Genomic DNA, 288,358 nt, shown 5'->3' on the forward strand with positions numbered 1-288,358 from the left:
GTACAGATGGAGCTTCAGCCTCAGCAGCCCTTCGTCCCCACACCTCCAACTATCACTGAACCAGCACTACTCCCAACTGAGGAGCAAGGTGAGCAGTATTGTGATGAATGACATATCATCTGATAGCAACAGAAATGTTTGTTAAGATATTATTATCTGTGGTGGAACATGTACTTAGATTTTTACTTACTTGAAAGTTCAAGTTCTGGATTCAAAATGTTACTTAAGTAGACGTTCAAAGTATTATACAGCAAAATGTGCTCAAAGCGTCAAAAGTAAAAAGTACTCGTTGTGTAGAACTGCTGGTTTCAAAGTATCAAAACCATAACAATATTATTTCTATAATGAGCATTTTAATGTTGTAATTTGGGGCCAATTTTAGACACCAAACCACTGGATAGATAATTAGCGTAATACTGCATCATACATAGGCAGAACTAAACAATCCGAATAAGTACAACGGTTTGCTATTAGCTGGCTATTCCTGTCAATGTAGGCTCTTGTTGGCTGTGCACAGGACATGGAAGCTCCTACTGGGTCATGTGGGGTGTTAGCCTTGAGTGCAGTGACCGTTTCGATGCGGGGCATCGGCAATACCTTTACATGTCATGTTCAAATGCATAGATTAGAACATTTTAAAGGCTGCAGTCAGTGTCAGTGGCTAATTATGGATGTGTGTGTTTGGACTTGATAATTTACTGGACATTTGCCAATGTACTAGTTGATCGGTGCACTACAATGAGGCTTCATAGGTTGTAACATTGCAGTATAGCAGATGTATCAATGTGTAAGGGGTTTCTGACAGTGATGAAATTTCCTTTTAGCTTTATGGAGCTTTATAGTGAGTTTCAGCCCATTGTTACGCTGTCTGGCCCCATCTCTACTGTTCATTTTTTGTACTCTCATGGTGTCACTTTCCGCTGCAGCGAGCAGCAGTTTTTAGCAAAAAACAGCTCTTAAACCCCTGTACACTACCTGCTCAGCAGCAAACAGCATACAGACACAGTTAGAGACTAGCTGTTGAACATAGTGGAGTGTTAGCAGCTAAAGAGACAAATATTTCCCTCAGGAGTTGGTAGAGACCAAAACGTATCTAAAAGAGATTAAATATTGGACTTACGTTCATCAAGTGGACACAGACAAGACCTTAAATACTGATAATTTTGCCTTGTGTCTGTTAGATGTGGAAATAAGTTACTGGTTGCTGCTAACATGTCCATTATGTTAACCTTAAAGGTGATGATGTGTCAGTGTTGTCTTCACAACTTCTGCTACCCCAAATCGACAACTGTTGCATATTCAAGGTTCAGAAAAGACTGTTGTTACAGCTAATAAAAAGTTAAATGTCAGATGCAGGGCTGTGATGGGAAGCAAATTGCTGCATGGAAGTCTGACACGTCCATCCACCACCCCTTCCTTCCCACCTCTCCACAAAAGGGTACACTACTCCCTGCATTGGCTCTGAACATGAAAGTCAATATTTTGACATGGTAACTCATTATCTGGAACTTCCCGCTGGCAGTGACCTTCCCACTGATGTGGACAGGTGTAGCACCAAGGATAGCTTCCCTAACCATTTAAAACAAAGGATTGGGATCCTGGAGAGCACCACGATGTGCAGTCCTGATGCTCCCTCTGAGATTTTTGCTGCCATCACAATTTAATGAAAATGAGTCAAGCAATATCACACTTGAGGGTTGGGCTGTTGTACTGAACATCAGCACGTCTGTGTCCCATCATAGGGACAAGGATGCAGGCCAAGTGCTGAAGATTGTGATTATCTTCGGCAGTTGGCCTGAGGCGTCGTCCCTACGATTGAATCACAGTCGCGCTGATGTTCAGTACAACAACATAACCTTGATTGTGATATTGCTTTTATACAACAATTATACATGCACTATTTATTAGAAAGCAGTGATAAGTGTGTTTCATTAATTATTTATTTGGCTCTGCCAACACAAATAGAGAGGTGTATGACCTTTGATTTTGTAGGCCTACATGGAAGTTATCGTTGCCCTGATTCCCCAGGAGTCTGGATGACTTTGCTGACGTTATCCACTCAATACAGTATTTTGCTATGTTTGCTATCTAATTTGTCCGCAATAGAGTGCTCCAGGGATGACATATTTTTATAGGCTTACACAGAAGTTAGCATTGCCCTGGTTGCCTCCTTAAAAAGCCTATGGGGCTTTTTCCATTGGATTTTGGATTATTGTAGAAAATAAACTGTGTGGCGAACAAACATTATGATCCTTATGTTTTGTTCAATAAGATAATCTTCATAAATGCATACTGGTTCAATTTTCAAAATGTAAATGAAATCGCCAGAAGTAAAAAGCTAACATTAAGCTGTAAAGGAAGTACACCACAGTTGCATGGCCTTATGTCCCCACCACAACAAAACTGTAATTCCGTGTCTGGCGTGATGACATTCTGTATTCTCCTTTAGCCACTTGTTGGCAGTCGCCTTTTATAAGACACCTAAAGGCCTCAAAATTCATGAGTGAAGCATTTACTGGCATATTTTACGTCATAGTACGAACCATAAAAGTCTCTTAATTTTGTTTTGACCACAGATCTTGTTTCAAGCATTTAACAAAAAATAGATAAATAAAAAAGTTTTTAAAAAAAGGAGGTAAAAATGATAACTCATTTCCGGGTTTTAGTACTCACTCTTGTACCACTTTGGCAGCTGGACTGGGACTGCACTGTTGCCAAACAACATCCTACACACTAGCTTGTCGCTATAGGTCTACACGTTACTGCAGGCCAGCTATACTTTCTATCATGTAGCCTGCATTTATCTGAATGTTTCCATATAACCAGTGAGATAAGAATCTGTTGACAGTTGCTTTGGTGGCATGTGATTCTGATGAGTTAACAGCTTGATCAGACGGACGTTGCGACATCAGCTGATGTCATATGAGCACACCTGTTTGCAGTGAAGTATCCAGCCTTCTTTCTTTGTCTCTGTCCTCTTCTGACAGCCTCTCATAATTTAGCCTAACTCAAATTTCAGGAGATAAGTTCATCTTTGCCGAGCAAAATTTGTTTTGACTGTTAAAAGAGGCCAATCAATGGTTAATGTAATTAAGGGTTTAGAATAATACATACAAAGTTAGAAGACCAAGTGATGTTATACTCCATATCAGCACCCATAATGCCTCTTGTCCAATCAAATTACTCGGTCAGAGCCAACCGTTGTATCATGAATTATACTTTATAGTTCCGACTTGGGCTTTGATTCGGATGAACTGACACTTTAAACACCAAAGCAAGGACGTCTCTGTCGACTTGATGCTCATAACCATAAAGCACTGATTATAAAAACATAATCATTAGCATTTTAAAGGCAACTGAATCAATTTTTCCATTAATAACATCATTTTCATGTACATCCATGTTGTAGTTTAAAAAATGCATAGGGTTAAATTACCTCATTATGATTCATATAAAGATAAAAAGGTGGGGTTGCATCGATTCACCCTCAGGAAATAGTTCTGCTCTAACAACAGAGGGAGAATTAATGTGACAGAGTGAGCAGTACTGAGCTGTAATCACCACAGATGGGTCATTGTGAACATATGAGTGTCTTAAAATCAATGTGTTTACATTCAGCACACTTGAGAACACATGATGCAACATGTGTTGGGAGGAACCATTTGGCATTTCCCCCATAACGTTGTTTTGACAGGATGTACGACACTCTAATTATATAATCCTTAACTATTTAATTGTAATTTATAGTAGCCTATAGATATGTTTCCTTGTGGTAAAATTAATCACCTCTCAAGGCACAATCTGGCCTTTTTATTCCCTCTCGGCAGCATCCTCTGCTGTGAACTAGAAAGCAGCCAGCTGGTGTAGTAGTCTGTGACCATTTGTATATCCCTTTGTGCTCATCAGCAATCACCATAACCTCCAGTCATTAGACATGGAGAGCTGCAGGGCTGATATCAAAGAGATGAACTTCCGGCCTTGTTTTTTACACTGGTTACACTAATTTTTGTTGCCTGAGCCGCTCCAGCTGCTTGTTGGGACAAAATTACACAGTTAAACAGGACATGAGACAATGTCTCTTTGTTTGCAAAGCTCTTAAATATTCATTAAGTAGTCCGGGCTGCACCTTACAGGTGGTTCTCCAGCTTGGCATCAGCTGGTCTGGTACACACAATAAACGCAAAGGCTTCATATCATCCTGGAGGGATGCAAGATCAGATGCAAAATGCATGCACATAGAGGTGTGTTGTGTAAAAATCTCATGCTCCTTTGTGGGCTGTTGAATTCTTTATTGCTGTTTAATAAGTCATAGATGCTACCATCCCTGACACTGCAGTTAATTGGAAACACATTAATATGTTCCAATTACTGGATGCCCCTGTTCAGACCTGAAAGGACTGAATCTAAACAGGATCGTCATAGGTGGAAATAATTCCGTTTCATTTGCTAAATTAAGCGATTTACTACCCCTAAAGGGAGGTTGGTGATAAAAATCTGCATCAGGAGGTAAAAAACACCACCAGGAATAGCTTCTCAGAGAATGTGTCTGTGCGGAGAAATAAAAGAGCAGCAGAACAAAATGACTATATTACTGACTGCTTTAATTATAGTCGACCATATGGTGGAAAATAACAAATATGGAGAAAGTCAGTCCAACATTATCCTCCATCTCTCAGTCTGGATCCACAGCTCCTCCCCCATGCGTGCGGGGCTTCATTTGATCAAATCCTTCAACTTGGACCACTTTTTACAACACTGCATTTGAGCAACGCCACAACTTGCGCAGCACTTCCTCTTCCCACAGCCGAGCGGCAATTTACACCCCGAAAAAAAGGCAGAGAGAAGAGTAGTAGGACAAAAAGGACTTCTTGCATCCTCAGCATCCTTCTCTGCCGCCAGCAATGGAGAGGGAGGTCATATTTTGCCCAAAGTGGCACAGTGGGTTTTCGTTTTTGATTTTGGTGATGCTCTGTTTCTTTCATGCCGCCAAAGCTGAGATAACTTGCAGGTCATGCCAGCCTGGGAATAAGTGGCGTGCACAGGAATTACTGCTGAAATTCGACACAAGTGAGACCGCAACAGGATTAAAGGGAGAAGTTTTTGGACACGGAGACGGGGCAGGGAGAGTCGGGGCTGCAACTGCCGAAAGTCGGCGGCGGCTCCGTTGCGCAGCTGGTTCCGCCGAATGCGCTCCAGGTCGGGCGGAGTACACGGAGCCGACACGGAATACAGACAACCTGCACGCAGAAGGCGAAATTGCTGATAGTGAGTTTGCAAAGATGAAAGTTTCCAATGCCAACATGAGTAGTCAGCAGAAGCCCAGCGCTGGTGCAGGTTTTGCTTATGGCACCCGGTACAGAAAGCGCGCCAGAAGGAACAGTGATGATGATACAGTTAGATCCCCCGGCTCAGACCAGAGTCAAGACCCGGGAGAGGGCAGGCAGAGCTCGGCGCCTGGACGCAGAGTGACGCGCTCTGAATTGCGCTGGAGCGGAGACGAGCGGAGAGCCGCCGGTCCGAGGCAGGATGAGCTAAAACTTAACAGTTCAACGTTCGCCCTGACCGGGGACTCATCTCACAACCAGGCTATGGTGCACTGGTCCGGCCAGAACAGCAGTGTAAGTGACTTAATCATGTCCACTTTATCACGAGCCTTGTGTGCGAGTCCACAGAGGACTCGCTATGTGCGCTGGTGTTTGGCCGTCAGGTGGGCACACAGCACCCTCAAGAGAGAGGAAACAAATCTCTGTCTGATGCGCCGTTTAAGATGAATGTGTGTGTGTGTGTGTGTGTGTGTGTGTGTATGAGTGAGAGGGTCACATTTCTTTGATGAAATTGTCACCTGCTGCCAGACATCTGTCTTTCACTAAACATTTTCTCACATCTTTCAGCAACAAAGTGTGTTTTAATACAAAGCAGCATTAAGATAATCACTGTAATCCCATTCTGTAATTTCAATTGACATTATTTAAACCTCAATATTTGTATTACATATTAAAATTAGACCCAAACATGCATGCACCTTTGGTGTGGTCAGAGCTCTTTAAGTTCCAGAGGGTGATAGTGACCTCCAGCAGAGGTGTGAGAGAGAATGAGAGAGGGCTTCATCTCTGGAGCTTCTTCAGTATGAGCAGCTGAATTGATGTCGGGCTAAAGCTGTTCCTGTTGAGCGCGGAGCATCTCTGACCAGAGGGCAGGATTTTCAAGTAGCGCTGTAGGTTGTGGGAGAGGTTAAGCAATTTCAGCCCTCCTCCTTCCTTTTCTGAAGCCAGGTTTCCCGAGCCACAGGCCTAAAGCAGCTGCAAACTTTGGTGCTGCAGCGTGGCCTCTCTTTTTAGCCTCTTTGCTTGTCTGCCTGAAATCCTTTTCATGCGATGGCAGGGATGAGAAGACGAGGGTTTTGTCAGTGTGGCAGGACACTTACAGACAGTTAAGATTCTCGAGCAGGTAGTGAATAAGTCAACTGTATTTGAGGTTGGAGCACATATTTGAGTCAGATTGTAAGCAGCAGCTACACTTTGGCAGGGTAGCAAGCCTCAATGGTGCCCACCAGAGAATGTAACACCGTGCAGCTTGTACACAATCCTGCATGTACAAAAAGCTGACATTAAATATCTTGACGGATTAATATCTTTAGCTAGCATCAAATTAATGTTTGAGACACCTGTTCATTTTTATCAAAGAAAAGGATTCAGGTAAATATTGTAGGCTGCAACTAATGATTATTATAATTTCTTGTGGCCTTTTTTGTCCATCCATCACTCTAATATACAACAAAATTAATTTTTCAACAAAGAAAAGGAGAGCAAATCCTCACACTAGAGCATTATTGAGTTGTTTTAGTATCAATAAACTTGGGCACCATTTCAGCACTGGTGTTGCAAAGTCCCTGTAGCCCAAAGCTGCAAAGTCAAAATTCTCATCATTATGAGTCCTCACAACACTTCAAGTGAGCATTTCCTATTTGTGTGGGTGCTGCCATACCATTGCTGGATGTTGTTGTCCAGGTAATAATAATGTCCAACTTGTCCTTCACCTGAATTCAGCTCTTGGAGGCAGTTGTGCTCCCTTCCGTCGCACATCTTCAGCAGGGTCACAACTCATTATTATTTCCTGTACCGCAGTGAAAATAAAAACCTAAAATGGGAGAAAGGGAGTATAGGTGGCATTGCAATCCAGAGAGTGATGTCACGTCGTGACGCCCAATTATTTGAACTTTAATTTTGCAGGAATCTCTGCCTGAGTCCCTGTGGAGCCTGTCTCTTTGGAGCTTAAATGTGTGGAGCGTCTTTTTTTACATAGCTGGCAGTGTTGTTGATTGTGTCGTTATGTGCAGTGTCATCCATGGTGCAACACATTTTATTCCTTGTTTTACCAGCTGCCTTTTATGCAGCATTTTGTGCTCGCTTCAGAGGCAACAAATACTGAATGTAGGAGGAGAATGGGAAACACAAGAAGGCTTTTTTCTTGTGTTGAATCTAAGCATGAATCAGAACCTATGCAAACATGCTTTATGTTGTATCCCAAGTGATAATCTTGGCTAAATGCAATTTAGATTATTGCTTTAAACTTTAATTAACATGGGAAGAAGAAAGTCTTTGGGCAGAAATGCACTGGAGCACAGTTCAAATGTATTCATTTGCTGCGAGCACTGATATCTCAACATGACTGCTTCTTCTTCAGAGTCAAAATATAATTAGCATGGACTGAGAATAAAACTGATGAAAAGCGTCTTTTCAGCCCCGCAAAATCTGCCAAAAAAGGGAAAAGAAAAGACAAAAAAAAGTTAGTCCTCAAACTGCTTTCCGTGAGTCAATGTCCTGACTGTTCCACAAACTGCACAGCTCAATGTTACACCCACACCACTTAGCCCTGTCTGTAACAAAGCCAATTACAGTCAAACACGTATCACCAGCTCCCATGCCCTCCTCTAAGCTTCTGACTGAAATTCCATCCTGCGCCTCAGGTGTTTCTGTGGGCTTGACAAACTACTGTAGCTCACGACAAAAAAAAGTGACCTTACAGTAGAAGCAAAGGAGAAACAAAATCCTGAAAATGTCAGAAACCGTTATGAGGATTTTTCCATTGCTTATTTTTTGCTTCTCTGCTTCTGCTGATCCGTGTTTACCCTCAAAACAAAACAGTCATTACTATTGAGTAGCCCTGTTTGATTTTGTGATGTGAGTAGATGCTACTTGTGTAACAATGAAACAGTTTGCCCCTATTCTTTTAGTTGACGCAAACAACTTACTCAGGCGTGCGAGAATAGAGGATCTCGCATTAAATATGTAGAGTTGCTGCTATAAGCAGGAACAGACGTCCTCGGTCTTTACAATCTGAGCCGCTGTATAAATAAACAGATGAGTCAACAACATGCCACAGAGCTAAAGTGAAAAGGATACAGATAAGGGCTTTGCTGCTCTTAATATTTAACCTTTAAGGCATTTAAAAAAGCTTGTCTTTTAACCATCCCACATTACTGGGAGCCTATATGTCAGATTGGATTGGAGGTTATAATTATGACTCATGAAACATTGGCCACAGGACTGATATAAGCCTTGTACAGCAAATACAGGGAAAGACGTACTACGAGTAAAAATACACATACACACAGCAGCTGAATGGACTGTACTGAATTTGGTAAATATGTCAGTATGAGACAGGCATGCAGACTGTAGACGTGGAAAAATGGTGTACCTCAGGCCTAAGTCAATGCATTATGCCCCTTATTTGTTCCTGCATATGAATTTGTACTGAAATATGAGGAGAGCGGTTAAGAAAAAAAGCGTCTCTGAAAAAACTGGTGCCGGTCCACATGTTTCAGTGTCATGGACAAAAGGGAGAAATGCCAGCTAGATATTATCTGTGATTATTGCACTTAAAAACAATAGATAGACAAGCTATGGAAAGAATGACATCATCAAGGTATGCGAAATTATAATAGTTGTTATTGAAAAGTAGGCTTCTATTGCTTATACATTCATTTCCAATTAAAATAGACACTTTCAACTGACTCAGATGCATTTATTCATTCATTTTCCATAACCCCTTATCCTGTTGTTGGTCGCGGGTGTGCTGGAGCCTTGGCGAGAGGCAGGGTACACCCTGGACAGGTGGCCAGACTGTCGCAGGACTGACACATAGAGGCAGCCAACCAGTCAGGCTTACATTCACACCTACGGATAATTTAGAGTCACCAATTAACCTGCATGTCTTTGGACTGTGGGAGGAAGCCGGACAAAAAACACGCTGACACGGAAAGAACATGCAAACTCCACACAGCACGGCTCCCCCATCCTAGGATTCAAACCTCCCACCCTAGGTTCGAACCACGAGCCCTCTTGCTATAAGGCGACAATGCTAACCACTGCACCACCGTGCCACCCAAATGCATAGTAATGCCATTTTAAAAAGAAATGAATACTATGCAAGCCTAACTTTTGTCTGACAACCTGTTTCTGTTCATTCCTGGAATAGGAACAGCTGATCCGTGAAGCTGAAATTAAGTTAAATGATAATTCACTAGGGCGGCACGGTGGTTTGGTGGTTAGCACTGTTGCCTCACAGCAAGAGGGTTCCTGGTTCGATCCCGTGTGTGGGAACCCCTCTGTGTGGAGTCTGCATGTTCTCCCCATGTCAGCGGGCACTCCGGCTTCCTCCCACAGTCCAAAGACATGCAGATTGGGGATAGGTTAATTGGTGACTCTAGGTGTGAATGGTTGTCTGTCTCTATGTGTCAGCCCAGAGATAGTCTGGCAACCTGTCCGCCTCTTGCCCAATGTCAGCTGGGATAGGCTCCAGCCCCAACGCGACCCTCAAGAGGATAAGCAATTAGAAAATGGATGGATAATTCACTAGAACAGTGGTTCCCTTTCCAAAAATGTTCCCATTTTAAATATTTTTTCAGCCAAGTACCCCCTGACCAGCAGAGTGAACGTGATTTTGTTTGTCGCAGCAGACAGTTTACAGCCGGTTGCATTGAAAACAGAAATGCTGACTATAAAATGTGTTTCAACTAACTTATGTTTATTTTTCTTTATTTTTTTTATTGTAGCATAATTAGGCTATTTTAGGAATTATGCATAAGTGATATTTTTTAAATGAACATTAAAAGAAAAATAAACGTACCTCCTGCATTACTCAAAAGTACCCCTAAGGGTACCCGTACCTCCATTCCAGAAACACTGCACTCAAAATACCTAAATAAGGTGGCAGCTGGCTGGAGGGCAGTTGATAGGTATGTGGTTTGTTTACATGACGTAACAGAAGTGCACATCTAACGGTTTCGGTGCGGACAGAGAGAGTCCCATGTGATGCCACACGATAGTAGGATGTTTGCTTGCTGTTTGGACGTAGACTTTATGACTGGTGAGATTCAAATATGTCGGACTTCAATAGATTTTCCCAGTTAAAAATAATAATAACTACTGGGTAATAGGAAACCTGATGTGTTTACATACAGTTGTCTTCAGCTCTAAACATTTAAACAAAGTTTTCACTAAAAGTCCATGATCTGATCATGACCCAAGTTTTGTACCCACCGGGCAATGAACCAAAATTTAACCCTTAACCGTATCACTCTTGAAAAGAGTGTGATCTGTGGCTGCAGTTTTATTAAACTGTATTCAAAATTCATTTTGGTATTTACTTTAACCTTTGGTTAGAATACATAATTTTGGTGTGTCCACTTTCCCTCAACCATTTCCTTCATCTCTGTTTGCTTCGGTTACTGATTTCCCTGCATTCTCTAGAAAGACATTTGACAGCTCCCAGAGAAATGGTGTGGATGTGTTGCAGCAAGCTGTGTAGGTGGACAGCACAAGTAATGGCAGCGAAAGATCTAAAGAATGAGTTCCTCTGCGGTTGAGACAAATCAAGAGTTATACATCTCATTCAAAACCAGGGCTGTCTTAGTGTTCATTCACAGTTGCAGTTTATCCCCAGATAGCTCTTATCCATTTCAAGTTCATATCAAAAACTAAATTAAAAAACTACTATGTTGCTCTGTTCAACACAATCAAGATTTATATCTAATTACAAGGAATATATTCCCAAACTACAGACTAAAGTAGATCTCAACATAACAAAATAAATACAGATTTATGACTACACGCACAAAAAACAACCCGTCTACCAATTGTGCTTGAATATATATCTATGCTAGGGATGCACCGAAATAAAAATTTGTATCCGAAGCCGAATAAAATTAAACGCTTGGCCAAATACCGAGTACAGATACAGAATACCGTTGTTTAGTTTTTCATTAGTTTTTGCAGATGAACCCCCTCCAGATTAGTGTTGTCACGGTACCAAAATTGGGACCCACCGTACGATACCAATGAAAATATCATGGTTCTGAGTAGTATCACGATACCACAGCAAAAATGAGGCAGATGTGCCTTTTGTCATTTATATAAAGATAAATCAGTTTTCTATAACACATCAATGATATTTCAATGGAATAAATTACTTATTGACTTATTCATACTTCAAAAACAGCATCAATCAGTGATTTACATAGGGGGGATCAAAATAAAATAAATAAATAAAATAAAAATCAACCAGCCACCCTCCTCCCCTGACAGTCCCTTCATAAGTAAAGAACAGTCCCTAAAGTGCGGTGAGGTTTGTGGGCTGTTACCTGCCACAAAGAGAGAAATGTGAACGGCTCGTTTCCCCTCTGACACATCACATACCTGTGCGCCTCCATGGCTCGGCTGTCCAGGTACTTTTGGGCAGTCATGATGCCAAGAAGAGGATATTATTGGAGCTGGACTTAGCCGTCGCCGGTAAGCCTTATCTTGCACTATGGCCGCCGTATTTGACAGGAATACATTCCTGTCTGTGTCTGTGACCCCCGTTCAACCCACAACTGGCGGGATTCGCCTTTTGTTTCTGCTGCTGGTTGAAATCAGTACTCACACAGCGTGCTGAATGATTTATTTTGCTCGCACAAAACTATTTTTAGTCACAAATGCAAGTACGGTGATGGACGGAGTAAAATATCGCCACACTGCCGACATTTTACTCCGTCCATCACCGCACGCTGTTTGATTGCATTATCAAAACACACCACTATTATTCAGCCTTGCTTTTCACTTATTCCACCGAATACCGAATGTGTGTTTTTTTGCAATATTCGGCCGAATATATTCGGTTACCGAATGTTTGGTGCATCCGTCATCTATGCAGTTACTTATGTTAATTCATATAGAGACACAAACATCTTCATTAAATAGTGAAGATACGTTTACCAGTGTTCAGTAACATTTGGAAGACAGAAGTATTCAGAATAGGGTTATTAGAGACGTTACCAGTGCTATCACCTTTTTTCTTCCAAATAGTGTTAGCTAATCAAGTAGTAATGAGATGTAATGACATATACTATGATAGCCAAAATGGCCAGAGTGTGGACTAGTGTAATAAGAGGAATGTAAAATTATTAGATCAAGATCAAGAGTAACTTTATTCTCCCACCAAGTGGGAAATTTGTCTTGGGTCCCACACCCATATTACAGCCATAGAGATCCAACATGATGCAAAGACAAATCAACATTATACCCAATGTAGCAATAGGAAACACAAAAAGATAAATAAATAAATAACATCATACGCTAAAAATACCGATTACCATTATATTTTTTTAAAGCCACCAGTTGTAGAATTGTGTGATACCATCATTCAGTGTATTGTGATGGCTAAGTTTGAGGAATATGACACATGCTTGCAGAAATCGGTGCAGTCTATGTGTTGGTTTTAGCCCTTCATTTCTAATCTCTATTGGTTTGATCAACGGGGGGTATCAGTTTGAACTGCTCACTGCCAAACTCTCTTTTTAAAACAGCCACTGAGGAATGCCTAATTTGATCATTTTGTATACGTGTGTCTTTATTTAACCCAATGCTGAAACACCCAACAGCACTGCTCACATCTCAAACTGCAAGATGCTATTGTAGTCTTGAAAAAGTTCACTAATTTGATCTGTAATCACTGGATGGGTCCAGAAGATAAAGGCATTTCATCCTTTTACATCACCACGTCAGAATTATACACAACAGCCGTTACCAACCAACTCCCATATATAACAACAGAGTGGGGGAGAGAGAAGTGATTAAACAAATACCCGCTGAGTTCTTACTGGCGGAGCAGCATTGAGATTTTGAGGAAAAAGGTTACAGGCAAAGAGCAGTCTCACCGTGGGGCCTGTGCCATATTGCTCAGATGGATGTACAACACGCCCTGGGACGGTATTATTTACATTATGAAATGTCAGGCATTTTGTACTTTGCTCTGTCACTTGGATGGATTTAGGCTGACATATTGTCTATCAGTTTAAGAAGTTTACTCTTGAGCTTTGATGCTTCCCGGGACAAAGTGATGTTTGTCCCGCGTCGTGCAACATTTCAAAAATCATGACAAATGTCCTGCATTTTAATGATCATCAAGGCTGTCTTTTATTCAAGTCATTTTTGTGGTAAAACATATGTTAAGCATGTACGCATCTTTCCTGAAATTCCAGTCCCATATTTTGAAACCGTTTTTTACCCCGAGAAACTGATTGGTTTGAAAAAAAAAAACTGATCCGCACAGCTGTCTTTTTTTTCTTCTTAATATTCTAAAGCTACTGAGTAGAAATTTAGCAATTAGTAGTGATAGTGATAGCCTTCCAGTGAAGGTAAACAACAGCTGCTCCTGCCAGGAGTTCTACTTCCACATACTGAAGGAGAATGCCCTGCTCAAAGTGGCCTGAAGCAACAAGAAGTACAAGTTTAAAAATGCATTTAATCTTTCAGTTACATAACCTATGGTGGTTGCCTAGTCTCTATTTGAGGAATATTAGTCTGTATCTCTTATCTTACTATTCTTAATGAATGTGTGATTATGACCAAAATATCCATCCATCCATCCATCCATCCATCCATTTATCCGTGTCCGGGTTGGTACGGTGAGCAGGCTGAGCAAGGTACGCTTTCCAGCCCCTCCTGGGGGATTCCGAGGCATTCCCACACCAAATGAGATGTAAAATCCTTCCAGCGTGTTCTGGGCCTACCTTAGGGTTTTCTTGCAGTTGTACGTGCCCAAAAAACCTCTATTGAGAGGCACCCAGGAGGCATTCTGATCAGATGCCCAAACCACCTCAACTTGGCACTTTCGGTGCAAAGCAGCAGCAGCTCGACTCCGAGCTCCCTACGGATGCCTTAGCTCCTCACCCTATCTTTAAGGCTGAGCCCAGCTACCCCACAAAGCAAACTTTTTTTGGCTGCTTCTGTCTGCAATGGCATTCCTTTGGTCACTACCCAAAGCTCAAGACCAAAGGTGAGGGTCGGAACATAGGTGGATCAGTATACTCAGTGCCATTAAATTGATCATTTCATAAAGCCTGTCACAGTTTAAAGCAGGTTAATGTCCAACACCACTGCAAACAGGCAGTCCATCTAATATAAAATCAATGTTTATATAACAACAAAACAGTATTCTCTCTATTACACCTGTCTCGCAAAATCATGTCTACTTTCCTGCAGCAGATCAATAATGAGTTGGTCACCCTATGTAGGACATGTCCTTCTGTAACAAGCCCAATAAATGCAAATAGAAGCAGGTAAATTATAAAATGAAACCCTACAGAGACAACAGATGTGTCTCACAGACACGCAAGTAATATATCCAAGATTTTGTCACCAATTAATGAGGAGTCGATAACACAACGCTGTTTGAAGCGTTGTGAGAAACTCACTCACATGTGCAGTCTCACACTATCTCTCAAGGTGTTGAGGGAATCTATTTCAGGTTGTGTATGCGTTCCCATAGCCATGGCAACGCCCAATTTGCCGCCAACCCCAGATTTGTTTCACCAAAGTCTCATCTCTGCTGTGCAGTGGTATTCGCTCTACACCATCAAGCCATCATAATCTGCTCATTTTCAGACATTTGGGGCCTGTCAACGCCACATGGAGTAGTAGCACAAGCTATAAATCGAACACATTTACAACCTGCTCATCCGAGATGGCAGAAATCAAATGTGCCATTTAGAACAGACATATGCCAAATTGACAAGATTTGTGCAGCAGGGGAAAGTAGTTAGAACCGTCTTTGAAGAGAGCGCAGCTCAGCCTCTGGAACACAGTGCAGCATTATCTGATAGTTTGTCGAGTATGGAACATATTTGTTATCTTGTTGAAAACAAACAATTATTTGAAGGTTGTGTTAAAATGAAACATTTAGCCTGCATATGCTAAACCGCTACATACAGACTTTTTAGGTATGCTATTAAACAGATGGCACAGCCAGTCTGTCAGTTGGTCCATCACTTTGATCCAGAAGGTAATATCTCAGCAAAAATGAATTGCCATGGAATTTGGTAAACATTCATGTTTTTCTCAAGAGTAGTTTTAATCTCTTTGGTGATCTCGGATCACTCCCAACCTCAGATACAGTACTTTGTGTTTTGTGCCAACCAGTAGATGTCACCATGCTAACATGCTAAACTAAGATGGTGAACATGATAAATATTGTACCTGCTAAACGTTAGCATGTTAGCATGTCAGTGCAGAGCTAGCGTGGCTGTAGACTTTTATCGAAAAAAGATAGACGTTATCATTTCCACAATTCACCGCTCCAGTTCACGTGTTGGTGTTTAGCCTTCAAAAATGACATTTTCACTGCAGTCAACAAGCTCGCTGCTCACAAAAGGAGTTGTGTACCTGTATTCAGGCAGTCAACAGCGATAAATTAAGTTTATTCATTAAAAAAAAAAGACTTAGTCATCTAACACGATGAATCATTTTATTCAAAGTGAGGATTTTATCTGATGACTTCTTTATTTTCTTTTAGCATGATGATATAATGAAATATGATGACAGATGTTAAGCTTCATTCGAAAATCTCAGTAGAGGCTTTGAATGAGAAAAAAAAATGATATTCGGTAGAGCTCTAGAGGGAAGTGAAATCTTCATTAGAAACCAAAAATAACCCCTATGTTGCACTCTGTGGACATGAACTTCCAGTGTTTCTTAGTGATAGAATCTCATGTGCACATACTGTACAGTATCTTTAACTGTCGAAGACTTATCTTATGTAATATTGTTTAAAATGTTTTTTTCTAAACGGATATTTAGTCAATTTCATCCCGACCGACACTTAAGTACTGACTTAACATTTTGATTTACAAAACACATGCTGATCTAGACAGCTGGACTTTTTCCATAGGTGTTAATGCAGCTCCTCTGCAGAAATAAACAAGATATTTTCTGTGCTTTAAACCATGTAGGAGTTAAGAAAAGGTTTACAGAGTAATTGACCTGCAATTTCCATTGACATTCTCCTATTTGTTGTTGACAGGACAGGACAGACTAATAGTTGCCAGAGTCTGTCACATACAGATATTTCTTTTCAAGTAGGAAAAAGATGAGCAATTTAGAAAAAAGTTTTCTTTTTCTTTAGTTATTTTAAATATGCCTAGTTTTAGAATACACCTACATTTTTCTCCGCACTTTCTAGCACTACTACTTGTCTGAGCTCTTTCGAGTTGCAAGTAGCCCTTGTCTCTTGTAAACCACAGCAAACATGACTAATCTTAATGATTGGATTGAATTTTGATGTACAAATGCAGGTGATTACCTGCTTTAACTTACCGTCTCCAGAGTCCATACTCAAACTATTCATTATAGATGATATGTTTTCATTGTTCAACACTCTTGAGCCATAGGTGTGGCCATGTGGGTCTTGTCCTCGGGGTGATGTCAAATCTCTTTTGACATTTGATACATTAATTTAAATTTTCTTGAACCTGCATCCATGATTCTTTCTCCCATTCCCTCCACTTTGCTCACATACACCTTGCGCCTTGGCCACACTCATCCTGTGTAATGCTACAATTACAATGCAAGCTTCCAAATCAGGTTGTGAACATCACATTGCAACGCGAGCAGAGTCTAATCTGTGTTTTCAGACCTGTTACTTAACACTTCCTGCTGAGAGGGGAGAATAAAAAAAAAACGACACATTGAAACAACAAACATAACCACAGCCACTGTGTGGGCTAAGCGATCCTTCGGGGACGTGCCTGGGAGTGATCAGGCAGGCGGACGCTGTCACGCTCCAGTGAGCAGCGTTTACTTGCCATCAGGCTGCGTATGCCCATAAACAAACTAGGTTCCCAGCCCCTCTCTCTTTCTAGAAGCAAAAATCCCATGTGAAATAAACACAAATAAGTCATTATTTCCTTTAGTATGAAGTTATATGCTGTAAAACTCTCTGTCTCTGGAGTAGTCTGAGTCTTCCTGTAGGCAGGCTCCTGACAGAAAGTATACACTTTGTGGGTAATATGTCGAGACACTCTCAGCAAAGACTGTGAGGCCTCAGGTATGTACACTTTATTTCAGTAAGTGCCCCTAGGTGCTCCTGAGAGTGTCGTTTGCTCCCACCTTTCTGTTTCTCCCTCTTAAGTCTCTTTCAATCATGCAATGACAATATTTCCACTTGTGATTTTTCACAGCCCACTCAATTTGTGGCCCCTTCAATTTACAGTAAGTGGGGATAATTTGTCTTATGCTTTACGCAGAAATTCATTCACTCACAGTGTGAAGTATAGAGGACCCTGTGAAGGAGACTGGTGCTTTACAGCAACCCTCATTCTTTGGTTTCCTCTTTTTTTAGATCTGAAAATTGTGCCCATAATACAAACAGGGATAATAGCACACAATGGGTATTGGACCTGATTGTACACACACAAAAGTGATGGAAAATAGTTGTGTGAAGAAGCTGTGTGTGTGTGTGTATGTGTTTGTGTGTTGCTGAGGGTTTAGATGCTGTGCAATGATCTGACAAGTACTTTGTTTGAAGGCCTTTAGCCAGGATCAATGAACAAACCAAACCTCGTGGTAGCGCTTCCTCTGGCTCTGCTTGCCGCTTGGATTTCACACCTCGTTGCTGCACTTAGAGTTCAATCATTTCCAAACTTTGACTGGCTGTATCGGTGATCTTTCAGTGGACATATAATGAGATGACAGTTGCCTTCAGTGTAACCTGAAAGTGAGCTGTGATAGATTAAAAGATCACTCTCTGTGTTTCACAGTTCCCAAAAGTGTACAACACCATTTTAAAGTCATAACGCCATCTTGGCTACGGACTGAATCACTGTGTAGTCCCTTTAACAACAGTCACTGCCATTTAGAGAACTGACAATTGACTTAAACTGCAGAGATATATAAAATCTGCATACTTCTTTTTATTTCTGTTGTCATTTTCAGTTGCAAGGTATTTAAACATAATGGTACAACCTACCTAACATTTCTGTTGTGCTTATTTTATATACACAGTGTTGCTTTGCTACTAAAGCTATCAGCACACTGCTTTACCTAATGTTGGGTTCACCCTACAGAATATCAGCCTGATTATAGCCCGACGCAGTATCGTACGGTGATGGCTTGTATCGTCAACGACTATGAGTGTCGTACACAATAATCCATTGCTTCATCTCTCGTAGTGTGTCACAGTAGACGACAACCGATGCTGCATCTGAGACGCCTTACGACGCCCCGACAGAAAGTCTGGCATGTTTGATTTTCTTTTTGTCGTTCATGACTTCTCCTATCATAGCCGTCACTTTCAACAATCAACAACACCCCAGCCTTTTTCATATTTTTTTCTCTAGGGACGTTAACACACAGAGTAAAGGGGGAAAATGATGGTGTGGAAACAGCAGGGGCACTTCAGCAATCCAGTGAGTGCTGCCATTCGCATCAGACCAGCAAAGAAAGTTATTTCTTCATAATGGAGGATGTAAAGGAAGAAAAAAAAAAAAAAAAGTGGCATTTACTTACCACGACTGCAGACTTTAATTTGAAACAGCATTTTCTATTTTTACTTTTAATCCGCTCCTGTTTGCTCTGGTAAATTCACTTCCTGTATATTTTTAAAATTAAAAGCTTAAATTGGGAGAATCTCTTCCTTTTCCTAAAAAGGCTATTATTGTGAAACATTTGCCGGAACTTGTGTTGTGGAGGATTCAGTGGCTCACAGAGTTTGCATGCAGTACTTCAAATGTAGCTCCTGCCATCTGGTGGCGCTTTTCATGTTGCTACAATAACATATCGGCTGGCACATGAACACCCACAGTGACTGAAATAATAGCAATAATAAGAAAAATAAGACAAGAACAACCCGATGACATCATGCAAGTTGCAAAAGACAGCTAACGATGATTGGTCATGGATGAACGTGTTGTCTGGCATGTCTGTCGGCCAAGTCACGGCACGATTCTGTGACTCCACATTTGCCTTATCTGACATAGTGACCGTCGGAACGAACAAAAATGTTGCATAGTGTGAACCCGGCATTACACACTCACCAGTCAAGGTTACTAGCAACACCCGTGTTCTAAAGAGTTTTGTAAATGAAGATTGATGGCTTTTAGATAACAGCTTCAATTCTCGCTTCAATTCTCCATTGGCAAGGGCTCTGATGGGAAAGTAGAATGGTGAAAATGTTCTAAATATAGAGCACACTTACACTGATACTGACTTTTTTAGGTGGGCCTTTTTTAGGTGGCTAAAACCAAACCAATTGAGGCAGTGTTTGCTCAGTGCCGTTCATTTCATAAACATTTTCTACCTTGAAATTATTGTAAACTTTGTGATTCGGTCTATAGCATGACAGAGTGCAAGGATTAAGAGCAAATAATGAAACTTTGCAGCTACCTAAATCACACTGGTGATATAAACCTCTGCTACAAGAGCCAGGCTGGCTGTTTTTCCCCAGCTTTAGTCTTTATATTACACCAAGCTAATCGCCTCCTGGCTCCAGCTCCACACTTAATTCACAAACATGAGAGTGGTATTGATCTTTTCATAAAATTCTTGGCAAGACACCAAAGAATCATATTTCCCTAAATGTCAAACTATGTCTTTAACAATCAGTCAATGACAGCTCTTTGCCGAGAGGACATTAACGAAACAATAGCCAAGAGTTTCATTTTGGTTTTCACACAAGTTACTTAACCAAATTACGGAACTCAAATGCTAATGTGCTGTGAGCAAAGTCTGTCATTTCAACAGACATTGTCAACACCATAAAATATGAGAGGCCTGTTAGCTGCTGTTTGCAAATAGGGGCCAGGAAAACTGAAACATTTGATAGAAGATGTGATAGTTTTGGAGCTAAGTGAATCTAAGGCTGGTGCTTTGGGATTCAACCAGTGTTAGCCTTGACTGCGTATATCTATGTACGTTATACTGCAGTGCCATTATCTCCTCAAAAATATCAGTGCACTGCATTTTCTGCTACGGCTGGTGACATTACTGCAGATGCCCCACTGCCCTGTGATGTGATTGACACTTTGATGTGGATGATGGTGATCGAGGTGATGGGTTTGTGGGAGAGAGGAGCTCCGCACACTATTAGGAGAGTACTGGAGCGCGGCTGGAGGCTGAGCTGCAAGGTGGTGCGCGCTCACAGATCAGATTTCATCTGGACATTTGTGACAGTTATGGGAACAAGTATAATTCATACACAACACAGAGAGTATTAGGCAAGAGCAAGGAGTTAAATTTACTTCAGAATATTTGAGAAAGTCAGATTTGCTGGATGAGGTTCATGGAGATATAGCCGATACCCCCTGACTGCAGGATTTCAGTCCGAGGCGCAGGGATTCAATTACTGGTCATGGTGTTTATATATTATCTGCTTCCTTTGAAACCCCTTAGCCCTCGTAGCAATTCAGATTGACAAGGATGATTCTCAGAGCTATTGCAAGGCAGTCAGAGGTCTTCTTTCAGAAGGCAGAGAGTCCCATCTCACCCGCTGATCAGGTTCAGAATTGCATGGGACATTGCTGTGGCACAAATTGAATTTCTAGCAATCTGTAAACCGCAGGAATGTGTCTGAAAGCGAAGATGAAAAGGGGTGTTTTTCAAGACCAGAACACGCTGACTGAGAGAAGCAGATGAGACGGCTGGTCAAGTTAATTGACCAAGCCTGATACAACATGGAGACACAGAGGGGTAAAAATAGCCCCGTAAGACCCCGAATAACACAAAGGAGAACAGGAGATGGATGTATGTCTGCTTTTCAACACGCGGTGGATGTTGTTTTTTGTTGAGCAGCTGTTTTTTTCCCCGCTCCGTGTGCGTGTGCATCAAAATAAGACTCAAGAAGAGACCTTGTGTCTCCCACTCATGCTCTTGAAATTGACATGGTGTATACGGAATACTTAATGTTCAAAAGTGAAAGCAACTGAGCCGTTTTCTTTTTCTCTCTCTTTACAACAGCCCACACACTTCCTGGCTCTGCATGCGCAGATGACCCAACATAACAATATACAAATCTTTTAATGAGTCCGTATCACATTACTATTCGTAGTGATCAATGCGTTTTCCCATCGTCTTTGTGCAGATGCTGCTGCTTGAAAAAGTACAATACAAACGCTGCTTTTTAGAACTTATGCTGCAATTCATTATTTTCATTTTTCTCTTATCTTGGTGGGTGGTGAAGTTCACACGGTGATTATTTTCTTTGTAGCTGCCAAGGTTTTTACGGGCTAGTAGGGCATCCATTGTGTTTGCGTGAGTGTCTAGTGTGTGTGTGTGTGTGCTGTAGCCCCAGCTGCAGAACTGAGTAAACTACTAACTGTGATCAGATAAACACTAAAGAATAAAGCCCCGTGTTTTGAATATTCATAATGTGATATCAATTAACATCATTAGAAAAGTTACAAATAATGATCTGCTACAGAGTCTTTGTGGTTACTTATAATTAAGATCTATGAAAGATGACTGTATATTCATCAAACACAGGGCATTTAAAATGCTTATTCCAGTGTGTGACTAATAGCTGAAAATGCATAATGCCACATTAGTACTGCAGATCAGCACAATGATTTTTAATTTGCAATGCAGAAGTCAAAGTACACAGTAAAATCCAGAACAGACACTCAAAGCTGATCCTGTAATTATGATGTGCGTCATTTGAAAGATGATAAAAGATAGAAAGAGAGTCTTTATAGAGAGGTTAATCAGTCCTACAGCTTTAATAGATTCCCCCTGCAGATTGCAGAGATTCAGTACAGCTGAATGTCAGAATGCACTTGTCTGCTGGGAGAGTATCACCTGACAGCTTTAGTGTTTTGCTTGGTTTACCATCTTGCTGGAGGTAACATGAGTTCTGTAAGGTTATGCTGTTGGATGGATGGGAAAGCAGAATTAATGCTATAAACCGTAGGCTGTTTTTTCTTGGTTTCACTCCCTTTATATAAAGGTTTATGTCTTTGCCTGGAACGCCATATATTGTAATTTTCATGATGAGGTGGGTTACTCAGAAATGCCAACAAACAGCATGCCATTTATGCTCTAGATGTTCTACGACACTTGATATAAAAGATTTTGTTAAGTGTGAATTTCATCCCCCATTAGATATCTGTTTGCTGAACACAGAGTTATTATTCCAGAGATAAAACAGTCATGTTGATATGGACCATGTTCAACATTTGCAATGCCAACAAATGCACTAATGGTGTCAAACACAACAAGCCAATTTTGATAGATTTATTTCACCCCATTTTTCTTTAAAATCCATTTTTTCTAATCTTCTGTAACTTATAGTGCGTTCATATCATGGTTTGGGTGATGCAAATCATAGTGTCCCAAATACCCTCTATTAACTAATTGTAAAGGAGAAGTATTGTACCAGCCACTTCTCAATCCCAGGCCATCAAAAACTGAGCTTTCTCACGCCCCTTGGCATGCAACCTCGTCTCACTCTGAAGTCGTCGAAATCCGGCACAGACACCATTATAGTTTAACGGTGCTTGGTGGGACAAGAAAGAAAGTTAAGGCAGCTGAAGTCTGAGTAGGGCGGGTGGGACAGCTAGTGGATGGGTCGAACAACCATCGACTTTTACCTGGGAGAGTGGTGTTTGTGTCCCAGAAGATTCTAAAGCCAAACCCTGTTTTTTTCCTAAACCTTGCCACGTGTTTTTGTTGCCTAAACCCAACCACCTGTGTGTGTTGTTGAAGGAAAAAAAAAAGCGTTGTTTTACTGATGTAGCACGTTTATTTTGAAAGAGACTATGTAAACGATAAATGTCCTGTGAAAACGGAAGTGTATTTTGAAAGAAGACAGTGCATGTAACAGGCATAATTTGACACGGCATCCCAGAACGTCAACAACCAACGTACCCAGGGTACCCTTCACATCGTATCTGGACGTGGAAAGTCCATGACCAACTGTGATATGTGACAATGTTGGAGTGAGAATGTGTTGGTTTTGATGCAAAACATGTCAGTCGGACGCTAAGAGTTGAAAGCATCCAGTTACAGATAATTCTGCTTCCTCCTCTTTACATCCCATTACAGTCAGTGGTCTCTGGTTCTATTGCCGACAACTCAGCACAGCAGTTTTGTGACAGAGTATGGCGAAATTTATACCCTCTGCACCCACACAAAAATAAATGAATAAATGAAACATTTGCTTAGTTCTTTTTTGTTGACAGTTTTTCAAATAAATAGCTGGTGTGTTTTAAAAGCCAGAGGTGTCAGCAACTGGTGAAGTAGGCATTTCTGTTGTTTTGCAGCCCTAATGAATCTCTATAAATGTTATCATTTTCTGGTATGTGAAGGTCAAAATCATGCTGCATCTTCGAAGAAATGCTTCATAAACTGTCTCTGTGAAGTAGAAATCCGTAGAATTCAAATTACACAGCTTTTACAGTAATTTCTTTATGTATACAAATGAGACAGGCATGTCACCAACAGGTGTGAATTCATACATAATATACTGTTCAGTACGAAACATGTGGGCCAATCCAACTGTCCTGTATTCTTGCTGACGCTTGGCACTGGCTCTGCATGAACAGTCCTCAGCTTTTTTTTTTCTGCCATTGGCAATGCCCTGCAAGAGGTGTCCATGTGTTTTATGAACCCAGAATACTTGCCGAGAGAAAAGAAATCACTTCCTGCTTTTTGGCAGGTCCCATCTGTGTATAGAGTCATCCTTGAAAAGACACACCGGGGACAGATGAAGACATCTGGAGATACAGTACCTGCCACATCTGCTAATGTCTAAACACATTTACCTCAACCCTGTCATTACCATGTGAATTACCATGTATCCCTCGGATGATGCTTTGATCAGCCCAGCTCCCTGTGTCACAGCTCCTGAAGCCAGCATCCAGCCATCAGAGCCCATTAGACAGCAGCAAAGTAAAGCTGTTGACACTGCAGCTACAGCAGCAGCAGCAGCAGCAGCAGCGCCAGAAATATCCATCTTCTGTTAACAGCGTGTGTGTGTACTGTAAATTCTCAAAAAATATTAGGAAGTATGCACAAAATAGTCAGGGTGTGGCTGGTGCAAACAAATAGGCCAGCTAAAAACACTGATGAGGGATGGAGTGACCTGTACTCTACTTTCTGACGTGGTAAATTTAGCATCTTGTACATTTTCACCTGTAATTCAGTCCAACAGCAGGGCTGTGACGTACACTGCTCAAAGTTTCTCTCTTTAACAGATGAACTTTTCATTCGGCAATTAATTCCACTTGCTTACACTTTTCTGTACTTTTAATCGATGTTATGCTACAGTCAATAAACCAAAACAATTATTTCAGATGTTTCATATTCAAAGCACACCCAGAAAGGAAGGATTTATATGCAGTTTGAGCCACTGAAAGGATTTTAATGTGAAACATCTTTGTAGGAACTCTCAAGTTTATCCGATCAAAGGAACAGCAAAGAAGAGCAGACGACAAGTAATGGGAGAATGAAAACGGTGTTTCTGTTATAGAACGGAAACTTGCGGAATATGGTGCGACTGCAGGCATATAGCTATGGACGACATTTTGAGTTAGCATACAGCATAGGGGTGTAAATCACTAGTTTGATCACGATACTGTATCATAACGAGGAAAAAATAAGTAGTGTTGCACTGGGTTAAGCCACTGTTAGGCCTGTCGCGATATGCGATAAGTCGGTTAATTGCACGGTAAATTAAAAGGGAGACGGTAACTTTTCCGGCTGCGATTAATTGCCATGTTCATGCGTGTTTGTTTTCCTTGTCTCTCTGCACCAAAGAGACTGGACGACAAGAGTGTTCACTGCCGTGCATCGTCTGGCAGCCAGTTGAGTTGGTAAATTAGCGTAATAAACGGAGGGAAAGCTCTTGTCATTGAGTGTGTTTGTCTCTGTGGGGGAGGCGGGGCTATGGGCTACACACACGCAGTGCAATCTTCGTGAAGCGGAGAAAAGTGCTGAGCTCAGAGTTGAGCGTAAGAGAAAGATGTGGAACTTGTTCCTAAACCAGATGCCATGGCCCCTGTGTGGGAGTGTTTTGGATTTAAACCAAATGACAGAGGGGAGCCCAGTAATTTGGATGAGCCAGTACGCCGGGTTTGTTCTAAAACCAGTTCAACAAAAAGAGTGAATATGACCAACTTAACTGCACACCTGAAACATAAAAGGGTGAACTTGCATCATTATGCTTTTATTATCATTATAGAAGTTTAAAAAATGGTCTAAAAACAGCAAAATTACAACAATAATAAATATGGTCTTAAAAGCACAATATTATCGCTTATCGCAATAATTTCTGATGCAGTTAATCGCCCAGCAAAATTCGTTATCGTGACAGGCCTAGCACTGTATAGTAACTTAAAAAAAATCAGGTGCTCTCTAAGGATGGGGCAAATAGTCACATGACGATTAAAACAACGACTGGCCAGCTCACTCAGTGTAAAACACACAGGTAGTCCAAAAATGCATCTGAGGCACTCTGACTGACTCTCAGACTCTCTAGTCAAAATGCGTTGGTTTGATAATATAGTAAAAGTAATATTAAAGGATTTTTAATTACAGTCAGAGTCCCTGGGATGCTGTTTTGGACTGCCTGCGTGTACCATGAACTTTTACATTGAGTGAGCTGTCCAGTCATTTTTTATCTTTACTGTACTGTAACGTTTGTTCAAATAATGATCTATTTGCTGTTATGATGTGATGTAATTCAGGGGCCTGTGAATGGTATGAGACAATGGGCTCTAGTTTCCTGGCGCAGTGCAGGGTGGTGCAGGGTGGCGAACCCCGCGCAGAGCTAGTTTTGAGCAGCTCAACCCGAGGTGCGCTCAGTTTGGTAGTTTGGCAGACCGAGGTGTGCTGAGATGGGTGTGGCAGCGCAGCAGGGGGAGGTGTCGACAGATCCAGCTTGGCGCAGTGACAGTTTCGTGCCAAAAGGCTTCACCGAAGGTGCACTAAAAGCTTGCCATCTGAAACCAGGTCTACTGTCAGCGCAGGCGGAGCGCAGCCAGTGTGAGCCGAAGTTTGGCTGACCGGCGGACAGTGCGCACACGTCACCAAAACCTCACAGGCAGGTTTCCAGAATATCAGGCACATTAACAATGCAATAAATACCCAAAAAAACACTATTCAGTGCAACTTTCTGCAGTCAGCACATAAATGTATCTCTATATCGACTGTCCCGTCACATCTGATGTCAGATCAAAGGGGATTGGCACCGTTTGGCACGTGTAATGGAAACCCAACCTGATTTGATTAACACAGCTGCAAACTAATGAGTCCACATCCCTCTCAGCCAACCACAAACAGCCACAGCATCAGATAGGGAGTATATATTCAGCATCTGTCATCTTAGAAAAGTCAAAAGAAAAGAAACAGAGTGAGACTGCGAGAGAGAAAGAGAGAGCACGCGCGCGCACGAGAGAAACGCAACACTGATTTACAATTGTGGTGACCTCCTCCCAGGCTACCTTTGCATCATCAGCCCATGGAGGTCTGCTTGCAGTTCCATATATTCGGACACTGCGAGCTTGGACCTCCCGGACCAAAACATCAGTTTCCTCCTGGGAGGAGTTTGGCCGTCTGATGCTGCTGCTCTCTTCTGCCATGGCGAATTGAGTAAACTCTCATTGAGGGGCTCATTTGATTGGTGTGATATGTGTAAAACCCACTCCACGCCTTCTCTCCTCCCTCTTTCCAACTTGCACAGGTAGGAGGGACGGAAGTGGGAAAGAGGAGTAGCTGCACCAGGCGCACGGTGTGCCAGACTTGCAACATCCGCCTGGCCACACCCAGTTGGCGAAGCGCAGGTGCGCTGTGCCCCCGCCTCGCCCGGTCTGTGAAACTAGAGCCCATTATCATAGGCCGGTTTTACACAATGAGTTACAGAAGATGCTGCAACCTGTTTGCTTTTTTCTTTTTTAAATTCTATCCAGTTAAGTGCAGTAAAGTTTTTAATTACTTTAAACTTCAATAACACATATAAAACATGCCCTAACAACAAGGAGATTTAACCAAGGTATAGGATTCAGCTCAATAATAACTCTCAAGGCTCATTGACAAAGCATAAATTAGCCTTAGCGACTGGCGGACTTTTCCTCTACTCACAGCTTAAGAAATTTCATGTATTATAATTATTAGTATAATATAGTATTATAGTATTTTCTAACTCACCAATGGTTTATGTCACTGCATCTCACAACAGAGTAGCTCGGTTAAATTTCAGCTGGCGTGCATGTTTTGTTTTCAGCCTAACATGTTGCTGCAGCGAGAGCAACAATTTAGCTGTGCTTCCTGAGTATCTCGTAACGGCATTGTTCACATACGCCATGTGCTTTGCGTATCAGTCCGTCTTTTCTCCAAAATACAAAATTTTTCCCCACTGCTGATTTAATCCAGAGAGGTAAGAAAATATCTGCATCATCTTTTTCTTGTCTGCTTGCCATCCTGTCAGTAGCATTGTTTGAGGGTGACACAGACATGCCATGGGACGTTTTTTGGATCGTTGATAGTAGAATGGATACATCGGCCCTGGTCATTGGATTGTTACACCCCAAATACAGCATCAGCGGAGAACAAGAGCAACAGACTTTTTTTTTTCATTAAATGTAATTAAAATGAAAATTAAGAATAAAGATAAAATGAAAAAAATACAGACCAATCTCTAATATAGGCCTTTAAATAATTTAGATAAAGAAAAGATAAATTACATTATGTGGATTCTAAGCTGGACCCACTGCTTTGCTTTTTACTGTTCTCTTTTATTTTCCATCTATCAGATGCAACAATCAAACATTACATGTTAAAGTTGTAAGTTTTAGGTAAGGTTAGATAAAGAGTTGTTCTTTTTGTTTTTGTATAAAGCAGTGAAGCACAGGTGGCAGGCTGATAGACTGGATAAATGTGACTACGTCAGGCACTAGGTCATTAGCATTTCAGGTCTGTCTGTCCATCTACTCAGCAGTGATCAAGTCCAGAGGCTAGCAAGGACCTTATAAAATGGGACTATATCATACCAGGAATCCTTCCCAGGGCTGAGACGGACTGAAAAGAAATCAGCCCACTCCAGGTTAAAAAAGAACAACAAAAAAATGCGCGGCCGTCACGCCTCATTGAGTGCTGCCTCTGTGCATCATACCTTTCATACTTCTTTCTGCTGCCGAGGTAAAGCACAGCTGAAAGAAATCTCGAGTTCAACTGTGTGAGATAAGGTGATACTCCATGTGATTATCATTGTGTGAGCACTGGTAGGCACTTCACATGTTTGACTCATCGCTTGTCCGAGCGGTGAGGTGTGGGGGTGTGTAGTGGTGGGAGGCAGATGAGAGGTGCAGTTCGGCAAATTTAGGACAATACCTGTAATATTCGAAGAATCTACAGGAGATGCTCTGACATTTTTACATCACTAATGCAATCTATAGACTGTGAGTAATCTCAGTGGCATTTTTTTCAGATTTCATCAGTTTGATTTAATTAGTTATTCATATCTTTATGTCTTTAATTCAAAGCTCTCTGTGAGATATGTTAATAGCAGCATTAACACCATAAACACACAGATATAACTCCCAGGATTACTCTGCTAATATTCCCCAATTTTTTTATGCCATTAATTCCCAATCTGTTTTAGGAAATTAATGAGAAAATAATGACAGATGGCATTTGTAGATTTTTGGTCTCTTTGTGGGATTTACTGTCAGTGATATAAATATAGAAGATTGCCAGCTTTATACTTAAAGTCCTCTCAAAAAGGTGGTTTTAACAAAGGCTTGTCATGTTAAAGAGAAACCTTTAGACTGTCTTTTACTGTCTTCAGTTTAAATAGTTATTTAGGTTTTAGTAAATTAAGTGTTGCTTGCTGCATTGTTCAGTGTAACAGGATAGTGGATAGGTATGCTTTAGCCCTTTTTAAACAGGAATTGTGCAAATTTGCAGTAAAGCCCAATCAGTCTTCTTTCAGCATTGGCAGTATAAAAACAAAATCGGGGAGTGCGGCAAAATGCCGCCTACCTAATTTTGTTTATACAGAATGTGCCTTTTTCAGGGCAATGGGGGGCGTGAGCAAGTAACAAAATGTGTAGCTCAGCGTGTGACCTAAACAGTGACGTGGGAGGGAAGCCGCGGCTGGTCAGTCCTTCAGCGATTCTCTCGTAAGTCGGCCCGTCCTTCACCGTCCCCGTCATCTGACGGTTAATGGCCTCTTTGTTTGCGAGGACAAGTAGGGCGCACAATTCCTTGTCTACCCAGTTGCTCATCTTTACAGTGTCTGTCAGGTTTGCGTTTCCCTCTTGCTACTAGCTGCTCGCTAATTCCTGCTATCAGCTGTTTCCTGTTTATCCACCTCCAGTGGGTCGCATGTGCGGCGTCATCAACAGCTCCTCCCACAAGTCTTCAACAGCTCCTCCCGTTGCGGAAGGCCGCCTTGGTCTGTTTAAACTAAAAGGGTTCCGCCAATATGACTACCCTACGAGGCGGAAAATTGGGCACCTCAGATCAACTCGCCAATCCGGCTCTGTGTGTCTAAACGCTCACAGCTTGCCGGCAAAGCAGCCCAACATTCGCGGAAAATCTGGCAGTGTAAAAGGGGCTACTGATTACTTGCCCAATTTTGACAGCTGATATGACCGTTAATATTCCAGAATTCTGACCATATAGAACAACTACCGGACATATGTTTTAAATAGCCATGCAACAGCCCATATTTAAATGGCAATGAAACATTTCAAATTAAAACACTTGAAAATAAGTGAAATGAAGAAGAAGCCTGTTGAACAGAGTGTCTAATCACAGGTTTAGTAGCAGAGAAAGGACCACCACCATGTTCACACTGGATGCGGAAGCACCCCAGTCTGTCAGTTGTTGCGCTGCGGCCTGTCAGCATTTGCCCGGCAATTCACCTCAGAATTGCATTTCTCTGCACCGGTCAGTGAGCAATTCTGCTCTTCTACTCTCTTCTAATCACATGTAGAGCCCTGTCTCTGTCTGTGCGTTTCCGCTCGTCTCTCCTGCTCTCTGTTTAGACACAACTGACAAGTATGTGGAAGCATGGGATGCATATATTAGCATTTATCATGATAAGATCAATTATTTTTAATGCAGTATCAGTGTGTTTTTGCAGCCAGATTTGCTCATGGCTCACAAAAAAAAGACACCAGACAACATGGGCACCAAAAGGAAGCAGCCAGGGCTCCATAGAAAATAAGTGGGCTTCACGATGCATCAGCGTCCAGTGTGAACCGCCAAGCCCTCTATCCCTCTATCCACCATCACCGCAGGTCTTCCTGGAGAACGTGATTTGCGATGCCGTCACCTAAACTGAGTACCACCGCAGACCATTACTGCCATGTCTGTGGTGTATGCTCTGAAGAGACATGGACATACTCTGTACGTCTTTGATGGATAAATTGATCCGTTATTATAACATACTTAAATCTGGTCTCAATCTAAATTTCACACAATATTAGGCTGTTTAACATGCCGGCTGAAATGAACCCTAATATTGAGGATTTTTCCACTTAAATCGCTTCTAAATTTCTCAAAAGCATCCCCCTTTTCAGTTAGATGTTTTTTTTTGTAGGTGTGAGTTGCATATGAAGCTCCAGCAGAGCTGCCCTTTGAACTTCCTCTGCTCCATTTGGTAACCTTCCAGCCAGAGGACCTCCATGCTGAGTGGGTCCGTCCAAAAAGAAGTGGTGTCTTTCCATATCTGGCAAACTGCCAAGGCATGCCTTGCCAGCTTTACCAGGTGCCCGTGGCCCCGGTGTAGGGCTGGAGTCAGGTAGCGCTCTTCAGGCCAGATGGCCCTTCCATGGCGCTACATCATTCAGCCCTCCCCCTGAGCCCTTCTGGAGACCACTGGTCATGGAAGTGAAGAATTCTAAAAAGGCTGACATGTATGACTACAAACAGCACTGGGATTAAAAAGAAGTATGTACTTGTTCATGAAAAATACAAACTGTAGCTGTAGCATTTGAAACCATACTGTATGTCCATTACAATGCAAAATTGACACTGTATGTTACTCAGTGAAAAAGGTTTGGACTTAAATCAGTATCAGATGCACAGAAGTTCTTTGAACATCCGTTTTACAGCACATTACAATCTAAGTTTGAAGCAAATGACTACAATTCTTCACACATTATGGCCAATCAGGACAGATTTGAATTCAAAGTCCATCAGTGCACTCTGCCAACCTATTGGCCACATAGCCCTTTTTTGCAACACATCTCCGAGTGCTTGATTGCTGTAAATGAAGAAAGGAACAATCAATGGTCAAATGACAGACTGCATTGCAGCATAACATGCTGAGGGAAGTTGGGGCTCAGAGTGATCTGGCCACTCACTCCACACAATGCTCACTCCCCCTGCAGCCCCGTACAAGGTCAAGGTTACTGGCAGAAGAAACTGTACAAGTATATCTATTCACTTCATATCTGTAAAAAGGAGGCTCAGTCACTGGCTCTTACGAAACATCCCCTGGGCTGCGTACAGCGGAGCTGTTGATACAATGTTATCCATCTTTGAATGGAGATTGTGAGCTCAGATAGGGAGTTTATTGGTTTTTAATACACATATATAAGACTTCTAAAGGTGAGGAAGGGCAATAAAAATCTCAGTATCTGGCTTTTTTTTTGCGTAATACAATAAGCTGACCTCACATGCTGTCAGAAGTGTTAAAAGATAATTAGATTCATTTGTGATATCTGACGTTGTAAGTCACATACTTTATTGTATTTTGATGTTTTCGTCCTAATAAATTAGCACTTTCTCATCAGATCAACAGTGCGATATTGTTTGTGTGCAACAAAAGTCGCCCCTTAAAAAGAAGCCACAACACACAACATGGCACCTCTCACATTTCTCAGTGGCAAAGAAAAAGACAGGAACAGTGTTTGCTTTGTGTGGGGGTACTTCCTTACATCTCCCTCTCTCCCTCCTTCCACTGTTTCTTTTTCCATCTCACTCTCTGCTGTCAGATGTTGACTGAATCAGGTTAGAGATGGGCGGTGCAGAAACAGTAGCTTCGCTGATGAAAATGACAATGCTTCTACCCTGTTTGGATATTGAGATGCACAAACTTGCCTCCTTCCCCAGGAAAACATCAGCTTATGTAAACTGTAAAAAAAAGAATAACAGCGAGATGTCTGCATATGTCTGGTGCAGGTGTGCAGGAGTAATTGGAAGGGGAAACAGATTTAAACATAGATTGTGTCACGTACTGCGTCTCTGTTCACCTCTTTTGCTTTATTCATACTTCCTTACAGACTCTAATAAGGCTGCTTCATTGCCATTTTCCATCTATTCAACCAGATACTGTCAGACTTTCCCTCCTTTCCGAATCACCTGACTGCCACACCCATCTACACACCTCCTTACTTGGATCACCCAATCACCCACCTGCGTTCTATTCACTCTGACCAAGCTCTTATACACCAGCCTGGTCTCACTCCCAGGGCAAAACACTTCGCTTGGGCAGTATCTGTGGCATCACTATAATTACGCCAGGAGCACTTTTTCGTGTCTGTGTGAGACACGTAAGGCTTTCAACTGACCCCAGTGTAAACTCTCCATGTCATTATTACATGCTCAGAGCAGTGGACGAAGTTTAAAGAGTCCGCTCAGGGTGGATGAGTCTAACAAACACTGGACTTTTACCCAGGAGAGCAGTGTTTGTTACCAACAAACAACAACATTAGTTGCAGTGTTTGTGTCACTCAAAGCAACACATTCTCACTCTGATCTCATCACATATCGCAGCTTGGTCGTGGACGTTCCATGTCTACTTGTAACGTGCAAGGTAGCCTTGGTGCGTCTGTTGTTGATGTTCGGGGACGCTGTGTCAAATTCAGCCTGTTACATGCATTGTGTCTTTTCAAAATGAACTTCTGTTTTCACAGGAAATGCACAGTTTGCATACAGTCAGTTTCAAGATAAATGTATTATGTTGGTATAACACCGCAAATTAATGTTTTTTTTTCCTTCAACAGTTAATACACGTAGTTGGATCTAGGGAAAAAGAACAGGGTCAAGCTTTATAATCTTCCAGGACATGAACACTGCTCTCCAAGGTGAAAGTCCTTGATCGTCAGACCCATCCACCAGCCACTGGACTTCTGCTGCCTTAACTTTCATTGTTGTCCTGCTGTGTTTCCCCCTTACACTGCTGAGTGCCGTTAAATTGTAACCGCAACCGACTAAGTACCATGCCACGTAGCTACATTTAGCCAACACCCGCACATGGCAAGGTTTAGGCAACAAAACCACATGGTTAGGTTTAGAAAAAAATAGCAGGGTTTGGTTTTACATTCCTACGAGAAGCGAACACCGGCCTCCCAGGTGAAAGTTGGTGATTGTGGGACCGTTCCCTGCCCACCTACCCAGCCTACTCAGACTTTTTGCTCCTTTAACTTACATTGTTGTACGGCCATGTGAAAAAAATGACATGAAAGGACAGCTTTTTCCATCGGTGTCTGATGTGGAAGTCACTGCCTAAGTGCCAGTATTCAACAACTTCAGAATGAGACCTTCTTGCTTACTGTAGGGTGTTTTTTAGTGACACACCGCTGTCTTTCCAGCTGCATTTCTGCCACTAAAGGTGAGATGTTTGGTAGCAACAACCAAATTTTTTCCCCAAGTAGTTTTGTTGACTAAACCTAAATGCCGACCCCTTCTTACCACCACGTTTGCGCCACTCAAAGCCAGGTTTTTTTTAGCGACATCTGCAATTGTTTTGCAATCACAAACAAGTAATCAGCATGCCTGAACCTAACTGCTTCTGTGTCAAGATAAAATGCAAAAGACTGCCCCTGGAATCATTTCAGTAATGCCAAGGCGGCAAAATATGAAGAACCAAGATTCTTTGTTTCTCTGTCAATTTGTCATCATGGCTGTAATATGGTGTTTTGTTGCGTGTTAACCTGCCTGCTGGACCCGCTGCCTTATCTGGACTATGTAAGCATTTCTCTGCAATAAATTACTGAATTCATTTCCTGCCTCCTCAAGTGTCTGCATTTGGGTCCAATCCCTGTTGCCCTACACACCAGCCGTGACAGATTAAAAACTTACAAACAATGACTATTGAAATATTCATGTAAGTCAGAGATATTCATAATCTGTAACACTTAGAAAATCCAAGGATATTGTAATACCAATGTTTTCTGATTTATAGGCATCACAGAGACAAGAAGTAATAAGGTGCTTTGCAGATAGTGGTGCAGTGACGGAACGCTCTACAGGTTTTATTTGATGTGACTGTGACATTTACTGATTTGTTATTCAAATACAGTCTGACACAATGAGCACAGATAGTCTTGACATTAAGGAGCTCTCTATCTATCTCCCTGTTGTCGGCAGGCCGTAGTTTCATCCATGTAACATTTCTCCGCCTATTTTCAATAGTGTGCTCCCCTTACACGAGGACTTTTATTACTTCCCAGAATAATATAATCATTATGTGCAATGCAGTTGATGTGAATAGCAAAGAGTGCATATTAGAGTAAGATATTAGTAGGGAAATAAGCTGTAATCAGTTTTCGTCTGATGCGCTGCACTCAAGGCTTTGAAATTAATTTAACACCCATGGTCAAACAGCCTTGTGCTCATCCATTTTTATCTCATTTAAGGTCACAGGGTGCGCTTCTTTTCTTACAGCCGGGCACAATCCGGCAAGAAGTGACGAGGAGCGGCGATGGTGGAGCATGTCTTTTAAATGGAGAGGGGGGAACATTTGAAGCTTAAGCTGGGAGTTTAAAGGGACAGTTCACTTCAAAATCAAAAATACATATTTTTCCTTGTACCTGCTATCGTTTTGGTAAGCGGTGCCAGGTGTTGAGGATATCGGTCACAGAGGTGTCTGCCTCCTGTGGAATATAATTGAAATAGATGGCACTTGCCAATAAAATACATTTGAAAACCTCAACAGCAGTGTCTCTTACCAGAAATCATTGACCTGGTTACTCAAGATAATCCACTGACTTTGTTGTGAGCAGTGTCATCACTGTGCAAAAGGAAGTGTGCATCTACTCATGAGGGGTGGGGAATCGATACAGCATGGTATTGCGATGCTATGCATGGCAATATTGTATCGAAAAACTAACGCTAAGTAACAATTTTTGTTATTGTAATCAACTGCGTGTTCAGTCCGCCAGATGTATTTTGGGCACATAATTTGCCGTCAAATAAAAGTAATAAATCACAATATCTGGTATCGCAATAAGCATATTGCAAATGTTTAAGATTGCAGTAATATTGTATTGTCCCATTACGCTAATCTGGGGCCGGGTCGAGTGGGGCAGAAGGCCAGGCAAAGCACCCCAGATGTCCCTTTCCCTAGCAACGTTTCCCAGCTCCTCCTGAGGGACCCCCACGGCGTTCCCAGGCCAGATGAGACATGTAATCCCTCCAGTGTAATCTGGGTCTGCCCTGGGGCCTCCTACCAGTTGGATGTGCCGGGAACACCTCTAACAGGAGGCGCCCAGGAGGCATCCTGATCAGATGCATGGACCACCTCAATTGATCCTTTTCAATATAAAGAAGCAGCGGCTCTACTCCGAGCTCCCTCCGGATGTCCAAGCTCCTTACCCTATCCCTAAGGCTTAGCCCACCCCAACTCATTTTGTCTGCTTGTATCCGCGATTTTATTCTTCTGGTCACTACCCAGAGCTCATGACCATAGCTGACCCTTCACTTATGAGGGTATATATATTGTGACTGAAGTATTGTGCCAATATCGTATCTTGGGGCATCTGATGATTACCACCACTACTACTACTTATGGACAAGAGGCTTGCAAATGGTAAATGGACTGCACTTGTATAGTGCTTTTCTAGTCTGCCAACCATCCAAAGTGCTTGTCACGTTCACTTCATCACACACTGGTGGCCGAGGCTGCCTTGCATGGTGCTACCTGCCACTCAGTAGCCATTCACACCTACTCACCCACCGATGGAACAGCCATCACGAACAATTTGGGGTTCGCTATCTTGCCCAAGGGACCAGGGATCGAACCGCCAATCATTTGAGTAGTGGACGACCCGCTCTGCCCCTGAGCTGCTTATGAATGTGACAGAGCAAGATTTAAACATTAAGGGCTCTAGTTTCCTGGCGCAGCACAGGTGGCACAGGGTGGCGAACCCCGCGCAGAGCTAATTTCGAGCAGCGCAACCCGAGGCGCGCTCAGTTTGGTAGTTTGGCAGACCGAGGTGCGCTGAGATGGGTGTGGCGGCGCAGCAGGGGGAGGTGTCGACAGATCCAGCTTGGCGCAGTGACAGTTTCGTGCCAAAAGGCTTTGCCGAAGGTGCGCTAAAAGCTTGCCAGCTGAAACCAGGTCTACTGTCAGCACAGGCGGAGGCAGCCGGTGTAAGCCGAAGTTTGGCTGACAGTGCGCACACGTCACCAAAACCTCACAGGCAGGTTTCCAGAATATCAGGCACATTAACGATGCAATAAATAGCCACAAAACCACTATTCAATGCAACTATCTGCAGTCAGCACATAAATGTATCTCTATATCGACTGTCCCGTCACATCTGATGTCAGATCAAAGGGGATTGGCACCGTTTGGCACGCGTAATGGAAACCCAACCTGATTTGATTAATGCAGTTGCAAACTAATGAGTTCACATCCCTCTCAGCCAACCACAAACAGCCACAGCATCAGATAGGGAGTATATATTCAGCATCTGTCATCTTAGAAAAGTCAAAAGAAAAGAAACAGAGTGAGACTGCGAGAGAGAAAGCGAGAGCGCACGCGCGCACGAGAGAAACGCAACATTGATTTACAATTGTGTTGACCTCCTCCCAGGCTACCTTTGCATCATCAGCCTGTGGAGGTCTGCTCGCAGTTCCGTATATTCGGGCACTGCGAGCAGACCTCCCGGACCAAAACATCAGTTTCCTCCTGGGAGGAGTTTGGCTGTCTGATGCTGCTGCTCTCTTCTGCAATGGCGAATTGAGTAAACTCTCATTACACCTTTGCGCGGCGCATTTAAGGGCGAGGAGAGGGGCTCATTTGATTGGTGTGATGTGTGTAAAACCCACTCCGCGCCTTCTCTCCTCCCTCTTTCCAACTTGCGCCGGTAGGAGGGACGGAGGTGGGGTAGAGGAGTAGCTGCGCCAGGGCGCACGGTGTGCCAAACTTACAAAATCCACCTGGCCACACCCAGTTGGCGAAGCGCAGGTGCGCTGCGCCCCCGCCGCGCCTGGTCTGCGAAACTAGAGCCCTAATAGTGTCCTCCCTGTCTGAACTGTCGTTAGCTAGCTCGGTGCTAGGTGAACTTGCTCATGTTGTTGAGCCATTTTTTGTACAAAAACAGCAACAAAATCCATGAAAAACCTGTTGAAGTACCAAAACTAATGCTGACCACGACCACGAGGTCAGGTATGTGCACAGAAATAATTAATTGCAAAAACAGTCTTTGCTTTATCAATTCAATCAGCTTAGTCATGCATAAAACTCAGTGAGTGACTCAGTGAAACATTTTCAGTACATTAGGACAGTCTTCTCAGGACCATAAAGTCGGCCTTGAGGGTAGTTCCACCAGCATCTAATAGGGCAGCAGCATTGACTCATAGAAAGGTTTCTTCACTCAGCGAGCAAGTAGACCTGTTTGAAGCTGTCTATTTTTATCTTGGGAAGACTTTGTTTCCTGTTATCTCGGGAAGACTTTTTTTTTCTGTTTATATGTGCTTCGTATGCAAGAGCTTCCGTTCCACCACCTGGGAATCCAAAATATTGCTGGTTGGAGCACTTCCTTCATCTCATGGCGGGAAATTTGCAGGCTGGCAGCTTTTTTTAAAAGCGTCTGTTTCAGTGCCACCGAGGCACATCGAGGCAAGCGGGATGTCTTTGTTTCTTCAGGTTGATGCCTTTTTTTTTCACTGTCCTTAAACTTGACTGCTGGGATTCCTTAAGCACGACATTGTGAATGGGGCAGCTATGTAGAAAAAGTATTGTGCCTAATGAGATTTCCTCATGCTTTTCCCCTCGCCCGGGGGCTTCAAGAGCCTTGCTTAGTTCAAGTGGAGGTCTTATTACCGTATTCCTCAATTGAAGGACTTCTTCAGATTCACACCTCAAGCAAATTCCAGCTTGTTTGATCCCTCAGCACTGCGCTGATGAGTTGATCTGAGGGGGGGAAAAAAAATAATAAAAAAAAGTGCTGCACTCTCAGATGATGAGAGATGGAGGTAGGCAGTGTCTACCAGCACTTTGCTGGTTTTAATTGCTGGAAAAACGGAGATCAGGTTAGAATGATGCCGGCATTGTGTCATTAGCAGGAATAAGAAATGCTCTGTCCTGTCAACCAAAACCCATATGGAAAGGATAATTAGAGCAGCTTTAATTAGTATACCTCTCAATGACAGATGGTAGCATCTTGCTATGTTGACGATAACCAAAAGATACATTTTTAAAATCTGCAACTCATCCCTCACACAGTTTCATTTGTTCTGTAATAAAGTCTCAGTTTTTATTGCACTCCTGCAATTTTATTTTGGCTTCTGGCTGTTTCACAGCACACAGACAGCGGGTACAGCTTCATACATCTGGGGACAATTTCTCTATTTCTGACAGTTCGCTGTGTACATATCCAGACGTATAACCCCAACCGACATAACCTGAGCTTCAGCATGAGTTGTTATGGTAATAACACAACAGATAAAACACATATCTCCAGCATCCATGAGAGTGTTGAACTTAGCTAATGAAATTCACATGGGAGGAGATTTGAGGCGTTTTTTTTCATTACCATCAATCATGAAATTGTTAATTCCAGTGATTAATGTTGGCTTCAGTCTCCTTTGCTATTTCTGCCTGTCTTTATACACATATTTAGCTCATAGGGATGGTTCCAGCTAAAGCAAAGTCACAGCAAGGAGAAATTAAAGCCTTTTTCATATAAATTAATGTGGCAGAAAAGAATGTGAATGCATAATTAGCAGTCTTCATTAACAGGGAGTGATTTAAGACCTAATGATGAATAGAACCGAAATGTTTGTTTAAAAAAATAGTTTATTGGGATGAGTAAGTGGTGGTTGCAAGTGGTTGAATGCTCACACCCCTAATTTGGAATTCATGATGTTACCAGCTATAATTAGCATATATTAACTGAATGCAACAATATTTGAATATGAGCAGATAGTGCCTTCTTAACGCATGTAAATGACGTCTGAATTAATTGTTTTTTTACTCTACGTAGACTTGTTGCCAACCAACACAGTGTGCCTTAAACTCACTCCCCATTTTCTCAACACAAACACAAATCAGACCACACAGCTGTCATACTTACACTGCATCATACATTACTCAGTCTTTGCAGTGATGGTGGTGGTGGTATTTCTCATAAAAAAGCCATAAGTGACATAAATATCAAATAAAACGGCACGTCTTTTAACTTTAGATTTTGCCTTCGTGTCATAAGATTTAGACGATTTCTTCAACATTTTCTCAGTTGATTTTTATCTGTGCATCCATGGTTTGAGCGCAAACATGAACTGTGAGTAGGTAATGCAGCATTTATTCCCTGAGCTGCCAAAATGTAAAAAGATATAAGCTTTAAAAAACAAACTTGTACTTCTATCTTTGTGAGGACCCTCAATGCCATAATGCATCCCTTAGCCCCTTACCCTAACCTTAACCATCGCGACTAAATACCTACCCCCAATGCCTTAATCTAACCCTAATCTAAACTGAATTGTGACCTGAACCCTAAAACCTATGGTGTGTCTCAAATCACATACTTCCGTTAGTACACTTCTATGTAGTATACTGTGTGCACTATGTACTCATTGGCGTAGTGCGCAAATTTCGACAGGGTAGTGTTATCTCAAACCAAACACGGCCGTTGTGCACTCACCGGAAATGACGACCGCAAATTAGCTAGTTAGCAAACTAGCTTTAGCATTTGCGTTATCGTTTCTGGTACCAAATCATTACAGACTGCTAAATTAACCCAACAAACATACTGCTGGCTTATATCAGACAACAGTATAGTGGTGCTTAGTGCAAAAAACACATGTATTTGTAAAATGCAAGGGATCGGCCACTACTTCCAGTTTGAAAAGTGGTCCCTCCCCTTCCGCTACATAGCCAAGATGGCGACCATTGAGGGCGAGAAGTGTCCATAGTTCCACATTCAACTTTTTGACCGTTTTGAGCGCACCATCCGAGTACTCATATTGCACTGCATTTTTCCATACTTCTCAGTGTGAACGCACTTATGCACTCAAAATATTAAGTCTAAGTACAGAAGTACTCGATTTGAGACACAGCATAAGTCTTAACCCTCAAACAGGACTAGCTAAAATGTCCCCACTCTGTTGCTGAAATATGTATTTTGGTCCCCAACATGGTTCAAACTGCAAATGACAAACTGAAGGTAAGGACCATTTTAAAAGTCCAAAATGGCAAGCTAAAGTTAGGGACTGTCTTAAAAATGCAAAGTGACAGGTTGAAGTTAGGGACCATCTTTAAAGTGCAAAGTCACAGTTTTAAGTTTGGGACCATCCTAAAAGCTCAAAATGACTGGTGGTAGTTAGGGACCACTTTAAATGTGCCAAATGACAGATTGAGGTCAGGAACCATATTAAAAGTGCAAAATGATGGGTCGAGGTAAGGTAGTGTCGTAAATGTAAAATAAGATACTGAAGCTAGGGACCATCTCACAAGTGCAAAACTGATGGGTTGGAATTGGAGACCATCTTAAAAGTGCAAAATGACAGTTGGAGTTAAAGACAATCTTAATAGTGCAAAATAACAAGCTGAAATTCAGGAGTTTATTTAAGGCCCCCTCCAATGACAGTCAAGTTCTTAACAATGTTATAGCCATATCATGAGTGAAATAAGGAGTCAATGTTATGTCTGAGCATTTCCGCCTTAGAACTGCAGTATACAAATGACGGTTTCGTACTTCACTTATCGAAGGAACCAATTCCGTCAACTTGTGAAACAAAGGCTATCAAAGGAGATGCCAGGTGTAGCTATGTATCAGTATATTGTAAGCTAAATTTCACTTTAACTTGTCAGATTTGGCAATTAGGAGCAAGGCTTATCTAACATTAGCAACACATTATGAGCTGTTTGATAACATTTTTACATTTCTAGTGTTGTCGAGAACAAAAAGCAGAGTCAAGGTGAGCAGGTATGCTTGAGCTGCCGGCAAGTGGCTGCTGGAGATAGAGGCAGGACTAATTTGCATATTCATAGATCTGCACATACTAAATGAGGTAAATGCTACATTTTAAGGCATGTTTTTTTAATGGGAAAAAATGTGAGATTTTGATGAACAAAGATGAGGACTTTTAAAGTAGAAAATGATGTGCTGAAGATAGGGACCATCTTTAAAGTGCAAAATTATGGTCTGTGATGTTGGAGACAAATTAAAGTGCAATAGCGTTCTGTTTTTATTTCTTTTCTTTTTTTTTTTTTTTGGCCATATGCTTCAAACACTGTATGAATGTTTCATGTGGGCCTCCACCCACTGCATGCACTACCACTATTTATCTATTTACACATTCATCAGTTTTAAAGTTATGCAATATGATGCAATGAGCTATAGGGTATGTTGGGTATGCCTGTTGTTTTGTCAGTATCTTTCTAATTTTTTAGTCATACACTTCTTAGTCCAACTCTTTTTCTGACTGTTTCATTCTGACAAACCCTCATTCTGTTTTTTTCTCTCTTTTTCTTTTTTGGGAAGGTGTAGTTCATTCTTCATTATTTGATTAATTCTGATACATGATTCAAATAATCTGCTTTTGTACATTTTGTCAGCAACTAAATTTAAATGAAGACTAGAACAAGCAGTAGAGCACGTGTGAGCCATAAGCGCACACCATTTCCCACAAACTAGGCCTGACCTGCTTCAAATTCAGATATGAACATTGATATTTTTGTTAAAGAAACACACACACAGATAGTGACCTTGCATTATACATTCACATATTCATTTGTTTTGGAGTTGCACATGCTGTACATCACCTAAATATAGCAAATGCATCACCTTGTGGTATTTATGAAGACCTGCTGCTGCGTACCTGAGAAAATAAACAGCATGTGTAGGGTCGCTTCTCACTTCTTATTACCTGCAGCAGATCTTAGCGAGCACCAGGATGTTTTAAATTATGTTAGTATGACGGACAGCGTGGCCTTGGCATATTTAATGATGAAATCTTGTGTGAGAAAGTGGAAGTCATGATATACATGTGCAGCAATGCGATGTGAATTATGCATTAAGGCACTCTACCTGAACCCTCCGTAACCCACTTGACGTTGTTTTGCTGTAATTACAGAGCGGCAAACGCAACAAAGTGTCACAACAACATTTCTGTACGCTAATGTTTTCTAATAGGTTTTATCAGATGCAGACTGGGAGGTTGAAGTACTGTAGGAAAAAGCAGCTGTGGTGCTCTATCATCAAACTTCTCTGCAGAAACATAACTCCTCGTAGAAGCAGAGAAGTGTGATTAGCAGCGCTCTGTTTTGATTCACAATTAGACGTTGTGTGTGACAAATTGAGAAATTGGATGAAATGGAGAATGAACAAATTGCAATCTAACTCCATTTACCCACAAATTGGACAGGCATCTGTTTTCTTTTCCATGTTGCTGTTTTTTTTTCTGTGCTGCCATTTCCCTACGTGGGGGTGATAATCCAGCTCTTTGCTGTCATTTGAATAGCATGTTTGTACTGATCCCTGCAGTGTGCAACTGCGAGATGCTTCTCTCTGATCTTCCCCCAAGAGGACCATAACTCTCTTTATAATGTCACTGGCATTTTTTATTCTGACTCCAGCCCGTCAGCACCCAGAAGAGAGGACAGGTTGTGTATATCCATCACTCATTGAGTGTAGTCATTACATCAAGCCAGACATCAAACAGGTAGGAGTTTCAGCACTCTGATGTGCACCATATTGTAATGTGTAACTCTTTTTCACACCTCCTAGTTGCATCGGGGAAGATTAATGTTGCGCCATGGCTGAGTTTGGAAACTTTTTTTATCACCCTAATTGCAGAATGATGGGCATCTTCATTAGAATTAAGAAAACTTGAATTAAATCAGCATGTGGCACATTTACCAAGTCACAGTTTAATATACTGTATCCCCGAGAGAATTCTGGTTGTAAAACTGAATTATTGTTTTATTAAAGGTCTTGATAAAATTAAAGCCATTTCAGTTATGCACTGCCTTCAAGCTTGTGAGAAAACAGTGTGATATAGCGGCGTATGAGCCCTAGGTGAGGTAAGCTGAGGCAGTCTGATTTTTCTAGAGAGCTCCACAGCATCTTAAGTCTCCCCCCTCATTATGACATAAACGTTATTCATGCATGTAGATTTTTTAAGAAGTGAGTGACGACAGCTCGCTCTCCAACAAGAAAAATACATGAAGAGTCTCTTAACCTCGAGTAAATGCATTCCTAAAATACACACATCAGCAATTCTTAAATTAAAATGGTGGGAGCTGTGGACTAAAGGCCGTTTCGTTTCATCTATAGGTTTGGGTCGGAAGCCATTTTCTTTTGGTCATGGTGAAAATTAGAAATAAATGGTTGGGCTCTCCTCCTCCTCCTCCTCCTCCTCCTCCTCCTCTTCCTTCTAACATGACTGATAATAGAATGTATAGCTCCTCCAGGGTCATATGATGGATGGAATACTGTATAAATTGATGGAGAAGACCTAGTTTAATCTTTGTGCAGTGTTAAGAAAACCAGGAGCTTGGTGTGTGTTCCCTCCAATGTAGGCACTTGGTTTTTGGAATAAAAGCAGGTTTAAGTCTTTCTTTAAGTCTTTCAAGTCTTGTTTATTCTGGTGGAAGAAGTAACACAAGTATCAATACAACACTGTGAAAATACTACGCACTAGAATTCCTGCATTCAGAATCTTACTTAAGTAAAAGTATGTAAGAATTATCACCTACATTTAAGGGATAAGAGTCAGGTGGAAAGTAAGAGTTGTATCGCTACCGATACCAGTATTGGAAATGCCTCCGATACTGCCTAAAAATGCGGTATCGGGTATCGGCGAGTACAGCCTATGACCAATCCAATACCACTTAATGCCTCACGTCATTACACCTACGCACGCTACAGGCAAATGAAACAGAAACGGAGCGGAGTTTAAAAAGGATTCTACTGTAGCCTTTAAAATGTCTTTTTTACCAAAATGTGTGGCTGCACTTTAACCTGTGTCTTGATCTGTGTCAACACTGGATAATAATAATTAAAAAAAAAAAAGTTTTATGGCATTCATTTTACTATTATGTATGTATTTCTTAATATTTTACATAGAGTTCTAGGAGTTGAGACATACAGCAATTCATATCCCATCCATTTTTTTTTTTTTTGCGTGCTGGTATCAGATCGGTACTCCGTATCGACAGATACCAGATAAAGGAAAAAATGGTATTGGTACATCTCTAGTGGAAAGGATCAGTAAACTTTCTGTTGCTGCTGTTTCACAGAACTCTGCCTGGTTAAAAAGAACTAACACAGCGGCAGCGGCTAACATACAACATTGAGCCATAAAACGGTCCCAACAAACTCACACCGACACAATAACAGCCCAGCTCAAAATTCACTTTTGTGTCCACCTACCACTGTTGCTGGTGGATTCCAAAATGTACGCACCACTTAATAGATTACCATTGTTTTTGGCTGGTAAGTGAAGCAAATCTATAGGGCTGACCCAAAGTCTTAGTGATAGTTTTGTGACACCAGTTTGCTCTCGTCTAATATTCGTCACCAGTCGCCCATCACAACTTAAACTGGGACAGTCACACCACATGCAACAGGCTTAGAAATACCCTAGCAAGGTGTCAAGTGTTAAGAAAAGTTTCAGAATTTGCAAAGATGACCCCCAAAAGTTGAGTGCCAGACACACAAAAGGAAAAATGTAGCGTTGCAATATGTAATGCTGCACACGATAGATTGATAATCAGCCAGCTCATGGTTCTAAAGTAGACACTGTAAAATATAATATAGTGTAAAACAAAAGCACATCTGCTGATAAAACAGCATCTGTTCTTGACAAAATATGGATATAAAATATTGGAACAGTGTGTGATAACCCTATGTTTAAGTGTTGCTCACGATATTCAACGTAGTTCCACGAATCAATGAACACTTAAAGACAGGTGGCACTGCCAGTGGCACAATATATTTTGAAGAGGTTCTCAGCATCAAATGCAATTCTTTTTTCTACTTAGCACTTTCCCATGCACTTTGAGGAGAAAGCAAATCAAAAGACTTTTCGCTGTGTTCAGTGTGAGTTTGAAAGGAAGCCCTTTGTTATCCCGGTTAAACAGCTGGCCCAGACAGACAGCTCTGTGCCGAAGTGAAGCTGATTTTGCTTTGGGTTTGTTTTCCCTATCAAAAGGCTGCAGAGAATAGAGCTTTATGGAGAATTGCATTACTCTACATAATTACAACGCATTATGCACCATCATTTGTCATCCTGTGCTAAAAAGCTCATCAGACAAATGTTTGGTCTCTCAGTTGTTACGTCATTTGTAAGTTTCAAGTTTCTTTTCAGAGCAGCAACAAAGTCTGTCAAGTAATTTGCGAGGATATTGGTGTGTTCACACAAAGGGAACGAGGTGTTTTTACGCTCCATGGAGTTAGTAGCAAGTTCGTCACACTACAGCTGAAGTATATTCATGTTATTATACCTTTAAAGGTACTTGTCAGCTTACTGAATATCAGTGTCTTATTAAAAAAAAAAATATGTGCAATTCTTTCTTCTCTGCGGCGTGGAGAAAAACTCTTCTCTTCACAGGGAGGCCTTTTTTTAGAACACATTAATTAAATATGATGGTGTGTGTAACATGTATGAAATTGCATATTTCTGTCCACACTTTCTCTACATCATGTTAATATATTCATAAAGCCATCGTATTTAAAGAAACAGTTCATTATTTATGGGACTAGGACTTGCATCAAGTCATGAACTAGAGCCAGAAGCTTTTGAACTTTATCTCAGAGTAAGTCATGCCCATGCAGTATTTTTTATTTTTTACTGCTCTGCTCTCTTAAGGTTGTACTCTAACCAGAGATACAGGATCCTGGGGAAAATAAATACAGAAATAGAAAGAAAGAGTATCACATACATGTGATTTGGTTTCGACTGACAAGACTACACAGTCTGGAGGCATTTGAATAATGGTATTTGGTTTCCTTACGTATTCCCAACGAGCGTGGATCCAACCAAATGAAGCCCTAAATAACAGTAGCTTTAGCTGCCATTGTTAAATCTGTCACTTGGTGCCCAGGAGATCCAGTGCTACAGGCCTCAGCTAAATTTGCTGTCTGTATGAACCAGGGCAAGCGGGAACAGAGAGCAACTCAACCAAGGGCTTCTGGGCTTTTCACAACATAGGCTACTTCATATGATTTATGTGGATTTTTTTATTTTGGTCCCTGTTCGTTCGCTTAAGAAATGTGGGCACAGTCTGTCCATGGGGTGGAACAGACTGTCATAAAGGGTTTTTTAGTGCACAGTCAGTGGCACTGTAGGACTTTACAATGAGTTTTGAAGTGATTGAGACTCTCTCTTGAACTTGGTTTGTCTTTGCTGTGAACTTGTGAAATTTTATACTTCTTTTTAAGAAAATAAATAAATAAATGGCCTTAAAATGAAACTGTTAAAGTTTAGATTCAGTTCATTCTTGACTTCAAAACAGCCAATTGTTTTGGAGCTTTCATAGTAACCCCGTGATTTACTGTACATCACCACATTATTGTTGTTATTATCATTATCCATCCATCCATCTTCCATCCATCCTATTCTATCTGCTTATCTGGGTCTGGGGGCAGCAGGCAAGGCAGGGTACTCCATCGTCCCTCTCCTCAGCAGCACTTTCCCAGCTCCTCCTGGGGGATTGCAGGGCGTTCCCAGGCCAGATGAGATATATAATCCCTCCAGCGTGTTCTGGGTCTACCCCGGGGCTTCTTCCAGTTGGACGTGCCTGGAAAACCTCCAGCACCAATGAAGCATCCAGATCAGATGCCCGAACCTCCTCAACTGGCCCCTTATCCCTACAAAAATTAACACTGGCACTACATCGAGCTCCCTTCGGATGTCTGAGCTCCTTACCCTATCTCTAAGGCTGAGCCAGCCACCCTACAGAGGGAACTCATTTCGGCTGCTTGTATCTGCTATTGCATTCTTTCTGTCACTACCCGGAGCTCATGACTATAGGTGAGGGTTGGAAGAAAGATGGATTGGTAAATTGAGAGCTTTGCCTTCCAGCTCAGCTCCCTCTTCAACACAACAGTCTGGCGCAAATGCCTGCATCACTGCTGACGGGATCAGACTGCCTGTCCATCTCACTCTCCAGTTTATCCTCACTTGTGAAGGAGACCCTAAAATACTTGAACTCCTTGTGAGCCAGAGGGCAGGGAAGGGCAGGCTGACTCCCCACAGCGCAGAGTGGATTTAGGGATTATTATTATTTTATTCACTACTAGAAGTCATAAAGATACTCAGATTAGACATGAGACAATACAGACATTTCATACACCAGTAGCTCATGATATGACTTGCCAATATTCAACCTGCGTTAGACCTGTTAATGAGTAAGTTGTCAATCTGTTTGTCACCTTAGAGACTTAAGTCTGCATCATGCACTTACATGAATTTGACTTTGTGAAATTTTAACTTGCACACTCATGAAAAACAGTGACGTATGCATTTTAGACCACTTCAAACCAGAGAGAAAAATGCACAGACAGAAACACAAATACTGATTTTTTCAGTTGAAATAAATTAAACTATTCCAATTTTTGAAGAAAACTGTATGTTTGTGTAGAGGCCCACTGCTAATAGTGAGCAGCTGCTTGAAATAAACTAGATTTTCATCACCATTCAAGAGTTTGTGGAGGACATAAAAATTAATATAAACAAATTATATCAAGACAGACAAACTTGTAATATTTGCTCATTTTAGTCTGGAATCGTATATCTTGTGATCACTTACATTCATATCATATAAAGTCAGATGTAATCATAGAGCAGCTCTACGTGTCTGCTAACATTGTCCAGGAGTTCCCCACAACTTGGGTCTTATTTTAATTCCCATCAGTAATTATAACATTATAACCACAAAAGTAATTTCTTAGATTGGGAGCATGGTGGCATCACTAAAAAGTCCAGTGGGGCAAGAACTCGAGAAGTCAGACCATCATACAGTCTGATTTATTTGAAAAAGAAAACAACGATTAACTGCACAATTGTTACCCAGTAAACTATTTCTCTAAGATCATATTCAATTAGACTTTTAGTTAACCTTGCAGGTGTACTCAAATTTTATTTTAACTCCAGAAGGTTCCATAACCTGGCTAAACTGTTAGCTTGGTGGTCTTTACCTCTGAAACATTTGTTTCTTGACCAGATGGACTTTGTTGTAGGGATTTCACCATGCTGCCAATTTTTAGCATACTTTGGTGAGCAAAAGTTTATAAAAGAGAATAGAGATTATTGCCAAAATGACAAAAATGTAATAATATATATATTTCCTTTATAGTCGGGTCATCAGTTTACTCTGAGCCACTGAAGATCATATCACTTGTGTATTATATCTGTTTAAAAGTTTTATCATAAAGGGGAGTTGAACTATAGTTTGTGTGAAATGTTTAATGTATACAGTCTTCGTGGTGTTTGTCTAATTACATTATAAATGGATGTATGGATGAATCTTAATGGGATGTGTGGTCTGCAACATTGGTCCAAAACTGCTTCCTTATTGGCTTTGGAAGCAGAATATTCAGCTCCAGATGAATTACCCCAGATCCCCAGGCCTTTCATTTGTCAGCACTAATGACCACAGTTCCCTCCCTCTCGCTCTGCTGTTGTTTTACCTGTAATAATGGATTGATTTGCGGCTCTCAAAGCAGCTGTGAGTGAGTGAGAGAAAGTTTGCATTGAACTCATTAAAGTTTGTATTATCCAGTGTTTAGCACACTGATTATAGCAAAAGGAGCCATCTGCTTGGGGAGCGGGGCTCCCATCACAGTTCTGTATAATTTACCAAACAAAGTTTGTCGCTCCTGTCAAAAATCTACTATCTCGGGGGGTAGCACTGAGCTTTGTGTCATTTAGTAAACTGAAAGGTGTTGGTGTATCCTAAGTGTATGAATATTATGTAGATGATGTTTTCACAGGGTTCTCCTCGGTGCTTTCCGTGTCATTCAATTAATGCAGTTAGCTATTAATCTGTTCATCAAAATTGGATTGGCTTACTGAGAAATGAGATTGGCTTGTTTCTCATTAAAGGACAATATTGTAGGGCTTTCCTGGAGGTCTGTCCTCTGGACTACATTAGCATATTTCTCTTTAGCCTTGTTAGCATTCTGGACCGGTGTTCAAGACATGACATGGTAATGAGCACAAATTACTTTTTTTTATACTGCTCTACTAAAACTTAAACTAAGACTTAAACTCACCTACCTCTTACCTTTCTCACCAAAGAAAGAGCAGCATTGGACTTTTGTTCAAATGCGTAAGACAACGTTTGTTGACATTTTCCTGAAAAGCATTAATAGTGTTGTCAGGTGCCGAAAACTAAATTGCTGTTAAAGACTTTATACCAGAACGCACCAAGAACTGAGGTTGCAGTGTACATGAATCTTTGAAAAAGGCTTTGGGTTCACAAAGTTAAATGCGATAAGCAGGCCATGAAGACACTATACATCCTGGCAGGTAAGCCAAAATGTTACAGGTTTAGCATTTTTTATACCATAACTTATAACTTAACCATAGCTTATCAAGTCCCACTGTGGCAGTCATTGATTGTTATTTTTATTTTATCTGAGAAAGTGCTGTTTCACGTCATGATGGTAGACAAATCAGTCAGCTTGCTTTCAGTGGAGTGGGCAAATTCAAAGGTCTGGACCAGGTAAAAATGCTCCACGATGTTCACAATATTATATGTCAGCCGTTTGGTGCCATGTATGTAGGGTACAATGGGTGTATGTGAGCTTTTTTGCTAAATCAGGGTTTCTCACACATTTATTTACTTGTGGCTCACTGTTATAGTATAATAAAATATGGCATTTGCCAACACATATAGATTTTCTTTTTGGAGCTGCGTCTCTCACTCTCTCTCTTTCACCGCATGATGTATTTTGGACACAGATGGAGCAGCAGAGTGACACTTAAGTGTTTGTTAATTAATATAGTTTTAGTGTTGTCTGTTGTTTTTCCAACCCATTTAAGAAAGAGTCTGCTGCGTTCCCATGGAAACCACGCACCCCACAGTCCAGTGCTGGGTCTAACCTTTGTAATGGCAGCAACAGAAAGTTTGCTTTCACTCGCCTCTGCAGCAGCTGCTCCTCTAATCCACTGATCTGATCTGATCGATCCCACTGCAAACAAATTGAAAGGAAGATTTGATTGATGATCGAACAGTTTTCTCCTCAGTTCTCCACCCCGTGATTCAAACTCAACAAAATGCTGCTGAGGAAAAAAAAAGAAAAAAACACTAGAAAAAACCTCCAAAAAAACCTTGCCGATCAACCTGTTTTGGGTTTTTTTTTAATTGGCCATTGAATTAATATTTATTCAGTGGTAGAAAAATATAAATAAAAAAAATAAATAAAATGAAATAAAAAATTAGAGGAAGTGATTGATTTAACTCATTTCACATCAAAAGCTGGCAAATTAGCAAAATTAACATCTGGATTTTTAGTTGTTGTTTTTTTGATTGCCCTGATTGAAAGCAATCTGATGGACAGCAATCCAGCTGTCTGATATCATAACAACCAACCTGATTAATGATGAATAAGGGCTTCATTCTTCAAATGTCACACTGCAGTCTGAAGCTGCGGACGGTCTCACATCACCTCTGTCTTGGAGGAATCTTTGTGCTCGGAGAGAAAGTTGAGAAACACAAATATCACAGCTTTAGTGTTTGCCTGCACCTCTGGATTTGCTGCAAAGCTGCCTAAAAAGACCTCTGTTGTATTTTCAGCCTCCTTAATTTATTTAGAAGTCAATTTTAGTGTCTGATTTAAGTGCCTGCTCCATTTGTTTCAGCTAATAAAGCCAGCAGCTTTGTAGGCATAAAAAATGTTCATTACCTTTCAAAGTTCACTGGGTTTTTATCTGTCCTGTTAAGAGGGTTTTAAGTGCCTTGTTAAGTTGCCCATTAATTCAGGTCATATTGATCTCGCATGGCCGTTGGAGGGCTGGCCAAATACCATATTTTTGAAAACTTCCTCTTGACTGTAAAATGCTTACCTACTAATTATTTCTGAAATGTTGGACTTTCTACACCCCCTTCTTACCATTAGTGATCAATACAGTTTGATATTTCTCAGCATGCGGTCATTATTTGTGTCACTGATGCAATTACTGTATGGTGGATATTGATGCACAGCTTTTGCTTGTCTCGAGGGTTTAAAACTGTGTTAGTTAAACTTGTGACAGAAGATTTAGCACTGATCCTAATCCTAATTATAAGAGTTTTCCTCATCTACGCACCCCGTCTTTGTGGATCTTTCATTCAACAGTTTGCTCAAGCAGTGTTCAATCACTCAGTTCACTGATTTGCTGTCATTCAGACATCCTTTCACCAGTTCGGTGATGTCCACTCACTTATTTCTGACACCAGCAGTGGTACAACAATCCAGTCACTGACGACTCCAGTGTGAGCCCCATGTGCAAGACAAAACTTTTTCTGTAGCACCTATGACAAGCCAGAATAGATCAATGACAAAAACAGTCAGGACTCACAGTTTCTCCCGGTTTCAGACAGCATTACAACTGCATAACTTTCTCCATCTCTCCCTTTATTCTCGCAGACGAAAGTTTCTCTCTTCCTCTTCTCCCTGCTCACTTGTCGCATCTTTTGCCTGCAATAAATATAGACACAACTTTGGTATTTTTTAATGCTATTTACATTCAGCACTATCTTTCCACTTCCTTGCCTGTCGGGCAATGTAGTCAATTATATGTATGTCTGCAAGCAACGCTGCACGCCTCCTTCACATCGAGTGATAGACGGGTAAACAACTATATAAACTTGAGCCCCTTTACTGAACCCGCTCTAATGTATGTATAAAATAATTATTTGTTTACTGTCAAAAAATATTAGACATTTCAATCTTTTTATCTGACTCCAAGTTTAGTTTTTCACTATAATAGCAACTGAACTGCTGCTCTATATTTTGACACTCTATTACTTCCACCCATGCAGTGCAGCCTAAAAGAGTTACTTCACACTAAAGTTGGCTTGTTGAGTCTGCTACTTGGTGTTGTGCAGTATTCTTTGCTTCCTTTTGTTTTGAACAGTTGTGTACGGTGCAGTTGTTTTTTTTTCTTCCCCTGTCATTTGAGACATACTTGTGATGACGTTTGATATTAATATTAAACAAATAGTTAATATGTCAACTACAAACAATCATTTTGAAGAGCAGCAACACCCTTAAATGTATGAACTGGTATTTATTACTTGTCTTACATAGAATAAAACTAGTAATTTTGTCAAAAGTTAATCACATATGTGCTTGTAGATGGTTTAAGGTGCCACCTAAAACATTTCCTGTGATGTTCTGTGGTGTATCATGGTGCTAAGAGTACACTGCTGTGCATGACCAGCACATTGTGGAGAGGGTGAGAGTCATTGTCCATATATTTGCGAAGCTCCTCTCCACTGACACCATCACCACCATCAAAGAGAGTAGCATCAGCTTCGGCCCCTCTTTTGGCCACAGTGTCCTTAGCCCAGTCCATCTTCTTGTTAATGAGTAGCACGAATACTTGATGATGATTTCTACCTGCTTCAATGGCTGTACACATGCAGCATTTTTTTACGCACTGAAGTTCATTGTTTTCAATGTAGACACTTGGCAGGTGAGCTCAAATGCCAGAGCAACGCTGTCATGGTGTCACTTCCCAAACACCTATTTTTCAGGGTGTGATGTCCGAGATGAACAGAGAGTTCAACTTTTGGAATGCACCACATGTCATGTGACAAGGAACAACAAATCACAGCTGACAGATATTGTGGTACATATGGAAAAGTTGATCATTTTGGTGCAGAGCGGCCAGTGCTTTGCATATCTCCCATGGACAGTATGCCCACACACTTATAACAGCGCCTGGAAGAAGATCAGCTCTGCACTCAGGATTTCAGGTAAATAGGCTATGATACAGTGCTTGTTGAGGCTCCTTAGCAACCTCAGACGCAACCTGCCTCCGCGCTTTTGAAAGCTGGCTCAATAAAGGCACAAAAGTAGTGCCCAGCGCCCGACCTCGCAGCTTGTGTACGGCCCCTAAGTTCACCACCAACCCCTTGCTTTACCAGTGTTAAGCTGCAAGTGGTTCAGTCCATAGCTATAAATGAAGGAATCCACGTTGCCCCTGCACTCAGTGTCTTTCCCCTCACTGATGCAGCCCACAATTGCAGAATTTTCTCCAGGTAGCAGGACTGTGAGTTATAAGTCCTGCTCTGCAGTCTAAAGCCCCTTTCCCACTGGACAAAAAAATCCACTAATGTCTGGCTTTTGTATTTAATGGGAAAGGTTCCAATTGACATTTGCAAAAACCTCACTATTTAAAACTGAATTGAAAGTGAAACTTATCTGTGCTCTCTTTAAAGCCAGACTCCAGTGCAAAGTGGATGCAAGTGAAGTACTGAGCATATGACATTATACTGCATGAGTTGTGTGGGACTTTGAATGCGAATGCTTTGATATTATTTTGCAGTTGTTAAACATGGTCCCTAATCAATCAGTAAATTAAAGTGTTTGCCGTTTTCCATGGAGGCATGCAAGAAAAACAAAGTCTTCTGTGTGAATTCAAGGCAACACATCATGACTAATTGATATAGAAATGGTCATTTTTTGAGTATTACTTTAAGTTACTCACGTAAGTAAAGTTACGTAACAAAACCATTATGTTATTTCTTCAACTAACCAATTAGGGGTTTTTTTGTCTAAATTTAAAGCAGTTGACGTCTCTGAGCAACCAAAACTAACGAAAGAGGAGCAGGTAGAACGTTATATTGAAGCTTAGAGCCACTAACCAAGCTGCCGTATTCAACAAGTTTGGAGGGAAAACATGTTCACAATGCAGACCACACTGTCCTTGTAATCATCACACTAATTGATCACTTGATTTTAATGAGCGTACAGGTGATATGTTGGTCTGACCGCCTCGATACACTTGCTTATTCTGCTGTGACAAATGACACAAAATTAGAATACGCAAATAAATGCAAATTGGATTGTTCATGTCTGGTGGTGCATAAATGTGAAAATTAATTTGTGGATTCTGTTAAAAGAATACAAAAAGAAAAATAAGTTTTAGTGAGTGCATAAATGCACATACAGTAACATGTATATTGGTTGTTGGGTGAGGGGCAGTTGGACAGAAAAGTGTTGACATCACCTTTAGATAATGTCAAAGTATATCTATAACATGGACTTTGTAAGCAATTATGCATCTATATTTATTCTCTCACACAAATTTATTTTACTAACAAAGCCCATCCTAGTGTCTCCCTGTCTCATCCCTGCTTTGCACCCTCATAATTAATCCAGTGGCACTGCTGCTCCGGCCAGCAGCCAGGGCTCCTGCCTGAAGCACCATCCTTACTTCAGGGATAGACCTCTGTCCTTTTAACCACTGAGAAGAACAATGACCTGTCCAGAGTGATTGATCTCCCTGAACTGGCAGCTGGATGACATATTTCCATTTCTTCCTCCTCCTCCAGCTGAATGTGCAGGAAGACTTGTGAAGGTCAGGCTGGCAGACATCATTCACAAGTGACTGCCAGAAGTGTTCTACACACACACCAGTAACATTTTTTTTTACCTTTTATTGACATATATAAGGTGTGTATTCAGACTTTGTAGCATTAGGCTGAGTCAAAAATAATATTAACCCATCCCTACAGTCGTGCTATCTTTTTCCTTTGGTGTGCCAGGGGAGTCGGTGTCGGGGCCCAGTCATGCAAGCATTTCAAATGGTGAAATCAATTCCAATGGAATTGCTGCTGTAAGTGAATTCACTTTTAGCTGGCAATGAAGTCCCCATGACCAAATCACCCATGGCAAACTGTTTTATGCTGACCACTGAGGGATCAGAGAGCTGGTGAGTCCAAAATGAAGTAAGCTATCGTATCTTATTAGCTCTGTTGCACCATTCACTTTTATTAACTTCTTCTGAGGGAGTATAAACTGCTCCCCGAAAGAGCCATGGTTACAGACTGGAGTTGGTGGTGCAAACAGTATTTTGAAAAAATAGTTGTGTAAACTTAATGATCTGTTAGCAGCTGAGGTAGTGTGCTTGCTAAACTGCCAGATGGCGTCAATGACACAGTGCACAGACAACAAAAAGAAGCTCAGGGAGCTATTGTGACTAACTAGCACTGGCATATTTCCAACTCAGGGTCACCAGTTAGCTCCCTATGCTATGAGTTTGCCAATTTGTAGTCGGTCTACCAAGTTACCAAGCCTGTACAGCACATATTTTGTAAACTTTGCTGTACCTCTGAGCCTTATGAAGAGAGAAAGGAATAATCTGTAGAATAGATTATACTTTGTGCTATTGGTATTTTCTTTTGTAAGCATGTTTAACATAGGTAATAGTCTCTATACAGACTCTACATTCAGTGAATGTAGAGTCTGTAGGCAAACCCCGGAGATCTTGCCTCCGGAAGAAGAGCAGAAGAGCCCTGGTTTCCGGTTGTAGGCTGTTTGTAGTCCGCGTGATATTGACCAATCACGTTTGAGCTGGCTGCAGTTGTTGCCAGGTTAAACGGTCCGTGCGGTGAACTAACGAGGCTGAACATAATTGGCGTCCCTGCAAACTCTGAATCCATCGCAATGGTTCAGCATATTTACTTATATATAAACAGAAGTCGGAAACGGAAATTCGCCTCCTCCGCTTAAATCAAACCGGAATGCCAAAAAATTGGGGGTCTACCCCCAGAGGCTGTATCGCCGTCTGCCAGAAGTCAGACGCCGAATACAGCCGATGGGTTCCGAGAATGCATAGGTAACAATATTATGGCACATGTTCTATTAGCACAGGTGGAGCCCTTTACTGGACTCTATGGGTGATACTTCTCTAAAGCATAAATGTATCCGGCCAATCAGGACATGCCTGTCCAAATACGTGCAGTAACCACAGTGTATAAGGAGGCAGATTCCCACCGTCAGACATCCTACACCCTCCTCAGTGAGTGGTGTAGGAGCGACAGGGTCCTAGGTAGAGGGCTCTGCCTGTGCTAATAGAACTAGGGTTACATTATCGTAACTGTTCTATCTCACATTGGCTCCACCTTCTACTGGACTCTGTGGGTACAATGGGTGGGGCCTAATGAATGAACACCCTGTCACGTCATACCATTGACTCAGCCATACTGAACCTGACCGTCCAAAGGTTAGTTGCAATAGCCCACCTACTTCTTTATAATCAAGGCTGCCACAGCTGAGGAGTAGGTGGCCCCAGCCAACCCAGGTGGTAAGCAGCTGAGCTGGGTGGAGCTTTGGCCTCACCCTGCAGAGGTCAAAAGACAAGAATAGACACCTCGCACACCACATTTCCCAGGTCATCAAGATACACAAAAACATGCTGGTGTATCACTCCCAGAAAGGAGTCAGACACACAAATCTTTTCACCAGCCCTGTGTCGTTCCAGTGAGCACAGAGCCTGAAAAGGAGTCCGACATGTCCAAGAGATAGAACCATATGAAGGGGCAGGGCGTGGACCGCAAAGCTGACCCTGCTGAACAAGGCCACCAACACTGCCACACCATCTGTGGAGTGTGCGTAGACCTCATTGGGAGAGTCCCTGCAAGCCTGCTTGTAGATGGGAGATGCACTCACAAAGCCATCAAGCAAGGCGCCTCTTGAAAAGGGCCTGACCAGCCACACCATCACCAAGGCACACAATGAGTTGTAGAGGACAGAGCCTGTGTGAGATGGCAGTCTTTGCTTGTCTGTAACATACTACGCCACAAGAAACTGAACTGCAAAAGCTCAAACTCAGAAGTACTTATTTAGAGGAATGCCATATGTATATATATATATATATATATATATATATATATATATATATATATATACATACATAGGCACGACACCTGCCAAACTGAATACCACTATATAACACCAACAAGCAAACAACAAAAACAGCGACTCGTTACTGTTTTCCCACTGGGGAATATGTAAAAAAAAAAAAAAGCAGTTGTTTTTTTTACCAAGATACTGCTGCTCCTCCAGCAGGGACTGTGCCTCCAAAACTGTATATTTTAAGCCTGAAAATGATCTTTTACCTAACCATAACCAAACCGTTTTGTGTCAGCATTGTTGAAACACAAGTTTCTCTGTATCCACTACATAATAACGTACAAATGAAACGTGTCTGTGTTTTGCAGGAATGTACAATGCTAACATTTATTGTGGCGATTGAGTGGGTGACACTTTTGAGGCATGATACGCAGATAGTCTTCGTCGAGTTGTTACCTAGGCCTATGGTGTCAACTCACAGAAGATCCTTATTCAATTATTTATTTTATGTTCATGTTGGCACTGCTTGTTTGTGTGTAAGAGTGCAGTGTGTGTGTTTAGAGTATGAATGAATGATATTTTATCGCCTCCTTTATCATTAATTTATTACTAGTCCATACCCATTGAGTGCACAGTTGCCCACAGTTTCACATGGTGTGTGTTTGGGATACAGGTCATAGGAAATTGCAGATTAAATAGTCAGCTGAACCCAATAAGAAGAGCAATGTATTCAGACAGAGTTTTTGAAAAACGTGGGACAGACAGAATGACTGACTGACAGAATGAGTGACTGACAGTTTCCGTGATTATGTACAGCATACCATACCATGACTTAGTCATACCAAAAATTAGAAGAAAGAAAAACAAACATTGGTCTACAGGGGGAGCCACAGCGATTGGTCGCATTTTAGCCATTTTTAAGCATTTTTCTGTTGTTATAGCGCCACCCAGTTGCCAATTAGAGTTAAATTTCTCCAGTCACCTTGAGGCGTCCTGTTCTACATATCTACCAAGTTTAGTAAAAATCGATATGGCGGTTAGGTCTAGATAAGAAATTAGCTCTCTAGCGCCCCCATTTTGTTTGATGGGGTCAATAATGGAGGGGTCCCCTCAGATTATGTGTGGTCATATGCCTACAAAGTTGTGTGGTGATCGGTGAAACCCTTGAGATGTTATACACCTTTATGTGATGAGCCACGCCCTCCGCAATATTCATTGCCTTATAGAAGCTCAATTTTAGTAAGTTTTCCAACTTTTACCAAGAGGGAACTTTAGATATTGGTCCCTAGATTATGTTCACCGAGTTTCATGCAGATCGGTCAAACTTCCTAGGAAGAGATCGATTTTAAGTGTTTTTCAAACAATTCAAAATGGCGGAAATCTATATAACCAGAAGTTATGGGTTCTTGAGGCAAATTTGTACCTCATGAGGAGAGGCATCTCTGTGCAAAGTTTCATGTCTCTACAACATACGGGGCATGAGATATGCCCATTCAAAGTTTGCAATTTCAGTCAGTTGCTATAGCGCCCCCCTTTGGCCACTTGATGTAATATTGCTTCATTCACATCACTCACTCATTCACTCCCATGACCCTCTACCACTGTGCCAAATTTGACATGGATTGAGCAAGTCAGTGAGGAGAAAAATGTGGAACAGAGACACACAGACACATCCACAGAGTTTTTGTCATTATATAGTAACATTATTAAATGAGTTCTGTTATATTCTGTGCATTGAATTTCATTGTATTCATTTACAATGACACTAAAAGGAACTGAATTGAATTGAAAGGACATAAACTGACTATTTAAACACGACCTGCATACTGTAAGTAAAGACATTACAATTGTTGTTGTAGCAGCTTCTATCATTATTTTTCCACTCTGTGAGCAATAAGCAGAAATATAAAAAGCATTCAGTAACTGAGACCATCTCATTAAATGGCATTCATGTCAAATCACAAAAAAAGGAAGTATAGGGCTTTGTTTGCTGTGTGTCTTTGGCAGGCCTGTAGAAAACATCCAAAAGCCAACATTTATTCTCTCTGTAAAATTCTGTGTTCATAATTGTTTATTGTATAAATAACAAGTGTTGAAATCAAAGCAGGTAAATCATTTAGTACATGAACAATTCATAAAATGTCTTTTTGTGGGGGGAAAAAATGAATAAAGTTTTGATTTTCTTTTGCCAAAAATGTGCAGCTGCTGCCTCCAGACCTACGAACCTCTTTAAGAGGAAAATGGCATTGATGCATGATGGTTCCTCGGTGGAAATGATTGATACCACACGTTGGAACGACTAAATTGCCACAATTTGTTTAGATCCTTGGCAGAGAATATTTTGCATTAATGAAACATTATCAATCATTAGCATGAATCTGTGTGCGAGCCTGTGTGCAAATTAGTCTCCCATTTTAGCCAGAGATGTGCTTCTCATAAAAAGCAAAACACATATGTCTTGTCATCTGCAAGTCTGGAAATTTGAATAGGCCAAATAAAGCATGTTGGTGTGCTTGAGGCTCGGTGCTTATCACGTTTCTGTGAGAGGTGCTGACAACATGATTGAAAAAAAAATTACCACTTTTTTTTCTCTTCTTGGGAGTACAGTTTGACAACATTTAGTATAATTTTAACTCTAATTACACTGTCATGTGATGAGGCTTCTGCGTGAATATGATGTAAAAGACCAAATAAGCAATATTTTGACCCCTTCTATCATGTTCCTTCTTATGCAACAGTTCCCATGCATTCAAACTCTCTCCTTCTGCCCCATTAAAAACAGATGACAGCACAAAGCATCGCAAATGAACCTGAGGCAACATAACAAAAAGTGAAAAAACACGGCGTCCCTGTTTTTCAGTGCCAGTCCATTTTAGTCGTTCTCTTCTGATAAATATAGAGGACTGGGAATGGGTGAAACTTCAGAAAATAATTAGTCTCTGTAGGGACGGGGAGTAGAAAGAGAAATGTAAACCAAGAATAGGATGGGAATGAAGAGCATGGCAGAAACAGCTTTTTTCTGTCATCATTGGGCCCATTCTGTGCCAAACCTTTTTTTTCTTATTCTCAGGGAACACAGACATCATTTTGTTTCTCCTACCTGTGATATTTGGATCTGTTTGCTCTGATTTTAGCAGTTGTAATTATTATAACGACCACAGTTTTTGAGGGCACGGGGGAAACTGAGACTTACTCTCGCCTCTAAGATCTTTTCTGGGCCAGACGATTTGACTGAAACATGAATGGCAGATGAGAAAAAAAACACACTTGATTTTAAATACAGTATATGAAATATTCTCCAAGATGATGTACTACTTTCTGACTGACTGTTGTCAAAATTTAAGACGTGGGAAAGTAGAGGAAAAAATATGCAGCTGCATGAAACACCTTCAAAGAAATCATCCTGTGAACAGGATCCCAGAACTTTAAAAATATGCTTTTAATGATAATCTTGAAGTAAATGGTGATGTTTACATTCAGTAGCTCATCCAACTTGCTGTCTTCCTAGAGATCCGCATTCTCCTCCTTGTCTGCGACTTGGCAGTCTTGCCCGGTCTTGACGCTTCCCACATGCAAATTAAATAGACAGTATGACATTTAAGTAAGTGCCATGGCTTCGCCTTTGACTTCACTCTCCCAAAGTCTCTCACTCACTGTCTTGTCTTGGAAGCGGATGCAAGCTGTCCTCACCATGAGGGCTTTGACAGTGGATCCCACAGAGGAATACTATGTATCATTCTCTTGTGCTGAGGCACCGGAGTGGCATAATAGCCTGCAGCCTGGCCCAGTGTGTAAAAGAGGTCATCATGTCTGTTCCAAGTATTTGTAAAGGGGCTTCTTTTGGCAAATCACAAGGACTCATGCTGTCCTATTGAGTTCTTGGGGCTTTTAGAGGGGTCCCGCAGAGCTGAAAGCCATCTCCAACTTGTGGTCAGGTCACAGAGGATTGAACAAAATTGGGGAAAACGGATGGAATTCATTCTTCCACCTCATATCAGAAGCTTGTTAACTTTTTGTTTCATTTGAGCTCCTTCAAGAGGTTTCCATAATAAAGGAAGGATCAGTAACAGGCATTACTTTTTCAGTCTTCGCATCATTTCTTGAGGCATCTTTCCATATTTATAGAGTTTGAGCACTGCTCTTTTTTGAGGCAATTTCACCGCAGCATATGAAAAATGTACAGGCCAACTGTGTGATACTGCCTCATGTTGTGTCGAGTATGAAGCTAACCACAGTCCTATCAACTCCGGAGAGGCCCCTCTCATTGGAGCGCTACTGACAGCTTCCAACAAACCAGTGCCTCCATCCTCTTCAAGGTATTTAAGATAAGGCCCGGGTGGAGACGGAGAGAGAGGGAGAGGGGAAGAGAGACCCACAGAACATTTTCTTTTGTTATCAAGCATGCCCGAGGCTGTATGGGATTTCCCATGAGGCCTGGAGTGCAAACAGACCTTATGGGGAACTGGATGAACGAACCCCCTGCACGGGACTTAAAACAAAAACCTATCCGGACGTTGCTAGCCGATCAGCCCCTCAGCCCCTCAGAGAGCTTAATTCAATCAATACTTGTAGAGCTTCTTCCCCGTTTCCAGCTCGGTAGTACTACATTCAGAATGCAAGATATCCATTTGTGCGTCTTTCCCCTTTAGACCTCATCGTTGCTGTAAAAATTAAATCATCTCGACAAACATAATCCCTAGTTATGTTCAGGTTTATGTGCTGATGAATTTAATTGTACGACATTGTTTCCAAATTGGATCAGAGATTTCAGTCTTACACTGTGTTCCCATAAGTCCTTGGCATATTGGAAAGGGCTACAGTTAACACCTTGTCAGCACTAAAGGATTCCTTCTAATCTATTTGATCACATTAAAATGCTCCATAGCATGCAGTCGTGCTACAACTGCCAGTCTCCAAAATCTGTCTGCTGCATGTGTAAGGCAAGGCAAGGCAAGGCAAGTTTATTTGTAGAGCACAATTCGTACACAAAGTAATTCAAAGTGCTTTACAGAGCAAGAAAATGCATTAAAATCACAATACAAAATAAAAACATAAATAATCATTATAAAATGAACTTTAAAAGAGAAGAGTGCAGATAAGATCCTTTCAGTCATATGCACAGTGAAATAGAGCTGTTTTGAGCCTAGATTTGAACATTGTCAGAGTAGAGGCCTGTCTCACATCTTCAGAAAGACTGTTCCAGATTTTAGCTGCATAAAACTGGAATCCTGATTCCCCGTGTTTAGTCCTGACTCTGGGCACCAGCACGAGGCCGGTCCCTGAGGTCCTCAGAGTCCGAGATGGTTCATATGGCACTAACATGTCAGAGATGTACTTTGGTGCTAGGCCGTGGAGAGACACAAGCAGAGCTGCTTTAAAATCTATTCTCTGAGCCACAGGAAGCCAGTGTAGAGACCTCAGCACAGGACTAATGTGCTCGTACTTCCTGGTTCTGGTCAGGACCCAAGCAGCAGCATTCTGGATGTACTGCAGCTGTCTTATGGCCCGTTTGGAGAGGCCAGTGAGCAGGCCGTTACAGTAGTCTAACCTACTAGAGACAAATGCATGGATAAGTCTCTCCAAGTCAGGTTTAGACACTATACCTTTGATTTTGGCAATGTTTTTTAGATGGTAAAAAGCTGCTGATGTTATTGATTTGATGTGGCTGTTAAAGTTCAAGTCTGAGTCCATTATTACCCCGAGATTTCTAACCTGATTTGTAGGTTTTAGAGAGAGAGACTGGAGGTGACTGCTGACACTTTCTCTTTGTTTCTGTGGACCAAATACGATGACTTCAGTCTTGTCTGAATTTAGCTGGAGAAAGTTGTTTTGCATCCACACACTGACCTGTTGGATGCAGTGACAGAGTGAATCCACTGGTCCATATTCACCTGCTGTCAGTGTATGTCAGATTTTGGGTGAAGGGGTAAGATTAACTGGAGTAGAAAGAGGAGGCCTACAGTGGTGACAAATATAGTACTTCTTTCCGCCTGGGAGATAGAACAGAAGAATGCAGAAGAACGACCATATAGCTATCTGAACATTTTTTGTTCATAACTCCTTAAACCTACTATGTGGATTTAAAGTGTTTTGACTTTTGCACCCTGTATTGGTTGCACTAAAGCCAACCAAATTGGCAGAAAAACAGTTTGCATTGTACATTCATGCAAACTATGGATGTTACATTTGAGTAGATTATACAGCAGATACACTGAAACTTTACGCTTCAACGATGCTGGGGCTAACGTATAGTTAGGTATAGGCACAAAAACACTTGGCTATGGTTAGGAAAATGTTGTGCTTTGGCCTGAAATACCCGGTTTTGTGCTCACATTCCCTGCTGGAAAAGAACAACTGCTTTTTATGGTACTGTTCTCGCTTGAAAAAGTGACGGGTCACTAAGGAAAACCCACATTTGGGAGCTAAAAAGCCTCTGGAAACACAGCAATGACTCGCTAAATTACAAGCTAGTTTTGTTGTTTGTTGGTCTTGAACAATGATCTGCAGTGGTTTGTAACTTTGCAGGCGTCTTGACATCTACCATCCCAACACATTGTCACTCCAACCTGGTCACATATCGCCATTCAGTCATGGACTTTCCGCATCCACATACGACGTGCAAGGTACAACGAGTGCATTGGTTGTTGACGCACTACGGTACAACAACGCGTTTTTTTTTTTTTTCCTTCAATATCTCACTCACATGGTTGGGTTTAGGCAACAAAAACACATCATACATATCAGAAATAGCATTTAGCCCAGTTGTTGTGAAAGGTAAAATCTGACCATATAGGTTAAGTAGTAGCATTACGTCAGTTATTTTTGTTAATGATATTATTATTATTATTACCACCAATGGAAGCATTTGAGTTGACTGTCTTTCCTTGAGAAATACACCGAGCTCCAATATTATAAGCTGACCATTAAAAACTGACCATTAAGCCTTGTATGTATCACAAACACATACAACAAACAAAAACAAATTTGGACCCAGTCCCTTCATACATGATGAAAACCAGTGCAATGAAGCTCAGCATTTACACTCCCCCATAGGACATGTGACCACAGTGTAACTTTTCTACACAGTATCCCACACTTGAATTAACAAGCCTGTCTCCAGTGTGTAGATTGGGTGTGGGTTTTATATATTAAAAAACAACAATGAAAGGATGATTGTCTGATGATGTAATGCACTGAATGTCAATATTAATACCGGCCATAGTGTTAAAGGTTTGAACATGAGAAATGGTAAAGGAATAGTCTGCATTTCTGTCCTTGGTGTGTAAAGGCCTTTATTCTTCACAACATTTGTTAAATAAAAGATGTGGATTCTGGATGACCTCAACATGTTGCTATTACTCTTGCTCACATTGTGGATATGCAACCAGCTTTATATGAATTAGGCACATATCAAGTGTGCTTTTGCTCATAGCTGGAGGGATAGGATTTCATTGTGGTCTTATTCCAAAGTCATCGAAATCTGGCGCTTGGGCAGTGACTTGCGACGTCAGACACTGACAAAAAAAGCCGTCCTTTAATGTTGGCATGATATGCAGCCAGTCTCCATTATAGTTTAACGGGAACACTGCAGGACAAGGACCAAAGTTAAGGCGGCAAAAACCCTGAGTAGAGAGGGTGGGAGTTGTGGTGGATGGGTCCAACTAACACCAACTTTCACGAGGGAAAGCAGTGCTCGTGTCTTGTAAAATTATAAAGCGAAACCTAATCACGTGTTTCTGTTGCTAAACGACCAACCACGTGCATTCTACTGACGGAGTGCGTTTATTTTTAAAGAGACTGTATCTACGGTAAATTTCCTGTGAAAACAGAAGTGTATTTTGAAAGAAGACAATGCATGTAACAGGCATGAGTTGACATGGCATCCCAGAACGTCAACAACCAACGCACCCAGGGTACCTGTCACGTCGTATCTGGACGTGGAAGGTCCACAACCAAACACCGATTTGTGACGAGGTCGGAGTGAGAATGTTTTGAGGATTTAGGTCTTCTCTATAACCATGGCTGCCATCAGTTGATTGTCTCTAATTGTATGTTGATGCAGATCCAGATGCAGATTAAAACTGTTTAGATATTCTCTAATAATAGAATAACAAATCCAGAGGACTGTGCAGCCTTGGTGTAGGTACGCTATCTCTGAACGCTTTCTCATTTTAATAAATGTTGGATATATTTAGATATGTGGCCATAGTGCTGCCCTGGTGGAGGGAAAAAAATGAGGTATATGAAGTATCTTTAAGAGCGTATTCTAATAAAAAGTCCTTCAGGTAAGTTGCAGAGACAGCAGCTTGGTGCCAGCGAGGAGAGAATGACTTTGGTGTCTGGCAGAAGTCCCCAGTCCCCCAGTGGGACAGGACAGAATTTACATAACTAACATCTTGATTTGCTGTAAAGTGAAATTAGGGCCTGCGCTATGTTCAATTAACTCCACGGATCTTCTTGTAATTAAAACTCAGCGGTCCCCCACTGTTCAATAACTCTGTGCCAGGAGAGAGAGGGAGAGAGAGAGAGAGAAAGGCGGGGAGGGAGATTGAGAGGGAAGTAGATAGAGGGAGCGAGAGGAGGAAGGAAAGAGAGAAAACGAGAAAAGATAAACTGCTGCTTCATCATGTTTTCATCAGACATGACCTTGGCAATCATAATGGTGGGGCTGAAGATATCGCTGGAGAAGAGCCACACTATCCATAAGTTGAAAGTTAATGTGAGGAGCATCAGCCATGGTGGCCCCTTTATAGCGCCCTTGCCAGCTGTTGTATGGAGATCAGTGGCTGCGTTGCTGGCCCCTAATGAGATGTTTCTGCTTAAATTGATTACATAGGGGAGGGATTATGTTGGCCTGTATAATGCTGAGTACTTTTGCTTTTAGGTTAACTATTTACTGTTCCACCACAAGTCCCCTTGCTCTTTGGTAATTGCTGTAATTCCAGCATTTAAAGAGGATACGGGACTTGTTATTTCTTATCCCTGTGGAAGGATTACACAAAGAACAAGTGAACTTATTCCTCAATAATCACCTCTTTGATTCCTGTTTTTGATTGTTGGGGAGTCATGATGAGGCTCAGCAGTGTTGCAGTGCAGCCTCGGGTCTATGCGGCGATTCAGTGTAGACAGTTGAAACACTTGTGTCATTATGATATGCTGCTATTCTAAAACTGTACTTTAGCTCCCATGCTTTCCTTTTATGCAAGCCATTAATCTTTATTATACATTTACCTGGAAATTGCAAAGTGACAGAGAGGCAGCGTCTCCTTTGCCCACACAATGCATGTAAAGTGGCTGTTTTATGGGATCAGTTAGAGGATTTTAACTAAGCCATAATCCCTAAATTGATAAAATTGCCTCCAAATGCACTGACATGTTTAATTCATGAGCAATAATATGCGGGTAATACATCTGAATACAAGCGAAATGCCCCAAACTTCTGTAAAATAATGCTGTCTGATTTTCAGATTCTCCCACTTGTTTCAGAGATGGTGTGTTTTGTGTGCAAACTGTATGACCTCTCAGCTGGCCAAGAACGTTGATAGACGTTGCGATTTGGTTGAATTTAGGTTGTGACGTTTAGTGACCAAAAAAAATACTGTCAACACATGATGTTGTTGGTATAAAGCTGTTGTAAGGTAAGCAACTCAAACATCTTCCAAGCATCTCTTGCCTACTTCATGTTAACATAGAATAAAGATATTTAGTCATAAGGCACAGAGACCAACACCCAACGCCTCCAAAACCTCATAATGTTAATGTCCACACAACATGAAATTCTAATGTGTCTTTTTTTTCCTTCAACAACTAACGCACATGGTTGGGTTAAAGCAACAAAAGAACATGGTTAGGTTTAGGAAAAAGAACAGTGTTTGGCTTTATAATCTTGTGGGACGCGAACTCCGCTCTCCTGGGTGAAAGTGAAAGTTGGTATTTGTGGGACACATTCATCATACCTCCTGCCCGCCTCTATTGGACTTCCATTGCCTCAACTGTCTTTGTTGTCCTGCCACGTTTCCCTCGATAAGGCAGACTGGCTGCATATCATGCCAACATTAAAGGCTGCCTTTTTCCATTGGTGTCTGATTTAGACGACTTCAGAGTGAGACCAGGTTGCCTTGTCTGCAGAGATCACTATGTTGCACCGCCATGTTTCTACAGTACTGGTTTTGTGATTTTTTTTTTTTAACTTAAGTAACTAAAACTTATTTTTTTATAGCACTTTAAAACACACGACTACCGAGTACTTTACACACATGTTAAAAAACTATACATGAATGAATTTTTTTTGTTGTTTTTTTGTTTTAGTGGCTTAAATGAGCCCAGTGATTTGCAATGATGAGCAAATGATTTGCTGTATGCAAATCTGATGGATTGAGGATGATGGTTCCAGAGGGTTAGGGCTAAGACATCAAATGCATGATCACCCTTTGTTTTGCTGTTGAAGCAGGGGACAGATAAAAGGCCAATATTTGATGATCAGTGGTTGAGAAGTAGAATAAGAAAAAGGAAATCAGATATGTCACTGGGGACAAGGAGTAATGTGAAACTACAGTAATGTGAAACTACTTTAATTTGGTGCTTTAACTGATTGACATCACTGGGCTGGTTTGTTTTCGAGAGGGAGAGACCCTTTGCAGAAAATTCGGCCCCTGGTAAAAACTTCCTGAACAAAAAACACTGAAGGAATTCTAACCGGGAGAAGTTTCAGCTGGTTGCAATCTTCAGTCCTCACCACTAGATGCCACTAGATCTCTCTAAATCTCAAACACTGGACCTTTGAAATACAATGCATCACATTACTTGGAAAAAAGATGTGCAAATGATAAAAATGCATACATATATAGTACATTTCAAATGTATTTGTTGCATTATTTTTATTCTCCACAAATTAATTTTCTTTGTGAACTTATCTGAAAATGTAGAGAGATCTTGGCCTACCAACACGGAGTGAAAGACCAGCTTGGCCATGCTCATTTTGTCCATGTTCTGCTTACATTGGCAATTTCTGGTCCAAGCCATCGCCTAATATTCTAAGCGTACTATAAAATGGGTTGCATATTTTACATATGCATTAAAGTCCTCTCTCTGGGATGCACTCCCTCTGTGGGATCACGAGTATGCATTGTACTTATAAAAGAGCCAAGGCATAATTGCCCAGTGTGAGCTTGGGGAAATAATAATCATAGCCAGCTCTTAATAATTGTAAAGAACAGTACAGAGTTTGTTTTACATGTGTTCACAGACATAATTATATAAATGATCTCAATATATTATTAATAGGTTTAGGCCACTAATGTGTAACAAGACAGTATCCTTTAAAGGACTGGATGCATCAGCTACTGTGTTGGCAGTGTCTGTCCACTCGGGACTGTCAGTAGAAGCAGAGCCCTGCCGTGAAGCATTGCTCATGGATATCATAGATTTGCTGACAGTAATGGGGGCTGTGGGTGGTGGTGGTGGTGGTGGTGGGGGTGGGGGTGGGGAGGGGCAAAAGGCAAGATACTGCCTAATGGCCACACAGAGGCATCCCTCTTTGAAAGGTTTTTTTTTTTTTTTAATCACAAGAAAAGTTAATCCTCAATCAATGAAAATGTAAAGCAGTGGCTTTCTGTTCTATTTGTGCTGATAGCAGCTTAAAGGATCACTACTGAGGGGCTCAGACCGCATTTGCAAGTGCCTGGCACAACTCCTAGTCATGTCTCTCCCAGCGCACACAGGGGAAAAGGCTTCCTTTTTCATTTTTGGACGCCCCTGAAAGGGTTGGGGAGGTGCATCTATTAATGCTCTACATATTCCCCTAACACTAGCTCGTGAAGGCTATTAGGCATCAGTATCAGGCAAACAATCTTGTTTGCCTGATACTGTAATGGAAACACCCAGCGTGGTTAGAAAATGTGTTTTTGTTCTAAATTTGGATCCTGGAACATGTTTCCTGTGGCCTTATTGTTCAGGAGTTAGCGACACACATTAGCATCAAATACATAATGAATGTAATTTCAAAGGCGGCTGCTCCTGTATCATACTCCTCTCTTTTCTTTTTTCTCTATAATGTCTTAAGATCAGGGGTGTGCATGTTGTTGTAGCCATATTTTGTTTTGCTGACACCAACAATTCTGCTAAGTCATGAAAATGCACTGCAGCTTGTTATGGTAATACTTCAGCAAGCGTGTCAGACCCTGATAAGGAAAGTCGAGACATTATTCACCCTCAAATCTTTATGGCTCTCACTAAGCAGCTCTACTTAAAGGTCTCTAAGAAAGGCTGCATCAAAGGGAATCAGGTTGTGGAATAATAGGCACCTTTTAAAGTTGCATTTCTGCATGCCGCAATTCTTAGAGTGCGTTGTTGATAAACAGCAGCTTAAACTTGTATATGTGTCAGAGTATCTCTTAACCTTATTTGTGCTGCTTTTTATTTATCAATTCAATTCTCTGCTGCTTAGGGTTTTCACTGGCTCAGAGGGAGTGGATGCAGGAATGGCAAAAAGTGTCCAAATATATTTTTAGAACAACTCTGAACCTTAATTTACCGATGCTATGAGCAACCTCCAAAATTACATTCTGTCCTGGTACTTAGGGCTCCTTATTGATGCTGGATCAGCGCATTCATTTGTATCATGTGAACACTCCTCGATTGGCCCGCTATAAATCATATCTGCAGTGCCTCCAAGAATGGCTCAAAGCTGATACAGATTCCCTCCACCTTGACACCATTGTAATCAGGTTTGCCACCTGTTTGTCTAGCTGCTGGGACATTTTTCACCATAGAGACACCTAATTACGAGTCATCTGATGCTATGCTTTTGATAGCATTATGGAAATGTTGGAAAGGCTTCCAGGATTTGCATGCGATTTCAGTGGTGATACCATGTGTGCTTGTTTATTGTTATCCCTTGTGCACCAAGAACAATTCACTTCCTTTGGTTTAAATTGATGGCTATATTGCTTGTGCAGCTGGAAATTTCCACTGGACATTTTTAACCCTTTAATGAAGTTCTCTGTGTGGCAGAACACATTTTAAGTTATGTTTACTTATTAGTACCTGTTCCTTCTGGGATGGTAGCAGTGCTAATGTTTTCAAAGCCACGCTGGCAGCGTAGCTCTATATGGTAATGTTGGTCAGTTGGTCCACCACTTTAGTCCAGACTGAAATATCTTTGTTAAGCACCATCATCATTGTCTTTTTTTATTTGTCTGAATTAAATGCAGTCACTGATGAGGCAGCCCACCCTCATTGAAAAAACAACCACCTCAACAGTGCAAGGAGCTTTTTACGACACGTACTTACGTTTATTGTAAGGCAGTGCCTTCTAGTAGCCATCATAAATATTACAGGAGCAGAGAAGGAAGTGACATAACGTAACTTAAAAAGCGATAGAGTCTGTGTAATGCTTACAAATAGAGTGCCCCAGGAATAACGTTTTTCTGTAGGCCGACACGGAAGTTAGTATTACCGTGGCTCCTTCGTCAAAAAGCCTATGGAATTTTTCCATTGGAATTGGGATTGTTGCCGAAAATAAGCCCCTATGGCAAGCAAACATTTATGATAATTAAATGTTTTGTTCAGCAACATAATTTTCACAAATGAACACCACCATTGAAGCCCAAATGCAATCGTCACAAGTATAAAGCTAACGTCAGGCTATAAACGAACTACACTACAGTTGCATGACCTAACGTCACCACCATAATAAGACTGTAAAACCGTGCTCGGTGCAGGTTTAATGTGATGATGTTCTAAAGTCTCATTAAGCAACTGCCTTTTTTAAGACACATAGAAGCTTCAGAGTTAATGAGTGGAGTATTTACTGATGTGTTTTATGTCAAAAAACAAAGCATGAAAATCTCTTAAGCTTGAGTTAACCACAGGCATTATTTCAGGCATCTAACCAAAAACCCATTCAAAAAACCCATTGACTCTGAGACAAGGGAGTGCTAAAATGCTCTGCAGCGAGAAATCTGACCCGCTCTAATAGGAGGACACACATCTCCCCTATTCTTAAAGCTCTTCATTGGCTGCCAGTTTCCTCTAGGATCAATTTTAAAATTCTGGTTTTAACTTTCAGAGCTTTGCATGGTCAGGCTCCACCTTACATCAGTGATCTGATCCAGCCTTACACCCCAGCTCGGGCTCTGAGGTCTGTGGATCAGAATCTGCTGATGGTTCCATGCACTCGTTTCCGGACCAGAGGAGACCGATCCTTCAAGGCTGTTGCTCCCAGGCTTTGGAACGATCTTCCGTTCTCTCTGCGTTCGATGGAGTCTGTTGACTGCTTCGAAAGGCAGCTTAAGACCTATTTATTTGTTCAGGCTTTTGCTTAATTGTCTTGGGGCTGCTATGATTGTTACTGAGTTGTCTTGGCCTAATTTAAATTTGTATGTACTTCTTAACTGTGTATTGTTTTGTTAAAGCGATTTGTGACCCTGGTCTGTGAAAGGCGCTGTACAAATAAAGCTTACTTACTTACTTAGTTACTTACTAAAATGCTAACTCATATCCAGGTTTTGGGACTCACTCCTGCGGTGCTTTATATGGAAGAAGCACCTAAAGTATAGGATAAGTGGGAGGGGTGGTGATTGGGTCAAACAAACACAGGACTTTCACCCAGGAGACCACTGCTCACATCCCAAGAGTCACCATTGTTACATTAGTGGCAAAAGTACTTATGTAATGTCAAATCATGAGCCACATTGCCAAAAGCTAACTAGTAGTTTAGTTGCCTAAACCCAATCATGTTGTTTTGGAGGGGAACTGTGACCCTTTCATGGCATTAGGTCAGTGTTGGTAATATGGTAATATACCCTAAATGTCAAATATAAGCCCAGTCCCCTTTACTTGCCGGGTGTGGCCACACATTTTAACAAATAAACACCTTTTTCAGTCAGACGCTGGGACTGGTTGCCAAGCAGCTCACTTCTATAGAAGTCCTTTGCATGTATAAAACCAAGTTGTTGACTACCCACTGGAGCAAACGTTAGATAGCTGCTTAGATTGTGCATACAAATATAAATGCCTAGTTGTGAAACAGGTAATATTGATACTGGTTTATGTAGAAAATGTAATCATGTTTCCCATCTTTGCTGAGCAACAGGCCCATCCCATACAGTTCCCTGTCTCCAACATAAGCTGGTTGAGTTCAGTGATTTAAGCAAATGATAGCCCGGGCCATTCATTTTAGTTTTACGGCATGTCGTTTTGGGGCCGGTCATATAAGTCGTTATGGAAGTCAGTGGAAATCGACCTATTCTGTCATTTAGGTAAGAGGGAGCTCTGGGTATAGGTGACAGTGGCTCAGGGTGATGCTGTTGAGTGTAATTCAGTAAAAAACTGATGTGCTGTTGCATCAAGATGCAGGTGAGCATGTATCTGATGTAGTCTTACAAATAATGTAGCATTTTATTGTTATTACATAGTTTTCATTGTATTTATTCCCCTTGAAAATATTTATGGATGACATATTTCATTTATTTGGTTTTTATTGTTGTTTTTTGTTGTTATCCATAAAAAATCTATGTAATGTAATTTTAAAATACAGTTTATTTCACTTAATCAAAAACAAAAATATGCTGAAAATGTAAATGCTCAGTTTTTTAAGACACAACATTACTGTATGGTCATTTGAAAGGCTTTGTGATGTTAAAAAAAAATCCACTGCTTTTTACAAGCACAGCCATATGCTCACACAGTAGCCTGGATCAATTCCATCATTTCAATATTCCATTTTACTTTCCCTCAAATTACCCAGAACTTCAGTATGAAATAATTAAATGTATGCTTTAACAGAGGAAATCTTCCTCGCCTTTCGCTGACACACAACTGCAAACATCAAATTAAATCGTGCCCCCAGGCTCAAGCTTTTATTACATTTATTGAATACATTTTTTATAATAATATATTTAATATAGATTAAAACTTTGTGAGTCATAGATAGGGCGGCACGGTGGAGTGGTGGTTAGCACCCTCGCCTCACAGCAAGAGGGTTGCCGGTTCGATCCCGGGCGTGGGAGCCCTTCTGTGCGGAGTTTGCATGTTCTCCCCGTGTCAGCGTGGGTTCTCTCCGGGCACTCCAGCTTCCTCCCACAGTCCAAAGACATGCAGATTGGGGACTAGGTTAATTGATGACTCTAAACTGTCCATAGGTGTGAATGTGGTTGTGAGTCTGTCTCTATATGTCTCTATGTGTCAGCCCGCGATAGTCTGGCGACCTGTGTCGCCCGATGTCAGCTGGGATAGGCTCCAGCCCCCCCCGCGACCCTCAAGAGGATGAAGCGGTTAGAAGATGAAGTCATAGATATTTGGTAATTTATTATATTATATAATAACATAGGTTTTTGTGATATAAATAACAAATATCAGTATCAACATGGTAAGCAATTGCACACATGTAAAATCAAGATCAGAGGAGTTAGGAAGTTCTTGTGGAGTTAACATTTGATTTCCAAATGTTTTTTGGCCACGATGTTGGTGGTAAGAGTTTTTCTTATGAAACAAAAAATGAAATGCTTAATGGGTCAGCTTCTCCGATGTACACTCTGTGTTTAGAGCGTGTCACAGGGAATACATGCCAGCAGAGGAAAAAAGAAAAGCAAGCTATAAATTGTTTTGGAAAAAGCAGCCCGTGGAATGCTCCGTCAGTGCCAGAGCTTGGTGAAAATTGAAGCAGAGTGAATGTGTCTGAACTTCAACAGATGAGATATCAAATTGGCGGGCAGGAGTGTGATAATCAGGGAATTGGAGAGGGAAAATTGCATCAGAATGGAATCATAAGCCTGGCCAGAAGTGAGGATTTGCTGATCCCTGACCTTCTGTTTCAGAGCTGAAGATTTTAAGTAATGAGATCTATGCAGTGAAACAAGAGAGCGTCTGCCGCTACACAAAGCACAGCCAATGGATTTAACACATATTTAGAAATGTGCTGTGGCAGCGGTGAAAGACACTCAGGGTTAAGGAGAAAGAATGAGGAGTGAATGACATTTTGTTGCGATAAATAGACCCCGCATGAAGGTATGATGCGCCGAAGGGCTTTCACGGTGTCTGATGGTGAATATGTTATAACTGGCCTCCTGTTACAGGAAACAAGCTGCATGCAAAAAAAGACATAAATGAGATTCTTAGGGAATTTGCACGACGCTGCAGAGACACTAAGTGCTGCATATTTATTCAACCCTCTCAATGTGTTGTCACCTTTTTTTCCACATGAACAAGTGTCACTGTTTTAGAGAAGCTAACTGAAGGTTTCCTGTGAAGGTAGAGCTCCTCATTCCTTCGCTTTGTAATATTATCTGTCTCTTTCATGGACATTGAGAGCGGCTTAGCAATAATAGAGACTCAGTGTAATAAGACCGTCAGTCCTTTTCTCTTGTAATCGCTCCCTCTAATTGCTCCTTACATGTTATTTTGGTTGGAAATGATCCTGAATTAAAAATAGAGTGTTTTTTCAGCCAGACAGCGTTGAAAATCCTCCTCATTAATTCTGCCTTTATCACTGGAATGATTAGATCGTGTTTGGAGAAAGTTGCAAGAGGGTTAAACAGCTTGAGATTTACAGTTTCACATTTTCTGCAGTCTTGAGGAACCTTTTCAATGACATCATTTCATTTGGATAATTATACCAAATAATTAACCTAATTGGACTAATTTGGTTTATTATCTTCATTTCACAGATTGTTTGTGGCAGGGTGGTGCATGTTTTCAATCCTGTTTGTGATTTATAAAAGGTTATCACAAGCTTATGCTGTTCCGAACGCAGTTAAACCGTTTAAACCAGTGAAATGAGAATGTTTGTATTGATGCTGAATGCATAGGTTACATTGATTTGTTCAATTATCTGTGACATATGATCCAACAATACTCTAGTGCGCAGCTAATAATATTAATGTAATACATCATTTTTAATCATTTTTAAGAACAAAATTTAGCTGGTAGAGATTAGAAAGAGTTGTTTATTTTGCATGCCTGAAATATGTGAACATTATGCACTTAACTATATTCTTTGGTAGTTTTATTTACGTGTTGTTTGAATTAAATGATATGATATTGTTTGGAATGAAAGGGAAACTAAGTCCAAATTTGGAATTTCATACTGTGGACAGCTGTGACTCAGAGGTACAGCGGGTCATCCACTAATCGGAAGATCACCGGTTCAATCCCCAACTGCTCCAGTCCACATGTTGAAGTATCCTTAGGCAAGACACTGAACCCCAAATTGCTCCCAATGGCTGCTCCATCGGTGTGTGAGAGTGTGTGAATGGTCACTGAGTAGCAGATGGCACTATGTATGGTCGCCTTAGCCACTAGTGTGTGAATGTGTGTGTGAATAGGTGAATGTGACATGTAGTGTTAAAGTGCTTTGAGTGGTCGGAAGACTAAAAAGACACCGTATAAGTGCAGTCCATTTACCATTTACTTGTTATTCCTGTTGTCTAAGACAGTCCAAAAAATAGTAATAATGAACAATTTGTCCCAAATCTAGAGCTGCTCCACAGACACTTAATTGGTAAAGATGTTTTAAATCAAACTAGGAGCACTCAGTGAAATTTGCTCAGTGTATGGTCACATGTTCTCTTTCAGGACTCAGAACACCACAACAGTGTAAAGCTCATTTGGGTATAAAAAAGAAATCAAACATTCTATGAGTCCACAAAATCAGTCTGCTGTTCATTGTCTATGAAGCAGCTCCAGCCTGTCCCAATACCCCCCCTTAGACCTACCCCTTGGCCCTACCCCTACATTTGCGCGTTCCTGAGAGGGGTAGGGGTGTCCCAATTCCTTTTTGCGTGTAGAGGTAGGGGGCATAACGAGGGGTAGTGGGTATGAAACTAGCCCTTCGGAGCGAGGGATTTCAGATGCTGACTTGCCAGCGAGGGGCAGACGTCGCCTTGGCTAACCCCAAGTAAGAGACGGGGAAAAAAGTTCATACATAGCTAATGTTACTGTCGTGAGGTTGCTTGTTAGCTCGCTAGCTAGCTCGCACTATCTGGCGTCTGTCATCTGTCCTGTTCTGCAAAATTGTCTTTTTTTTTTCGCATTATGATAACATGCCAGCTGATATAACTATGCTGCCTCGTAATGTTAGCTAGCTAGCAGAAGTCCCCTGTCATTCATGAAACGAAGCATAATGAATATAGCAAACGTGATAGGTGGGATGAACCGGAGACTCCATTGTTGATGCCAGTTGGAAATGTAGATGGCTCGCAGCTTCCTGTTTAAAATAGTTACGTATGCGTGAACATAACCATTTGAATTTGTAGTTTATATTTTTCAGGTGGCCATGTTGAAGTCAATTAAAAAATCATAGCTTGACCTAACTGTATTATACAGATAAAACCATAACTTAACCATCCTGTTGTTTCTGATCTCATTCATTGATGTTGTTGCACAAGGGCCCCTGGAGAATTTTTCACCACTCATCAGCGATCACTTGAAGTCCAGTATAATGGTGGGCTCTTATATTAGGTCTTCAGAGGGGTGAAGTTGCCTAATCTGAACCTACAAATTTTCCTGCATTGGGCATTGATTTGAGTCATAGGAAGTGGAATGTGTGAGAGCCTTTTTGGTGTAGATTCTTGCCTTTCTTTACCTTTGCTGGACTCTGGCAGCCTGTTGGAGATCATCTTCATGGAGCGTGGCTCTTTGACTAAACTGTTTCTCAATGTGGTTCTTTTTTTTAGCAAGGTAAAAAAGCTTTTAGGTTGATACCGATGTCCTTGAAATGCTTTTTCTGATCTCCAGGTGCTTATTGACCAGCATTTAACTCTTAGTAGCGGACCTGATTTGGGAGGCATGTGTCAGGCATTCGTATTGCTTGCCTGTTCATCTCAACTGTTATTTGACTTTTGCTTCCTCATGAACACCGATGCTAGTGTGCTTCTCTTTCCAGCACATAAGCAATTTTTTTTTTGCTAGCATCTCTGGTGGTAGGACTCTAGGACTCTTAAATGCCTACTGTAGGTAGTCAAGGTCTGCACTATATAAAAGTGAGGGCAGAAGAACTGCCTTGTAGACCAGCAGCTTGGTTTTTGCAGCACAAGTACTCATTTTGAGAATCTTTAGATTCTGATTCACAAGCACTAATTTTGTGGCAACAAAGGTAAGCAAGAACATGACTGCATGCTAACAAACACTGACATGTTTTTAATATTTTAAAATTCTGCTTTGCAAATGGTTATGAGGAAGGAAATGTATTCAACATGTTTGTTATGGCTCAAGCAAATACAAAACGTAAAATATTTATTTGATCAAAGAAGACTCCACAGAGCACTTTTAAAGGAACATTACTTTATTTTGGTCACTTGAGGGCTGCAGAACAAGCTGTAAACACAATGCTGACACATTATGACAATGTAAACTTGTTTTGGCAACTTATGATAAAACTGACATCACTTTGTTGTGTTGTTGGCCACCTGACAAATGTAAGTAAACATTTACTGTACTTTCAGCTCTGTTTTGGTCTCTATCAACTCTGAAGGCTAATACCTGACAGCTGCTAAACTTGGTGTGTTCCATATACAAGAGGAAGTCGGAATTTTGAGGTCACAGTTGGTAGTTTCAACTGGATTGCCCCCTGAAGTCAGATTTCGGACTCTGAAAGTTGTAGGAACCTCACCAACCTGTCCTCAAAATCTAACATGGCTGCTCTGTGCATCAACAGTAGTGACAGCTGTGTTTAAATACTGCTTATTAGCGTTTCTGTCTTACTTGTGCCTCATTAAATCAGGCATTAATCAGTGCCTGTGTGTGTGACTACTATCTGTGGACATGTTTCAGTGTTTGTATCCACAAAATGCATAATAATGTGTTGTTATCAACTGGAATTGCTACCACTGACTAATAGTGGTATCGTTGACAATATGTTGGTGTTACGACTTGTACTTGAATGCGGTAGACTCTGGTGACATCATTCCCAGCTTTGACCTCTGACTTCTGAGATAAATGAACAAAGCATTTGTCTGTTTGTTCTTGCCTGCTGGGTGGGTGGTATACAGTAGGGTTATCAGTGTATGTCAGAAAAATCTGTTGTAGAGCTGAGGGGGAACTGTTGAGTTGTATTTGGTGAACATTTTCTGTAGGTTTGTCACAACGAGTAACAGCTTCCATGTTACACACAATGATTTGAATCAGTTTTTTTATATATCAAACATTGACAAGCACAGCTTCAAAGACAAGAGGTTTTAGTTAAAGTAATGTGTACTTTAACCGAAAAGCGTAAAACATTAAAAACTAAAATACAAAAGGCAAGATAATGTCCAAATGATCTCAAGTCACTGTTGAAAGAGCAAGCATTAGGAGACACATGGATATCTTGAGGGCCTGTCATTTGGCCCCATCACATCTAGCCACCATAGAGACTAGCGCTAGAGGTCCTTAGAACAATCATACTTTGCTATGTTGATGGGCTGTGCTCTGCTTGCTCCAGTAAACTCTTGCCTCCAGCTCACCACAGAAGTCTGCCTAATTCCAAGCAAAAAAAACAAACAAACAAAAAAAAACAAAAAACAAAGCCCTGTTCTGCCATTGAATCCCTGCTTTAAAGAGATGGGGATGATTGGATGAAACATTGGAAGACAGTGGAGGTAAACCTGCTAGAAACAAGTAGACGGAGAGGTGCTACCTAAAATGAAATTGGATGGAAGGGAGAACGAGGTGCAGCATACTGTGAAGATTGACTCTAGATTGCAGAGCAGAGAATTTACGTGGCAGATTGTGAACACAAAGACAGAGACCAAAAAAAAAACACACAGACTTCCTCCCCATCTTTCACCACCTATACACTCCACAAACCCCAGAGCAACTACTCACTATCCATGGAAGAACTGACATGTTCAGCCCTAAGACCAGATGAGTCCAGTCTACTGCATGAACTCACCAGACCTTAAATCTCTCTTACCACAAACACAGGTCTCCAAAGAAAATAAAGCATTTAGATGAAGAAGAAAATAACTTTTAACAAAACACTTTCAACAAAGCATGTTTCTCTCACCACAGATATACAAAGTCTATCCTATCATGACCAGATTATGTTATGTGTTATTTTAAAAGTGCAATGTGTAAGATGCGGCCAGAATTTAAGCTTAAAACATTAAAAAAAAGAACTACCTTTTTAACACTTTAGGCTCTAGTTTCCCGGCGCAGTGCAGGGTGGCGCAGGGTGGCGAAGCCCGAGCAGAGCTAGTTTCGAGCAGCGCAACCCGAGGCGCGCTCAGTTTGGTAGTTTGGCAGACCGAGGTGCGCTGAGATGGGTGTGACGGCGCAACAGGGGGGGGTGTCGACAGATGCAGCTTGGCACAGTGACAGTTTCGTACCAAAAGGCTTCGCCGAAGGTGCACTAAAAGCTCGCCAGCTGAAACCAAGTCTACTGTCAGCGCAGGCGGAGCGCAGCCGGTGTAAGCCGAAGTTTGGCTGACCGGCGGACAGTGCGCACACGTCACCAAAACTTCACAGGCAGGTTTGCAGAATCTCAGGCACATTAACAATGCAATAATTCCCAAAAAAACACTGTTCAATGCAACTATCTGCAATCGGCACATAAATGTATCTCTATATCGACTGTCCCGTCACATCTGATGTCAGATCAAAGGGGATTGGCACCATTTGGCACGTTTGGCACGCGTAATGGAAACCCAACCTGATTTGATTAACACAGCTGCAAACTAATGAGTTCACATCCCTCTCAGCCAACCACAAACAGCCACAGCATCAGATAGGGAGTATATATTCAGCATCTGTCATCTTAGAAAAGCCAAAAGAAAAGAAACAGAGACTGCGAGAAAGAGAGAGCGCACACGTGCACGAGAGAAACGCAACATTGATTTACAATTGTGGTGACCTCCTCCCAGGCTACCTTTGCATCATCAGCCCATGGAGGTCTGCTCGCAGTTCTGTATATTCGGACACTGCGAGCTTGGACCTCCCGGACCAAAACATCAGTTTCCTCCTGGGAGAAGGTTGGCCGTCTGACGCTGCTGCTCTCTTCTGCCATGGCGAATTGAGTAAACTCTCATTACACCTTCACGCGGCGCATTTAAGGACGAGGAGAGGGGCTCATTTGATTGGTGTGATGTGTGTAAAACCCACTCCACGCCTTCTCTCCTCCCTCTTTCCGACTTGCACAGGTAGGAGGGACAGAGGTGGGACAGACGAGTAGCTGTGCCAGCACGCACGGTGTGCCAAACTTGCAAAATCCGCCTGGCAACACCCAGTTGGCGAAACGCAGGTGTGCTGCGCCCCCACCTCGCCTGGTCTGCGAACCTAGAGCCGAATGTGTAAAAGGAACTGTATTGATTATGTTAAAAACGGCCATGTATTGTATATAGAGTTGGGTACCATTCACATTCAAACTGATACCAGTACCATTGCTGGTACCTCGAATTTGGTGCGGTACCCAACGGCGATTCCTCAAGCATTCTTCTCCTCTTTTGTTTTCTAATCACACATAGAGCTAAGGCTCTGTCTGCTTGCTTGTGGTTGAGCCAAATGCTCGGATGAAAAGAGTATCTGGTGCAGTTAATGTATTTTTTACAAGTACTCTTATCATCTGAGTAAAATATCCATACTTGTGATGAAGTAAAATTCTGGTTTGGGTAGCTGTGTTTAATCTCTTACTTTTGTGATCAAAAATGGTCAGAATCTCAATTCTGGGGGTGTACTGTAAATTGTTAGACAGATAATAAATATAGGAACTTCTGATCAACTTTTATCAATTTTAGGCTTAATATAACAACTTCTGGTTTAAGTCACGCCCACTTTCAAGTAAAGGGAGCGATCACACCGTGATGAAACTCTAGAAACGCGACGCCAGTAAAACTATTGTTTTCCTATGATATGGTGTGTCTGACCGGCGTTCAAGCGTCTTTTTTAGACATACGCTTTTCTGGCATCTTTTTAGACGGGCGTTTTTCCGGCGTCTTTTTAGACGCGCGTTTTTGTAGATGCTTCTTTTTAGACGTGCGTTTTTAGACGCACAGAGACACTGAAAAGTTCAAATATTTTCAACTTTTTCCGCGTCCGCGTCTGCATCTCTAGCGTCTTATTTCTGTGTGATCACCCCCTTAAACTCCAGCCATTCTATTTTACCGAGGCACTTCTACCTCCCTTCTGAACCTGGTTCCAGGTGCTACGCCATGCTTCTGCCTCCTGTTCCTGCTTTTTCAACCAGATGCGCTCTTACGAACCAAATTTTGGCACCTATTGCTTTAATTTGAATCCATACACGGCAGTACAGATTAAATTCAATCAGTACCCTTAAAGGTAGGGTCTGGAGGATTTTCCAGTTGCTGTTTGTAAACACATATTCAAATTTGGCCCCTCCTATCAGGCTCAACTGCGCGCTGCCCCTACCTCTCCCGGCAGTTGGGTGTTAACGTTACACAAAATGATTCAAAGCTCAATCCTCACACTACATCAAGCCATATATTAGCTACAGACAACAAACTACGTAGGAATTACAGTTGTTGTAATGGAAAAGTTGATAAATTAGCAAACTAGCACAAGCTAACCGGCCTGTATTTGGGATTTACCTGTCCAACAGAAAGCAGGCCAACTCCACGTCGCTGTACATCCCGAGCCTCTCCTTCAATGTTCGAAAGCGGGTGAAAGCCACCCCGATATTCACATGAGTTTTGGCCCGTGCTTTATCGGCTCGGTATTTTGCCTCACTCACATTTAATTTCCTTTTCTTCGTGGGTACGTCTGTATCTGCCATTTCTCCCGGGTGTACGGAGCCCGGAGGTACAGAAGAAGGCTTCACAGAAGAGGACTAGGCGAGGCTTGTGCTGGTGCACGCTTGGATGCGCTCGGGCACGGCACCTGCGCTCTCTCATTGGCTGGGGAAATCTCCGCCCAGAAGCGGTCCGAGCTCACAAAAACATCAAAATACAGTTAAAGGGCAGGAGCTCTACAAACAGAGTCACCACCACACATGAGTAGAAGCCCATAGGTGATGATTAAGCAGGATTTCATTTGTATATGTCTATGTTTTGTTTTGTTTGAAAATTCTCCAGATCCTACCTTTTAAAAGTATCAAGTTCAGCAGTACCAGGTGTTGCAGAGATCTACTGAAATGAGCATGCTAACCAGCTAGCCCTGGCTGGTCCTGTCTTGTTGTACCACTTGTACCTCCAGAGGTGATAGTGAGTCATTGTAGTGTCCAGTCTGCCCTCAGTCAAACATTTGGGGGCCTGTCATTAGGGTTGTGCAAGTGGACGAATGTAGCGGCTGTTGGTGATTGTCAGAGTACGTACATTTTAACATCTAACTGCATGAGGTCATGGTTGTATGTGGAGTTTACTTTTGTTTTTTTTTTCCTAACTAATGAAGCCAAGGGAGCTTCTACTAGTTGCTCATCCATTTTCTGGACCGTTGGGAGGTGGACTGTGGATGTGTTTGTGTGAGCCTCAAAGTGCTATCCACACTAATCCAGCAGCAAAACACTCTCTGTCTTTATCTTTTTTGGGGACGATGAATACAACAGTGGGAACTGCTGGTATAAAAAACACACACATCATATCTCTTGATAATCAACTAATCATTTCTGCTTAATCTAATGTCTATTATAAGATTACCATTTAATCCTATTTCCCATTTGACCAATTTTGTCTTTCCTTTCTACTGTTGATGATCGGTTCCCAGTCAGCTCTCAAATGTTTGTATAATTTTTTTCTTAAATTTAATGTGTGATCACTTTCATGTTAAACCTTTTTTTCTGCAAGAGGGTTACAGCTCAACAACATAATGAAAATAAAAAAAAAAAATAAAAAAAAATGCTACTGTTGCCACTTTCCACTGGACAATTACATGCAAACATGGTGGCACCAATTTTGTTTAGTCACTCACTGCAGTGGATAATTGATTGATGGAGTCTGGGAGGTCAACACAACCCCTAAGGTGACTGAAACAACTTGAATATTCAGTCATTTTCAGCAAATCACACATGACAGCAAAAACTAAGGGGGAAAAAATAAACGCAGCATTCAGTGTCATCACTCTCACGCAGTAGGCTGTCAGGCACTCTCAGTTAAGGAAGAGGATTGACAGTAGGCCTACAGGCCAACTGAAAATATTATCAATCATCAGTGTTCCTACACCACACTCCTGCATAATAGTAGTAATAATATTTAACCATCAGTGGTATTTTTTTTGGTCTCAATGAGCTTTCCCTCTCTCTGTGTTGCTTTTTAAGATGTTTCTCCTGATAAACTCTTGATTTGTTTGAACAAATCGTTAGTGTAGCAGCGGTAGACTTAACATAAATCATGGTAGGGAACATTTTCATTAGCAGGTGAAAGAAACAACCAAATTGTGCCATATTTTCTCACGGCCATTATCAGAGCTGCAGGGAAGCGTGCAGGGACTTGTCGCTAGGGGACAGTAGGTGCTGGTAATGCTGTGTGAGCTAGGTTTCACTATGAAAAGAAAAGAAATATTAAGCTAGTGCAATATAGATACCACAATGCAGTTGTCATAGCATTAGTACTATTGCTATAAATGCTATTTAAAAATTGCTCTAATTAATATTAACAATCTGTCAAATGACTAAATGTAATGTTAAAGGTGCCACTCGTAGTGACAAACCCATAAAGAATTGGAGCTGTATGAGACATTCAGAGCATATCTATGATTAGGGTTAGGGTTAGGGGTTGGATCGTCTACACATGGTTCTCAACATGGATATGGCTGAGCTGGCTAGCAGCTAACAGTGCAAAGTCAATCAGAGTCAAATAGACTAAACTCCCTTTTTATATGAACAGACTACAATAAGCTAATATTTCAGGGTACTAAATTACATTTAGATTTATACTATACGGACATTTTGATTTGTACTTTCTACACGGATACCATTAAAAGCGCTCTGAATTCAAACATAGACTATATGTAAAGATAGACGACGTGTCCACTTCCTCCTACAAAAATGGAGCCAAAATATCCCGGATACAGGCGTTGCCATCTTGTGCTAATGTCGTCATTTGGAGCCAGATTTGGCATAGTAAAGATCTCCATGGTATCGACTTCCCATCATAGACTGTATGAATAATGAATGTAGTTACTGTGACGTCACTGGTTGGTTTGTGGACTGCCATTTTAAGGGCTTCAAAATCACAAGATCGCAAGCACACTCATTGGTACACACAGCTGTCAATCATAATGTCAAACTACCTTTTTATAGCATCAAATAATCAAAATTAAACTAATCAGAATAATGAACACTTGAATATACATTAGCATTTTACGAACTACCTAAAATGACAGAATCCATCTTTGGGAAGAATTTATTTGATGTGTACTTTGAGTTTTTAGTTTGAGTTTGCCATTTTTGCCATCGCCATCTTGGTTTTTGGAGCCAGAAGTGACCATATTTGGATAAGATCCTAGAGCTGTGGAAGAGTTGGGGGTGGATCTGGCTCATAGACTGCAATGATGGGAAGGGATGCCTCCAAGATAGCATGTAAATCAAGCAGCCCCACCATTAAATATGTGTTACTTTGGGCCTTAACAAAATGTAAATTGGTGAGTTATAAAAAAAATAAAAAACCTGTACAGTTTGCATGAATGTTGCAATTAGCCATAGAGACCAAAACCATTTTTGTACCAGGCTGCAAACATGTTTACCAGGGGCGATTGCGATGTTTTATCCTAACTTCTAGGGAGCTGTCATATCGTCTGTGGTTTCACACTATAAAGTTTGGTGGTAGGATTTACGTCGTCAAAGTCTTATTCATCTTTGTAAAATGGATAGACATATGATAGCATGATCAGACTGAACTGGTATTTTATGAAATTATTTAGCATGGCATTGTCAAATTAAGTCAACCTTTATACAGTGCCAAATCCTAAGAAAGTTTTTTAAGACGCTTTTCATAGAAAGCAGGTCTAGACTGCTCTTTAATTTACAGAGACCCAACGGTTCTCCCTTGAGCAAGTACTTGGCAACAGCAGTGAGGAAAAACTTCCGTTTGAGAGGCAGAAATCTCAAACAGAAATATGTTCTTGGGTCTAGAGTTGTTATTTCTAAAAGTCAATCCCCAAACTTGTCACCATTTGTGTTTGGCACAGGATGATGATGTAGTTATTCTTTTTTCCCCACCGACAAAGCTCTGATAAGCTTTGTCTTGCTTCCAGCTGCCAGTGAGCACAACACCAGACTTATTTTAATGGCTGGAAAAAAGTGATGTTGACAATACAGAGGTCTTCGACCAGGCTTGACTAATGCTGCAGGGGCAGAATTTAGGATTGATTAGTTGTTCAGGAATTGTACCCTCTGAGGTGAAGTAATTGCAAGAGATGTGTACAGCTTGCTCTGACATTTCTGTGTAGGACTTTATCTGTGTTTGCCATAGGATGCTGTCTGTGTATCTTGTCGGGTTTGTGACATTTTGGACATAGTTGCCATTTCTTAGGGAATGAGGACATTCCTGCACACGGTCTTATTGACACTATGAAGCCAACAGAAAAGGAATTACAAAATTTAACTAAGTCCTCGTTTGTTTTGTAGTCTTGCTCATGAGTAACAATTACCTCCTCCAGTGGCGAGCCACTTTTTAATTATACAGGGTAAATATGCAGACAGTGAAACTGATCAGGACAATTACATATAAGTGCTGATAAGGCAATTTGGTGAGGAAAAGAAAATAATTGTAATGTTGAGCCAGGCCCTTGCTCTTTTTGGCGCTTGTACATCCTTTGCTAATCACAATATCTCCTGGATACACAACAGTAATTACATTTCACGGAATACATCCAAGCTGAAGTACAATAAAGCCCTTCCATTCATATTTCCCCAACCGCGGAGAACATTTGAAAATGTCATTTACTCAGCAGGAATGTGCAGATTTACCGGGGATTGTCAAAGCCCACAAATCAATCTGCTCATAACCATTTGACAAATTAGGCAATGACCTTTCACAGATTCACTTTCTGATTCGATCGTAGTCTGGATAAGTTTCATTTCATCGAGTCTGTATGGGAACTGACAGCTCTGCTCCTATGATTCCAATGCATTAGTCAAAGACAAAGGCACATGGTCTTGTTCAGAGCTTCCAGTCTTTTTGTGGGAGGAGTTCCTAACAGATTTGGTCATTGTGGAAAACATCCATGTCCAAACTCATCTTTTCATCCCTTCACTTTGCTATTGGAAATGTAATTTTTGGTACAAGGTCGGGTTCCAAGTTTTATTATGGATCTTGGTCAATAAGTCATTAATGATGAAACCCTAGAGCTACTGATGCGCGTGCCAATCCTTGCCTTCACTCTGCTGGTTTTAGCTGACCACAGAGAATCCTACTGGTTCACTCCACTCTATTCAAGTGAGTAAAGGTGAGCTGAGCCTTTGTTTGTGGCTATAGGAAGCCACAGTAAGCAATAAATATACTTGCAGATAACAGAGTGCAAAGTTATGGTTTACCAATAACTCTGCGGTTTATTGCTTTCCATGGCAGAGCTGTATTTAGAGTTTGCCTCTGCGCTCTAAGTTCTGCAATAGACTCCACATTCCCCTCCTAGTCAGCCCCTTATTAATTTATGCATTAACTTGGAACAGGTCCAGTTCGAAATTTCCAATGGCATCCAGTCAACGGTGCAAGCTTAAATGATACCACAGTAAGTAATTGGATGGTGTTAGGAATACCATTAAAAACTATAAAGCGGCTGGCAGAAGCAGGTCAACAATCAATCACTCTCGCTTCTCAACCACGAGCCTCCTCGCATACAACATCACATTTCATTTCCTTTGAGTTATTTTTAAATAGGAATTTGTCTGTGTCCAGCCCATTGTTCATGTTGGGTTGACCCCATATAAAATACAAAGCTGCACGTACCCAGAGGTCAGTATTAGTGGGCGCACAATTATAAGCCTAACCTTTTGAACTTGATTAAAGTAATTTTCATCAAAACTTTCACCCCTTCTTGTTAGTTATATTTCAGTCAAATGCAGACATACTGTGTAGATATTATATACCCATTCTTTTAATCAGCAACTCACTCTTTCCAGTGATAGTTTGATACAAATTGCAATTAAAACTCAGAACATGTGTTTTGTTTTACCCCCAAACGGAAATATGGAAGTGACAAAATCCATGAATATATGCTGTCAATGTTGCTCTTGCTGCTTAGGAACACTGACACTCTCCTCTTTTATTTGATATATACATATTTCTTGCAGGCCAAAAACCAAATCCATTTCGATTTGCTTAAAATTGTGTAAAACTTCTGTTAAACTGTTACAGAGCATTGTGCCTTAAAGTTATCCTGGAGAAAAACATGGAACGATTGGCCAAGGCATTAGGTGACATTGTCATAAGCGTTTAATATGAGTTAAAAGTAAGCAAAAAAGTCTGGGGTTCAGTTGGTCAAAGATATAGGCTAAGTCTGAAGATCTTAGTTTTGGCAACATCTGTGATCCCTGGAGGTAAAGAGTGCAATTTGATAGTACAAGCCCCAAATATTCCATTTAAATGACACATGTATCAACCAGTGGGGGCAGCGAACACAGTTTGAATAGCTACACTGCCACAAATGTAACAGAAGAAGAGCAAATTATGTTTAGCACACCCAAAGAAATACTTAGTTAAGGGATTCACGACAAGTTACATCCTCTTCAGGCCTTTAGTCACACTATCATATCTTCATCATGTCTGTAGTCACACCCACTGGATGTAACTTGAGGCTATAAGCTTGACTTTGGCTTGCTCGTCCCCTTACACTATCTGCACGTTCATGTTTGCAAAATCCCTTCTTATAACAGGAAACAACAACAGCAACCTCCGAGCTAACAACCATCATGCTGAAAATGGCATGTTTTGGTGAAGATTTGGATCATGCAATACAGCATGCTTGATTTGTTCTTTTGCTGTATTGTTGTAAAGACCTTCAACAAATAAAACAACTAGTGAATGCAACTTGGAAAAGCACTGTACTCCACCTGGCAGGACTTAGATGCCTGATAATGATCTATTTTCTGACACGATCAGCTGGAATTGGTTTGCCAAATCTTTTGGCAGCGGCATGCACCAGTGACATTGACTTCACCAATGTTCCACTTCATACGAGCTTCTGTGATGTCGTCAAAAAAAAGTTCTGCAAGAGCCACGTTCTGTACAGCTAGCAAGATGACTGCAGTTTTAACAGGTCCAGTCAGGCTTCACCTCAAGAGCACCCATTATCAGAAAGTTGAAACACATCTGTTACTCTGAACTGCCCATTGGTCCGACAGCCCATTGGTCCGACATCCCATTGTTCTGACCATATTAAACTCATTGTTCCGAAGTCCTGTTGTTCCGAAATCATCATGATGCCCTGTGGTTAAGGTCTGGTTAGGTTTAGGCACAAAAACCACTTGGTTAGGGTCAGGAAAAGATCATGGTGTGGGTTAAAATGAAAAAGAAAGTGGCAAACACATAAGCCGTGAGCCTGCTTCGCCTCAAGCCTTTCCCAGCTGACCCAGAGCTGGTCGCGGCGCACCATCAAGGCAGAAATACGCCCGCCGGGAGCCATTCAGCACCGCAGAGAGCTCCCCACACAACCAGGACCCCAGAGTTAATAACAGGAGGTTATGGTATTTCATTCTCTCCTCTCTATGACACTTGTATCTTGACCAGTAGCCTACTTTTGTTGCGTTGCTGATCCTCTATGGTACACAAATACAGTATAGCCTAGTATAATAACATATCGGAACAACGGGACGTTTAACTAATGGGATGTCAGACCAATGGGCTGTTGGACCAATGACATGGACCCCTGTTTTTTGTGGCGTTTTCTGTAGCCATGATCGAAAGTTGTCTTCCATATTACAGTACGTGAAAGGCATGCATGCACTAGGGATGGGCAATTCAAGCAACTTCGCATTCGCTATGTTCACGCATCACTTGTGGTCAGTCCCTTGCTCATGGGAATGCAAATGTAGCAAGGCAAATACAGAATGCAGACTCTGTACATACAGTTTCTGAAAATTGTCGGCCATAAATAGTGTCAAAAATAGGATTTCATATCATTAATATCTTGAATATTATAATTACAAGACCACCTTGGGAGGTGAAGACCAATATCATATCCTCCACATATACACAGGAGTGCAAGAAGCCCATCAGTTGCATTGAGTTGAGGTTCACATTGAAGACCCCTGGCCATTTACGCCATGCTGACAGGCCACAGCAGATAGACATTGATCATGTTTACTCATGACGTCTCCATTAACCTGCAGGTAATGACACCCATTCAGATCAATGGTTCGGACTGCAGCGTCTGCAAATGGATTCTGCGGTTAGAAGCCACTGAGCTTCTACAGATGATACTTAAAGAGAGAAACGACTCAATTCCTCTGATTCGCCCGCTTTCCTTTCACTTTCTGTCCTGCCAAGCCTGCTCATTTGTCCTTGGATTTATTCCTCTAATAGGGGAGCCAGCATGCCTTCTGCCTCAGCTTGTACATGCACACTGCAGCCAAGGCCACGGCTGGCTCGACAGCCTGGCCTTGAATGACTTCCTGTGTGGGCTGGGTTGAATTCTTGGTCAGGACTGGTATCATGAGGAGATGGATCAAATGCCAACAGTAACTCAATTACCGATAACTCTTGTAAAGTCTGACAGTTTGGTTTTGACCTTCCTGACTAAAAGGTATCGCTTGGTGTATTTAAAACCAACAGCTGCAATACAGGTGGAAAAAAAAGGCTGTTTGCAGGTTCCAGGGGGAGGAAGCCTGATCATCTCATTCCCGTGGCATTGAGACAAGGTCACGACTAGTGTGATCAAAACTTTCATTCCTGCAGCACGCCTTCACTTTAGCACATGTTTCAACTTTCCTCTTTGAAAAGCCCGTTCGTCATTTGTAACGCCATTTATCTAATTCTCTTTCGTCCCTTTGTCAGTCTCTCTTAACACAGATCACACGCAAGTCAATTACATCTATAATGCTGGCATGTGCAAGATCATTTTACACAGTGCTTTGATGATACACAAGAAGAAGAAGTTGGCAACAAACAAAAGAGGGTCAGTGTCAGTTCTGCATTACTGTCTGTGTTGATTAAGCTGTAGCGGAGGTAAGGTGAGCCGATCTGAGGAAGTGCTTCTTGTTTTTTCTCCCCAGCCTTGTCTAATCACCTTTAATCAAATGCAAATGGTGAGAATAGGGAATCTTTAATTCAGAATAATGGGAACAAAGGGAGAGATGGGAGGAAACACAAGAGCTTGTTAGTTACCACCATCGGTTTGCTCTCCAGGCAGGTCCTGAGGGGGCTTCTTTTAATCTAGCATCGCCTTGGGCAACAGCTACCCAGCCCTAAAGCGTCCAAACTAGATAAAATTAAGCAAAATCAATGAGGCTTAATTCTGTGTTGAGGAAGTTGACACATTCTATTTTTCTTCTGTTACCACGGCATCTTGGATCTGGATGATGTTGTTGTAAATTCCTTTATAGGCCTGTTAAACAATTAGCCAACCAGAGGTACTCCTGACAATGCCAATTTGAATAATTAAACTACACTGGCAGCGAGATTCCTCTGGTTCAATTCATCACAGTCCATCTGCTGTTCGTATATGAAAACAGATTTCACAGTATGCTGAAATGATGACATGACAGAGATCTAGCTGATTTTCATAATTTATTTCTGCAGGTTCCAGCAGCCTCTCGGCAGCGTGCACTATTCTCTCTTCATTGCATTAATACTCCTGGTACTTTACAACACTGCTTGGGGAGGAAAACATCCATCTTTGGGGCCGAGCAGCGCCTTCAGCAGTTCTCACAAACTTCACAGAAGTTGATTGTCTACCAAGCAGCACTTGGATCCATGCTTTTTATTTGTCCCTCCATATGAAAAATATCCTTGGGTAGCAGCAAAATTGATACGTGTGATTAACATTAATATATTTGGTCTGTTTGTTCGAATAGGGAGATAGTATTTGTCTCAACCATTATTTACGTAGAGTAACCTAGTTTTGAAGTTAAACAGGGTTGTTGTTTGGCTTTTCATTCGGTGCAGGAGCACACTTGGAGTGATGTTGTGTCTGTTATCAGCAGGTGTCCATGAATTTCTTTTCAATAATTGTGTCAAGTGTTATCTCCCCCCTTATGACAAAGCGCTAGGCAGTGATTTATCACCTAAATATACATTCTATCCAGGCGCATCAGTCCTTTAAAGCATTGAAAGTTTTCCCAAAAAAGTACACACATATATGAGAAGCCATATTTTATTTCTGGGCCTCTTGGATACATAGCTTACATCCTCCTTCTAAATCTATGTTTGCTCTTGCATGGCATCATTTTGGGCCTGTTTTTTTTCCCACTTTCAGATAAGTGACTGAGAAGCTATCGCAAGTTCTTGACCAGTTACTACTTAATATGGAATCAGGAGACAAAACAAAGTATAACTGGAGTATTCAGATTGCTTTTTGAAAGAACTCTGAAATACTTTATCAAGGTTTGCCTTGATGTCAAGACAGATGGAGGCAACGGTACATAACTGACATAACTCCGCATGGTTCTTCGTCTGCTTTCATAAGTTAAGACATCAGTGTGTTGACAGGCAACAGATCTTTAGAGTAACAGAAATCCAAATAAAGTTTGAATCTTTATACAGTCTCTAACAGACCAAAGAGTGTGAAGCTTCGGTTTGCTTTTGTTCAACGCACTCCAAGGTACTTTTATGAAATATCTAAGATCATAAGCAGGATTACCCTTTATAGCAACACTGCAGAGAAAAGCTATTCCACAGCTATGTAACATGTTACACAAGCAAAGCATGTATTTCCTGGTTTAGGAGAGGCTTTTATTTATTTTCTTCTAGACAGGAATGATCTTGCTTTTCCAGTGAAAGTCATAGAAAATATGAGAGACTAAAAATACATGTAGTATGTACATAACATAATCACCATAAAAAAGTTTTGCATGTTTGTATCGGATGTTCTTGCAAACCACAGATACGTTACATTTTTACATTATGTTACAGCAGATGCGTTGAAACTTTGTTCTCAACAATGCTGTGGTGATTGTGTGGTTAGGCTTTAGGCACAAAAATTACTTGGGTAAAACACCCTTGTTTGGTGGCACAAATGTCAATGAAGCATGGACGTGTCACTGAAATACAACCAAGTTCCTGGCTCAAACGCTGCTGGGAAATGCAGCACTGTGTCAGTAAAAACGACCAGATTCTGTGCCCAAAAAAGCAGCTGGGAAATGCCGTAATATGCGGCCAAACACACAGGCTTGGTGGCCCATACAGCTGTGGCAACACATGAAAGTTCACCAAAAAGAACCAGTGTTGTTGGTTTCAAACAGTGGTCTGCAGATAATGCTGCGATGTGTCGGTAAAATGTCGGTAGCAAAATCAGGTTTGGTGCCTTGAGCACTGCTGGGAAATGCTGCAGTGTGTCTGTAGAAATACACAAGGTTTGGTGTCTGGTGCCAGAAACACTTGGCAAATTCTGTGTCAAAAACTCAGCTTGGAAACACTGCAATGTGCCGCGAAAAACACCAAGACTTGGTTGCCCAAACATCTGTGGAAACACAGTGAAAGTTCGCCAAAATTGAACCCGTGATGTTGGTTTCAAACAGTGGTCTGCAGATGATGCCGTGACGTGTCAGTAAAAAAAAAAAATCCAGGTTTGGTGGCTCAAGCACTGGCGGGAAATGCTGTTATGTGTCTGTGATAGATACCCAGGTTCAGTGTCTGGTGGCACAAACACTTGGCAAATTCTGTGCCAAAATGCAACCTGGAAACATCTAAATGTGCTGCGAAAAACATCCAGGCTTGGTGACCATACCAGTTGACCAAAATACAACTGGTGCAGTTGGTCTCAAAAAGAGCAGTTTATTGGGCATCCATGAATATATGTATAAGAGAAAAAAAGGGATATGGAAATGGAGACAGATTCTGTACATGTGTTAAGAAAAAGAACATACATATATTTCCATGCATGTGTTTACACAACAGTATATCTGACGCTCATGATTAATGCAGTAGTAAACTCTTGAACTCCAGAGGGTTTGTAACCCTATCACAAGTCACATCAGGAAAAAAATCTAATGATATGTAATAATGACATACATTTAATCATTCCTCGCATACTTTTAAAGCTTATTACCAATAAGCATCCCCTTAATGCCTTCCTGAAGTCTTTCATGTCTTGAAATGCATTAGCAGCTCCACACTTGAGAGATCAGCTCCTTAACTGCAATAATTTTCATACACTCAATCCAAAGTGGGTTAACAACCAATTAGGAGCAGCAAATAGCTAAAGATCAAGGAAAATACTTGCCGGGAACCCTAAGTCTGCATCATCATCAAAAAACAAACAAAACAAAGGTGACAGGTCTGGGTGGATCAAACAAGCAGCACATGAAACTGCAGGTAGACACAAAAGCTCAAGACTTCCTCAGTATTCTATGAGCATCTCTGCAAACATCACACTTCCAAAAATAATCATCTCCAATGGAATAAAAAAAAAAAAATAGAATATGTGTATGTTTTCTGTTATCTGAAGAAATAAAAAAAACATTTTAATCATTTGACGGCATAACTCAACACACCCCATGTTGCAGGTGGCATGTTTAAATGATGCTTTTCTACAGCTCCTGTCATTCTAATGAACACTGAAAGAAATCAGGCTAAATGAGGCCACAGAAGACTGATCATTTGGCTGGTTAATAAGCAGCCCAGATTGCTGAACATTAGTATGCAACGGCATATATAACCTCCCTGGGACACACACCTCTGACAGGTCTTGATCAATTTTGATCCCGATGAAGACATAATATTTTTAGATATGTGACAAGCACCTGAAAACCCTGTTTCCTGGGTATGTTTCTCTTTTTATATTAGCGATAGGCACAAGTGGTGAATCTTCCAAAGGAAGATGTGACAGGCTAATCCACAGAGAGGAGTGTTCCTGGCTCAATAATTCCCCTTGAGCCTGACAGTTTGAGGTATTTGGAAATGTCGGCAGGTAAAACTTGTTTACATCATTATAAGTGTGTGCTGCAGTGTTTTCCCTCTCCCAGTCTTCATTACAAAATTAATTTATTGATTAAAATCAACTGCAAAGCAGTCATTAAATACATCTGTGTGGAAAGAAACTCTGTGTTTGTTCCTCCAATGCATCGCCGTCTGTGCTCGGATCATTCTCCTTCTGTTTTTTTCCAAGTAATGAAATGGAGCAAAAAGATCTGTCCCCTGGAGAAATCTGGTCTCACGTGATTACAAAAATGAGATGTGAGAAAAACAAATAGTTCATAATGCCTTGCAGAACATGAACCCAGCATATTTCCCTGTTTTGGGAGTTTCAGAATGTGTGCTAATACTCTGCATTTCATATTTGTTTATTCTGCCTTCTTGTGCCCCAGGAAATGGTAATTGTTGTTTGTATATGCATGTTTGGGTATTTTGATCCATGATGATATTTTCTCTCCTCCATCCAAGGACAATTACCAAACAGTATAGGAGATAACAGTGTTTGCTAGCAGCAAAGGCATACTTTTGATTAAAAAGAAATAATGGGGAGATAATTTAAACACCTAAAGCTTTGCACAGACACAGTTGTTACTGATCCCCACCCGGAGCTGAGGCTTCTCTTTGCATGACTAATATCGCCGCGCTTTTTTCTTTCTACATTTGGAAACCTTCTGAAACAACCTCCTGAGATGCAGCCAAAGTTTTCCTTTGAGGTCTGCTCTTTATCCTTGAAAATTATGTCCACTGTAGAAGCGACTCAAAATTGTGGGTTTTCAACAAAGGATGAATATGTAATTAAACAATTTTGTATTGTTTCAAACATTTCTTTTAGTACTAAACAGACAGTAAGCACACACTTGTAGTTGTGTTTAGAATACACAGAGGCAGCAGATGAAATAGAAATAATAGGCTAATAATAACAGACGAATATGACTGCCAGGACTGGAGGAATATTTAAGACTTTCTTCTCTAGCAGTCTGAAAAACATTAACTTACATAAAGGCGCCAAGGCCAGCTCTCCCACACAGCTATGGGATCAGCTGATCATCTAACTGTTATAACTCGGTATGTGTGTATTATTATGTGCTTAAACTAATATATCATAACTGAATTTGTCAGGGGAACAGTAGCTCAGTCCATAGGGACTTGGGTTGGGAACTGGAGGGTTGCCTGTTCGAGTCCCAGTCCGGACCAAATATGGAGCGTGGACTGGTGGCTGGAGAGGGGCCAGTTCACCTCCTGGGCACTGCCGAAGTGCCCTTGAGCAAGGCACCGAACCTCCCAACCGCTCAGGGCGCCTGACCAAGGGCAGCCCCCTCACTCTGACATCTCTCCACTTTGTGCATGTATAGGTCCTGTTTGTGCATGTGTGTGTCTTTTGGACCTGTGTGTAATTGACTAGCAAGAGTGAAAACATTGAATTTCCCCTCAGGGGGATTAATGAAGTAAATAAACTTAAACTTAGTGTGGTCATTCACTATTTCTTCATCCATAACAGTGACAGCAGAGACTCAGTTTGTTAGTTACACTTTTACACACAGTCAGTTTTCCATGATATGGGCTTATTTCTGTGTATCGCGCTGATTATTCCAAGCTTTATTATTAATTTAATATGTTACATAATACATATTTGGTTGAAAGGTCATCTTATAATTTGATTAATCATGTATGCAAATTAGCTTTGAGTCCAACAAAGCCAAAAAAAAACAGCTGGGTTCATGAATGTTTGTGGCTAATGCAAATCATTTTAATAACTTAATTCAACCTGAAACAATAAGCTGCTAACACACAGTAAACTAGTTGAGCTGCTAGAAAGCTGGTGAACTTAACTTTGCACCAAAAGTGGTCTCTTTTAATGTGATGTGTGCAATGGATATGGTACAGTCAGGTCATTGGAGCTCCTCATAAATGTGGGCGTGTCTCCCCAGCTTTTAAAAAAAATGTATAGTAGGCTGTGAACGTCATTAAGACAGTGACTTTTGAGTTAAGCTCACTATAGACGGCAGTAGTGATCATTAGTGATAAAAGACAAAACAATCGGTGGGATGCATGACGTCAAGTTGCAGAAAACCAGTTGTCATTCCCATGGTGTCAAATGCGGCTGCTTGGTCTGTGACTGTTGATGTCTGGTTCCAACGCACAAGGCACCCTTTAGCGTCTGTGTGAGACGCACCGAGCTTTCAACTAACTTAGAGTTCACTTTAGTAATTAAAAATAAAAGTTACAAAAATATATGTTCTCCCAGTCATTTAGCATGGGCCTCTTGCAAAAGTGGGCGGGCACAGGCCCATTAGGCCCACCCACAATGCTGGACCTGGTCCAAAACGTGAGAAAGTTCGTGGTGGATGGGTCAAACAAACAAACACAGGACTCTCACTCAGGAGACCCCTCATCATGTCCTGCATGAAGCCAAAAGTCAGCATTAACTTTTTTGTTTGTATTTTATTTTCACATTATGTAGTTAACATCAAATGACATACATCACTTAACTCATGTGACATACAAGTCATTAACTTATTTCTGTAAGTGAAGTTGAGGAAACCCAAACCATGATCTTGTTTTTCTGCACATAACATGGTAGTTTTGTTGCCGAAACCTAAAGTAATTTTGGTTATGACATCTATGTTACCTGTGAACTTCGAAGTTTAGTTTGAAAAGACACCGTGCATTTAAGTAGCAACAATGGACATTGAAACTGACACATCCAAAACTGATGCTACAAGTGCAGATCCACCAACCGAGCTGCCATATTTTATCATTTGTTTGTGAGAATGTGTCATTACGGAGCATGGTTTAGGAGGCAGTTGGTTATTTACACATCAAGCAGACACTAATTGAGATTAGCATTCATTTGAAGTTGTGTTTCGGGCCACTTGGCAAATAAAAGTTTAATGTGTTCCTTGTAACCCCTTTTTTGTCTCCACCAAAAATGCCTGAATCTTTAGCCACTAAAAGCTCCACTTTGTCGACCAACTAGTCAATACCTTTGTCTTTTATATGGTACTGTGAAGGTACCATAGGTCAGTTTACCAGAGCAGCTGTCTCCTGTGGCTTGATACAGAATCAATCAGAGTGCAGAGACTGAAACCAAAACAATACGCTAAAAGATGCTATAATCCTCCATAGAGTTGAGGGAAACAGCAGAGGTGCCGATACGTCTCTGTGGGTTTGTCACCATGAGCAATACCTTTCATTGCACACAGTTCTTTCGTCCATTCTTGATAAGAAATATTGATTAGTGCATTTAAAGTCCTGAATGAGGCTTTTCAAATATGCAGCCGAGGGACACAGAACCACACGGGTCATACATATTGATCAGTATGATATATATACATGCACAAAATGTTATTTTGAGGTTTACAGGAGGTCCTCCTAGCTGTTATTATGGTGTCTGGGACCCCCCTGAGTATTTCAAGTAAGCTGACATTTTCACTGCGCCAACAACAATGAGGTGAAACAACTTTGTGCATACAACACCAGCTGCTCTGACATCTTTACTGCAGTTTGAGTGTGGAGAAAGTTCCAGATTGCAGCTTTAACTTTTTATTAAGCAACTTGCCACATAGATAACAATGTTCTTCCTGTTTGTTTCTCTTGTTATCTTGACTGTAGCAGGCAAGGATGACTGGTGATCCCGAAGCTACTGTTCCAAGTTAGATGTTTTTGACACTATGGCAGCCACTGTTTCGTTGGTGGATATCATTCTGGTTGTTGTTTGGGGCATATACATCTACATCCTACTTCCAAATCTGCCATCTTCTCTCTTTTGGCGAATGCAGCCTCCATACAAACACACACTAACATTGTAACTCACAGTGTACTATCAGCACTGCGTCGCTACTCTCAAACTGTAACACGGCCACCAGCCACCGTCTCATTCTGATGCCTTCATGCCCCTCTGCACATCTCCTAACTGTCAGAAGTGGGTGAGTGTCTTACCATCCCTGCTGCCTCATCGTAGTATTTACAGTAGGGGAAGCCCACAGGCCTAATTGGCATGGTCAGTGATGGAGCATATGCACTTTCCAGTGGGAGCCCATCTGACAGGGCCACTCGCTGATGACTGCCTACATAGGCTCCATATGTGTCAGACAGAAGGGCCCGTACGCGCACTGCCCTTCAACTAATGAAGCCAAGTCACCCGGCTTATACCTCGGCCTTTTAAAGGACTTTATCCAGAATCCGGCGCCAGAGCACTCCCTCTCACAGCGTGCGCACGGACAAATATACACACACACAAACATATACACAAGCCGTAGGGAAAAACTCAGAGTTGTAAAAGCACAACTGCTCCCTTACCTTCACCTACATCCAGACGGATACACTGACCCACACACAGGCGCGCAAACACACAGCGGAGTGACTCAGAGTTGCTCAAAACATAATTGCGCCATTACCCTCACCTTCACCCCTCTCTCGCTCACACACACACTCACAGACACACACACATGTAGACACACAGCAGAAAACGGTGTTGAAATGTGATGGGAGAAAGAAACAAGGAGGGGGAGACGGGTATAAAAGCAAGTGAGGGAATACAGAGAGAAAGAGAAGCTGCGTGGTGCGAGTGTGAATTCAGCCTCCAGCTGGGCAGCTAAATGGACTTGGTCAGTCATTAGCATGCAAAGGTCTAGTCCGGACATTTAAGGTTATTCATTCCCCAAGCTAATCCTCCCCATGCTGAAAACGCCCAGCTACTTCCTGAATCGCTCTTAATCAATGCCTTTTTACTACTTGTTGTCGTCCTGGTGGTTATTTTCCACAACACGCCCTCAACAACTCCCCAAAACCCTGCCGGCCACGGGTCGGCCGAGTGCAGTGCACGTTTTGAGTGTTTCGGGGGTTGCAGATGTTTGCGCATACTTAATAAGCTTGATCACAGGAGCCCCAACCTCGCAATGTAATTCCGCTACCCAAGGTGCATCTGTTCTGCTTGTACTCACAGGAACCCCATGGTGGTGGAACTGCTTCACAAAGTCACAAAAGTCATACAGTGGCTGGGCTGCTGCCTCATTTAACAGGCAGTGGGGGTATCAAAAGGCAGCCAGGCCAAGGAGAAACAGTTGGATATTTGCTGTGCGCGGCGTAGCACAGGACTTGAAGGCAACAAATATAAATTGTATAGACTCCGGTTGTTTGTTTTACTCCACGCACTGGGAAATATCTGAGTGCATCGCCTGCCTTGTACATACAAGAGTTTCCCTGATAGCAAAGCCGAAGATAAGGATGTACTACGAGGGCATCACAAGCGATACATTATGTGAATAGACGTGTCTCCATTGGCAGCATCTCCCCTTCGCCCACGCCAGATCACCTGACCATTGTGCCGTGGATAACCCACAATGCATAGGGGTCATCAGATAACTGTCAAAGTCACCATAAAATATCCCTGGGGATTTTCACACAAAGTTATCAAAATGAAACATAACTCGCGAGCAAGAGAAGTAAGAACACTACACAGCTGTTAAAAAAGACTATATTGAACTGAAACTGCAGCATTCTCTGTGAAGATTTTCTTGCCTCTTCTGCTTCTTGAGTTTTATTCATTTCAAATACACCTCCAGTCACAAAGTAAATAGATTGTGAGTTTTCGTGCTGCTTTACTTCTTTTATGCTCGCAGCGATATGCGATGTTTCCGCCTCTGTTTTTCCCTGAAGACTTTGGCTGACCCACTTTCCCTCATCCCGTGCACCTTGAGGGTGTTAACAGAATAAGGAATATTTACAGTGGAGTGTTTAGAATCAATCTGATATGATTAAGTAATGAGTCTGAAACAATGAGAGGTGGGATAACATTAAGGAGTGCGATGTATGGTGGTGTGCATGGCTAACTGTTATTGGAGCTCTCAGAAACTCACAGGGTGGCGTGGGTGTAGATCCCACAGTGTTGAAATGACTTGAGATTCATTCAGGCAAAGCAATTTGAAAATGCTGACACCTCATCTTACACAGTGATTGGTGTCACAAAATTAAAACTAATCAAGGTACCTAATAAAAGACCCATTTCCACGGTTTTAAAGAAGCAGTGAAATTGGCAGTTAAATGTTATTTAGCTTCCATATGGCAGCTCTGCTTTTAAACCCACCCAGCTAATGAAGTCAAGTGCAGTTGATATGTCATTCCAAATCACACTACATTAAATCTATTTCTGTAAATGCATTTAATGATTTACAAGAACAGTACAACACAGAGACACAAGATAACAATCTGTAAATTGTCATTTTTAGGGACTTTTTATGCTGAGTCTTGACTTGCAGTTTGAATGTTCCTTTGAAGGTTAGCCTACCTTAGCTCAATTACATCAATGAGCAAGTCCTTTCAAAAGATTTAAACTGATAAGCAAAAGACAGATGTGCCTTGCTACGAGGCTGTACACTAGGCGGAACAAGGGGTCCAAGGCAAAACAACCAAGATCCAGGAATGCATCAGGAAGATGCCCCCCAAAGATGACCTGCTAAGTGAATACCTTAGGTATCAGAGACCCAAGAATGCAGAAGAGGAGGATGAACCATCATGGAAGGACAAGCCCCTGCACGGCATGTACCACCGGCAGACTGAAGAAGTGGCCAACATCAAGAAACCTTACCAGTGGCTGAAAAAGGCTGGACTGAAAGACAGCACAGAAGCACTAATCATGGCAGCACAGGAACAGGCACTTAGTACAAGATCAATAGAAGCAGGGGTCTACCACACCAGACAGGACTGGGCAAAGATGCTCCTGGGACAGATTAACGCATAATAGCAGGGTGTAAGATGCAGACATGAACAGCATACATGGAACACCATAACCAAGTGGCTGGCAATAGTGCACAGGGACATCTGCACTGAGTATGGGCTGGAAGTCCCAAAGTCACAATGGAAGACACCTCAAAAGGTGGTTGGGAATGACTGAGCTAAGATCCTGTGGGACTTCCAGATCCAGACTGTCAAACTGGTGATGGCTAACCAACCGGACATCGTGTTGATGGACAAACAACAGAAGGCGGCAGTGGTGATAGATGTAGCAACCTGGAGTGACAGCAACATCAGGGAGAGGGAACACGAGAACCTTGAGAAATACCAAGGGCTGAAAGAGGAGTGAGAAAAGATGTGGGGAGTAAAGGCAGTGTTGCCAATGGTAATCGGAGCAAACTGGGAGAGCGGCTCCAGCAGATTCCAGGTACAACATCTGAGGTCTCTGTCCAGAAGAGTGCAGTCCTAGGAACAGCTAAGATACTGCGCAAAACCATCAAACTAGTGGATCCGAGCTTGAGGAAGACAAGCTTTCAATAGCCCGACACCAATTAACCAGCAACTAACTGGTTAATGTTTAAGAACAACATTTTTAGATTACATTGTATTAGAGAGCTTCAGCGCTGCATCTTAGAGCGCTATCCATTTAGAGGTGGTGAATTATAGTGACTGGCAGGATGGCGTTGCAGGGGAAACGTGGTGGCCACTATACTCTTGGCCATTAAACGATTGAGGGTTGACTGTTGACAATCCTAATATATATTCTATTTATTTATTTATTTACAAGGCACTTCAAGAAGCAAACAGGTTTTGCACCAAAGTGCTTTACAAAAACAGACATAGGCTATAGGAAAACACATGCAAGCATAAAGACATGCAAGTGCAAAGATGTAGTGGGAAAAAGAAGCATGATCATTATACAAACAAGTTTTAACACAATTTAAACCCAAGGAATCAGTTTAAAAACAGAAAAATGGGTTAAACACAATTAAATGCCAGACATTAAAAGCGGGTCTCAAGATGCATCTTAAAAGCATCAGCAACAGGCTCAGCTGGTCTAATGGCCTCTGGCAAGCCGCTACAGAAAAAGCCCTGTCCCTGGCCTTGTTCTTCTTCTTTGAATGGGACACAGCTGACATGCCACGGTGGGCGGATCTGAGGTGTCTGGTGGTGCTGTAAGGAGTTAGAAGTTCTGAGTATGTGTAGGGCCAAGACCACGGAGAGATTTGTAGACAATTAGAGGGATTTTGAAGTTTATTCTGAAATAAACAGGGTGCCAGTGTACTGTAGGATGCAAGCAAATGGGTGATGTGGTATTGCTTCTTGGACCTTGCCTGTGGATATTCTCATTGATCCAGGTCATAGTTATCTCAAGGCAATTGAATCGAACGCAACTGACTTGGTTTTGTCTTAGAAGACGTTTCACCTCTTATCCAAGAGGCTTCATCAGTTCATGCTTGGACCTTGTTAATAGTGGGGCAGTAGCGCTTTGAATTAGTGGAAAAATGTGCGCACTACTCCGAAATCCTGAACAATGTCCCATGTGCACAGTTGTGGTGGGGATACAAAACAAACACTGGTACTTAAAGACAATTTTGCTTATTTAATGTGAGAAGAACAAACATCAACATATTTGCAGTAATTGTTTTTATGTGCATCTTCATTTATTTATTAATCTGGAATCTATAGATCCTTATTTTAAGTCTCTTACTATATGTTTCCAATCCAGGGCATCTGTTGTTTCTGATTGTTTGGGACACTCGTCCTACTGAGGAGAGGCTGTTGCAGGACAGTTCACTGATTCACAGATGGATCCTATCATGCAATTATGTGTTCTCTGTACTGACTGTTGTTTGAACCTCACCTGTTTATATAAATTGCCTGTCCTTACTTTACCAAAGCGGCATTCTCAGAGCCTGAAAAGTGAAGCCAATGTGGAAGCACCAAAACCTGCAGTTCATCGAATGACCACTTGAGGCTGGCTCCAAAATAGAGTAAATCCCGTTAGACCCCCATGTTAAAATGCCCAACTATACAGCAGAAATAAGCATGTTTACAGCCTGATCCAAAAACTTTGTTGGTGTCTATAGCTTATCTAAACATTCATGACAACTGCACAGGGGGTGATTTTTCTTATAACTCACCCATTTACATTTTATTAAGGCCCAAAGTTATGCATATTTAAGGGCGGTCTGCTTAAGTGACAGGCTTGTTTTAAAGCACTGTTGCACTGTGTGAGTCAGATCCACCCCTCACTCTCGCACAGCTCTACCCTTTAGTCGAAATACGTTCACTTCTGGGTCCAAAAAACCTAGATGGTGATGGCTGAAATGCCGAACTTGTGACTTCGGAACAGCAGGCCACAAACCAATGGGTGACGTCACGATAGTTACGTCCATTAGTATACAGTCTATGGTTTCACCACACTGACTATGAGTAGAAAAGTTTCAATGAGTGCAAATATTAGGATTTATAAATTCTTTTAGAACCATGCTGTTTTTAGCACACATTTTTTAAACAGAGACAGCCAAACCAAAAGGGACCTGAGGACAGTCAGACCTGACCGGAATAGACCGGTGGATAATTAGACCTGATCCATACTGCGGTCAACCCAGAACTCAAACAGAAAAATAACACCAGCTCTGGCAGCAGCATGCAGACAGCTACAGTTGAAAAGAGTAGCAACACATACCATTTTTCCTGCATTTCACAGTTCAGAGTCTCCGTCTCACATCAAAAAATGTATTTTTGATGTAGTGATATACCGCAAGATCAAAGCTGATAGTGAGTCGGCTCAGATTTATACACATATAAAGTGTGTTTCCATCCAATTATTTTCATAAGCTTTTTTAATTTGTGAATAAGAAAAGAAAGTTGGAAAAATAAGTTCATATATTGCAAACATTTCTTTAAGGTTAGCTGAGATGGTAATGTTAATGTGTCAGTAAAAACAAGAAGACTAAGCAAATAAATGTTGGCATACATAAAGCATGTGATTTGCCTCTCTGCTCCACTGAAGAGATGAGAAATAGAGTTAGACGAAAACATCAGAGATGTATGGAGCAATAGGGAGAGTAGATTCTCTGGAGATTCTGATAAAATTTCCACTACATTTGGATTGAAACTTGACTATTAACACAGGGTCCTGTGGAATAAGGCCCTAGTTTGCCCCATCTGGACCATTTTACAAAATTGTATTTTGACCTGGCCTGACACAGGTCCCCAATCAGGTCTATCTAGGTCAATAACATGGAGCATTAGAATGCATCTATACATTCATTTTGAGTGACCACTTGTTATCGGATCTCACTTTCCTGCTCTGTATGCCAAAATTAACCAACAAATTCTCACTTCGACCTCATCACATGTCAATGATTTGTTGTGGACTTTCCCTTCCAGATATGACGTGAAAGTAACCCTGAGTGCGTTGGATGTTGCCTGTTACACGCATTGTCTTCTTTCAAAATATGCTTCCGTTTTCACACGAAAAAGTCTCTTTCAAAATAAATGCATGAGGTCTGTAATGTTATGACTTTTTTTTTTTTTTGGTTGCCTTCGACAGCTAACGAACATGGTTGGGTTTAGGCAACAAAATCATGTGGTTGGGTTCAGGAAAAAAAGAACAGGGTTTGGCTATATAATCCTACGAGACACTAACACTGCTCTCAGGGGTGAAAGTTGGTGTTTGTTGGACCCATTCACTACCCTTCCCTTCCGCCCTACTTGGACTGTCATCATCTTAACATTCATTCGTGTCCTGCCGCGTTTCCCCCGATAACGTCGAACACATTTAAACTATAATGGCGACTGGCAGCGAATCATGCTGATGTTAAAGGTTGGCTTTTTTTATCAGTGTTTGATGCCGCAAGTCACTGCCCAAGTGCCGGATTTCGACGACTTCCGAATGAGACTACGTGGAATAAACATGTCAAGCATTTCCGTTTGCAAAGACCAAATGTGTTCTTGTTGTTGTGGTGCTATATGCACATTTACAGCTGTTAATATTTAAAATGATAAAAGATAATAACACGCACATCCCAAATAAATATTGAAAGGGTGCTGGATCATAAACTCCTAACGTATCAAAAAAGGAAAAAATGATCCGCACACTGATAGAGCTCCCATTAATCCATTTAATTTTCAGTCAAGTGACGTTTCGAGCAACGCAGGCTCTTCCTCAGACTTGTACAAGTCTGAGGAACTTGTACAAGTCTGAGGAAGAGCCTGCATTGCTCGAAACGTCACTATTTAAAATTATAAAATTCTTTTTTAACTATAGAGCTGCACGCAGCCTATTGATTAGCAGCACCTCTTTGGCCCATTCTTTCTCTGTCTCAGTGTTCATCATGTGACAAGCATTGCTAGGAGATTATTGCTGTAGTAGTTTGAGCTCTATGCTGGGCACAGCTGGTATGAGTCTGCCTGGTTGCCCACACACACAGTGACAGGGCTAACTATTAGCATCACGCAGCTAACATTACTGAACTTTACTGTTATTAATGGGTTGAACGTCAGAGTCGAGCTGTTTCACTGTTGATGTGTGGTGTGATTGGGACCATTTAACAGCTGCTGCTGCTGCTGCTGCCACTGTGATAGCTCGTGCTAACCAGGCAGACATTAAACTGATTGTTTGCTGAGAGTAGAGTGGCTCCAGAGAAGATCCTTCAGCTTTGTGTCTGCGCAACTGCACCAACAACATTTTCTCATCTGGTGGGGTGTCAGATAAGCAAGGTCGTCAGCTGAGGAGGCATGACACATGAGCATACACACTGCTAAAAGAATGTGGCCATACGTGGCTCAGACCACCTCTAAATGTGGGCTGAGTGGTTGGATCTCAAGACGCATTGACACATTTGAAACATTCATACTTGTACTTAGAGCTGTCTACTTGTATGCTTGTTGATACCAGGTGTAAACAGGGTCTTGGTTGCTGGGAACATGTGGACTCATGAAAACCTGTGCTTCGAAATCTATGCAGACATGTGAAAAGCAATCCAAGGTTTTGTCTGACACTCACTATGTTGGGAAAAAGGATTTTCAAAGACTAAACTGTGATTACACCACAATGGATACAAGAGTTTTTATGCTGTTTGACTCCTTTTTATTTTCCTCTCTGTCAATTTTTCCTTGATACTGTTTAACTTGCTCACCAGACATTTGATCGATATGCCTGTGTATTGATTTCCATCCTCATTTTGTCCTACAGGTGATTTTGATGCTGACCAAACTATTTGACTTCAACCTCAACAGTGTGACTGAGAGTTCATTATGGAGGTAAGCTTATCACACTGCATGAGCTCATGACATTTCTAGAAGGGCCTCGAGCAAATATGGGTTTTGACACAGTAAATTGGTCAGAGGGGACTGCTGGACTTAGTTCTATATATTTCTGATGTTTTTATTCCTGTGGTCTGAATTGCTCCCAGTGCTGCTCTTAGGAATAAAGAATACCAATACTCTAAAGGACCTCATAATGTGAATTAATGAAACATTCAAAGCTTGAAAAAGAGGCAACAGCCGAAAAAAGATCTCTCAAATGGCAAGCCTGCGTAGCTGACTGCCTTCAATCGCTTTTAATGTCTGTGGGCACCCGAAATCCCTCACATGAAAGCCACTAATCAATGCCAGTGGAGCTTGCAACGTTATCCAGTAAATTACCTTGACCAGCCTTGAACTTGGCATAGCCTTGCTCAGAGTATCAGCCTCATTTCTGTCTCGATCCTGATGTAACTTTTGTAGATGCCTGTCAGGGGGGAATGTGCATTTATGTCTTTGACACAGAAAATCATAATCAAGAATGTCTGCACAAGTAATTATCATCATGAAAATGTGTTATGAAAGCTCTCTTTGGGAAAATAATCTTGACCTTAGAGGAACAAGGCTAAATAAAGATTAACTAAATGAAAATTAATGGCAAGAAGTGCTGATCAGCCTCGTGGTGTTTAATCTTCCTATATGTTTTAAAATGAAACAATGGTCAAATTTGCTGAAAAGATATTAGATGTTTTTATGACAGCAATCTCTGCAAATTGCTTTTAATAAATGTCCATAATTTGTTGTCTATGTAGGTCAAAAAGATATAGAGGTTTTTCGGGTGATACGTGAAAATAATCTTCACTCTGTTTATGAAATCATGAAATTTGTTACACGTGTACAGGTAAGGGTCTTGAACATTTTCAGAAATGGAGCCATTGCAGTAACGCCTTGTGGCGGCCATTTTACTTTCTGCCATAACATAATTATGTGTACAGCATTGTGTATTTTGAATCATATGTCCTGTACCAAAAATGGAAATCAGAATAAGTGATGCCTTCCCCTGTGTTCTGATAGTCAAGAATTATAATGACATGAAAAACATAGTAGTCGTGCACATCATAAAAGCCCTTTAAGGTAGGTGCTGGACAAGAAGAATTGCAATAAATAACGTGAATAAACGTCACCACACTGTGGCTCCCTTAAACGCACATTTTTTGAGGTAAATCTAAGATTTTTTCTAAGCCTAAGGGCTGAAGTCATATTGAATATTTTTCTACTCTTTACAATCTCTGTATTGTAAAGATCATTTAATATTCTAAAGGATTACGCTTTTAAAGCTCTACACATCATGCATGCAACAGACATGATATAATAAAGTCTAGCCTACGTTCACAGACACTGTTTTCCTTCTCACTTCACTGGAATCACCAGTTGACTGTCAACCTGAATGGTTGATGATGTTGTATATGGGATAATTGTAACTCTTGACCATCAAAACATAGGGGTAGACATCTCTTATTCTTTGTTATCATTTTTGATTTAAGAGATACAATGTAAAATACATGATTCAGTTATGGCAGAAAGTAAAATGGCCACCACGGCCCCCACAAGGTGTCTTTGTGATGCCTCCATTGCTGAAAATGTCATGACCCCAAAATCTAAAGGTGTACCAAGTTTCATGCTTGTGCCTCAAATTTGGCACGTGTCACCTTGACTACAATGAGAAATAACTTTTTTGAGTCCACTTTAGATACCAGTAAGCCTTTATGAACACTTCAATATGCAGCTCCCTTTTCTTTTGAAATTAAGTTTGTAATTCAAAGGGCTGAAGTGTGAAGATGTCATGTGGACCTTTGTGCAAAATTAATCTGAAAGCAGAAAAACTTGGAAAAGAACCCTATAAAAACTCTTAAAAGTTAAGAAAAGCTACAATGTGACCTACAAAATGAAAACAAAATTAAACACAATTCTGTTTCCATTTTCAGCTTTTAATCTTCAAAACTTTTCAAGCTCGACCAGCGGCTCCATTTATTGAACTCTATCCAAGGCTGTTCTGTTTTTCAGTTTTATTTGACCCGCAGAATTGATTTGAAATTCTGACTCTAACTTTGAAAAGATAACAGTAATGTCAGACAGAAGTATGAGGGAGATGCATATTTAAAAAAAAAAAAAAAAAATGCACAAGACATTGAGATGATTTCCATTTGATGGAATGGTGCAGCCTAAAAACATGACATCTTGAATTTGAATGTTTCACTTGGTATAAGCATCATGTAGCTTCAATGAAGTGTTGAAACAAGATGATACACAGGCTGTGTATGTGATACTGAGTGTCAGTGAGTGTCAGTGTGGATCTTTTTTTTTCTGTGTATGAACTCAAAAAGGTGGGAGTGGTAATATAAAGGTAAAATCAAGATTTATAGAAGTTAACATCACTCAGTACTGGGATTCATTAGCCTGAGTGTCAGACTGAAGCTCCCAGAACCTTCAGTCTGACATGGCTTCCATTGAAGGCGATTTACAAGGGGGAGGGAATTTGATTTTTTCCCTAACTGATCAGTAGAGATCAACGACTCACCCAGAATCTGACGTCATTAGTATCCATGCCTCGGGGGTGCTGAAAACAAGCGAGCATTGCCCGTTTAAAATGTCTCCGTCGTCGTGCACGCCGAGCTGCATCGCCGTTAAATCCAGTTTAGCAGCTTCCTTAATTTGGTCCTCCATTAACGCGAGTAGTGGCGAAATACCTCGATAGCATCGTCAATGTGGTCTGTAGGATCTGTAGCGGTCACCATTGTTGCTATCCTCACCAGTTACCCACCGGCATACAGCTTGACATCAGCGTGGCGCTGATTGGCTAATCGCTAGACCCCCGGCGTTCGTTGGTCCATCCAGCATTTGGACGAGATAAATCGCAAATTCATTGAAGTATGCCAGACCAGAGATGCAAGCCTACTCAGTTGAGTGGGCGGGGTCTATGGTCTGGAACCAGGCTAAGGATTCATATGTCGTCTACATGTGACAACATACAATATAAATACCAAGATCAGTTTATTGAGAATTGACAATAAAGCCAAGGAAACATGTAGCATCCAGGTAACTTTCTCTTATTCTTTGTAAGGTCTTAGTTCCATCAATGTGTTTAGGCCCCTGTGCTAGTGACAGCTGAAGGCATTATGTTTTTGGGTTGACCATCAGTCTGGACATACGCATGTATGTCTCTCCATCCGTGGCTCTCATTCTCGTGAATGCGATATCTCAACGACAGCTTGAGGGAATTTCTTCAAATTTTGCTCAAATGTCCACTTGAGCTTAAAAATGAACTGACTAGAATTTGGTGGTCAAAGGCCAAGGTCAGGATCACTGTGACCTTGTCGGTCTCATTCTTGTGAATGGGATATTGCGATATTGTGAACATGATATCTCAAGAAAACCTTGAGGGAGTTTCTTCAAATCTGGCACAAACATTCACTTGGACTCAAAAATGAGCTAGGTTGAATTGGATTAGTCAAAGGTCAACATCACTGTGACCTTATATTTGTCTCATGTGAACATGCACAGTATCTCAAGAAGGCCTTGAGGGAATTTTCTGAAATCTGGCACAAACATCCAGTTGGACTCAGACATGAACTGATTAAAATTTGGTGGTTGAAGGTCAAAAGTCAAGGTCACTGTGTCCTTGCAGAACATATTGCTGGCCATAACTCAAGATTCACACCCTAATTATGACCAAATGTCACACAAATGTCTATTAAGATAAAATAATGAAGGGATGACATTTTATATCCAAAAGGTCAAAGGTCAGCTTCACTGTGACATCATAATGTTCTGCAAAAACACCTTTCTGGCCATTATTTAACGCCATGACTCAGAAACAGAGGGAGAGACATTTAGTCAGATTCTAAATTGAGTGCCCACCTTGAAACTGTGCTGATTGCAGAGATCTTCTGTGCAGCTGGGGGATTAAGATGTATGTGAAGCATCCATGTTTTCACTGTCATGTATATAAACTGTTGATGCAACTTGACTGGTTTGCAGAGGCGTACATACACGAGACAGTAATTCTAGTTATTGCAACTGTTGTCTATGGATACAGTTGTTGTAGGGATATGGAAGGTAAAATCTGTCAACTGTAGCCATATACTGAGGTTTATACTTGTCAGCTTAATTTGTTACTTTATAGACTGAGCCTGTAGACTTCTTTTTCAAGTTTGAACATTTAATTCCTGCTTGCAAGGTTAGTTTTTAAGCTGTAAGGTAAAAAACTTTTGACACATTTCGACAAATTTTACCAAGTGCTTAAGGAATAAAAGAGGGCCAGCAAAATAGAGATGGCATACCGTCTCTTTTTGATTTAACTGCTTTCAGCAGAATAAACATGAGTGGGGAAAAAAATGATGACACAATAACAGGCTGAAACTTTTGAATGCCATGCAAAAAATGAATGTTAGGCTTGGCTGCAGAAATTAATACAACCAGGGTTTATAATATTGTATACGTGAGGTGTACAAGTGTTGTTGTCACTTGGTATTACTTATCTGCATTATGTGATTTTCTGTCCGCTTGGGTCCAGAACATGGACGTACTGTCACCTTATAAAGGTGACACAGGTAAAAGTGTTAACAGTGGCTCATTTACACACCAGACATGCACAGAACAACATTAGAATATATTTGGAGTCGTGCCTGTGTCCAACTTTAAGGATATAAGTCTAACATTTACCAGATTTGAGTACCAAAGTCTTTACTTTTAAGAATACTGAACAAATTACGTTGGTACTACAGAGTACAAATTCACATTAAATTCATCTATGCCAAATGTTCATCTGGGTGAGAATGCTGGGTTTAGACAAGAGGCAGAAATGCCCAGAGGCCTGGAAGCCAGTCACGGAGCTCCAAGGCTGGCAATGGAGCTCCATGAAGCCTCTGGGTTCAAAAGACAGGAGGTGAAAGCATCATGAATCCAGAAAGCCTGATAGTTTCAGTGTCTGGTCTATTTTCCTGACTATATTATTTTAGTAATAGCCTAGTATCACTGCTAGAGGAGCAGACACACACAGATACAAACACAAGTAGACAGACAGAGACAGACGATTAGCTGTGTGTGTGATTAGAAAACAGCAGGGGAGCAGAACTGCGGTTTAGTCTACTACGTCACCTCTGCAGTCTGTTCAGAAATTACATTTTTGGTATTACTGAGAAAGTAGAGTACCAAAAAAGGCACTGTTGGGTACCAGTATCAAATTCCAGGTGCTGGAACTGGTACCAGTACCTTTTCAAATGTGAACGGTGCCCAATCCTAAAGTTTAGTCTTGTTTCAGCTCTGTTTTGGTCTTTACCCTCTCATGAGAAGAAGTCTCAGCTGCTAATTGCTCAACTATGTCCACCAGCTTCTAACTTAGTCTGTTTATCGGTGCTGAGGAGGCGTTTGGGGAAACAGTTGCCTGCTGCATCCAGAGATGACAGTAATGAGAGCAGTGAAAGTGAATCACACAGTACATTTGTGGGCATGGCCCTGTGCAGGGTTCTAGAAATACTGAGATCCAAAAACTGAGACAAAAAAAGATTTCCAGTATCTACATCTGTGCATTTTGAGATGTTACGAGAGCAAAAATTGGATGACAATGGTTTTGTGTCAGTGAGTTAGTAGCATAAATGATCTGTCAAGCAGTAATACATGAGTATCAGGTTAAATGTTGCAAAGAATGATTCACACTGCAATCTGAAAATACAATAAAGGCTAAAATGATCACATCATGAAACATTGAAAATGAATGTTGACAATGCTCACAGTGTTCAAGTAAAGGGAAATTGACACTACAGACACCACTGAAATCTAATCACGACCATCCCTCTCAGCCTCTGTATTCACTGCCTGTCTCTTCCTCTGTGGCTCCTCACTTGTCTCTCCTGCCACAGTGTATGAAAATAATTTTGTAAAATTATAAACACCTTCTTTTTTATTTTTATGATTGTATCATTTTTGGATTAGCATCATACAAATGTGTCTCAAACACTAGGCGAGAAAGACATAACCGTTATAATAATATATTTATATAATAACACTATACTATTACTCTTAGATTGTGCTTGGTGTTTGTGTTGTTATTAAACTGAGCCTATGTGTACTTTTCAAAGAACATATACAGTATATCTCTGTGGTGATGGTGACATTGTCTGAACTGGATCAGGTCAGTTTGTGTTTGTGTTGAACAGCACAGGGACATGGAGCTAATCCTATCCTGGGCACAGTGGGTAGTACCTGCCCTTCGTCTCTCATTTCCATCACTTTGTCTCTTTCTTTTTTCTCCGTCTCTTCATCTTGTCCCGCATCGCTTCCCTTCCCAAAGCTGTGCTTTGATTGACAGAGTCTTTTAATTTTCGTCTGTCTCAGTAAAGAAAGTAAACACAGGGTCAATTGATAGTTAGGTCAGTTGATAATGAGGGGCAGAACCCTATCGAGTTTGTGCCGGTTTGTTGTTATTCTTTGTCATCTTATGCCGCGGCTGAAATTGCCATCAGCGGGACTGAGCTAGAGACATGAAATATGGCCCAGCGACTGGAAATAATGTCCAAATGCTTCACCGTAAATATGACTCCCAATCAGTGTGATGGCGCTATAAATATCAGCCAAAGAAGTGAAAACTTTGAAAGACGATGTCTTTCTGATTGAGTTGAAATTTGACACACACATCTACATCGTAATGTGCTCTACTAAAGCAAACAAGAAAGGAAAGTATTTTGGACGATAAAGGCCACCATAATGCATTCCCTGCAAAATTATATGGCGTAATAAATAGAAACATGAATAGATGTTTTTGGATTTTGACTCTTGTCAACTCAAACTTGGTATACAACCATGTGGGACTGAGTTACATAATCCATCGGTTAGCATCTTCAGTCGAAAAACATGGCGACCAACAAAGGGCTTGAACCCATGCCGCTTGTGGCTTTATGTTAATGTTACCAGCCATTGCAAGGATAATCTTTTGGCGAAAATAATAATATAGAGGGTTGAAAGTGGAATTAGCTAGCCAGCATCATGATGAATGGCCACTGTTTAACATAGCGTGACAGCACAGGAGCTAGTTGTCAGATGATGTCATTAGCATTGAACCACAAGCAGTCCTCTAGCAAATTTCTCTAGTTATCTGCAACACACTGTGCATGGGTTCAGCTTCCTGTTTCCTAAAGTTGTTGCTATATTCAGAGAACCAGTGTTGAATAATATTTTTGTAAAGGACAAAATCCCTCACCTGCACACACACACACACACACACACAAGCAGTGATGGTGATCAGTTGAGAAACTCAATAATCTTGGCATTGTACAACATCTTTGTCTCACCACAGTAAAGTTATTTTTTGGCAATTATTTCACAACTTTTATTAGACCTATATACGCCTTGGTGACCTCAACGAGGGGGTTGGCCATGTTTGTGGCTGATACAATAAAACCAGCACAATCACATGACACTGCTTTAAAGCTCTTAGAGCTGGGAGAAACTGTAGTCCAATGATAATTTGCCGTGCCATGTTTCACAAACATGCAGTCACTTGATTCATAGTTAATAGAAATATATTGATCATAGCAGCTTTTAATGAATTATAGGGTCATTTAACCTGAATCCCCAGTGAATTATGACGTTACATTGTCTTTTTTTTATGTTTGGATTGGACAAAATGGACACATTCTGTTGGTGTGCTTCAGAATTGTATTGGTAGGCAAATTGTGGACAGAGTCAGACTAGCTAGATGTTTCCCCCATAGATGTATTAAGAGACCTGGATACAGCATTGGAGGTGGAACATCATTCATTCCTATCGAAGTTGCTCAGTGGGACATGAAGCCAAAGATGTCTAACTGCTGCGTATCAAATTACCTAGATGATTGGCACTGCTTCTTCATGATCGGGCCCATAGAGCAAGCGCACTACACACTTTCAGGTTACCATTTCAGTTACTTGCATGAGGATAAAGCAATTAATCGTGCAGCCCTTCTAGACTTTCCAAATGTTATCAGACCGATTGGATCAAATTGTTGGAGTAAAACAAGTCATTTCCTGACAAGAAAATCTATCCACTGGTTTACAGATGTCTTTTTCACAATTTAAGTCTACGGGAAAAAGTCTTTTTGGACATCACATGATGGAATCCAAAGTTTTAATCACACTGTTTGGCCACTACAAAAATTGGCCTCAAAGCGTGCCGCTCCTCCTAGGGGCCTAATTTGTCCTTCTTCCTGTATTCAAGCAATAGGTCACAATGGCAGTGATATTAATCTTTACATCTCGCCCTCAGTAACAAACATGCAATTTAACATGGAGTGGCTCTCCAGGAAAAAATGGTTAACTGCTAGCTTGTCAGAGAGGGTGCTCTTTTGCTTAATTGTGTTATTCCGAGGGGATGGTACCTGGTCATGAAAAGGCTTTCAGGATCTCAAGCATCTTTCTGAGAGGATTGCCAAACATGAAAGCAGCAGGACAACGGAGTAAAATTGAGATTGCGACTCAGCAGAACAAGCAATCCAAATTAATAGTGCATACAAACGGGGGAACTGAGCAAGTGTAACAGAACTGAAGGGAACAGGTATGTGCCCAGTCAGATTATCACCTGTGTTAAATTGTGTGGAAAATGTGAATGTGCTTTATGTGAAATTGTAAAATCGTGTCATTTTCTGGGATTGCATCTGTCCAGAGCAGTTTCTGCCCTTGCATTTTTTTCACACCACACTATGTCATGTAAATGTAGCATTATGTGATTGCACTTACCTCATAAAAGCCTAAATGAGGCCATTGTGCTGTCTGTGATGAAGGTACCACATTACCCTTGTAATAGTGCATCTACTGCTGATGTTTAATTCACATTATAATGAATCTGACGCTTTGAGAAAACAGAGCTTTCAGAGATAGATGGATTATTAAAGGTGTTTGTGGATAAGCAGACAGATTGACAGAAAGACAGATGAGTGAACAGATGATGTACATGTTGAGATAGTGAACAGGATAATGGCAGCATAGAACATTAGTGGGCAATTTACAGCCAGGAAAATAGACAGAGCAGCAAAGCAAGTGCATTTAAGATAGTCAATTGGTTTGCCAGAAATCCAGCACTCCTCAGGGGGAGTTTGAAGCTAAACTAGGCATCTCTGCCTGTTGTGGCCTCAAATAGCAACATGAGGTAACAGCTTGAAACTTTTATATCTAGAAATCACATGGTGCAATGTGAGAATGCACAAGTCAATCAACCTGTCTGTCACTGCTTTATCCCAAAGGACATATGAAGCAAAATATCTCACACTGGTAAGCTTTATATGAGTGTTTTCATTTCTCAGTTTTCACTTAATATATTTCCAGGTTTTTAGTTACCTGTGTTCTGCAGAGGCCTAAAACTGAGACCTAAACTGGCCATGTACCTGGGTCTTTCAGACCCAACCTGGCTGATCTCATCTGATACTGCCAAATCTGAGGTGCCATGCTGTTGTTCGGACAAGCCAATATTTCAAGGCTATAATCTGAAATATGTCCCATTGGACAGAAAGCCTATTTCTCCAACAGCCTGTCATCCCATGCCCATTGCTCCAAATTTCTGTTTCTCCAAAAAATACATGCTCCCTGCACTGAGTTTCCCAGTGGCATTTGAACCACCAATCCCAGGTGTTTTTGTCGACCCTCGTGGCATTTCTCAGCAGTGTTTGAGCCATCACCCGTCCAACCTGTCTGTGCTTTTCAGGTGACTTTTGTGCCACCAAAAGTGTTTTGAAAAACATGATCTTTCCCTCACTATAATCAAGTCTTTTTTGCACCTGAACCTAATCACACATTCACCAAACCAAAGTCCGATTAGTCTAAAAAATATCCCACTGGACTGACAGCCCATTTCTCCAACAGTCCGTTATCCCACACACAGCGACAATTGAGTCATCACCCATCTAACTTGTCTTTGCTTTTTCAGTGACTTTTGTGCCACCAAAAATGGTGTTTTAAGCCAAAACATGATCTTTTTCTCACTATATTCAAGTCTTTTTTGTGCCAAAACCTAACCACACATTCACGATAAAGTCCCATTCGTCCAAAAAATATCCCATTGGACTGACAGCCCATTTCTCCAACAATCCATTATCCCCAAAACAAATGCCCATTGCTCCAAAGTCCTTTTTTCTTTGTAAATACACACTCCATGTAGATAGTTTCAGTTTCCCAGCTGAATTTCAACCACCAATCCCAGGTGTTTTTACCGACCCTCACTGCATTTCTCAGCAGTGTTTGAGCCGGCATTCCCAGGCGATTTTACCGTCCCTTTGCAGCATTTCTCAGCGGCATTTGAGCCATCATCCTTCCAACCCATCTCTGCTTTTCCAGCAACTTTTGTGCCACCAAAAGTGGGTCTTTTGAGCCAATAATCATTATAATCAAGTCTTTTTTGTGCCTAAATCTAATCAAACTTCCACCATTCCAAAGTCCCATTTGCCCAAAAAATATCCTACTAGACTGAAAGACCATTTCTCCAACAGTCCGTTATCCCAAATGGAAACACCCATTGCTCTCAAGTCCTTTTTCTCTGGTGTTTTTACTGACCTTTTTGCAGTGTTCCCCAGCTGTGTTTCCGAGTGGCGTGTAAGCCACCAAACCCAGGTGTTTTTCACCAGCCCATCGCTGCTTTGCCAAAATCTTTTGTGGCATCAAATGTGAGTGTTTTAAGCCAAATCATGATCTTTTTCCAAACCATAACCAAGCGGATTTTGTGTCTAAACCTAACCACACATTCACTACAGCATTGTTGACAAATGTAACATATCTGTGGCTTAAAGAAATGTACAATTCCAAAGAATATTCCGGTTTTCACAGAGTAGGGAGTGTCTATTTTAGTAGAAAGTGAACAAAGCAATGGCCGTTCATTTTAGGGATAACAGCCTCCAGTGGGGCTTCAGAATTTTAAGCCTTTGGAACAATGTGCGGTCAAATCTGAGACAGACTGAACAGCAAAGGCTACATTTTTACTTTATTTCATCCATTACTGACCATTAGCTTGCTATGCTAATGCACCACATTTAGAAATAACCAGACCTAACCCTGGCCCAAAGCATTATGCAACAAAACAGCCCAGACCTGACGGGCCCCCACAAAGTATCAGGTTGGGTAGAATTCCAAAAAGTATGTTCATACTGAAGTTGAATATTAGAAAATTAGGTTACATACAAAGAATGGAAATCTGAATTTGTTAGCCTGAGGCAAAAACACGTCTGAGCATGAAAGACACAGAACAGAAAAATAACTGGAGTTCCTGTGGAGTTCAGTCTATGGAGTTGTTGCATAAACACACATCCCGCTAGGACAACCTGCTTCACCAGGAAGTAGCTTGTCATATCGGGATTTGGGGATTTTCTTCTCTGTTGCAATCTTCAGCCTTTTTTAAACTACACTCTTGTCTCGTGTAGTGGATGTTTGCCACCAAACCTGAAGGGCAGGAATTGGAAAGGGATTGAGGATGTGGAGAGCGGGGTAGCCTATGATTTATCCTGCTAAAGAAGATACACAGTCTGAGCTTGCTGAGAGTTTCATAAACTCATCCTGTCTCAAGAAGTGCTGTTAGTATATTCTGCGTTCTAATACAGGGAGTGACCTCATGTTAACTATTCCGAGATGCATGCAGCTCTCATTCTCCAAACCATGATTAATCAAACCCCCACGGAGAATGTAAAAGCTGTGTAGTTGCTTCTTATTAATGCATAGTAGACTCTGGAAATTATAATTGAAACTCTATCTAATAACTCTGTTAAGAAGTGATCGTAGACATAATTCTAATCTCAGAAAAAGTTGAAAGGGGGTTTTTAGGCTTTTGATGGAGTGTGTGTGGATGTGTGTGTGAGAGAGTATGCCTCCAGATGTCAAAGCGCAATTGTCCTTCTAGCATATCCAGAATCCATTTTCCTCAGTGAGCCATATCGCGGTAATAGGACTGATATCATTCTTGTGTCCTCATACAATGTTTCATTAACTTCCCCCTTGTTTAATCCGACATGTGGACAGTCCGAAGCTTTGGCTCACCTATGCAGCCCCTGCGAAGCCAGCATCCTCGCAGCGGATGAAATCACAGCAGTGTGGTTAGAGCTACATTTTACACCCACACATAACCCACTGAATAGCCTTTCAAAAGCCACTAGCAGGGCAGACAAGTTTCACTCAGAATCATCGTCCTTGAAAAACTGTCATTTTCCATTTAATGTAACTTTCATCATCCTCTGGGTTTCATTTGCTGGGGTTGGGCCTTTTTATTGTTTCATGTTGAAAGTTGCTGTGACACTAAAAATAAGTCATTGGCCCCTAAATCAAGTGATTCTGTGACAGGGACCTCTGAGGAGTCGATCAATAGCCTGATGATGTCATTGTCCCATGGTCCTGGGTGTTGATGGTTTCTGATGAATTATACTGGACTCATCCAGCACTGTGCGCCTGGTGGCAATGTATTTGCTCACCAGGCAACCAGCTCATAATAAATAAAACACTGGGTCATAGGGGGCAACATGTGCATTCCAAATTGTCTTCACAACGTCTTTGGCAAAACTATATGGATATGTTTGTCGCAGTTCTCCATAAAAGTATGTAAATTACATGTTAATTTTATTTCAATCTGATGTGATACAGCAGATAACTGAATTACACTACTTAGGCGAAATCTCAAAGGACTAGTAAATGACACAAAATTGCCAGTGTGCCGTGAATATTTCTGTATTTTCATGGCCGTTTGTGAACTTCAAGCATCCAGTTCTCGGTAAACTCCTTCAAAACCCTTCAAACAAGGACCTCCGTCTGGATTTAACAGCTACACGGAAAGAAGGTGGAGAATAAAAAACACATCAGTCGATGTGAGTGATTGCTTCATTTGAAGTCACACAAGGCATTCTGCGGTGTCTTCGCTGCATTTTTAAGATTTGCATGCTCTGGGCTTTTTCTCTTTCTGCTTGTGAAATTAGAATAGCTCATTGGGCTCATTGAGTGTCAGACCGCTCAAAATAAATCAGACCTGACAGCTCAGATAAGTCGTTGAAACTTTCAGAGACAGTCTGAAATGCTAAATTTCAAGCGAACACAAATTTTGCATTAGCACTATGACCAACATTTGAATATTTTAGCACTCATTCAAAGCTGGTCTCAATATATTTTAAGCTGGCTGCTCACTCTTTTCAATGTAGATGAAGTCCAAGAAATTCTGAGCTTCCTCTGCTTACCAGATGTGTTCGACAAGAGCCACTACTCAGGTTCCAAGGTAATTGTTATGTGCTGAATATAACCCCGAAGGTGCCATGAAGTGGACCCTGAACACAGTATTATGGCCAATAGGCATGTTAACCTGCAGGACGCTGAGGACTTATACGCTGGGATAGAAGGGGCATGTGGCAAAGAGATAAAGAGAAATGTGACACAGCTGAATGTATTAAATCCTAATCCTATCAAACCTGCACCTGCACCTGCACAGTTTCTTTGTACAAGACTAATTCTGGATCATTTACTGACACAGGACTGAATTCATTTGTGTTTTTGTATTTAATTAGTTGCTTGAACTGACTCCTAACTGATAATGTTATAGTGTTTTAGAACAAAGGTACACCGGCTCATGTAATCTAAATTTAGAAACACATCTTTTGCATCAGATTAAACAAAAAAACCTTTGTGCTACATGAAACTACACCCATGTAAAGCCATCCCTTTGGTGTTCTTCCAACCAGTTACTATGTGCAGATTAATAAGTGATTGTTAGCAGTATCTACCGTCCACAGCTGCTTTTAATCTTTATGGAAGACTCTAAAGCGGCTATGTGAAGGCAGCACAGCAGGTACCTGGAGCCTGTAATTTGAAATCCTAAATAAATACACAGTGATCTCTATTTTTGTAGCTATATTACTGGACAATCAGACATTAATGTGTGCATCAAATTGGAGTCAGTTCTAACTGTATTCTGTTAGGTTACACATTGCAAACCACTGGGTGTTGGAAATGGTGGCATCCTGTAAACACGCAGAATGCCACACACTCACTCAAACAGTTTGGTTTAATCGATACATAATTTAGCCAAAACTGTGGCTTAATTGTTTCCATATCGTTTGCACAGATTAACACATGTATGACTCTTAAATATTCTGTGTCAGTACACTTGGCTGCATATTTCTCTTTTTCCCCTCCACATTTTCGTGTTCCACTTGCTGCTTTCTTGTTTAACCAGTCCTTGACATTTCTCCAGTGTGGCTGAAGCATTCAGACCATGCATACTTACACCAATGGTTCTCAAATGTTGTGCCATGATGCAAATCCAGGTGTGCTGTGGGATTTTGTGATAACCACACATTATTATCCCAAAATGAACTGAGCCTATACTAAAAAGTAGTATATTAATTTTTAATTGACTGTATCAGTATGTTGTGTGCACCCATTTCCTAATAAAGAGGCAAACTCTACCTAAAAAATGTAATTTCATTAATTGATTTAAATGGATGTGTTTTGGTGTAATTTAAAAAGATTAAAATGAATACTTGAATAATTTTGTTAATTGGCAAATTAATTGGCAGTTATTTTAAATATTTCACGGGTAGAAGTTGGTTGTCAATTGTTATGTGATATTAAAAACATTTATGTCGTGATAAGAAAATTAACACATGTTAAAGAGGCTATTGTGCAGAGATATAAATACAGCTGTGCCTTGAGATCTTTGCCTCCCCGTTGGTGTGCCTTGGGAATTGAGTACCACTGCCCTACTCTGCACTGTTGTATTTACACTAGGGCTGCAACTAACGATTATTTTCATTGTCGACTAATCTGTCGATTATTTCTTCAATTAGTCGACTAATCATTTTATCGAAAAATGTGTTAAAATGTTGAAAACTGTCGGTCTGTCTCTCCCAAACTCCAAAATTATGTCATCTAATGTCTTGTTTCGTACTCACGCCAAAGGGTTTTAATTCACCATCATGGGAGAGTGTGTAAAGCTGCCAATATTTGAACGTAACAAGCTGCAATAAGAGTATATTTTGGGATACTTTTATAGTACTGTTCTATGAAAAATGACTCAAACCGATTAGTCGACTACTAACATAGTCACTGATTATTTTAATAGTCGATTAGTCATTGATTAGTCGACTAATTGTTGCAACCCTAATTTACACTGGTGTTTTTAGGTGGAAAAAACCTGGTTGAGCAACAACTACAAAGTTTGATGGATGCAAAACAAGAAAATCAGACCATTTTACATTTTGCTACAACGCACAGCTTCACTCACTTGATAATCCCACTGAGCACAATACAATCAACAATTGTCAATCTGCTTTTATACGGCTCAATTCAATTCTTATTTATATTTGCTGTTAATTTGCGTAGCTGAGTTTGCACTTCATAGCGTGTCCAATTTTTTTCTGCATTGTTCTGCATTTGTATATAAATTAGTCATGCAGTGTAACCTTGAATTCTTGAAGAAAACTTCTCACGTGCCTCCACGGAAAACAGCAAACATATTGATTTATTGATTGATTGGGGAGCACTTTTAACAACAGCAAAACTGCATCAAAACATCTGCTTACAAACTCTCCTTCATCTCTTGCATTGTATTTTAAGTCTCATTTATACAGTCCTGTTCTCAAGTACATGTTTTATTCACTAAACCTTTGTATTGGGGTCTGGCTTTGAAGAGAGCATAGATAAGTTTCACTTTCAGTTCAGTTTTAAATACGATTTTCGTGAAAATGCATGTGTTAGGGAAGTACTGATAATACAACTGGATAAATGAGACTTTAATTATATTGCAGGAGCTGTGTGAGAGTTTGTCAACAGATGTTGACTAGCAAGGACCACACCACAACAATATGTCGTTCAAATGTTTAATTGTAATTCAGGAAGTGTTAGTCGTTGAGGACTGGTGAATGGATGTAAGTGGGTTGAAGGTGGAAGAGGGATGTCTTGTGTTAGGTTGATCTTGGAGGATGTACTGGAGATCGGCAGAGGGAGACTCAGTGTGGGGTTACAGGCCCCCCAGACGGTACCTAGAATGAGACATGGGAGAGATATGCACCAGATTGAATAAGAAAAGATGAGGGGAGAAGGAAAGAGAGGATGAAGGGATGTTGGTAGGAATGAGGTAGGGAAGATGATGGATGATGGATGAAGGGAAGGGAAAGGGAGGGTGGGTCGAGAAATCTGAGACGAACAGAGCAGGATGGGTTGACCAGGTAGAAGTAAGCTAGAGGTGTGGTTGAGGCGTGGCCCTGCTCCCGAACCTAAGTTAACAAATTAAATTAATTGCTGCTGTAGTGTTGCTGTTGTGGAGGAATTTTTCACACAGTCAGTGTATCATGACATGACTTAATGATATACCAGTGGTCATTTTAAAATGGAAGTATTCTTGTTTGGTAATTCTCTTAGAAAGATGCTTGATCCTGAAAGCCTGGTCTTGACCAGGTCCAATCCCCTCCGAATAATGAACATGAGAACCATTAATAGCACCTTCTCCGACAAACCAGCAGTTCCATTTGTGTGTGGAGAACAACTCCACCTGAAATCTTATTATTCTTACCAGAGGTTTAGTTTACAATGCTTGAATAACAATATCCTTTGGCCTGTAGCCACCGAGGTATTTAATCTAAAGGCCATCTTCAAAAGGTAGACTTTAAAATTTGTGCTGTAGAAGATGATCCACATCATTCATGACCACAGCTCATAGTGTCTTCTTTAAAGGAAATACTAACTAATGCACCTGGCGAACAGCCAATCAAATTGCAGTGGGGCGTGAGGTAATCAGCCCCACCTGGCAATAAAGTACTGCCATCTGCTGTCATTGCCAAAAGCTTTGGGCATGCGTACCGCTGTTTTTTTCCAACACTCGGGGCCCTTGATACTACGAGTGTGGGTCTATCCCAACACAACGTCCTCTGGGGCGATCATAACATCATTTTAAAACTATGCCATCCAGACACTGAGCTTATATTGTAGACTAGTTATAAATAACAGCAGCAGCTGAGGATATTTTGTCATGTATTAATCCAGAATTATATTCATCTCTAAGTTACTCAGCATCACTAAAACCACACTTTTTCTGCTGCCTGCAGGTGGGCAATAAAGCCCCATCTGCCCCACATAACCTGTCATCTTATAATGACGAAAACTCGCACAGTGGTAGAGGGTCATGGGAGGATGCGAATGAGCAATATTACATCAGTTGGCCAAAGGGGGGCGCTATAGCAACCGATTGAAATTGCAAACTTTGAATGGGTATATCTAATGCCTCGTATGTCGTACAGACATGAAACTTTGCACAGAGATGCCTGTCCTCATGAGGGACAAATTTGCCTCAAGATCCCATAAGTTCTGGTTATATAGATTTTCCACCATTTTGAATTTTTTGAAAAACACTTAAAATTGATCTCTTCCTAGGAAGTTTGACCGATCTGCATGAAACTCGGTGAACATAATCTAAGGACCAATATCTAAAGATCCCTCTTGGCAAAAATTGGAAAACTTACTAAAACTGAGCTTCTATAAGGCAATGAATATTGCGGAGGGCGTGGCTCATCACATAAAGGTGTATAACATCTCAAAGGTTTCACCGATCACCACGCAACTTTGTAGGCATATGACCACACATAATCTGAGGGGACACCTCCATTATTGACCCCATCAAACAAAATGGGGAAGCTAGAGAGCTAATTTCTTATCTAGGCCTAACCGCCATATTGATTTTTACTAAACTTGGTAGATATGTAGAACAGGACACCTCAAGGTGACTGGAGAAATTTAACTCTAATTGGCAACTGGGTGGCGCTATAACAACAGAAAAATGCTTAAAAATGGCTAAAATGCGACCGATCGCTGTGGCTCCCCCTGTGGACCAATGTTTTTTTTTTCTTTTCTAATTTTTGGTATGACTAAGTCATGGTATGGTATGCTGTACATAATCAGGCAAACTGTCAGTGTGTCATTCTGTCTGTCCCACGTTTTTCTACTTACTGACGTGGTCAATCTATGTGAAACTGCACATAGGCATTGAGGATTGGCATAGGTAGAAGGTGACAAAGCTACCAATGGGTATGGACTAGTCTCTATATATTTAAGTTGTTTATATTTCTGCATGAATTGCACTTAAACTCTCCGTACAGTGTGTTTATTGTACCTGGCAGGTAGCGAATTAATCATTATTTGTTCTAGTTTGGAGCCTGTTCATATTTCAGTAATAGTATTTTGATTGTAGTATCATTTGTGTGAAACTGGGTCGTTAAAGTCTGCATTGTTACAAGTAAATCGAGAATATAATTTCTATCGAACCACACTGATAATGGTCATCATCAGGTTTCAAGTGTTGTTTGTGTGCATTACAAATGCAGCAGCGGCGCGAGTCGCCACACAGTGACCTTAATGATGTGCCCCCTGTTTTCCCGCTGGGCTTCATGTTGCTGATTTGACCACAAAAGGGACTTAATTACGTCAGTGCTCTTTCCCCTCTCCCAGTGAATTCTCGAGGGGGATTTTTAATTGCAACAAGTAATTCATCAAGTGTTCATCAGACCTTTCTGATTAAATTTCAGGTCAACTGACTACGGAGCAACGTACCAGAAGCTGAATGACAAAGTGGGAGCAAAGACAATACTCAGTTATTTGTACGTGAGCCCTAACAACAAGAGAAAGGTAATGTTCTTCCTTTGTAATTTCCTTTTCCTGAATTTGATAATTGTCTTGACTCTGTGCGCTTCACTTGTTTCCTCTTCAGTGTTGGTGTGATACACAGTCTGCAGATACAGGCATGACTCATCGTTCTCTTTTTGATGTCTGTCTCTTCCTCTGTCACTTTCTGCAATGTCAGTAAGATGGATTGAACAGAAGTTCATTTATTAACATGTGGAATCCACCTAGCAGTTAGCTGGCAGCAGAAAAATACTCTCCAATTTCTGAAATGAATAGCTTGGCAATAGTTTCTCTTTTTCTTTCTGTCTTTCCAGGACTAAATCAATTATAAGACAGATGAAAAGGGGAACCAGAGAAGGATGGGTTCTTACTTTCAGCCGTTCCATCAGGCGGTGCCCCTGCATTTTCCGGGGTTTGGGTCAATTGATGGTTACAACCATCTGTCTCTGCTCACTAGACAGTTTCACCTCTCTCCCCTTACACGACTCTAATCAGAAGGGGTCGTTTTCTCTGAGTTAATTATTGTCTCATAATCAAGAGGAAAATGCAGCCCCACCTCAGTTCAGAATCTCAGACGCCCACCTGATCAAGTTAGGCGGCCTGTCAGTGATTGGGACATCCCCGAGGTCAGTTAAATGTGTCGAGCCAGCCGGTGAGACTGATATAGTGAGAGGAACCAGAACATAGAGGCTACACGGGGAGGCTGGAATGTCATTATGTTGTTAGCAGGGGAGAATTAAGATGCAGTCTTACTCAATATAGTCTCAGTCTGTGAGGAATAAACAGATAAATATGGATTTTGCAATATACAAGAAACTGCCTTGAGTACCAAATGGGCAAGATACACCTGCATCAGGCGGTTCTTCACATTCCCTGCCCAGATCACTGCACGCCATGTTCTGTATCTTTATTTCTTTTGTCTGTGCAGCGTGTAATTAATTAGATCAATTTTTTAATTGCTTGACAGTCCTAATAATAACACTTTGTTATTTTCAGTTGCACGTTATTGTACTTGCCAGCAGTAGGAACATAACAATACATCAATCTGGATTCACATATCTTTTTAGTGATCAGCGATGCAATATCACTGATGCAAACATTGAAAACATACATACATATGGTCATCCTTAAGATACGCCTTTATTTTGACATTCCCATGGCACGTCTGCGTCAGTGTCCTGGCACCAAGCAGACAATGGCAAGCAGCCAAGACAAAGACAAAGAGGATATTTACTGATATCATCTCATATCAATCACAGGCTCCTGAACTGAATCAAATCGAACTTGTATCGCCGCAGACTTTGTGATATCAGTAAATACGTTATTGTTGCCCACAGAATCAATAGAATATTGTATCGTGATGAAACTTAAACCCCTAGCCAGTAGGTGACAGAGGGGTCTGTTGCACTTTACTGCAAGTCACATAGCAGAAGACCAGTTGCAGTGATTAGTCTGAGCCCATGGTCTTAAAAGTGTGTGCCTGGTGCTGCCAAACTGCCAGCTTTTTCTTCCCCTCTAATTGTTAAATGAGAAAAAAAGTGCTGCACACGGCGCCTTTCTTTAGAGCACTACCGCTGTTTTTAGGCTTTTTTTGTTGTGCTGCCAGAGTGCAATGTTTACTCTCCAAGTGGGGAAACAGAATATTCACAGTTCACAAAATCAAGTTGAAATTTATACATTCAAAAAAAATTTCAAGCACTTAAAGATCCAGTCATTTCTGAAGTGTATGTCATGCAAGAGAGCCAATACATATATATATTGACATTTAAATTGTGTTGATTGATTCACAGTATCAACTCATGCATTGAGTAAAATATAATAATACAAATACAAAACATTCCACCTTAAATGATGCCAATAGCTGCTGGTAGCCTTTCAGCAGCATACTGAATTTTTTTTTTTTTTCTCAGTCGCCAACTGTTACCAAGTAAAGATGAAACAGATGGAAAACATCCTTCAATTTTTTGGGTTCAGCTACAAAGGTAAAAGTTTACAATGATGTAAAGTTAGTTAAACAACGATAAAACCAGGCTTGCGCCCACCTCAGGCTAGCTAACAGCTTGAATTCTACTAATTCTAACTTGCTAACTAGCATTGATGACGATAGCGTGGGGTTTGGCTCTAGAACAAAATGGATCTGAAATTAGTGGGGGTGCACTAGTGGCTACAGCACGAGCCGGCAACAGCAGTGAAAAATACTTTGGATGTAACGGTGCTAATTATGCTTAAACACATCAATAAAAAGTTGTAAGTGATCACAACGTATCGTTTCTTTTCAGCAACACTACGCTTTATGAGTCAGAACAGCATTTGTGCCTTACTTTGCTGACACACCAGACTGACATCAAAGAACTAGTGGCGACGAAAGCCAACTGTTGCATCATACAATGCCTCACATCGCCCTGTGTCAGTTGCATTTGAACACGCTATAAAGACTACATCCAACGGCCAAGTGGCACGTACGTTCTGCGCCTGCGTGAGAGAGAGAGCGGAGTGAGAGAGTGGTACATCCTGTCAGCCGAGGGGTTTCCTATCTGTGCAGTTGAGCACCGCAGCACCTCCATGGACTATTACATCCAGACCACTTTAACCTGAATAACAAACCAGGGCTCGGTGCTCCGGTTGGATCCAAACGGAGAAACCACAGAAAAAATATATGCCCCCGCACTGAGAGTGAACTGTAAAGACTCCTTCCCTATGCCGTGGTAAACCTGGAACGGGATGTTTTCAATGCAATGATTATGAGCCAGGTAGTTTTTAATTAGACGTTTTCTCAGATGGTTTAGAGTGAGATGAGGTTACAGAGGCAAGGTCTCTATGTATGCTTAAAACAAATTAGAGGCAGCACATTAGCAAACAGAGAGCATTAACTAACTTTCTGCGCTCTGAGGTCTTTAAGAATAATTTACTGTAGTTCCATTACAGCTCTAGCAAAAACCAGTGAAAAGGTTTTGAAGTCTTTTGTCCATTTTGGGTTCAGATAAGACAGTAGTGGATCTAAACGTCTTTGCCCGACCCAAAGGACCTTGTTTCCCTTGTTTGAACTTGTTGCATTCATCTTGGTTTGACTGGAGAGACAATAACGTAAGTGACGACAGTTTTTAAAGTTCCAGCAAAAAAGTAAAAACTCAAGTCCCTTTTAACAATGGATTGTTTTTGCCGTGCTTGTTTGAGCAAAGCAGAAAGATCTGGTAACAGGCCCTCTCTCTTTGATCCTCAGAGACTACACCAAAACCTTGCAGACTCAGTTTTGATTGTCTAGTGATCCATCCATTAGCTATACCCGCTATCCTTTAGAGGGTTCCAGGCTGGAGCTAATCCCAGCTAACAGGCTCTTCACTTTAATTTGTTATTTCTGACTAAGTATGGAGCCTCTATAACATGCCAATAAACATCACCTATTGAACTGAATGAAAGCGAGAGATGGGCACACTGAAGTAGAAAAATCCGTCTTTGCTGCTTTCCGTTGCCATTTCTTGTAGATTGGATTAACAGCGAATGTTCTGTGGGACCTTGGCAAAACCGAATGAAGAGGTTTTGAAGCTTTTCTAATGAGGCAGCACTCCAGAGACACTGGGAAAGCACAATAGCCTTGGAGTCCAGGAAACCAGCGAGCTCAACAACACCAGGCCTCAGTTTAAACACACAGAGCAGCAAGCAGATGAAGACCTGCAAACAACTTGACGGGCTGTTAATATATTTTCACACAGACGGGGGACGTGGCGGAGAAACACATTCTCTCATGCACGCACAAGGATACAAACAAAATGTCAGACACACCATCAGGCTCCATACACGCATGCACATAGTGTCTGCCTTTGTCTGTCTACTATCCTCGAGTCTGTCTCCTTTCGCCCTCACTTTTATTCACACGCAGGCAAGCATTCCAATTATCTTTGTCTCACACATGTTCACACACCCTCTCTGCATCTTATTCCTCTCTCACACTCATAGTTTCCCCACGTCACCAAAAAATAAAAAATATAAACAAGAATAAGAGTCTAGCTACACCAGCGGCCCCATGAGGCTATAATAATTACATGCCAGTAAAAGAAATTAAGTGGACGGATGAAAAATAGAGACAACTTTGTTATTCTCAGGCTCTTACCACAAGTCTGATTAACAAATGGCACGAGAGTGGCAGAGGAGGAAAGGTTGTTAAATCTCAGACTTGGCTTGTCAGACTCAGCTCTACATTGTTGGACGGGTAGGAGTGTAACAATGTTGAGCTGTGCCTGACAGGCTAAGCCTTAATGTATCTGAGACTAAATTGGTCTTTAGTTTGGTCAAACTTGTAAAATGCTCTCACATTAAAATCCTTTGTTGTAATTAGGACTTGATTTTTTTTTCCGAAAGCGCCAATACAGAATCAGAATTAGCTCTCAGTAACGTCAAATTGCTTGAAAACCAAACAAACAAAGATTCCTCACGTCCATAATTCAAGGTGCTTGAACCCCAATTGTGTTAAGCCCTGTTTAGACCAATGAATCTTGACTAGACAAAGCCGTTTTAGAACATTGCAGAGAAAGGTTGCAGCAGTGTGAACTGGCCGTCTGAGCTCATTTCAGCTCGTCAAATCATTGGCGGCTGGTTTTAGAACGTAAGGCACGTCACCTGTTTCTACAGCCAATCATCTTGTAGTGAAATCCACTGAGCAAATCAAAATGACCGCAGACAGCTTGTTTGCCTGTTGCGGCAGGTGCTCTGTTCCCGCCGTGCCCTTTGCTTCCATCCTCACAGTGTACCGGTGTTGGACGGTGAATCGCTGCTGCTGGTGCCTGCTGTATGTGTTAGCCCCCACACACACAATCTCATTGATTAACTAATTGGCGCTGCTTTCTTATATTATTATGGCGTATTTATTACGAATACAGTGCAACTGATGCTTGTTTTATGTTTTTCGCCGTTTCATCACTACTACAAATGCAACTGTAGCCAATATCTCACTATCAATATCCTCAGTCATATTTTAAGAAGCTACAAATTATATTCAGCCACAAAATAAACCTGAAAAGCTGGAAATCATTATAGAGAGTTGTTGCATAGAGATGATACAACATCTCATCTAGTTGCATTGGTGTGAACAGGCAGGTTTTTAGAACGTTGCAGAATGGCATATTGCAAGTAGTTGTGCGTTTCAACTCGTGTCGTTGCAAATCTTTGTCCTGAACGGGGCATTAAATGTCAATGCACAGTATTTTTTTAAACCCTCACATGAACAAACTCTGCAGTCCAATGTGAATGCTTGCTAAACATGGTGATATTTTACCATCTCTTAAGTCTTCCCATATGATAATGCTTCATTAACAACTATCTCATTAACATGGTGATGGCCCGTAATTTTTACTGTTATTTAGTTAGCACAGTTTGCATGTGCATGTGTATGTGCATATGCAGGAAAAAAATAATATATAGACTCATACAGAAGTAGTCACACTTCTGTTTTTCTGTAGAGTTCTGCAAAGTGTATCTTTAACATATGTAGCTAATAACTCGTATGATGCTAAACATATTACAAATGCAGTTAAAACAGTATGTTACTGTCCCATGCTTTTGTTTAGTATATTAGCATGCTGTGAGCATGTTAGCTTACTATGGCAGCAGTCAATCAGTCAGTTAATTTATTTGTTGCATGAAGTCATACAAGGTCCACTTCAGTCCCTTTTGCCTCCCTTATGTTTCCTCTTACATTGTAGGCTGGTGCTTAATAACTGCAGGGTGCAGACCAGTGATGATTCTGGTAATCCATGATTTTGGGTTGAAAAAATAATTATGGTTTTTTGTAAGACAGTCCCTGATTGGCCTGACCTTTATCCTGAGCTCTCATGCCACTGGGGGCATGTGACATTGTTTGTTTACATATTTTGATGTCAGCAGTATGGCAGCATGGTCATTCCTTCTGAATGTGGGCTGTGACTCTGCAGCCGACTCTAAACAGCGTATAGCAGTGATCCAGAGTGATTATTCCCCTCTCGGTGCACGGCAAGCAGCAACACGACAGGATTTCAATATTCCAACTGTCACACCAGTCCTTATTCACAAGAAAGCACATGCCTTCTTCTGTTTCTTGCCAGAGTCCTCTGCTCTGTCAGATTGGTGTATAAAATGGGTCACCTAGTTGAATGGTGGTGTCCAGTGTTCCAGGATTTAGCCAAGTTTTGGTGGTGAACACAAAAGACATTACAGTTCCTGGTATCCCAGGACTACTAATGCCGAGGACATCCATGTTTGGCATAGAAGATCCTCATGGTTGCAGCCGGTGTTAATATTCCTCCAAGCTTGCCGCAGTGCCTCCTCGATGTTAGATCGATTTTCCTTGATGCTTACTGATGTTTACATTTGAAAACCTTGACCTAACGGGTAACACAGTCAGCAGGAGGAGAGTGATGAGTTGATTTTCCTATCCTGATGGGTGACCCATCGTCATATACCATCACTGTCCAACAGCAATCACAAAAAGCACAAGCAATGTTTGTAAAATAGACATAAGAACATAAATTTGCATACATTTAGCACCAATTTAGTGGAGCTGAGGGAGATGTGACTGGAAAGGTCCGCACCTTCAAGATTAAAAAACTCCAAGTACAGCTGAGGCTGACAGGAAGTAGTTTAGAGGAATCCTGTCATCAACTAAAGTGAACATTTTTGACTGTGGTGCTATATGAAAAAGTCAGGAGATCATCAAATATAGAGGCATTTAATCTCGTGTGGACAATGAATGTGTGCAGCCAGTCTAATGGCAATCCATCTAACAGTTGTTGAGATATGTGAGACCAACAGTCTGTATGATGGAAGATGATTGTCACAATAGTGTGGCTAAAATCAAACACAGGTAAAAATAATACACAGAAACAGACCAAACATGGATGGAGAAACTTTCTCACTCTCAAACAGACACACACACAGACACACACACACACACACACTCACACACTCTGTTCTCCCAACCCACATGCAGTTAATTCAAAGCACACGCTCGCATGTTTGTGAGGGAGGGTAGCAGAGACTGCAGGTTCGTCACTCTCGCTGTCACCCCCGGCATGGCGCCATGTGACTGCTGCTGGTGGCAGACAAAAGCCCCTCTCTTCAGCAAGTAGTGGAAGTAAATCAGGCCTCTGTGGCTGCGGGGGGATAGAGGGAGTAAAGCACTGGAGGACGGAGAGGGAGGTAGAGAAACGGCACGGAAAGTGAAAGAGGGAAAGCGAGCGGTAGATACGAGAGGGGGGAAAAGAGACAGCAAATAAACTGACAGAGAGCAAGTGAGCATGGAAGAGTGGAGAGGGGAGAGGAAGAGCAAAAAACGAGTGACAAAGCAAAAAAGTAAAGAGATGGCCCAGGGGTCACCCATGGAGAAAACAGTCTGACAACACAGCAATTACATCAATTTTCATATTGTGGCTTCATACTGAGCCCATACATGAGAGAGCGCATCTCGAGTACACATTAGGGGAAATGATGTAGGGTTTTAACCTGAGATTTTGTGTGAGAGCACATTATTACAGTAAATGGCTGGGGATGGTGAGTGCGGGTAAAAAAAACTGACAGTCTCATACAAATGGGTAATGCCTCTAATGGTTTGAAAACAAAGAGGAATTTTCCAGAGGAAGCGTATGAGTGACAGATGGATTCAGTCTCTGCTACTTTACACTCAGTCTGTGAGTTCTCTTTAAGGAATACATAACCGCTTTTTCTCATGAATGTATTGACTAAAACAACAATCACTGTGCTCAAGTGTTTTCACGGCGAAGGCCTCGATTGTATTTGTGTGTGTCTGCCTCCTCGTCTGCATGTGTGCACGCATGTGTTTGCATGCGTGGCGTTCACAAACAATTACGGCCTTGTGCGGCTCAGACGGCAACAACAGGCAGGTGGGTGGAATATGAATTCACCTCAGATGAGACTCTCCCACTGTTGAGCTTCAAAGACTTTTGTTTATTGTCTCACTTTTGGATACAAGCTCAGACTTAAAAGTGAACTTTAATATTTCATATCTTCGAACTGTCCTCAAAATGGCAATGACAAAAAAGTCTTGCAGAAAGACAAACAGAATTCATAAACTATCAGGAAAAAAAGTGTCCATAGACACATATACAGTATGATGCAAATACTTAGAGGGATTTCATACATAAATACTGAACATTATATTATATTTATGGCTTTCTATGCAGCAGCAATGAGTGACACAATACAGGAGGGTTAGGCTTCATATATATTCATTGAGAGAACAACAGAAGAATTGGATGATAGTATCGTCACAACACCTCTCCTCACACTTCATGCTTTTTTCAATTGAATTAGATGGGGTTACAATATTTGCTTTTGCTTGGATATTTTATACAAAAAAAAACAAAACATGCTATTGAATTGATTTAATGTTTAAAACACGCAATGTCAACTAAATGCCAAAAATATTTTGTAGAAGCATTTGCGATCGGTGGTAACTGAAAATGATGCTGTGTTGCCTGTGGCTCCTTCACAATAAAAGTAAAACCACATTTTGCCAGCTGAGCACTTTTAAAGGAATACTTCACCCCCCAAATGACAAAATGGCACTCTGAAAACTAAAATGACTGATGCCCACAAGAAGATAGTAAAGTGTTTTCAGGTAGCTGTTTCCTCGGTGCATTGTGTAATTCGGAAATGGCACTTTACAGGAACTGTGGAGGTCAAGTTGGGGTTTTGGATGACCAAGAAACTTTCCGAGAGAGCTGCTCATAGGATTGTTAGACGGGCAAATCAAAACTGCAAAAAACTGGCAGAAAGATTTATCAGACAGGTAGAGGGAAGAATGGGGTCAGTTAAATGCAAGAAAATTTTGGAAGCTGAAGATGAAGAGACAATGGCTTCTACAACAGGACAATGATCCTAAACACACCTTGAAATCCATAATGGACTGCCTCAAGAGGCGCCAGCTGAAGGTTTTGCCATGACCCTCACAGTCCTCCGACCTAAACATCATTAACAATCTGTGGAGAGCCCTCAAAAGAGCAGGGCATGCAACACGGCCCAAGAATCTCACAGAGCTAGAAGCCTTTTGTAAAGAAGAATGGGTGAAAATCCCCCAAACAAGAACAGGAAGACTCTGAGCTGGTTACAAAAAGCGTTAAGCAGCTGTGATACTTGCCAAAGGGGGCACTACTAAATACTGACCATGCAGGGTGCCCAAACTTTTGCTTCAGGCCCTTTCAGTTTTAGTTACTTACTTAACCAATCACAGTAAAAAAAAAATTTGACCAAACTGTTGCATGCTGCTATATATAACTGAACAATTGCACTGCAATATCAGTGAGAGCTAAAAAGAGAGTAAAGGCATCAAGGTAAGAGTTGCATCTTATTTATGGAAAATATATTTCACAAAAGGTAGAATGCAAAAGAAATATTTCTTTGTGACTTTGTATTTATTTTTATCTCAAAACGCTGCTTAAACTAGCCAACAGCAAAATTATGGAGCTGTTCCTGATTAAACAGGTCAAGACACATAATTACGTCATAATGAGCCATGCTTGCTTACACCAGATGTACCTGGAGCAATACCACCTGGTGCAAGAGTTAAATACTGATATCACCACATCTTGTAACTGCGGATTGCAGAAGGATAAAACAGGGAAAAGGGAAGTGAAGTGTCTCTTTGTCCACCGGCTTTTTAAGGACACAATGCATGCCAAATGAATCACAGTAAATCAGCCATGCTTTGCTGGCTGGAACGCCACGCACACAGCGGTGGTAACGCAATCGAGGACAAGCTAACGGATGATGGTTTCGTTCGAGGTGGTGGGGTGGGGAGGGTGGGGGGGTTGGGGGGAGGCGGGTGCTGGGAGGGGACGCAACATCTGTCAGCCCTAAGGCACAATCTCCAAATGGCTGCGACGAGCAGAGAGGCAAGCGCCCTGGAGCCCATGAGAAGACACAGCGACAGAGGAGGAGAGACAGGCCGAGAGACACAAATACAGATGGACAGAGAAATGGAGGGAGATGGAGACAGGTTGACAGAGTGTGAGACACAGAGACAGAAGAGGGAGAGAGAACAGGAGTTGTAAAGAAGATGGGATGGATAAAAATAGGTGAGCAGTGGGATTCCATCAATATTCTTTTACTCGCCTTTATGGGACATTGCCCACTTTCTCAGCATGGGAGTGAAAGCTATACAACCCAATGCTCACTGCCAGGATTAGAGACCTGAATTCACCTCCAACAACATAAAGGCTTCAGAATAAAAGCATCCACCAAATGGCATATGCTGTTATGTTACTTATTAATGACCTTATTCATTAATTCAGTAGCTCAGAACAGATTGAGATGTCTAAAGTGGGAATGCTGCTGGTTAATTATCGAAACATATCTTGTTTGTCTTGTTTGTCTTTTCTCTGTTCATGAATTCAATTCAGTTTGTACATAATGAATCTGTAGCTCTTGGTTTTCACACACAGCTTGCACACGTTACAACTTATGTAGTCCCACCACCATAAGGGGCAGCTAGCTCACTAGCTGAGATGGAAACCCAATTATATCCAAAGGCGGACACTGACATGTAACTGTTTGTCAGGTCCGGCAGAGTTCTAGGTGAGCTAAAATGTCAGGCAGTGTTCAATTAGCCCGGACTTAAATGCCTCCGATCAAGAGACACGAGTTGTGTTTAATAAGATGAATCAAACAGTTGAAAGCACCCGGTCGATGCAGTGGATGAGACTGTGGGGAAAGTATAAGTAGCTGATTGTGAGTATGTGTATCAACTCTTTTTACTTTCAAGTCCTCCACTTAAAGCCACGCAGCAGGATGGAGTTTGAAAGCTGGTGTTTGTCATGAGTGGGAAGAAGTAGGGAGAGCGATTTGATTTGGTACATGCTGTCATTGCAGCCAGTTTGCTGAGTTAACATGGTTCCACATGGATACACAGAGGCCCGTCTGCTACTTGAGGGGTACAGTTAAAGCAGTTGTAGTACTGCCAGTCTCACCTTATGTTTGATAGCATTAGCTTTGTTGTTGTGAACCTTTTTCTTTAGTGACAGTGAAAAGCAGTGGTATGGTTATTTTATGTGCTATCAAATGACATCGGTGACTTAAACAAACAAACACTTGCTTACCCCTTACGTCTAAGTATCTGACTAAGGTTTAAGAACTAAGGCACACTTGGTCAAGGTTAGGAAAAAATTGTTTTGCACAAAGCAACAACAACAAATTATTACTTTAACTATGCAGGGTTTTCCTAAAAAACAATGTACCCTCACTTATGACCCACTAGAAGTGTGTGGTGGTGTAATTTTCTGCAGAGCCTCTGCCCTCTGCCTGTATTTTCAGATTTTCTTCTTATTTTCTGTTTTGGGGACATTTATGGGTGTGTACCCCCACAGCTCTCAGGTGATGTTGGGGCTTTATGAAAATGTAGCGACCAGGTGTCAGACCATAAGCAGCAGGCACCCAAGAGACACAATGCTAAAAATACGCATACATAGTGAGGCGAAACGTCGAACAGGAGTGAATCAGGGGTTGGCTTTACTTTCACTTTCACTGGCGAGCCTTTAAACAAACAGTAATTGACAATCCCGTGTAGTATAACTTTAAGGAACATTTGTTATCGTGGTTAAAAGGAGACAAATCCAGGGAAAGATGGTCATGATGAAAGGAAACCTTTGAGTGGTGGCAGGAAACAGGAAGTGAACAGTCTGCAGTAAACAAACTTTAACCATTTAACTCTAACCTACTCCAAAGTAAGCTTTGTGTCACTTGCGCAAATGTAGGCTTTGGACTGCTTGTGTTATTTGTAGGGCTGCCCCTTAATAGTCGACCAAACGTTAGTCGAAAAGAAAGCTCATTAGTTGGCAAGATTTCATTGGTCCCTTAGTTGCCGAAAAAAAAAAGGTGAAACTCTATTAGGAGCTGTGCCTTGTCAAAATAAATTAAAACCTATATTACTGCACCATGTGGAACTTTAATTTGAAAGGACAGACACTGGAAGTGGCCACGCTCAGCAGTTACACAGGAGTCAGGTTAATTTCCAGGGCTGGTACCTGCGGTTATTCCACAGGCTAGTTAATAACATGTCGGGCAGGAAATCCAAAGTGTGGGATCATTTTGAGAAGGTGAAGGACGAACCCAAGGTGATATGTAAACTCATCTTCATTGGTCGACTACAAACATGACGTATCATCTGAAACATGGAAGTAGCTACATGCCCATTAGCCACCTAGCACAATCATTACTGCTTTGCCCACAGCGTCATTAACAGGCGGCTCGCTCAGTGTGTGACGTGCACTTGTAGATAAAATACAGGCCTATATTACTGAAGGTTCATTAGTACGGTTTTGTATTTCTCTGTAATGTAGCACAGTGTTAACAATGTTACTGATACTATTCTTTCTCACACCTTCAACTCAAACCATTGTGTTGCCCCGCCCAAAATATATCATTTAATAATTGAATCAATATCTTAAACATGCAGGTGACTAGTCGACTAATGGCCTTAAATGATGACTATTGGTCGACTAGGAAAATTCTTAGTCGGGGGCAGCCCTAGTTATTTGCAGCAATGCCAGTGTGCTAGTTAGTTAGCTGTAAGCTAGCAACGGACGCAACAGCTGGTTTTATGGGAGTGTGCCTTTGTGTTTCAATCAGCTCATCTTGTCTGTCTCAGATATATACAATAACTTTGGTTCTTTCTGGTCCCACATTGGAGTGACAGTAAAAATACAGTACATAAACATGAGACTATCTGTTCCACAAGGGGTTAGTAAGGGGTTTTATTTTTTGATTCATTTTTTGTGTGTGGGTGAAGTGATTCCATAATTTTTCTCTGGGTTCTCCCTTCGTAGCATTTTGGCCAAGGGGTTGTCAGTGACGACAGGAGACGTCAAGACCTTTAGCCGGTCCAGCACATGTTTACGACTGACATTTATCAACCTCTTGTGAATACTTTACTCTCTCCTGGCTGGACCTGCTCCCCTTTGACTGCCCTTTGGCTTCAATTATGAGACTCAGTACCTCTGGCTTAAGTACAACCCAGAGACAACTTCTCCTTCTCCCTCAGCCCCTGCTGATACGTGTGTGAAATAATCCACAGCCACTTCTGTAGCTCGGAGATGTATTTATACAAAATCGCCGATATAATCCTCTCCCTTTCAGTACATACATTGTGCGTCATCACACACAGAGAATCAATAAGTGAGAAGCGGTTTTGCAAATAATCAATTTCCTTTCCCTTTCTGTATTTCTGTCATTTACTGTATACCGTGAAACATCCGAAACAGAGAAGAGATGGAACATTTATAGTGGCTATAAAAAGACAGGCCAAATGACTCTTAATTGGTCAAAAGTTTTAGGAAATATACTTATCTGCTTCAACTGGAGTTGGGAAACCTACAGTCACAGGCACTTCTTAGATTATAGGATGAATGTGAACTGGCCTTGACCCCCTCATTGTCCCAGTTTAGCTGTGCTCTGTCATGTAAAATTGATTTTAAATACAGGGTAGCGACTGGCTCCTGGGTCCCTGCTGGCTCCGTCAATCCCAGTTCAAAACTGTAACCTCAGGTGGATCAGTCTTTGTTTATGAGTTGTTTTTTGCTCAGAAATCAAAATAAACAGGAATTGGCTGAAACCAGTTTATTTACTTGTATTAAATCACTCCAACCAAGTCACTGTCACGGCAAAGCTTGAAAATTGACTTGCCCCCGAGAGATTAAATCTCAGGCTCTTTTCTTTGTTCCACTTTTTGAACGCTTTTCCAATCTGAACACGCTGAAAATCTGACAGCAACAACAAAAAAAAAATCTATTTATTGCAGGGTATTGTGGGAAATTAGGCATAGATTTATAGAGGGGAGTCACAATCCAGTTACTGGGTGACTGTGTGAGATGGAAAGTATGAAGCTTAATTTCATTAATATTCTATCTTGGAGTATTTACGGTACTGCGTCGGCGGAATTAACTCAAGTATTCCTTACACATATCTTAAATGTCCTCCAGCTGGCACATATACGCTTCATTAACCTTTGTCATTTTCAACCTTTTTGGCCTCATAATTTACAGTCTCTCATGCACAGACATGCACACACTCAAACATACACACACACACACACACACACACACACACACACAGTCTACTGTTTGACTGAGTGAAATGTTATTCCCCATCTAGTGTGCAAGTGTGGATTCTTTACTTAAACGGAGCTGATAGGGAAAGTTTTACTTCTATGGAGCACTTTGATGACTTTTCTTAACCAAAGGTTATTCTGTTGGACCAGAAGTCATTAAGTTTACAATTCTTCAGTCCCACCACTACTAAAACAGACTGTTTCAGGTTCATTAGAGAGCAAGTGAGATGAAAAATACAATTTCCCAGTTTTAATTCCATGTCCCTGTGGTAACTGATCATTCATGTCTTATTATATGCTGAATATATGTTAAAAAAAAATCTTTTCTTTCTTTTCTCTTTCTGTAAAAAACATGTTAAATGGTCTCAAATGTTTGATGACTCATCCTGCACCAGGGGAAACAATAAAAGTTCATCCAAGGCAAGCTAGCCACACCGGTCACAACCTTTGTTTTCATTTCAATCAGGAGAGACAGAGGAATGAGAAAAGATAATATTTAATACAGAATATGAGTGTACAGATTGACAGATGATTTGTGCTGATTACGATTTAACACAAGTCTTTGGCCCTTGGACACCAGAGGGAGATATTTTGTTATCGAGGGACATCTGAGCAGCAGCAGGATAAATCCCCCCATGGAGTTCAGACACTGGTGGTGGTGGTGGCTGCTGACTCTCTGGCTGCTGACTGCTGAGGCGTATGAGGCTGATGAGTCCGTGAAGACTGGGTGGTGATGGGGAGGTGGAGGGCACGCACGACAGCAGCAGGAAAGAGAAAGAACCATATTTAAAATGAGAACAGTAAGACGGTAGGCTGACAGAGAAGGTGTGTCGCTGTGGTATTGGTTGATTGTGAATCAGGCGATGACTCAATTGCCCTACCCAGACAATGACACCTTGAGATAGTGAGTGAGCATACGTTCAAGGAATGAATGGCAGGGTGAGAAAGAAACTTACAACCCGAGCATTAATTATATTGTCTTCCTGACTGAACTTTTGCTAGAGCTTCATTTTCAAAAAGTGTTGGCAAGGTCTAATTCATTCATCAAATATTGCAATGTCATCATATCAAAAAAGTTGGTGAAGCAGTTGAAGATGCTTTTTATGCTTCAACAGCAATTAAAAACATCTCTAAATCAACAGCAAGGTATTTCTTTGAAGAAAATATTCTTAACTCAGGGTCCACTCGTTAGCCTTTTCCAGACATTTTAATTGCGTCTCACTGTCTTTATCAGCGTATGGAGTTGAGAGATCTGGAAAAAGTAAGCAGATTCACTTTTTTATTAAATTGACAAAGTGGTTCTTTAAATAATATTGTTTGTCAAATTGCTCTTTTCAAGGTCAAGAATAAACCTTAAGGCTTGGACATACTTTCCGTCAACAACAACCCGCGGGCAGTTCTATTCATAGTGCAATTGAGGGTCTGTGTTAGCCCCCAGCAGTAAATGGGAAGGCTGGGAGATGAACTTAGTGGCCTCCTACTGCCTACGTCAAGGGAAACTGAAGCTTAAATAACTGCAGTGTTTTGGACTGGACTGGAGTGGAACAAGAGATTAGAGCATGCACAGTTGGTGAACCTGTTATGTGTACAGTTCACATAGTCATAAATAATGGACTGCACGCAAATAGTATTTTGTTACATAGGTTTGGGGCGGAATGGACAAAGGCTGCATCCCCGATCTTCTTCAGGCTGTTGCTGGGAACCTCCAATAAAAAAGCAGCAGATGATCACAGTGTTCATGAAGGCAAACAAGGGAAGTTAACAAGGGAGTTAGCAATGTAGCTCAGTCCCAGCCCGGGCTTTGTATACAAAGAGGAGGACCTTAAAATCAATTCTAAATGTAACAGGAAGTCAGTGCAGAGCAGCCAAAGCAGGCCTGATGTGCTCTCTGCTCTTGGTTCTGGTTGATAGCTGACAGGGCTTGACGCTGACTTTTTTCCCAAGGAGCACATGTGCTCCTAAGTTGAAAAAGTAAGGAGCGCACAAAGAACTTTAGGGGCACAATGTAAATTGATCAAATAATGTGTTTTCCGTAGTAAACGTGATGCAAATAGACATTTACAAGCAAAATTATTTAATGAATTTGTATACAAAATGTACAGAAAGGTAAAATCATCAAGTTTTGAAAAAGTATTGCAATTTAATTTTGTCTTTAACGTTATTATCTTATATATATTATCTTTGCAATATGATTATCTTATATAATGTTATTACTATCCTAAAACATTCTCCAGGTCCTCTGAAACTCTGCAGGGCTTAAGCCTCTTTCACACAGAGCTTTCGCAGCGCCCACCGCGGGGTAGGGCGCAGAGGACAGGATTTGGGGGAGTGCAGGCTCGTTCAGGAGCTACAGCTCCATGGTGACCGCTTTCGGGTCTACTTCAGGCTCTTCTCTGCTACTTCAGGCTCTTCTCTGCAGTGCCGAGGTGTCGTCACAGCGCATTGCGGTGAAATAAAAAAAAATTCAATTCGAGCGCAGGCTGGCGGCGCGAGCCGTTCAGCTCGGCAGGAGCACATACACAATGAATGGGTTCGTCGGCAGAGGCCTGCGCTGTGCACGCTCTGTGTGAAAAGGGCTTTATTTCCACCCTGCCCAGCAGCGGTACCGTGGCAAACGGTCCCTAACTGCGGGGAGAACGGAGCAGGCTTCCCTGTATGTAGGTCCACCGCTTCCTCCACACTTTGACTTATTTCCACGCTGCCGACAGTGGGACTTTTCAGTGTGCCGACAGTGGCTTGGAAACCGCCTATAACCGTGTCACACGGGGAAGAGGGAAGGCAGCTGGAGTTCCTCTAAAATATAGGCTGCTTCGGCTGTTTTTTTATGCGTACATGTGCCCCTAAATATTTTTTACAGTTCGCACACACCTATTTTTAGTCGCAAATGCGAGTGAAATACTCGCACTGTCGAGCCCTGGCTGAGCTACAGATTTTTGAATGAGCTGAAGTCTCTCAGAGGTGTTTTTTGGGTGGCCAGTAAAAAGTGCGTCACAGTAGTCAGGTCAGCTTGAAAAAAGGCATGTATCAATTTCTCTGCATCTTTTTCATTTAGAAATGGTCGTACCTTAGCTATGTTTCTGAGGGGGGAAAATTATGTTTTCATCACCTTGTTAATGTGATACTCAAAGCTTAGATTTGAATCCAGGATCACACCAAGACTTGTCACCGGGTAGTAATGGAGTTTATGGCTGCAGCATCGTTTGGTTCAGCAGAGATGTACAGTTGCGTGTCATCTGCGTAACTACGGAAACAAACATTGTGTTCTCTGATGATGTCACCAAGTGGCAGCATGTAAAGTGAGAATAATAGTGGACCAGGGGAGCTCTCTTGTGCAACCCCAAAACAGAGGTCATGTTTCTCAGACACTCCAAGACTGACATAAAACTTCCTCTCTTTAAAGTGAGCTTTGAACCAGTTTAACACACAGTCAGAAAGACCAACTAACTTTTCAAGACGGATGGACCAAATCAAACTCTCCCATGACGCATGGACACTGAATCTTTATTTGGCTTCCATTGTTCAAAATAGAGATAATTGTTGTTTTCCAAAACTCTCTTACAAATTGAATAATCATTCCTTTGAGCTACTTGAGGACAAAAGAATAAGAAGTTGAAATAGTTGTTCAAAATAGAGATAATTGTTGTTTTCCAAAACTCTCTTACAAATTGAATAATTATTCCTTTTAGCTACTTGAGGACAAAAGAATAAGAAGTCTTAAAAGTCCACTGAGTAGGATTTCGTACCATCTAGCAATGAGGCTACAGAATTTTAACTTCTCCCATGTACCAAGCATGCAGGAGAACAACATTGGCTGTCACGAAAGTGCAAAAATACAAATGGCCCTTTCTAGAGCCAGTGTTTGATTTGTCCGTTCTGGGCTACTGCAGAGGAACATGGCAGACTCTTTGGAAGAAGACCTGCTCTATGTAGATATAAATGAGCGTGGTCTCGCTCTGAAGTCGTCAAAACCCAGCCCTTGGGCAGTAACTTGCATCAGAAACCAATGAAAAAAGGCGTTCTTTCATGTCAGCATGATACGTGGCCGGTTGCCGTTATACTATAACGGCGGTTGGTGGCTTCAGGGGGAAATGCAGCGGGAAAAGGGCGAAAGTTAAGGCGCCAAAAGTCGGAGTGGGGCGGGTGGGAGGGGTGGTGGATGGGTCCAACAAATACCGACTTTAGCCCGAGAGAGCGGTGTTCACGTCACATAAGATTCTAAAGCCAAGCCCTGCTATTTTTTCCTAAACCCAACCACTTCCTTTTGTTGCCTAAACCCAAAAAATTGCAAAAGGGCTCCTGCACACTGTCTGACTTGCAATATAAAATTTATTTGCGACGTTTCGGTACTAGACCTTCATCAGGCAAAACCTGAAGGTTTAGTACCGAAATGTCGCAAATAAATTTTATATTGCAAGTCAGACAGTGTGCGGGAGTCCTTTTGCAATTTTTTGGTCTTCTCTCTCCAACGCACCTGTCTTGTTTTAACAGATGTGCAAAGTGATTTCCTTTGTTGCCTAAACCCAACCATTTGTCAGTCAATCAGTCAATCAATAAATCAATCAATCAATCAATCAATCAATTTTATTTATAAAGCCCAATATCACAAATCACAATTTGCCTCACAGGGCTTTACAGCATACAACATCCCTCTGTCCTTTGGACCCTCACAGCGGATAAGGAAAAACTCCCCAAAAAAACCCCCCTTTAATGGGAAAAAAACAGTAGAAACCTCAGGACGAGCAACTGAGGAGGGATCCCTCTTCCAGGATGGACAGAAGCGCAATAGATGTCGTACAGAACAGATCAGCATAATAAATTAACAGTAATCCGTATGACACAATGAGACAGAAAGAGAGAGAGAGAGAGAGAGAGAGAGATGCAGGACAGATGGTAATGATAGTAGCTTACAACAACATTAATGAAAGTAATAATATTATAGTTATAGTTCTGGCTACTGTGGTACAATATGTTGAAAGTATATATTAATATCTGGCAGTATACATGTGTGACAATAATCATATGTGTATAATAACAGTAGAAGTATGACTAATGACTAATGATGGCAGCAGCAGCAGGAGGCATCTGGCAGGACCACGGCAGCAGCACAACCACACACGTCACGCTATCCAGGCACCGCTGCGATATAGGTTAACCTGAGAGACAGTGGAGCACAAAGGCTCCGGAGAAGAAGCCGAGTTAGTGACATCCAGAATGGCCGAGTTAGCAAGATGCAGTAATAGGATACGAGAGAGAGAGAGAGAGAGAGAGAGAGAAGGTGCCCGGTGTATTATAGGGGGTCCCCCGGCAGACTAGGCCTAAGTCAGCCTAACTAGGGGCTGGTACAGGGCAAGCCTGAGCCAGCCCTAACTATAAGCTTTATCAAAGAGGAAAGTCTTAAGTCTAGTCTTAAATGTGGAGACGGTGTCTGCCTCCCGGACCGTAACAGGAAGATGATTCCACAGGAGAGGAGCCTGATAGCTGAAGGCTCTGGCTCCTGATCTACTTTTGGAGACTTTAGGGACCATGAGTAACCCTGCGTTCTCAGAGCGCAGTGTTCTGGTGGGATAATATGGCACTATGAGCTCACTAAGATATGACGGAGCTTGACCATTTAGAGCTTTATAAGTTAACAGTAGGATTTTAAATTCAATTCTGGATTTTACAGGGAGCCAGTGCAGAGAAGCTAAAACAGGAGAAATGAGATCTTGTTTCTTAGTTCCTGTTAGTACACGTGCTGCTGCATTATGAATTAGCTGGAGAGTTTTTAAGGACTTACTAGAGCTACCTGATAATAGAGAGTTACAGTAATCCAGCCTTGAGGTAACAAAAGCGTGGACCAATTTTTCTGCATCTTTTTGGGTCAGGATAGGCCTAATTTTCGCAATATTACGCAGATGAAAAAATGCGTAATCAAGTTGTGTTTGTTAAAGGAAAAAACAGTGTGAAAAATGAAGTATATCTTGAGAGAAGAGAACTTGACACGGTGTCCCAGAACATCAACAACCAACGCACCCGGGGTACCACCTGGGGTATGTGGTCGTGGAAAGTCCATGACCAAAACGTCAATATGTGACGAAGTCTAAGTGAAATGTGTTGTATAAATAGCTCATTCTAAGTTGTGTAATGAAAACACAACGTTTCTAATTCTCCGGTGATTATACATTAATAAAAACATAGTTATGAGTATTATACACCATTGCTGCCAATAGATGCTCCTAAATCCTACACACTGGACCTTGTAAATTTAAGAGCTAAAGCATTTGCAAATAACTGCCTACTTACAGAGCAACATCAGCATTTATTTCGGCCTGTGTCTGGCCGCCTGAGAAATGCCCAGTATTTACTCTATTATTTTTTGTCTCCGCCAACAGAAACCTGTATTTGAGTTTGCTGAATATTTTACCAGCTAGATGCCAACTTTGTCCACCTGCCATTTGGTGTTAGGCAGGTCGCTTAGAGTGGGCGTATCAGAATGTATTTGCTGAAAACAGCTACCTGCTGGAAACAGTGTTAGAGCGGTCCAGCAGCAGCGGTCCAGAGTGAAACGTGCAGTAATCATGCTGTAAAACCAAACCAGTTCTCTTAAAAAAAAGGCTCGACAGCATGGTAGAGGCATGATGAGTGTGTTTCAGCTACTGTTTGTGTTTTGTTAAAAGTATTGATCGCTTGAGCCTAAAATACTTGCTGTAATAAGGGAGAACAACTGCAATTGTTGTCCCTGAAATGTGTGCCCTGGACAGGACAATATCTGACTGAGCCAGTACAATAACTTTTCAGATACAAATCATGGATAGGAATATTAAATATCCTTGTCTCCAGAGCTGTCCTTTCCATCTGCATGCTGCTTTATTTGAACTTCATTTAGGCTACTGCATTTTTCAACTTTCTTTGATAAGATTGTGGAATCCAATATTCTTATTCAAGCTTGTCTTATGTTTGTATTGGCACGCTGTGAGGACTGGAAGGAGCCTGCACAAAATTAATTTATGTGATCCTGTGTAAACATCAACATGCAAAGGTTTTCTTTTAAGCCACTTGTGCATACAGGAAAGCTGCGTGTTGAGCGACTGAAGGGAGGGAACGACTGTAGAATACAAACAAAGCAAAGCCCCCATATTTTAAAACCATCATTTTCTGGAATTGAAAAAACCTTATGCTACGGGAATCCTTTCTGTATTGTAGCATCTGTCCTCCAGCCCTTTTCTTTTATTTGTGTATGATTAGAAAGGTTAAATAAAGTTTTTATACAAGAGAATAAAGCCAAAACAAAGCCTCTTGCATCAGAGCTGGAGCTGTTTCTAGGATTTGAGATCAGTGAGGGCTTAGCCCAGACCTCTGTAGGGGGTTTGGAGGGATCCATCCCCGGGAATGTTTTTTTCACAACAACCTTTATTTGGATGTATTTTTATGCACCTTATTTAAATTCAAAGTACATGTCTTAATCATTGAAAAGTTTTTCTTTCTTTCCAGATTAACTATAAATGGTAGTTGTTTTGTTGTATTAACGTTGAATGTTGAATGTATTTATGTTAACAGTGCTGGAATGTAATTAAGTACTTAATTACAATTTTGAGGTAATTGTACTTTACTTAAGTATTTACATTTTATGCTGCTTTTTACAGCAATACATTTTTTACATTTTCATAATTTTATTTTAGACATACCTTGCAGGTATCGATTAACCAATAACGGCTGTCAATATCAAAATACATGTAGATATCAAAGCAATGACAGACAGGTAAATAAGCAAACCAGAGTATATGGTATATAAAAAAATGCAAACAAAAACTGTCTGACCTTCTCTTAATAACATCATACTTCATATAACACAGCTCTACTGTCATGTCAAAGAAAGTAACAGACATAAAGAAGTAGCACAACATATGCACCTACATTTATTTGATGACTCAAATTACCTTGAGCATTTAGATTATTAATACAAAATATAATCAACCAATAAATAATGATGTATTGCTATAAATTAAAGTATCTGCAGTATATAAAGTAATTAAAATGAGCTCGGACTTTTCCACCTGCAACATTCAAGTGATGAACACATTAATGTGTCAATCCAATAATATATATTACACTAACAATGGGCCGTCCTGCAGAATGTGTACTTTTGCTTTTTGTACTTTAGGCATATTTTGACTTCCTTGAATGATATTTTGAATGCAGGATTTTTTCCTTGTAACAAACTATTTCTACACTGTAGTATTGCTACTTATCCTTTAAGTTCCACTGTGTGAGATTTAGGGAGATATATTTGCCAAAATGGACATGATAATTATATTTTCTTCAGTATTTTAAGCCTGAAAGTAAGAATTTTTGTGTTTTCATTACTTTTGAACAAGCCATTTTCATCTCCATAAGGAGCGAGTCATTGCCCAAGGAGATCGGCTCCATGTCATTGGTTCGACAGCCCATTGGTCCGACATCCCATTAATCCGACTGTCTGCGGTGCTGAACGGCTCCCGGCGGGCGTATTTCTGCCTTGATGGTGCGCCACGACCGGCTCTGGGTCAGCTGAGAAAGGCTTGAGGCGGAGCAGGCTCACGGCTTATGTGTTTGTCACTTTCTTTTTCATTTTAACCCACACCATGATCTTTTCCTAACCCTAACCAAGTGGTTTTTGTGCCTAAACCTAACCAGACCTTAACCACAGGGCATCATGATGATTTCGGAACGGACTTCAGAACAATGGGTTTTCAATTCAATTCAATTCAATTTTATTTATAAAGCCCAATATCACAAATCACAATTTGCCTCACAGGGCTTTACAGCATACGACATCCCTCTGTCCTTAAGACCCCCTTAACGGGGAAAAAAAACGGTAGAAACCTCAGGAAGAGCAACTGAGGAGGGATCCCTCTTCCAGGACGGACAGACGTGCAATAGATGTCGTACAGAACAGATCAGCATAATAAATTAACAGTAATCCATATGACACAATGAGACAGAGAGAGAGAGAGAGAGAGAGAGAGAGAGAGATGCAGGTAATGACAGTAGCTTACAACAACATTAATGAAAGTAATAATATTATAGTTATAGTTCTGGCTACTGTGGTACAATATGTTGAAAGTATGTATTAATATCTGACAGTATACTTGTGTGACAATAGTCATATGTGTATAATAACAGTAGAAGTATGACTAATGACTAATGATGGCAGCAGCAGCAGGAGGCATCTGGCAGGACCACGGCAGCAGCACAACCACACACGTCACACTGTCCAGGCACCGCTGCGGTATGAGTTAATCTGAGAGACAGTGGAGCACAAAGGCTCCGGAGAAGAAGCCGAGTTAGTGACATCCAGAATGGCCGAGTTAGCAAGATGCAGTAATAGGATGAGAGTGAGAGAGAGAGAGAGAGAGAGAGAGAGAGAGAGAGAGAGAGAGAGAGGGAGAGAGAGGGAGCCCGGTGTATTATAGGGGGTCCTCCGGCAGACTAGGCCTAAGTCAGCCTAACTAGGGGCTGGTACAGGGCAAGCCTGAGCCAGCCCTAACTATAAGCTTTATCAAAGAGGAAAGTCTTAAGTCTAGTCTTAAATGTGGAGACGGTGTCTGCCTCCCGGACCGTAACAGGAAGATGATTCCACGGGAGAGGAGCCTGATAGCTGAAGGCTCTGGCTCCTGATCTGCTTTTGGAGACTTTAGGGACCACGAGTAACCCTGCGTTCTCAGAGCGCAGTGTTCTGGTGGGATAATATGGCACTATGAGCTCTCTAAGATATGACGGAGCTTGACCATTTAGAGCTTTATAAGTTAACAGTAGGATTTTAAATTCAATTCTGGATTTTACAGGGAGCCAGTGCAGAGAAGCTAAAACAGGAGAAATATGATCTCGTTTCTTAGTTCCTGTTAGTACACGAGCTGCTGCATTCTGAATTAGCTGGAGAGTTTTTAAGGACTTACTAGAGCTACCTGATAATAGAGAGTTACAGTAATCCAGCCTTGAGGTAACAAAAGCGTGGACCAATTTTTCTGCATCTTTTCGGGTCAGGATAGGCCTAATTTTCGCAATATTACGCAGATGAAAAAATGCAGTCCGTGAGGTTTGCTTTAAATGAGAATTAAAAGACAAATCTTGATCAAATATTACTCCGAGGTTTCTTACGGTAGTGCTAGAGGCCAGAGCAATGCCATCTGGAGAAACTATGTCATCAGATAAAGAGTCTCTGAGTTGTTTGGGGCCAAGAACAATAACTTCAGTTTTGTCTGAATTTAACATCAGGAAATTGGTGCTCATCCAATTTTTTATGTCTTTAAGGCAGTTATGGAGTTTAGTTAATTGATTACTTTCTTCAGGCTTCATCGATAAATACAACTGTGTATCATCCGCATAACAATGGAAATTTATAGAGTGATTTCTAATGATGTTACCTAAAGGAAGCATATATAGAGTAAATAGGATTGGTCCGAGCACAGAACCTTGCGGAACTCCAAAACAAACTTTGGTACGTAAGGATGATTCATTACGAACGTCAACACATTGAAAACGATCAGATAAATAAGATTTAAACCAGCTTAGTGCTGAACCTTTTAGGCCAATTAAGTGATCCAGTCTCTGCAGTAGAATTTGATGGTCAATTGTGTCAAACGCCGCACTAAGATCTAATAAAACAAGAACAGAGACGAGTCCTTTGTCTGAAGCAATCAGAAGGTCATTTGTAATTTTAACTAGAGCTGTCTCAGTGCTATGATGCACTCTAAATCCTGACTGAAATTCCTCAAATAAATTATTATCCTGGAGAAAATCACACAGCTGGTCTGCGACTACTTTCTCAAGGATCTTTGACATAAAGGGAAGATTAGATATTGGTCTATAGTTGGCTAACACCTCTGGATCCAGGGTGGGCTTTTTTAGGAGAGGTTTAATTACAGCTACCTTAAAAGACTGTGGTACATAGCCTGTTAATAGGGATATATTGATCATATCTAATATATGAGTGTTAACTAAAGGAAAGACCTCCTTAAGTAGCCTAGTTGGGATGGGGTCTAAGAGACACGTTGATGATTTAGATGAAGAAATCACTGCGGTCAATTCTTGAAGAGAAATTGGGGAGAAGCAATCTAAATATATATTAGATTCTACAGCTGTGTTTGAGGTTAGATAGGTAGGCCTACCATCTGAGGGCAGGAGGTCATGAATTTTGCCTCTAATAGTTAGAATTTTGTCATTAAAAAAGCTCATAAAATCATTACTGCTAAGGGCTAAAGGAATACAAGGCTCAATAGAGCTTTGACTCTCAGTCAGCCTGGCTACAGTGCTGAAAAGAAACCTGGGGTTGTTCTTGTTTTCTTCTATTAATGCTGAGTAATAGTTTGCTCTGGCATTGCGGAGGCCCCTCTTATAAGTTTTGAGACTGTCTGTCCAGATTAAACGAGATTCTTCCAGTTTGGTTAATCGCCAATTCCTTTCAAATTTTTGCGATATTTGTTTTAACCTGCGGGTTTGAGAGTTATACCAAGGAGCAAACTTTCTTTGCTTTGTTAACTTCTTTTTAAGAGGAGCTACAGAGTCGAGCGTTGTTCGCAGCGAGCCTACGGCGCTATCAACAAAATGATCAATTTGGGAGAGGTTAAAGTCGGCACGGGAAACCTCTGTTACTGATGGTATTGGTATTGAATTTAACGACGAAGTAATCTTTTCCTTAAATTTTGTGACAGCACTATCTGATAAACATCTAGTATAGTAACTGTTGCTGAGTGGCGTGTAATCGAGTAAAAAGAAATCAAAAGTAATCAGATAATGATCTGATAGCAAGGGATTCTGTGGAAAGACTTTTAGGTTATCAATTTCAATTCCATACGTCAGAACTAGATCGAGGGTATGGTTAAAACAGTGAGTGGGTTCATGTACACCCTGACTGAAGCCAATGGAGTCTATTAATGAGATAAACGCGGTAGCCAGGGAGTCATTATCAACGTCGACATGAATGTTAAAATCGCCTACAATAATAACTTTATCTGATTTAAGAACTAAACTGGATAAAAACTCTGAGAATTCAGATACAAATTCAGAATACGGGCCAGGAGCACGGTACACTATAACAAATAAAAGTGGCTGCGAGGTTTTCCAGGTCGGATGTAAAACACTAAGAACGAGGCTTTCAAATGAATTATAATCTAGTTTAGGTTTAGGGCTGATTAACAGACTAGAGTTAAAAATGGCTGCAACTCCCCCTCCTCGGCCGCTGCCTCGAGGAATGTGGGTATTATTATGACTGGGAGGAGTGGACTCATTTAGACTAACATATTCATCTTGACACAGCCAGGTTTCAGTGAGACTGAGTAAATCAATATGATTATCTGATATTAATTCGTTTACTAACACTGCTTTAGACGATAGAGACCTGATATTTAACAGTCCGCATTTAATTCTCCTGTTTTGTCTTTCTGTCACAGAAGAGGTTTTAATTTTTATGAGGTTGTTATGCACAACTCCTCTTTGTTTAATTTTAGATTTAAATAATTTAGGTGGTCGGGGGACAGACACCGTTTGTATAAAACTATGAAAACTATGGCTGGGTAACTGAACTAGAAGCTCAGAGAGGCGTTTAGGACTGCAACTCTCTGTCCTGGTCTCAACTCTGGGTTGTCAGGGATTTAAATTACTAATAAAATTTGCCAGGTTCCTAGAAATGAGAGCAGCTCCATCCAAAGTGGGGTGAATGCCGTCTCTCCTAATAAGACCAGGTTTTCCCCAGAAAGTTTGCCAATTATTAACAAAACCCACATCGTTTGCTGGACACCACCTGGACAGCCAGCGGTTAAATGATGACATGCGGCTAAACATGTCATCACTGGTCAGATTTGGGAGGGGTCCAGAGAAAACTACGGAGTCCGACATCGTTTTTGCATATTCACACACCGAGGCAATATTAATTTTAGTGACCTCCGATTGGCGTAACCGGGTGTCATTGCCGCCAACGTGAATAACAATCTTACTGAATCTACGTTTAGCTTTAGCCAGCAGTTTTAAATTTGATTCAATGTCGCCCGCTCTGGCCCCAGGGATACATTTGACTATGGCCGCTGGTGTTGCTAACTTCACGTTCCTCAGAATAGAGCTGCCAATAACCAGAGTTTTATCCTCAGCGGGTGTGTCGCTGAGTGGGGAAAAGCGGTTGGAAACGTGAACAGGCTGGTGGTGAGCCGTGGGCTTCTGCTTGGAGCTGTGCTTCTGGCGAACCGTAACCCAACCTCCCGGCTGAACGGGAGTTACCGGAGGACAGTTAGCTGAGGCTAAGGCTATGCTATGTGGCTCCGCACCGGCTACAGGGGGCTGGCTAACTACCGCAGCTACTGAATGGTTTTCCATGGTGCGGAGCCGCGCTTCTAATTCACTAAGCCTCACCTCCAACGCAGCAAATAAGCTACACTTATTACAATTACCACTGTCGCTAAAGGAGGCAGAGGCATAACTGAACATTTGGCACACCGGGCAAGAAAGAGCAGGAGAAGGAGAAGCCATGGCTAAGCTAAAGTAGCTAACAAGGCTAAGAGCGTGCAAACAACAGCTAAGAGATTAGCGAGAAAGTCGTAGAAAGAAGGAGAGCTATAAGTGCTTAAACAGAACCAGTGTGGGTTATGACTTGAAGTAGACGTTAAAGCAGCGTTAAAGCAACTGAGGTGAGAAAGCAGGCTAGCAGAATTCACCAGAGCAGTACAGAGACACTGTCACAGAAACACCGGAAATGACACAACTCGCTTACCGCAATACGTCAGCACGTCAATCTGTTCGCTTACCAACCCAACAGGTCTGTTAATATGGTCGGAACAATGGGATGTCGGACCAATGGGCTGTCAGACCAATGGGCAGTTCCCGGGAGATCACCATGTTGCACCTTCATGTTTCTAAAGTTGCCCACAATGGACAAAGCCCTGGATGGGGTAATTCATGTTTTCATGTTGGCCACCATTAGCAAACCCCTCTGCGACAAGAGTGTCGGAAAAACAAATATTTTTTTAATGTGAAACTGTTCAGTTCAGTGTTTTTACTCGTTTCAATCACTGCTTGTTTGGAGAGAAAGAGACCTCTGCGGATGATTCGGCTCCCTGTAAAAAGCTCCTGAACAATGAACGCTGAAGGAATTCTAACCGGGAGAAATTCCAGCTGGTTGCAATCTGCATTCCTCATGCAACTAAATCCCCCTAAATCTTACACACTGCTCCTTTGAATCAACAGTCTGAGGACTTCTTCCACCACTGTATGTCAACATCAGTACATTGGAATGTTAAATGGGTTTTCTTTCAGTTACACACACAATTTACAGACACAGTTGAACCAGTGCGGTGTGTGCACTATTCACCTCTCCATCACCTGCTGTCTGTCTATCTGTGTTTGTCCAACAATAAACAGGTCGTTTACTGTTTTAGTTTAGAGCCAAATTATAACATGATATTGTAATGTGGGGGTTGTGAAATTAAAAGGTACCTACAATCATGATGAAGAGAAACGCAGCCTACTTCATGTTATAAATCATTTCACGCTGGCTTTCTCTTACTCTTGCGTTTTGGAAAAATCCTAAAAGATTGAGTTGTTTTGGTCTGACATTTCTCCTCTACTCTTCCTGCGTCACTCAACCCTGACCATCAGACCCCCTCGCAGCCCCCCCTCTCACCCACACACACACCGACCCACACACACACACACACACAAAGTTTAGACACCTGCATTTATTTTGACAGGCTGTTATGTTACAAAGACTACCGCACATTCACACATATTACATTTTTTGTCAAGGTTCACGGACTTACTGGTGTGTTCTCCCTCTGTCTCTCTCCCTCTCTTTCTCCCTCGTCTCACGCTCAAACTTTTTTTAATCCATTTGGAGCTGTAGCCCCCAGTGCCCTGACCTAACGACGCCGCAGGCTGTAGCAATCTCCATATTGTATTTACACACCTCGTCAGGGTGTATTAATCTTCATATTCACATGTATATTAGCGGAGTACACTTGTCTATAACAATGCGGAATCATAATGTCCCTGTAATCCCCCATTTACCAGAAATACATCAGTCAATTATAAAGTTGTCCTCTATTCCAGCTGAGTTGCAGTTCCAGGGAGTGAGCACAATGTTAATTGGGATTTGTAGTTCAGACAGCATTTGAGTGCATTTGATTGGATTGGTCAGCATGTGGCTCACATACCGGTATGTGGCATTATATCTGCCTTTTGTGAGTGATGAACTGGTGTAAGTGGTAACTGCTGTTACCCAAGCGTGTGCTGACAAATGAGTCACTAGCATGAGAGACCAGAAACACTTTGCTGTACGGTGCCATACTGAGAAGGATATTGACTGTGAGAGGAGTGTGGATTCTCTTTCTCACGGCTGTCTGATGACATAATGGGCACACAGAGATTGTCATGCCAAAGGCCATCTCTAAATCGAATGTAAGCTCCTGTGTGCGACGCAGGGACGGTACTCCAGCTCCGCCACTTGTAGCGGCCTGCAATTAACAACAAACAAAGCCACACTCTAACAATTACCACATAAAACACTAAATTATTATTAGCATGAAGAAAATTGTTTTGTCCCAACAGTCAGTTCACATTTATGTATATTTACTGTCACAATAAGCCTTCCTAAGACAATAGACCATTTTTCCGAAATGAAGTAATAATAAAATGCTTTTTGTTTAAGTGTGCATTTACACTCCAAACTAAATTGAATTTTCAAGTGAAGTCATTAGCCCTTTTTAGATAGGAGTTGTTCAAATTTGCAGGAAAGCCCAATCAGTCTTCTTTCAGCATTGGCAGTATAAAAACAAAATCGTAGAGTGCAGCAAAATGCCATCTACCTACTTTTGTTTATACAGAATGTGCCTTTTTCGGGGCAATGGGGGGCGTGAGCAAGTAACAAAACATGTAGCTCAGTGTGTGACGTAAACAGTGACGTCGGAGGGAAGCCGCAGCTGGTCTGGCAGCGGTTATCAGGCAGCGATTCTCTCGTAAATCGGCCCGTTCCTCACTGTCCCCGTCATCTGATGGTTAATGGCCTTCGTTTGTGAGGGCATGGAGGGCACGCAATTCCTTGTCTCCCCAGTTGCTCATCTTTACAGTGTCTGTCAGGTTTGCATTTCCCTCTTGCTACTAGCTGTTAATTCCTGCTCTCAGCTGTTTCCTGTTTTTCCACCGCCATTGGCTCACACATGCGGCGTCATCAACAGCTCCTCCCACAGAGTCTTCAACAGCCCCGACCGTTGCGGAAGGCCGCCTCGGTCTGTTTGAACTTAAAGGGTTCCGCCAATATGTCTACCCTACGAGGCGGAAAATATTTGCAATAATATATCATACATGGCATATGATGGTAAAGAAAAGTACTGACTGACTACCACTGATGCACCGCCAACTTGTTGCTTAAGTTCATAATCCGCAAACAGCAACAACAAACGCTGTGTCCCTGACATGTGTATCACTTTAAGGCCTTTAGTTTCCCAGCGCGGCGCAGGGATGCGAACCCCACACAGAGCTAGTTTCGAGCAGCGCAACCCGAGGCGCGCTCAGTTTGGTAGTTTGGCAGACCGAGGTGCGCTGAGATGGGTGTGGTGGTGCAGCAGGGGGAGGTGTCGACAGATCCAGCTTGGCGCAGTGACAGTTTCGTGCCAAAAGGCTTCGCCAAAGGTGCGCTAAAAGCTCGCCAGCTGAAACCACGTCTACTGTCAGCGCAGGCGGAGCACAGCCGGTGTAAGCTGAAGTTTGGCTAACTGGCGGACAGTGCGCACACGTCACCAAAACCTCACAGGCAGGTTTCCAGAATATCAGGCACATTAACAATGCAATAAATAGCCACAAAACCACTATTCAATGCAACTATCTGCGATCAGCACATAAATGTATCTCTATATCGACTGTCCCGTCACATCTGATGTCAGATCAAAGGGGATTGGCACCGTTTGGCACGTTTGGCACGTTTGGCACGCGTAATGGAAACCCAACCTGATTTGATTAACACAGCTGCAAACTAATGAGTTCACATCCCTCTCAGCCAACCACAAACAGCCACAGCATCAGATAGGGAGTATATATTCAGCATCTGTCATCTTAGAAAAGTCAAAAGAAAAGAAACAGAGTGAGACTGCGAGAGAGAAAGAGAGAGCGCGCGCGCACGAGAGAAACGCAACATTGATTTACAATTGTGGTGACCTCCTCCCAGGCTACCTTTGCATCATCAGCCCATGGAGGTCTGCTCGCAGTTCCGTATATTCGGACACTGCGAGCTTGGACCTCCTGGACCAAAACATCAGTTTCCTCCTGGGAGAAGTTTGGCCGTCTGACGCTGCTGCTCTCTTCTGCCATGGCAAATTGAGTAAACTCTCATAACACCTTCGCGCGGCGCATTTAAGGGCGAGGAGAGGGGCTCGTTTGATTGGTGTGATGTGTGTAAAACCCACTCCACGCCTTCTCTCCTCCCTCTTTCCGACTTGTGCAGGTAGGAGGGACGGAGGTGGGAAAGAGGAGTAGCTGCACCAGGCGCACGGTGTGCCAAACTTGCAAAATCCGCCTGGCCACACCCAGTTGGCGAAGCGCAGGTGCGCTGCGTCCCCACCGTGCCCGGTCTGCGAAACTAGAGGCCTAAGTGTCTTCTGGAAACAGTTTGTGTTGTGTTGTGAACTTCTTGTAGCACTTTTTTTGCTTGGGTATTGTGAAATTGATATTTTTGTGTGTTGTTTAGTCAGTGAAAATGTTATCTAAATGCTGCATGTATTGAGCTCTGAGGGCTACCATAGAAACCTCATTAAAAAGGGACTCCTCTTTCAAACAGTTGTTCTACTGCAGCAGTAGTCAAATTAAAACATGGAGAACAGCATGAAAATATTAAGTAGAAAAGAACAAACAAAATATACAATATATCAATAAGTAAATATTAAATGTATTAAGATCCTTTTGCACATGTAAATAGTGAACATGGCAAATGTTTTTAGCACTGTAGTGTGCACAGGCTGGTTGGCTAGACTCTTTTGCACACTTTAATCTACCTCTTAATACACTGGCGCCAACATTATTTCTGTCATCAGTGCCATGTTATTGGCGGTTGGCCACAGATTTTCTATTAACACCATACATTAGTTTTAGTAAAGTTGTTAATTTTTTATTTTAAAGATCTTGGAAGCACCTTCACTGGCAGAGATATCATGGAGAAAAATGCTTGGAGCTAATGATATTAAATCTTTCATTTATCTTCTCTGGCTTGAAAGTTATTTTATTTAGTTAGCAAAACTGACAATGCTCATTAAGATCATTCTCATGATATAACTTCATAACAACTTTATTATTATTTCTAGTCTTTATGTGAACTGTTACTGTTGTTTATAAAATGAAAGTTGTTAAAAACATAACATCTTAGGTTGTACATAGCCCCAGCAACCTTTACCATTATAGTGTATAGTGTTTGCATGCTATGTTATGAATTAGTGTCATATGAATGGCATTGCATACTTTTGATTTGGTTTAGGAAAAGAAATATGGTGATGACGTACCTTAAAATAACTCAAAGTTCACTTGGATTCACACAGTCTCAAACACTGGTCCTGTGCTGTCTGACCCAACCTGTCTCCATACACAGACTTACAGTCTAATACAGGGGTCTGCAACCTTTGCCATTAAAAGAGCCATTTTTGACCAAGAATAATTTGAAAAAATCTGTGTGGAGCCGCAAAACATGTTTGAGCCTTATAATCAAGGTAGATAGCCAATTAAGTCTAAATTAGCGTATACTTATGGTCTAAATAAGCATTTGTTAATATGTTTTACCACAAGGTGGACACTGTGCAGGGCACTATTTATGATTATTTGGTACTTAAATTTTGCAGAGCTGGCAGTGAGAGCAAACAAATCTGTCCACGCACTACTACATTCTCTATTTTATTCAATTTACTTTTTTGGATTTGGTATCCATAGCTAACCAGCCACTGCTATCGAGGTTCAGCAACATTTGGATTCATAGAATGAATTTCCATAGAATTCTTTTCTCAAAGGCTCAAGGAGCCACTGGACAGGGGCTAAAGAGCCACATGTGGCTCCGGAGCCACAGGTTGCCTACCCCTGGTCTAATACTACTTTCTTCCTTACTTCTGTCAGTGCACTGGTCACATGATCAGAGTCCTACCAATTACATGGGTTATACACAAATTACTGTCTTATGCTTATGTAGGTTATGTACAAATTGTGACGCATTCCTTTTCATAGGTAAACATGCAGGGTGTACATAAGAACAGTCCGACCATTAAAGTAGGGCAGCCTGTTGGTGCTTCTCAAAGTCAAGAATGCTTCTTTGGTAGGGCAGGTCCTTCCAAGTCGGGTCCTACAGAGGCTAGGTAAGACTCCGTCCTTGCATTTGGTGAACCCAGGTGGCCCAGGTGTGTGTCATTGAAGAGGCCTCACCTTCAATTCCAGCAAATAGTGCACAAAGAATTGTGGGTACTTCATGCCCTCTGAGGATACACACATGCATCCTTGAAAGTTCTCTGAAGGAAGAACTCTGTCCTCGGTAGAATTCAAATGATCCTTGACATTGGAACAGTCCTTCGATTGGATTCGATGACGTAGCCTCTTTGAAATTGAGCCATTTCGGGATCCTTCCTTGACTTTGAGTTGTATGCTGCCTGGAAGGAAAATCCCAGGGCAAGTGGGCAAATCACTCGCCTTTGAATGCATCGTTCTCACTGAAGTTGACTCAGATGTGTGTATCAATATTACTGGATAAAGTCCTCTCTTCTCCAGTCTTGGCTTTGGTTGCAGGACAGTGAGAGAACAATGATCAGAGAAACTTTAGTAAGAGAATCAACCCAAAACAATAAAAGTCCCTAATGGAAATTACACCCTTGGGTGAGACAAACAATAAAAGATGCTGACTGGGCCTTTTGTCTGTTATGAGCTGACTGCTAAACATCTATATGTTGTACCTTAGTCAATATGCATCTTTAACGAGGGTTACACCAGGGGCAAGTGTTTGCCAGCCCCAGTATTGGTTATAGACTTTTCTCATGAGCACACATGCATGCAGTATCACATCCACACATGCACTGGCGCGTCTCTCCAAACTCTCTGCTTTACTCACTCTCCTAATGATGAGAGCGCCTGTGTGTCTTGAGGTCCACTGATTCAATTATGTTTGCATCTGATATTATCTGGGGATTTCTTTGTGATTTTTGTTCTGGAGACTGTGCCAGAATTTGGCAAAAAATGTTGGACCTCTAAGAAAAGAAAGAAGCTCATGGGAAATTAGTGCTTTCAAGGCTTGATTGAGCATAGGCAGAGAGAATGAAGAGAGAAACAAACACCAGAAATGTGAATGATGAGGCACACACAAAGCCACTCCACTTACACAGAGGAAAAACACACACACACACTTGCTGCAAGATGTATCATACTGATTATATCATCAAGCCTAACAGATAGAAATGATTTTTTGAGATATAACATCATCAGTGGAAAACTGAGTGTGGATGACACGTTTTTAACATGGTAATCTGCCGTTGTAATAATACACTTGATCTCTCAGATATGGTAATCAGTCTTGATTGACTTGTCTCTCTGTTCTCTGTCTTTTCAATGCTGAAGACAATGCCACAGTTAAGTGCTGAAATAAAACACAAAGTGGAGCTCCACCAACCTGCTAACTCTGTCCCAAATCTCCCCTCTGTCATTTTCAGATCATGCTGCTCACTGATCCAGAGATAGAGAGCAGCCTGCTGATCAGCTCAGATGAAGGAGCTACCTACCAGAAGTACCGGCTGAACTTCTACATCCTCAGCCTGCTCTTCCACCCCGAGCAGGAGGACTGGATTTTGGCCTACAGCCACGACCAAAAGGTTAGTGAACGGGCACGGCGAGTTTAGCGGTCGGTTGTTCAAAGGTATCAAAAGAAACTGAGTGTTAAGCCAGATAAGAAACAACAGTCTGGGGATGCAATGCCTCAGAGCGAGTTGGATAAATGTGAGATCCTGTTACACAAGAGTTTGGCTCAAAGCACACAGTCAGAGTTCATGAAGTTCATTTGGGAGCGAGGTGGATACACATGGATTGTATAATCCAGGTAGTTCCAAATTCACTCTTACAGAAAGCCATTTTCACCAGGTAGAGAGGAAAGAAAAAAAGATGAAAAGACTTTTTTACGTCAAAATCTTACTAAAAATTTGAGAACAAACATTATAATGTTCTCATTTCAAATCAAAATGACCAAATTTTACCGCAAGTCAAAAAAATTATGACATTCTTATTTAAACATAGAAAGTCAAAATATGATTTTTAAAGTTTTACTATGCAGGGTTGTTGGTCACTGTTTGTAAACACGCTCACTAGCGTAAGTGAAAGTAAAAGCCAACCCATGATTCACTCTCATTTGGCATTTTGCCTCACTATATTTGCATTTTTATTGGCGCCGGGTCTCTTTGGATGCCTGCTGTTTATGGTCTGACACCTTTTTATATAGCCCCGACCTCACCAGAGCGCTGTGGGGGTACGCGCCCATAAATGTCCCAAATACAGAAACAAAGAATAAAATCAGAAAATACAGGCAGAGGGCAGAGTCCCTGCAGAAAAACACACCGCCACACACTTCTAGTGAGTCATGATTGATGATTGAGAGGAAGTATTCCTGTGTGAGTCCATGCATTGTTTTTAGAAGTTGAATAAAATCAGGACACTGTAAGTTTGTGTTCTTACTCTGAGTATGAAAATTACTATGACCAAAATAAGATCCTCTAAACCATAATTTAACTTCAGTACCCCATATCTGAGTAACAAAAATTTCATTTAAAAGTCTGTTTCTGACTTCAAAAGAATATCAATATTAATATAAAAAAATATCAAACTAGACTAACATAATATGATTTTAAAAATAATCTAAGGTGTTAAGTAAAATGTTGACGGTAACACTTTACTTGAAGGTATCTACATAAGGGTGACATGACACTGTCATAACTGACATGATACTGTCATGAACTTGTCATAAACATTATGTACATGTCATAAACGTTTATGACTGCTGTCATTAAGTGTCATTCGGTTATTGTAATGACAAGTTGACATTGTTTGGGTTGTCTGGAATTATGACAACTTGCCATTAATTAAAGTGACATTACCAGAAGTTGCCTTTGTCATGACAAGTTGACATTAAATTTGTTTGGGATGTCCTTATAATGACAACTTGACATAAACACAAAAAGAGGTGCATTTCTTGTTAATATCAAGTTGCTATGACAAAGACAACTTCTGGTAATGTCATCCTGGTTAATGTCAAGTTGTCATTATAAGGACATCCCAAACAAATTTAATGTCAACTTGTCATGGCAAAGACAACTTCTGGTAATGTCACTTTAATTAATGGCAAGTTGTCATAATTCCAGACAACCCAAATAATGTCAGCTTCTCATTACAATAACCAAATGACACTTAATGACAGCAGTCATAAACGTTTATGACATGTACATAATGTTTATGACAGGTTCATGAACGTACATAGTTATGACAATGTCATGTCACTCTTATGTAGATACCTTCAAGTAAAGTGTTGCCATTTTGACTCAATTTCTCCTAATTTTATAAGTCAAAATTTGAAATTATTCTCAAAATTTTTGAATTGTTGACCAAATCTTGTCTGAAAATTAAAATTGAAAATCACCAATTAAAAAAGATTGTCAATTCTGTATTTTTTGCCAAAGGCACTGTGTAGTTGCTTTTGTTTAAACATCTAACATTTAAGAGTTTTAAATTATTTTGTAAAATGAATAAAAAATCTTGTTGTAAAAAAAAAATAAATAAATAAAAATGTCTATATCTCTAAATACGGTCACAGCTATATTACTTCTCAGTCAAATGTCTGACCATAAACTACACCATCACAATTACCCTTGTAGAGCTCACAGACACCGTGCAAATGCTTTTCGAATAAATAATCATCTAAGGAGGTAAAGTGCAGGTTATGCAAAAATAATTGTATCTGTAAACTACCAAGAGATAGAGAGAGGGATAGTGGGAGAAAAGAGAGGTCAAATTTATAGACATTAAAATACCCGTTTGAATTAATAAATGCTTTTCTTGCAGCTCAGCCCATTTGGGTCTAATGTTTCAGTTGTGATCAATAATGAAGGCATTCTCCTTTGCTAAGGACGTGTGTGAGTGTGAGCATGCCTTCTGAGTCAGCTTTCCCTACTTGACGAAACATCAAATTCATGGTGCAGCGAGTATAATCCCTAAACACACACACACACACACACACATACACCTTTACAACAAAGTACTGCTACAATGCTGTGTGATGCCCGGGACCCATAAACACCATCACATTTTGAATTCATATTCAAGTTGTGTTTTAAGCCATTTTTCACTGTATTTTACCCGTTTAAGAATCCAGCAGTGCCTCCACTTACTGGCTATAGATGCCTCAGACTGAATGCAGTGCATGAATAAATGTAAATAAGAGTCTAGGCTTTGAAACCACTCTAAAATGATAATTATGAACCAATGATCCGCTGGAGTTTATGGGTTTAAATCATCAGAAGTTATCGCAGTTATCCCCACTTTATGCATTAAAATAATTATGTATAAAGGAATCTTGACCTTTGAATCAATATTGCTGGCAAAAAAGTGAATGAAAAATCTTTTGTGCCTGTTCTTTTGCGAGCTCAGTAAGTACAGGGTCTATTCTGGTTTGTACTGCACTCAGGAAATAGTCATATGCCTGCCCTCTCAGTGTGAAACTAACAAATATAAAAGTGAGAATTGAATGTACGTACTCAGAATGATTTCTATTTTTCCTCTAATTTTTTGAAAGTGGTGTATTTTAGAGAACTGCTTATTTCACACAACATTCAAAGTCTATACTCCTATCTATCAACTCCTTGACCAACGTCATTCACATCAGGTGGAGAACTCTTTACAGAAAGGAGTTGCTTTCTTCTCTTTCCATCAAATTTCGATGAACCTTATATATCACTGTATTCAGGTTATGGAGTTACAGAGAAATGGCAATAGTTGAAGTTGACATTTGTTTTTGAAAAGTCACGCCTGAGTAATGTTGTGAAAAAAATAGTGGAATTGCCCTTTTTTATAGTAGCATTGTTGGAGGGAGCCTAATAACAATACTTTTATTGCCAACAACTGGTCCTACTTGTTGTGCAAATGACAAATAAAGACTTGAAACGTTCTAAAATCCAGGGCTGTAGGTCTCCTAGTCGACTAGTCGATTATTTGCTCGCTATACTCTCGTCCAACCAAATTTTCATTGGTCGAATAATCGCTGTGTTACTTTCATAAGGAGAAAAGTGCTAGCCTACATCAACAGCTTTCCAGGATTAATCCATTATTTTCTGCGACAAGGGGACAGGCTAAGTTACCTGTGAAAATCCATTGTTGACAGAAAGTTGAACTTGCCCACCCTCGCGCTCAGCGTCGCAGTGACGCAGACATCCTGTCTGTTTCTGTGTACAAACACCATCTCCCTCAGTGGAAACAAAGCTTGTATTTACTTATATTTCACAGATAAGAAACAATAATTTGTGAAAACAGTAAAGCCTCCACTGAAATAGCATTTTAAGTCTTGTGTGTGATTTATACTTTGGGATTTATCCTGGCTCCATATGAGCAGAGGAAATCTCTGCTCATCGCTAGGCTAATGTTACAATGTAAAATGCCATAGGCTGGCGCTAATAAGGTTAGCATGTTGTATTTGTTTGGAAAAGGTGTTTTGTATAAGACCGTTGTTTTGTCAGTGAACCTTGTGAGTTGTAAATAAGCCAAACTGTGTGCCGTTACCTTTGTTACATGTTGCTGTTGTCCTTGGTTTTATATGAGAAGAGGAAAAGGTCGCTAGATGCTAGGCTAATTTATACAATGTAAAATGACATAGACTTGTGCTAATAACGTTAGCATGTTGTATTGGTGGGGGAAATGTGTCCAGATAAAGACAAGTGTTTGTCTGTCACTTCTGCGATTGTTTATGTTTAATGTGTGTTTTGAATCAACTATATAAATAAAGTTTGATTTAAACTAAATTTTACAGCACTTAACACAGTCCTCCACCGCCGACTAGAGTTTTGGAGGTGTAACTGCAGAGTGACACAGACACACCACTGCAGAAGTAAAATAACATGCAGATTTTTTTTTTTTTCCCACGACTAATCGATTAGTTGAAGATAATGTGCGACCAAGATTTTCTTTAGTTAACTGCAGCCCTACTAAAATCACAAGCGTATTTGGTGCTTAGTGTCACTATAGGTTTGCATCAGTTCTGCTTTGATTTTTTGTTGATCTGCTCTTCACAAAATGGCAGCAGGTGGCCCAGGTGTAAGGACTATAGATGTATAATAACAATAATACGGGACCCCAAGATGGCGCCGATCAGTCCAATGAGTAGTTGTGTCTTTACTACTTTTTGCCTTCATATATCCAGTCTCTAAAAAAAGATATAGACTTATCTTCATGTGCCAGATTTTCCAACATACATGCAACATGACACATTGGCTGAACCTGTAAGATTTACGTCAAGTTGCAGTGTTGTCCTGACTTTGTGCATTTATTTTGAAAGAGACTGTATATAAATGTTCAATTTCCTGTGAAAACGGAAGTGTATTTTGAAAGAAAACAATGCATGTAACAGGCAGAACTTAACATGATGTCCCAGAACGTCAACAACCAACGCACCCAGGGTACCTTGCACGTCGTTGTGTGGACATGGAAAGTCCATGACCAAACGTCAATATGGCAGGACACTTTGCAGGAAAACATTCACATGTCCAAAGCATCACTTGTATGTTTGAGTGAGCTCCTTGAGCCTTAAATTAAAGAGGAATCAATGGTGATGGGATCTCCAATCAGTGTTTTAAAAGAGATAACGTTAGCCTGTTGATGTTACTATTTTTGTGACAAAGGAAGACTGCTAAAGAAAGCTAATGCTGGCGAGCATTTGTCATCATTTTTTAATTGTGTTGTGGACAGAGATATTCAGTGAAATGAAAGCTATGTGCGCAGAAATATTTTTTTACAAACAAGGAGAAAAATATCCATTTTCAAAAATATCTGTGTTGGCCTACTTGTAGACAGGGTCTGAGGCACTCATGTACCCACATAGATCTGTTTCCCTTTGTCCAGTCCTCAAGTGCCTTCCGCCTCTCCATTTTTTATGCAGATTTAAAGGTATCCAGGAGGTTATCCAGGAGGTTACCTCACAGAAAAGTGAAGGACAGGTGATCTAATGGTTGCCTGGCAACAATTTAGAAGAAGACGCAGCAACCTCAGAAAGCATTCTGTCGGATCGGGCCAGGCTTCAACAAAAAAGGCAGTTCAGTGCGACGTGCTCTGTCTGATCAGGGGGGTCACAGCACAAGGTTGGGAACCAGCAAAGTAACTGTAGGACATCTATATGTTTTGCACATTTTTTGGCCATTGTGAAAGTTTCAGGGAAACAGACTCTGCTTCTCTAACTATTCATGCTGTGTGTTCACTTCCTATATGTCAGGTGCCAACTCACTCATCCACCAGCCCCCTCACTCGTGCCTTAACTGGCACACATCATCTCCACCCCAGAACTGCTTCTCTTTCAATTTCCTCGCCTCCTTTTGGCAGTGCTGCTGCATTTGTTGATTGAGAGACCTTTGGAGGTTGTAAAGGCTGCGTCGACCCCGCCACCCCCCTCACCTCCCCCCGTCTCCCGCTCTCTGCCTCTTCACTGTCACTTGCTTGGCTACATACTAACTTGCTGCGGGAGGATAATTAGTCAAAGTGATTTCCTGCACCCCTCCCCCCCTCCTCAGCCATGCCCCCTTTTGCTTGCATCTGCTTAGCACAGCTTGGCATGGAAGTCATGGAAATGTCATCACCCGCGCCGTTTGTCTCTCCCTCTTTGACATGAGAATATACACACACCAGATGCAGTAGTCACAGTGAATATATCGTTTGCATATGCCAACTGTGGAGTGATCCGATGAGGGGACACAATGGAGATAAATATATATGCTTCACATATGTCCAGATGGCACTGAAGTCATGCCTCACTGTATTTTACTGCCATTCTTATAGCTGTAGGATCATTTAGAGATGTTAAAATACAGCAAAATATAAGGGCGCAAACAGGAATTAAAAGCATAACTCTCCTATTAGCAAAATAAAAGAGAATTATTGATTCGACAGCAGTGATAATCTGTAAGGGATTTAAGATGAAGAGACTGTGTTCTCATGGATGCCTACACTTCACCCTTCGGGATAGAGTAAATAAATTCAATTAGAAAATGAATTAATATGAACAGAGTCGCATTTTCGTTATCCGCTAATAAATGATTGTTTACACATTATGCGTGGTTGCTCATGCTTAAAATGGAAAAAGTCCAGCTTGAAACGCTGAAATAAGTTTTATGCCTCATTAAATTCCAGCTGTGAGCTCCAGAGTAAACGGATTTGTCATTGTGCTTTGTCAGAGAATGCAGGTGTGTTTGGAGTCAAAAGGACTCCACTGGGTGTATCAGTGAGGTTGTTGATTTACTGAGCAACACAGCATATGTAGGCACAATGTAAACTTATACATGTTTATTTGGGGTGCAAGGGGTTAAGACACTGACCACGACCACAGTGACCGTGGTTCGTGGTGTCTGGTCGGGGATCATGGCTCTCATCCATCAATTCTTGTCATGTCTGTACTGTCAGCTATCAAATAAAGGCATACCCCACAAAAGTAAGACTGCAGTTTTTTTAAAAGAATATTGTTTATGCATTGTCTGCTTTGTTGAAGTAATAACAGAGAAGGGGGTTGCAGAGAGGGTCACATGCAGCAAAGGAAACTTAAAACTGCGTGGTAAGCCTCAATGTTATGTGCTCTAGCAGACGAGGTAGCAGGATGCCCAAGACTCAGAGTTTTCATTGAGTTAATTTGTTAAACTAGAACTTGAAAGGTCAGAACATTTAAATTATCATCTCTTTCCTCTTGTACGGCAGCCATGTGGTGCTCAAATTATAGTAAATTACACCGAAAGCCACATTATTCAATTTCAGTTTCCTTTTTTATTTTTCAAATTGGGGTCACTTCTTTATAACAAGCTAAAAATCCCAGACACTTAACATACTATTGTGCATCACCTTATCAATTTGGAGTCATGTCAAGTCCAATATTCACCCCCTTTTTGCTCTGTTTTGGTCTTCACCAACTCCTGAGAAATTTAACTCGATCTTTAGCTGCTAAATGTCGCTGACTTTGTGCTAAGCTGGTAACATATAGTAAGTTTAGAATAACTTCATCACTATTAAAAACACTCACCTGCCTCAGAGCGATACCCGTTTCTGCCACAAGGTGTCAGTATTGGCTTTGTAACCTGACTGCCTGGCACTGTAATCCTAGCGTAGAAGCAAACAAGCTAAGTGGTAAAACCAAAACATAGCACAGTCAAGATGGCCGCGCAGAGAGCAGATACTCATCTAAAACAGTTTTCCTGTTGTTTGCAGGTGAGCAAAGTGCACAAGTGCCTTAAACACTTATATTAAGTTTGTCCTTAAGTTGTGATGCCATAGTTTTATGTTTACAGTGCAATTTATTAGGGATGTAATGATACCAGAAACTCACGATACGATATATATCACAATATTTATACAAGGGGGACAAAAGAGAAAATTTATTGTTAAAAATAGCTATTTTATTCAAAAATAGTGCATATACACTGTACAGCATGTTATTTTTAACTTGGAAGCGTATCATAAACAAATCAACACACAGTTGAACATGTGCTTTCATTCCCCCCTATTACTGCTAGACAGGCAGACATTAAAGTGCCATAACAAAGTCATGTCAATTAAAACTATAGTGACAGAATATGAAAATGGAAACATTCAGTATTTTTTAACCTACTCTGAACAAAAGTAGTGTAGTACTATTACTAGAAAGTCATCTGAATGACGTCAAATTATGAGGATAGAGTAGTCTTAATATTCATCAAATATACAGAACTTAGAACAATCAGACCCTGCAACAACAACAAAATTAACTAATCAGAAATAATGTAAACTCAATAACACACAATCCCTCACTCGCAGATACACAGAGAGACACCGAGAGAGAGAGAGAGAGAGGAGGGCAGAGATGTGTGTAAAAGAAAACCAAAATAAATGAAGACAGAGAAGAACAATCAATCTCCTTACTTTTATTCGCTGTTTCCTCCGGTCACGCACGGGTCAGAGTCGGAGGCTGAGAGGCTAAGCTGCACGAGTCTGCTCTCACTTGCGCATGCAGTTGCATGCAAAGGATTATGGGGAATGTAGTCGCACAGTCATATTAGGAGAACGCAGCTATATAACTACCGTGGCATTCCCATGACAGTATCGATAATTTATTTTATCGCGACACCGCGAAATTCAACATATCGTTACATGCCTACAATTTATGTCTGTAATGAAGGCAGCTAACTGTTGCTAGCCTCAGCTGCTAATAGAAGCATGTTGCGGCTGCCGTAGTTTTCATCTGAGAGCCTTGTGTGAGCCTAAATACTAGTTAATGGCATTGTGCAGTAATGACAGTGATCTTATCTTGTACTTGAATTATTTATTGTGTGAATAAATATTGCACTCAGATTAGATATGAAGTAGCATATATAAGCAGCTACTATGAGCAGTTTTAAACAAGTATTGTGTTCAGTAAAATATGTAGAGCAGCTAATATGAGCAGTTTATTTGGTACGCACACAATGTGTAAACTGGCTGATATGACAAAAGTGAATAGGTTCAGTTTACATGAGCTATGTTACAAATAAATACAGTGCTCAATGGCAGACAACAGTAAGCAAAGGATATAAGAAGCTAAAAATATGGAGTTTGTTAGTATGTAGGCTGCATATGTCATTTGTGATTAGTATTTATTTAACTGTAGGATATTAATACTTATGTTGTTTGTTACTGTATTGATTTTGGCTGTAATCCTGGCATAGTAGGAAGCAAGCTCAGTGGTAAAATACTTTCCAAGGACACACCAGTCCTTAGAAAGTATACCATGCAGTACTTATAAAAAATGGGAGGATACCTTAGACTGCCCTAAACCATGAAAACTGATTTTTGGGTTGATATATAAAACAACTGTTGACTCATTCACAAGGTACTTTCAATTAAAAATAGTTTATAACTTTCTAGCAACTAAAAAATGCTAAATATATGGGCTGTTAGGTAATCAGATGAATGCCCGGTTTGTGGAACATTGCATTTTGGTGTGAGGTTTGAAAAATGTGCTCAAAAATGACTTGAGCTGGATATCTGCTGTGTGATGTTGGAGGACGTTACAGAAACAAAGACCTATACTGTTAATTTAATTATATTATCAGGGAAAATGTTCATTTATAAGGCAACTGGAGCAGAGTATTTAACCATCTACAGATTTAAGGACTACCTTACACACCAGTTTACTTTGGAAGGATATTATAAATACTACCAAGGTTACTTAGATGGATGGGAAAGGTTTATTGAAGCTGAGGGGTGGTGAGAAAAGATGCGGCAAAATTTAAAACTGTGAATGGTCTCTACTTTTATCTCTTCAAGAATGCATTTTTTGTCCATTCGTATTTGTTGCACTTGAGCTAGTTTTGGAATATATATGAGATATATATCATGCGATTATTTGTCCATAGCCCTTTTTACATAGGAATTGTGTAAATTTGCAGGAAAGCCCAATCAGTGAGGTGTGAGGGAAGCCGCAGCTGGTCCTTCGGCGATTCTCTCATAAGTCAGCCCGTTCCTCACTGTTCCCGTCATCTGACGATTAATGGCCTTTTTGTTTGCGAGGGCAAGGAGGGTATGCAATTCCTTGTCTCCCCAGTTGCTCATCTTCACAGTGTCTGTCAGGTTTGCATTTGGTTTTGCTACTAGCTGCTCGCTAATTCCTGCTATAAGCTGTTTCCTGTTTATCCACCGCCAGTGGCTCGCACGTGAGGCATCATCAGCAGCTCCTCCCACAAGTCTTCAACAGCCCCGCCCGTTGCGGAAGGCCGTCTCGTTCTGTTTAAACTAAAAGGGCCAATATGACTACCCTACGAGGCAGAAAATCGGGCACCTTGGATCAACTCGCCAATCCGGCTCTGTGTGTGTAAACACTCACAGCTTGCCGGCAAAACAGCCCAACATTCGCGGAAAATCTGGCAGTGTAAAAGGGGCTTATGTGTCTTGTGAGGTACAGCAACGCAGAGAGCAACTCATCCAAGACTGGTCTCCTGTTCCTTTTGCAGTGTTTGCTGTGCAATAAAATCACTGGCACCTGGATGGAAGTTGTCGTCATTATACAAGTGTAACATTGTTCTAAATATAAGATACTTACCTTTACTTTCCTAAATCTAATTTATGTAACTTAAGGTTAAGTGCGTAATGTGATGATGCCCAACCATGGTTCTTTTACTAAATCTAACCGAAGCGGTAGGGGCTCTTTTTCGTTGGCCACTAATCTGTCAGATTTCACACAGACCCTTGTACAAGATAAGTCTCTTTAGTAGACAGTAGTTCCAATGAAAACTGTGAGACTGCTTCTGGAAAGACAAACTTCTGCTTATTTTTTTTTGTTTTTGGAAAGAATATTTTTCAGTGCTGTGAGCATCTCACATGAACCTTCAGTCACCTTAATTATATTGGAAATGATGTAGAAATCAAATCAAACTTATCTGCGTGGCTAGAAACCACTAGTGAGAAATAATTGAATATGTAATTTGATATTTTTTTGTCATTTTGGATAGAGCAACCCTTTAACATTGACTGAATTCATAATCCTAGATGGATAATTCAACTTAAATCAGCTGAAACAGGGACGTCTGAAATCTCACTGAGCCAATCATGGAAACAAATGGGGGTTCATGGACAGTCAGTTCCATTCCACAGAGATTTCACATGCATTCAACACCCCTTTTCTGTGTCGCGTGGTAAAATCTCAGCGACCCGGGATTTACTGACTTATGAACAATGGCTTTATTGAGACCACCCACCACGCTTGGGCTCCTCTCCTCATCTGCCCTCCCATTCACAGGCTTGTTACAGCAAGGTACATTTCTCTAGTACAGGATTACTTATGCCCTGCACATCTTTCTTTAAGGTTCCATTCTTAGTTTGGTGGTTGGTGTATGTGTGTGTGCATGTGTGTGTGGCAATAATCTCTGTAAGGTTTCTGCAGTAATGGGTAGTTGTGTGGGAAGGCAGACAATGCCTCTATCCCTAAATGTCCTTAAGCCATGTTATTCCTCTGCAGTGCTTGAGTCTTATGTAAATTCAAATCTAATTTAGCGGATTCTAATAAAGAACTTGTACACACAGTGTGTGTGTTTGTATGTGAGAGAGTTCATCTCCCACTCGCCGTTACACTGCTGCTGTTAAAGGGATCACTGAGGTACTAAGTAAATCAAAGTGTAGAAACAAACCTAAAGAAACAACCTGTGGAAGTGCATCATTTCGAAGGCCACGCAGCATTTGATAGTAGGATGGCTTGTGTTGTACAAAATGGTGAAATTGATCTGCTGTTCAGATGGTATGTGAATGAATACTCAACTGGTGTCTGGTTGTCTTGCTACAGCTCTACAGCTCGGTGGAGTTTGGGAGGAGGTGGCAAGTGGTGCACGAGAGAGTGGCCCCCAATCGTTTCTACTGGTAAGTACAGAGATTTGGACATTGTTAAACAAGTTGTAAGCAATATGAAACTATAAACTAGGTGTAAAAGATTAAGATGTAGTTCAGTGTTACTTGTGGTAAACTTGACAGTACTTGATATTGTTCACAATTAATCATGATGGTCCAAATAGCATGATGTTAATTGATCACAGATTCATAGTTGCCCATCCATCCATTCATTCATCCATTTTCATTCTGCTTATCCAGGGCTAGGTTTCAGGGGCAGCAGGCCAAGCAGGCCATGGTCATGGTCATGTTGCCATATTGCCATGGATATTGTTGCCCATAAACTATGTTAATAATAACAAACTGCTTGTTAAGATAGCTGGTTCATCTTAGCTAAAGATACAGTCAGAAAACTGCCTATCACAAGCTCACCGGTCAAAATACTAGAGATTTGCCTTGTAACCTTTTATGGTAATACTACTCGTACTCGTACTCGTCATCCTCTGCTTCTCTGGGTCCGGGTCGTGGGGGCAGCAGCCTCAGCAAAGAAGCCCAGACAGTCCTCTCCCCAGCCACTTCCGTCAGCGCTTCCGAGGGAACCCTGAGGCGTTTCCAAGCCAGCCGGGCGATGTAATCCCTCCAGCGTGTCCTGGGGCGGCCCCGAGGTCTCCTCCCGGTTGGACATGCCTGTAACATCTCCCAAGGGAGGCGTCCAGAAGGCATCCTTACCAGATGCCCAAACCACCTCAACCCGGATGTCCGAGCTCCTCACCCTATCTCTAAGGCTGAGCCCAGCCACCCTGTGGACGAAACTCATTTCGGCTGCTTGTACTCGCAATCTCGTTCTTTTGGTCACTACCCAGAGCTCGTGCCCATAGGTGAGGGTTGGAACGTAGATCGACCGGTAAATAGAGAGCTTCGCTTTCTGGCTAAGCTCCCATTTCACCATAACGGACCGGTTAAGCGCCTGCATCACTGCTGACGCCGCCCCAATCCGCCTGTCAATCTCCCGCTCCATCCTACCCTCACTCGTGAACAAGATCCCGAAATACTTAAACCCCTCCACCTGAGGCAGGACCTCCCCCCCGACCTGGAGTGGGCAATCCACCCTTTTCCAGCTGAGTGAATCTGGGGTTATGCCGTGGTTACTTCACCTGACCAATGTTGGTGTGGTATCCCTAGTTACATTGAAATGGAGTGAGATATAAAAAAAATCGACTCCCTGTAGCTGTAGAGACCAGAATCATAGTTCTTTTGCCAGTCTGTACACATGTTCATTTTTTGCCGTAAATTTGGACGTTTCAACATGGATGTCTATGGGAGCCACCTTGGAGCCGGCCTCAAGTGGCCATTTGAGAAACTGCAGTTTTTGCCATTTCCTTGTTGGCCTCATTTTTCAACCCAGTCTGACTCCGAAGTCGTCGAAATCCGGCACTTTGGCAGTGACATGCAGCGCCAGACACTGATGAAAAAGGTGTTCTTATGTGACCAGTCGCTGTTATAGTTTAATGGGAAATTTTGGTTTATTTCAACCCGTCTCCTATCGTCCTAAATTTGTTTCAAGTGACTAGTGACATAGAAATAATAGTAAGCATGTTAGCTGTTAGCCTAGATACAGCCGTAGCGTCAGACCTGTTAAAACATAAGTGAACAGGCAACCTTCAAGTGCAAAGTTAGTCCACTAAACAAGCTTTTTTTCCGCAAAGACCGCCTCATATCGTTAGGATAAATGTCAGAGAACATATAGAAAACGACATGTTAACGTGTTGTCTTACCTTACCGGTGTGCTGCCATGTTTGTTTACAATGTAGCTCTGCTTTCCAAAGCGTGGCCGAAATATCGCAAGAACAAGCAGCAATCTCATAGCGTGCCTGAAATCTCGCGAGAACAAGCAGCAACAGCTGGAAAGGCAGAACCGGACAGTAGCCTGAACGGAGGAGGAGGAGAGAGAGAGGCGCAACAGGTAACGTTAGAGGACGAGAGAGCAGGAATGTCTGCCGCAAGGCTGCGTAGCTCTGGAGATTGGTGGTGTTGTCCTTGCAACAGAGGCATTCCTCTTCTGTGGGCACTGGGGCACAGCATCCACAGAAGAGGAATGCCTCTGTTGCAAGGAATGGGACCGGTTGCAGCCTTATTTTCAAGGTCTGGATGTGACTGAGGACGAGACACCTCCATCTGGAGTAACGTTAGTATCCAGCTGGGCTTTAACTAGAGCTGGCGAGATATATTTCGGCCGTGCTTTGGAAAGCAGAGCTAGATGGTCAACAAACATGGCAGCACACCGGTAAGGTAAGACAACACGTTTACATGTCGTTTTCTATATGTTCTCTGACATTTATCCTAACGATATGAGGCGGTCTTTGTGGAAAAAAAGCTTGTTTAGTGGACTAACTTTGCACTTGAAGGTTGCCCATTCACTTACGTTTTAACAGGTCTGATGCTACGGCTGTATCTAGGCTAACGGCTAACATGCTAACTATTATTTCTATGTCACTAGTCACTTGAAACAAATTTAGGACGATAGGAGACGGGTTGAAATAAACCGAAATTTCCCTTTAATGGCGCTCAGCAGCGCCATGGGAAGCGCAGCAGGACAAGAACAAAAATTAAGGCAGCCAAAGTCTGAGTAACGTGGGTGGGAGCGGTGGTGGATAGGTCCAACAAACACCAACGTAAGATGATAGAGCCAAACCCTGTTCTTTTTTCTGAAACGCAACGTCATGATTTTGTTGCTTTTACCTAACCACAAGTGTTAGTTGTTGATGGAAAAATGACAATTTGCGGCATTGTACCGATGTAGTGTTTTAACATTAAATTTCCTTTGAAAACGGAAGTGTATTTTGAAAGAAGACAATGCATGTAACAGGCAGAACACAAATCAACACACCCAAGGCACCTTGCATGTTGTATCTGAACGTGGAGAGTCCATGACCAAACATCAGTATGGGACGGGGTTGGAGTGAGAATGTGTTGCATTTTTTAGCTCTAGAGGTTGCCACTTGGTCATTTCCACTTAACTAGTAGTAAGCCAGCTGGTAATTAGTTCCTGCATGAAAATGATGAGATATAAACTGCCAAATTTTTATTGACAAAGACTTCACCACTTTTTTGGTCTTTTGAAAAACAACAAAACAAAACATTTCACTCTCTACCTTTCCAAATCATCAAAGTGATACAGAATTCTGTTTCCTTTTTGAGGAAACCATCTTTGACTGTGCTTTTTTTTTTTGTACCAGCATGCAGAGAGCCAGACCAGACAACAGCCAAGAATTTCATTTTGCAGTTTGGCCACCTCGCAGAAATACTGTTTATTGGCTAGCAGACTGAATTTGCAGGCGACAGTTGTCATGTCAATGGGTACAATAAACTTTCAGCAAGCAAAAGTTTTCCTGCAGCTTTTGAAGAAGTTAATGAAAATAAATAATGAGAAGTACTTATTCAAAATGCTGTTACAGTATAAAGGTAATCAATCGTTCTGATGGTTTGAATGATCAGGTGAAGTCATTTCCACATGTATAGCACAGAAAACTATTGAATGTGTACTTCCTTTTTGATACTGTATACAGTATATTTCATACAGCTCTAGACACACTGTACTGCTGTTAAAACAATACTTGCGTGACAACTAACTTTAGTAGAACTACTGTTAAAGTCAAAACCAAATGAAGAGCACTTTTGACTTTGTAAATGCCCCGGACATATTACGTCATTGCCTCTCCACAAATTGAGGAGCAGATAAGCCAGAGAGGTTTTTAAGATTTTCATTATTCATGTGTCTGACATGCCTGATCTTCCTCTGTGGCAGACAGTTACATTATGTGACCGACAGTGTTCAGCTGTGCAGAGAGGCTTCAAAATCAGTTCTGGGTGCAATCTGCGTATTGCTATCCTTTGTGATGAAATAAAATATATGAAGACTGAAATAACCTAATGGTTCCTTTCAGCGATGCCTTTGAAGCCAAATTGGGATGTTAAGCATCTTGTTGCGTAGTCAGTGTTATACGGGTGTAGATTTCAAGGGGGATTAAAGGGACACATCCTCCTTGATATTAAGAACATGTGCACTTAATTTGTTTCCCCCCCATTTGTTGAAACAAATCTTTCAGATGAAGACTTAACCAACTTTTAACTGTACATTTAACGTTACTGCTCCCTGCACTCCTGTCTTTTCCCTCAGCTAAATGGTCTCGCCGTCATCAGGTCACAGGTGCTGTCCACCTGACTGGTATCTAGCATGTCTGGCCTCTATACAGTAACTAACTGTAACAAAAAGCTTTCACCTCAACAAACTGTCAGGGTAGTAACAAGCTGGGCAGTCAGGAGTGAAGGGAGCCTGGAGGGCTGATACTGCAGAAGCTGTCAGAGTTCTATTTTTGGGACGCGCACTGTGCAGTAGGTGTGGTGGTAGCCTGGTAATGAGGCTGCAGAGGGAGCTTATATCCTCTGTGCATGTGGCCGCCAAACATGTAAGGACAGAGACGCGTAAGCTCATTTGGTCATCCTGAGCGGCGCTCTGTCACACAGCGCAGGTCGGCTGTGTGAAGCGCAGACTTGAACAAGCAGCGCTCTGAATTCCACCGCATTCAGCTGTAATCAGTTTGCAAGCTTAGCTGGTGCAGCCGTGAAATGCTTTGCATATGACATTACAAATCTCTACAAAAACATCTGGAGCTGCCTGTACGTGATATCTTTGCTAGGCAACAGCTCCGGCTCCACCTGTTCTGACATCAAGTGTCCTCAGAGACCACACAGCTGTCCAAACTACTGTCATGCATACACAGAGACACTACAGTAGGCCGGCAACTTCCAGGCTGAGCTCTGCCTCCCGTCACTTAGCGGTGAAGATATACTCGTTTAAACAAACCGTATAGCTCCGCTAACTCAGAGAGGTATTGTTTGCCTGCCTCGCACTGTTCGTGGGTACCTGAATGGATTATTCAGTGAAAATGGAAATGCGGTTTGGATAAGTAGGCCATCCTATTCACAGCTGTGTTTCATCTGGGAAATCACCAATACTACCAATAAGTACCATGATTGGAAACTGTGGTGGTCTTTCACTGTGCCTGCTTCTCATTCCCCTCGCACAGACCCCCCTTTATTTCTCTTTCCATTAATGTGTGTGCTACCTGTGGACACATTCTCTCTTTCTCTTTATCTTTCCCTCTTTCTCTCCCCGGTCTCTCTCCGCCTCCCCGTTCTGCCTCCATGTGTGTGCTGCCTTTGCTTCTCCTCTGATCCCCCAGTCTTTTTAATACATATTTAATGCAGTAATGATTATATGCTATTCCATCTGCGGACATCCCTACTGTAGAGAGAAAATCAATGGCTTTTCCTCTCCTAATGATGTCAGGAAACGTCCTCCTCCATCCGTCTGGAGGGAAAAGGACCTTCTGGGCGCTCTAAACATTTAGATCACACAGTAAACCTGAGGTCCTCCCCCCCCCACTCTAAACTGCCATCCACAATGAAGACAAAGACACGGCAATTCCTGCACCCAATTCCTGCTGATGTTTACCACAATTGCCACAGCCGATGACTTAACCTCTCTGTAGTTATAAATGTGTATGACTTTGCAGCGTGCAATCTATCAGGTCGGACGGCAGCTACGGTAGGTGGCATCTGCCTGAAGGCAGAAAGACCAGTGGTGATGTTCCTGAAACACATTTGTCTGCCTTTCAGGTCGAAAATGGGTTTGGACAAAGAGCCGGGCTTAATTCACCTGGAAACCAGCATCTCTGAAGGACGTGAGTAATTGAATTCCGAGTTCAGCACTCCATTTTCCCGTGTCTTTGTACTGTATCGTGAGCATTGTGCTAAAGTAGAGAGGAATTGGGAGTTGTGTGGACAATTCTGCTGAAGGGTAATGCGAAGGGACAGCGGAAATGGCCGAGTCTGGGGACACACAATGACAATGGAAAGAAAAGTAATGCATATATTAGAATGCTTTTAAAAGCAAGTGATTTAGCTCAGTAGTGCTCACATAGGTATAGAGAAATATCACTCATCCACCTGAATGACAATAGACACTGGGATATTGAGGGGTTGATATATAGTATTTGACTTGATTTGCTTACTGAGGCTGATGTCACAATCCTGAGGGGGAAAAAGGTAGTTTTAGTCTTTTTAACCCCTAATTCCTTCGTTTTATTATCTGTTAGTATTTGTCCGCACAATTTGATATTCAAAAAAAATCAGGCATTGACAATCTACATAATAAACTTTGATAAAATCCTCTTTCAAAAGGGAACTCCACTGATTCTATATATAAAGGTCAATTTGTAGACATGGGAAGTGCGACTCAGCATGTAAGAATTGTCATATAATGTCCTCTGATGACTGGAAAATGATATCAGAAAGTCTGTGTTACAACTTAAGATGTGGTTGTTAATCAGACAGGAAGTGAGTGACAAAAAGAATAATGGGTGGAGCATGATTATAACTCATTTATTTTCTGTAACTGCTTATCCTGTTGCGGGTCACGGGGGGGGCTGGAGCCTATCCCAGCTGACAGTGGGCGAGAGGCAGGGTACACCCTGGACAGGTCGCCAGACTATCACAGGGCTGACACATAGGTCCTGTTTATATGACAACAATTTCAACTGAAAACAGTAAACTTTAGTTGCGTTTTGGCTGATAGTTTACACAACAGCGGCGTTTTGGGTGCCTGGAAACGCGGTTCCAGAGTGCAATCTTTTGGAAACGGCAGTGTCTCCGGTGTCATGTAAACTTGCAATATGCAGTTCCTCTGAAAACGGAGACTTTTTGCACATGTGCATTACAGTTCCAGTCACTAGGCATGCGCGAGAAAGTCGACCATCACAACAACAATGCCGAGCTCTGTTTGTGCTGCTCACACTGTTGAATTTATTGACGCTTCTCCAGCAAAGTATGGATCTACTGTAGCAACTCCACCTCGTCGTAAGTCCAGACAAAGTTATCTGTGCATGCTTTTGCCAGTGCGTCTTCTTTGTTTTGCGTTGTAGAGGAAGGCGCTTCAGCGCTGGCGCGTGGTGTCATGCCGTGGTGTTGCTTTGCAAATTTACACTGCCACCCGTTGGCCTGGTGTGCATACTACAGCGTTTCCAGTAGATTTTGTGGCTCCATGTGAACGGGGATCGTTTCAATAACATCGTCAAATGCGGAAGTTTTTTAAAAGGCAAAGGACAGACTCTTCCGTTTTATAGAAACCGTTGTCGTCTGAACAGGGCCATAGAGACAGACAGCCATTCATGCTCACATTCACACCTACGGACAATTTAGAGTCACCAATTAACCTGCATGTCTTTGGACTGTGGGAGGAAGCTGGAGTACCAGGAGAAAACCCACGCTGACACAGGGAGAACATGCAAATTCCGCACAGAGGGGCTTTCCCCCAACCTGAGTTCCAACCCTCCATCCCCAGGTTCCAATCAGGAACTGTCTTGCTGTGAGGCGACAATGCTAAGCACTGTACCACCTTGCCACCTGTGTTGTTATTAATATTAATGTTATTATTATTGCAAATATAGGATACAGCATTTTTAAAGCATCACCCATACCAGGGACTGAATAAGTCCTTTATTGGGTCAGGTTCCTGTGAGAACCTGCCGGTGACCCAAAGAAAGGTGATTCATGGGTGATATTTTGTCTTGTTTTTATTTCCAGGTTTTGTTGTGGATGACAAAAAATCATGGGGGTCAAATAGCGTTTGTCGGATGATAAATATATTAAAATAAAAGGAGAAAAATAATAGTTTAATTTAATGTTTTAATCCTCTGACTGCTGACTTTGTGTGTTGGCTCTGTCTTCTGTGCCAGCTGGAATGTGAGAGCTGCTTCAGTCAGGTGCGTTACTAAAAGGGAGATTAACTATGGAGATGTGCTGCTCAATATTTGGAGAATAAGCAAAAAAGTATTCATTTAAATTGTTTTTCCTGAATTACCGTTGTTTTAAAATGTAACATCTCAGTTTCACATGTATCAATTGTCCCAAAATGGTCACTTTGAATGTGCTGCGTAACAGAATTATTTGATTAAAGTGTGTTTGTAACAGAATTTGTGGTTTCAGGTTGGCCCACAGATCTTTGTTTCAGAAGTCAGGTTGAAGAACTAATTGGTCATATGTGTGGGTGGTGGGGCGGGTGCAGTATTGCACGTCGTGGTTCCAGGTGGCGTCTAGAAATCAGACCAGTGCAGGAAAATCAAGATATCTCAGCTACTTTTGACCGTGTTTTTTTCCATCCGTCTTGTGAGCTCCCCAACGTTTTGAGAGTGCCCCGTTAATACTCGATAAATACTGCAATCTTTCCCTGATTCTTAGTTTCAAAAGTATCAGTGCCACAGTTCTGTCAGTGTGCTCTCTTTGAGGCCAGCACAATAGAGAAAAGCCAATCATACAAACACACCTAGCAAACATCAGTCATGTCAGATGTTACGGTCACACAGCCAGAGACTATCACTATTGATCATGTGCTTGTGGACGAAGCCGACACATAATTGGCAGAGGCTAACATGTGGGGACAGGCTCTCTCCCAGCGCTGCAAAGAAAGCAATTGGCCTCTCTGGTCATCTGTCTTCCCCTCCGTCCGGCTCCTCCCTTACTGGGAGCCACTTTATTGACACGAGTAATGTGGGAAGCCAAAAAAGGCCGCTTGGCTTTGGGTGAAGCCTTTCTTCATTGCCTAATACCATCACTGATGCCATGGCTTGACGTGTGTGTATGTGTGTGTCTTTGTGTGTGTGCGTGTGTGGGAGCAGAGGCGCTGTATGTCACCTGCAAGCTGCAGAACTGCACGGATGCCAACAAGGGCAAACCATTCCCCGGCTACATTGACCCCAATTCTCTGGTGGTGCAAGATGAGTATGTGTTTGTCCAGGTAGGTAATTGACCAGTTTGCTCAGTGAGAAACATTAGAGCGGTGTATGAGGCACCAAGTGTGAGGATTTTGTAGTAAATTTTTCAAGGTCGTTCTTAAAGTTGTTGTATTAGTTCAGCTTTATGTGTTCCTGTGGTGGTGAAATGCTTTGTCTGTTTTCTTTATGTGTCTCCAAAATGTTTTCACTCAACGGTTTCATCACCCTAAGGTGTCAGCTGCAGGAAGGCCGATCTACTATGTGTCTGCTAAAAGAGACGTCTTTACACCGATGAAGCTGCCCAAGTACACACTGCCCAAGGTAACAAATATACCACCTGATTAAAATTCAGTTAACATGACCAGACACTCATGATCCTGATGATTAAGAAATAATGAATTAATCTGCAGTGAGAGTCCATATTTTATCACGGGTCACTAAGAATATGTGCGACAAATTTCAAATTCAAATGGAGGCGCTGCTGTTTCATGGAAACATTTCTGCATTCAAAGACACATAATATGCTCCCAGCTCTGTTTGGTATGTGGGCTAAAGTTGCAGTTAGGCATCAGTTCATCGCCGGCTCTGCGTGACACTCTCTTTGTTATTTATGGGCAAATCAAGGCCAAAAGTAACTCTCGCAGTGTTCCCAGAATTGTTATTCCATGCTGCTCGGCGTGCGCATGGCCTCGCTTGTCACGTCCCCATTGATAATTAGACATGTTTTATTCAATCAAGCCCTGGGCACCCCGGGTTGCTGTCGGCTCACTGCAAGGTGTTATTGGCACAGTCAGAGGTAGATGAAGCACACAACCAAACAGCATGGCCTCAGCTGCTTAATCTCTGCCCAATAAGCCTGACATTGTGCTGATGATTGTAGTATCCTCTTAGTTAAGGTACGTGAATGCAGAAGACGCAGCAATGCTGATTATTTAATATGATTAAACCCAGCAGGAGGTTAAAGCAGTATATGATCTAAAAGTCTGTATATTTGTCATTGAGACAAAAGAAATTAAGATTTTGATTGTAAGGTGCAAATTAAACCTTCACAAATGCTAACTGCAAACTAGAGTGTGTTCAAGTTACGTGGTTTTTATGCTATTAATTTTAGAATGAATAAATAGAATGAATAAAGATAAAAGGTGAGAAATTACTGTATACTTTCTTACGAGATATATTTGGTCTTTGCCTTAAAATAACCTAATAAAGTTTGAATTACAATTCTCTATTGAAAAATACAACACACTACAGCCTTATTGCTGCCACACTACAAATACGCATTCTGCTCAGTTTCTCGCTTAAACGGGCACTGTGTAGAAATTTCTCCCATCTAGTGTTGAGATCGTATATTGCATTCAAACGGATAGCACACTCTAGCGCCTCACTGTTTCAAATGCGTATTGCAACAACGGTAGCCGCTGTGTACCAAAAAGCTATGATAACATTGATGAAACCATGTCATCCGATACTACATGGAGTATTCATTCAGGCTCCTACACAGACACACGTGACGCGAGTTGACAAACCTCCTCCTCACCGTGCTGGCTGTGTTTACAATGTAGGACTGTTGGGGCGGGTGTAAATCGAAACAAACCAATCATGTCTTGTCTTTTGACAACTGACAAGTCGCTCAACCTCACACACCTCATCCCTCTCCTCACAACACTGCGTCGCTAACAGCACTGCTGCTGCTTTTCATCACTACCTGCAGGCGGAAACCGGAAACCAACAAGTGAAAACGCGAAAGGCGATTCCGTATTTCTCAAGTATGTCCCTGTACGTACCTGTATTTTCAAGATGGCGCACGCACATGATGAGACACCGGTCGCAATGTATATGTAAATGAGAATTTCTGAGTTTACGGACATACTTAGATACGCTGATGGAGGTAAATACACATGTGCTAGGACACACTTTTGACTGTAAAATTTGTTTGTCTCAAAGAACAACTGAAATTGTTACACATAGTGCCTTTAAGCAAGACAATGTGTCACTCTAAGAGATCAGATTATGTTCATGTTGCAAATTGATATCGATAATGTCATGATGACATATTTTTTATGCCTCTGCACTGACTATAATCGTGGCTTGAGGCATTATGTTTTTGGGGTATCCGTCTGTCTATCTGTCTGTACATCCATCCTATTCTCATGAACATCATATCTCAGGGACGCCTTGAGGGAACCTCTTCAAATTTGGTACAAACATCCAGCTGGACTCGAAGAGGAAATTAGATTTGGTTGCCTAAGGTCAAGGTCACTGTGACCTTGCGACTGTCTCATTCTCGTGGAAAGTTTGGCACAAATGTCTGCTTGGGCTCAAGGATGAACTGATTGGAATTTGGTGGTCAAAGGTTACTTTGACCTAACAAAACAGGTTTTTGGATATAATAATAATAATCTAATTATGACAAAATTTCACATAAATGTCTAAGTGGATATAATGATGTAGTAAGGACATTTTAAAGGTCAATGGTCAGCTTCACTGTGACATCATAATGCTCTGCAGAAACACTTTCCTGGCCATTATTCATCATCATAACTCAGGAACAGAAGAGGAGCCATTTGGTGAGATACTGAATTAATGACCCAAATCTTAGGTGTCCACCTTGAAACTGTGCTGATTGTCGATCCTCTTTGCTGCTGGCTTGAAAATGTGTGTAAAACCTTCATTTTTCAAGACATCTGTATTTGAAGTCTATTGTCATGGCTACACACTGTATGAGTCTAGACAGAACTTGACTGGTCCGTGGAGGCACACAACCAGCGGTGAATCTAGTCTTAGATTGCAGCTGCCTAAAATGCCTGATAATGCTGGAGCTTTTCTAAAAAATTGAGATGCATGTTGCGTTGTTCTTAGGCACTGTTCTGGAATGAAATTGCAGGAGCAAGTGAAAATTGCAGTGAGAATAAACCCACACTGCTCTGAGATTGTGATTTATACTACACTAATGTTACCTCTAACCCTGCATATTTAATTTACCTCTCCCTGATTCTTCATCACTTACAATAGATGTGGATGCAATAGCCTCTGTCATGGTGATTTGTCTTATCTAGTGTCCATGCTTTTAAGCCATTCTTTAGGTGTTTTTTGCACTTGAAAAGTGTTTGGGTCCCACCACAAAGTTGCACACATTGTCAAACAGTTGTTTACCCCTGCTTTTTTGCAGAACATTAGGGCATTGCCTTACTTAGTCTTTAGCAGTAATTTTTGTTGGTAAATGTGAGACATTAGTGTCAAACATGTCTGAGACTTCACATCCAGAAACAGTGATTGGTGGAACTCATGGAAAACTAAGACAACTGGTCAAATTTGCAGAAAAGATGTGGTGATGAGACAAAATTGCAAGGTCACGCGTGATTGAACCGGATTGTTTTTGTGATTGCGATATTGCAGCATCCTGGGAGGGCTGGGGCTTATGATAACATACCAAATGACTCAACCAGAACCTTTTCATTGAAGCAAGATACGGCTTTATCTTTATCCTCATGTACAAAATCAATATATCTCCACATGTCTCACAACACTACAGCACAAAGGTAAAAAAAAAGATGAAAACAGTCAAGCCTGCACATAAAAACAAAAACGGGACAGAAGAGAATTTTAAGAAGACATATGAAAGAGTCATTTTATGTACTATTGTAACCCCATACTGGTGTTAACTTTGCCCCTCTGCCAGGACCTGCATGTGATCAGCACAGATGAAAACCGTGTGGTGGCAGCCGTACAGGAGTGGAACCAGAATGAGACCTACAACCTGTACGTGTCGGACACGTCGGGGGTCTACTACACCCTGGCTCTGGAGAGCGTGGTCAGCAGCATGGGTCCCGAGGGCAACGTCATGGTCGACCTCTATGAGGTAAACAAACACCAGCATGACATGGCATAAAATCTATGTAGTTAATATCATGCTGTGCTCTAAGTAGAATGACTCTGCTTTACTTAAGGATTGGTATGCTGTGCACGAGGCCTAAGGCCCCACACCCCACCCCAAAAGTCTGCAGTATTCATTCTGGCCAATTTCTTCTTTTTAAATAACAGTATCAAATAAAGGCCTGCTTGATGAGCGCTCAGCCCGCAAGTTTATTATGAACACTGATCAATATTTTAGAGCCAGGAGGCAGAGATGATGAAATGTACTTGTTTTGTCATTTTGGAAACAACCCCTGCTGCTGTAGGCCTACAGTCTTCAGAGCACATTGTGTGAATACGAAGCAGCTTCAAAGTGCTGACACCAACAAAGGCAAGAGGGGATTGTGCCAGGGATATAGATTTTTGGGAAGCTGAGATTATTTCTTTCTTTGATGAATAACTGCAAATATTACTTCACAAAATAAACCTAATCCAAAAAGAAAGAAAAAAAGTGTGTTAAGGGCTAATGTTGAGGCACTCCGGCACTTAGGTATGATTTTTAAAGACATAGCAGCACAAAATGTAAGCTAAAACTATATGTGTGTGAATCAAATAATTAACATGCTGATGATGCTGTTCATGTCTTGCTGTGGCCTTGGTGATAAAATCAAATCCACTGTCTTGATTGGGGTCGCCACCCAAAACGTAGAATATGCTAAATCTCTCCTCCAAGGGAGATTGAAGTATCTGTCAGTTACTAAAGTGGAGTTTCATCGCCTGATATTACTATCGCTGACTCAATTCAGTATCCCTGAGCTATTCCTGGGGGCCTCCAACAAGGAGTCAGATTCATTTAAGACACACATTGATTACTCAAAAGTCCCCAGACAGTCAATCATTTCCCACTCAGTGTTTGTGGCGGTGTTTGGTTTGTTGGGAATACAGAATAGGTAAGTGTGTGGGGCCGCATTGCCCCAAGGCATGCGATTTGCTTTGCATTCATTTCCTGCAACGTGACTTGAAGATATAGGGATGCTTAATATCTTTTTGACATGTGCAAAGTCTGCTTCTGGAGCTGTGAGCTGTTCCCTTTCTAATTTCCCAGGTAGCAGGAATAAAGGGGATGTTCCTAGCCAACAAAAAGACGGATAACCAAGTAAAGACGCATATCACCTACAACAGAGGCAGAGACTGGAGGTTACTGCAGGCCCCGAGCAAAGACCTGAGGGGCAACAGCATTCACTGTGTGCTAGTGAGTATCTGCGAGCGTGCTGCGTTCATACGTGTTTTTGTATGTGCGCGTTTCCATCAAAGAGAGGCCTTGACAGGAGTTGACTGATCCCAGCAGCAATGAGAGGCCCAGCTCAGAAAGAGCAGCGCCCGTCAAAGCTGAGTGCTCTGAGGCTGCTGAGCTGAAAGGTCAGCCATTTTGATTCAGTCCAATAAGCTGACCTCCCATTTAAGAAACACAGAGAGAAAGAGGTGTCTGACAGCAAAGCAGACGCTTCTTTTTTTTTATGTCTTTCTTCCTGAAAGCCTCTGAAAGTTAGGAGCCTCTCACGATGTTGAATCAAGTTTTCACTCAGAAGCCAAAGTCGGAAATTTAAAGTAAGGAATCTAACTGCATGAGTTTTCAACTACATATGAGGTGTTTGTTGTTTGGCACACCCGCCACAATTGCCCAAAAGAAGCCAGACTGAGATGACAGGGTAGATTTGATGGTGTGTGTCACTGCTGCATACTTCATGATGTGCAAAGCACATTAGCAGATTCTCTTAACATGACTGTATATAAAAAATAATCACCCTTTTTTGATAAACCAATTAGTGATTCTGCGGCGTGCCTCGCCTTCTACCCATATTATACAGTCATTTGTCAGGAAATGTCAGAGTTTTAATAAACCTCTAAACAGCCCGTCACAACATGCCCTGCACTACTGGCATTTTGCTGGGTCGTAATGAGAATTGTGTCAGTAAAGGTTAACCCAATCAAAATTAATGGTGAAACCAGCCAATGGGGAAATGGTGTTTGTGATAAAAACTTATGACTTGGGAGGGTTGTGCATCCAAGTCGATGCAACAGACGTTTTATTCCGAAGCGTCTTTTGAAGGACTTTTAGTGATGCTGTTTCATTGCTTTGATAACTGACTTTGTGATTTATTTTTCCGCAGCCATACTGTTCATTACATCTCCATCTTCACGTGTCTGCGAATCCCTACACATCTGGAAACATTGCCAGCAGGGACTCGGCGCCAGGGATCATTGTCGCGTCAGGTGGGTGAGAGGGATTCTCTTTTGAGTGGCATGTTGTTTCTTTCTCTCTCTATCTCCTTTGAGCTCTGAGGCTTTTTATCTCATAAAACAAAAAGCCTGCTGAAACTCTTTGACATTTTTGTTTTGTTTATTACAAAGTAATTAGATGAATTATTTGTAGCTTTTGACTAAAAGACTTAAAACTATCACTTGCTCACAGTTATTTTTATTTCAAGGTCCAGTGGGTAGGATTTAGGAGGATATATTGGTAGAAATGAAATAAATATGTCTCCTTAAGTGTATAATTGCCTGAAAATAAGAATCATTGTCTTCTTGTTACTGTAGAAGGAGCAGTTTATATCTACATAGGGAGTGGGTCCTCATCTACGGGTGTTTCTACAGAAGCCCAGAACGGACAAACCATAGGGCCATTCCCATTTTGACATGGGCCACTTTAGTTAGCAGCCCCTCTGCTTTGAAAAGATTGGAAAATCAAAGATATTACAATGTAAAACTGCTTTCTTCAATGTGTTTACCAGTTTAAATCACAGGGTCAGTTTGTTTTGTGATCTACCTCCTGAGCGTCTGGATCTTGAGTTATTTCAGAAAAAAAAGTGAGCACATGCCAAACTGCGTCGTAGAAACACCAATTTGTACAACGTATCCTCATATCACAGTGCGATGATATCCTACCAAATACACACAACACTTCATACGATATCCTACAAATTAGCATCCCACAAATAACGTTACAACATAGAGTTGCATAATTAACATGAAGTTACAGAGGTTAGTTTTAGGCAAGTAAAGTTTCCATGGTTGGGTTTAGGAAAAGAAACATGGTGAGGATATAACTTAAAATGACTCAAAGTACACTCAAAGTTCATATGGTGCCAGACTGAAATCTCCGTGGGAAAGTACCAGGGGAAAGACTATGGTTTTGGTTTTGTGACCGTGACCCATCCTCCTCCTCAACCTGCTTTCTTACAAGACAGCCTGAAACCGCTTCCTCATTTACTCCCATCAGTGCATTGGTCATGTGATTGCAGCCTTCCAAAAAACATGGGTTATGCACGAATTACTGGCTCAGAATTATGTAGGATATGTACAAATTAGGATGTATTACTTTTCATAGTTTATGAGAACAGCCTGATTTGTAATTTTAACCACCAAGTCAGTTTGTTTTGGAAAGTAAGAGACCTCTGCAGATAGTTCTGCTCCCGATAAAAACCTCCTGAATGTCTGGATCTTAAGTTATCAGAGCAACAAAATGAGCATTCAGTTGCAGGTGCTGGGCTGGCGGTCCATCTCTGACAAGCACAACACCATCAGAGAGATACAGATTTGAAACGTGAAATTGCTTCAATCTGTAGTCTTACCAGTTTTAATCACCTGGTCCATTTGTTTTGGAAAAGAAAGAGACCTCTGTGGATAATTTGCCTCTTGCTTCAGGAAGCTTTTACTTCCTGTTTCAGCTGGTTACAATCTGCAATCCTCACCACTAGATGCCACTAAATCCCCCCTAAATCTCACACACTGGACCTTTAAAGCCTCTGGATTAAACAGGCTTGCATTTCACTAGCGAAAGACAATTTACACATATTGCAGAAAGGAAGTCCAACTCGAAAAGAATGTTACGAGAATGCAAACAATGGAGTTGGTGGAATGAATTCTACATTGTGTTGCTTGCTTCAGTGTTAGTCAGCACAAGACAACAAAGGAGACACCGATGTGCTTTTTGCCAGAGTTGTGTTTTTATTGGCAGTGGCATTCGCAATCAAGTAGTGCATCTCCTTTTTTTTGAGTTTCTCTTCCCCATCCATGGACGCATTTGTGCTAACTCAAGGAGACAAAGACCACGAAAATCACTTAGACAGACCAAGCCAGAAAAATCTGCCTCTTTGAGTTAGTTGAAAATCCTGGCACTCAACATTTCAGTGCAGTGATGCTTTCAATATGGCACTGCAGCTCTCATCGCATACTTCTATGGGATTGCATTCGGCTCTTTGCAGGTTTTTGCTCTTTACTTTCTGCTTTCAATAGTTTGTCCCTGTTCAGCATCAGTGTACAGCTCCCACAGGCTTCTGACAACATGCATGTGTCACCTCACCTTTGAACAGGGCAAATGACACAACAGAAAACTATATAATCTTCGTGTTTTAGCCCTCAGAGCATCGTTGTTCCTCAGAGCTCAGGAGAGAAAGCAAAGAGTCTCATTGACTCAGCGGGGAGAAAACAAAGAAATGGAGGAATATGAGATCAGCAGCCCCCCAGGTGAATTCACACCTCAGTGATATTTACTCCCGCGTGGACCGGCACTGTCAATAACACATCAGCACATGCCTCGGGTGTCTGGAGAAGGTGTCTGGACCTGTGAAACAATGTGAATTAAACAAGTTTCAGGGATGTGGGAATAGAACAATGGGCTGATTGTGTTTGATCTGTGTCATTATTCAAGCTACAAAATGGCCAAAATGGACAGAGTGAAAGGAAAAGTGGTATTTTTTTATCATTAGCTTGTAAAATATGCAACACCTCTCGGTCTTATTGTGGTTTTACCTCCCACTTGAGATGCCTGAGAAGAGAGAAATCCCATCGCTTATCATAACATATTACTCACCAGCTTCCTAAGTGAAATCTGGGGATACAGAGACATTACACAGTGCAAGTCCAACAGTGTAAGGACTGCACAGAGGCACACAGTCAGGTTGTTCACTCACTAGCCACTTTATTAGGTACATCTGTTCTACTGCTAGTAAATATAGTTATCTAATCAGCTTATCACATGGCAGCAGCTCAGTTAATTTAGGCATGTAGACATGGCCAAGACGATCTGCTAAAGTTCAAACCAAGTACAGGAATAGAGAAGGAAGATGATTTTGAACATTGCATGGTTGTTGGTGGCAGACGGTCTGGTTGAAGCAGAAGCTGATGATCTACTGGGATTTCCACACACAGCCATCCCTAGGGTTTACACAGCATGGTCTGAAAAAGAGAAAATGGCCAGTGAGCGGCAGTTCTCTGGGCGGAAAATGCCTTGTTGATGCCAGAGGTCAGAGGAGAATGGCCAGACTGGTTCAAGATGATAGAAAGGCAACAGTAACTCAAATAACCACTGGTTACAGCTTAGGTATGCAGAAGAGCATCTCTGAATGCACAACATGTCCAACCTTGAAACAGATGGGCTTCCACACTGGGTGCCACACCTGTCAACTAAGAACAGGAAACTGAAGCTAAAGTGGGCCCTCCAATACTGGACAGATAAAGTTTGAAAAAGGTTGCCTGGTCTGATGAGTCTGGATTTCTATTGTGACATTCAGATGGTAGGGTCAGAATTCAGCGCAAGCAACATAAAAGCATGGATGCATTCTGCCTTGTATCAATGATTCAGGCTGGTGGTGGTGGTGTAATGGTGTGGGGGAGATTTTCTGGGCACATTTTGGACCCTTAACTGAGCATCATTTAATCTCAACAGCCTACCTGAGTATTGTTGCTGACCATATCCATCCCATTATGACCACAGTGTACCCATCTTCTGATGGCTACTTCCAGCAGGATAACGCACCATGTCACAAAGCTCAAATCATCTCAAACTGGTTTCTTGAACATGACATGAGCTCCCTGTACTGTACTCAAATGGCCTCCACTGTCACCAGATCTCAATTTAACAGAGTTCCTTTGAAATGTGTGTGACATCATGATAGAACAAAATCTCCAAAGGATGTTTCAAGCACCTTGGTGAATGAAGGCATAGCGATGCCCAAGGCAGCCATAAGTGTATCTGTGTGACACACAGCTAAAACACAATGTAGCATGTTTTTTATGTTGTGAAACAATCAGTGTGAGGTTGACGCAACAAAACTACTTGGTTAAATTTAGAATCAAGATCCTGTTTTAGGTTAAAAAACTACATTTGTTCCGTAGCATGACATAAATACATCATTTGACTGATATCAGCGCGCAACAACCATTTGTAAATTGCTTTACGTTACATTAAAACCCATCCACCTCCCCTCCCTCCCACTCTACACAGACTTTCTCGCTCTTTATACTACATCACCTGCTCTCAGTGTCTGGAATTGGCACTGCTGGGTTTACATTGGAGTTACATCAAAGTGTGGTGCACTTCATAAAGACGCAAAAAAGTGCCTTTTGCATCAATGAGTGCGTTTACATGGACAGTTTAATTCCCTTTTCATTCGGAATGAAAGTTCATTCCTATTAAAAGTGATCTTGTAAACACCTAATTCGGAATGAAAATGGCCAATGCAGTTGAAAATTCAATCCAATGTAAGGGGCTGGAATATTCCATTTCTAATTCTGAATGAAAGAATTTCTCGAGATTCGAGATAGAGCAGTTGGACTCGTTGCACTGACCGGTTTCCACTTTGGGGTCGGGGTTGTGTGGGGAGCTCTCCGCGGTGCTGAACGGCTCCCGGTGGGCGTATTTCTGCCTTGATGGTGCACCACGACCAGCTCTGGGTCAGCTGGGAAAGGGGAAAATTCTTTTCCATTTTAACCCACACCATGATCTTTTCCTAACCCTAATCAAGTGGTTTTTGTGCCTAAACCTAACCAGACCTTAACCACAGGGCATCATGATGATTTCGGAACAACGGGACTTCGGAACAATGGGCTTAATATGGTCGGAACAATAGGCTGTCGGACCAATGAGCTGTCGGACCAATGGGCAGACCCCGGTTGTTGTCGTACTGCTGCTTCAAGAATATAAGCAAAACAAGCCCGAAAAAGGTACTAAAAACAGCATCGTCAAGCATCTTGTTATTCAGAGCGAGGACTACAGTTTTTTCTTCCGGTAAACGTAATCACGGAACATCCGTCCCGCCCCCTATCCAATCAGAAACCTTCCTTGCCCCAAACCTTGCGTGGACCCGAATAAAGGCGATTAAACTTAAAAACTTTATTTCCTAATGATTTCATTCAGATTTAATTAATTCCGAATGAGAAGCCATCATTTAACCGCACCCAGTGTCACATGCTGAGGGGTGTGACAAAGCGGCAGTATTGGATGTCCTGGGAATGAGAACATGCTGGCAGTTCTGGGGCCAAAAGGAGGTTTAACCCGGTACAAGGGAGGTGTGCCTAAAAAAAGTGGCCAGGAAGTAGTTACACCAGATTTTGTAGAACTACTTCTGAGTTCAGCTTTGACCTAATGGACTTACTGTAGTTTTGCACACAAACACACTCACATTTTTTCTATGTAATAAGTTATTGTAACTCATTGTAATTCAGTGCACACACTTTTTTGGTTTGAGGACTCAAAATTGTCACAAGGATTGAATTTGAGTTCCAGCCCTGCTCATTAGTCAAGAGGTGTAGTCTATACGCCTCTTGTCTAATGATCGATGGCGGATACACTGTATTTGTCTGGTGTCGGGGAAAGATAATATGTGAGAGAGCTATGTTTAGCCTTACTAAAACACTGTGTTAAGTTTGTCTTTACACAGTACCTTAGCAACAACTTGTGGTGTGTTGCACGTGTACTGTACATGTACCTTAACTCCATATCACGGCAGTGAGGAAATCAACCAAAAGGAGATTTTAGCTGGTGTAAGGTTACTCTGTAAATGTAGGGTTTGTATGTAAATTGTTTCTCCATAAGGGTTCAGACAAGGGAACAACCAGGCCTCTGAAACAGTCTCAGTACTTTCCAGCCTGGTGTTTAACCACCTGGCACCAATTACAAGCTAAATTAAAGCAATTACAGCAGTCTGCATAGCATTAGGAAAGCTCGTCTTAATATGGTCAGAGCTGCTGAAAGATGAATACAGTAATCTGGATTTATTGGTTAATTTAGGGGTATGGGCAAATGTCGCACTGCACAGTCGATCTTCTGGAGCACTGTAATTACAGCCCCAGTCTGCAGTTTCAGGCTGAGGCCCCCTGCTGTACTGCTGGTCCAAAGGCTCCTTACAAAATTTGGGATTTATTTGATCTCAAATAGAATTCATTCCCTGTGTCTGCATTATGCAATACCCCAACTCACACACTTACTGTAGTTTGTCTTCTCTCTGTGTGCCGCCTCACCTCCAGGCTCCATCGGCTCAGAGCTGACAACCAGCAATGTCAGTGTGTTCGTCACCTCGGATGCAGGAAACACATGGAGACAGGTGAGGGTGGTTTTTTGTAATAATGTCCCACTGTCAACTATAATGACACTGCAGCTTTTTCTTTTTCAATTTTAGAAAATGAGAAAAGAGTTTTTGGAAATAATTGTGAAACAGCTTCTACCTTCAAAGGGAAAATTGCGGCTTTTTATGTCAATGTTCAATCAGTGTTGATGCTAAATGCAGTCTTTTGAATCATTAAATCCCTCAGTGCGTGTCACACTAACCGAGAGAATTGAGTTATCCTGCTCGCCTACACGTAGCAGGATCCATTGCACACAAGCCTCTGACACCCAACATTTACCCAAGACACTATAGGTGAATCTGACCTCTCAGCCCAGCAGGTCTTGGTTGTCTTTTTAAGTTTATCTTCAGGATCCATAGGAAGATCTCCTGCACATCTTTGTCTAAGTGAGGAGTAAAACTTTTATGCTTTGTAACACACAAACAAGCTGTCTTGGGGTTGTCATCAGCGACAGCATTCAACAAAAACTGCCCACACTGAAAATCACTGCAGTAGAATGATTTAGTTTCTGCTGGCATCGGAGGGCAATTTGAGCAGCAGCAGCACCACCAGTTGGTGTTTGCTTTAAGAAGCTCAGGTTCTCGATGGTCCCTGCCAGCCATATCCTCTTATTCAGCCACAGCCTTGACTGCTCTCAGCTGCAATTCTTCGGACTTCGAATAAATATTCCTGAATGTGCGAGTCAGCCAAAACACTGTAAAATGCATCCTCATCCATAATACCCATCATATTTGGGGATTCCATTTTCACTGTTGGAAACATAGCTAGTTTGCCAAACAAGCAAGAGAGCGCAGGAAGTTTTGTTTTTGAGTGGCATCTGGAGCACGCCCCCCTGGTATGTGTGTTATTATTGCTGCAGTGAAGTTAGCAACTTTGTCAGTGGGAACTAAGTGGCATCCTGAAGACAACACCAAGTACTGTACCAAAAACTGCAGTTCTTTGAACGGCCACTAGAGGCTGGCGCCGAAGTCAATCCCCATAGACCCTCATGTTAAATTGCCCAACTTTAAAGGAGAAATAAACATGTTACATCTTGGTATTAAAATGGTGTTGGTCTCTTGCTAATTTCTGAGTTAATAATAACTTGAGGGGTGAATTTCTATATAACTTACCCATTTACATTTCATTGCGTCTTAAAGTTACACTTTGAGTAACAAGCTGTCTGTAGAAAGTATCATCGAGTTATCCGTCCCTTGCTCCTCCACAGCTCCATCCACATATGGTCACTTCTGGCTGCAAAAGGCCAAGATGGCTACAGCCAGCATGCTAAATTCGAGGCTTCAAAACAGGAGTCCACAAACCAGTGGGTGATGTCACAGTGGCTATGTCCATTCATTTTATACAGTCTATGGCTGCAACAAAAAAATTCACGACCGCTGGAGAATACTAATGTAAATGTTTTCTTATTTATGATGACAATTTTGAGTATACACAGATTAAAAATAAACAGTGCTTTATATACAGTATGTTTACATATATATCAGTTTTCAATTATGGACACTGTTGTTGGCTGAGATCAGCTCCCATCTTATATTCCACCATGTTCACTGCAGCAATTATATTATATTATTAATATTACAGACTTGCACCTTATAATTAATTTTTCCAATGATGTGCCCAATTGAATCACAGCCTCCATATGGAGGACCATGAACCGACTGCCCTGCTATCCTCTCACTAAAAATTATCCTCCTCCTCACTCTCTCTCCCTGATTTTGTCATGTAGCCTTTTAATCCTCATACAGTAGCCAGAGCTTTTTAAGGTCGATAATCAAATGAAGTTTTAAGAGTTATTTGATTCAGTCCTTGCATACAGTGCCTGTGGGCCGCCCCTTACCTCACCTGATCCTAGCGCTTTCAATTGATGGGGCTTGTTTCTAATTAAACATGGCAATGAAAAATAATCGTTTGGAGGTTGATGTGGCATGTACTAACCCTGATGCATACTGTGTGTGTGTGTGGTGTATTATTACTTTGCTTGAATGATACAGAGTGGGTGTGTGCAGACGTGTTGATCATGTACACGGGTGACAAGCTGCTGAAAAGTGAGCACTGTCTTTTTTTTTTTTTGTCCCCGCAGATCTTCGATGAGGAGTACGCTGTGCTGTATCTTGACCAAGGTGGAGCCTTAGTGGCAATAAGACACACTCCACTTCCCATCCGTCACCTGTGGTGAGTCATTGTGACAGAGATGTCATTTGTCACAGCATGACTTATTTCCCCCAGAGGAAGCCCTCGAGTCTTAAGTTAGTCAAACAAAGGCAAATGAGTTTGTGTTTGAAACTGTGAGACAATATTCTGGTTAGAAAACCCAGCAGCCATGGAAAAGTCTGCTTTGACAATTGTCATTCAATTTCACCTTTCCATGTTTGAAGCCATAATGAGTCTCGCTTCTACTGATCAGTGTTCACTGAGCAGAGAGCCTCAGCCCTGCGCAGAATATGAAATAAAGTTGTTAGACAGCTCTCAGGGTCATTAGCTTGTGCACACAGTCGGGGGTTAGCGTTAGTGGCTTGTGCGAAGGCTGTTTGTGTTCCCAGGTTGAGCTTTGACGAAGGACGGCAGTGGAACAAGTACAGCTTCACCAACACGCCTCTGTTCGTGGACGGGGTGCTGGGAGAGCCCGGGGAGGAGACTCTCATCATGACGTGAGTCACAGAGAATTGTCAAGTTGGAATTCTATCAATCACCTGAAAAATCAAAGTAACAACAATAGTCTGTGTGTGTAGAGGGGGTTGTGCTCTCATCTGCCTTTACCCGTGTATCTCCATCTGAGCCTGCTTGATTCAGCGTTCCTGACTGCCTGTTTTCCTTTTCATGAATAAAAAAAAAATTCTCTCAAGGTCTACCCAACATCAAAACTGGCTGTCTCCAGATTATGATCACAGGAAATCAATGCTTTGGCAGCCAGCGACAGCGTGACTGTCCATTTGAAGAACATGAAGGCAAACGATCAAAAAAAATGCCTGAGAAAACAGACAAGAAACTTTGGTTTTAAAAAAAAGTTTTAACAGCATTTAAAAGTGGGAAGAGCAGTTAGTATAATTTGAAATGTCCTCAGAAACCACATTTATGAAGATTCTTTTTGTGTTCTTCCACATTTATTATTAGAATAGCCCAGAGCTGGAGTGCATGCATATGGTATGACACAGCACCACTCTCATATTGCAGTAGAGATTTAGGACTTTGGGATGTGTTACGAAAGGGTTTGCACAGCCATTACATCAATGTTTCAAGACACCTGCCATAAATGACAGACTGACAGTCGGCTCTGTAGTCAGCTCTACAGGAGAGTGATAGGACGCAGCTGGAGAGACGGAGAGGGGGAGAGAGAATAGGAAAATGCACGGCAATCGTCTCAGCAAGAAAGGAATAAAAAACAGAGTTGGGAAAAGGGGCAGTGTAAAGACAATGCTTGCAGGTTTGCATTGAGAATAAGCTCTCAAGCACGGAGCCTCTGGGCTGGCAGACACACCATTAGTTTTCATAAGACCGCACTGTTTTCTTATCAATTTGTACTCATTTTTACAGTAAGTGCCTGTCATGGTCGGGTGCCTCCAGAGCTAATTGACAGATTGATTGTGATAAATATGTTGTGGTATGAATGGTGAGGGGGGTCAGCGCAGAAAAACACACCCACTCAATTTAGCCGGAGATGGAATATTTATCTGGTTAGTCTCATAACCTTGGATTCTGTTTTGTTTTTGACCATTGAAATATGCGGATATTCATTATGATTAAGCTTTCAGAGGAAATAAGTTAATGCTTTTCAATAACAATATCAGTTCAAACTTGTTATACAAAAAAAAAAAACACCTTAAAGATGAAAAGATGCCAGAGTGGGTGTTATATTCCAGGTTGTATCTGTACTGTTAACAAATCCTGTGAAAAGCCCAAAGCCAACAAAGTGTTGAGGCACCAATATGTTTCGTCAAATTCCTTGTCAGATGGTCGAACAGCTTTGAAATCCTTCATCCTCCCACACACACCTGATGTTGAAATTCAAAGAACTCCTTTAAAGCCTCCTAAAACTTCTGTAAGTTGAACAGGTATAAACACATTTGTCTCAAAACATGGTCGAGCAACATGTCATACAGGCTAGTTGTTTTATAGCATAACTACCCTACGCTGCTTTTTCTGGGACTTTTTACTCTCCCTAACTCAGGCTCTTCCTCAGCTGATTAAGTTTTCATTTTTAAAAAAGGCTCAGCACCTTCCTAAAATAGCTCGGTTAACCAAACAGGAGTACACAGTAGGTGAGGAAGTGTTCAGATCCTTTACCTAAAGAAATACTTCACCCATAAAAAGACCATTTATGGATCAGTTAGTCGTGCTGTGTTACTTTGAATTCATTAGAAAACAGTTTTCCTCGCATGCATCCACAGAAAAATAACAAACATCGATTGTTGATCACGTTTAACAATAGCAAAATCTTAAGAACTATATCGTAGCCAACTGGACTTGCTTGAGTTTCTTGAGGCTTCTTCAGTTCTAACAGGCTGGTGCAAAGTCATAGGCTTTAAATTCTGTGTGGGTGTGAACTCTTAAAGAGGTCACATGTGAGTCGTTGACCTATCCGCCCATCATGTGTGTCGTTAGGGTGTTAAGTTGTCTGGGGAGGGATCTAAGGACTGCACTGTAGGTGGGTGATACTTTAAGTGGTGTCATAGGCCGCCTCCTCTGTTTAACGATGGTCGCTCCAGTTTGAAGTAGATGGCGTCTTTCATGCTTCCAAGATGTGTACATGCTGTCCTCAAAGGAGCGTCCCTTTTATTTATGATGTAAATGGTCAGCCAAGTCTTGACCTGAGGAGCTGGCTCTCCTGTGTTGTGCCATGTACTTGTGGAATGGTTGTATTGTTTCCCCCAGTGTACGATATAGCACTTACCATGACCTGGATGACTGAGAATATTCACCGACAATAACAGCAAAGCTCTCATTTATCCAGTCGTATGCTCAGTACTTCCCACAACACATGCGCTTTCAAAAAAACATAAGTAATAGAGTCTGGCTTTGAAGAGAGCATGGATAAGTTTCACTTTCAATCCAGTTTTAAATAGCAAGATTTTAGTGAAAATAATGTGTTCGAGAAGTACTGGAGACTTTGATTATACTGCACAAGTTGTATGAAGGTTTGATGTTTTGCTAGTTTTACTGTTGTTAAAAACGGTCGCCAATCAATCAATAGCCATTTACCGTGGAGGCATGCAAGAAAAAAAAAAGTTTTCCTTGTGCATTCAAGGTGACACAGCATACACTAATCAATGTACAAATGTTCATTTTGTGGGTAAAGTTTTCATTTAATCCACTGACTGATTTGTTTGTTAAAACTCTGAGGATACTGAGAAATGCTGCACAATTACCCAGAGCCCAAGGTGACACCATCGCAATGTATGTGTTTGTTTATCCAACCAGCACCACAATTTTAGAAAATTAGAATGAAAAGCAGTGGAGCTGGAACCAAACATAAGGCAACAATGGACGGGCTGGTAAAAGTACTCCGAGGGCGTGGGGCTTCTATCTCTAGGCTGTGCACAGGTGTGTCACATACATTGTTGGCTTATGTATGCTCTAATGAAGGTTCAATAGACCGAAAGCTCAACAAGTCAAACACTGCATAGATGTAAGTGTGCGGAAGTCTTTTTCTACCAGTCTGGACTTAATGATGTTTCCACCACCTTGCCATGACCAAGCTGGGTGGAGCGGAGGTTACTCTGCATCATGAGATGGAATCATGAAATAGTTTCAGTAGACTCAAACGATCATCAAAATAGTCGTCTATTAATTTTCAATCACTCAACTTATCATTTTAGCTGTATTCGTATACACTCTTGGGTAGTTTAATTCAACATTTGATCTTTCTTTTATTTTATATAAAAACCTCAAATTTTAAAGCAACTAGTGAGTAAAGCTGTCAAACAGTTGTAGTGAAGTAAAGAGCACATTAATGAATGGAAAGAGTAGCTTCATTAAAATACAAGTGCCTCAAATTTGTACTAGAGTAAAAGTACTCAGTGAGATTCTACCACTGGGAGTAAATAGTACATTTGTCAGGGACTGTTTTCAGCTGTGGATCAATACACACTTTGTGCACTAGTGTAGTTCAACAGTGTGGTTCACTCATGCGTTGTTAGAAGCTTTTGGACAGCACTGCAGCTCTATGTCCCAGATAGATAAAATATACTGTATCTTAATAGTAGGATCAGGTCATTGGTGAGTTTGGTCTTCTCCAGGAATTTGTTGACAGTGAGAAAACATAAACTATCACCAGCCTAATGCTTTAACACGAATTCTGTTGGTCATTATCTGCAGCATGTTTTGTATATAACCAGCAACAGCGTGTGTGGCTATTTTCCAGGATATTCGGCCACGTCAGTCATCGCTCGGAGTGGCAGCTGGTGAAAATAGACTTCAGGTCCATCTTCAACAGGAGGTGTACAGAAGCGGATTATCAGACGTGGCACCTACACAACCAGGTACGGTGTGTGCCAGGACAGAAATAAAGACCACACTTGTTTATCACACACCCCAAAAAAAAATGTTTGTGACGGCTGGTGGAGAAATCTACATGTGAGGCTCAGATGGAAGAATCTCACGCTAATTTACTGTAAAAGCTTAACAGCCAGCATCATTTTTATGTAAAATATTTTCTTTTATGAAATTACAGTTTAAAGCAAGTGGTGTATCACAATATTTAGAAGATCTTTTTGTCAACTGATCTGTATTTAAATAATTGGTGCTGCAAAATAACTCCCTTGGTCACACATTTAGTATTTCCTACAGAGCAAAACACAGGATTTACTCAATAGTGAGCAGTAATTGTGCATAAAAATACATAACTTACAAGTCATCATCATTTTACACCATCACTGACAGGGTGTACACTTGGAAGCCAGAATATAGGACTGATTAGAGTTGTGATATCTCTCTAATTGTCAATTAATATGCAAATCTTTATTTAGGTGATCGTCTGCAGTGACTTTTCTCTCTGCAAACAAAATACACTTTATCATGGGACACTATGCAAAATGTAAGAAACCATCACAGGAAACCCAAAGTGTACTTTAAATTCTCTCTTTTTTATTGTAATAATCAAAAATATACAGGGTTCGCACGGAAATGGAAAACCTGGGAAATGATATTTCAGAACCTAATTTTCCAGGCCCAAAGTCATCATAAAATAATAAATTCCTTGAAAATTGTTGAAAAAGTCGTAGATTTTGTTGTGTGTATAGTGATCTTCTGTTGATAACCTTCCACGTAATGTAATATAACCGCAAATTTATTTGCTGTAGACTACATGTTGACGTAATGTAGCACTAATATGCGTTGATATGTGACGTACATTTCTTCATTTTCTCCAGGCATTCCATCTCTTCCTGCATGTTTGCCACTTGAATCTGATATGTTCAAACATTGCCGAGCAAATGGGACAAAACAAATAATACTGTGACGGTGTGATTTAACATGTTTCCATATCGATGCCCCTTCATTTTTGAGATGGGGCATATGACACGGGAGTCCCAATGCGCTTTTCAGTTTTGTTTTAACTGCTCTGAAAGTAGAGCGTGGTAGAAAGGTAGGAAAGGTATTGGTGTTTTTTGGGGGTTTTTTGTAACAGTGTCAGCTTTTACTCCCCGTCTTAAAATGCTCATACCCACATACCTATGTTGCTGCATTGTTTTCAGACTTGCATCCAAAATGTGTTTGTAATCAAATGCATAAAGATTACACTGAGTGTGTTTACATGGACATGAATAACCCGTTTATTATCAGGTTTTTTGATTATTCAGTTTGTGTTTCAGCATGTAAACTCCATATTCTGTTTATGAGAAACCCGAATATTCTATCTGGAATACTCTGAAAGAAATTAGGGTGTATGTGGGGAATGAATAATGAATAACCTGATTTCTAAGTGCTCGTGTTAACACTATACCCTGGACATTCATGTCCACAAAATCACACTCACTGATAGTACAAGCTTTAGAGCCAGTGACGGACTTCTATAAGTGCATGTAGAGCTTTTTTTTTTTAAAATTAGAATACAATGTGTTGACTGTGACCGTATGTTGAAGTAATTGGAGTGAATATAAACATAAGTATTAGAGTCTGAAAAGGTTGCTGTTTAATATTCATACAATAATTAACATTTGGAGTAGGCTACATTATACAGTTCTGTTTATGTTGTACGTTGTAAATGGTGATGGAAATTTTATTATAGGTACTTAAAAAAGTCATGGAGACATTTTGAAATTTTTTCCATGAAAACGTGTGAGAACCCTTCAAGTAAATTTCAGATCAGACAGGCAAATGCTCAATATCCAAAAAGTGATCAGGACAAGTGTTTAACTTTCCAATAAGAAGTGTTAATAACCATCGCTCCAAATTGAGATTTCAGACACTTATAAATCATCACTGACAGCTGATTTCAGCTACTGCCTTTAAACGTATGAAAGCAAGGCATTACAGAAAGTAATGCAATGTGGGAGTTAGTATTTTATGTAAAACACAATTCGGACACTCAAATAAAAATGCAGAAAGTCAATAGTGCTCTAGGTAACACATGCGGAGTGACTTTAGACACAGCCTACAGCATGTGCCTTATGTCAGCACTCTCTGCTTATGAATGCACCTCCATTCTGCTGCATAAACAAAATCCCTAAAAGCGGATTAAAGTTTTGACTTAATGAGCTATTATTCCAAAATAAGATGTCAATTCCTTCATGGAAAATTAAACCATCTAAAGTCTGCAGAGCTTGTTTTCTCTGTAGCACTGCTTCTAAAGGTTTGATGGGGCAGAGTTTAGCTTGATCAAACGCCAGGCTTCAGCGTCTGGGTAATGTGTGATCACTGGCTGCTTTTAGCCCGGCCATATAGTGAGTGGACTGACGCTCGACATCTTTCAGCTCCCAGAGCACTTATGCAGATTCTCCAGCCATTCCTGCTGATGCTCTGAGTGAACCGACTCTAACTACCTGCATACATTAAACCCGCCCGAGAAACCCCTCAACCTGGCCGGGCCCGGAGCCGAGCCAGGGACTTAGAGCGCGCCTTTTTTCATGGCCCCACTCTTAATTGCTTTAGACACCCATATGCTCAGAGCAGGCTAATGATCAAAACATATAGCATGGAAGATGACAAGAGTCCAAGCCAATTACAGGGCTAACCTGCCTAAATGTAGAGACACTGTAGGTCCCAGTCTGCTGCAAGAATAAACTGAACACTACCTCAAAACAGAGGACAGTGTTTGTGTTCAAAGACCACAGGGAAAGTTAAGGACATTTTCAGGAGCTGGGAATCTATTTGTGGATACAGCCGGATCTTTTTAAGCATCTCACTACTGACACCTAATGCACGAAGACAGAATGTTCCGGTCATAAAAACACAGCAGCAGTGTAGCACAGAGGATGCAGTGAAACACACTGGTGTTATCTTCTTATCTTTTTTGTACTCCAACTGATTTTATATTCACTGCTCACGCATAGATACAAGGCTAAAAATGGATTTTGGCGCTGGCAGCTTTTGCCACTGAAGCTGCTTCTTATTCGTTCATCTCAGTTTCACAAAAAAAAAAACCTCTCTAAAAAAGAAGTCAAGCAGCACATTCTCCAGTGTGACACTTGCGACGCAGGAACAGTTGTTGAGTTTAGCACACCACACGGCACAAGACCGTAAATATTCACTGAACAGGAGCGCACAACGAGCTGAAGTTAAGCAAGCCAACAGTGCTTTTCACACACAGTAAGATGCACACATGGCTGCTTGCATCATGTAAATTATTTATGGTGGCAAGTTACAAAAGCAGTTCATTTATTAAACTCTCTCTCCTCTCGGTTCTCTCCTGAAATCGGGCCTGCAGGGCGAGCCGTGCCTCATGGGAGTGAAAAGAATCTACCGGAAGCTGAAGCCCACGTCCAGGTGCGTTATGGGAAAGACGTACTCTGTGTCTATGACATCGGGCCCCTGTGACTGCACAGAGGCTGACTTTGAATGGTGAGTATATGATTCTTTTATTTTTATTTATTTTTTTTTTTTTGTCATCCCATAGTCAGTCTCATTTGCACTCATCTGTATCATTGTTAAAGGGGAATTTCACGAAATTTTACAAAGCAAAGTCACTCTACTACTCGCAATACAGTTGTATAATGTATTCTCTGATTCTAGAAGAAGCTTTTTGAAAACAGGAGTTTGAAATATGAGTAATGCTGGCTTGATATCAGATTTTCTCTGCATGATAATTGTGGCCAAAAGAGTTCATGATGTTGATATTATTGCGATACCTACAGAAAATTCATCTTCATCGTCAAATTCGTCCTCAACTGTTTATTGTGTGTTTTGTCTCTTTTTTTTTGCAAATGAATTAAACAAGTGTGGGGATGTAGAGAAAGAGAATCTGTAACCATACCTGTGCAGAAATTTACAAAAAAAGGCAACCAGATGGTGTTTAGGGAGGGAGACAAAGCGACAACAGAAAGACACAGAGAGAATTGAAGAAGCCCTGGATTATTTACACCATATTATCATACATGTATTATTCCACGGTTATCATCACTATCAGTACATCACGTCACCCCGTGATGGTGTTGTCATGGTGTCGACAGGGCAGGTGGGGTTCAATGAAAAGACGAAGGCAGTCCAGTGTTTTTGGATCTTGACCTAAACTAGGGACTAAAAGTTCTCCTCCTTCGTTGCTTTCATTTTGACAGTTCTATTTTCAAAATGTCTCTTTTGAGCCCCTAACTTTAGCTGTATACAAAAAATCAATGTGCAGGAAATGATGCAATGTATGTGCTGACAGTCACACAAACTGCAGCTTTGCAATGTTAGAAAAAAAAACAAAATGGTTTTGTAAAAAGTTCACTCTGTCTATGGTTTGTTTCCTGAGATCTTCAAGTTCTCTCAACACCATCCACATTTTTAATTTCATTAGTTTTTATTTATTTATTTATTTTTCGCAGCTGTTAGAAGCATCTGTCTGTGATAACCAGCCCTGAGCCCTTTGGGCTCTACTAAAGATGAAGTGTAAATGTCACAGACTGTGTAAAATAATGGATGTTGCTGCCGTGACATCACCCATTGGTTTGTGGATTCCAGTTTTGAAGCCTCCTGTTTGGCATTTTGGCCATCACCGTCTTGGATATTTGGAGCCAGAATTGATCATATTAGGACAAGAGGGCAGAGGAAATGCTAACGCTAGCTGCTAGCTTGGCCAGCACAGCTATGGTTGACTGTGATCATGCTAATGGTAATTTTTGCAACCAAAAAACAGGCTTAAAAACCATTAAAACAAAATGTACTTACTGTAAAAGCTGAATATCTGGCTCCTTGGAGGGTCTTTTAATACAACCAAATGCTGAACAATACATTTTAGGCAACCAAAATGATACAATTAAGATTTAATGACTTCACATTGAAATAGCGACAGATTTTGCCATACCTATACTTTGTGAATCTGGGGTTACGCCACTGTTACGTTACCAAACCAACGTTGTTGCTGTGGTTACAACTTTACAATAGAAGGCAGCCACCTGTCATTTAAAGTAGCCATGCCTTTGATTATGCATTACTTTAAAATGTAATCTGTGTAGTTAAATAAACATTAACTCTTGACAGTTGTCATGGATTAGCTACAAAGGCCAAAACTGTTTTTTTTGTACCAGGCTGTAACATTTTAATTTGGGAGTCTATGGGGATTGACTGGCTTCTGGAGCCAGACGGAAATTTGAGGAACTGCGGTTTCTGGCTTCATTTTTCTTCCCTGGAGGTTGACACTTTGTTAATTCCTCAGAAATGGCTCATGAATCAGTACCTTTGGAGCTAAATAATCTCCTAAAACAGCTGGGTACTGTAGTTTGTAACAAATGTCATTCAAAGAGGAGTAAAAAGCACATTTGTTGGGGACTTTCCTCAACTGTGGATGAATACCCATTATTGCATTGTGGGATTATAGTCTACTACAAGTGTATTCTACATACTAGCATCTTTGAGTACACAGTCTTTTTCACAAGGTGTCAATTAATTAATCACAAGCAGACGTAACAAATGGCTTAATCTGCAAAGTGCATTTACACACGTTCACACATTCAGACTGTATAATTCTGTGTCCCTTAACAACTCCCTCTGTTAGCTGTGTTGGCAGTTCTAAGCTATTATTCCTCACCAATATGAACACCAACAAAGAAAGAAAAAAACTGTAATGAATACACTAGTGTATTTTTTCATTACCAGTGCCTGAATTGATTCCACCTGAATAGAAATGATAATTCATAATAATAGATGCTTTTGTAGCTGCTGTTAGGGATTGTTTCTATTACAAGTACAGTTACAGAGAATTTTTTTTTTTTACATCCTTACAACCTGCTTTCTTTGAATTATCAGCAGTACTAATGTTTTTTTTTTTTTTCATGCTTCGGTCGCAAATCTGCAGGTCTCCTGAGTGAGGCAGCTCTTGGAATACGCACCATCAAAACCATAAATCACCAAGCCTAATAGCTTTCATTAACAATCACAACACTTTTGCATCTGTGTGCATGTCGCACTAATTGGGGCAATTTGTCCCTATCATTTTGGGGACACAGTGCTGCTCTGCCTTTTAATTTGTAGGACAAACAACTCATGGGCTGTGTTTAAAAAGCACCAAAGAGGCACAGAACAGTCGCTGTAACTTCTGTGAAGTCAGTACTTAAATGACATTAATTTCACATGTTGTTCCCCGCAATTCTGTAGGAGGATTTCAATATTCAGTGTGTCTGAAAATACAAAACAGATCCTTTTCAGCTGGAATATTTTATCATCCTCTATTTGATTTGTCTGTGAGTAATATCACTCATCTTACAAGTATGTGTCACACTTGAAATAGTGCGTTTCTCATTTCAGAATTGAATTTTCAAAACACAGCCTCGGGAATGTTTGCATCCGTCTTGTCTGTCACTGTTTCCTCCATTGTTTCTGATTAGATGCGTTTTTCTGTTTTTGTCTGCTCTGCTCATTACAGTGATTATGGCTATGAGAGACGGACCGACGGCAAGTGCACCCCTGCCTTTTGGTTCCATCCATCAACGATGTCCAGAAGTTGCACCACAGGGATGACTTTCCTTAACAGCACCGGGTGAGCACAGGACCAGAGCAAACTAGAATCAGCACACATATTCTCAATAGTGACTCGCAGGCATTGGGTAAAATAAATGGTGCATTTGAGTTGAATAGCTCCGGGTATATTAATTAGTTTCTCAGGGACAAGAAGGACAGGCTGAGGAAAATGTGGGCTGAATGATCAAACACGCGATTTGAGAATATAAACCATGGTAACGATGTGATTAACTGAGGGTGAAGTAGTGTTTGTGCAACATGTTTTAAAAGCTACAAAAGAGTGTGCAAAGTACAATGGCTACTCCAGAGTGTACAACCTCACCTCAAGGTCCATTTAGTGGCCGTTATGGAGCTTTTGATTATTTCAAGTTTTAAGCCAGCATGGGCAAAAAAGTCCTTAAAGTCCTCAAAAAAGTGAATAGATAAAAATTGTAGTCTGAACTACTTGATCTGCATTTCCAAGACAACTGGGAAGACTTATGTGCTAATGAAAACCATGTCAGATGACTAAAAGCTTCAGAAGTTCCCATATGAAACAGCACGAGTTTGCTCAATCATCCATTTGCTAATATACTTCCATAGATTGTATTGAAATAATGGATGTCTCAATTTTGGTATTTTGGCTGTCACCATCTTGAAATGTGGAGCCATATGTGACCATATTTGGACAAGAGGTCGGTGATAACCCTGCTAGCTGCTAGTTTGGTTAGCATGGTGTATTTACAGCTATGGTTAATTGTGATAATACGAATGCTAATGCTAATTTTTGCTAGTGAAAAGTGAAAGTGCTACTGAAAAAAAGGCTTAAATATATTTAAACAAAATTTACTTACCAGAAACCAAATATCCGACTCCTTGAAGGGTCTTGTAGAACAACTAAAAAATTAAATTAAGTTTAATGAACTGAAAACACATTGAAATAGCAACATCTGCAGCTACCCCAATATGCCATGGTAATGTTACCTAACCAACATTGTCGCTGTGGTAGGAACTTGTCAGCGAACATCACCCACCTGTCACTCAGAACGACCACGCCCTTATTCTTGCATACATTTAAGTCTTGATAACTTTTAAACAGGTGCGTTAATTAAATATTCACCACTCGTAAAGTTGTCACGAATGGGTAAATTAGCTGTGGAGACCAAAATTGTTTTTTGTACCAGACTGTAAACATGCTATTTTTTGCTGTAAATTTGGGCATTCTTGCATAGAGGTCTATAGAGACTGATTCACTCTTGGAGCCAGCCTCAAGTGGCCATTCGAGGAACTGCAGTTTTTGGCACTTCCATGGTGGCCCCGCAGGTTGCCACTTGTTTACGCCGAGTGATTTCTGGCAATGCATATTGTTCTGGATTTATTTATCCAACCTCTGAGATATCCACCTTTAATCTAATTTAGTTTCTACTGCTACCCCGGCACAATGGAGGTGATGTTCCCAACACTGACGAATTACGCTTGACAGTTTAATTAGCAACATCTCTGTCATAGAAGCACCCCTGATACTCTGGATCATCCACAGACAACATTGTCTAACAATTTCTGTATTCTATCCATCTAATGGTGACAGAGTTTGTATTCTCCACAAATACACATCTTCATCATTTAAGCCTTTTTGTGCTTTTCCACCCCCAGCTACAGGAAAGTGGTCTCTAATAACTGTACAGCTGGGGTCAGCATAGAGTACACAGCCAGGAGGCAGCAGTGTCCCATCCAAGCACCCAAAGGTCTCCACCTGGTCACCAGCGAGGGCACGCTGACAGCCACCCTGGGCACCAATGTCACCTTCCTTGTTTTTCTGGAGGAGGTAAGCTCTTTTCTGCACTTGTCAAAAAGCCTCATGAACTGCCACACAAAGTAAATGTCATTCACAATGCAAACAAGGGCAAAGTCTGAATTATCAGTATTCACCACATACACCAACATTACACAGTGCAGGGAGATCTTTTAGAAGACGATATTCCCTATGATCAGACTGTCACGATACACGGGTAACACACTCTATCAACAGAAGCACTTAGTAACTTTCCTATTTTATGCTCAAAGAATTTATTGAATATTGAATATGGAATTACAGTTGGAAAATGTCCCCTGACCAGAGACAAATGGAGACAAAAATTTTGGTCAGTGCCGACCATGTTATGTTCATACTCTATATATATACAGTCGCTATATTTTGCATGCTAGTTAGTGTCTAATATGGAGACTTAGGACACTGTTTAAGAGTGTAAAAACGTCATTACCTGCCTCAATAGTCTTTGTTGCTGTCCCCAACCAGCAGGACCTTGGCATGGTAACACTGCCATAGAACCATGTAGTGGTGGAAATGAACTCCACAAGTACTGTGTTAAAGGGAACATTTGCAACCTTTTTTATGGATGTTCAGTCACTGTTGATGCCATATGAATTCAGTTGAAGTAATGAATTCTTCAGTGTGCCTCAATCTTTTAGGAAGTCTTGGTAATATAATTTATTGCTTTTGATCAAACATGTCCTCGCAATCAACTTATGCATTACTACAGTTGATTAGCTAAGACATTTTTTGAGTTTGAAAAATGATTTTAAAAATCATTACCTTCAAACTAGCCCATATAACTAATGTAAGTCCTATTCACACAGGACTAGTATGGCCAGGAGACCTCATGGGATTTAGAAATCATCACCATGTCTTTGCTGTATGTCATGCATTGGCAAAAGATAAGATGAGTCATTGTTTTACTTAATTTACTGACATTATCTCCTGGATACGATGCACACAGACATTTGTAACTCTACTTGTGACACTCAAGCATTCCAACACCGCACATAAAAACACAAGACACAAGACATTCAGTGAGGATGTACAGTGTTAACCTCCTTATTTTCTTTTAAATATGGGTTCAACTAACCGATTCTGCCACACAGTTACACATTATTCATCTCATCAACTTTCAAGATTTCGTTCTGCTGATGGATTTGAGCTTAGTCTTTTGGTAAGTGGATCTCCATGCTGTGTAGCGAGACGAACCTCCTGCACCCAAAGTGCTGTCAAAACCTTCACTGATAAACGCAGTCCCCATAATTCTCTATGAGGAAAGGGGCAGGAACAAGGCACAGAGAAAACAAAAAAATCTAAATGCGACCACAAATGAGCAAAATGCTGATTTACACGGTACTATTATCACATGACCTCTGTCTTTGGCTAAATATAATAGGTAATTTGGGGTGGAATATTTACTTGATAAATTGCAGACATGGCAGATTTGCATAGGGTCAAGATCACAGAGACCTCCGCAATTCTTACAAACGCATGGGGTCGCAAGGTAATGCTAGTCATGTGTGAATAGAATCAGGCTTTAGAAAAGGCCTAACACATAAACAGCTATTCACAAATGAACTCTGGCTCATAGGGGAGTAGTAATTCAGCAATACATCCAGAAATCCACGCAGATACAGTGAAACACAGTCATACAAATCAAAGATCTTTGACCGTATTCACCAGCTGGTGGACCCATCTATCTAAAGTACCAGATATTATGAAGAGCAGGATCACAGTGACAACCAAAGCTCTGACTCTTGCAGCAAAAGTGTCAAGCTCTAGGACATAATTACACATCTTATCCAAGAAGTACAAAGTGCTCTGTGCTGGTGGAGTGTAATATAACAAGTGACTTGAAAACCTGAGTGAATCTGTGGGTGATGAAAGGCCAAACCTGCAGATTCCCCTCAAAGTGTCTCTGCTTTGCAGGGTGACGGGGCGAGGACAAGCATCACGCTGGACTTTGGGGACGGCCACGCTCTGACCTACTCCAATGTGAGCTCTATTGAGGACGGGATCAAGCACATCTACAAAGCCGTGGGAATCTACCGGGTGACTGCCACCGGAGAGAACAGCCTCGGCTCAGAGACTGTCATGCTCTACCTGCATGTAACATGTAAGATACTGAGGACATTGTAAGATTGGTGTTTACAAATGTGCATATGTATTTATTTAGATAAGAGAATCTCCAATTTTTACGCTCATGCTTTTGGCTCTTTCTGCTTCCCACTTTTTATCACATTCAGTGGAATTGCAGCTGTCAGCCTGAACACAGTGTGCCACATTCTGTGCTTTATCTCTCCACAGAACATGCTCCCCTCCCATAACCAAACAAACAAGTGAGATAGAACAAATCCCTTTACACTTCCACTCAAGTCAGCTTATGCTCCACAGCCGCTCAGCCCACGGAAGCCACTGCAGCCTTATATGTAACGGGGCTGACCACCCCTGGTGTATTCGGGGGGTGACAGATGTAACGGAGCTGACTTATTGATCAGGGAGCGCCATTGCCCCCGCCAATCTGTCAATCCTATGCGCCAGCCGAACAAATAGAGCCGCCGCAGGCTCAGGAGTGCCACGAATGAAAAATAACACACAGATGGCAGCCAGTGGTCCCAGCGCAGGACAGAATTCTGAGCAAACTCACCCTCTCCACCTTTTTTTTTTCTTCACTGGAGAAAAAAAAAACAAGTTGTTGTTTCTCCCTTTTTTCTCGCTGTTGCACAGTGCGGTGCAGTGCATAGACTTCACTTTGTGATGTATATGTGTGCCTGAGTAGGTCAGCTGGAGTATATCCATCTCTCAGCTCCCTTTGTGGCGGTGAGGAATAAGGAAGTGAACCTGACTGCTGTTCTGTGGCCCAGCCAAGTGGGAACGGTCACCTACATCTGGTGGATCGGAAATAACACAGAGGTACTGTACACTCAAGACTTTCCCACTTCTCTCTGAGCTTTTACTTCCGCTATGCCTTCGCGCGTTTGTGATTAAATAGGTTGCTGACTCTTGTGCTCTGAAATGTAAGAATCAGTATTTTGTTTTGCTATTTTTTTGTGCATCCAGGTATAAAGAAATTGTTCTTGTTAATCAGCATCAGAGCGTGCTGATGTATCGCAGACACAAAGCAGTTTAATTACTGATAGCCAGTGAAGTGTATCCCTTGCTCATGCTTACTCTAAACTCCTCCAACTAAGGTCAAAAGCAGAACTAAGACTGAATAATACTTTTGGATTTGCATGGTGTAAATAATGAACATGGCAACACTCGTGGAGGTTACTATACACCACAAACATAGATACGTTGAATGACAATTGTTTGAAAGCCCAAGACGGTTCGAACATTGTTCCAAAATGAAAGTTGTGCCAACACTGGGAACATTTCTGGCTATCAGCTGGACCTCCTTTCCTGGCATACTAGCAACAACAAAATACAACATTAAAACAAATGGGACTATTCAGCTGTTCTGCCAAAATTAATGCACACAGTGTGCATTCAGCAGCTTTATACTTCCTGACAACTAAAATAATAAGTATGTCTCAAAATGATAAACCTACCTTAATTCACACAGGACACAAACACCTGGGGTCTCCTGGGTGAAAGTTCTGTGCTTGACCCATTCATCCACCACCACTTCCTCCCGATGTGGACTTTGTCTTTCCTTAGTTCACCTTATGTCCTGTCAGAAAGCTCAAAGGCACCTTGGATAAAGACATTTGACTAAACACCACAGGCTTAAAATGGTGAAACGGGAATATAATTTACATGTAGATACACATAAGCAGCTTCAGTGTGTTTAACAAATGGGTGTCAAGTGATAGTATGCCCATCTGATTACAACCATTTCCCAACCAAATAAATTGTCAAATTATTGTCAAAAAATTATCAAAGTTCGTTGTATTAAAACAAAAAACATACATTTACTTTCTTCATAGCAGTAGTATGTATAATATTTCATTGTTTTTACAAAGGGTCTGGCTGAGCCATTATTGGACTTGGAATGTCACCATCTGGCTGTCCACCTCATAACCATGTTGCAGTTTTTGGCATCTGACTTGGACCATTTTGGTCAATGTCACCATCTGGACACTGTTTGCATAAATCTGAGATCACGGCAGAAGAATGTGACAGCGGCACCATTGTGCATGGTGTGTAAGGCTGCTATATACAGGTCTTGCATCCAATTTTTCCCAGTGGTCACTCGTGGTATTGCAGTGGAGAAAAAATCCCATATTATTATTATATATCATTATTACACATCACATACTTCTGCTCTTAAATAGATACTATTATTGCAGTTTTTTGGTGTTGCAATCAAACATATTTTGCTACTAGTAGTTTGTTGTCACTTATTATTTTATGTATTGTTATTTATCTTTCCATACTTCCGAGTTCTTATTAACTTGTCAACATTTTATTAGGTGGAGGCTTCAGATAATTTTATTTGTGCAAAAAAAAAAAAATCAACTTTAAACTATTAAAAAAACATCTGTAAAACACTTCAAACTGCAAACCAGGTCAATTATGACTCTTTCTATACAACTATTAAAGTCTGTGAGAGAAGTGAGAAAAAGTACGGCACAATGGGCTGCATAACCCAAAAGTAAACCGGGACGCTAGAAATATTTTTGGTGTATGCACCAGGTAAACAATTCTCATTGGATGAAAGTGGCACCATCTTCGAGTCTGGTATCCAGATCAAATAATACACCCACGTCTAAATCAAACATGTCGTGACAACAGCAAGTATGTTTGCCATATTGCCCCCACTGTTAATGTGCATATTGCATCTCACAGACGTGGTGTTAATTACTAAGGACGTGCACAACCAACGCTCCAAACGCAGCCATCAAGCGAACATGTTGATAAAAGCAAGTGTATCTTCAGCTTAAGATTTAATGTTGTGTTTATTAGGAGGCATTAGTTTACCAACAGTCATTATTGCTTTTATCAGTTTCTGAGAGCTCCCTGAAATTGTAAAGACTTTTCCCTCCAAATGTACCATAAAAAGCCCTAAAAGAGCAGGTTGAATATTTCTGAGATGTTATTTTGCAGCCAGGAGGGACTGTAAGATGAGTGAGACACTAAAAAACCAACTTCCACCTCTGCGGATCAACAGATGCACTGGAAGCTGGAAGCCCTGCATGCTCCACTCCCACTATCTGTCTTCATAATTGTAGTTGTGTAAATGTGTTTGTTCAACACCAACAGGGGCCTTCCACAAGGACAGCCAGTTATATCAGCTGGTAATAAAGCACAGCATTATTAGCATCTTATAGCTATTTGAAGAACAAATGGAGACGTGAGTAATGACAGGCAGGAGCTGCCGGTGTCACAGAGGGAACTCTCTGTGGGCCTCAACACTGTATTCAGCACAGCACAGATTATTGCCAAGCTCTCGACGTATGCTCATGCGTGTGTGTGTGTGTGTGTGTGTGTGTGTGTGTGTGTGTGTGTGTGCTGAGTGTGTGCCAGCAGGCTCACACCTCTGTAGTGTAAATAACAGCAGTGTGAGACCAGCCATTGATAAGAGTGTCTCACCAGAGCCCCCAGACTCTGACTCTCTCCCTTTCCGTCTCCTCTGCCTTCTCTGTCTGTCTCTCATCCTCCCCCAGCAGCCAGTAATCACCCTAGAGGGAAGTGTGGCGTGCACGTTCTCCCGGGAGGGCATCAACACAGTGACTGTGCAGGTGTCTGCAGGGAATACTATTCTGCAGGACAGAAAAACCATCACTGTCCACGGTGAGTCAACTCCGTGACTCCATCTCCACTGGGATTCTGTAGCTCTGCACACACAAGATGTCTCATCACGATTTAATAAAGAAGATACAGGTAGAATTAATTGAAATCATAGTTAAAGGAGAGTCAACTTAATTACAACCTTGGTCTTAACTCTTAACTTAGGATAAAGTAACATTCAGAAGTTTTGAAATGAGGAACTCAGCATGATGTAGAACCTGCAGCCTGTCTCTAAGCTCCTCTGATCAGGGTTTGATGGTTGCTCCTTGCTTCAGGTTTCCAACTAAAAAAGACTGTGCTTTAGAATCTGTTGCTTCTAAACAACAGGCACAAACATTAAATCTGTACCTAAAATCTTTGGCTCCTGCGGACATCTTTAACAAAATAGCTCATAAACCCCCTGTGTAGACTTGTCTTTGTTCAGTTTCGTTATTTTACTCAGAGATGCACCACTTTGATCGGTGGTGAGGCCAGCACTGACTTTATTAGCAGTTTGGCTTTTTACCAGATGTGACTGATCCTCATGAAATACCAACAAAGGCTCACAGAAAAACTGAAATGGACATGACCTTTTACCAATGCATTACATGGTGATGGGCACAAATTGTGTTAAGATTACATAATGGCACCATGAAAACAATGCCAGTGTAAAGTCTATCATTGGTCGCAGTTGTAAATATGTCGTTAACATGGTCAAAGTTGTGAAATGCTAGCAATTTGGTTAGTAAAGGAAAACACTTGTTTAGGTTTAGGAAACAAAAAAAGTACTTGTTAAAGTTCAGGAAAAGACTGTCGTTTGGGTTTAAAGAACTCTGTATGGGCCAGGAGTAACGTAAACTAAGGTATCTTGTGTAGTTGCATATTAAGTACTTGGTATAGTTACGCAAAGTCCGTAAAGTAATGTAACTACGTTGACCTTTGGTCTCACACAGACAATCAGCAGGTTCCCGGCTCGAATTATGTACTTAATTCCTGTGTCTCTACCACAACAAAAAATCCTCTTTGACTTTGTATTGGCATTATTTTGGCATTGTCAGCATGTAATCTTAACACATTTCATGCCCATCACCACACAATGCATTATTTGTGTCCATTTCTCATATTTCTATGAGCCTTAGCTCTCGATACAATTTATTATCAACATCATTTTAAAATTCAGTGTCCCTGCTGTCAATATTATTCATTCAGCTATCGTGGGATATGGACATTGTAAGTCATTTCCATATTCGAGTACTTGCATTAATAGTCCAGTGTGTAGGATTTAGAGGAAGAAATATAATATAATATGTTTGTTTTTTAAATTTCTTTTATGTATAATCAACTGAAAATAAGAATTGTGTTTTCGTTGCTGTAGAATGAACACTTTATATCTACACAGGGAGCAGATCCTCGTTCACTGAGATTGTTATGCTGCACTGCCATGTTTCTACAGTAGCCCAAAATGGACAAACCAAACACTGGCTCTAGATAGGGCTATTCACTTTTTTGCATCAGTTACCATGGTTAGCAGCGCCTCTGCGACAAGGGCATCGGATAAAACACTGATTCTGAAAAAAATTGCTTTATTCAGTGTTTTCACTGGTTTAAATCACCGGATTCACTTGTTTTGGGGAGGAAGAGGCGTCGGTGGATAATTCTGCCCCTGGTAAAAACCTCCTGAACAATGAAGCCTGAAGTAATCTTAAAGGACAACGTCGGTATTTTTCAACCTGGGCTCTATTTCCCCATGCGTATGTGTGCGTACGATTCATGGGTACAACTCGTTCTAAAATTGGTTCAGTATTGAGAGAGGCGGATGCAACCGGAGCCGCGAAACGAGCTAAAGCGTCCCGTATAAGTTTGTGCATTAAAAGTGCTTTTTTCGCCACTGACCAGTTCAGATCGCCAGTGTTATGAGTGGAGTCAGCTGTCAGTCAGTGTTGGAGCAGAGAGGGGGAGGGCTGCCCCGCTGGGTACTGTAAGTGAGTATGTGTGTATGAAGTGTGTTTTTTCGCCACTGACCGGTTCAGATCACCAGTGCTATCTCTGTAAATAGCATACTAACCTTTCCCTTACCTCTGGGCTGTGTGATGTCACAAGCTTTGCTCCACTGTGTCTGTAGCTCTCTCTACTCGTGGGACAGCCGTTTTCTTGAGGAAGAGGTGTTTCGGGATTGGACACTTCTCTTCTTCGGCTGGCAGTAGTCATCTTGGGAGAAGTGAGCACTGCAGACCTGATGGTCTGCAAGGCGCAGTGTCTGGACAGGAGTGTTAGCATCCATTTGTAGCACAACTAGCCACAACTTCAGCATCTCGCCGTCCGACAAAGGCAGCCTATGAAAGCTGTACGGGGTGTAGCGCGACATCCTGTTCTTGCGTTTGGGAAAAAGGCCCATTTATTTGAGCACTCCAAAAACTCCGGTAACACTCCAGGGGGTAGCACATAAAAGACTCCGTCCCAAACTCTGACTCTTCTAGCATAACACACACACTTCATACACACATACTCACTTACAGTACCCAGCGGGGCCGCCCTCCTCCTCTCTGCTCCAACACTGACTGACAGCTGACTCCACTCATTCACACATACCACTGCCCCAGGGCCGCTACTATATGGTATTTACAGAGATAGCACTGGCGATCTGAACCGGTCAGTGGCGAAAAAAAGCACTTTTATACGGGAGGCATTTGCCCCCGTTACCGTTTTAGCTCGTTTCGCACCTCAATACTGAACCAATTTTAGAACGAGTGGTACCCATGAATCATACGCACACATAAACATGGGGAAATAGAGCCCAGGTTGAAAAATACAGAAGTTATCCTTTAAGCAGGAGTTCATGCTTGGCACACTGGAGAAGTTTCAGCTGGTTGCAGTCTTGCAGTCCTCACCACTAGATGCCACTAAATCCTACACATTGCTCCTTTAAATTACTATTAAGTACTATCGTTTTTTTTGTTCTATGGATCTGTACATATGAGATGTACATAGGTAGCAGTTAGGTAGCAGCGACCCCCCAAAACATGTAACTCTTAAAACAGAACAGGGTCAATATATATTTACATTTTTTATACATATATGTATGTTTCCTGATTATACATTGAACAAATACTAATGTCCCGCTCAAGTACCCAAGTGCTCACGTTCATCCCGACTGTATCAGTAGATACCCCGTGTTTCTTGGCCTGTGTTGTATTGGTGACGCTGTACTTTGATGAGATCTGACATGATGGCCAAAATTATGAAAATAAACACAAGTGTAACTATCTGGAATTATCCTCTAAAGAAGGAGCTAGATTTTTGTCCATACTGGCTGAATCTTAAGGCTGACAAATGACAGATGAAAAGTAAAATCGTCTCACACACATTTACATTCCTCCCTGCAGAATATTTCCGCTCTCATCTGCTCGCCTTTTCATCAAACCTGGATGACCACAACCCTGATGTTGCAGAATGGAGACTGGATGTGAGCCGAGTCATCAGGAACTCTCTGATCCAGGTAAAGCTCTCTCAGGTCTTTTCGTGGAAACCGTTGCTTTACCCTGGTAAATACTGTCAGCGCTTGACTGGACCTCTGACGGTCTATTAGTGCAGCGTGACCTCCCTGAGGCTCCTAGACATGAATCTGACTTTTATGATGATAAATGACAAGGCAAGAGGGAGGAGAGGGGGATAAATGCTGTTCAAGACCATACTGATTGCCGTGGCTCACACACACTTTGCGAGTTCACGGCCGTACAGTAACAAGGTTGTGGGTGTTGTGTACAGAAGAATAAATGTCCGTATGCTTAATTTGTGTTCTGCGCTGACCTGAAAGGACGATGGGAGTCGAGTTCTACGCTACCGGTCAAATGCAAGACATGATTCAAACCCACGCATGCCATGTCAAGTACAGATTTCGCCTCATTAACTTTGTTTTTTACAACATCCTCAGGACGTCAATACTTTTCTGATTCCTAGCAACAAGCAATCTTGGCCTTTCATCATATTCTCACACTTTTTGATCCTACAAAATCAAAATAGATGCCAAAAATATATCCGGCTGTTCAGTCTTCAGTGAACATGTCTGTTTTATTATTTGTTACTGACATCATTTTTTCATGACAACCCCAGCCTGGAAGGCAGAACACCAAAAAAAAAAAAAAAATCAGATGAAAATATGACATGATAGCTTAAAACATTCACATTCACAAGACTCACTGCAGCAAAACCATGCGAGAGCTGGAACAAGATGTTGTTGCAGTAATCAGTGAAAACATGTCGTAAAGTCTCGTGTTCTCTATTTGTTCTACATTCCTGGCAGACTGAGTAGAACAGTGATACATGTGCATCAGAATTGAGCTACATGATGCTGATTATAATGCTTATGAAGTGTCCGAATAGAGCTGGTATACATAGATGTAATATGAGATGATGAATTCATATTCACAGACACATAAAAGCCCTCTGCCCTTGTGCTCAGTATGGACAGGCACTCAACATTAAAGGCAAGGGCATGGGCATTTATATCAGTCTATTACTCTAACAGATTACAAGTTATAAAAAAAAATTGGTTAAGCATGCTTTCCATACAAACTGAAGTTACAAATGCTTTGTAATGGCAGAACAGCATTAAGCATGTCAAGGTAGCAGAGGAATGAACTGATGATGCACTAATGCCCTATAAGCCTCCTTAGTGTCCTTCATAGAGACCTCATGCTAGATAAATAAATATAAATAAGATAGATAGATAGATAGATAGATAGATAGATAGATGTGTAGACAGACAGACAGACAAATAGATAGACTGACAGATAGATAGATAGACAGATAGATAGATAGATAGATAGATAGATAGATAGATAGACAGATATGTAGATAGACAGACAGACCAACAGATAGACAGACAGATATGTAGATAGATAGATAGATAGATAGATAGATAGACCGACAGATAGACCGACAGATATATAGATAGACAGACAGATGGAAAGACAGATAGACAGACACATAGACAGACAGATAGACAAATAGATAGATCGATACGATTCTATGGTTAACATTTGTTGATGTAGACATTAATCATACATTATAAAATAAAGAAGCCAATTCTATAAAAGTGACATTCTTACAGTATTTTCAAATTTGTAAAAGATCACATCCCCAAGCATTGTTGCTGTATGGCACTGGCAAAAATAAAATAAAAAGACAAACAACAACAAAATCACATGTCAAATGTATGTATTTTTAGACATGGACCAAAAAAAGACTTGCTGAATGAACATCATTTTGTTGGATGGGATCAATATAAAAATGAGAAGAAGTTTTAAACTTTAAGTGAAGTGAACTTTAAGTAAAATTTAAGTGTTTTAAACCTACTTGTTGTGTTGTTTTTAATGTATTGTCTGTGTTTTTGTATGTATCTTATATGGACTTGAGTCTGGAATAAAGTTTATCATAACGCTGTACAATATAAACACAAAACAGAATAAAATAATAACATGCAATGTAGGGGCAGAATCTGACACCTCCTGTTATTAGTTGATATCATGGACTGTGATGACTAGCAGCTTATCACTGACAGCATGTCAGACTATTTCTCTGTGTTTGCTACACTCTGTGTTTGTCATTTATAAAAAGATAAATCACTTTTCTATAATACATCACTGATATTTCAATGGAATAAATTGCTTATTGACTTATTCATACTTCAAAAACAGCATCAATAAGTGATTAACATAGGGGGGATCAAAATAAAATAAATAAATAAAATAAAAATCAACCAGCCACCCTCCTCCCCTGACAAGTAAAGAACAGTCCCTAAAGTGCGCTGAGGTTTGTGGAAATGTGAACTGCTCGTTTCTCCTCTGACACGTCACATACCTGAGTGCCGCCAGGGCTCGGCTGGTATTTCTGGGCAGTCATGACACCAACGAAGACTTCTTGGACCTGGAGTCGGGCTTCTCAGTCGCCGGCCGGTAAGCCGTTATCATGCGCCGCCGTATTTGACAGGAATACGTATTTCTGTCTGTGTCTGTGACCCCGCGTTCAACCCACAGCCGGCAGGATTCGCCTTTAGTTTCTGCTGCGGCTTGGCTGCTCCCTGGTTTATCCAACCAGCATTAGCTTCTGTTCCTCAGCTCCACCAATCAAGCTGGCGCTCATGTTTACATCCATTATCGTTGTCAGCAATGCCTGCTACGGAGCATGCCGCCGGCTCTCGCGTTGTTTTCGAGATGAAAACTGTTAAAGCCAGTCAACCGATTGCTAGTCTCGCGATACCCGAATCCATGACTCTACAATCGATTCATCTAAGGATTCATGGCTGATTCGTATCGATTGAGGAGGCTGCTACCGACGTAGCAGTATCTCTCGCTTGTCAAACCGGATATCCAGTCGTAACGGTTAATCATTCCCAACCCTAGTAGACAGACAGATATGTTGACAGACCAACAGATAGACAGACAGATATGTAGATAGACAGACAGATAGACAGATAGATGGATGGACGGACGGACGGACATTGTGTTTCCATCTTTACTACAAAGAACACTGTCCCTTACTACCTTAGCGATCACTGAGATTACAGTAGGGGTGAAGGGAAAAATTGATACAGAGTAGTTTAACAATATTTTCCATGGCTATATTGTATCGATACGCAGAGGCCATGTATTGATTTATTTGTGTCATATAAATCAACAATATTGCAAATCCAGATTAAACTTTTGGTAGCCTACTGGAATAATGAAATCAGCTGCTTTTTCAGTCCACCAGATTTATTTTGCTGCAATATGAATGACTGAAGTGAGACAAACAGACTGAAACTTAAATTTTCTTTAATTAATTCATGCATTCGATCATTTTCTGTAACCGCTTATCCTGTTAGGGGTTGTGGGAGGGCTGGAGCCTGTCCCAGCTGACATTATGAGAGGCAGGGTACACCCTGGACAGGTCACCAGACTATCACAGGGCTGACACATAGAGACAGACAACCATTCACGCTCACATTCACACCTACGGGCAATTTAGAGTCACTAATTGACCTGCATGTCTTTGGACTGTGGGAGGAAGCCAGAGCACAGGGAGAAAACCCACGCTGACACAAGGTACAAGCAAACTCCGCACAGAAGGGCTAACCTACCCTGGGGAGGCATTGTCGCCTCACAGCATTAGATTAAACAGAGGTTGACAAAGTTTTACTTTGGGGACATAATTTGCAGTTGAAAAACAAGGCAATAAATCGCAATATATAGTAATGTATGTTATTCCAGTACTCAGCATATTGCGAAACATTAAAAATGGCAATTTTGCAACCTCAATATTGATTCTTCCCCCAAGGGGATGGTGATAATTGAAGCCAACCCCAATGACAACATCAACATTTTGATCAATGCAGAGCTTCTCTCATGCAGATTTTGTGTTTTGCAAAGAAACATTTTATTGTGTAAATCAAACTGAAACTATAAAAGTAGGGGTAAAACAGAGGACACATTTTGAGCCCTGTCTCCTAGAAATTATGTTTATATACAACTAATTTTAAACAGCAAATACATTTTAAGGGGAAACATAATGCCAAGCAAATGACGTTTTCTTTTAACATAACGAGCCTGCCTGGCAAGTCGGAAATTGTTGATACTGAACGCATCAGCAGAATGTTCACTGACATCTGCCAAAAAAGGTAATCTTGCAATACACCATCTGCTCATAGTAACTGCAGCATTATTTTTTATTAACATTTAACTAAAACTGCAATCTTTCCCCAACCAAAGTGCTTTTGTTGCCTTAACCAAAGGATAGGAGCCTGAGCATGAACGCAGGATTCTGGTGTCACAGTCCTGCACTTTGTATATTCGCTGTCCACCCCAGTGAGCACCATGCAATCCGAATGTGGTGCATAAATGTAGTATATCATTAACTCAAAGACACGTTGTGATACAGGAACATTTTCCAGATAAATTACAGTCTGAAATTGGCAAATTTTGTATTAAATGAGGAACTATTTGTAGAAAGAATCACAGTACAGACACATATGAATTAAAGCATGTTTTCTGTGCACTTTTCCATACTGCGAGCACATTTCGAATGAATGGATGAACTCGTGTTTTATTTTTAACTTTTCTTCTTTCCCTTTCCCTCTTCCACAGGCTACAGGCGTGCCAGAGGATCAGCTTCTGGTCACCATCCTCCCAGGTTTACCCACAGCAGCAGAGTTTTTCCTCCTCCCTGACAAACAGTTAACTGAGGGGAAACCAGACAAGAGCGCTGCTCATTTAGATCAGGTGAGACAGCGACCGCTGCTCTGTCTGCCACTGTGTGTGCAACAGAGCCATCCCTTTAGTCCCAGACAGTGTTTGTGTAGGTGGATGGATTTCACCTCATTATCCTCATTCTAATTCTGCCATAACACCATGCACAAGTGCGAAACATTGTTTCATCCTTTCTGTTTCTGTGAGTCATGGTTTATCCTTTTTTTTCCCCCGAGCAGCAGCTTGTCCAGTAATTGCTCCCCGAAAAAATAATCCCAAATTTAAGTTCCCTCTTCCTCCAGCAGATGTCAGTATCGATCTATTGAAGCATGTCCAGGTCTTTCCATGAGTCTAATTCTAGAATACGCCTGAGGAATCTCTGCAATAGACTCATCAATAAGCCTGACAAGTATTAACAAGTTATCAGGGGGAACAGCTTTTAAACTCCCTCAAGTCACATCCTGTGAGGTGTTGAGGCAGGAGGGGGGCCACAGTCTTGAGCCTAAAGAGCTAGACAAAGAAATTGTCATGGTTGATCAGTTCACTAAATCACCGACATATCAAGATGAACCGAATTAGCTCTGAGCCTCACGTAATAGATAATGACTGATAATAACGTTGGATCTACCCTCCGTGGGAAGAATTCCACGGGCATGTGTCGAGAAGGAAACTGGGAAGGAAATCAATTTGATTTTCTTCTTCCCTCCCTGCTCGCACCTGGTTGATTGCCTGGAAGGATCCTCTCCCCTACAAGCCAGCGATAAATCCTCATTCAAGGTTGGCATCTTAAAAGTGTAGAGCGCGCTCTGCTTATTAGAATGTATAATAGATTTACTGACCCTGGTATACAGCGGGAAAAAGTAATTAGTCATAGCATAGTCTAAATTTAAACTGCTAAGAAATATAAAGGGGAGGATGAAGCACTACAGAAATTACTCATATCACAATTAATTTGGCAAATGAGGCAGATAAGATAAATGAAGCCTCTGCAGAGGAAAAACCAGGATCTGCAGATAGAAAGTGGAGGATTTTGTTAAGTTTTGTGTCTTCTCTATGCAGCTGCACGTGCTTGTGTCATGAGTTCAGATTAAACAGAGGAAAAAAACAGTTTTATGGTATTGGAATATCATTTTAAAAGAGGTACATTTCATTTTTAGATTGTGCTTAAGGATTAGAGCCTCGGGATAGAGATTTATAATTGCATGAGTGAAAGGATCTATGTGGGGAAATAGATTGAGAGCAAAAAAGATTGGACTCTGGCTTTCCACAGTTTACCTTCGGGTCAGGGTAATCTGCCCGATTTATATCAAAGTTAGATGTTCTCAGTGCAGAAGGTTGCTTGCCAGTCTGAAAAGCAGAGATCAAGTGAGGCTGCATCCTATGCATTATGCATCACAGTGGAAAGGTCCCACAGACAAAGACTCTTACATAAACAGGAAAGCTCAAAAGGGGTTGTTGGTGGAGGCAGTGAGGTTTTTTGGGTCATGGGCTCTTACAAATAATGCAGGTAAATATGCACTTTATAATGTTCAGTATTCAAAGTGCATCAGAGTTGTGTCGCTCCAATTCCACGGTCATTTAATGCAGTGATGTACTTAAGTCAATGTTCAATCTTATCATCTTCTACTTATTCTACCCCCAGAACTTAAGAGCTCTTGAGCTCGTTTTAGCTCATTAGGTGTTTTCAGACCAAACTGTTCTAGGGACTCCCTGACAGGAACAGTCCACTAGTGATCTCCTGCGAGAACTACATACCTTCAAGGGCTTTTTTTGTGTTTGCATTCACACTGCAAATTAACACGCTGTAGTTACGCACTGGAAGCCAGCCGACAGTTGGCATAGCAGCATCGCTTTGGCTTTGACGCATCAAGATTGCGTCACATTTCAACCTTCATGTTAATACTTAGTTCGCTAACAAAGACCACAGCAATAGAGTCGTAGATTGCAGTTAGTTTATTACGTATATTGGATGATGGGGATGAGGAATGAGGGTCGATGGAAGTAGGGAAGAGGATCAAGGGATGTGGGATGAAGTGATGCAGGTCATGGAGAGATAAGGGGATGTAAGGACAGGGAAGGAAAGAAGGTGGGATGATTTATGGGAGAAATGAGGGTCCCAGACAGGTGGAGGGTGGAATCTAATGGCGGTGCGGTGTCGGCTGAAGGGAGGAGGGCGCAACGGAACCAAGGAAGTTGAAACAGAGTTGGGGAGTCATCTCTTCACCTGCTCTACTATGGACAGAGCCCCCTGGTGATTCCTGTATTCTGTAGAGAAAAAGAAAAAGAAAAGGAAAAGGGGTTTTGGGGGAGGGATGTGAGATCAGGGATTTAAAAGGGGAGGTAAATAGATAAGGTGTGCTTAAATACTTTTATTGCGGAAATGGATGCGATTGAGGTGTGGTCCTTGTTCCCGAACTTAGTTATTAAACCTCATTGAAGCCTGGACTACACTGTTGCTTCATTTGTCCGTGTTTTCTTCCATTCCATTGTTGCGAGCTGTTGTTTGTGTTTTGTGTCTGTTGTTTACACATCTAACAGGTTTCTAAAAATAGCTGTTGCCAGTGTTACAATGGTTGTTGTCCACCACGGACCTTACACTTGAGTCACTCACTTCCTCGTGTTGGGAGAGTACTAGTCTGAGTGGACGGAAGTTCGCTGCATAGATCAGCCTCTCATTGGGCGGAACGAGCCACCCACTGAAGTCCCGCCCTGCCACCTCCAGTTGTGTAGCAGTTTTCAACCGTTTTCAACACGTCCTTTACTAACTTTTGCGGTGTTTGATCTTGCGGGGATGTAGCCATTTTTCTGCTATGGTTTGCACCCTGTAGGTGATATTTTTGTGGGCGTGTTACACCAAAACCTGTTTCACCCGGCAATATTTTTGCAAGCACACCGTTGCTGTGGCACCACGCAGAACGATTGTGATTGGTTGAAAAAAATACAAGCAGCCGGGGCGTTTTTTTCTCCAATCTTAAAGTGAGAGTCGGCCCAGCCAGACCTTTCTTTTCTTGAGAAAGATCTGATGAGCGAGACTGGGAGAGTACCTACTCTGCAATAGGAGCTAAAAAGTCCCTCAAAATGGCAGTCTAAGAACTACAATTCATCTGAGTACTTGCAGTGTTGATGCAACAAAAATGTTCCTCCAGTCCGAGAATGCCTATTGTTTTGGTTTTCTGGCTGGCAAATTTAACTTTGATACTCACTCTTTGCAACAGGCATTCACTGCAGCAAAAAAGACAGAAAAACTGCAACATCAACAACAAAAAACACTTCCATTATCTACCCAGCACCAAACAGCAGGCAGACAAAATTAATGACTGGCTGATGAATATTCTGGAGCATTAAGCAGCTAAAAAGCCAGATTTTTCTGTCAGCGATTAGAAGAGAGCAAAACAGAAATACTCTATGACTCGTACTGAATGCTAATGCTGCTCTGTATCTGCTGGATGTGTAAAGTTTGTCAACTTGTTTGCCATTTCAGCTTTACAAGGTGAAAAATGTCATATGTTGTGTTTACAGCCTCTTCTGCTGCCCCCAAGTGGCCAAAAAAACTTTTTATGGACATTTAATTTGACTCAGTTGTGGATCTCAGTGGTACCCAACCAGTTTTGGCCCGTGATCCTTCAAAATGTCTGGTTAATTATTTATGTCACAGAAAACAATCAAAGTCATAAAATATTGCCATCTATGCAGCTTCCCCTGTTACCTTGACTCAAGATAACTTTATTTATGATGTGCGTCTGTTATCATGTCCAACCTCTGTACCTAGCAATCATTCACAAACTGACTCGGCAGGCATTTAAACCAGAACACCTTTGAAAGTGTTGTCAAGGGCAAGTGATATTTGGACTCAATTATTTTTTTCAGTCTGACATTAATAAATTGGATGAATCCGGGCAAAGATTGATCAAGACAACAAACAACTTTGCTCTGAAATGTCAGAACAGAGGTAATAAATGTCGGGTCAAAAGCAGAGACAGATGAGTCTGAGGTTTGACGGTCTTGGGAATGACCTTCCTGATAGTTGCATTTAGTGTTTTCTTCAAAATAAAGCTTTGTTGTTCACAAACTGTCCCCGTCTGTCTCCCAACAGCTCTCTGAGGTTTTGCTCAGCGCCTTAAATCAAAACCTCGTCCAGTTCACATTGCGGCCAGGGGTCCAAGTCACCGTGTACGCAGCACACTTATCAGCAGGTAAAGAAACACAGCTAACTGTGTATGTTTAGAGCTACCCAGGAGGGGTTTTGTACTTCATGTAGCAAGTGGGACAGAACATACTATCAGGAGACCTAGATACAGAGGACAGTCAGGTATATTTCTATTATTTTTGCTGCCCCCGTCAACTAATAACCCTGTGTCTGATTGGCTCCCCACCATGTAGCTACACAGAGACATTCAGAGAGTGAGCATCGTTACAAGTATGTGTGCCTCTTCCTATTGGGGATGCTGCTACTGTCCTAAAGGGGCTTATAAGATAAAGAGTAAGAGAAGTCCATACTACTGTATATTAAAATGATTCATCCATGATTTATATAGGTGTCAATTGTCCTGTTGACTGTTCATTGCATGATAAAGCTGGGTGGGGATACAGGTTGTGTTGGCTTATTGTGTTGTTTATTCTCTGTGGCTCCTGTCTCCCTGTCTCTGCAGCGCCCCTAGTGGACACCAGCGAGAACCACAGTGGCTCAGCCATGCTAATGCTGTTATCAGTAGTGGTTGTGGGTTTAGCTGTATTTGTCATCTACAAATTCAAGAGGTAAAGTGTTCATGAAATGTCATGTCTATATAGTCATCACGCGGTTCGTGATAGGGAGGTGGTGAAAGGCGTCACAGCGTCCTGACAGCTCAGTAAACAAAAGCTGCCTGCGAGGCTACAGAGAAGGCTGATAGCTGCCTGTCAAACATCTTCGCCAGCATACTCAGCGCTCCTTGGCGGAGAATTGGCTTTGTCCTCACACATCTGTGGGAATCCTGTGGAGATTCTTTTGTCAGGTCATTCTTTGCAAAAGAAATGTCAGTCAGCCTTCAGCCGCTATCAATAATAAGCCCTTTGAACGCAGGCAGTTGACCTTTCTGAAATGTTAAATTATGTCCAAGGTGCAGTTTCAAGGAAAAAGGGCAAGGAAGGGTCATGAGGATTTGCAGAGACAGAAGAAAACTTTGGATTTACAGACTTTATCACTTTAAGTATTTGTGTAATTGCTGTAAAACATGCAAATGTGCTTTACTGTGTCATCGGAGGTCACAAACAAGTTAAAGCTGGGGTAAGTAGAAATCTGAAAAAGGCAAAACCAAAAAAAAATGCTGAATTTGAAAGTACACCCTCCTCCTGCAGCTCTCCCCACTCTGTCCTAAGCCCCTCCCACCAGACAACTACCAGCATATGCAAGCATTTCATACAGTAACTGAGTGTTTCCCATACATTGACTGATTTATTCCTATTTTATTGTAGAGATGCCAGCAGTGCATTCACACAGCCTCTCTTTGCTGTGCTGTCTCTCTGTTTATTAGACCACAAATAAAACAAGAATTAGCTAGCTAGCCACCCCACTGTCCCTAAGGAGAGCAGGCAGCTTGGGAGACAGACCTTTAGTCGGCGGCTGCTCAAATGCGGCCAATGCAAACCCCAGAGGGTATGAGTCGCTGATCCAGTCGAGAGTCTGGGCTGTGTGGTCCCTCAAAGCTCGGGTTTGTGCTGGCTGCTGTTCGCTTGTTGCAGCAGGTGCGCCGTCCCCATAGAGATGATACACCGTCTCATCTCGATGCATTGGTGTGAACTGGCAGTACACTGCAAGTAGTTGCATGTTTCAACTGGTCTCGTTGCCAATCTTTGGTCTGAACTTGGCTAATTACCAAAAGGCTAAACTATTAGCAACATTATTTGTCCATCTCTGAAACGCTTCGCTAATGTTGGCACGTTTTATTTTGTTTATTGTCGGACTCTCTTTTCTTTCTCATAAGGTGTCTTCCTTGTTTGGGTTTCTTTGCAGTGTCAGTTGTTGCCAGTGCTGGAATAGCAACTTTCTCTGCAGGATTCTCCTCCATTGAATCAGACTTTCACCACAGTGATGTGCATCTGCATTTGTAGAACCACTTGAATGAACGCTCTCTATCTGAAATGACTTGTGATTGGCTAAGGTTTCCCACCACAGCCTAGATTCTCTAAAGCCTAAACACAGAGCCAAGAGTAGGTGCAGAGCTCTAGTGTTCTTCCTCCACAGTCAAACTGCTTACCCCAGCTTTAAATGAGAAGTCTTTTGTTGATGGTTATATAGAGCATAGCTGCAATCCCTTGGTTGTTTCCTTGCTCTCGTTGTTTTAGTTAGGCTCTTGTCTTTATCCCTTTGCCTCACTGTAAATCTTTCCTCAAGGAAGATCCCAGGCCTCAACGTCTATGCGCAGATGCAGAACGAAAAAGAACAAGAAATGATGAGTCCAGCTAATCCAACAGAGGCCACACCCAGCTCACAGCGGGACTTGGTGCATTCTTTGGAGATTCTGGACACAGAGTTTAACTCACAGCCCATAGGTAAGTATTCACTCTGATTTGAGCTGGCATTTTAATTTAATTTTCTCCACTGCTCACTCCGTACCATCGTGTGTGTTGTTTCATGAGACTCATACTGTGCTTTTCATTGTTTGTTTCTCAGAAGTGAAATGGTCCAAGCAAGGGGTGAACGAGTGCTAAACAGAAATAAGTATGATGGAAAGTTCAGCTACTTCTCGGTAGTACAAGGAACATATTGTTCTCCTTAATGCCGTCACAGTTTTAATCAGCTGAGAATACAGATGGGTGACAAATTAATGAAGAATCCACCATAAAGTGTCATCGTAGGGTGCTGTCATGAGCCTCTAGAGCAGCTTCAGTGCCCCTTGTCATAGATTATCCATCTGTGTATCAAGTTGCATGAAAATCTCCCACAGGAAAAATCTCTCTGGGTTCAGATCTGGTATTATGAAGGTCACAGCATGTGATTCATATCATTTTCATGTTCATCAAAGCATTTGTAGAAACACCAGCATTTTTATGTCTCTGCTCATGTATTCAGGTTTTTCTTTGATTTGTCACCCATCTGTATGTTCTTATATATACTGACTGTGATGACCTAACATGTCTTTTGTTACCCAAGCTTGTTAATGTTGTTAACAGTCTTTGTTGTTCAGGGGGATAGAAATTCTGCTACATTTCTTTGGCTCTTTAAATGTGAATTTTAAGGATTAACAGTGCTATCTGTTTGACATCAACGCAATGTTATGACAACATATGTTTTAATCTCCATTAAAGTGAGACTATGTACATTTTGAGAAAATACATAACACACTCTCCCACCTACAAATGAGAAGGTGAATTAATAAGCAGTAACATGCAGAAGTCCATTCCTTCCTCTGAGAACAAAGTTAGCATGATAGCTGTGTAACATAGAGTGCATGCATAGTGGATCACACGTCTGTAGACTAAATATTTCACAAAACTGGCCACATGTGTGTCAGGACAACCTCCCCATTTATTTGTCACCCTGCATTATTGGTCCTGTTTTTTTCTCTTTACTGCTACATGAGCAAAACTGTGTGGAAACAAGGCCTGACTAAATCATCTTCTCTTTTTGTGCTGTTGTAAGCACAAATTGCCACCTGTGGCTACAGTGTTTGCTGTTCACAAAATTTATATAGTCTCACTTTAATTGCTGCTTTTCTCTTTTCCTACGTCCTGTCTCGTCCAATTTATAATTTAATCCATAGTATTTCAAATGTCTTAACACCTTTGAACTTTTGCATGGATCTTACAGTAACTAAACTACAGTATATTTTCGTTGACATGTCTGATGAAATAAGCTTTAAAACTGCACAGATCAATAGGTTTTATGTTGATAATGGCTCACATGGCTCTAGCCCGAAGCTAATTTTCACATCATGTTCGTCATGTTTGCAGTACAGTACAACCAATATCTGGAATCAAGAAATGTAAACACAGTAAACACAGAGGCTCCATGCTCTGATGCATGAACCAATACAGTAACACTCTGTAACACTGTCACGGCGGCACATTACCACTTCACTTCTTCCATTCTGTACTTTTCACAGTAAAAGACGAACTTAAATTACTCAAGTAATAAGTTTTTTGCTAAGAAGCAGCTCAACAAAATGTATGCATGAAGTCCTATGGCTTTATTCACGTTCCTCGATTTTGATTGTTGGTAATGTCAGGGAAATCTCAACTTGATCTCAGTGTTGACGGGCTTACACGACATATCATCACATGAATTTCTCACTTGAGTTGAAAAATTTCAGCTCGCAAGTATGCAATGCAAATAGTGCTTATTGAGCTTCTTCGTGTTGTTCTTGTCACGTGGTGAGAAATTGCATCTATCCGCAACATTACATTGACTTTAAAAGCAAAGCACTTGCTTCACATTCAGTGTGAGCACACCGGTATGCAGAAAAGCATTGGTTACAACACAGACTTATCACCAACTCTGCAGATCCCCTGAGCTCTGCACGGCATTTTAGCCTTTTTAACTTGATTTTGTTTTATGGTCCACAAATTTTACTCTCTTCAACCTTTTTCCCTGCCACAGCAGACATCCATTTTTAGAGGAAAAGCTCTAATGACCCCTCTGTATGCTACTTCCTAGCAGGTGGAAAAAGTTAGCAGCTAGCATTGGACTTAAATTGATCCAGTGACCAAAAACACGACTCCAAATGAATGCTAATGTCGCTCCATATCTGCTGGATGTCTTAATAGGCAACTGCTTTACATATAAATATATCAGATGTTGTGTTTTCAGCTTATTCCTCCGCCCCCTGCTTTTAAGTATCACCTTCTGCAATGCGAGCAGATAGTAATCTGGGTTTTCTCAGCTTCTCGTACAAACATATTCTCTGACACCTGTTTCTCTCTCTGTCCTGTTTATCCCCAGGATGTATGAAACCTCATGTACATGTGAAATTCTCCACAGAACTCCCCACATACATCGTCTAAACTCTGGACTGGATTACCACTCCAGCTGCATCATGGATATTTTTCACCATTCGGGACACAATGGTTTTGAGCTTTATACCTGTGCATGTTGGACCCTGCTGACACATACTGTGCTCTGTTCAATCCAGAAGAAACTGTGTACAGGTTTTTAGTTTCCTTTCAACATACGTACGTCCGATGAATTAAACATTTGAGAAATCTGTTTTATTTATACAAGTCATAATTCAAAGGAGCGCCAGCATGAACGAGAGAGGGTTAAAAAACAATGAAAAAAAAAATGAAATAAGCAACAATGTTTTGGTTTTGCTTACATATCTGAGATTGGTTTGCTGTTCTTCGAAGCTAACAGCAGTAGTGTATTATTTATTCATATGAATATACTTTTATGAAGTATGTTATTGAGGTGAATTACACATTTGTTTTGTAAATCATGAATGTCTATGTTATAAATTTGTGTATTTTAATAACAAATGTCATACTAAACAGAAATGCTGTTATAAAATATGAATAGGGTACTTCAAAGCTTTTGTTCCATCGTCTCTTGTAAAGCTGATTTATGGCACAATACACATTTTTCTACTGAAATGTTTCTTTTTTTCTGATTTTAATTTGTTAACAAAAATACAGGGTTTGATTTTCTGGATTAATTTAACATGTGCTGTTAATCTAATGCTTCTGGTACTATTTATGATACATACCAGTTTGTAAAATGTTTTGTGCTTCAGAATAAGGGATTACGTAATGGCTACGGTGCTATACTGCACCTTCTGACCGCAAGTGATCCCCAAATATAACCATTACAACTTTTAGGAAGAAGAAAGGGGAGGGGGGGGGGGGGGGGGACTATCCCACAAAGCAAAGTATTCCTGATCACAGCCAACATCCTCACTGGAGGCAGAGTATAATTTGTCAAAGCTCAGATTTAAGGTGGCAGCTGGAATGAGATACAGCTACTTTGTAAGAGAATCCAGAGAGCATGGCAGCGAGAAAGAGCGAGACAGAGAGAGGCTAAGAGAGATGGAAGAGTGCTTTTCGGGGCCTTGACGCATTAAGAGCGTTCTATTGGACGGAATAAAAAGAGGTTGACTTCTTGAATACTTAATGTGGTCAGTCAAGCTCAAGGCTGGCCAAGGTTGGTGACACATTTAGGCTAATGTCCTGACCCGCTCTGGAGTAGCACCCATCTTCATCCCAGCTCATTATATCGCGCTGTAGGAGCAGGAGAAGTAGAGCGCAGATGCTACCAGGCTACACGGATGGTTAGCTTGCTCAGAGGACTGTCAAGCCCTGTGGTACTTTGTGTGCGGAAATCTGACAGATGTAAATGCCTGATTGATGCCTTTCAAATCTTCAGAGACAACCTTTCCGGATTAGTTTTCCCTCTTTTGACTTTGTGGAGATGTAAAAAATACAGAGGGTGTGTGTGGTTTTGTCAACTCTGGATGAGCTTTTCTATGATTTTTTAGCTGTAGCTGTGCAGAAACGACCGCAGTAGATACACCTACAACAGGATCAGAAGAGAATGTGACCATAGACCGTGCAGAGGAGTGATAATCAGACACTTACATGCAACACACACTGGCTGCTTTGTGTAGAGTTGCTTTATTTGACCTGGTAACAGCAGGTTCATTTAAATCCACCTGTTTTTATGCACATTTTCAATAAAGAAATAGTGTGAAAAAAAATCATGAAATATTGAAAGAAAGGTGGCAAAATTGGTGTATGGATAAAAGGTTAATGGGACTAAGTGCAATGGAAATAGACTCAGTGAATATATGATTATGTGCTGTCATTATGCTGTTACCAGAACTCATCCACGAGAAAAGAACTGCAATATTAGTTGTTCAAAACTCTCATTTCCATCGTCCAGTGTTCATTCATTCATTCATTTTCTGTAACTGTTTATCCTGTTAGGGGTCGTAGGAGGGCTGGAGCCTATCCCAGCTGACATTGGGCGAGAGGTGGGGTACGCCCTGGACAGGTCACCAGATTATTACAGGGCCGACACATAGAGACAGACAACCATTCACGCTCACATTCACACCTACAAACAATTTAGAGTCAGCAGTTAACTTGCATGTCTTTGGATTGTGGGAGGAAGCTGGAGTACCCAGAGAAAACCCACACTGACACAGGGAGAAAACTCCCCCACCCTGAGTTTGAACCAGGAACACTTGCTGTGAGGCAACAATGTTAGCCACTGCATCACTGTACTGCCTTTGTCCATTGTGGTCTCCATTATTATACATCCTTTGTTTCCCTTCCTTCATCTACAGTGGCACTTGACTGGAGAATTAGCACCACCTACTGCTTGTCTTGATGAGGCAACTCCCAATATTTGGATAAAGCCCATAAATTAGCATTTTTCTTTGCCCGAGTTTGCATTGATTTTATTAGTTATTGATGGGATGCAAGTGCATCACTTCTCAAGATGTTGTGAGATGTCAGGGGAGTGGGGGTTACCCAGGGATAGAAGGATAGTCAAAAGTTGAAAAATTAAATCTAAATGAGGGGGTTTCTTGGTAACTCTGTGGTGATTTGCTAAAGAAATTGATAGAATAATTGAGGCACTGGAGTAGGAAGTCTGTTTACCTGCTTGTGAAAGTATCATAAATTGTTGAACTGGTGGGTTGCGCACAAGGTTGGGCTACCAGCCATACAATTTGGACGTCTCGTTTGCGAGTATTGGTTGCAGTGACTAGTAAACAGCTACAAAGTCAGTGATACTCAATTGTTACGCTTCCAGGTTCTCCATCGTCACACACACACTAGATGTGCTGTTCAGATAGAAAAAGCAGTCAAGGGAGAGAAGGTGGGGTGTGTCACTCTGAGGAATGAGTGTGATAACATTGCTGCTTTCCTGGACTGTTGATGCGAATCAGTGCTAGGAAGTAGGATGGTGGCGAATCATGGCAGTGTGCTCACATGTAAAGATACAAAGAGCATAAAGCTTGAGGGCATGTTTGTGTTGACGATGTAGGTGAGATAGTGAGATCCACAGCCACACTGGTGCACATTAGTTAATTTCCAGAGTAATGTGTTGCCATGCACTGTTTATCGTATTCAAGCCTCTGCTGCTTGCAACCAGGCTTTCAACCAACTCCAGTGTAAACCCATTTGTGTCATTGTTGAACATACAGAGCAGACAGACAGAGCAGACAGACATAATTAAGATCAACCATGACCTTTCCTAACTATAACTAAGTAGTTTTGCTGACTAAACCTTACAGCAGACCCCTTCTAAAGCGGGATTTATACTTGTGTGTCAGCTCTATACAGAGCCTACCCTGTAGCAGTTACACCTCCAAAATACTAGTTGGCGGCAGGGTTTCTGTGAACTGCTATAAAGTTTAGTTGATTCAAAACACACATTAAACATGGCTTAAAAGAGACTATTTCGAACACAAGTACCCAAATCAGCTTCACTATAACTCGCAGCATTCACAGACAAACACTTGTCTTTATCTGGACACATTTTCCCCACAAATACAACATGCTAATGTTATTAGCATAAGCCTATGGCATTTTACATTGTATAAATTAGCCTATCAGCTATCAGACTTTTCCTGTGCTCATATGAAGCCAGGGACAACAGCAACATTTAACAAAGGTAACGTACAACACACGGCTTCATTACAACTCACAAGGTTCACCAACAAAACAGCTGTCTTATACTAAACACATTTTTCAAACAAATATAAGGTTCCTATGGCATTTTACATTGTCTAAATTAGCCTAGCAATGAGCGGAGATTTCCTCAGCTCACATGAAACCAAGATAAATCCCAAAGTAAAAATCCCCAAAGGATAAATCTCACACAAGACTTAAAATGCTATTTTGTGGAGGCTTTACTGTCTTCACAATTTATTGTTTCTTATCGGTGAAATTAAAGTACATAGCTTTAGTAAAAAGCTTCCTTTCCACTGAGGGAAATGATTTTAGCTTACAAAAATAGACAGGAGGTCTGCATCACTGCAACGTGTAGTTACATCTCTGGGGAAGTGCATGTTAGGCTCCAGCTTAGGGTACAGCGTTGGCTCTACATCGATGCAGAGCCTACGCAAAAGGCTGCCCATGGCATCATTATAATAATGCTGGAGGCTTCTGCCAGTGTCAAAATATAACAAGAAAGGATGACATCACATCAGCAGTAGAGTGGAATAAAATACTACCATGTGCTTCTGTTGTAAAGGGAATTAAGAAAAGCATGATTGGTTGTAGATGGTTACTCCAGCACTACCAGCGCCACTTGTCTCCTGTCAAGTCTCGAGTATTCGAGTCCATACACACGAATGGGGCGTGATATGTCAAGACACAGCCAGGGTGTGTTGCCCTCAGTTAGAGCAGTTAATATTTTTTAGATAAGGTGATAAATCTGCTTAAATTTCAAAGCTGCATGCTAAGATGATTTCGGTAACTACTCTGCGTCCATCTTCATTTCCATTGTAGCTGTGTGTGTGTTCCATCAGAGGCTGCAGGACAGAATTTGCACTCAGTTATGAGGTGACTTATCTTGTGCCATTGCATGGTGTATGAGGGTAATTTCACAAACTGGTTATTGGAGTTTTGTAAATCAGCAACATCAATGAAATGTCTAGGAATGTAGCAATACAATAATAATTGGGATTTTCTACGCTTGGGGGAAATTAAGGGTTTCTTTTCAAGTTTTGCAAAGTGCAGATGTAAAGTTGTATACTGAGAGGATTTAGTTCACATTTCTGATTTAGATAAGGGGTTCTGGCTCTGACTTTACCAGCCTGACAGGTACAGTACCCTGTAACCCGCGGCCAGAAGCGGCAGAGTACTCATCCTAACCTTAACCCCAAGCAACAGGAAATGACTCAGACCTGACAAGATCAGGAGGTCTGTCATGATAAAAGCACCTTCTGTCTTTGGGTTTCACTGGGAGGAGGACAGGTTGGACAGACAGGAAGTCCTGCTAACACGAAGGATCTCTGGCTTCCTGGTTAGGAGGTGCTGTGATGTGACAGCACCCGAGGGTGTGGGGGAACAGTATCGAGTTGTAAACTAATTTTGAGCTATTCTTTCCTCCTCTCTCTCCCACTCTTCGCTCTATCTCTTCCTCCCCGCAGAATTAGCAAGATTATTATTTTTGTAGAGAAATATTAATAACAATAAAAAAAAGAGTTTTATTACTGTACAGCTTTTGTATAAGAACAGACGGTAAGGTGTTACAGTGTTTTTGTTTGACCTCAACTGTGCTGTGTGTAATTGTTTTATGCATTTATAATCATATTTATTAAATGGAAAGAAGTCTGTTAACTGTGCTCTCATTTTCTTACAATATTTGTAAAGAAATACTATGTATTTGCGGAAGTAATATTCAGCCTATAAAGAAAACAAAACAAGCATGTGTCGGTATTTTCTTCTATACACATACAGTATGTATTTATTTACATCTGTTTGGACGTTGCTGATATAATATGGATTAGAGCAAGTTCTTTTTTGACATTTGCCGCCGTGTAACAAAATAATGGGAGCTCAAATGTCAGCTCAATTTTAGTGTGCTTTCCATTGCATATTAGTGTCCTCAGAGAATTCACATGGCTCAGGTGTCCACACTTATGTCAAGTGATGACACCTGCGGCAGCTCCTTTGCTGAAGAAATCAATGAGATGTGATTGAAAAAACTCACAAGCATACCTCAGAGCTTTGTTGTTTCCCATTTTGACAATGCTTTAAAGGAATCAGCAGCGTACTAAGTAGCCTTTTCTGTCAGAGCACCAAAAGGCTTTCCAGTTAGTACCCAAACAGTTTGTCTGCTTGGAAGATTCAGGTAGCAACCCTTACAGTAGAAACAGAACATTGCAATAAAGATGCCCATCAAATACTGTATGGATACAATCACTGTACATGGAAATCACCACTTTCACTGACCAGGGTTTCCAAGTGGCAGTGTTGTTTGTGGATTGCTTTTCACTGCAGTTTGTTTGTAAAGTTACTTTGGTTGTTTAATCATCTGCCATTTCTGCTACTGGAGACAGTAACTGCAAAGAACTTAAGTTGATACTGTCCCGTAAGGTGGGATAGTTACAGATAACTACTCGGGAAATCGTACCTGGTAGCAGACAGAATTGCATAGTGTTATTATTCTACAGTCAAAAAATGTACTGTGTAATGATAAGTTAAAGGTCCAGTGTGTAAGATTTAGGTAGATTTAGTGCCATCTAGTGGTGAGAATTGCAAGTTGTAGCCAGCTGAAATTTCTCCAGGTTAGAATTCCTTCACTGTTCATCATTCAGGAGTGTTTTTTTGTTTTGTTTTTGTTTTTGTATCAGAAGCTGATACAAAAAAAACAACAAATACAAATAGCAATAACACTGAATAAAGCAGTTCAAGTTACAAATCAATGTTTCTCCTGCACTGTTTGGCATGTCACAGACAGGCCATTAGCCCAGCACCTGCAAATGTGTGCTCACCTTTTTCTCAGGTAACATCATAAAAAATGATCGGGATTTTTTTTTTTTTTCTTTTGTTTTTTTTACACATTTTTACCAGGAGTCGCATTATCCTTGGAGGTCTCTTCCTCTTTTCCCATGCTCTTGTCCAGGAGGGGCTGCTAACTATGGTGGCCGAAGCAAAAAAGTGAATGGGCCTATCTAGAGCCAGTGTTTGTGTGTCTTCTTTGGGCTCAACAAGGACCCACTCCCTATGTAGATAAAAATGGCTCATTCTAACTCACCTTAAGATTGAAATATTTAAGCTTTGTGTGTGTTTGTGTGTGTGTTTTTGTTTGTTTGTTTTACCAGGAGTCAAATTGTCTGTGGAGATCTCTCCAAAATGAATGGACCCAGTGACTGGGTAAATGCGGTAAAATATTGAATAAAGCAGTTTCATTTGACAAAATCTGTTTTTTTCTGACACTACTCTTAGCAGAGTGGCTGCTAACTATGGTGGCTGATGTGAAAATGGGAATGGCCCTATCTAGAGCCAGTGTTTGTTTTGTCTATTCTGGGCTACTGTAGAAACATGGCGGTGCAACATGGTAATTTCCATAGAGGAGGGCCAGCTCCCTGTGTAGATTTAAACGGCTTGTTCTAAGGTATGAAAAAACAACTCTTATTTTCAGATGATTATACACTGAAGAAAATACACTTAATTATTATATCCCATTTCTGCCAATATATCCCCCTAAAGCCAACAAATTTAAAGGGATAGTGCACCCAAACATGAAAATTCAGCCATTATCTACTCACCCATATGCCGAGGGAGGCTCAGGTGAAGTTTTAGAGTCCTCACAACACTTGCGGAGATCCAAGGGGAGAGGAGGTAGCAACACAACTCCACCTAATGGAGGCTTACGGCGCCCCAGATTCAAACGTCCAAAAACAGTGATCCAAGTGTCCTGAAGCCCCGACATAAAAAGTTTTTTGGGAAAAACGTCATTTGAACTCTGTTTATAGCCTCATTGTAGCCTGTAGCTCCAACTCCCTCTCTGGGCACTGCGCTCACGTGTGCGTGAGACCGTGTGACATGGGCACCGTGTTCATGTGTGGTCACATGCTTTCGCTGGTCTCGCGCGCAACTTTTTATGTCGGGGCTTCAGGACACTTGGATCACTACGGACGAGCAGTATGGAGATATTTTGTGGTTTCAATTATGTGTTTTTGGACGTTTGAATCTGGGGCGCCGTAAGCCTCCATTAGGTGGAGTTGTGTTGCTACCCCATCTCCCCTTGGATCTCTGCAAGTGATGTGAGGACTCTAAAACTTCACCTGAGCCTCCCTCGGCATATGGGTGAATAGATAATGGCTGAATTTTCATTTTTGGGTGCACTATCCCTTTAACCTTTAAAGCAAAAAAAAAAAAGCCTATATCCACTTTAAATTGATTTGACTTCACTCTGCCATAATGCTAAACAATTAGATCACTGGCCAACAAATTAGATGTGATTTTACTCTCTTTGATTTATACAATTATCCAGACACCAAATATGGCTCCATGTGTCCACCTGGTGGTTAAAAACCTCCACTGGCTCAGCTTTTATTTTAAAGGTAGAAGAATGACCTTTCACCTGCTGTCAGTCTGAGTTTGAGCTCAGGAGACTCAGAACCAAAAGTGAGCACGAGCTGCGTTGATCATTATGAGTGTGAGAATCCTGGGTCATCTGTAGTTCAACAATTCCTCTTGCTCCTAAAATTATTTGTCTCACACACACTAATCTGATTCTGCTTTTACAAATCTGTGCCTGTGCACTCTCCGAGGTTGACATGCAGACTGAGCGGCGCTCAAATTTGTTTTGTGCTCTCAAATCTTTTGTTGTCAATATATTTCCATAGCTTTCAACATGTAAGCCTTTGTATGAGTGATTAATATTTTACTCTGGCCACCTCTTGCTCAGCCGCAGTGCTAAACTGTTTATCTCCAAAACTTCAGCTGGTAAGAACAAATCCATCCAGCGACTGGGATCCTGCCAAGATGATTTGTCCTAATTACTTTTAGGTGAAAATATTTGAAACTGGGAGAATAAAATCTCAAGAAGTTTGAATGTTGGTACAAAGCACTCATGCGCTTGTTATGAGCTATTCTAGTATTTTTCTCTAAATTATTCATACACAACTTCCTTGGGAGAAACTTAAACAACCTAACAGTAATTTGACTCAAAAAAAAGGATATTTTTGCTGAGGATAGTTTAGACTAGTTTGTAGAGCAGAAAGGATTCTCATAAATAGGGATGAGGATGAGTTGGAGTCATTAAAGATGAAGATGTTAATTTCAGCATGGATCTAACCTTAACAAGTTCCAGTGCAGAATATAATGATGCTGAAGTGAGTGATAGTGCATAAAAGATAGAAGTAATTACAGCTGGCTCTTTTACACTTATGTATGCGGTTCCAAAAATAGCTGTGGCTGAAGCAGCGGTGGTGATAATGATGATGATGATGGCCACAGCTATGGCAAAACCAACACAGACTGATTGTTTGACTGATTCATATCGACGCTGCCAGTGTACAGTACATATCTCAGTTGAGGCTCTCAGGGAGCATATATAATCTGAATAACGATGATGATGAGTGCATTACTCATGGGAGAGAGTCATCATAGTTCACATGATGCACATATCCAAAGGCGTCCATTGTCCTTAACAGAAGAGAGGCCACAGGGCAGTGTCATTACTGATGTGAACTGATGCTGCTGCTGACAAGAGTCAGACAGGGTGGTCTGGGATGGAGCGGGTGGAGGGTGGAGGAGATGGGGGCGTTGGTTGACGGACTGTTTAATCGTTCTTAGCCAGAAGATGCTTGGGCGCCCAGGGGAGAGAGAAGATTACCAAGAGATCAATTCTAAAAGAGGGTTGGCTCTGCTGACATCTCAAGGTAGTGCACTACAGTGCCCCCATGGGACACAGCTGCCAATACAGGCTGGTATTACTGTGGATTTAGTGTGGAGGAGACTCAGAGAGAGTCGAGGAGAGGCTTTTGGTAGAACTAAATAGCAGGAGGATTACATAAAATGCTACAGTGTTAACAAGGGTGGGAGCCCTGCTACGCCTTGGTTATAGCTGCACCAGGCAGTTTTGGGGGACGAAAAACTATTACAAGTTGCTGCAACAGAAGACACTTGAGTAACTGAGATACAGCATATATATCAGACTGGCAACAAGCCATCCATAGTAAGCTCTCTTCACTTACTCCCACCTGGGATGAAACAATCCAGCCTTCCACATACAGCAACAGTGAACTTAGACGAGGTTGAAACATGTCTCCATGCATTTTTAATTTGTCCTCGCTATTTGGGATTAGTCAGACCTGATAAGTATAAAAAACTAAACATTGTCAATGATAATAAAGTTCCAATACCCTTCAACGAGCCGATGATAAATTCCCAATGTCTTCAAACATGTACTTTCTAATTAACAGTGTGTTCAGCTCGTTATTGTTGCTAAAATTGGTCAAACTTGTTGCCATATAAAAACTACAAACAATATTAATCATAAATAAGCAAATTTCAACCATAAAATGTGATCAGGTTTTGGACCTTGTCTACTTTTGTGTTTGGGTCGGCTGCAGACTGACTTGGTAGCCTGGAAATCCAGACCCAAATCTAGAAAGATTTAGGGTCTGGCTATGAGTAATGCAAATGGCCCAACTCGAGGGGCGGCACCATGCATTTGAAAATATCACTGTATGCAATTGGATAACACTACAACCAATCAGAACAATACACGGGGTGAGGTATCCAGAGCACTACCAGCGGAGCTAACTGGTAGATTAGACTCTTGCCGTATCTGGTCGGCAAAACAGCAAAAACGTCCTTCTTGCAAAAGAAAGATTCGAGCGCTGTCTTCTGTTCCTCTTTTAGAGAAAAAGCCAAGTCTAACTCATTCATTGTAGCAGCCAAAGCCGTTTCAAACAACTGGTGTTCATCCGTAGCCATCTTGCAATGTTTACTGACTGATTCCAGACTTCGTCGTCGCAGCGCTGTCGTCATCTGTTTAGCTCGCCTCTGGCCCGCCTATATCAGATACACCGATGTGATTGGTGCAGCCCAGCTCCAACGGCATGGGTAATGAGCATCATTACTGATTGTCAGAGTGACTCGCTGAGCAAATTCAAATTGTGCTCTAGCAAGAACTCTGGATTTCCACGGTACTGACTTGGCAGAGATGGCTGCCATCTTGATTTTACATGGATTAGTGTACTGAGGTCTTACTACCACTAGGTGGCACAAAAAAGTGTCCATGAACGAGGACAGACCTAAGTTAAGCATAATACAGTATAAGAGCCAGTAAACCTAAAATATAATGTCTTCATATGAGGACACAGGGTCTCAGGAGGATAGACCAGATGAGCATCGTAACATCGATAACTGTGTTTCCCCTTTTGGAGGAAAAAATGTGAAAAAAGCTGTTGTGTGGCAGGTTAACAAGGCTTTAAACTGTAGTTTGAGGCACATGATATATGTGAATATCAACTGTTGGTGTAGTAACTCATTAAGTGATGCTGGTGACAGTTACTGACTCCAACTAAATCTCAGCCTAGATCAGAACAGAACAGGCTGTTAACAGGTTGGTTATTTACAGACAACGCTTAGCCTTACAGTACCTGGTGATTCATTCACATATACAGTAGAAGTCCAGATATACAAAATCTGGGCAGTGTGTCAAGTCATTCATCCAATTAGACGGGACATGACAGCGTTCAACTGTAATATATAATAAGCTATCATGATTTCTTAGGTTCAGGCAGGATTGAGAAACAATTATTAGACGTGTCTATAAAACAAAGTTTGCTTAACAAGAAATTAATGAATACAGACATGTCAAAGTCATAATCCAAACACGTTTCAGATTGCCCTGACATCAGTGGGATCTTTGGCTTTCTTCAGTGTGCATTTCATTTATCAAAGAAACATAATAGAGATGTATTTTGAATTACACGTGACTCAGAGTTAGAATCCCATAGTTATGAGAATAAATCTATGATAAATATGCATTTATTAACACTATGGTAATTAGATCCATATCTAATAATGATTTAATGTCACAGAGTTAAGAGACAAAGACCTCATAATTATTTTAATTAGAAAACTCTTATCTCATAATTAACAGATTAAAATTAACAGACAAACTTCAGGCTGAGGCTGTACAGATGTAGCCTGATTGAGTCATGTCAATACATCCATCTATTTTCATCCGCTTATTCGGGGCCAGGTCGCAGGGCAGCAGGCCAAGCAAAGCACCCCAGACATCCCTCTCCCCAGCAACACTCTCCAACTCCTCCTGGGGGACCCCAAGGTGTTCCCAGGCCAGATGAGATATGTAATCCCTCCAGTGTGTTCTGGCTCTGCCCTGAGACCGACGTGCCTGGAATACCTCTAATGGGAGGCGCCCAGGAGGCATCCTGATCAGATGCCTGAACCACCTCAACTGACCCCTTTCGAGGCAAAGTAGCAGCGGCTCTACTCGGAGCTCCCTCCAGATGTCCGAGCTCCTTACCCTATCTATATGGCTGAGCCCAGCCACCCCAATGAGGAAACTCATTTCAGCCGCTTGTATCCGCAATCTCGTTCTTTCAGTCACTACCCAGAGCTCATGACCATAGGTGAAAGCTTCATCTTCCAGCTCAGCTTCCTCTTCACCATGATGGTCTGGTGCAGCACCTGCATCACTGCAGAAGCCACGACAAACCGCCGATCCATCTCACGCTCCATTCTACCCTCACTCATGAAAAAAAAACCCGAGATACTTGAACTGCCAACTCTCTTCCAACCTGAAGGAGGCAATCCACCGGCTTCTGGCTGAGAACCATAGCCTCAGATTTAGCGTCAATACACTTCCAGGTAAAATGTTTTTTATTAAGGTCAGTCCAGTACCCTCTTGCAGTGAGGCGACAATGCTAACTACTGCACCATCCTGCTGCCTCTTTTTCATGCAGTTGCAAAACTGAACCTGAACTTGAATAGCTCAACATTCTGTACAGCTAGACTACAGAGAGACTCGTCACAAAAGGTGTCCATGAGCTTGTTTCAGTCTGGGTAAGATGAATTCTTTTTCACAGTTGCCTAAAAACAAAGACCATCCTTTTGACCTCTACACCATATAACTGTTCTGTTCTGCATGTGTCTGTGTACCTCAGCTGCCTGTCTCATTTAAATTATATTAAAACTGTGTTAAAAGGGATTTTAAGGCTAGAAGGGGAAATAGTCATTGCTTCCGACTACTGTGTCCTTGCTGGAAGAGATGTACCACCTTTTATGTAAATCAGTGTCACACCAGGGTCAAGTAATTCTTCCCATTTATTTTAAAATGCCCAAAGTAGTTATTATATACTTAGACTTTGCTACAAGAATACCACACTGAATGCCAAGTGGAGTATTTCTCCTTTCAGTTCAACTGATATCAAACTGTAAACTGCACTCATTCAAACACCTGTTAGTTAAAACTGAGTTTTATGAAATAATCATTGGGTAATTCAGCTTTTCCTGCTAAAATCAAAAGCTTTGTCCATGAGCCACAGTGAGAGCAGCTGCCATAGCTTTAACCTGGATATTCTGCTGATTGATTGCGGTGGTTGCCTCCAGCTTATAATGAGCACTGCCTGTTTCGTCTCCCAATACATCGCTGAGGCCACCACCCATAATGTCAGATTCGATGGCCCATGACGTCATGTTCAATTAAAAGCTGAGCTTAATGACGAAGACAGGAGCGCTACAGGAACTAAACCTAATTGCCTGAAAAGGGAAAACTGTGTTACTCAAGCTCAAGGTTGTGTGAGCGTGTACATAGTGGGTCATTCTGTGTGTGTGGGTGGCATGTTGGAGGTGTGCTTGCATGCACCTGTGTGTAGAGACTGTTTTACACCCTGTTATATAAAGAAACTGGAGCATTTAGCAGCTAAATAAGCCAGATATTTTTAACAGACATTCATCAGCTGGACACAAACACAGCTCCATATAAATACTACAGTACCTCCCTGTCTGCTGGATGTGTAAATAGGCCGCTTTTTTGGTAAAACATTTGCTATATCGACTTTTTAAAATGACAGAAGTGTAGATTCCCAGAGGATGCAGGGGACATGTCCCAACAATGTGTAGAATGTGACAAAATTAAGGACATTCACACTATAAATTGGTACAGAAAAGGCACAATTGGTGCAAAAACAATCACCAGAATGCAAGAAATTAAAGCCCCGTTTCCACCAAGTAGTTCCGTTTGGTACATATATTTCCACCGTGAAAAGTTGTGGATGGTACCAAAGGAACCGTTCCGTACTGTCCCCATTTTTGCTCCCCCCTCTGTTGGGGTACCTAGCACACAGATCTGGTACTAAAAGGTAAGTAAGTAAGTAAGTAAGTAAGTAAATTTATTTATATAGCACTTCTCAGAGAGAGGACTCACAAAGTGCTTCACAAGATAAAATACAAAAAATACAATAACAGAAACAATGCAAAATACACAAAAACAAATAAAAAGTAAAGTGCAGCGAAATACAGAGATGATACAATGGACAATTAATGAAACGCATGCCTAAACAGATGTGTTTTTAACTGCTTTTTAAAAATGTCCATGGAAGAGGCCGCTCTCAGCTCATGAGGTAGTGCATTCCACCATTTCGGTGCAACAGCCTTAAAGGCTCTATCACCTTTCATCTTTAATCTTGTGTGAGGGACAGTAAGTAGGTGGCCTTCAGCGGACCGCAGTGACCTGACAGGACAGTGAAAAGACACCAGATCCATCAAGTATGCAGGTGCTTGACCATGGAGGGCTCTGTAAGTGATGGTTAGAATCTTGTGCTGGATCCTGAAATTAACAGGGAGCCAGTGCAGGGATGCCAGGACTGGAGAGATGTGAGTGAACTTACGAGATCTGGACAGAAGCCTGGCGGCAGCGTTCTGGACCAGCTGGAGGCGGTCTAATGAAGTTTTATTTAGACAGGCGAAAAGAGAATTACAGTAATCCAGACGTGAGGAAATAAAAGTATGGATGATCATTTCTAGCTCGGAATAAGTTAACATGGATCTGAGTTTGGAAGTGTTTTTGAGGTGGAAAAAGCAGGAGCGAGTGACAGTTTTGATGTGGTCATTGTGGCCTGATCAAATGTGACCCCAAGGTTTCTCAACTTTGGGCGCACATTTGCACTGAGGGACCCTAAGCAGCTGGCCACTTTAGATGCTGAGGCATCAGGTGCAATAATTAAAATCTCAGTTTTAGCTGCGTTCAACTGAAGGGAGTTAGAAGACATCCAGTCCTTAATTACATTCATACAGTCGTACAGTGAGTCAATTCCATCGGTCCTATCAGGGTTAAAAGAAAAATATAACTGGAGGTCATCTGCATACATATGGTATGAGATACCTTCAAAATTGCTGATGACATCTCTGAGAGGGAGCATGTATAGCATAAAGAGGATAGGCCCAAGCACTGAACCTTGGGGCACCCCGCAAGAAAGGGGGGCAAACTCTGATTTATGAGGGCCAACAGCCACAGAAAAGGATCGATCAGATAGATAGGATTTAAACCAATGAAGAGCGGTCCCTGAGATTCCTACCCTGTCCCTCAGCCTGTCTAAAAGGATGTGGTGATCAACAGTGTCAAAGGCTGCACTGAGATCAAGCAGAACCAGGATAGTGGATTTACCGGCATCGGAGGCCATCATGATGTCATTGGAAACCCTAAGAAGAGCAGTTTCTGTGGAATGTAACTGACGATAACCGGACTGAAATTTATCTAAGATATTGTAACTGTTCAACGCTGTCACTAACTGGTTTGCAACTGCTTTTTCTAGAATCTTAGATACAAAGGGCAGCTTGGAAATGGGCCGGTAGTTACTAAGAACATCAGGGTCCAGATTGGGCCTTTTGAGAAGCGGCTGAACAACCGCTTGCTTGAAATGGGACGGGACACGACCAGAAACCAGTGAGCTATTGATTATGGAGAGCAGAGATGGACCAATAGTGCTGAAAACATTTTTCAGCAAAGTTGTGGGCAGGATATCCAGCGGACTAGAAGAGATCTTCATAGTGCACAAAAGATCTGCTAAGACTTGTAAGGAGACAGGTGAGAAATTGTCAATAATTGACTGTTGTTTGGGAGGATCAGGAAGGGAGGAGGAGGAGGGTGTTATACTGGCCTTGACACTGGCAACCTTATTCACAAAATACATTAAAAAATTGCTACAGTCCTCATCAGAGGACACAGGTAGAGCAGGCGGTTGCGCACCAGTAATGCTACTTAGTGTCAAAAATGACCCTGGGATTTCTCTTGTTGGAGATGATGAGATTTTTAAAATAAGAGGCTCTGGCTACCCTTACAACAGAATTGAATTCAGCTAACAGTTCTTTAAAATAAAGACGATGTACATGAAGCTTGCTTGATTTCCACAAGCGCTCAGCTCTCCGACATTTACGACGAAGGGAGTGGGATTAGCTGCGGGGATAGTTCAAGGCTTTAAAGGAGCAAGGTGGAGCTGTGAACACTGCAGTCTGTTGATGGGTCAATGGAGGACGGTCACTCTGCTCAGGGCTGAGCTGTGGCTGGTTTTGAAGCTCATGTCATGGGTCGACTGCCGGTGACTTTTAAGGTGGAACATTTACTTGTTATGTTACTCAATGCATGAGTTGATGACTTGAATCCATCAGCAAACCTTTTTCACTGTGACAACTTTGATCATTAGTCTGGCTTTTATATGACTTACACTTTTAGTAATGAGTGGATCTTCAAGCATTTATAACTCTCATGTTTGACCGGGACGGCATATATCTCAATCCTCACTCGAATGTCTTCCTGTGCGATCCGTCAACACTAAACCCCTGAGCTTGCCTGAGAAGGACTAAATGCACAAACTTATTATTTTTAAATATCCCATGGAGAGAGACTCTCACTGCAGCCTGTTCTATTTTGTTCTGAAAATGTTGGCATGCAGCCTCGTTCTGTGGACAATAAACGAGGTGCACCGGTAATGAGGAAATACAGTGAGTGCTGGACGGAGCAGTGAGTGACAACAACATCGCCCGCATTTAAGGGTACGGTTTGCAGTGGAAACACTAGGGTCTAGGTACCATGTCTGAAGGGTTACTTTTGGTTCCAAAGGTACCATACTGAAAGTGTTTGGTGGAAATGGGGCTTAAGTGTTTCATTGGGTGTGGTTACATGATGGCTTCTCATTCAGAATGAAATAAATCTGAATGAAATCATTTGGAATTAAAGTCTTTCCAGGTAGTTTACATGGGAGATATTCATTCCGAATGAGGGTTTACACAGGAGATCAGTTTAATCACCTTTATTTGGGTCCGCACAAGGTTTGGGGCAGGGAAGGTATCTGATTGGATAGGGGGCGGAGCGGATGTTACATGTTTACGTTTACCGGAAGAAAACACTGTAGTCCTCGCTCCGGATAACAAGATGCTTGACGACGCTGTTCTTAGTGCGTTTTTCAGGCGTGTTTTGCTTATAATCTTGAAGCAGCAGTACGACAACAACCTTGTTCTGCTAATGCTTCGTCTGCTGAGGAGGAGAAGGGAGGTAGAAGGTCGAAGAAGTGAGATAGATGACCGTGCCTTGGTGAATGGAAACTGGTTAGTGCAACGAGTCGCACACGCTATATACATCATCGCGCATGAAGGGCAAGGAAACACGAACATGCGCAGAAAGACCGGAATGAATGTAAAGAGGAATGAGTGTATACAAGTGCGAGAAATTCTTTCATTAGGAATTAGAAACGGAATATTCCAGCCCCTTACATCGGACTGAATTTTCAATCACATTGGCCATTTTCATTCTGAATTAGGTGTTTACAAGATCACTTTTAATAGGAATGAACTTTCATTCCGAATGAAAAGGGAATTAAACTGTAACTGTAAACGCACTAATGCACAAAATTTTCTGGCAGAAGATCCTCGACCCTCTGTTTCATATGTGCTCCCCTCATGTTAAAATGAAACCTATACCTTTGTAAGTTGATGATGTGTTTAACTGTTTTTGCGCTGCTGCAAAGTGACCAGAATAAATAAGTTAGAGCTGGTTTAACTTTAAACTTCCAGGAAAAGCAGAAAGTTTGAAGTTGAAATGTTTTGATAGCATGTCTCTTTCCTTTTCCATGCCTTAATGCATTATAAAAAAGCACTTTGAATTGATGTCAGTGAAATGTGCTGTAAACCTACCTTGCTGCTTGCACCTGGATTTCATCCCTATGAATTGCAGCTCCGCCCTCTTATGTGAGCTATGCATCGGACTAATGAGAACTGGAACACCAAGCCTCCTGACCGTACGATCAAAACACCTGCCGACGCGTCCTGGGCCTGGCCCCATGAATTTCTGAGCAAAAAAGGGCCAACTGTGTACCCACACGTGGAAACCGGGCTAATGCATACATGAATTTTTCTCACATTGGAGTCATTTATCAAAACTGACACACTCACATTTATATACAGTATCTCTGGGCAGATCTCCAGCCCACCTGGCTTACATGTCTTTGAACTGCTGGGAGAAGTCAGAGCAGCTGGAGGAAAGCTACACAGAAATGTGGAGGACATTATTTATTTAGTTATTTTGTAATGCTACCTGTTTCTCATTATGTATGCATTTCACATTGACAGTCAGCTCCACTGGGACTCTGCTGATACTCGCTCTGCTGCTGGTTCGCACATCCTGTCAATACTGGGAAATCCATACTTTCCTTTTTTGTTTCCTTTGAAATGTGTTTGTATTGGCAGCTGTGTGTCATTCTCCGGTACAGTAAAACCTTATTTGGTGTCACTTTTAATGATGCATTGAATTTTTTTCATGCTGACCACTTTTCCCATGAGGGCAAATCAATTTCACTTTTTCTAGTTTAATGTAACATGGAAATTTGTTTGTAATAAGACTTTTAGTTAAAGCTTTTTTCCATAGGACTTTAGTTCCCTCCCCCAAAAAAACAATTCACAATTTAAACTATAAAACCCTGACCAGCGGGCCATTGTTATCATCATGCATTATCTTATCACAGATATTTATAGGCATACATGTCAGGAAAATAAAAGAAAATATTGCAGTGCAGAATTGCCAAAGTGTCTTTGAGATAATTTGGAAACAGTGTTACCCACCGTCCACAAGAGAGCAAAAATTCAATTAAACCTGCGCTCTTTTTTCAAGTTGCTTGGGGGCAGCACAACAAGCTGTAAACACAACACTGAGGTATTATCACTTTAGCCAGCAGTTGTCTGTTTACACATTCAGCAGACACAGAGCAACATTACCATTCATTTGGAGTCATGTTTTTTGGCCACCTGGTGAATGTAAGTTCAATATTTACACTCTTTTTTATCTGGCTCTTTAGCTGCTAAATGTTCCACTATGTTCACCAGCTGGTGGCTAACTTTGTGTGTCAGCTGGTTGGTGCTGGGCAGGTCATATACAGTGGGTTTATCAGAGCTTTGTCACCAGAAATGGCAAGGTTGATGGGAGAGGTGAGCCAAAACAGTGAAGTGGCAGGCTGTAAAACCAGAACAATGAGCTGAGAGTTAAACTCATAAAAGTGCTGAGGGAAACTGCAGTTGGATGATTATGTGGGTTTGTCACTACAAGTGGCTGATTAGCATACGTTATTAAAAAAAATAAATAAATAAAAATCTTGATGAGAGCAGTTGCTATGATGATAACACACAACAAACACATTTAATGTTAATTACAGGTCAGTCTTATGATCATTTTACCAGACTGCATACAGGATAATTTTACATACTTTTTTATGGGGAGTACTACACTGACACAGAAATAAGTAAAAGAAAATCAATAATGATAATAATAATAATAGTAACAAGAACAAGATGAAAATAAAAAGTAGCAATAAAAAAAGGAAAAAACAGCCACAGCAATAAATAAGAGGGAAAAAAAACAGCAAAACAAACAAATGAATGATTTGTTTACAATACAAGTTATACAGGCGGCACAGTGGTGTGGTGGTTAGCACTGTCGCCCTTCTGTGCGGAGTTTGCATGTTCTCCCCATGTCAGCGTGGGTTCTCTCCGGGCACTCCGGCTTCCTCCCACAGTCTAAATTGTCCGTAAGTGTGAATGGTTGTCTGTCTCTATGTGTCAGCCCTGTGATAGTCTGACAACCTGTCCAGGGTGTACCCTGCCCCTCGCCCAATGTCAGCTGGGATAGGCTCCATTGAAAGTCGAATTAAAAAGATAGGTCTTTGTTAATTTAATTTGATTTAATTTAATTTAATTTAATTTAATTTAATTTTTGATTTGATTTGATTTGACTTAATTTAATTTAATTTTTTTTATTTACCTATACTATCTTATTTTATTTTAATTTATTTTATTCTTAAATTCCAATGGAGTTTGCCTTTTTTAGATCTAAAGGGAAGGAGTTCCACAGTTTAGTCTTATAAAAACAGAAAGCTGCTCCACCAGATTTCTTGTGGGAGACTTTAGGAACTTCTAAAAGAACAGCAGTGGAGGATCTGAGGGTTCGTGTTGGGACATAAAATAAGAGGCAGTCACTAATATACTGTATGTGGGTGCTAGACTATGCAAGGCTTGGTAGATAAGTAGGACTTTAAATCATTTCTAAAACGTACAGGTAGCCAATGCAGTGATGTGTGTAGAGGGGTTATCTGATCTTTTACTTAAATGAAAAATCTGTTCCTAGCTCCTCCCACTGGGCCATTCATTAATTTTTAACAGGGAGGATGGTTCATTTCACTGCATCAAAACTGTGAGTGAAAGGCTTAATGTTATAGCAACAAGGCTGGTTGGCAGTGGGTTTTCTTCTCATTTCACATAAACAAAGTATTGGCTTTTAAAACCCACTGGGTCACTGCTGATCCTGTTCTGAGCAGCTAGCATCACCAGGGATGGAGGTAATGGATTACATTTACTCTCATTACTTTTTTAAAAGTTGGTACTTAATTCTCATCACAACAAGTATTATATTTAGCTAGATTTTAATATGTCACTGAGTGAAAACAAAAGTCACATGAATAGGTCCTGATAAACTGAAACTTGTAAATGTTTACTTTCACCTGAAAATGTTACTTAAGTAAAAGTACGTAAGTATTATCAGGAAAAGTGTTAAAGTATTAAAAGTATAAAAATGTCCCCTGTGATACATCTGATGGCCTATATATTATATCATTCATTTTTTATTACTTATGCAGTAGTCTCGCTCACCAGACCTTTCTCAAGAAAAGAAAGGTCTGGCTGGGCCGACTCTCACTTTAAGATTGGAGAAAAAAATGCCCCGGCTGCTTGTATTTCTTTCAACCAGTCACAATCGTTCTGGGCGGTGAACAGCAACGGTGCGTTTGCAAAAATATTGCCGGGGGGGAAACAGGTTTTGGTGTAACACGCCCACAAAAATATGGCCTACAGGACGCGAACCATGGCAGAAAAATGGCTACATCCCCGCAAGATCAAACACCGCAAAAGTTAGTAAAGGACGTGTTGAAAACGGTTGAAAACTGCTACACAATTGGAGGTGATAGGGCGGGACTTCAGCGAGTGGCTCGTTCCGCCCAGTGAGAGGCTGGTCTATGCAGCGAACTTCCACCCACTCAGACTACTTATGCATTAATGCAAAATCAGGGTTTTACTGGTGTAGTTGGTCGAGATGAAGCTCAGTTTTTACTCTATCATATCAGACTGCAACAGATGAACATCTTTTATCACAGTTATGTAATTATAAAGCAGCAAATCCTTGCATTAAGGAATCTGAAATCATGAAATGTTATTGCATTTTTGCATTAAAAATAACTTTTTTCAAAATAGTTGTCCATTTATTTTCTGTCAGTTGATTTGAGTCATTTCATCATTTCATATGTTTTGTGTGCAAACATTAGTTTGGAAAAGCAATTAGTAGCAAAAGCTGCCAGATAAATCCAAGAGTGCAACAAGGCAACAAGGACAAAGGAGTTGTTGACAAAACTGTGGGTTTTTATTTATCAAAAAAAAAAAAAAAAAAAAAAGGCATGAAAAATTACAAACGAAGAACTGAACAACTAGGCCTTTAAAAGAGGTCGACATAACATAACTTTACTCAGTATAATAACTAAACAAAGTGTTAACTGAACAAACTGACCTGTCGAATTGCCACAAGAAGGAGCATGTAGTGGCCTGGCCAAACCAAGGGCTTCACAGCACACGACATCCCTCTGTCCTTTGGACCCTCACAGCGGATAAGAAACCCCCCCCCCAAAAAAAATGGTAGAAACCTCAGGAAGAGTAACTAAGGAGTGATCCAGGATGGACAGACGTGCAATAGATGTCATGTGTACAGAACAAATCAACACAATAAATCTACAAATAAATACAAAAATAACTGAACCCAAATCCCCCCATAACATGGCAACACATGGTTTGGTCCAGTGAGTTTGGCTGCAAAATTTAAGAGTCCTCAGCCCTTGGCCACGCCTTTTGCTCCACCAGGAAGAGACCTCCCCAAACAACCATGAAAACTCCAAGACAACAAAACAGGTAATTAATATCAAACAATTTGCCTGTGTAACCCTGCAGTGTGAGAATGTGTACACATAAATTAAAAAATGTCAGGTAAAAGCAAATAAACAGATTCTAAACCGAACCAACTGTGTGATGGTAGTTTAGGTGTGGTTGGCCACCAATGAAATTAACCTGTGTAGGTAACAAACAAATGACTTTAAAGGGTGTGAAATGGGAAAACATCACCATCACAAGGGTCTTTAAATAGTTAATTTAGCATCAGAAGTCAGAGAATTTTCCCAGCCAATAAAAGAACCCTGCACTCAGTTTATCTAAAACAGTCATGGTTCCTAAGTGGTCCAGCAACTGGGTCCAGATTTCTCCTCAGTCATGAGTTCCAGGTCCACACAGTTTGATATATTCAGCATGCTAGTTTGCTGTCTCTGTCAAGTAGCTGTCTGTTAGTCGCTCTGTTTACAGCAGGAAATAGCACTTCAAAATAAAAGCTTTGTGCTGGAAGTTCACTGTACTTAAAAATAAATGTGTTTTTTACAAACTTGACATGTTTGCGAGTCACTTGCGGCCCATTCAGAACAGACCTGCGTCCCACCAGTTGGAAAAGACTGATCTAAAACATTCAAAATCAGGACATCTGGACAGGAAGGGTGTGAAAATCTGTAATCTGGAAAGAAACTAAAGCCACTAGACAAATGTGGTAGAGTAAACAGTACAGCAGTCTACATTATGTTTGTTGGTCAAAGTCTCTAGAAAAGATTGGTGCTTTAATGAAACTATCTGCGGTTATCTCATTTCTTAGCTGTTCAATATTTTCTTATCTTAAGACAAAAAATGTAGGAGATGTATTTTTTACCTGCTTGACAGTTTCGACTGTGACTCCAGCCTTCCTCAGAAGTAGGTTTGTTCGAGATGAGCCAGTCCTGCGCAGATTCGATCACCGGCGATGGGCGCACAATGCATGCCGGTTAGTTTTGTGTCCGACTCCATCCCGACTTGCTCTGACGTATTACAAAAATGGACGGCGATAAAACTGCGAGAGCCAGGCGGCCGCAGTTTTTAGAGCCAGGCGCTGCAGTTGCTCTCCACCGACTGCACCGCCTGGCTCTCACCTGATCTAACAGCTGATTGGTTTAGACGTCGACTCAACAAGATGACGTTTTAGATAAACTACTCATTTTTGTTGTATTTTAGAGATTAAAATTGTATTTGTCTGATCTGAAGGTTTATTCTGTGAACAGAAAACATGTTGGGTGACTAATGGTGAAAACAAACTGATATATGGGCCTGATCACTTTTTTAATGAATTGGCATCATTCCAGACAGGATGTAAGTGTGTCTGTGACTTCCTGCACGGACTGAAGGCTGCTGGAAACTGTCGGGAAACTGTCCAACTTCACCGCAGCTTGTCACCGCCCCCTGCTGCGGCCGCCTGCTCTCGTCTACTTTTCAGGCAAGGCGCAGTTCATCTCGAACGAGCCTAATGTCATCCCACGTGTTGCTAACATGTCATTTATCAGCTGGCCCAACAGACCTATCAGAATCTGTTGGGCTGGCCACACCCCCCGCAATTGGATGGTCTCTGGAGGGAATCCCAGGTGTGCGCGAGGGTGTACGCCCCCTCGTCCCAGTTGATGGTGCCGCTCACCCGCTTCCCGATTTCTATTGCCTCTTTTATCCAACATTTGAATTTATTGGTCTCTGAGGTAATTATTTTGCCCTTGTCCCAGTCCATTAGCCTCGCGTCACCAGGCTCTTCACGTACGGCGAAGAGCCTGGTTTCCATTCACTCTGAATTTTGTCTGGATTCTGGTTCCGGTCTAGAGAGTGGATCCAGAATTCACCAAATTCACCAAAGTAAAAGTGTTTCCCAAAGTAAAACTTTAAATTCTGGCGCACCATCGATTTACAATAAAAGAAAAAAGTTAACTTAATGGCTTGGAGCTTTTCTTGTAAATTATATTCTTTAAATTAAAAAGTTTCACCGCATTTTTATTAGCTTGGTGCTTTTATTTTGACGGAAGGGCGCATCCATCGAATTCCGGATCCTGTCTCTCTTGCCCTGGATCCAGTTCCTTACCAAAACAGCCACTAAACGGCCCCAGACTACAGTCCATAATGTGGTTATTTCTCCTGCAGTGATCTGATAGGTCTGTTGGGCCGGCCAGCTGATAAATGACACGTCAGCAACACGTTGGATGACACCTCTGAGGAAGACCGGAGTCACACTCTAAACTGTCAAGCAGGTAAAAGAAACATCTCCTACACTGTTTGTCTGAAGATAAGAAAATATTGAACAATTTTAAAAAGAAGACACAATGAGCCTAATCAGTCTTTTTCTTAGCTGTGTTATGTATTTGCTACTTTCTTACCTGCACATATCTTAAGTGAACTATGTGTTCTGATTTCCATTGATGGCTTTACATGTCTACATATTTTATGTATCATTTCTGCGGATATTATCATGGTTAATGGAGGAAATTGGCACATGTGTTTAACTCCTGGTTTATGTGTATAATGGTCACTGGATTCCTGGCTGTCAAATGGCTGTGGTTGCAATGCTTTTCATGTGTGTCTTTAGTTTGTGCTTGTTCTAAGTCCATGTACATTTTCTTGTAGGGCTGCCATTGATAGTAACAGTGGTGACAATAATTATGATGACAATTATAATTGTTAGTCAATGTCTGCCTTATTTAATTAAGCTACTAGAATTTGCAGCTCTGGTGCTATGGTGTCTCCTTGTCAGGGTTTAAGGGGACAAGGGAAATGAGGGGGGGGGCAGAGAAATGTCAGTTTTTTTTCTTGTATTGTACTGCACTGCCTCGTAGTATAGAGTAAAGTACACACACTTTAAATTTGTACTTCAGTAGAGCACTATACTTAGCTACGTTCCACCACTGCCGTTTAGCCGTGCAGAGCAGCGAGGACGAGCAGGAACCATCTACTCTTTATTTATGATAAAAGCCAAGTTACAGAGAAAGGCCACAGTTAACAAGCCAGCCCTCCACTCTCACTGTCCCCTGAGGAAAGGGGGCACAGGGAGGAGAGATAGAGCTGGAGCCCGGGCGTCCATCGAGGGAATGTCATTTTGCTCTCCTGGGCAATTTGCATGCTCTAATATTAATTGCTATTGGAAATGCTTGATTTGATTAAGGGGGGGAGTCCCAGCGGGGGAGCGCTCCTTTGTGTCTCTGCAGCTGAAGAAAAGGGAGTGGTGCCTTTGCTCCTAACCTTGTTATGTTGAAAGGCAACTGGTACTGAGTCAATAATGCACACATCGCTCACCAGTTCAGTCTCTGGAGTGTGTTTACATATTTGTGTGTGGTTTTTCCGCAGGTCGGTGACACAATAGTTGCAGCGTATGAAAGATTTATAGAAAGGCCTTTGCGCGCTTATTTGGCAAAACACACATACAATCACTCAGACGCACAGACACTGGAGCATACATGTTTAATAAATTCTTTGCATCCGCTGGATTCCATTAGAACTTTCATTGGATTAAAATATTGAAGGTACGCACAAATGCACACAACACATTTAGCATTCCGACAGGGCTAAGGAATTGATCACAGCGTTTGATATGGAAATGCAGCATAAGCACACTGTATCAGCCGCGCATTTGCATTCTGCTGATCATTCCTTAATTCATAGCTGAGGTTTTCTGTACATGTTTTCCTTTTGGTATGCACCAGGCAGCTCCAAAGGATCTTTTATTTTGACTGCAAAGGGCGTATTTGTCCCTTGGCCTTAGCATTAATAGGAGCTGACAATAAAATATAGCTTACTGGAGAATTCACCATTGACTGAGAATGAGAAGAAGCACGGCTATTGTATTACCACAGGCTGATTTACATAACTGTGCATCTGTGCAGAGGTATGTGTGACTCGAGGGTTGTCATGACGCAGACGAGGCGGCACGTGTAATTGAAACATACAATTAAACAACTTCATATTCTGTGTGGACGATGACAGGTGAGTGTATGTACAATCACATGCAATTATGCAAACTTTCTCTTTGTCTGTCTGAGGTTTTGACCTCGGCCCAAGAACATTAGCATACAGTACCCAGGGTTCCAGCAGTGTTATCTTAATGGTCTTCTTCAAATGAGAACTCACAGTCGGTGAGTTAAATCTTGTGCTCACTGGACTTACTTGGCAGATTACTGGACCGCACAGACCACCGGCTGATGAACTTGTAATTCCTCCGAGGCTTCCATTAACATACAAACACAGGCGCCAAATCTCTAAGTCTTTAATTTGATACACTTTAGTCGGCCCTTGTTTGTTTTCCACGCTGACGTGATTGGCGATGCAAACAATGCAAATGCTCACAGAGACAGACAGTGTTTCATTAAAATCCCCATCAGAGTTGCAGACAGTCTTATCGGGGGCTTGTGAATGAGCTGTGGAAGATGAGGATATCATCTCTGATTCATGTTAGGGAGGAGCACGGTTACACAGTTCACTGTGGAGGTTTAATAGCAGCCCGAAAAATTAGATTATTTTGACACTGATCTGGTTTTGTGACAGTTCGAAACATATTCTGTTCATACAGTTTATGCAATCAAATGTTTTTTAATATTTGTATGATTGTATTTATGGCATAGTATGAATTTAATTTGAGTCAAAAACTAAAGTGGCCCATGTATGTCTTAATAAAGAGAGTCATTTGGGAGCTTTAGTCATTCTGGCTGGGGTGTTACTAAAATCTCTCGAAGGCATTTTCTTCCTTGAAGTCATCCCACTAATTTTACAACTTTTCTATACTTGTTCAGTCATTTGCTTCTTTTTAGTTTTTAAATATTTATTTTTAACTATGAAATGCAATTTAATGGATTTCTAATTAACTGGTGCCAAGTGAAAGAGAGAACATGGCAACAAGTAATGCTTACTGCTGACGTGTCGTCACAGTATTATCGAACAGCCAAAGGGCACGTTAGTAAAAATGAATTATATTTGTAAAATACATGTGCATCGTTTCTTTCAAATCATCCATGTTAACAAGTCACATCTTTTCTAATATTCATGCTGTTTTGTTTTTCCCCCCACCAGGGAGATATTGTCACTAACACTGCAAGTAATGGGTGCTGTATTCAATCCATCCATCCATACTAAGATGCATTTAGTAGCTATTGTAAGTCACTTCCATGTCCTTGTCATGTCACATCACATCAGCAGCATTATGTCGCTTTAAAGGGGAACTGCGCCCATTTTCTGAATTCATACATATCATTCTGTGCTCTAAGACAGTCCACAAATATTAGTATGCTCCAACAACTCTCCCAAATCCAAAAACGAGAGTGCTAGAACTCAAAATTGTGATGTCATGGGATGTGGGGTATGCTCTGATGAAGGTCAAGTAGACCGAACGCTTAACAAATAAAGTGAAACAGTGCAGAGAAGCAAGTGTGCGGAAATCTTTTTTTTTTTTTTTTAACCATTTTGATGTCATGGGATATAAAATCTGGAGCCAATCCATAGACTGTGAATTAGTAAAGACGTTTAAGATGACACTGAGTATATGACTTTTAGTATATGGGTAACTTTTCTATTTCAGAACTGAAATAACGACAATAGAATGAAGCTCATTTGGGTATTAAAATGAAAACAAACACTTTGTGGGTGGTTAGCACTGTCGCCTCACAGCAAGAGGGTTCTTGGTTCGATCCCGTGCGTGGGAGCCCTTCTGTGTGGAGTTTGCATGTTCTCCCCATGTCAGCGTGGGTTTCTCCAGGTACTGTGGCTTCCTCCCACAGTCCAAAGAGGTGACTCTAAATTGTCCGTAGGTGTGAATGTGAGTGTGAATGGTTGTCTGTCTCTATGTGTCAGCCCTGTGATATTCTGGTGACCTGTCCAGGGTGTACCCTGCCTCTCGCCTAATGTCAGCTGGGATAGGCTCCAGCCCCCACGTGACCGTCAAGAGGATAAGCAGTTAGAGGATGGATGGACAAACACTTTGTGGGTCCAGAAAATAGGTCTCATTCATTATTTATGATGCAGCTCCAGACCTTTTTCCCAATAGGTTTGAGACTTACTTCTCTGGTTTCTGGCTTTGGGGCAGTGCGATTGCACTGGGGTCCCTGGGGTGGAGGGGCCAGTAGAGGGGCCCTTGCAAGTAATTCAGATTGCCACCTTGGAACTATATCTGTGTTCAATGATACATGATTAAATTATAATATTGATAATCAAAAAACAATGGCATTTGCAATATATGTCCTCAAAAAGGCAAACCCATCTGCGTCATGGTTTTCTTTTTTTTGTAAATAGCCATCTAAAACAAAATTATATGCTTTTTCTATGCTGGATAATACAATGGGCTCTAGTTTCCCGGCGCAGCGCAGGGTGGCGCAGGGTGGCGAGCCCTGCGCAGAGCTAGTTTCGAGCAGCGCAACCCGAGGCGCGCTCAGTTTGGTAGTTTGGCAGACCGAGGTGTGCTGAGATGGGTGTGGTGGTGCAGCAGGGGGAGGTGTCGACAGATCCAGCTTGGCGCAGTGACAGTTTCGTGCCAAAAGGCTTCGCCAAAGGTGCGCTAAAAGCTCGCCAGCTGAAACCACGTCTACTGTCAGCGCAGGCGGAGCACAGCCGGTGTAAGCCGAAGTTTGGCTGACCGGCGGACAGTGCGCACACGTCACCAAAACCTCACAGGCAGGTTTCCAGAATATCAGGCACATTAACAATGCAATAAATACCCAAAAAAACACTATTCAATGCAACTATCTGCAATCAGCACATAAATGTATCTCAATACCGACTGTCCCATCACATCTGATGTCAGATCAAAGGGGATTGGCACCGTTTGGCACGTTTGGCACGTGTAATGGAAACCCAACCTGATTTGATTAACACAGCTGCAAACTAATGAGTTCACATCCCTCTCAGCCAACCACAAACAGCCACAGCATCAGATAGGGAGTATATATTCAGCATCTGTCATCTTAGAAAAGTCAAAAGAAAAGAAACAGAGTGAGACTGCGAGAGAGAAAGAGAGAGCGCGCACGCGCATGAGAGAAACGCAACATTGATTTACAATTGTGGTGACCTCCTCCCAGGCTACCTTTGCATCATCAGCCCGTGGAGGTCTGCTCGCAGTTCCGTATATTCAGACACTGCGAGCTTGGACCTCCCGGACCAAAACATCAGTTTCCTCCTGGGAGAAGTTTGGCCGTCTGACGCTGCTGCTCTCTTCTGCCATGGCAAATTGAGTAAACTCTCATTACACCTTCACACGGTGCATTTAAGGGCGAGGAGAGGGGCTCATTTGATTGGTGTGATGTGTGTAAAACGCACTCCACGCCTTCTCTCCTCCCTCTTTCCGACTTGCGCAGGTAGGAGGGACGGAGGTGGGAAAGAGGAGTAGCTGCGCCAGAGCGCACGGTGTGCCAAACTTGCAAAATCCGCCTGGCCACACCCAGTTGGCGAAGCGCAGGTGCGCTGCGTCCCCGCCTCGCCCGGTCTGCGAAACTAGAGCCCAATATGTGTGTTGATGTTGTCCAATGTCAGGTCTCTATTTGTGTCAAGACATTACTTGCACAATAGTGTGTACTGGGGCTTGTTCTAACTTTCTTACACCACTGAAACCCACTGTTCACTAAACTAAAAAAAGAAACTACAAAAATAAGAAGCAGGTTGTAATATTCTGGATTCTTTCAGTGGGCCCATTTAACTGCAAATTTTAACATTAAAACAAGACAAAACATTAACCATCAGACCAGACCAAATAAACTGTCACAGCAAAAACAGTGAATGTACTGAGCCGCAAGAATGGATTTGTTTATTAATTCAAATTTTCATTTTTGAGAACTGAATAAGTCATTATTATTTCATAAGTTACATAGTTTCTATACTCACACTCTTTCTTTTTTGGTCTTCAGTCTTACAGATTTTATTTTTTTATCCTTTAAAATAGTATCAGTTCATGTTTACAGAGCAGAGGTGCCTACAGGTCCTTTAAAACATATTTAATTGTTTTAAATTATAGAAATTTTAGGCCTTGAAAGACAGTAAATAGTTGTGAATTTGAATCTGTGAGGTCTTAATTGCCACAAACATTTTTTTTAAAATTTCATTTCATTCTATTTTTATCTTTTTTATTATCCACCTTTTCACTCCTTTTTGTTAAAATGATTCCAGCTCTTCTTTGTGAAAGTCCATATTTTTGATTAAAACAAATCTTGACGCCTACTACTGAACCTAATATAGTCTTTTTACTTTATACTTGCATAGATTAACCTAACTCACTCTAATAACCATACTCCTGCATAAAACCTACCTCTACACAGGACCACATACTCGTACTCTCCTGTGATGTCTGATAAAGAAAAAAAGATTTACATTCTGTTAAAAGTTATCTTGAGAAGGTCTTAAAAAGCATAAACTTTAAGTATCTCAAACCTGCACATCCCGATAGAGTCACTGTTTCAGCATATCTCCATATATTATTCAGTTTTAAATTATCACCTCTTATAATATGTTATCAATGGGTGATAAGTTTAATCAGGCAATCCAGACCAAAATGCATTCATGCGCCTGAATTGCACTGTATGTCATTTTTGTGAGTGTCATCATGTCACGTCACATTAAATAACCGAGAGGCTTTAAACATGACTTGCACAGCATCACCTGCACCAGCCAAAGCCTGAGCCATTGCATGCAGAGATTTGACGAGCAGTATACTTTTCCCTCAACAGGGGGAGATGTGGCTCTGTCATGTCGGGCTCAGTACTGTGTCAGTGAAAGGTGCACCTTGCTGAGGCACCTCGGCTCCCAGACAGTGACAAGTGCTGCCGTCCTGCCACACAACCCGCAGGCTGCTGATCTGGTTTGAACTTTCTGTTTTTATGTTATTTAATAGGATTTTCATAGCGATGTGTCACTCCCTGCAGTCTGTCACTTCCACTGACTGAGTGCATACATATGCTGGGAGCTCGCAGGGAGTTCATCATGGTTGTCTAAACAGGGAAAACCTGATTGTGTGTGGATTCTTGAGGCTTAGGCTGCAGTGAGACAGCGTGAAGGACTTAAACATCGGTACTTACATATATCTGAGATGTTTAAAGTGGCCAGCTATTAGATCAAAAGAACATGTCCAAGGTGGAGAGACACTAAGCTTCCACTCCTCATGACATGCTGAGTCACAAGTCAAGGGATGGAAGCAGAGTTTAAGTCTTGAGTAAAGCAAAAATGTTCGGAATGGCTATTTTGCTTGGGTTTTATGATTGTTGCATTCAACAGAGTTGTTTATTTGTGTATTTATTAGACGAAAAGAGCAAAGAGAGCTTTGTGAATGTAGCAAACTCACTGTTTACGTCAGGGGAGAATGAAACAACATGGATGCTACGCTATGACGGATGGGATGGCATCCACCACCCCTCCCACCTGCCCTACTCTAACTTTTCGCCCCCTTAAATTAGGTTGTTGTCCAGTTGAGGGTCCACCTGATGCCGTCAGGCGTCATTACACACTGACAGTACCCAGTCACACCCCATGCTGATGTGAAAGGCTGGCATTTTTCGTCACTGTCGATGCAGAAGTCACTACAACTTCGGAATGTGACCGAGTTGTTCAGGTCTGCCCAAAAAATCCTGGACACAAACTCTGTAACTCCCCAATTCAGTATATAGTTCGGTCTTTTTACATGTTTCCAGCAAGTATTTTGTGACCGACAGAATGAGATCGCGGATACAACCGGCCGAAATGAATTTCCTCTGAATGGTGGCTAGGCTCATCCTTAGAGATAGGCCTCTGTTAGAGGTGTTACAGATCCATCCAGAACAGGAGGCCCCAGGGTAGACCCAGAACATGCTGGAGGGATCTGGTATCTCATCTGGCCTGGGAACGCCTTGAGATCCCCCAGTAGGAGCTGGAAAGTGTTGCTGGGGAGAGGGGCATCTGGAACACTTTGCTCAGCTGACTGCCCGTGTGACCTGGCTTCGGATAAGCAGCTGAAAATAGATGGTTGGATGAATGGATGGATTTTCTAACATGTTTAATGTGTTTAGAAAGAAATCTCTATTTTCATTTTGCCTGGACTTGAATTGTTTGTATCTCTTAGCAACCAATACACTAAGTCTCAACATGTTATGTGAATACGTTTGCAATGCCCACACAGATATCTCATTGAACGCACCATGGAAAAGTAATTATTTGTAAGTTGACCATGACCTGACAAAACAAATCTATACCAACATCTAGCTTTCCCTCCCCCCTGAGCTGCTTCTGAAGCTGTATACATGAGCTGTATGCTACCTTTACCTACACTGATGGCTTCACTATCAGTCTGTTCATGCCTCTTTCACTGTTGTCTCATTTTGACTGAACTGGCACAAAAAAAATTAGCCTTCACCAAACCAGACTGTATTTCTGAGGGAATACTTCATGGGAAACCAGTTTCAAGATGAAACACTCACCCCCTACTAGCTTGAAAGGTGGCTTCAAAAGTTTGTAGCTTGCTCCTTCCCAGTGGACGGCAGCAGGAGAATCGAAATGATCGAAGGTTCTTGTCAAAAAGTAGCAGAAAAGAGGTAAAGGTAGTGCTTCCCTGCCCTCTCTTATAACTTTGAAATTGTATGGGTGTGGTCAGAGGTTTGCTCTTTTGCAGCTATAACCAGACCCAACAGTGGTGTTACATTGTGCTGACAAACGTTGCAGCCCTGCATTAAAACAGCACAGGGGGATGTGTTGCTGGGGCATGTTGCTTAAGGTACTAGTAAGTCTATGAGACACGATCCATGAGGGCCAGTTGGAAAGCTTTGGAAAGTTATGACGACTGCAATTATTTTGTCTTTAAGTAATCTATCTAGCCGAATGATGTCACGTTGTTTAACGGCAACATGGTTTTCCGAAGTCATTGAATACTGGTGCTTGGGCAGTGACTCCTGCTTCACACACGGACAAAAAAGGTGTCCTTTCACATCGGCATGATACATGGTTTGGCACTTTGAGTGTGTTACTATGCCTGATGCCATCGGGGTAACATGGCGGGGCAACAATGAAAGATAAGGGGGTGAAATGTCAGAGTAGGGTTGGCGGAAGGCGTCCAACAATCAGCGACTTTCACCGGAATTAATGTAAAGCCAAACCCTGTTGTTGTGTTTTTTTTAAAACCTACCCTTTTGTGCATGTTAGCTACATGTAATCAAGTGCATTTGTTGTTGAAGGACAAAAACGTCAAGTCGTGGTGATGTACCGATGTTTATTTCAAAAGAGACTCTATGCAAATTGTACGTTTGCTGTGAAAAGGGAAGTGTATTTGAAAAGACATGATGTATGTAACATGCTGAATTTGACAGGATGTCCCAGATTGTCAACAACAGACGAACCAAGGCTACCTTGCACATCTACATATGACGACCAAGCGGCGATACGTGACAAGGTCGGAGTGAGAATGTATTGTAAACAGCAAAAATCAATCCAACTTTCTTGACTGGCAACCATTCGTTTTTATTTTTTACCAGGTCCCTCTGCGTTGGCAGTTCAGGTGAATAAGATTGCATGTTTTTACACAGAGCTAAAGTCTGAACATGACCTCAACACTGAAAGTCAGCAAAAACAACAATTTCAGCCACCAAGTTGTATGATGTCCACTGACTGTAATGGATGACATGGCAGCTAAGAAGCATCCCAGACCCCATAGAACCTACAAACTTGGAGAGTAGTCAAGTTAAGGCATTTTTATTTATACAACCCAATCTTATAAATTACAAACTTGCCTCAGTCTCAAAATGGGGAAAAGAGTGAGTGTTATCTTCTCTATTCCACAGCCACTTGCCAACAAAATGCCATATGTAAAATTAATTTGGAATATTAGTCTTTAATTTCCATATATAACTAGTTTCGACCTTTCTTGTTTTATAAATCAAATGAATGTCATGGGCTCCAGCGTTCTCTCTCACACACACAGGGTGCCTCTCTCTTCTCCATACCTGTGACTTAATTCTCCATATTTTCTGCACTGCTTTGGTCACGTTCCCTCTCCAGTCCTCTCTCCTTTACCCTGCAGCTGTCCTTTTGACTCAGTCTTCCAGCTGCACGGTGGCTAATGCTATTTAACTACTCTCTTTAAATCCTCTTACCTTCCCCTATTGGTCGTGAATTTGGGCTTCCAGATATACAGACACACACACACAAACACGCACGCACAAATTAAATAACTGATTTTTCGTGAGTCTCAGAGGGGTGCAGTTTATTTTTGTTTTTGGTTGTTGTCGGTGGTTACACAAATAACTCTAGCTCCGAGTGCTTTAGTTAAGCCTCACTGTTGCTATCTTTACCCACTGTTTGATAGTGAGGCATTCATTTAGAACTGTTGGGTTACTGAAGGTTAATCAACATTTTCCGACCAGTCAGAATCAAGAAGTTTCAGTAACCATGGTATATTGATCACTGCAGTGTCATATTGGTCTTTAAGATGACCATTTTGAACTTATTAATTTTTCTAAACTGTGTTTCGGCCTGTTTTCAACTTCCTGCAATTAAAAAAAAGAGGCTTGTCTGGAGGTCTGGGAGGATGTGTGCTCAGTTCCAGTTTCTGTCCATTTAATACTAGTGGCTAGTGTAGATGACATATTGAAGAAATCCATATAATATCAAAAATATGATATCAATGGCATAAATGAAAATGATTTATTATATACAAGGCCTAAAGACATGTTAGGGTGCTTGCTTTGGCCCGAATCAGGGGCTTATTTTGTTGCATAGTGGCATTATTGCCTAGAGTTGGTTCGTGTTCTCGTGGGAGCATTTACAAGCAAACCAAATCAAATGCCTTTGGTGAGAAAGCTGCTCTTGATTGGTCAGAATTTCCATGCGGGTAAAATCCAGGAAGTAAACAAAACGTTGAAGAAGAGTACACTTGCAAGATAAATGTGACACTTTCTAATGTCACAATGGAGGGACAACTACGCAGGTTGATTTTAGCGCTGCTCATCGTGGACTATATTGCTGTCATTGTTCATTTTAGTCAAACCATACAGTTTGAAAATGAGGCGCGGCTCCAACTAGAAAACAATGTTTTGAAGCATTGGATGTGCTGAATGTGCATATTAAGGCAGTACAGGAGGAGGTGCACATTAATAATCCTCCAGGACTGTAACATGCTCATGTTTAACCCAAACAATGTGTCATGTAACTGCAGTTGGTTCGGATCCAGGTTGGAACACGTTCTCACCACAAACAAACCGCACCAGTTTGTTTGTAACTGGACCGAGACCACCTCTTCAAAAAGGTCTTGGTCCGGTTGTTTTGGTGCACACCAGAGTGTGATTGCTGTGTTCACACCTGCCCAAATGAACCTCACGTAGGGGGCAAATGAACTTGAGTTCGATTGAACTGAACCAAACAGGGCAGGTGTTAAAGCACCCATCGTCACCAACACAGCAGTCCCCATCATGTCCTGTGGCTGTGTTCTGCATTTTGGATCAAGCAGACATTCACCCTGTACACCAGAAGTCTACACGATAAGTCAGAAGCCCTGCTGTCTGGCTCTGCATCTACGCAAGCAGCCTCATAAACATGATAACCGCATTACAGATGTGGAACACTGGCATAGATGCATTGCACAACACAAAGAGACGATTTTTCTGTGTACAGTTTATGCTGCGCTTTGATGAACTGCCTCGCACTATCACAGAGGCTCTGTTCTAGAGTTTAGGATGAGAGGGATCTATGGAAAAAGTACAGGAGAAAAGAAGGCAAAGAATATCAATGCAGTGATGCTCACAGCTTTTATCTGGTGTGAACAGGCAGAGGGTCAGGATGGTGACACCCCCTCCATTACCCGTCTTTCTGTCTCATTCTTACTGCCTCTGTCTCTTTCTCTCTCCGTGGTTGATGTTAAATTCACCCCTACAAGGTGACACAGTGCAGATTATGAGCCGCTTCTCATTGATGTGGAACAAAAAGCAGATGATGTAGCTTGTGGGTTAGACGCTAATTGTTTGGCATCTCAAAACGGAGCGGGATGACAAAGAGAGATTGATTTGACTTGTGTGGGAGCACAAGTCTTCGTTTTTCTTGTTGTTTTGATGCCGCCCTGCAGGTTCAGATAATGAGGACTAAATTTAGATTTATCAAGAGTTCAGGGAGGTGGACACACTGAAAAGTCTCAAAAATATCATAGCAACAAGAAGTTAGAGCTGCTTATGATGATCTTCTAAAGGTTTGTTTGATATCCTCTGTACTCGTGTGTGATGGCTCAAAAGGACACTGTCTGTGCTTATATCTTTATGTGAAATGTCTGTTGGCCCATGCATTTGTTTGTTCAGTACATAATGTATGCTTGAATGTGGATTTCACACAAATACATACTCACTTTAAGACTTCTCTCCCCTGCAAAGGTGTTAAAGATTTTTGCACTAGATGGCACTGTGCACATGGCTGTGAGAAACCCCCCTGAACACTGTGACTGGATCAAAGCACACAAACATCATTTATGATCAGTTATTGACACTGTGTTTTGTATTTAGACCTCACCCCATCAGAACGGCTCCGTTGCTGTGGGAACAGGTCTAAAACAGGCTGCACAAATCCACACGCTGTAATTTACTCCCCACCCATCGTCTCTAAGGCGAGTCACTGTAATGCATACAGCAGCTGAGTTGAGTCAGCAAAGGTCACAGAAGATGACACTACACTCTGAGAGTGAATTAGCAAGGGGTCCCTGCCAGGGCCAGGTGCTGAGCCGTTAGCCGTCGTTGGCTTACAGCCAGGCAATAAAAGTCAAGTCTTGGAAACTGATGTCCTGTAAAAGCCAAGTCTTACTTGAACACTGTGCTGGCCAGGTAATCCAGCAGTTGAATAAAATGTCAGCCTAGCTGGACGTGCTCAGCACACCTGTTTGGCAAGAGCGTAAGGCTGCTTTGTTATATGCAGTGCAGCTGGGACCGCGGTTCTTATGTCTGTCCAGGCTGAGTTATGGCCTTGTCTATGGCTTCAAATGGTAGGTTCACCCAAATTACATTAAAAAAACAAAAGCAGATTTTCCCATTTACCTCTCCTGGTGTGTAGCCAGAGCAAAAAAAGTGCCAGTACTCTTAACCAGCAGCTGTCCAGCATGTGGCTGTACGTTAGATAACAAGTCCTGCTATGACTCAACATTCCCCTCTCAGTGTGTATATGTATGATTAGACACAATCATTCAACATGAAGTAGAAATAAAGCACATTTCCTTCACAGCTGGACCTTAAATGAACACAATAAGGTTAAAGGATAAAAGCATTGTGCAGTTGTCCAGTGTGCACAAATATATTTTCACAACATGACAAATTGTCTATTGGTAGAGATTTATTATGAATTATATTACAATAAGTGTAATTACAGTGAGAAAGACTGCCACTAAAAGCAGTGCTGTAAGTGTGGGACTTTTTTTTTTTCAACAGTGAAGTAACCTTTAAGTATACGGTGTAATCATAAAGGCCTGGGTTGGAGTGGAGGCCCAGTGTTACTGCTGATAGCACCACCTTTGCTGTTATCTGCACTGCGGTAAGCATCTTAAGTGCTGAGAGGTTCCAATAGGGACCAAATTTGATGAATTTTCATTAGTTAATAGAATGCCATGGGAATGTGAGTGTTTCATTGTTGTGTTTTTATTTGTTTTCAGCCTTCTGATTTAATTTTAGCCAGTAATTATTTGGCTCTGTTTATTGGCACTGTTTTGGCTTTGTTATGCTTTAAGAGGTAGTGGTACGGAATGGTATGGTTGCTAGTGTTGGTTTTGTTTTAATCACCCAGATTATATTATTATTATGTGGGTGGCGTGGTGGTGCAGTGGTTTGCATTGTTGCCTCACAGCAAGATGGAGCCCTTCTGTGCGGAGTTTGCATATTCTCCCTGTGTCAGCGTGGGTTTTCTCCAGGTACTCCAGCTTCCTCCCACAGTCCAAAGACATGCAGGTTAATTGGTGACTCTAAATTGCCCGTAGGTGTGAATGTGAGTGTGAATGGTTGTCTGTCTCTATGTGTCAGCCCTGTGATAGTCTGGTGACCTGTCCAGGGTGTACCCTGCCTCTCGCCCAATGTCAGCTGGGATAGGCTCCAGCCCCTCCATGACCCCTAACAGGATAAGCAGTTGCAGAAAATGAGACATGCATTAAAGGCAGATAGAGATAGATGACGTGTACCAAGTCTTGTTTTGAGTGTAATTACCTACAGTAGTGTCATTAGGTTTGAACACTCTTCTTTGTAGGGCTGCATGATATGTCAAAAAAAAGATTAAAAAAGTCTGTTCCAAACATGCATATTCCCTGGAATATGGGTGGTGTCTGGGGCATCTCTGTAGCACCACAATGCCTCATGAAGGATGTATAGTAGTCTCTATATACAGACTCTACATTCAGTGAATGTAGAGTCTGTAGGCAAACCCCGGAGATCTTGCCTCCGGAAGAAGAGCGGAAGAGCCCTGGTTTCCGGTTGTAGGCTGTTTGTGGTCCGCGTGATATTGACCAATCACGTTTGAGCCGGCTGCAGTTGTTAATAGGTTAAACGGTCTGTGCGGTGAACTAACGAGGCAGAACATAATTGGCGTCCCTGCAAATCCATCGCAATGGTTCAGCATATTTACTTATATATAAACGGAAGTTGGAAACGGAAATTCGCCTCCTCCGCCCAAATCAAATAGGAATGCCAAAAAATCGGGGGTCTACCCCCAGAGGCTGTATCACCGTCTGCCGGAAGTCAGACGGTGATACAGCTGATGGGTTCCGAGAATGGATGTATAGTGACACATTTTACCTTTATCGAATATTGTAGCTCCTACAATTTGGATATTGCACTTTGCCATATTGCAATTTCAATAATATTTCAATTAACTATGAAGCCCAAGTACTTGTTTGTGCATCCTTTTTGCTTATGAAGAGAAATCACCTTGTCAATACAGTAAACATAGCATTTGTTATTTGCCTTCCATCAAAAACACCAGCATGTGAGTAAGTTATCAAAAATACTATTAAAGTAATACAAGTAAACAAGAGAGTTGCAGTTTTTCCCAGATAAAAAGCACTATAATGTTTACGTTTCACCACTGACTTCAGTGAGTTGTTTTTATATTCAAGGATTTAATATCTATATGGAGCAAGAAAAAAAAGTTGGTGCCTGTGGATCAGTACGTGTCAACATTAGGCTCACATGAACTGGTGGAAAATAAGTCCAGTGTTATCCTTAACTAACAGAGCAGTCTCGCTGATGTGAAATTACATAGTGGTGGTACAGTATAACACATTTAAAAGGAAAAATATAGTACAGTGTAAATACTATGGAATGCACAGAAAGGTTAAGCTTATAATCATGGGGTGCTACAGCCGACTGGTGATATGTGGGCTGTAAAGCTACTGCGGCACAGTGAGGGCAAAACAGTGCAGAAAAATCTCCAGACATATTTGCAGATCTCTGCCAGGCCAGGAGTGTAGCAGCAGTCATGTGTCAAAAGAGAGGCCAGCCTGAGCTGTTACTGATGACTTGTCTGTATTTCCAACTCTAGGACGTTTCAGCCATGCCTATGACAGTGTACAGATTTGTCGACACATTTATACATTTATGTAAGCATTTACAGATTTATCTAAGCACTCACACTTCTATGAACACTTGCAAATCTGAATACAGATTTTTATTTTTATACATTTACAAATCTGATAATGCACACAGGGACTGAAATGAAGTTACACAACTCTCCACACACATTTACAAATAGTTTTCCTGCTCTATATTAGACCCTTGATGAACTGTTGACAGGGTCATCTAATACAACAGAGACATTGTTTCTGGAAAGACACGTTGTTAATACATTATTTTAAAGACGCAACTACTCCAGTGATTTAGCATTGCATTTCCATGAAATTGCGATGCTTGTGAGAGAGATTTAAAAATGAATGGTTGACATCAAAGCAGCAGAGGCTGAGTCTCATGAAAGAGCGTCTTTCATGAGACACTCCCTGCCTGCATAGTACTCCTCCTCATGAGTAGAGTGAACTTTGTGTGTAAAACCAGTGGAGCGCCCCTTGAAATGCCATTTTCCGGTGCTTTAAATGCCACAAACAAAAATTTAATTCCCCGAAATTGGCGTTTTCAAAGAAAATAGTAATAAATAAATACATAAAATAAGGCAAATATCTCAAAATAATATCAGATTAAACATTCTAGATAGCACAGTGGGTAAATTACAACATTTGGAATTATGTAATTCAGGTGAATTGACCCTTTAAATGTCTTAAATCTGCATTCCTCCATTGGGACTGCATGTTACTGAATTTATGTTACAGAAGAAGACGTCATCATTCATCGATGCAGCTACTTTAATATGCAAAGTCTGACACTGAAGTTGATATGTGATATCCTCACATGTAATAAATAGAAATATCAGGAGAATGACTCGTATTATGCATAGCTTGGTCTCTATTTTGCTTTCTAAACAAGGTCTGTCAACTAGCCAGCGCCTGTGGTCGGTCGCACGCTCATGAATAAAGATAGAAAATGGAAACACTGTTTTCAGCATTCAGCAAGCTTTCCCCTTCTCACAGCGGCAGAAAAAAAAAAAAAGTATACATTTCAAAGGATTGAAAACAGGTGGTGCGAGTTCAATGATGCCATTGAATACTTGCCTTGAGAATAATAAAGCAGTGGCTTCCTGTTCGATACATCTGTGATATTGCCCCAGACTTCATATGCTGGAAATAAGGGTTCATCCACATATCAGTGGCTCCATCTGTCTGTGCAGCCGCTAGACACACACACACATGCATGCACACATGCACGCATGCACCACCGCCATCAGTGGAGTGGACAGCTTAACAAAGCCTATCCAAACAAGTTTGTGGAGCAGAGCTAAATTTGTTGACAGTCCACACCAGAGTTTTTTTTCCCTTTTTAATTTTTAATGAAAAATATAAAGATGCAGGAGAACATGTGTGTCCAGACTTCAGAAATGCATAATTTGCCCACATCAGTCAAATATATTTAATTCAGCAGGGGCTTTTTTTCTCCATCTTTTATCATGAAGATAGGGTTATGATGAAAGTCTTAAAATAATCAGGGCAGCTCCATCAGAAATCATATGAAGGCTCTTATTAACACACTGCAAATGTTACATCTTCCTTCTCTGGCTGTTTTCTCCTGTTTATTGTTCAGTTGGTAAAAATGAAAAAGACCAGCCGAGTGCAACAGTGAAATTAAGATATCAAAAACGGCTTCTTCTGAAGTTCAGAGACTAATTTAGAATTCATCTACAGAAAAAAAGCAACCAAATGTTGATTCAGCTCCTTGTTCGTAAATGCTGTCAGGGGTTTCCTGCTTCACTCTGAAGACTGAATCTGAATGTGAACTCTTCCATATGCTCATGTGTTTTGTTGCTTATTTTATCATTGTGTTTGAGATGTAGAGGAAGCCCAAACAATCACAAGCAGAAAGGATTAATTACTTGACATGCAGATGAACTATTATATCACAATATCTCCCAGGAGCATGTGCCTCGCTGCCTGTTTGCATCCTAACCTTTTTTCACACTCTATATGTGCATACAGATGTAAATATAGAGGTGGCACGTAGCAGCTGTGTTGCTCACTTTGTATTCGTGCTGCAAAATGAGCAAAAGCAGCTTTGTGCGTGGACATGTTTGCTCACATATACATATGAAAGGCGAGGATTCAAAACTCACACACACGCGCAGATGAACATCACACTCCACCCTCTCTTCTCTCTCATCAAAGCATTGTCAGTGCACTACTAGCATGATATTTTGCTTTTATTTTGAAGAGATGGCGCCTCACTTCTTATGCATCTATTTCGCAGTTCTAAGGCGAAGAAGCCCGGCTGCTTTGACAGCAAGCATAATAAAAAGACATGCCGCCACAGCGACTGGGACTAACAGGCTATTGCACATTTCCTACACTGTGCAACTGAGAGTAATTATCTTCCTCTCTGGGAAATCAATTCCATATCATGGAGGGTTTCCAGAGACCAACTTGCTGGCCGAGTCGAAGCTGAGCATGATAATCGCCACTGTACTACAAATTTGACTGTCCTACTTACTCCTGCAGCCACCCCTAACCCCATCAACCTCTACAGTAGTGACAGATGTTCTGCTGCAAGACTAACACCGTATCTACAGAGGAAGCATTTCAGCCATGTTTTTTCGGTCATCCGTCTCATGCACGCATAATGGCCCCTATTTTAATCAATCCAGCTGTCAACACAGGACACATGATGGCTTGCATTTTAGTCACGTTACACACATATTTTTTCACGGTTTATTTTCTTCAGTTTAATGTGTGTAAGTATGGTGATTGTGTGTTGCCCTGCCAACACACAGGTGACCTACACTCAACACTGTGCCTGAAGGCATCCTGAACAGATGGGGGGACTAAAGCTGCTGTTACTCCACTAACTTGCTGCTCACGTCCATAGATATATCCAAAAAAAACAACAAAAAAAAATGGATACAGCATTGGCAGTGGGGACCCATTAATTTCTATGAAAGTTGCTCAATGGTGCATGAAGCCAAATAAAAACTCAAAATGACCCGGATCCTCTGCATCGTGGGGCCCATAGAGCAAGCTTACGAGAGACTTATGTCGGCTGAATGGCTAACTTCCACTGGCCGAGCGGCTAACTTTCATTTTAGCCCGCCGCCAACTTAAATGGGGATGGAAATAATTTAACCATGAGGCTCGTGTAGACTTTTGAAATGTTATCAGCCCAAGTGGACCAAATCCTAAAAGTAAAAGAAAACATTTCATCAAGTGACAGACCCGGAGGTTGTAATGTCACATTCAGCCACAATGTAAAATTGGCTTAAGAGCCCAGTTGAGTTCCTGAGGGCTTGCTCACGCCACCCACTCCTCCGAGTTTTCAGCCAATTGCCCCCACTGGGGACCATAACAGTGGCCCAAAGAGCTCAACACACTGAAGAAAACATATGCAAATAGACACAACACAATCAAATGAAGAAACGTCTACACAAACTTGATGACACATGAAAGCATCATTTTTATGGCACATGCGCATCATTTAGAAAAAGTGCCACAAAGACTTACAACGCAACAGACAATGTTTCCAGGGGGCACAAATAAGTGATGCACATGGCTGGGATATGCTTGTTGCCATTTTTGGCTTATTAATTTGTAGTGCTTTGAGCTGTCAGGGGCATCTCTAACAGTGTCCTTACAGCACGCTGCATGGCGTTACATTGGATGATCTCTGTCCACACTGAATCTGTTAAACATGGATCTGCGTTAGGTCATGTAAACACACCACACACACCTATCAGCCTATGTGCTCAGAAACGTCAGATTGGAAACATAGCCACCATACTAAGTCATTGGGGCGGCTGTGGCTCAGACAGTGGGGTCGTCCACCAATCGGAAGATCAGCGATTCGATCCCCGGCTCCTCCAGTCGGCATGTCGAAGTATCCTTGAGCAAGATACTGAACCCCAAATTGCTCCCAATGATACTTCCATCGGTGTTTGAGTGTGTTAAAAAACTGAGTAGCAGGTGGCACCTTGTATGGTAGCCTTGGCCACTAGTGTATGAATGCGTGTGTGTGAATAGGTGAATGTGACCTGTAGTGTAAAAAGTGCTTTGAGTGTTCGGATGACTAGAAAGGCACTATACAATTGCAGTCCATTTACTGTTGCATCCAAAACAATACTATAGATGTCATTGTTGTTGCTACCATACTATATCATACCACCATTGTTACTTTACAGAACTTGCCAGCAATTTCTGCCGAGCATCCAACACAGCAGTGCTCACCAGAAATGTTCATCTCCCTGGCGATCTCCCTCCATCCACCTGCCACCTTATTTAGGTTTTCGTAATGAAATGAGAAAGTATTGTGTAGATATCTCCTCATTCAGAGTCAGCTGCGTCTCTTCCATTGCAAGGCTTTCAATACGAGTGACAGAAACAACATGGAAATGGAGTGTCCGCCAGAAGTTGCTGCATTGGGCAGTGTCTCTTGCGGACAGTTAGGACATTACAATATAAAACAATGCAATCAAACTGATGTAGTCACTAACACTTGCGTCACATTTAGTTAGCACCGATCATAGATATACCTTTACCAGATTTCACGCCAACAGCACTGGAGGAATAGTCAGGGGATCACTAAAGTCAGTAGGATTCATCCTATTGGGATCATGAGAGTCTATTAAATATTTCCATTTAACAGTTGTTGATTTCCGTCTTGGTGGACTGATCCGTTGACAACCAGACATCGCCATAGCGCCTTGGCAGTAGCATGGATAACAAGATAACAGGGTTTGAGTAAGGAGACAGGTTTTCATCTGTGTCAGATCTTGATGTTTACAGTATCATCTCAACTAAAGATACTGACAAGCGACTGAGATATGATGCTGAGGGTTGGATGTTATTTATGAAGCTTCATGTATTCAAGCTCATGTCTGCCACACTTCTTGTGACACTGTGAGATAGAGGATACAGTATATGTCAGTAAATTATATATATCCAGTTAACCTTAGGCAGTCTGATGAGTAGCTCCATAGTGAAGATGCGGCCATCCTGATATGTTAATAGTGGAGGCTGTGATTTCCATTTCCTGTTATATATTAAAAAGCAGCCATAGGTGAAGAGAGATGGGAATGGAGATATGTAAATAAGTTCAGAAGGTCGGGAGTATGACTCTAATTGGAGATGCTGAAGTTTCCTCGCTTTTTCCTCCAGGCATCCTCCATCAGCACAACATGTGGAGCTTTTGTATTATTTAAACAACCACAAACACATCCATCAGATTTCGCTGAAATAACATTTGCAAATCAGTCTTTGGGTATTTTCAGACCACATTTACAGCAGACAGATTCAAGTTTTTACTTGTTTAGTCTTTAAAAAATGAAGCAAAAATGATCCAGAAGTCCAGAAGCAGTGTTCTGGTTACACAACACCATGAGGAAAGTTTAGATTGGAACTATTTCCAACAGAAGAATTGATCTTATGAAAATGTGTACCCGGACGAATGTGGACACTTGTTGAATTTTAAGTCATGTTAGCGGCATGGCACCAGGGCTCCATCAGTCTGTCGGTAGGTCAGTCAGTTCAAGACCAAAATATCTCAACAAATATTAGATTGATTGCCATGAAACTTTGCTCCCTAGAGGATGAAACCTCCTGACTTTTTCTCTCCTCCTCCTCCTGACTCCCACTGTCAGATAAAAGATTGCAATTAAACTGTGATATCCGTCCATCCATTTTCATCCACTTATCCGGGGCCATGGGAGTAGCAGGCTGAGCAAAGCACCACAGACATCCTTCTCCCCAGTAATGCTTTCCAGTTCCTCCTGGGGGACCTCAAGGCATTCCCAGGCCAGGTGAGATATGTAATCCCTCCAGCATGTTCTGGGTCTGCCCCAGGGCCTTTTACCAGTGGAACGTGCCCGAAACACCTCTAACAGGAGGCGCCCAGGAGGCACCCTGATTAGATGCCCGAACCACCTCAACTGACCCCTTTCAGCGCGAAGGAGCAGCGGCTCTACGCCGAGCTCCATCTGGATGTCCGAGCTCCTCACCCTATCTCTAAGACTGAGCCCATGAGGAAACTCATTTCGGCAGCTTGTTTTCGCAACCTCATTCTTTCGGTCACTACCCAGAGCTCATGACCATAGGTGCGTGTTGGGATGTAGATGGACCAGTAAATCGAAAGCATCGCCTTCCAGCTCAGCTCCCTCTTCACCACGACGGACCGGTACAGAGCCTGCATTACTGCAGAAGCCGCACCCAACTGTCGATCCATCTCATGCTCCATTCTACCCTCACTCCTGAACAAGACCCTGAGATACTTGAACTCCCTCTCTTGAGGCAGTAACTCTCCCCCAACCCAGAGGAAGCTGTGATATATCTAAACTATATCTATGTATCTAAATTATATCTATGTCTGTGTATTTCAAAAGCATTGGATTAGCACAAAATTCAATCCGGTCACTGATTTTTCTTCCTCAAGCACCACCACATGCTTTGTTCTTCATTGTAACACTATTGCTTTTGTTGCTAAATTTAATTTGTGAGCTCCTCATTATTGCTAAGCTAGATTATTGTGCCTATATTTATAAAGAGTCACTGACTGCTCTGCCTATGCTCATAACCTCTGGCTGTCATCACAGGCCAAAGCTCATGATGTACCAGCACAATACTGCTCTTACAGTATGTGCACATATTATTGCTACATATGGGGGTAGGGAATGTTTTTGTGTCAGTCAAGAAACTGCATGCTGACTGTATGTTGCATGTTCATGTGAGGGTGTAAGTGTGCCCACAGCTGAATCAAATAAAAGTTGTAGGTTCTGTTGCAGGTCTGTAAAATAATGGGTTGTGTAATAGTTTGTATAATAATAGCTTCAGCTTCATGACAAGTGTTCCTGGCTGAACTAATCAACAGTGACTTTTGCTCCCCCACACATAGGAAATTCTAATTATCTCTGTAGCATACAAAATCACCTGAAACAAGGCTATACAGTGCTTTGGGTTAGTAATTAGTGACAATTAATATGTGACATAAATCAGTAGATAACCTATTCAGTATCTTGCACTGTTACCATACATCACTGAGCAGGCTAGTTTGGGTATGGGTAAACACCTCATTTGTATTATTCCACCAGCAGCTGGTACTTGTAAAAGCCACCCTGTTGATGATTACATATCAGATTTTAATTGACAAGGACCATAAAACCACTGTGAGAAAAGATTGCAGTAGTTGCAAATTGGCACCACCCTATTTGGAGGAAACCAAAGAAACTATTGTAGTAGTTTCTGTGGTTTCTATTCTATTTCTGTTTGTCATTCTGTTACATCTTAAAATAGCAAGGTTTTTGATAATTTACCAGTGCATATGAAAACATGAATAATGCTCCAGCAAATGAGATGGGCCAATTATCTCTTGCTGACACCAGAATCTTTCTTGAACTTTTTGGTACAATGTAAACGTAACTAAATGTGGCAATGCATCAAGGAGGTTACTAATTGTTATGGTCAATGCAGAAAAAGCAGCATTGACAGGGTCTATTGGTTTCTCTTCAAAGCTTCTCACCATTGCTGTGTTTTGTTCAAAGTGCTAGACTTCACATCCTGAAATACTGTCCTCATTGTTAATGTGCTTGCATCTTTTGGGCGCGATGCATTAATGCTTCCCAGGTATCTTAAGGATTATGTCCATATTGGATGGTTTTCTGCATCCGCATTGATATCCAATACAGATCTTCAATGCCAATGCAGGAAGTAGTGTGTCCTTTGTAAACTTAGGTAGAAAATTAGGGTGTGGAGGTCTTGCTGGTTGATAGATTTGTTTTTCTAAAACATAAACATGATTATTAGCTAACCTTCTTTAACATACTCTTTTAGTTGGCGAACCACACCCTCACCCTATTTGCCTTACCCTAAACATACAGTACAGGCCAAAAGTTTGGACACACCTTCTCATTCAATGCGTTTTCTTTATTTTCATGACTATTTACATTGTAGATTCTCACTGAAGGCATCAAAACTATGAATGAACACATGTGGAGTTATGTACTTAACAAAAAAAGGTGAAATAACTGAAAACATGTTTTATATTCTAGTTTCTTCAAAATAGCCACCCTTTGCTCTGATTACTGCTTTGCACACTCTTGGCATTCTCTCCATGAGCTTCAAGAGGTAGTCACCTGAAATGGTTTCCACTTCACAGGTGTGCCTTATCAGGGTTAATTAGTGGAATTTCTTGCTTTATCAATGGGGTTGGGACCATCAGTTGTGTTGTGCAGAAGTCAGGTTAATACACAGCCGACAGCCCTATTGGACAACTGTTAAAATTCATATTATGGCAAGAACCAATCAGCTAACTAAAGAAAAACGAGTGGCCATCATTACTTTAAGAAATGAAGGTCAGTCAGTCCGGAAAATTGCAAAAACTTTAAATGTGTCCCCAAGTGGAGTCGCAAAAACCATCAAGCGCTACAACGAAACTGGCACACATGAGGACCGACCCAGGAAAGGAAGACCAAGAGTCACCTCTGCTTCTGAGGATAAGTTCATCCGAGTCACCAGCCTCAGAAATCGCAAGTTAACAGCAGCTCAGATCAGAGACCAGATGAATGCCACACAGAGTTCTAGCAGCAGACCCATCTCTAGAACAACTGTTAAGAGGAGACTGCGCCAATCAGGCCTTCATGGTCAAATAGCTGCTAGGAAACCACTGCTAAGGAGAGGCAACAAGCAGAAGAGATTTGTTTGGGCCAAGAAACACAAGGAATGGACATTAGACCAGTGGAAATCTGTGCTTTGGTCTGATGAGTCCAAATTTGAGATCTTTGGTTCCAACCACCGTGTCTTTGTGAGACGCAGAAAAGGTGAACGGATGGATTCCACATGCCTGGTTCCCACTGTGAAGCATGGAGGAGGAGGTGTGATGGTGTGGGGGTGTTTTGCTGGTGACACTGTTGGGGATTTATTCAAAATTGAAGGCACACTGAACCAGCATGGCTACCACAGCATCCTGCAGCGACATGCCATCCCATCCGGTTTGCGTTTAGTTGGACCATCATTTATTTTTCAACAGGACAATGACCCCAAACACACCTCCAGGCTGTGTAAGGGCTATTTGACCAAGAAGGAGAGTGATGGAGTGCTGCGGCAGATGACCTGGCCTCCACAGTCACCGGACCTGAACCCAGTCGAGATGGTTTGGGGTGAGCTGGACCGCAGAGTGAAGGCAAAGGGGCCAACAAGTGCTAAACACCTCTGGGAACTCCTTCAAGACTGTTGGAAAACCATTTCAGGTGACTACCTCTTGAAGCTCATGGAGAGAATGCCAAGAGTGTGCAAAGCAGTAATCAGAGCAAAGGGTGGCTATTTTGAAGAAACTAGAATATAAAACATGTTTTCAGTTATTTCACCTTTTTTTGTTAAGTACATAACTCCACATGTGTTCATTCATAGTTTTGATGCCTTCAGTGAGAATCTACAATGTAAATAGTCATGAAAATAAAGAAAACGCATTGAATGAGAAGGTGTGTCCAAACTTTTGGCCTGTACTGTACCTTAACCATAATTTACACTAGGTGAGATTTATACTTTATTTGAAGTGCTTTCAAACACAATTTTCCAGTTTCACAAGAGAAATTACTTCAAAATCAAGACTGAACTGGTCAGTTTGGCAGATGCATTGTTTTTTTTAAAAGATATTTTTTGGGCCATTTTGCCTTTAATGGACAGGACAGGTAAGTGTGAAGGGGAGAGAGAGAGGGGATGACATGCAGCAAAGGGCCACAGGCTGGATTCAAACCCGGGCCGCTGCCGCAACAGCCTTGTACATGGGGCACCTACTGTACCACTAAGCCACCGACGCCCCAGATGCATTGTTGACTTTGGGGGGCTGGATATTGTTTGAAAAATTTTGATACCAGTATCCTTAAAATAATACTGATACTGTAGTGGGAGCAGATGTGTAGTAGGAACGTATGTGTGTACCTAGTTATGTGGGGAACATATAAGGAGACGGACCGGAAGTATGTAGGTGATTGAATGAACGGTAAATAAAGCTAACTAAAGAGCTACGTACGTCTCCCGTCTGGATCTTTACACAGTCCCTGAGCACGGCATGTTACAGATACCAATAGAGTACTTCATTGTATGACCATTATGTGACTAAGGTAGCAAATGTTTTGGTGGTATCTTGGCACACCGAACTGCCAACTTTGTCAAACACACTGCGCATCAAACGGCTAATGTAACCTAATGATTATTAAGGGGTTTAATAACAGAGTCGAGCGGTTTCGGTGGTGGAGTGAGTTTATTGGGTGTTGGATGTTTGCCCCTGCTGTCGATGGTATCTCGTGCTAAGCAGGTAGACACTAAACTGACCATTTGCCAAGGAGAACAGCCCCGGGGACAGCAGAGATGGAAATCTGTTAAGACTGTTTAACAGCTCTGTGTTGGATGTTAGCCGCCACTGTGTGAGCTCATGCTAACAGGGAAGACATCGGTCCTTGCTGAGAGAAACTCACGAGATACTATTTGGTACCTTGTTCAAATACTTAAAGGTATTGAGTATCGACACCAAGTCTAATAACTTTACCAACCCCGTTAAAGAGAAACATACAGCTGCCTCCATGAGCTTTTCAATGGGACCCATCCGGTACTGTCTCCCATGCATATACAGTCCCAAATGTGGTTAAAGTCTCTAATGCTTTTAGAACTTTTTAAAAGACTCGGTTGGATTATTCTGGCTGAGCAGTCACTGAAAGATACTTTACCAGAGAGGCTGGAATTGCTTCAAGGTGATGCTTTAGAGAAGAAATAGGTTCTATGAGCAGATAACTCTGAAAGACGACTGGTAATAGGCTTTAACACTGAAATTGCAGTATTTACTCACTTGGCCGACCAGAACAGCCAAATTCTGTGGATTTGAACTGTGGATCTGTGCTTCCTAATGTCAACATTACTGGTCAGCAGCAAAAAGGTCAAAGTCAGGGTTTTCTTAGTGCACCATGGCAAAGCAAGCATCAAACTAACTACAACTGCGAGTTTATTCAAATGGCCAACACAATTTGCATATACATTTAGATCTGCTTTAGCACTGGAAGCAACAGGGGGTTTAAAGCATTAATATGCTGCAGACATACCTCCATGTAACAGCTCTTTTGAATGAGCAGGAACGAAGATTCCCCAAGAACATTTTTAATGCCTTCTTGAATCAACACATGAAACAACTCTGCATTCTTAAGGCAATAATGGGCTCTTAACCACTTTCAGCTACGTTTACAGTCTCAAAAACTGGAAACTAAATGCATATGACCCTCTCAACTTCTTGGCACTAAATAAGTCTCTGTGACTTGAAATGCAAATACCAGGATGACACACCTCCAGCATCTCTGGAGCCAACTCAATCTATCTCAGATTGGCAGGAGTAACAGGTAGTCATTAGAAGTGTCATCCAAACGCTGTGATTAAAAGACCCAACTTCATTTTCCTGGGGGTCAGTTGTCATTGAACCATGGCAGCAGCCCAGCACTCTTAAACTGATACACTTCTTCAGTCCACTGCATGAGTGGGCTTTTAATAGATGGATATAAGGCATAGGTATAAAAACCCACTTTTCATTTTCATATTAATAAAATATCATGTCAATGTATGAAAATAAGATGCATCAGTAATATTATGACAAATATGGTAAGTTCATTTGCTGTGAATTTGCACCTTTTAAACATAGAATTCAAAATAACAAAAGCACTGGAGCAACATTTCAAATGCCATTAAAAACCCCCAAAATGAAATAAATAAAGCAGTGCAGCGCAGTTAAGATTTGCTTCAAGAATGGACAAGATATTCTATCTCCCCTAGAGAATATGTGTATACAGAATTAAACGGATATTATTTTTGGATCTAATGAATTTGCATTTCTTCTGGCCTGTGAGAGGCCGCAATGTGCCACAAGGTATCCATTCTGCCAAAAATCCAAAAGATGAGTAAGTACTTCCGGACAATGCCACTTTAGGCATTGCCAGGCATCCTTTGCCCACTTCCTTTAACACCCAATAAAGTGCTGCAGGCATGAGTCCTGAAACCTGGAAATGAGTTGGCATTTTAGCGTTTCCATGATCTTGAAGTTTTTTTGACTGGGTTTTTGGTTAAATGCCTGAAATAAGGGCGGCGGTTTATTCAAGCTTAAGAAACTTTCACATTTTGTTTTTCAGCATTAAATATGTCAGTACAAACCCCGCTTATAAATGTTTTCAACCTTTTCTGTGTCTTTGAAAAGATTATTGTTAACAAGTGGCTACATGGATCTACAGAATGACATCATACTGAATGTGGCTTTACAGCCTTGTGGTGGTGGGGACACTGAAGTCATGCTACCATGGTGTAGTTTGTACATAGCCTAGTGCTAGCTTTTACTTTTGCTGATTGTGCACCAAAAGTCATAAATGTGGTGTTCATTTGCAACCCTGTCTCACTCCGAAGTCGTCGAAAGCCGGCAATCAATTGGTGTCTGATGCCGGAAGTCACTAACAAAACAAGCTGTACTTTCATGTTGGCATGATACATGGCCAGTTGCTGTTATGGTTTAATGATGCCCCGGGGGAAACGCAGCAGGACAGTAATGAAAGTTAAGGCAGCAGAAGTCCAAGTACGGTGGGTGGGTCCAATCACTACTAACTTTCAACCTAGAAGGCCAGTGTTCGCTTCCCGGAAGACTGTAAAGCCAAACCTTGTTTTTTTTTCCTAAACCTAACCACGTGCTTTTGTTGCCTAAACCCAATCACCTGTAAGTGTTGGCAAAGTGTAACGGTGTGCATTTGTCATTAAAGGAAAAAAGATATTGATTTGTGGTGTTGTATCGATTTTGAGAGAGACTGTATGCAAACGGTACACTTCCTGTAAAAAAGGAAGTGTATTTTGAAAAAAGGCATTGCATGTAACAGGCAGAGCTTGACACGGCGTCCCAGAACGTCAACAATCAATGCACCCAGGGTACCTTTCATGTCGTATCTGCACGTGGAAAGTCCATGACCAAACATCAATATGTGACAAGGTTGGAGTGAGAATGTGAGAAGACTATCTTTCTGAACTGAATGTGTAAGTATCATAAATTTGTTAACCACAGATCTTATTTTCTGTAATAATCCAAAATCTAATGGGAAGATCTCACAGTCGTTTTGACAAGGGAACCAGGGTGACGCTAACTTCCACTTCAGCCCATCAGAAAAGTTCATCCCTGCAGCACTCTATACAGATTACTATAGAGACTCTTACTGTACAGTTTCTTTATACCATGTGGAGTGCTACCCAGCAGGAAATCATTCAACATCAAACATCACCATGACTAAAATGGAATAGAGAGACCCTTTAAAATTATAAACTAAATGAAAGTGAGGCTGCTCATTTATGGAATCTACGTGTAAATTGTTCCTATCAAGAGGAACACATAAAACATACTCCCTGCAGAGCTTTGCTGTAACTGAGTGCCAGAATGTCAATCAGAGACTGAAGTAAGTGACATTTAGCTCAGCGTGGTGTCTCTGCCACCAAATCCAATCCAATCCACTTAGGGCTTATTTTCAGAGAATGCTGCAGATGGTATTCAAAACTTTACAAGTTAAAGATAACACATAGATGGATTGTTGTGGAATGTTCAAGTAGTCTACTTACCCACACACAGGACTGGAACTTGTGAACAGTCTGTCCTGCTGAGGTGTGAGCAGTGTAGGCTGGCAAGTGATGTGCAAACTATAAACTATAATTGCTATATATGACAGTTTAGGACTTTCTCTCGTTTTTTGGTAGCTTGGGAACCAGACAAATCTTCACGCTCATGTTTTATTTGTCCTGGCGGATACATCTGGTCCCCCTCCTGTTCAGACACATTTCCAGCCACGCTCAGATTGGCCGGTGCAATCACAACTGTTTATCTAAAATGAGACTTGTTTCAGACGATGACTGACAAATTGCAGAGCCTTTTGGTTTTACGCAAAACACGTGATGACAATAATTTTGGCTCGTGCACTCCACGCAAGGGACACTACAGCGAGAATAAACGTAGCATAGTAAAGATGAGTGCTGTTGAGGCATTGTCAAAGACAACCAAGGTGGCTGCAGCTAGGGCTGGGTGATATGGCAAACCAATATAATCATGATGATTTTCCCATATTGATAATTATCAGGATATATACATTTGACAGTTTGCCAGCTTGAAGAGTATCCTGATAATGACTGAAGCCTGAAGACAGCAGAGGGTTCTGTTTAGAATATATTTTGTGATTAAAGAGTATATTCAATGACACCTTAATGTAAACCTTCACTTTTGCAAGCATCCGTTATCTTCCTCAAAACAACACACGTTCGCTTGCCTTGTTACTTATTAAAATAATGGTACTGTTGCTAGGATGGTACCTTTTTAGGTAGTGGAAAAGATTTGTGTGTCCTGTCTTTCTTGGCACCGACGGACAGCATATTTTGCAGACCATCATAATCCATGCTTCATTGTTTTTAAGCTACCCAAACCACTTCTATATAATCGATGTCATGCTACTGTTATGTAGGGGCCGCAAGTCATCAACAGAATAATGGAGCAAAAGCATTGCGTGAAAGGTAAAGTCATCTTAGCTAAAAACAAAAAGCCTTACCATCTTGCAGGCCAAACATGGTCTTTTTTCATGACCGAAAAACTGACATACATATAAAAGTTTGGTGTCACTTGACCGAAGCATTTGCAGATTAATTCCATACCCAATATGTTATGAACCACTAAAGTTGAGCATGATACAAAATCCTCACAGCCACTTTCACTGAAAGGGGGCGCCAGGAGGTGAGGTTTTTTTTTCCTAAGATGGCAAAGGCTTGACAAGTCAAGACAAATAGTAAGAATATCTGAATGTGCTGATTTAGAATAAACATTAATTTTAATGTCAGTTCAACTCTGATCGAGGTCAGAGCTCAAATGGTGCATTGGAGGGATCTATGTGGAGGAGGATCAACACAAATCGCACAATTTTTGACAACCTGGCAACCCAAAAGTTGTTCATGATTATGGCTAATAACTTATCTTTAAAGCATAAGTATCAATTATTTACAAACTATTAATCAAGCCATTAGTTCTAATGTATATACAATAGCAATTATTTAAAAACTATATATATATATATAAAATAGCATAATTGTCAAAGACAGTTCTTCATCAACAGCAAAATTAATAAAATAAAGAGAATCCTGAAATTGTTGTTGGCTCTGCAGCAGTTATAACTAAGAAGAATACTGATTTATGGCTGGTAATGAATCAAATGTCTCATGATAAGCCACATGAATGTTGCGCAACAACCTTTTTTTGTTGAAAATCTGACAGAGGATTGTCTCTATGTTGCGAGCACAAGGGGGGAAAAAACATAACTTGACTTTGCTTGTGTTGTAGGACCAAAAGAAAGGAGTAAAATAAAAGATTTGGAGTTCCATCCTCCTACGTGTTGTGATGAATGAGAGCTAGGTAGCTAAAGCTGAGGTCATCCATCATGAGCTATAGTGTTAATTAATGTTGTAGGAGGAGAGCCAACGAGGCCTGTTCCACATCAGCAAAAAGAAAAGCTACTGCTTTTCTTTCAGCCCCTCAGAAGGACGGATTAAACACGTAGTTCTTTGCTATGAGAATCACTCAGATCGGGATGCGTGAGATACACGGGAGACACAGACTGATAGAAACACACACACTCGCATCAACATGCAGTCGGCAAACCAGCTGAGCACCACTCTCTTTCTCACGCACCTTACAGTGCTCTATGTGTCGTTGTAGCTCAAAGCAAAGGTATCCCCTGCCATGTAATAGCCTCACCCATAAACCTCACTCTTATCAGGCTGAGATGTGACTGGTTTTCATAATGAGTTTTCATTACACTGTAATATGATTTATGTGAGCAGTCATTTTGAACACTCTGCCATTGTAAATCATCCCAAAGGAAAAACCCTGCAAATAAACAAGCATGTCATGATCGTCAGCATAAAGTGATGTTAATTCATTACAAGCGGCCTATGGGAACATGTCCGCACCTCAGAATGTCGACCAATAAAAAAGGCTCATGACAAATGGGAGAAGTAAAGCTGAATGTCTGTAAAGTTATTTGTATTTCTTGGGTGTGTTTGGAGACTCTGAAGGAAGGCTTGGGAGAGAAATGCAATCCTAAGTGTAATGCCACAGCCTCGGGCATAGTAGAGTCAAAATGGACGTGCAGTGTTACATTGCTTTTTTTTTCGCTCTTGTGTGAAAGAAAAGGTTGGTGGATGGGTCAAACAAGCACAGGACTTTCACCCAGGAGACCAGTGTTTGCATCCAGCACATACTCACCTCGTCACAAATTGACATTGTGGTCATGGACTTTCCACGTCCATATACGATGTGCAAGGTACCCTGGGTGCGTTGGTTGTTGACGTTCTGGGACAACGTGTCTCTTTTAAAATAATGCACTACGTTGGTACAACACAGTGAATTGATGTTTTGTTTTCCTCAACAACAAACACACATGGTTGAGTTTAGGCAACAAAAGAACAGGGTTTGGCTTTAGAATCTTACAGGACGCGAACACTGCTCTCTTGGGTGAAAGTCGATGTTTGTTAGACCCATCCACCACCCTTCCCACTCGCCCCACTCGGACTTTCGCTGCCTTAACTTTTGCCCTTGTCCTGCCACATTTCCCCCGGGCGCCATTAAACTATTATGTCAACCAGCCGAGTATCATGCCAATTTTGAAGGACGCCTTTTTCTGTTGCAGCAAGTCACTGCCCAAGCGCCGAATTTCCTTGACTTCATAGTGAGACTGTGCTCTCACGTCCCAAAGTCAACACGGACTTCTTTAGATAATCACATAGCATAATAGTATATGTAGCGTGCAATGCCAGTGACATATGTGATGTGTCATATGCCACATGATATACATCATGTTACACTGGTGACAAAAGTACATATGTAATGCCAAACCACAATGGGTTTGTGATAAGCAAACCCTGACCGGGTAGTTTTGGAGAATTGCAACCATTTCTTGACATTAAAGGATAACTTAGGTATTTTTCAACCTGGGCCCTATTTCCCCATGTGTATGTGTGTGTATGATTCATAGGTACAACTCGTTCGCTCAGAGTGGCGCCGGTTGTCCCGGAGTACAGTTGAGAGTTTTACTGCATCGATTGAAAACAATGGTTCGTGTTTGCGCTTATCCGAACTGCAAGAACAGGATGTCGCGCTACACCCCGTACAGCTTTCATAGGCTGCCTTTGTCGGACGGCGAGATGCTGAAGTTGTGGTTAGTTGTGCTACAAATGGATGCTAACACTCCTGTCCAGACACTGCGCCTTGCAGACCATCGGGTCTGCAGTGCTCACTTCTCCCAAGATGACTACTGCCAGCCGAAGAAGAGAAGTGTCCAATCCCGAAACACCTCTTCCTCAAGAAAACGGCTGTCCCACGAGTAGAGAGAGCTACAGACACAATGGAGCAAAGCTCTCGCGAGATGACGTCACACAGCTCAGAGGGAAGGGAAACACTTAGTATGCTATTTACAGAGATAGCACTGGCAATCTGAACTGGTCAGTGGCAAAAAAAAAAACACTTTTAATGCGCAAATTTATACGGGACGCATTTGCCCCCCGTTACCGTTTTAGCTCGTTTCGCGGCTGCCGGCTGCATCCGCCTCTCTCAATACTGAACCAATTGTAGAACGAGTTGTACCTATGAATCATACGCACACATACACATGGGGAAATAGAGCCCAGGTTGAAAAATACTGAAGTTATCCTTTAAGGACCTGTTTAAAACTGCTATGTTGTTTTGGAGCTGGTCATATAAGTTGTTTTGTAATTCAGTGAAAATTGACCTACTCTGGCAGTTAGGTATGAGAGAGAGCATTGGTATTACTACTGTAATTGGTCTACACTGTGCAACTGAAGTGCTCAAACACAAGCTGGGCTCTTCAGCTCCCTATACTGCTCATATAGGAGCCATGTGCGACTAGCGACTAACCCTACCTTTGAAATGCAAGTCCAAAGACACATTTTTGTTTTTTGTTTTTTTTTACATTTAAGAACCTTCTCCAAACTATAATCTTTTCTTTGCTTCAATGATACAGAGAGGGTCATACTCTATTTTTCTCTAAACTTGACTATTGCAACTCTTTGTATTCTGAAGAGCAACTTCAGTGGCTACAGCTGGTTCAGAATTCTGCTGCCAGGATTTTAATGGGCATTTGCAAAAGGGAGCACATCACACCTGTCCCAGCATCATTGCACTGGCTTTCTCTGCTTCTTAGAATTGATTTTTAAAATGTCACTACCAGAGGGGATCAGGTTTTTGCTGGCAGGGCTCCCAAACTGTGGAATGCACTTCCTGTTGCAATAAGATCATTAACAATTTTTAAAACTTTAAAACTATTTATTTGAGGATAGCATGTGAAGGTGTTTCTATGTGCACATTAGTTTATGTGCACATGTGTGGTGAAGCATATTCAGAGTATGTATGTGTGTATGTAGACATACAGTATTGCTGTCTTAGAGGACACCTGTATTTGTCTGAATAGTCTTTCATGCTTCAAGTTGTAGAACGTCCTCTTTACAAGTAGATGTTATT

The 288,358-nt window shown here is 41.4% G+C and overlaps 1 protein-coding gene across 6 annotated transcripts; it reads left to right on the forward strand.

Annotated features, from left to right (window-relative positions):
• The first annotated feature begins 4,761 nt into the window (after positions 1–4,761).
• On the forward strand, positions 4,762–231,220 carry sorcs1 (sortilin-related VPS10 domain containing receptor 1). 6 transcript variants are annotated; one of them, XM_033624848.2, is made up of 28 exons: positions 4,762–5,618; positions 106,151–106,218; positions 124,760–124,859; positions 159,603–159,761; positions 171,461–171,534; positions 177,181–177,245; positions 180,237–180,355; positions 180,564–180,653; positions 184,012–184,191; positions 185,290–185,436; positions 186,356–186,458; positions 192,492–192,568; positions 194,671–194,762; positions 195,131–195,238; positions 198,949–199,066; positions 202,450–202,583; positions 205,585–205,698; positions 207,312–207,483; positions 209,404–209,590; positions 210,254–210,387; positions 213,084–213,210; positions 216,570–216,682; positions 221,307–221,441; positions 225,502–225,601; positions 226,058–226,163; positions 227,779–227,936; positions 228,058–228,133; positions 230,326–231,220. In XM_033624848.2, the coding sequence occupies exons 1-27, from the start codon at positions 4,902–4,904 to the stop codon at positions 228,093–228,095; spliced, it is 3,735 nt and encodes a 1,244-aa protein (XP_033480739.2). In that variant the 5' UTR covers positions 4,762–4,901; the 3' UTR covers positions 228,096–228,133; positions 230,326–231,220. The 6 variants fall into 6 exon arrangements, 4 of the variants coding, with proteins under 4 accessions (XP_033480739.2, XP_033480737.2, XP_033480738.2 ...); XR_013490770.1 differs by lacking the exon at positions 228,058–228,133 and having other exon boundaries at positions 227,783–227,936; XR_004501566.2 differs by lacking the exon at positions 230,326–231,220 and having other exon boundaries at positions 227,783–227,936.
• Positions 231,221–288,358: the final 57,138 nt, after the last annotated feature.

Source organism: Epinephelus lanceolatus, chromosome 3, assembly GCF_041903045.1.
Source record: "Epinephelus lanceolatus isolate andai-2023 chromosome 3, ASM4190304v1, whole genome shotgun sequence".
Taxonomy (NCBI): domain Eukaryota; kingdom Metazoa; phylum Chordata; class Actinopteri; order Perciformes; family Serranidae; genus Epinephelus; species Epinephelus lanceolatus.

What these genes read in the sequence shown, in the direction of transcription:
- sorcs1 (XM_033624846.2), top strand. Translation starts at nt 4,902, where the DNA reads ATGGAGAGGGAGGTCATATTTTGCCCAAAGTGGCACAGTGGGTTTTCG. An exon ending in GGTCCGGCCAGAACAGCAGT is followed by an intron (nt 5,619 to 106,150) that starts GTAAGTGACTTA and finishes TTTGTCCTACAG; the next exon opens with GTGATTTTGATGCTGACCAA. An exon ending in GCCCTAACAACAAGAGAAAG is followed by an intron (nt 124,860 to 159,602) that starts GTAATGTTCTTC and finishes TGTCATTTTCAG; the next exon opens with ATCATGCTGCTCACTGATCC.